Source organism: Carcharhinus amblyrhynchos, chromosome 4, assembly GCF_965287045.1.
Source record: "Carcharhinus amblyrhynchos chromosome 4, sCarAmb.v2.hapA, whole genome shotgun sequence".
NCBI lineage: Eukaryota > Metazoa > Chordata > Chondrichthyes > Carcharhiniformes > Carcharhinidae > Carcharhinus > Carcharhinus amblyrhynchos.
In genome coordinates, this window is record NC_137327.1 from 22,018,900 (window position 1) to 22,306,161 (window position 287,262).

At 40.4% G+C, this 287,262-nt stretch overlaps 3 protein-coding genes across 5 annotated transcripts; all 3 read right to left on the bottom strand.

Annotated features, from left to right (window-relative positions):
- Window positions 1–638: 638 nt before the first annotated feature.
- Window positions 639–215,247, bottom strand: wwp2 (WW domain containing E3 ubiquitin protein ligase 2). Of its 3 annotated transcripts, none has more exons than XM_080186797.1 (24): window positions 215,193–215,247; window positions 194,880–194,963; window positions 180,693–180,837; window positions 172,596–172,717; window positions 141,953–142,090; window positions 131,958–132,051; window positions 95,547–95,689; window positions 92,800–93,025; window positions 74,894–74,983; window positions 72,117–72,291; window positions 53,222–53,276; window positions 50,421–50,502; window positions 37,831–37,965; window positions 36,346–36,421; window positions 35,139–35,210; window positions 33,566–33,654; window positions 28,496–28,655; window positions 24,798–24,931; window positions 24,345–24,485; window positions 17,839–17,959; window positions 14,295–14,399; window positions 8,219–8,315; window positions 5,769–5,841; window positions 639–3,330 (listed from the first exon to the last, which is right to left on the bottom strand). In XM_080186797.1, the coding sequence occupies exons 2-24, from the start codon at window positions 194,947–194,949 to the stop codon at window positions 3,231–3,233; spliced, it is 2,643 nt and encodes an 880-aa protein (XP_080042923.1). In that variant the 5' UTR covers window positions 194,950–194,963; window positions 215,193–215,247; the 3' UTR covers window positions 639–3,230. The 3 variants fall into 3 exon arrangements, with proteins under 3 accessions (XP_080042923.1, XP_080042922.1, XP_080042924.1); XM_080186796.1 differs by lacking the exon at window positions 215,193–215,247 and adding an exon at window positions 209,520–209,578; XM_080186798.1 differs by lacking the exons at window positions 37,831–37,965; window positions 215,193–215,247 and adding an exon at window positions 209,520–209,578.
- A 1,474-nt stretch (window positions 215,248–216,721) lies between these two features.
- tmed6 (transmembrane p24 trafficking protein 6) lies at window positions 216,722–240,695 on the bottom strand. The gene is made up of 4 exons (XM_080188080.1): window positions 240,474–240,695; window positions 232,497–232,623; window positions 226,934–227,085; window positions 216,722–217,656 (listed from the first exon to the last, which is right to left on the bottom strand). The coding sequence occupies exons 1-4, from the start codon at window positions 240,672–240,674 to the stop codon at window positions 217,423–217,425; spliced, it is 714 nt and encodes a 237-aa protein (XP_080044206.1). The 5' UTR covers window positions 240,675–240,695; the 3' UTR covers window positions 216,722–217,422.
- Window positions 240,696–252,091: 11,396 nt separating this feature from the next.
- terfa (telomeric repeat binding factor a) lies at window positions 252,092–276,032 on the bottom strand. Its single transcript, XM_080186801.1, has 10 exons — window positions 275,734–276,032; window positions 271,719–271,796; window positions 271,431–271,543; window positions 269,162–269,248; window positions 265,560–265,694; window positions 264,695–264,849; window positions 261,670–262,089; window positions 260,433–260,527; window positions 256,511–256,566; window positions 252,092–254,466 (listed from the first exon to the last, which is right to left on the bottom strand). Exons 1-10 carry the CDS (start codon window positions 276,026–276,028, stop codon window positions 254,308–254,310), a joined length of 1,593 nt encoding a protein of 530 aa, XP_080042927.1. The 5' UTR covers window positions 276,029–276,032; the 3' UTR covers window positions 252,092–254,307.
- Window positions 276,033–287,262: the final 11,230 nt, after the last annotated feature.

Consider the following 287,262-nt stretch of genomic DNA (forward strand, 5'->3'; position numbering starts at 1 on the left):
TAAATGTCCCAAAACTTCTCGTGTAAGTGAATGAGTGCATAAGTATGTGGATCAATGTGTAGACGTGTAAACAGATGGGGTGAGTGAGCAAAGTGTGTAAACAGATAGGGTGAGTGAACCAAGTGTTAATCAGGTAGGGTGGTTGTGTGTATAAGCTGGTAAGGTGCCTAAACTGTGCATAAGCGGATAGGGGAGCAAGGTGATGTTGGGTTGGGGGTGATCATCAAGTGCTGGGGCTCATCAGATCAGTTAGGTTTGTCTGTGTTTGGGAGTGGGGGGAGTCAATTGTATAGTAACTGAGGAGATAAGCTAGGATTTTTCTGTTGTGTACTTATTGGGTAACTATTCAGGTAAGTAAGCTGGAACTGTCCAACCTTTCTGACCTTAACTCAGCACTGCCAGGGGCAGGGAAATTATCCATCAGAAGTTTACACTTCTTGGCTAATTGTGTATGTGTTGGAGTGGGAGGGTGGGGTTGGTGGTATATCTGGTCTCCAAAGATCAGGAGATCATAAGACCTAGACAATAAAACATCAGAAGAAATTGTGACTTATTTGAATGCAGTGCTAAAGACTTCATTTTTTTTCAATATTCCAAATTGCAATTCTTCCCCAAGTAATTGGTTGTACTTGTCAGAATTCTAAATCTACTCATTAACTTTTATTTTTGAAAATGCTTCAATTATTTAACAATGTTCAATTTATCTGGACTCAAAAATCAACAAAAACACAACGGGTGCTGAAAATTCAAATGTAATTTACAACATAGCAATTCGAAAACTGGGATATTCTGTGAATCCTGATTGCAAAAAATCATTGTCTCTTGAAAATAACTAGCTTACAGTCTCAGCATAGTGACTTATTACACACCATGCTTCATTTCTGTACTATTATAAAAGCACAAATTTTTTACTGCAATTTTGCAACATACATCAGCAATTACATTCACTTAACATTTCCATAAAACTATGATTCTTTTGCTATTATTCCAGAAAGACAAATATACAATTTTTATACACAATATTTCATCTATTTTGAAAAAAATAATGTCTTGCTTCCAAGGGATTTTGTTCTGCTTTCTTTGATTATACAACAGATATATTTAAGTAAAATATTGAACATTTTCTCTACCAAAGCATGTGAATTTATTAATCTACCAGTACTTTGGCAACAGAAAAGGTAAAACTAAGCCAACCTTTCTTTAGCTGAATTTTTAAATACATCCATAAAATACCATTAGTTTAGAAAAATTATGTATAATGTTTGCCAAGTTTTACCTTTCAACACCATAGCCAACACGTTACACATGTGGAATGGATGGAAATTAGGATGCAACATTCCGTGCATCAGCAAAGAATGACTCTGATCTCAAGACCCTCATTTTCTTTTAATTAAGTCCATTTTGAAAATCTACAAATTAAAAATATTACCTAATATATGATTTTGGGACAAGGCTTGGCAAAATTGTTAAATTCATCTTCACTTCTATCTAAAATTTTACATTTCATTCCTGAAAATGAAAGCAATGCAGCACTTCTGTTAATCAAGGGAATTTTAAGTGAGAATTAATTGATGTTACATGTGGCTGCTATAATACAATTAAAAATACTAATCTTTTAAAAAGGCAGCAGTGTTCAATAATTGCTGAAGCTTCACGGCTATTACAATAGCAAAGTTTCTAACTGTAAGAGAGATACAACATGTCTGTTGCTGGTTTTCCTGTTTCATCTATATCTGCCAAAGCAAACTAAAACTTGTAGCTTTGATTATTTTGAGCATTTTCCCCACAATTAAACACAATCTTTTAAACACAATATTTATAACGTGATTGTAATCTTTACAAAAATCACAATTGTAATTGTCATCTATTTCCAGATTGTTCCACATTGACCCTGAAATAACTGAAATTGAATTATCATTTCTCATTCTTATTACTTTCAAATTCCTTTCCATATTGTTGAATTGATCCAATTAGTGGTCTTTGTTGACTTGGTCTGACTTAAAAGGGAAATTGTCAGTTAAATGATTATTGCAAAAATATATTATCAGAAAGAGTTTAGACTAAAAGAGATTCATCTTAAATTGACAATAAAGGTGCATTGTTCTTCATTAAACCTGCTGAATGCTAGCATCAACAGAAAAAGATATTGAGTGGAATTTTCGCCCAAAAATTCTAAGCGCATAACGGCAAGAATAATGAAGTGATCCATGCTGGTCACTCAGGTGCTTTACATTGCAATCGTCCCACACTTGGTCACTTTTTTGGAGAGGCAGGAGTTTTGTGTTGGTACTGGGATGGGGGCGGGGCTTAACTCACCGTTGACCCAGCTTCAGAGCACTCAAGCACCTTTTCTCAAGGGCACCTCGATCTCCCGGTGCACTGGGAGATCCTCTCCCTCCCTCCATGGACACTTAGACCCCCCCACCACTCCTATCGGCAGCATGTTCTCCCAACCCCACTCGACATGGGTTGCCAGCATTGGGGCACTCCTGATGGAATTCCCCTGCCTGAGCCCTGACATTCGCCTCCCTTCCCCCCCAACCCTCGCACCCCATCATAACCCTCCCAAATGATCCACCCCTGCATTGCCCCCACTCAGGCTCCACCTGCTTGGCATTATCACTGGCACACTGGCTGTTCCCAACTGGCACAGCTGGGGTGTCTGGAGGCCACTGTTGGAGTGTCCAATGGCCTGGTGACTACTGCCTGATGGACACTAGCCAGCCATGCCCTGGACCACCCTGGAACTTCATAAACCTCCAAAATCCCAGTTGTGACCATTGTGCCAGGCATCCATTAGTGGAGACCAGTAGAGATTCTCGGTATTATTGCGCTGCACCCAAAGGCTGGAGAATTCTCTGCACTGGTATTTGAATGGGTTATTAATATTTAAATAGTACTTTGAATAAGCTAATCAGCCTCACACCCATTCTGGGTGCAATCCAGTTCGTGCCATTAGAAAGGGGCCGGGATGATTGCAAATCATTTCTTGCCAGGTGCAAAACCAATTTTTAGACTCACACGCAATTTTCCCAGATTGGCGCAATTCATGCCAGGCACAAGGTAGGAAAATCGTCCCCATTATGTTGCCTCGACACCAATTAAAAAGAACACGTGGAGTCAAAATGACACTAGCTCTTCATGTTAGGTATAATCTTCCGAAAAGCTAGCCAAGTTGCTTTGATTGATGACTTCTCTGTAGCTTGCTGTCTGTACACTGGGGAAAAAAATTACTCTTGACCAAAACCTTCTGTTTCTTCAATGGCATACAGTAGTTTCTCCTTTAGTTGATCATAACTTTTGTAAGGGGGGAGGTCCAGGCGATTGAAGCTGTAAAAGCCCAAATGAACAGTCATATGCACCAATCATGTTTCTTGTTTTTAAAAATTATTTCAAAAATCCCTCCTTCCCAAATGGTGTCTGGTTTCAAGAAATCAATTTCCTAGATCAATTAGCCTGCAAGTTCAATCCTTCTCAACCACATGACTGATCAGAACAGATTTAAGTATAAAGCATGTCTTAGTAAATAGTACAATACTTTCTAAGTATGTCGTGACGTACTCCAGAGCCATAAAGCTCAGGTGCAGTGAAATTGCAATTATTTTCAACATTTCATTTAATTGTAGTGATTGAAATTTAATATTACAGATCAGAGACAAAAGGAAGAGGAAGAAAACTGACAAGCTCAGATGGTCATAAACACTTTAATCAAAAATAAGCTTTCTGCTCTGATATATTGTCAATAATGGAATAGGAAACAAATATGATTTTGTGAGGAGCATGTGTGTTTTGTCTCTTGGATGAGATTACATGTTTGGAAAATGTGCTGTGGGCTGGTAACAAATATATTGAGCAGAATCTGTTTTGCCTCAGATGCATTTTTACATTCTGAGTATTCATTTTGTCTTTAAAGTCAGTTTTCATTCAATAAAAATGAATCTGACGAAATTGCTCCAGCTCCAAAATGGTAAGAGCCAGAAGAAAGGAAAAAAGTAATAGTTTGTTTTACTTTAGGAAAGCAGAGACAGATGAATAATAGTAATGTGATGAGATGAGTGGAGTAACTGTTTATTTAATAACTTTTAAATTGTATCAGTGCTTGTGTAGAAAGTTAATGTTACAGGAATAAAGCTGTTCCTGAATTTTCAATAGCATTGTTATTGTATTAGTGTTTACTTTGGCACTACAATGGATAAATTGAAAACTTGCAAAACTCCCCAACCAGAGACAAGTCTCCTTTGAATGTGCTGCTCATGAAACAATGAATAAAGCCATTTAGAAAATTTGGAGGGCAGCTTGGACTCAGTTTTAAATCTTTAGAAACAATGTACAACATAAATTAAATTATTGTTTTTTAACCTTTCATTAAGACACAAGGCTTATTATACTTAGGACACAGTTTACATTGGGAATAGATTTCGAGAATGTGCCAATGATTACTGTGAAAGATTTCCATTCCTGGTGTTTATTTGTCTCCAATGACCAAATAAAGTGCTATAGCTCACATCAAAGTAAAGGAGAGTTAAATGTAAACTACAACATACGTTCGCCTGAAGTAACAGAGCCACATTCCAGATGTAGCCGTATAATCATCTGCATTTGCTATAAATATTCCAGAACAATGAAACTCATACAACATTCTATTTCTTTCTCATCCATATTTTGCAGTGAGTTCATATTAACACTGTGGCCAAAGTGCTAACATTACCCTTCGAGACCCCATGCTAGGCAGTGGAAAAATCACTGTTTCCGCTCCCAACTGTTTATAACTGTGGTGCATTCAGTTTGAGCTTTACATCCCATATCTTCCCATCACAAGTCTGTCTACTTCCACCTCCATAACATCACCCATCTCCAACCAAAACCCTCATTCTTGCCCTTGTCATCTCGAGATATAACTATTTTGTGCTCTCCAGGTCAACCTCCTGTCGTCAAATCTTCATAAACCATTGCCATCCATATCCTTTCTGCCTCTCCACTATTCTCCTTAAAACCCTATCTCTTTGATGAGGGTTTTAGTCACCTGTCCTATTATAACAAAGCTCGTTAGGTACATTGGACATTCTAAATTCCCCCCATATATCCAAACAGCCACCAGAGTGTGGCAACTAGGGGATTTTCACAACAACTTCATTGCAGTGTTAATATAAGCCCACATGTGACATTAATAAATAAACTTAAACTTAATCTCCATCAGTAACTTGAAGGAAATCACTGGACTGATTTCACTTCTGTGAAGTGCCTTGGGATATTTTCTAAGGTTAACAATGCTAGAAGTTATTGTACATAATTTACTGCATCATTAATGCCAAACAGAAGTCTTAACAGTAAGTCTCCATTTAGCCTTTTCTTTCCATGTTGTTTTATTACAACAGGTAAGAGGTTCTGTTATTACATAGTTATAGGGTAGAATAATTACTAAATTGTTGAGCATAGCTGAGGGATATAGATGTCCCTGTGTTGAATTGGGACAAGGTTATTTTAGGCAGGAGCATTAGAAACAGTATCAGGTTAAAACAAAGCTAATGATAGAGCACTGTTCACATGTACTTTAGTGTATTTCTGATTTGCACTGTAACCGATCAATAGTTTAAAAAATGTGCATATAGCCTAACGGATACAACAAATAACTTCCTTACACTGGGTCTAGCTAATTGATTAAACGATATTGATTTGAGAGAGTGCATTTTCAGAGAATCCTTTCACTCATAAAAACAATCTCAATTTTTTTTTCTTTTAAAAGAGCAGATTAATTTATTGTTACTGACCAAGTGTGACTTCTTGGAAGCCAAGAATCCTTTCCTACTTTATCAATGCAGAATTTCTGTGGCCCATTGCTTCCTGCAAATAAAATTCAAATTATATGAATGTTAGTGGCTCAATATGTTTCAATAATTGAGTATCTGGATCCACCCTCTCTGCTTAATTTCTAATTAAACCTTGCACATCACAGAATCCCTACAGTCGTCATTCGACCCATCAAATAATTATAATAATTATGATGGGAGCAGGCAGGTAAGTGGATCTGAGTCCACAACACAAAAAGATCAGCCATGATCTTATTGAATGGCACAGCAGGCTCGAGGAGCAAGATGGCCTTTTCCTGTTCCTAGTTCTTATGTTCTTGTTGAACGTGCACCAACTCTCTTACAGAGCATCTCAACCAAGTCCACTATAATCCTGTGCATTTACTCCGCTAATTCCCCTAACCTACTCATCTTGGGAGACGAAGAGACAATTCAGCATGGCCAATCCACTTAACCTGCATATCTTTGGACTGTGGGAGGAAACTGGAACACCTAGATGAAACCCACACAGACACAGGCAGAACACAAACTCCACATGGACAGTCACCCAATTTAAACCAGGTCCCTGGAGCTGTGTGGCAGCAGTGCTAACCACAGTGTTCCCATGCTATTTCATGTTCAAGGATTCAAATCTAAATACCTAAGATTAGATGACTGTAGAACAAAAAAACATGGGAATCTCATTTAAAAGCTGAATTACTCACTGGAATGTCATCTTCAAAGATAATTAAATGAGGACCTTGAGTTATTTTACTGCCTCACAGCTCCAGGGAACAGGGGTCAATTCTGGCCTTGGGTGACTGTCTATGTGGAGTTTACATGTTCTCCCTATGTCTGTGTTATTTAAAAATGCAAGTGCAGTGGATCACCATCTTTCAGAATGGTAGAAGGAACTATTGCTCCTTCAATTCCCACGGTGCTTGGTTCTTGTTCTCAGCCACATCAATGTGCATTGAAAAGAGGCCAGTTACTTTCCAGAGAGAATGAGTGGGATGGTGGGTGGAATGATGGGTAATTGGGGGAAAGCAATGTCATGACAATCAACATGCACGATTTACTAGCCACTTTCAAAGTAGTAATGGTAGTAATTCAGCTGCTCTTTTGGCATGAGATGATAATCAGTGATCAAATGAAGATGGGAGTGTTAAAATTCTAATTTGGAGCATGGCCAATTCTGATGGTATCAGGCAGGAACTTTCAACAGTTAACTGGGGGAATCTCTGGGAAGGCAAAGGGACATCTGGTAAGTGGAAAGCTTTCAAAAGTGTGTTAACCAGGGTTCAAGGTAAGCGCATTCCTCTTAAAGTGAAAGAGGACGTTAATGGTAGGGCATTGGGGAGAGTTACATAACAGAGATCTAGGGGTACAGGTTCATAGCTCCTTGAAAGTGGAGTCACAGGTGGACAAAATGGTGAAGAAGGCATTCAACATGCTTGGTTTCATTGGTCAGAACATTGAAAACAGGAGTTGGGATGTCTTATTTAAGTTGTACAAGATATTGGCATGGCCACACTTAGAATACTGTACACAGTTCGAGTCACCCTATTATAGAAAGGATATTATTAATATAGAAAGGATATTATTAAACTAGAAAGAGTGCAAAAAAGATTTACTAGGATGCTATTGGGACTTGATGGTTTGAGTTATAAGAAGAGGCTGGATAGACTGGGACTTTTTAGTCTGGAGTGTCGGAGGCTTAGGGGTGATCTTACAGTGGTCTATAAAATAATGAAGGTCAGCTTGATAGTCAATATCTTTTCCCAAAGGTAGGGGAGTCTAAAACTAGAGGGCATGGTTTAACTTGAGAGGAAAGAAATACAAAAGGGTCCACAGGGACAATTTTTTCACAGAGGATGGTGAATGTCTGGAACAGGCCGCCAAAGGTAGCATTAGAGGGGGATACAGTTTTGTCTTTTAAAAAGTGTTTGGACAGTTACAAGGTAAGATGGGTATAGAAAGATATCAGCTAAATGCAGGCAATTGGGACTAGCTTAGGGGTTAAAAAGGGACAGAATGGACAAGTTGGGCCAAAGGGCCTGTTTCACTGCCTCTATGACTCTATGTTTTTCAGTGGCGGAGATAGCTCATTATTGGCTTCCACTGTGACCTCCAGTCCTACTGAAGTCCATAGCGTTTTGCGTGGCCGGCTCATCCTGCCACTGGGAAACCTACTGCAAAGGGTCACCTTTGGCACAACTGGAAGATCCGGGAAGTGGGAAGGCCTGCAAAATTCCACCCAGAGTGTTCAATGTTTTAATATCAAAAAAAGGTTAGATTGCAAGTGTAAAATATGTTAAGATCTTACTGAGGGCTTTGGTGAAATTTGCAACTTGAAAATCTGTTGATGGAGCAATGCAAAGTCATAAAAACTGAAATAAAATATTCTAAAAGCCTTGGAAATAATTTCTTACCTATTAACTCTGCAAAGCCCCCAACTGGCAAACGACATGTGCCAGTGACAAATTGTAATAATCTGATTCGCTTCTCATTGTCCATTTCTTTTACAACCTGATTTCGGAAGAAGAAAAGAACATGAGGCAACTAGGCTTATAATCATGAAATTATCTGCATTATTCTTATTTCAAGTTAGGTGCATAAAATTCCTTTATTTAAAGGATCACTGAAATGACAACAAAAACAATCACCGCAGTGATGGGCTCCTCTGAAGCTCTACTAGCTGAAGGCACTATCCAGTATAGCTCTAAGTCATTCAGACCATAAAATTCCCAAGTTTAATTACCATTCAGTGCTAAACTAGCTGACCTTCTGTGACTTAGGGTACTAAAATCAGACTCAGGTCAGTTTCTGATGAAAGGTCACAGCCCCGAAAAGTTAACTCTGATTCTCTCGCCAAGATGTTGCCTCTGCTGAATATTTCCAGCATTTTCTCTTATTTCAGAGCTCCAACCTGCAGCATCTGCTTTTGTATTAGTGATTATTCAGGGAAACGAGAGTGACGAAAAACCTTTAAGTTTTGAATTGGCGGTAGTCATGTTAATCCAATCACCATGCACATGTTTCAAAACCAGCTGCAGTCAGAATTACGTCTCCAACTTAATCCAACACAAATGATCTTTAGTTACTGCATTCAAATGAAGTGTTGGAATGTCCCGAGGTCATGAAAATTGCAATGCGAATTTGCAATGCAATGAATCAAACTTCCAGAGCAAAGCAGAGCGTGCCTCTCTAAGAAAGTAATCTCACATTGTTCGAATCTCAAATTGGAGAAACCCTTGAACAATGAATAAGCAGCTGAGTTTTGTGATTTAGTTCAGTAGATGTACTGCTCAAGAAGCAAATCAGCTGGGCTGTAGCATAAAGAAACCACAAAGCAGTAAATTCCAAGTCATAAAACATGGTGTAATATCACTTAGCAATAGCTTGTGAATTTTAATTTTTTTTGGTACCTTTGGTTTCTATAATTAATTTTCATAATACATAACACACTTGCAGCAGCAAGATTCATTGCTTACTTCCTGTCATGTAAAATGAATGTCATTTAAAAACAAAGAACACTGTTGTACATTTATTTATTTTACAGCATGATGTGTGGCTTGGGTGCATTTCAAATTACACACCCATAGTGAATAATCATCAGTCATATGAATAGAGAAATCATAGTCCTGGCCTTATGTTATTTGTGGACTGTTCAGTCTGTGCACATAATAATCACTCAGATTGTGCAAGGTTTTCACAGAAGTTTAGCCTCATTTATGGTTTCAGCCAAAACCACAATTCCCAGCTTTTCCCAGATATGATGGTTATCTGATCTGCTACCTCATCAAATGTAATTCTCAATATCAGTTACTTCCTTTTGGGATCTGTCTTCAGATTTTAATCGTGAGATTTTGATAAATTGACTTTACATTTGTCGAACTATCCTTACTGCACTACACTTTGCTGTGGCCCTCAGACCTGACGGACACTATCATACTGATTAAATAAATGGCGGTTTATTCCAAGTTTGTCTCTTTCAGCAGGATGGTATTAATACAGTTTAGTTAATGGTGGCATTTAAAAAAATAACAACTTATATTTATATGGAAGCTTTATGTAATGAAACATTCCAAAGTACTTCATAGCATAAAATGCCAAAACACATGAGGAAATATTAGGTCAAATAAACAAAACATTTGGATAAATAGTTAGATTTTAAGTTGCACCTTAGAGTGGGAAAAGTGAGGGAAAGAGGTGGAGAGGGATAGGGAGGGCATTCTGCAGCTTGGGGCCCAGGTAGTTGAAGGCATGACCACCAACCATGAAGCAAATATCAGGATTGCGTAAGTGGCCTGAATGGGATCATTTCTTAGTGCTGGAGGAAGTTACAGAGATAGGGAGGTGAGAGGCTATGCAGGGATCTGAAAACAAGGATGAAAATGTTAGAAGACATTGCTTGACTGAGAGCCAATGCAGGTCACAGCAAGCACAGGAGGAAAAGGGGAACAAGACCTGCTACAAGTTAAGACACAGGGAGCAGAGGTTTGGATGACCCCAAGTTTATGGAGGGCAGAATTTGAGACACCAACGAGGAATGCCTTGCAATAGTCAAGTTTACAGGTAATCAAGTGTGAAGAACTCATGCATTTTATTCATGTTCATCAAGACTATTTGTGCATCTGGTCCTTCCTTTAGCCTATCCAGAACTCGCTGATGTCTGGAAGTCAGTCACTAGAATTATGAACATAATCCCTCTACTTCTTCATCTTACTTTTCTCCTTGAAAACTTTGACAAAGCTAGTCTGTTTGATCAAGGTATAAGTCACCCCTTCCAGTTTTTCTCTTCATAGCTTGGGAGCTATTTCTGTCATGTGCATCTGTGAAGCATCCTTTTTTTTATAAATTAAAACTACACTATACATGAATGCAAGTTCATATCAAGTTCAAACTGCATTCCACATTTCTCCTCCATTCAGTAGAATGATCTCTTGGATCTATGCTCTTTACAATCCAACATTTTAAAAGCCACTATTCTTTAAATTTTAACACATTACTGACAAAAAACGCCAAATGCGAGAACATAAGCCTGAAAACTCAATTCAACGGCCAACTCATTTTGAGATTCAAGAGTTCTCCCACCTAACGATTGTGCCAGTAATTCCCAGCACTTTTCTCACATTCTTTTGCTGGAGGGCAGAATGTAAGAGAATACAGAAGCAGAATTTCACTGATATTCAAAGCAATGAAGAGAGTTCACTAATAGAAGGAAGTGTGTTGTTTTAACAGAGGCTTTTCATTACCACCATTTTTGCTGGGACAGTCTTGCCTCACTAGTTATCTGATACTTTCCATCAAGAGAAACTTTATAATTCAACAACTTGGTGGACTGTGAAAAGAAGAAAGTTCATACAACATATGAAAGAAGAAATAAAGAAAAAATATAAATTTTATTTGAACCAAAAATAGTTTGGCAGTTTGGGAAAAGAAAATTGAAAGAAAAAGTTCCCGGCCATTTACACTGACTCTGCATTACAGACACAGGTCAGTTGGCCTTCTCCCATCCTTCAACAAATCCTCTCAGTATAATATTCCATTTCTTGATGAATGGGATGAATAGAATAGAGGTGGAGAGGCTCTTCCCGCTCAGAAAGGACAGTAGGACTAGGGGGCACAGCCTCAAGATAAAGGGGGGGCGGTTTAGAACGGAGTTGAGGAGGAACTTCTTCACTCAAAGGGTGGTGAATCTCTGGAATTCTCTGCCCGTTGAAGTGGTGGAGGCTACCTCGCTAAATATTTTTAAGACGCGGGTTGATGGGTTTTTGATAAGAGAGGGGATTAAGGGTTATGGGGAGAGGGCGGGAATGTGGAACTGAGCCACGACAGATCAGCCATGATCTTATTGAATGGCGGGGCAGGCTCGAGGGGCTAGTTGGCCTACTTCTGCTCCTATTTCTTATGTTCTTATGTTTCTCCCTCATGTGCTTACATAGCCACATCTTAATGCTTCTATTTTGTTTGCCTCATTCTTTGTGGTGGTATGTTTCCCATTTAGATCATTCTGTGTAAAGACATTTCTCTCTCTTAAACTCATTAGATTTATTTGGCTGTTTCATATTTATGATTTCGAGGATTGGATTCCCCCAAAATTGGAAACAGTGGGCGGAATGTTCCACCAAAAAATTAAGTGTCATAATCACGAGAATAATAGAGCAATTCACGTCAGACTCTCAGGCACATTCTGCACCGTAACTGTCCCACACTCACGTCACGTTTTTGGAGAGTTGGGAGTTTTGCGCTAGTACTGGGTGGATGGGTGTGTGTGGTGGGGGTTTGGGGGTGTGGGTGGGTGGGGAAGAACAGGGCCTAAACACACTGGTGAGCCCAGTTTCAGGCATGTTCCCCCCAAGCCTTCCCCAACACAGGTCTCTGGCATTCGGACATCGAAACCTTCTTGCCACGTTCCCCGACATGATCTCTTCCATGCCGCGCCGCGCCACCGCCCCCCCCGTCCCCCACTCAGGCAGCACCTCCATGGCACTGCTCCTAGCACACTGGAACCGTCCAATGGGCACTGCCAGGCTATCCACCATCCCTTAACCACCCTGAGGTTTCAATGGCCTCCAAGCCAGGTCTCCGCAAGTGATTCTCGCCATTCTCGTGCCACACCCAAAGGCTGGAAGATACTGTGCTCTGGGAGTCAAACAGATTATGCAGATTTAAATGCTACTTTAAATAAGCAAATTGGCCTTGCACCCTTTCTGGGTGTCAACTTCGTGCCATTAGAAAGGGGCCAGGAGAATCGCAAACCAATTGGCGCCAGACAAGAAATTACGGCACGAGGTATTTTCCTGACTCAGTACAATCCGTGCCAGGCATGGTGAGGTGGGAAAATCACTCTCATTGTCTTTATATACTTAGAAACGTGGATTTAATAACAGGATTAGGCCACTCAGTATCTTGAGCCTTCTCTGCCATTCAATAAGATTATGGCTGATCTGACTGCAATTTCAACTCCACATTCCCACCTACTCCAGAGAACTTTTAACCCCTTATCAAGCATCTATTCAGCTTTACTTTAAAAACATTCAAATACTCTGCTTCCACTGCTTTTTGAAGAAGAGAATTTCAAAGACTCAGTCCTCAGGAAAGAAAAACCCCCTCATCTGTCTTAACTGGGTGACTCTTTATTTTTAAACAGTTACCCCAAATTCTAGGTTCTCCCACAAGAGGAAACATCCTTTCCATATTCATTCTGTTAAGACCACTCAGAATCTTATACATATACATCAAACCCTTTCAGAGTTTTAAAGGCTTCTGGCAGGTCACCTGTCAGCTTTCTCCTTTCTAGAGAGAAGAGCTCCATCCAATTTACCCGTTTTTGGTAAGTATATCCTCTCACTTCTGGTATCATCCTCATGAATTTTTTTGCATCTTCTCCAGTGCCTCCATATCCTTCATATTATATGGAAACCAGATCCACATACTTCAATCCAAGTGGAATCTCTCCAAGGTCTGATACACATTTAACATAATCTCTCTATTATTCAACTATCTTCCTATAGAAATGAAGCCAGTTCCTTTTCAATGATTTTATTAACCTCTGGGGCCTACTTTTAGAAACTTCTGAATGTCACCCTAGATCCCTTTTGCATTTTTGTCCCATATAGACTCATTAACCAACCAGTATATGGTCTCTTTATTCTTCCAAACAAAATGCACCACTTTACACTTATTCTGCCAGTCTATTAATGGTTTCTTGTATTTGGCACCCTTTTCATTTGCAATAACTGCCTCTGATTTGGTGTTTACACATGCTTTGAAACTTCTAATTCCAGAGTCTAATCATTAACATAAATCATGAACAACATTGGTTGAAACACCAAATGGAACAATCACTTCTCACCTTTTGCTTGCCTTTCTTACCCTTAATCTAACTCTGTTCTGTAGCTATGTTGCTATCCATTCTGCTACTCGCCTGAAGCCTCCACCTGCTTTGACTTATCAAAGACCTTTTGAAAATCCAAATATGGTGCGTTTATATTAGGCTGAAGGAACGTTTCCTTTCTGTGCTATGGGTAGTGAACTAGTAAACATGTTGCTTGCAATCTAGTTAAATGTGTTATACATAGTTTGTAGAGGAAATAATTCTTCTCTATTTGCTGCTGCTGTTTTTAAAATGGTTAAATGTTAATGCATAAAATATTTTTAAAATATTGGTATTGTGTCAGATGCTCAGAAAAAAGGAACAAAATAATGTCATAATTTTTAGAATTTATCAGTTTACTATTATGATTAGTTGCAAAGCACTGCCTGACCTAGCTCTTGCTAGCATTATGAATTTGTTCTCTTTCCTGCTCCCATGTTGAGGAATGTAGTTGCTATTGTCCTAATCCTCAGCAACAAGTGAACAAGTAATGTTTTGGTAGCTTGCAGTAGTGGCCATTCCAAAGCAGATTGTGGACAGCAGCTATGAAATCAACCTTAACAACATGAAACGTACTATCAGTTTTGATCTTTCCTTTTACCTTTTGAATTAACTAGGCTACCCACCTGCCAAAACCATTGAATTGGTTTGCTGTTCTTTGTGTAATGGCGATAGATGGTGTTCTTCTGCCAGTCAGACAGATCAATTTCTTGCATTCCACACAACATTAGCTGTAGATAAATGAGAAATCATTTAAATGCCATCTCTGAAATCTTAGTTGCCAATAATTGTGCCACTTGGAACGTTATGCATTTTTAATAGAGTTTTTTTCCCTGTAGTTCTTATTCAGCACAAAATGAGAAACCAATTTTGTTTCATATGTACATTGTTACAGATATATTATGGCTGAAATGTATCCATCAAGTATGCTAGGTTGCAAAAAGCTATGTACAGAACTGTAGGATATGAAGGGTTGGTGATTCAGAAATAACACACCCAGAATATTACTAATGTAGTTTTGGAAAACGTAAACAGACAAAATAATGGATTGCAAAACAGATAGAAAAGCTTTGACTGTTGAGGAAACACTTCGAAATTGCATTTGAAGTAAGGGTTTAAAGGTTAAGAACAAAATGCAAAAAAGCAGCAGCATATCGTACCACACTATTAGAAACAGCTTTATTGAGAAGTATAGTCTGTGGATTCAAAATAGGTTGCTATGTAGGAGAATGCATAGATCACAATGTGGAATTAAGTAAATTATAGGCCTCTTATTTAAGAGTAGGTAGGAGAGGCAGATAAAATGAGATGTGGATGAATTTTAAATATGCAGTAAACAGAAGAGTGAATCTAAATTTAAATTACAGCAAATCTCAAAAAGTAGAAGAGGGCATGAAAATGAAAGTTTAGGGATTGTGAAGAGAGGGGAATGTTAGAAGTGGGATATGTTGCTGTTACATGTATTGGACATGACTATAGAAACAGAGGAACAAAGAGGAAAAGGTGATAAAGAAGCCCTACCGTTCAGTAGTTACAAACAATTTTCTGTTTGTCTGCACCCAGAAACATAACAGGTATAAAGCAAACATGCAACAATAAAAGAACAAAGAAATTTGGGCATAAATATGTTCCACATGTAATTACACTACATCCGACTTTCCTTGCTCATCTATCAATCTCCTAACCCGAAAGCATCTTAGCTCATTAAAATGTTTCTTTTCCCAGATTAAACACCAATATGAGTTCACTTCCAGAAATTAAGCAGGTCCAAAATAAAATACAGAAGCACAGGAGGCAATGCATTTTTCTGGAGTGCCAATGTTATTATTTGAGTGATCTCTTATTATTTATCTACACTGAGACCGGCACTCGTTTTCTGTTTCTTTCAATACATTCTAATGTCATCAGTTTAAGTCACATTAAAATTGAAAAGCATTTTTACCAATCCAATTGTTAATGCATTTTTATGGCTTTTGTTAATGAGATTGACAGGAAATGTATATGTAAATAGACACTGGCAGAGTGGTGGGTATTGACTGGGATTCTAGAATAATACGGTGCAGTAAAGTACCAAAGTTGTCTATAAATCTCTTTGCAGCTCACAGAAAAGCAACATCAATTTTAATTATAATGAATATTTACGAAACATGGTTGAGAATAGGAGCTTAGAATAAAAAGGGAAAGACGCAATCCTAATTAAGTGAAGCAAATAAGCCCTTTTGTCACCAGCTGCTTAATTTAATACAAGTACACTGTTTAAAAATCAAGGCGAGGCCACAAGCAGATCAGCCGTGATCTTACTGAATGTTGCAGCTGGCTTGAAGAGCCTCCTTATGCGCCGAAGTACTATATTCCTTTACACTGGGTTGAAGTAAGCTATTCTGTGACCATTTGTTACAGAGAAAAAATTATAATTGGTCAAAAAGCTAAAAATTAATATCTCTAGAAATTTTAAGTTATTTTGGAAATATCCACTTAAAATCATGCCTCTATCAAGATACGATTATCTGTTGTGCTTTGTGTGTTGATAGTATAGGATCGTTACACCAGATTCCAAAAGAATTGGCAACTATTCCAACAGGAAAGGCTCCCAGCTGAACTTAGTTAAGATAGGATGTTACAACATGAATGCAGTCCTCAAGTGAAAAGTCAGGAGGCAATGAACTCCATTGAGAAATTAAAACCTAAGATTTAAGGTTAAACTTCAATAAATTTAATCTTTCTTTACCCTTCAAACTAATCACCCTACATTATTTCTTCTAAAGGTGTGGAGGCTGCTATTAATTTTCAAGTTGTTCATCATCTTGAAAGTTCTAGCCTAATCAAGATAAACAAAAGAATGGTGAGAAAAGACCATTAGGCCTCATCAATGCATAGCCAATCTGTAAGCCAGTGAAACCTTACCTACCACCCTCTCCAATTGCTGGTAATTATAATTGTTGGTGGAGCTAGAAGGTCACTCACCTGACGAAGGGGCAGAGCCCCGAAAGTAGTGGTGTTTGCTACCAAATAAACCTGTTGGACTTTAACCTGGTGTTGTGAGACTTCTTACTGAGCTAGAAGGCCCGATGAATTCCTTAAACTGCTTTCGACATTCTACGAGAGTCAAATAGGTTCCAGTAGACAATAGTTGCCCATGATGTTTCAAAGTACATGTTTAATAAACATTCCCTCTATTCCAATATGTTAGGAACTACATAATTTATCTCCATCAGACTGATATTGAAGACTACAGACTTGTTCCTGTGTGTCAATGTGGTTTTCGAAATAGTTATTTAACTTATGATCATATTCACGTTATCCATTTCTGAAACTCTGCTTAAATACTTAGATGACTCATCCATCATTACCTTGAACATTTCTGGTAAGTCTGACACCTTCCACATCCATACATTTTGCCATTATATGATGTCTCACAAATATGAGAGCTGCCCTTCAAATTGTTCCATTTTTCTTTGTGCTTAATGGTTTAGCAACTGTGGCTTTTTCCATAAATACAGCAGATCCCCTTCATTACCATTGTTCCTCATCATAGCAATAATCTTCTCTGTTCATCAACCAACTTTAGTTTATCCTTGTGAATGATTTCACTCACATTCATCAACCTTCTTCAGGTCAGAATTTCTGTCTGCAGTTTTTTCCACAGTACTTGGCTAAAACACATCATGTCTTTTAATGAGACAAAGAAAACATTGTCTCTTTTACCTGATTACCTCGCCTTAAGTTTTACCTTAGAAGACACAACTGACCATGGTCCTGACTAGTCTAACCAACAGGTACAACCAATTGCAGCCATCACTCTAAGAGCTAGTATTCTGCACAATACAAGAGTTCCTACTGATGTGGAAACCATTGCCCGCTCAGAGAGAAATCAAAATATCATATAATGTTTGCATCTTCAATTATAATAATCTATGGAAACAAAATAAACTGAAATTTAAGCTACTTTGTTTTAAAACAATGTCAAATAGGTCACAGGAAAAAGTCGTTCATCAGTGTACTGGTTTTGAGTTGTTTCTTTAAAACATGTTCAACACAAAGTGATTTAAAAGTGTTTTTAATCTCATAAATTTAACCAAGGGATGTGATCAATTTGTTCTTCTTACTTTTCTGCATTTCATGCATCTTACACCACATTATGTAAGGCAGTCTGCAATACAGGCTTTTTACCTCTAGTTCTTTTTCATCGAAATAGCGCAGCCATTCTAAGGGTACCACCTCATTGAATCCATCTAAGAAAGCTTTGGTTTGTTCTTCAACTCCACGAGTGAACCTCCAGTCTGTCAGCAACCTAAGGGTTAAGAAGAATCAATTGAAAGAAAATTATTGTAAATAATTGATGGTGATTGATGAACATGCATTTTTTAAGACCTGCAGTTATTTCTCGAATCATTCCCTCTGTGTACCAAATTTCATTGAAATCTATTAGTTTTTGAGATGGGACTGGCAGGGGAGGAAGATCTTGTTCATGGCCGCCCCCCTGCAAGCGAGAATGGACACTTTGTCGTTCCAGCCAGAAAGATGAGAAGTATAGAAGTGGCCAAGAAATTAATTCAAGGATGAATATAAGAGGTATGGGGAATACCTAAAGAGGAAGAGCTGTATGCTTTGAGTGGAAATTGAGAGCCAGAACAAAATGCAGGCCTGCTCCTTTAGAAAAATAGATTTTAAGTATTTAAAAAGGAACATGCGGAATTGTGTGAAGAGTGAGCATTGTACAGTGCATTGTTAAAAGTATTTTTTTATGATAACGCAAGCCAGAATTCTCTGGCCATTCTCTGGTCCTACTTCAGTGAACAGAGATTTGGCTGAGTGTCAAATTCTCCATCCTCACTTGCAGCTGGAGAATTCCAGCCATGGCATATTGTCAAGTTTGATCAAGAGAAGCCTCACTTCCAAATCTGTTGAGCGCTTCATAATTCCAGAATTAACAGCTACTATTGCTTTCATAACAGGAATTCATAGTTTTGAATAACACAATTTTTTGATGCATCATCTCATCCTCTGTTCCACAATTCTATCATCTTCTAATTGAAACTTTATGTGAGCATTTCTAATTTCTAAACCTCTTAACTTTAGCCCTAAACTACTAATTTTTAATTCTCAAATGCTGTGACCAATAAAAGGGTCTTTCTGGATCCAAATTTTCCATCATTAGTACCCTGTTATATCCCTCTTCTCTCTAGAGTAATGTATATAAGAAATAAGAACAGAAGTCATCCATTTCGTCTGTGGAGCCTGCTCTGCCATTCAATAAGATCATGGCTGATCTTGTACCTCAGCTACACTGCTTCAAATCCTATGATTCCCTTGCCATTTAAAACTACATCAATCTCTAACTTGAATATATCAACTGAGCATCCAATCCCTTCAAAACCTTTTAAATGAAGAAATTTCTCCTCATCTCAACAATTGAGAGACTATGATCCTCTAGTTCTAATCTCCTCATCTAGGGGAACATTCTGCAAGCATCCACTTTGTCAAGACCCTTAAGAATTTTATATATTTCAATCAGATTGCATTTTTTTTTAAATTCTAGGGAATGTAGGTTAAGTCTATTTAATCTCTCCACTTAAGTCAATCCCCATATTCCAGGAATCAGCCTAGTAAGTCTTCACTGTACTCCCTCCAAGGCAAGTATATCTGGTAAGGAGATCAAACTGTACACAGTACACCAGCTGTGGTTTCATCCATGTCCTACATAATTGTAGTTAGAACATTACAGCGCAGAACAGGCCCTTCGGCCCACGATGTTGCGCCGACCAATTAAAAAAGCAATGACCCTCTAACCTAAACCAATCCCTTTCCATCCATAAACCTATCCACGGATCTCTTAAACGCCCCCAAACTAGGCGCATCTACAACTGCAGCAGGCAGGGCATTCCAATCCCTCACCACCCTCTGGGTAAAGAACCTACCCCTGACATCCGTCCTATAACTACCATCCCTTAATTTAAAGCTATGCCCCCTCGTGCTAGCATTCTCCATCTGAGGAAAAAGGCTATCACTGTCTACCCTCTCTAATCATCTTGTATGTTTCAATAAGGTCCCCTCTTAGCCGCCTTCCTTCTAACGAAAACAACCTCAAATCCCTCAGTCTCTCCTCATAGGACCTTCCCTCCATACCAGGCAACATCCTGGTAAACCTCCTCTGCACCCTCTCCAATGCCTCCACATCCTTCCTATAATGTGGGGACCAGAACTGCACACAATACTCCAAGTGCGGACGCACCAGAGTTTTGTACAGTTGCAACATGACGTTGCAGCTCCTAAATTCAATCCCCCTACCAATAAACGCCAAGACACCGTATGCCTTCCTAACAACCTTATCTACTTGATTCCCAACTTTCAGGGATCTATGTACACATACACGTAGATCCCTCTGTTCATCCACACTATTCAGAGTCCTACCGTTAGCCCTATACTCTACACATCTGTTATTCCTGCCAAAGTGAATTATCTCACACTTTTCCGCATTAAACTCCATCTGCCACCTCTCGGCCCAGCTCTGCAACTTTTCCAAGTCTCTCTGTAAACTATGACATAAGAACATAAGAAATAGGAGCAGGAGTAGGCCAACTAGCCCCTCGAGCCTGCCCCGCCATTTAATAAGATCATGGCTGATCTGTCGTGGCTCAGTTCCACATTCCCGCCCTCTCCCCATAACCCTTAATCCCCTCTCTTATCAAAAACCCATCAACCCGTGTCTTAAAAATATTTAGCGAGGTAGCCTCCACCACTTCAACGGGCAGAGAATTCCAGAGATTCACCACCCTTTGAGTGAAGAAGTTCCTCCTCAACTCTGTTCTAAACTGCCCCCCCTTTATCTTGAGGCTGTGCCCCCTAGTCCTGCTATCCTTTCTGAGCGGGAAGAGTCTCTCCACCTCTATCCTACCCATCCCATTCATCATCTTATACGTCTCAATGAGATCTCCCCTCATTCTTCTAAACTCTAACGAGTACAAGCCTAATTTATTCAGCCTCTCCTCATAGCTCAACCCCCTCAACTCCGGCATCAGCCTAGTAAACCTCCTCTGCACTCCCTCCAAGGCCAAAATATATATGACACCCCTCTTCACTATCTACCACTCCTCCGACTTTGGTGTCATCAGCAAATTTACTGATCCACCCAACTATACCCTCATCCAGATCATTTATAAAAATTACAAACAGCAGTGGCCCCAAAACAGATCCCTGAGGCACACCACTTGTAACCGAACTCCATGACGAATACTTACCATCAACCACCACCCTCTGTCGCCTATCTGCTAGCCAATTCCTGATCCAATTAACTAAATCACCCTCAATCCCATACATCTGCATTTTCTGCAGAAGCTTTCCATGGTGAACCTTATCAAACGCCTTACTAAAGTCCATATATACCACGTCAACTGCCTTACCCCCATCCACCTCTTTGGTCACCCTCTCAAAAAACTCAATAAGGTTAGTAAGGCACGAGCTACCCTTCACAAAACCGTGCTGACTATCTCCAATCAATTCATTACTCTCTAAATAACTACAAATCCTATCCCTAATAATGTTTTCTAAAACTTTGCCCACAACAGAAGTAAGACTCACCGGTCTATAATTCCCGGGGAAGTCTCTGTTCCCCTTCTTAAACAATGGGACAACATTCGCTATCCTCCAATCTTCTGGCACTATACCTGTGACCAACGACGACCTGAAGATCAGAGCCAGAGGCTCTGCAATCGCCTCTCTTGCCTCCCAGAGAATCCTAGGGTAAATCCCGTCCAGCCCAGGGGACTTATCTATTTTCAAACCCTCAAGAATAACTAGCACATCCTCCTTATCAACTGCAATACTATCCAATTTACAACCCTGTAACCCAGTGTTCTCCACAGCTACATTTATGTCTCCCTGCATGAATACCGAAGAGAAATATTGGTTCAATGCCTCTCCAATCTCTTCCGGTTCCACACATAACTTCCCACCGCTGTCTCTAACTGGCCCTAATCTTGCCCTAACCAATCTTCTGTTCTTAACATATCTATAGAACGCCTTAGGATTCTCCTTAATCCTATCAGCCAAAGTCTTCTCATGTCCTCTTTCAGCTCTTCTTAACTCACTCTTTAACTCCCTCCTAGCCAATCTAAAGCTTTCCAGTGCACTACCTGAGCCCTCAAGTCTCATCCTGACATAAGCCTCCTTTTTCCTTTTAACTAGCAAATCAACTTTTTTAGTGCACCACGGTTCCCTTGCTCGACCATTTCCTCCTTGCCTGACAGGGACATACATATCAAGGATTCGCAGTAGCTGCTCCCTGAATAAACTCCACATTTCGGACGTCCCCAGCCCCTGTAGTCTCCTAGTCCAACCTATCCTTCCTAATTCTCTCCTAATAGCCTCATAATTACCCTTCCCCCAGCTAAAACTACTGTCCCGAGGTTCATGCCTATCCCTTTCCATCACTAAGGTGAACGTAACCGAATTGTGGTCACTATCACCAAAATGCACCCCAACTTCCAAGTCTAACACCTGGTCTGGCTCATTTCCCAGCACCAAATCCAATATAGCCTCACCTCTATTTGGTCTATCTACATACTGAGTCAAAAAACCATCCTGCATGCTTTGTGCAAAAACTGACCCCTCTAATGAGCTACAGCTATAGCTATTCCAATCAATATTAGTAAAGTTAAAGTCCCCCATAACAATTACCCTATTACTTTCACTCCTATCCAGGATCGTCTCCGCAATCCTTTCCTCAACCTCTCTAGAACTTTTAGGAGGTCTATAAAAGACTCCCAACAGAGTGACCTCTCCTCTCCTATTTCTAATCTCAGCCCATACTACCTCAACAGACAAGTCCTCATCAAAGTCCTCTTTATTCTTACGCCAGATTCCTCTGTAATAAATACCAACATATTATTTATTTTCCTAATTCCTTGCTGTACCCCCACGTTAACTTAGTGATCTGTGTACAAGGAACGCCAAGTTTCTCAGAAACCTAACATTTCCCAGACTCGCACCATTTAAAAATTATTCCGTTACTTGCTTGGATAATCTTTCTTCATAACTCAGCTTGCTAAATTCAAGAAACTCACCTCCAGACTCCCTCCAACAATTTTTCATCTTCCCTGCAATATGGAGATGATAACCAAACACAGGAATCCAGATTCAGCCTCACCTATGCAATCTCAACATCAGCTCAAATTTCTGACTCTATATTTCCAATGTGAATTTAATTTATGGCCATCTGAGAGTGGTTGTGTGGTTTGGTATTGTCAAAGCCACTATTGCTACTGCCAGTATCAATTCTAATGGGCCTAGAGAAGTAGTAGTGTGAGACAAGTCAGTAATGTCTTCTGAAGTATTGCCATAAAAGCAAAGTGATCCATAAAGCAACTGGTCACATTCTGCCAACTTTAAATGACAGTGGCAAACAACTTTACAACATTAACTGGCATTCACTTGATCAGAAGGCAAGTGTTCGACTGTCAGATAAGAGAGAGTAAGAATAAGATTTAACCAATTTAAACTCAAAACTAGTAGGGTGAGAGATTGATCTAAATAAAATGTGCAACACATTTTACAAAGGGTTATAAAGTTCTAAAAGTGATATTTTAAATTTTAAAAAGGTGACATGCTTTTGGTACAGTCAAAGTGTTAATTTTTACAAGTGCTTTCATGAGACAAAATATAGCAGCTAAAGCTTTCAACTTTTTCCCAACAATTTGTTTGGCTTATTTTGTAAGTTTTTAAATGGATAGATTTTCTTTGGTGCTCATGCCTAAGGTTCTGAATTCTTTAACTGGCAATAAATTTTTGTCAATCCGAACAGTTAACTGTAAAGAGAAATACTGAAATATAACAAGTCAATGCATTACACAGAAGTGTTCTATGAAAGATGCATGCGCTACATTTGATATACAATGAGTCAACATCATTGCTCACTGTAGATCAAATGATAAGTTTTACAAAATCAAGATTTATTATACTGTGTAAGGTACAATTGTAAGGTTTCTAAGGCTACAAAGTGTTAAATAAATACTGGATTAATTCAAATGCCTGTATCATAGAATCCCTAGTGTAGAAGGAAGCCATTCAGCCCATTGAGCTTGCACTGACAGCAATCCCACCCAGACCTTATCGCTGTAACCCTATGTATTTACCCTGCCAATTCCCCTGACACTAAGGAGCAATTTAGCATGATCAACCAACCTAACTGGCACATCTTTGCACGACGGAGGGGAAACCAGAGCACTCAGAAAACCCATGCAGATACGGGGAAAATGTGCAAACTCCAGACAGTCACCCGAAGCTAGAATTGAACTCGGGTCCCTGATGCTGTGAGGCAGCAGTGCTAACTACTGTGCCACCATGCTGTAACAAAAGTGAAGGTCTCTTGATCCTGTATTTGATATTCTTCAGAGCTCTCTCTCAAATATTTTCTTTAAGTATAAGACAGGAAGTTGAGTTTGACACCTAAAGCTTAACAAAGGATTGTGACAGACTACACACATCCTCAATATAGAATAAAACTTTCATGTCCCTAAGCGTAACAGAAGAAGCAGTTTGATAGACTATATTTATAAAAAACAGCATCAAACAGTAATTTTCAAAATTTGACTTGTTTATAGTCTTCCTACTGTGGACTATAAAACATAACTCATAACTACAGATTTCTAAATTAAATTTGTATAAAAAAATTAGTTAACCTCATGTACTCTTCCTTATTCTCTTCAATGACCATAATATTTTCCCCATCTTTTTTTAGCTCATGGGTTGTAACTTTCCCCAATATTTCCATATCCTGTGCAAAATACAGCTCCAAGCCACACTCTTCCACATTGTTCTCCCTGACAAAGAGAAAAATTAAATACATTAAAATAACATACTACATTTAGCTTAGCACAATCATCTGTACCATCCGGTCCTTAATTTAGCATTAATTTCAAGAAACAATTACAAATGTATGCATCACTCCACCCTTCCAAACATAATTTCCTATACCAATGAAGAGTCTCACTGAAATACAAAATTAAAATGATCAATCCCCGTAAACTCAGAGGGTTAACCATATATTAACATTGAAATAAATACTTGAGCAATCTTACAACCAAACACAATATGTAACTGGCCTGTAAGTTCAAATATTTAACAATTCTTACTTGATCCACACTAAAGAATTGTAGAATTCTGGGTCAATTGATTCCAAGTCCTTCATTGTAGGCTTTTTATCAAGCATCCGCTTATAAAATGGCAATGTGAATCCTGTATCAATAAATTTACCATGGTAAAGAGCCTAGAAGCAAACAAAACAAACGGCCAAGTCAAAATAAGGTTTCATATTACAGCTCACTAAGAAATTCTGAGAAGGTTGGAAAAGGAACCCACCAGGATCTCTAGGTTCTCACAAGAAATAAGTGGAATAAATGCACCCACATCTTCCAATAGTACCTTTGAGATCCTCTCATGTGTCAGTCAAGTACTTAATATCATATGTAAGATCTCTGGTTAGTTGATGTATCAGTCATAGGATATAATTTCTAATGGAACAAGTTAAATTTTTTGAAGGGATAACAAATATAGGAAATAAAAGTGTCAATGAATGTTATTTATATGGACTTCCAGAAGGCAAAGTTCCACAAAAGAGACTGTTAAAAAAAATGAGTGTATGAAATTGGATGCAACCTATTGGCTTGCATAGGGAATTGATTAACAATTTAAAGACAAGTAGGGATAATGGGTATATAGTCAAATTGGAAATCTGTGATTAATAGTGTCTCCTAGAGATAAGTACTTGGACCTCAGCTTTTCATTCTGTTTATAAATGGTTTGAATGAAGGAAATGAGGCACGGCGATAAAGTTGCTGATAACACTAAGTCTTGCAGCACAGTAAATAAAGTAGGTAAATGGAAAAATTAAAAATGGACATTGCTAGATTAAGTGAGTGGGCAAAATTACATCTGGTGGACTTCAATGCAGGTATGTATGGCATCATCCACTTTGGACCCAAGAAAGATAGATTAATATATTTTCTAATTGGCGAGAAATGAGAAATTGTGAACGGGCACAGATTTAGAAGATCAAGTACAGAACCACTAAAACCTAGTAGACAAATAAAAATAATAATTGAAAAGCCTAAGATCATGTTAGCCTTTATAAAAAGGATATCAAGGATTAGAAGTTACATACAGCTGTGCCGTACTCTGGATAAACCTCATCTAAAGTACTGCACTGAGTTCTGAACACCACGCCTCAGGAGGGATATATTACTCTTGGAGTGGGGCAGCACATACCCAGTAGAATCCTCTATATTGAGAATTTGGGCAAAAAAAGTTAAATTATGAGAACAGAATGTAGAGTCCAGGCTTGTATTCCCTTGAATATAGAAGAACTAGGGGTGTTCCAATTGAAGTATTTAAGATGGTGAAAAGAGTTGACAGGTGAGATAAACTATTTCCTTTTATGGGAGAGTCCCAAACAATAGGATGTAAACTTCAAATCAGAACTTAATTTTATAGAGGGTGGGTTGCCCCAGAAATCATTACTTCAGATAAATAATACCGGAAATCTAGAATACACTTGCCCAAAAAGCTGCTGAGGCAAAGTCAATTCAAAATTATAAAACTGAAATTGGTATATTTTTATCAGGCAAGGGTAGAGAGAGTTATGGTACCAAGACTAAAAGATGGAATAGTGGTACAAATCTGTTGTGATCTCACAGAATAGCAGAACAAGCTCAAGGCGTTGCATGGTTCACTCTTGTCGCTATATTCCTACAACTAAAATAACTTGCACTTATATCGATCTTTTGACACAATAAAACACTTCAAAACACATTCCTGTGTGTTATCATACAAAATTTAGCACAAAGCCATACAAGGAAATATTAGAACAGGTGTTTGGTCAAAGTAGGTTTTAAGGAGCATCACAAAGGAAGCATGAGGTAGAGAGGGAGTAAAGTTTAAGAAGGAAATTCCACTAAAGGTACAGCCATCAGTGACAGTTGATTAAAATCGTGCGCTCAGAAGATGCCAGAATTGGAAGGCACAGAGATCTCAATGGTTTACAGGGCAGGAGGAGTTATAGAGATAGAGAGGGAGGTGGTCATGGATGGATTTGAAAGCAATGACGAGAATACAGTAAATGGCAGGATCCTTAAGAGTATTGATAGGCAACAGGATACAGGTACACAAATCACAGGTGCAGAAGGTAGCCAAGATGGCACGAGATGCTTGCCTTGATCGGCCAGGGTACTGAGTTTAAAAATTGGCAAATCGTGTTGCAGCTTCTAGGACCTTAGTTAGGCCGCACCTGGAATATAGCGTTCAATTCTGGTTGCCACACTACCAGAAGGATATGGAGACTTTGGAGAGGGTGCATAAAAGACTTACCAGGATGTTGCTTGGTATGCCTCCTGCCCTGTAAACCATTGTGATCTCTGTGCCTTCCAATTCTGGCATCTTCTGAGCGCACGATTTTAATCAACTGTCATTGATGGCCGTTACTTTAGTGGAATTTCCTCCTTAAACTTGACTCCCTCTCTATCTCATGCTTCCTTTGTGATGCTCCTTAAAACCGACTTTGACCAAACACCTGTTCTAATATTTCCTTGTATGGCTTTGTGTTAAATTTTGTTTGATAACACACAGGAATGTGTTTTGAAGTGTTTTATTATGTTAAAAGATCAATACAAGTTGGAGATACTTGGTTTCTTCTCACTGGAATGACAGAGGTTGAGGGGCGACCTGATAGGTCAATAAGGTTATGAGAGGCGCGGACAGAGTGGATAGTCAGAAGCTTTTTCCCAGAGTGGAAGAGTCAATTACTAGGGGGCACAGGTTTAAGGTGTGAGGAGCAAGGTTTAAAGGAGATGTACAAGGCAGACTTTTTTTTTTACACAGAGGGTGGTGGGTGCCTGAAATTCATTGCCAGGGAAGTAGTGGAAGCAGATATGGTAGTGACTTTTAAGGGGCATCTTGATAAATACATGAATAGGATGGGAATAGACGGATATGGTCCCCGGAAGGGTAGGGAGTTTTAGTTCAGTCGGGCAGCATGGTCAGTGCAGGTTGGAGAGCCGAAAGGCCTGTTCTTGTGTTGTAATTTTCTTTGTTCTAATAATAAAGTTGAGGCTTCAATATTTTCTTGAGGAGGAAAGAAGAGGGAGGAGAAGCAGAAAGAGAACTGACTAGTTCCTTGTTGATAATGTACACTAATTTTCACAATGCACATGTTGGAGGTCCACATTTAAGCTCCACCATAGCTCAGGAGGTATCACTTTCACTTCTCAGTAAGAAGATTGTGGGTTCAAGTCCCATTCCTGAGCACACAATTGGTGAGGCACTGCAGTCCTGAGGTAGTGATGTACTATTGTCCGTGGTGCTATCTTTTGAACAAAATGTTAAACTGATGCCATGTTGATCCCCTCTGTGGACCTAGAAGATCCATGGCAGCATCAGAAGTAGTCTTCCTATTATCCTGGCCTATATTTATTTATCAACTAAAAAATAAATTATTTGACTATGCTCTGCAGAAATTTCCCTCTTTTCTTTATGTTACAACAGTTCTTCCAAAGTACTACGCTGCTTCTTAAGTGCTTTGGTGCTTGCTTAGATTGTGAAAGCATTATAGAAACACAGATTCTTTTTTCCAAGTATCCCTGGCAGTCTTGCATTCAAATTGGCAGAAGTGGAACTTCGGTTATGCAAATACTAAAATTTACAAGTTACAAATCTCAAATTGAATTCCCAAACACCATTTTAATACAACATGGAACATGTCACTTTGGAAATGACTGAGGTATTTAGAATGCATGCAGATAACATTCTATATTTCAGTTACTCCCATCGCTAAACTTACCATCGCTATGAACCTTCCAATAAAACGGAAATAGGTCAAGTGATCCGGATTAATTGATGATGCGGGGTTTATCTGCAGACAGTAGTTGTTCTTTCCAGCATATTCAAACAAACAGTACATTGGATTGAGAACTTCATGGGAAAGCAGGAAAAACCACTCTCTATGGAACAATAGTAAACTCAAATAATAAATGTTTGAAAGTTTATCAACTTAAATTCTCTGAATAATCAAAACGCAACTTGTATTTATTGTTCAAACATTATGCATTTAAAAGAAGCAGATGTTTCACCATTCCACTGGTCCTTCTGCAGCCAAGAAATCACAACCTCCTCTCCAACTTCTGATGAACAATGGAGATAAACAGGCATTTCCCAAGCAGTGGGTCACCTCCATGGTTTTATTCAGAAGTTATCATATGCATTATACTGACAACTGTATCATCAATTTTCAGAGAATCACAGATTCATTAGCATTCAACAAGCAACTATTTGGTCTATCGAGGCCATGTTGATTCCATGTGGAGCAATCCATTCACTCCTATTCCCCTGCTATATCTCTGCAGCTCTGCAAGTTTATATCCCTCTAAGGACCCATCCGATTTCCTTCTGCCACTTGTCACTTAACAGCCCAAGCGTGGACATCATCCGGAGTGGGGGATTCATGAATCCTCAGATACTGAAGTCATCTGTGTTTGCATGCAGCAAGACCCCAACAATAAGTCTCTTGGATTGACAAGTGGCAAGAAATATTTGCAGCACACAAGTAGCAGGTGATGACAATTTCCAACAAGATAAATTCTAACCACCTTCTCTTGCCATTCAATGGCAACAACAAGGCTAAAACCCAACCACCAAAATCCTGGGGCAGAAGGGATAGATTCACCACTGACCGGGAAAGTTAACTGAACTAGTCATGCAAATACTACGACAGCAGGTCAGAGGTTGGGAATTCTGCACTGAGTGGTTATCTTCTGACTCCCATAGCTTCTCTACAAAGCACAAGTCAGAATTGATCTTCATTTGATTGGATGAGTGCAGGTCCAACAACACTCAATGGTGGCCATGACGAGGAGGTCCTTGTGTTCGACTGGGGTGGACAAGATGAAAAGACACACACCACCAGGTTATAGTCCAACAGGTTTAATCAAAATCACAAGCTTTCAGAGTGATGCTCCTTCATCAGATGAAGTATTACCTTCACCTGACGAAGGAACAGCGCTCTGAAAGCTTGTGATTTCAAATAACCTGTTGGACTACAACTTGGAGTTGTGTGACTTCTCATCTTAGCAACTCTCAAGAAGCTCAACTCCATCCAGGACAAAGCAGTCCACTTGCTTGGCACTCCATTCACCACTTTCAATATATCTACAAGATGCACTGCAGCAAGTCTCCAAGTCTCCTTCGCATTCCAAACCTGTGACCTCTAACAATGAGAAGAACAAGGACAGCAGATGCATGGGAACACCACCATCTACAAATCTGACCCAAGACACACTCCAATGGGCAATAAATGCTGCCATTGCCAGCAATACTCACATCTCAAGAAGAAATAAAAGCTGAAACATCAAATATTTCCCAATTAGGTACCCATACTTACCTGCAGAGTCTCTCTGCTTCACTCTGCTTCAAGAGTACACTGAAGCTCTTAGCACAGAAAAGCACAAGTACTGAACAAATGTGATATTTCCCAGTTTGCATACCCCTATGCTTTCTCCAAGTCAAACAGAATTAATGATCAAATTAGGGTAATTTTTGTGTTAGGAACTCAGTGCCCAAATTCAATTCACATGGGACATTTGTAACCGGCAGACAAAACAGACTTTTATCCCATTACTCTGATTGGGACATGACCTAGTACTCAGACTCCACAACTCACCAAGTCACGTGTTTTTATTGTGTTGAATTTTATTGAAATTAACTCAGGTTTAACATTGGTGACTGACTTCATTGGTGTACCTATTTACTGTCTCACTTGTCTGCAGAGTTCCCTCACACATGATCAAATTTTCTAACTCAGCTACATCACAGGGGAACAATATAAAGGAAGGGAAAGAAGATCAGAGATTTCACAACCTAGACTGTTCTTGGATGTCCAATAGGAATGTCAATACAGAACACTAACAGAGGAATGGGAACAGGACACCTTAACATCTGCAATAGGTGCATAATTAGTATGAAGTATAAAACCACAAGCAAAATCAGAATTACTTGTTTTTTTTCAAATATCATCAAATCTAAAAGCTACTTTGATTGCAACAAAGATCATCTTTAAGTTTAAATTTAACAGAAACATGGTATACTGCATTGTTGAGTCCACCTAGTCTCCAGATTAAAAAAAGATTTCTCTGGAATCAAGTTATACTTATAATCATTATGTAGCTATCAACTGAACATAGTTTCAGCTAATATATCGAGCACAAAAATTTACAGAAGAAGGAAGAAGCTCAGCACAGAGACAAATGGTTTCCACTGATGCAGGAAGATTCTCAGCAGCCTGTCCGTGGTTCTACCCTGTGGTAGAACAGCATGACGTAACCTACCATAGGGTAAAACCACTGGTAGGTCACAGAGTGAAAAGGGCTACAGGAAGTGACGATGGAGACTCGAAGTACAAACACTTCATCCACCAAAAAATGGTAATATTGCAAATCAACATTCTCATACAAAGGGTAACATGAAACAACAGAAACTTATCTAGCAGTTGACATGAAAAGCTGCACTGTTCTAAAAGGCATACAGTAATGATATCAACAAAAGTCAATTTTTAGTGGCCATTTCATTTTGGAAATTTTAAACACATGTATTTCAGAATAACAACCACACTGAGTAAATCAAAATTTTAATTATCAACTACGACTTCTCATGAAGATTTTAAAAATGTTTAATGCACCCAAACCAACTGCTCAAGTTCAGCATGCATTTTTACATCAAATACTAAACGTACTGCATAAAATTAATATAGTTTGCATTCAAAGCTAATGCACATCATGTCTTAGACCAAATATAGACACTAAAATTTGTCATTAATCATTTTCTTTTATCAGTTAGGTGTGTGTGGTTATATATTGAAAACAGTTTTCTTTATTGCATTATCAGACTCCAACATTTGCCAAATATTCTTGTATGGTGCTTGAAGTTAACTTTCATCAGTTATTATGTCAAATACCTACCATTTTCCAATTATTTAAATGCGTATCTCACGCTGTCCTATAGATGCACATGCAATTTAAGAAGAACTGGTAGAAATCTGCAAAATTGTACATTGATTTTTCTGAAATCTGCAAAACTCTCTATGCATAGAAAAATCATTGCATACAAATATTGTGATTAAATTTACTGTTTGCAAGACCAGTGGAAAAATGTGTGCAAGCTGTGGTCTGCACTGATTTTGGTTTGAAAGCCTGTCTTTCTGAGACTGTTCCTAACTGAAGGAGAAACCAAAGCTTCAAGTTTGCAGCATTGGATTGCTGGCTATTGCATCAGACTTCTGGGGAGTCAGCTTGCCAGGTGAAAGAAGTTGGATTGGAAAAAAAACACAAAGTTTTCAGAGATCAGATTTCAGCAGGAGGTCAAGACAGGCAGGCTGTAAGGAACTGCGTCTGTGAGAGAGCTCATACAACTGAAGATTGTTGTGAATCAGACTGAGGAGGTTCTGCAGAACTAAGCCATTTTGGTGATGATTGTATTCATGGAACTCATATGGAGTAAAGCTGTTGTTGGAAGTGACCAACCCACGCATTTAGAAAAGAAGTTTAACTCGATCTGAGGAAGACAGAGTTGCGAAGGACTTTGTGGCTGCACACGGTGCCATGTATTAAGGGGACTGCCTTATGAGATCTTTTTTGTTGTATCAGTTATTTAAAGTGTAATTTCTTGAAGTTTATTTATAAGTCACAAGTAGGCTTACATTAACACTACAATGAAGTTACTATGAAAATCTCCTAGTAGCCACACTTGGCGCCTGTTAAGTATACTGAGGGAGAATTTAGCATGGCCAAGGCACCTAACCAGCCTGTGTTTCGAACTGTGGGAGGAAACCCACACAGACATGGGGAGAACGTGTAGACTCCGCAGACAGTGACCCAACCTGGAAATCAAACCCAGGTCCCTGGTGCTTGAGGCAGCAGAGTTAACCATTGTGCCAACATTAGTTTATATTGAACAAAATTATCCTGTTAGTTCATGTCTAATTTATGTTGATTTTGGTTTGATTGTTAAAATTGTACAAAGTGAAATCTTTCCCATCTGTTTCTTCCATTGCGGATGTTTGATAAGTTTGATTCTTTTAAGATTATTGGTCTCCATGGTAATCAAATAAACCAGCGATTTGATCCAACTATTACTTAGATAATGAAACAAATTAGTTTCTAAAATTTTACATAATTTTTAAAGATTTATCCGAATGAACCAGTTGCTGACAAAATAACAGTGACAGCGACTCTAAAATAATTGTCTGTAGGTGAAGTGCTTTGAAACATTTGGACATAGTAACATGCATTATAAAAGTGTTTTTCTTGTGTCAGAATTCATCAGACAGATTTGTCAGTTTAAAAGATTTTGTCTTCACATCACAATATAATCATCATATTTATTAATCTGGAAATACGCATTAAATAAGTAATTGAGCATTTGCTATTAGTCTTAGCCATAATGTACTTGCTAAAGAAAGAACTTGCATTTATAATGCATCTCACATGTCTTCAGGGCTTTCCAAAGCATTTCACAGCCTTTGGATTCTTCTTGTACTGGCAAACATAGCAACCAAATTGCACAAAACATCTCACAAGAAGTAAATAAATGGATGACCAGACAACATTTTCAAAGCTGGTTCAGCAAACAACATTGGCCAGACACTACACATAGTTATTCTTCAAACAATGTTTTCTGATCTCTTATACCCACCTGAACAGACAAACAGGACCTGGGAATGTTGATGCAAGTAAAATGCAAATGCTGCAATGTTATTATGTGCTCAAGGCTGTAGTTGACTTGAAACCATAATCTTGTGACTCAGCTGGGCAGAAAGCAGCAGCTACCAACACAATAATGGTACTTTTGCAGTATTACTCACCTTGCTATGCCTCCATAATCCAAACCTTCCTCTCCACGCATAATTATATAGAGCCGACGGCGCAAGTCATATGGTTTCATGTTCATTATCTGTATGTTAAATGATGCAAAATATTTTTATAATATATGTCAATTAGGAAATAAAATTCAAGACCCTTTTCTGTTAGCTTACATTTACAAAAAATAAAAATTGAAGAGAATGGCAATATTATTCCCATTTCTGATTGAATCTAAATTGAAGAATTTAATTTTCCCCAAAAATGTGACAGTGCATAGTTTGATACACAGACACACACATACAAAGACAATGATTGTTAATTATGTTATATAAAGAACTACATATGGGGAGCTCTGACGTTCAATTTTAGTGAGCTGAATATTAGGAGCTAATAATAAACAGCCCAGAATATTTAAGCGACAGTGCCAATTGAATTCAGTTAATTCAGCTCCTGCATGTGATCAATAACCAATTAATTAACTATTTAAAAAATGCTTCAAGTCATTATAATGATGAGCTACATCCTGCAAAGAAGTCAGCCTAAATTTTGCTGCTAATCAACATACATTCTAATCTAAGCAAAGCACATGGCAGAAGACAATAGGCAAAAGAAATAAAGAGAACAATAACGCCAAAGTCAGCTGTGAGAGTATTGTGTCATTCTTTACCTTGTTCAATATCCTTATTCTGTCAAACACATTGTTTAGATAAGAAAACGAGAGTAATTCTAAAGTCAGGAGATGGCAGAGTAAAAATTAAAAGCAGTGTGGAGGAGAGACAGAAGCAACTGGAGAATCAAAGAAAAATGTTTTATAGATACAGACTAGCAAGAGTAAAGACAAGGTAAATTTGACTCATAAAAGACAACTGTAAGCAGTAAGTTGAGAGGAAAAATAATATTTGCATCAGTGTGACTAATGGCATGAGAGAGTTTAAAAACAATGCTGTGCGCAATGAAATATATAAACCCTGGGTTGTCAGCTAAAAATTAAGTCTTGCATAACAGTTAGTGACCTTAGAAATAGGCAGCCTATAGCAGCTGCCTACAAGTGGATTGATATTTCTGACATAAATGATAGGCAACTTAGCAAAGTTCAAGATATGGAGAAACAGAATGCAAGGATTTCCTCTCAGGAAACAATTAGGAGGAAAGTACTCAGGGTATGTGGTCTTACTTGATAGCAAAAATGCAATAACAATAGCACTGCATGGAACTGTCATATGATTAAACATCATGATAAGATCTTTCAGGAATATGCCCAATTCTAACTTGCTGTCGGAGTGCTCAACATGATATTTTCAAGAGAAATTCCTCAACAACTGTCACTTGGTGACTCCTGATATAAGTTGGTAGACCAAAACCTTCATAGTAATCAAGTCTCATCAGGGTGTCATTTATCAGGAGCAGGGACAAGAGGAGTGGGAGCAGGCTGGTTAGACTCTTCTATACATCTCTGCATTTTCAAACATACTATTTTAAAAATGGCGATATAATGTTATTTTCAATCCCAGCTGTAAATTTGTCTGCAGGGAAATTCTTTATCTTTATCATTTAAATCTTCAAAATGTTTGTTACCTGTTGAAAGGAATCCTCAAATAACGTCTGTCTGGAGACGCTGATCTTAACATGACTTGGTAATGCATTGGACTGAAAAAACAATATTGACCAAAAATGAGAACACTATCATCCCCGAAAAAAATACAAATTTCTAGCTATATATACTGAACTCCTAGAGCAAAATTAAATCTGCAGGCTGAAAAGGCAAAGTCTTTTGAGATTCATTCTTCCCCATATTTCTGCAGTGTACTGAAAAGCATTATTAAGGGAGATTTAAAATAATTTCTTCATATGACGAACTCTGCCTTAAAACAATGAAACGAAGCAAAATACAAGCTGTGTTGGAATTCCAGTTCTATCTGAGAAATTTTTGCTTTAATCTATTATAGATTTTCCATCCCAGTTACAAAGAGCAAGAAAATCATTTTTAAATGTATTAGAAAAGAAAGCCTTTTTCTGATATTTTGTTTATACCTCAAATGTCATGTACACCTAGCAGGTGTGCTATATAAGAGCCACTAATACGATTACAGTTTCCGTTCCAAAGGCTGCTTCTCAAATCCATTTTAACAAAGTTGGAAACTAGTTCTTGGTCAGCTTATTCCAACGAATCTGCTTTGAATTATCCAAGTAAACATGATTTTCAAACAAAAATAATAACCATAAGTCAAAGACTCAGTTAAATAAAAGCAAAATGCTGTGGATGCTTGAGATCCAAAATAAAAACAGAAAGTGCTGGAAAAACTCTCAGCATCTGCAAAGAGAGAAACAGAGTTAACATCGAGTCCAGTATGACTCTCCTTCAGAGTTGAACAGAGGCGTTGAACTTGAAATATGAACTCTGTTTCTTTCTCTCCACAGATGCTGTCAGACCTGCGTTTTACCAGCACCTTTTGCTTTTTATAGACAGGTTCAGTTTCTGTTTTTTCCTAATAACCAGAACAAAATTGTCAATGAAACAAATCACTTTGGATGATACTAAAATACCATGTGAAGTTCTAAGTATTTTTATAAAAACAAAGTCATATTATGAGCTGAATAATCTTCTCGGCATTGTATTTGCTGCTTCTAGAAAAACTGCAAGTTAAAATTGTACCACTACAATCATTAATTTTTATTGAGTTTATTTGCAGCAATTAAATTTGTACGAGCAATTTGTGAATTACATTTTGTCACAAAACAAACTAAAATTATAATTCTTATCTTTCAGTAGCATTATACTTACATGGCACAGGAATCGGAACTGATGATACTTCCATCGAAAGCTTCGATCATATGCTGCTGGAGAGCCGCTTTTAACACTGCGGTTGTTAAAAAGTTGAAGTTTTGTAATAAAATTAATCTGCTTTTACCACAACAAGCAAGTTCAATCTGGTTAGCAAAGCAACTGTTCACAGAAAAGAAAGCACCCAATTTCGAACTGTAATTTAAGTGATGCTTAAAAGGCATTAATCTATGTAAATGTTTGTTAATTTAGTTAAAATCATGAAAAAATGAAATGTTAATAAAAGCAATGGATGCACTTAGTGGAAAAAGCATGACATATGTTTACCAAATATGTTTTTTTATGTTACATTAGATAATGCCTTTGAGTGCTACAAACTGTCAACTAGTGGAATACACTACCTCAAACTCATAGTATTATAAATTTTGCTAATAAGTTTGCACTGGTTAGTGAGAGTTATTCTTGCTTCTGCTACACCATCTTGTCACATACAAATTGTCAACACATTATTGTGGAGAGTCCACTCTCTCCATATGAGCTCCTTATACTTATTAGCTTTTGGTGTCAGTGTCAGTGCCAGATGCTCATCCATATGAACCATAAATCAGGTTAGTTCTTAGGCTGACCAGATAATTCTTTGCAACCACATGTCACGAAAAAAAGGAAATAAAATGAAATCTAATCTTCTGCTACCTATTTCTGTGCAACACAGCCACCAGAAGATTTGCAAGAGTTTACTTGGCATACCAACTGAAGAAACTGACATTAGCTAAGAGACTACTTATCAAGAAGAAATGAGAAAGGACAGCCACAGGAATTGCAATGTTAATTCTGAATTGTGATATGTAATATCATTGTTTAGATGTTTTTGAAAGTGAAAATATTAATACCAAAAAATACCAAGTGAACAATTTTCAGGAATCATTTTCACTACGACATCTCAATTGTGAAAAGCTGGTAGATAAATTGAAAAGTTGCATCTTTGGGGTTTAGTAAGATTCAGTGTATTTACGCTCTGAAGCATAATGCCGGTACATATGTCCATGTTTTCATTTTATTTATAATAAAGATGAATCATAAGATACCTTGCTGACAATATAAACATTGGTAAAGATTCCAGTTCTGGAGTTAGGATACCTGCATTTAAGGAGCTCAATTCCTAAAGCTGAATTTTCCATTCACATAATTGTAAAATTGAGATAACCCTGTACCTACACATTAGATTAGAATCTTCTGCTTCTCTCTAAACCACTGATTAAAATCTAACATTTCAAGTATGCCTCAATCCAGTGTCACTAATCACACTTAATATGAAATTACTAATTGCTATTGGTAATAATAGCACAGCACAGAAAATGATTATATGCAAATCATAAAAATTAACCACTGCAATGTATGTGCAAATATTCTGGAAAGTTAATCTCCCCATATCTTTGCTACAGTGCAAAAAAAATTGCATTAATCCTAAACAAAAAATATATTTACCTAGAGGTGGAATCAAATCCAGTTCGAGGATCTTTAAAGGTGGTGGAGCGAGAGTTATGGTCCACAAAATATCGAACCCCTTCATTTGTGTATTTCATCTCCCAGCCAGGTGGCAGGGGGGATTCTTGGATCATCCTATGAAAACCCAATTTTTGCTCATGTTATAGGAATATCTTTGCACAATAGCTGGACCAAATTAGACATATTACAAATCAAGTTGTTTCAAGTTGTACTACTGTGCACTGTACAGACTAAGATGTGCAATGAAGTACTAAAGCTCCTCACTTCCTGAATGACTCAACAATGCTTTCTTTACCCCCAGGAGAAGGAACAATTTTCCACTTGCTTTCATTGCAATAGGAGTAATGATTCCCAATGTAAATTGAGAACTAGTCCATCCAGGGCTGTCAAGGTACCCTTACAAGGATTGCAGTCACATTTCTATATAAAGTTTAGAAACTATACAAGTTTGCAGCTTATTCCAATAATAACAAATTCATAAACGCTTGACAGCTGTAAACACTCCTATAATTCTAATGTGAAATACTTAATCAAAATTTGTAGCAATGTAATTTAAGTACATGAAGTGATATGCATTTTTCAAAAGATAGAAGGCAAAAGGCTTTGTTTTGCTGCATCTGGCTTAGGCACATTAAAAGGGACTTGCTTTAAATTTTTGGCAGTCTTATTATTGCATAATATTAGATGCACCTTTATAAGATTATCACCACACTTCGGTTTGATTTTCACCAGTTTCCAAAAATGTAATACAATGCATTTTAATTTTGATGAACTCAATACTATTTGTCAATATAGCCATCATCAGGGGCCAAACAAGAATATAGTACTTTTACGGATCAAGCCACGGCATCATTGATTTATTATTTCTCACCGTATTGATAGGTATCTTTCAAACTAAAATTTATAGATTCAATGTTGAGCATTAGCTCAGCAGCTATTGTTCAACATTGATCTTTTGAAATTGCTGAAATTTCCTTACAGGAGAGGAGGCTGAAGAAAAGCAGAACAAAGGCAGACATGAGTAACAGTTAATATTAAAAATACATTAAATCAGAAGGTGATAAACAGAAATAGTGACAGAAACAGGGAAACCAAAGGGCAGAAGAGAGAGAAGCAATGAGATATGTATTTCCTACAGTGATGTGAAGAAAGTTGAACTAGCTTGATGACTTCAGAATATAGTTTTCTCATTAGTTTACATAGCACAAAGGAATCTGTTGTGGACAGTTTAGATGTGCTTACAAAGATAGTTTTAATATTTAATGTGATGTATGATTAATGGTAAACTATATAATAATCACATCAAAGTACATGAGGCCTTTACATTTAATATCTTCAGATGAAATGGCTTGTCTTCGTGACAATTTATCCTTATAGTAAAATAGCTACGCGAAACTGAGCTTATTCAATTATTTGAACTTTATACTATGCATAGTTAATCATGACAAATGATGTGAGCTCAAAAACATGGCCAAATTATGAATGAGTATCAAGAGATGCAGACTCATGATTTCAAAAATTGGATTTTTAAAATGTATGAGTGGCCAAAGAGGAACGTACCCCAACTTCTTTTGGAAACCATACCAAATTAACTTTGACAACAAAATGATTAAAATTGCAGCTTGTTGACTACATTTATTGCAGTTAAAAATATTGGTTTGTAATATCCATCTTTCTGAAAGCTAAACTTATTTTAATTAAAAGAAAAGCAACTCCAGCAGCAGCATGTTCCTGGATATAATTCCATATGTGCTTTGCCCGTGATACCTTGTTCAAAAGCGTCAGTGAATGCCAGCAAATTAATCAACTGCAGAGGGAGTCGAGGCCAATTCTGTGCTCACACATTCACACTTCCTGCAAGAATCACTGGGCAGTGACAAAATTGTAAATTTTTCCCATTGAGCACTTAGTCTCCTATGACCATCCCAACCAAAACCAGCCAATACAGCACAGACTGAAGATCAGAACTGCGATTTTCTTGGTACATATCGCTCGACTGTTCAACAGATAAACTCAGCCATTGAGCAGCCTTCAGCTTGTTCAATTTGTCATCAAAAGGGTTTTGGAATTCACATTGAGATCCAGCCCATGAAAATAAATAAGGTGGAAGTGAATCATTTCTGACTACATTTAACTAATTGGAGAAAGCCAATTAGTCTTGGGGGTAAATTTGCAATTAGCAAGTAGTACATTTAAAGTGGGGAGATGTAAAGGCGGAATAGAGACATTTTAAAAGATATTAATTAGAACATTTTGTGGCAACAAAGCCACCTCTTTCTCTCATATTGAATTGGACACCACATGAAATGCTTCGATAATTTCAACCTTGTTACCAGTGGGTATGGATTAAAGCAGGAAAAACTGTCCAAGTTCTAAATTGGTCTGATGATTCAGAACACAAGTTAGCAGATGTGGAAATACAAGTGCCATGATGGTGCAATATAGTGTTCTTCCTGAGTTGTGAGAAGGCAATGGGGACACACTGCACATAATCATGCTAAACTTGGGAGTGCTGGATGTGCTTGACTGAGAAATCTAAAAAAGAACAGTATTCTATTCTCTATCACAAACATTCCTTGCCTCGATGACCACAGACATTTGCCCAAAAATTTAAATGTACTTCTGAAATAACTAAAGGCATACTGCAATTACTAATTCTGAGAAAGTGATTTGTAATTCATCACAAGAATCTCAACTACACAATTCAAAATTTACTTTGCCGAATGTAGTGAGAGACTCAGTTTTCATTTCCAACACCAGTGGTAAAATCCACACAATAATTTTCCTTTTTAACAGGATTATGAAAATTCATGTTATGCTTTGGCACCAAGCGCACTTATGTTTTCTGCTAGTTATTTCCTTTGAGAACCCCTTTCAAATTGCTGTGGTCAATTTAGCTGTTTGAATGATTAAACCCATGCAGACTGCTTACCCACTTACTGGTCTTTGAGCCTATATTTGGTATCCTGTCCAAATGAAGATAGGATTCCTGTATGGTGATATAGAAGAAATGACAAGTGGACAATAGGAAGCCATTCATAATATTGGCTATCAGAGATATTCATTCACAGGAGATGAAACTAACACAGCAGTCTGCATGCTGTCTAACATGGCATTCCTAACTAAGTAAGAAGTCTCACAACACCAGGTTAAAGTCCAACAAGTTTATTTGATAGTAAACCCAGAAGCATTTGTGGTTTGCCCCTTCATCAGGTGAGTGGAGTGTTCTGGTCTCAAACAGAACATATAAAGGCACACACAGTTTACAGAATACTGATTAGAAAAGTTGTAAAAAATAAACTTGCTGGACTTTAACCTGGTGTTGTGAGACTTTTTACTGCGTTTACCCCAGTCCAACGTCAGCATCTCCACATCATTCCTGACTAAGGCAGGAACATTTAATGGGTTTACTTTCACTGGCCCCTGAATCATCAGAAATCCAACTGAGTCTGTCACTCAGGGAATGGGTGTTCCATATAGAAACATCATTTTTTAAAAACATTATTAAATCTTGGAACTATGCCAACATAAGTATGTATTATTGTAAGCTAAACTCCAGGAAATTCTAAGTGCAGTTAAGATCCTATCACAAAGAAAACACTACATTGACCCAAGAAAGACACAATTAACAATGATGTGACAAAGCAGTAAAAATACTGAGACAGGGTTATTTCATAGCACAGATGTTAAGGTGAAGTGAACAGTTAGACAATATCCCTACATGACAAAAGTTGGGGTCCACTTTCATAACTATTGTAGATGGTTTTTAGAATTAAAAAATATTATATAATTTAACATAACATTAAAAATGAATTTAATCCACACTTTTTGAATGCATAGTAATATTTCTTTAAACACCAGACATAGGAGTTGTACAATTCCAGTTAATCCGCTGCTTATGATAAAAAATAATAAATTTCAAACGATTTGTAAAATTGCTTCCATCTTTTGTAGGGTGCATAATTCCAGTCCTACAATCACTAAAGAAATCCAGCGTTACATATAGCAACAGTTTGCAATTGGCTTCATGCTAAAATTCATGAAAGAGCAAGCAAATGCAAAGCTGAAAGATCTTGCAGTTCAATTAGGAACTTATCAGTGATAGTTTCCTCAGTTTTCACCCTTCTTTAAAAAACACATTGGCTAGATTACACAGAGCACTGCAGTCCTAAACCACTACCATTCTGTCCTCCACTCTCCTCGACACTGGGCTAAAATGCTGAGTAGCTCCCATCATCCCAATGGATACACTGCAGCAATGTAATTTTGCCACTTTTAAGGGAGGGGCTGAAGCCTCACCTTAGGAGGAAATCACGACTTAAGAGAGCTGTCTGCTGATCAAATGATGGCCGTCCTGTAGTCCCCAGAGCCCAAATTTGGAGCAGTGGCCACTGCTGAGAGTACAGGCAGTCCCACTATGCCATTATGCCCAGATAGATGGAGCAGGTAGGGTGTGGCTGGGTTTGTGGGGTGCCACCAAAGATACCTGGGCGCCCCATAGAGAGCATCCTCCAACTCCACCTGGACAGCAGCCTACATAGCCAAAACTGCTGGGGTTCCAGCATGGTGGGGCTTCCCACCAGGGGTAAAATACTGGTGGCAATAGAATGGGCCCTAGAGCAAGCAAACCTCTGAGCTTCCCCTATCCAGAAAAAATTCAGATATGTCGGGATTTTATGTGCCCTCCACTTTCAAGCTGCTGGCGGGACACACAAAGTCCAATTCATTAGGTATTCTTATTGTACAGTAATTTTTCTCTGACATGCAAAAAGGGGCAGAATCACTGGTTACATTGGTGATCCTACTCTAAACAAGAGTTCAGAAGAACAGGATTTCTTCCCCCACATTCTCTATTACAAAGCACATACTAGGGAATAAAAATCCTGGGAAGTTCAAACGCCATTCTTGATTTAGTTGAGCAAAAATGTTGATTGGGTGTTTGTAAATGAGTGGTAATGACTATAAAATACTTCTGCTATGCTGTCATAACTGCTGTTTCTGTTCCTACTGATCTCTGACAGGCAAATTGAGATAACCATGTTTGTTTTGTTGGTAATTACAGCTAATTGGCCACCATTTGGCTGGCTGTCAAATATAAGTCTTAAACTGCCGCACAATTACTGAACCAGGACAGTGAGCCCTTTTGTATAATCACTGGTTCAACTTTTTCCAGATATTGTTATTAGAATAACTAAAACTTCAAATCATAGAATCCCAACAGTGCAGAAGGAGGCCATTTGGTCCAGTGAGTCACTAACAACAATCCCACCCAGGCCCTATCCCTGTAAACCTAATTATTTACCCTATTAATCCCCCTCACACTGGGGCAATTTAGCATGGTCAATTAACCTAACCCACATATCTTTGGACTGTGGGAGGAAACCAGAGCAGCCAGAGGAAACAAACGCAGACACAAGGAGAACGTGCAAACTGCACACATTCACTCAAGACTAGAACTGAACCCAGGTCCCTGGCACTGTGAGGCAACAGAGCTAACCGCTGTGCCACCATGCTGCCAGTAGCTTTTTTTTACCTTGTATAATTTCTCCCTTAGTTTTAAGCTGTATTCTTGTTTCTGCCCTGCTTTCCTTCAGTGAGGGGACTGAGAGGGGGATCATTTGAGCCTTTGGTGGACAGTGAACTTCTCCACAGTAAACAAAAGTATCGTTTCACATTCATCTGTAGGTCTTGAAACTCCCTGCTCCTTTTTTCTTCTAACAGTGACGTAATCTCCCAACTATTGGTCAGAGATAATACTTGCAAAACACACCAACCAAACATTGTCAAATCTGCTTGTCAAAACCAGCCACTCAAACACTAGGCTTCTAAAAAGGAGTTAAATATCATACCGCTGCCAAACAAAAAACAATTTATTTTGCCTCCAACTTTGCTCCCACCTCTTGTTGAAGGCAATGGCTCATGCTGAGAGACGGCAGAACTCCACCACCTCATCCCAGCAACCACTCGTGCAAATCTAGATACATAATGTTAGCAACCATGGACAGGAGAGTTCAATCCTGTTCTCACCAAATATTAGCACAGGTACACTTTCCAGTCAACTTTCACTTTCCAGTGAATAAGCAGGCATCAGAGCAAGAACTTGGGCTGATTCTTTTTCTCTGCCAATAAATTCAAAACTAATCTAAGGAAACACTATTTCCATAAATCCATGGGCCAGGATCCTTGGGGAGAAGGTGGAAGCATTTGGTATTGATTCAGTAAAGAGCAAATTATATTAATTTCTTTCAAAAGAACAAAATTTTAGGGATACAATGCATGAATAATTTGAGACATGACTGAGTAAATGTAGTGTTGATTAGGAGTAACAGGTGACTTTACACCTATAATACAATTTTTTAAAAATTATTAAATACTGAGGAACTGAAGAAATGGAGTGTTTATGAAAGTATTGCAGTTACTTCCAAAAAAATTCAATAATTGATTAAACAAACTGTTTTGAAGTTTAATATGAATGAAATACTTTCAAATTATTGAGGTAACAACCTGCTATTTGCTGATGTATTCATGCACATTTACTTGCAATTCAATTACCAAAGCACCAAGATACTTGTAGGAGGCAGCTGTCTTGCTAGCCTTGGAAAAGAAATTGGCAAAGGCAATGGGTCAGGTTTTGCAGTGCTGGTAACAGTAACATCTTCAGCGGGGCGGCACAGTAGAACAGAGGTTAGCACTGTAGTTTCTGGGATCCAGGTTCAGTTCCAGCCTCGGGTGACTGTCTGTGCAGAGTTTGCACGTTCTCCCAGTGTCTGCGTAGGTTTTCTCTGGGTACTCCAGTTTCCTCCCACAGTTCAAAGATGTGCAGGTTAGGTGGATTGGCCATGCTAAATTGACCCTCAGTGTTAGGGAGGTTAGCAAGGTAACTATGTGGGGTTACGGTGATAGGGTCTGGGTGGGATTGTTGTCGGTGCAGGCTCAATGGGCAGAATGGCCTCCTTCAGCACTGTTGGGATTCTATGATTTGCTGCTACTGAATGTCCCCCCTTGTGCAAATTAAAAAATTACAATAGATTATCTAATGCTACTCCCAAGAGATCATTACTTCAAATGGTAAGTAGGAACCAGTGTGAATTTGGGTAATTATTCACTAATAACAAATTAATTACTTTTAAAAATCTACACCCGGTATGGGGCCTGCTCTTAATTTGAGTACTTGATCCAGAAGCCCCCACCAGAGAGATCTTATAAAAATTCACATGGATTCAATTTTTTTAAAACATAAAACCTTTTAAAAGTTTGATAAAGCTTGCTAAAAAGTCTACAACATGTTAAGATGTTTTCTTAGACTTTCGAAATATGACTTTTTAATACGGTTTATCTGATGAAAATTATTGTACTTTTAAAAAAATGTTTCAAGTTTTAATTATGAGAAGTGGGGTGAATTTTGTGGGTTGACAGCAGATTTCTGCTATTCGCCACCATTGCCCTTCCAAGATTGACTTTAGCTTCAGGAAAATGGGCATTTATAGTTCACTGTGGAAATCCTGAAGTTGTGACCTGCTCCAACACAGACTGCCGTGGAGACCCCACATCTGCACAGTCTGTAATCAGAGAACATTTCAACATTCCCACCCCCACATTATTTGATTTGATTTATTATTGTCACATGTATTTACATTGTGAAAAGTATTGTTTCTTGCGCGCTATACAGACAAAGCATACCATTCATAGAGAAGGAAACGAGAGAATGCAGAATGTAAGCATAGAACGAGAATAAAAGATAGAATCCGAAGGGCACCACTTGCAAGAAGTCACTTTGCTCTGGCACCATCCCTCTCACTGCAATATGTGTTCCAGACACACTGACTCTGACTGGGGTACAGTTCCACACACATACTGACTCTCACTAGGGATGGGTTCCACACACACTGACTCTCACTGAGGGTACAGGTTCCACACACACTGACTCTCACTAGGGTACAGGTTCCACACACACTGACTCTCACTCGAGTATCGGTTCGACACACACTGACTCTCACTGGGTACAGATTTCACACAAACAGACTCTCACTGGACCATTCAAAACCTCTGCAAAAAGTTACACTTTGTTCAATCAAGTAGCACAGGATTTTTAATGGCAATGTGATTAATAAAATTTCATGAATAAGATAAATTAAGATTAAATTTCATAATCCTAGAGTGCTGTTAAATAATGAATTTGTAGATTTTGAACCAAATATTTTTAAAAGTTCCTGATTTTTCTTCAGTATACTATAGCTTGTATTCATCCCATATTTACCCCAATCTTGAATTTTGTCAATGTAAACTGTTTTAAAAGTAATCTTATTTTGTGTTTCCTGATTGGGAGTGGTGAAAACCCTTTTATGCGATTGGCTGTTTGGACTCTACACTGTGAGTGTCCAGTAAAGAATGATGAAGTCAGTTGTAGTATCATTGCGTGGCAATAATCTGAACAGAAGGCATAGCTGAGGTATTAAGATGCTACCTAAGCCATGGCGAAAGAAGAACAATGCAGACACTTGAAAAGTTCAAAATTGTTGAAGCAGAGATATTAAGAACATAAGAACATAAGAAATAGGAGCAGGAGTAGGCCATCTGGCCCTTCGAGCCTGCCCCGCCATTCAACAAGATCATGGCTGATCTGTCGTGGCTCAGTTCCACTTTCCCGCCCTCTCCCCATAACCCTTAATCCCCTCTCTTATCAAAAACCCATCAACCCGCTTCTTAAAAATATTTAGCGAGGCAGCCTCCACCACTTCAACGGGCAGAGAATTCCAGAGATTCACCACCCTTTGAGTGAAGAAGTTCCTCCTCAACTCCGTTCTGAACCGCCCCCCCTTTATCTTGAGGCTGTGCCCCCTAGTCCTACTGTCTTTTTTGAGCGGGAAGAGTCTTTCCACCTCTATCCTATCCATCCCATTCATCATCTTATACGTCTCAATGAGATCTCCCCTCATTCTTCTAAACTCTAACGAGTACAAGCCTAGTTTATTCAGCCTCTCCTCATAGCTCAACCCCCTCAACTCCGGTATCAGCCTAGTAAACCTCCTCTGCACTCCCTCCAGGGCCAAAATATCCTTGCGCAGGTGCGGCGCCCAAAACTGCACACAGTACTCCAGCTGCGGCCTCACCAATGCCCTATACAGCTGCAGCAAGACCTCCCTACTTTTATATTCAATCCCCCTCGCTATGAAGGCCAGCATCCCATTCGCCTTCCTGACCACCTGCTGCACTTGCAGGCTGGGTTTTTGCGACTCATGCACAAGGACCCCGAGGTCCCTCTGCACCGTCGCCTGCTGCAGTTTTTCACCCCGTAAGTAATAGTCCTTCCTACCATTCTTCCTACCAAAGTGGACCACCTCACACTTGCCAACATTAAATTCCATTTGCCATTTCCTGGCCCATTCGCCCAGCCTATCTAGATCCTTCTGCAGACTCTCCACACCCTCCGCACAATTTGCCTTTCCCCCAATCTTGGTGTCATCAGCAAATTTCGACACCCTACACTCGGTTCCCTCCTCCAGATCATCTATATAAATGGTAATTGAATAGGCTGTCTGTACTTAAAGTTAATAAGAAACCAGGACCAGATGAAGATACATCCAAGGACACTGAGGGAAGCAAAGTGGAAATTGCAGAGGCATTGGCCATAACTTTTCAGTCTTCTTTAGATTCAGCAGTGACCCTAAAAGACTGAAGAACTGCAAAACTTACACCCTTGTTCAAAAAATGTGTAATGATAAGCCCAGCAACTACATGCCAGCCAGTTTCAGTTCGGTGTTAGGGAAACTTCTAGGATCAATACTTCAGTGTAAAATTAATAGTCACATGGACAAATGCAAGCTAATTGAGGAAAGCCAGTATGGATTTCTGAAAGGAAAATCATGTTTAACTTTTTGAGGAGGTATCAGAAAGGATTGATGATAACAATGCTATTGATGTAGTGTACATGAATTTCCAAAAGGCTCTTGATACAATACTGCATAACAGACTTCTAAGCAAAGTTACAGCTCATTGAATAAAAAAGACAGCAGCAACATGGATACAAAATTGCTGAGTGACAAGAAACAGAGAGTAGTGGTTAATGGATGTTTTTCAGGCTGAAGGAAGGTTTGTACTGGAGATCCCCAAGGGTCAGTGTTAGGATCATTGCTTTTTCTGATATACATTAATGATCTAGTCCTTAATAGAAAGGGCACAATTTCAAAATTTGCAGATGGTACAAAAAATGAAAGCAGCCAGAAAGGTCAATCTTTTTTAAAGTGACTAATACAGTTTTAGCAATGAACTAATTGCAAACTTCAGCATGCACACAATAGCAAATTAGTAGTGATGAACTGACATTCTGATTCCATTTTGGCAGTACAATTTATTTTCTCATCAATTTCATTCGCATGTTTCTTCTCTTAGAATTATCTACTCCTTGCTGGGGTATAGTTCCTTAAATATCGTTGGCCATTATTCAGAAAAACTGATAAGTTAGTCAGCCACCAAGAAAGACATCCTTCTACCTGATACTGCAGGCACTGCCAACAAAGGCCATAGAATAGCAATCAAGGTGGAAATCCTCATCAACTCCTTTTTAAACCCAGGTTTCTAAAGCCGATTATGACTATACTATTTGATACCAGACTATCATCCAAACTGAGACAATGTGCAAAAGGCCACCATTGCACAGACTACGAGGTATTGCAAGTGAACTGGGACTATTTCCCTTATAATTATGACTGACTATTGTGGAGAAGCTCCAATCTTTAAACATAGGTGGCATGGCTAAAAATGACAAATCAACAAGGTGGGCTTGTGGATGCAAAATTGCATATCACCATGGTATGGTTAAATGCACTGAAGCCGTAATCCATCACATTTGAGCTCTCCATTTTTAGGCGAGAAGCTAATTAACCCACAATGATTTTTAAATGTTGGGGAGAAAAAGTGCTTTTGAAGACAGATAAAGTTCTTTCATCCACGTTATGGTTAAATAGGTCGCATCAGGTAAGACAGAAATGAATTAAATTTTCAATAATTCTAATGCTTTGAGATTTCAATCTGAGGGAACTTTCATCAGAAGTAAGTCAAATTTAGAAACCATGTAAGATAATAACTACACTTCAAAACTAGTTCGTGCCTACAAAGCACTTTGGGACACTCTGTCCTCTTTCAGGGTCTGAGTTAGCTAATACATATGTTAAAAATATTTCTGCCCTTGATTTTTTATATATCTATACATAACATTTGCAGTTTTCCTCTATAATCAGAAAAGACTGTTGTATCAGATCTGCATTGCAATATGCTCTTTGTAGCAGTGACGCAAGGTACAGATATACAGTCACCAACTAAATTATCCATTTCACGTGCGGGTCACACTATGTTTTGTTTAGTGCAAATAATTAGTAGGTGTGACAAGGGAGATTAAGTACATGCATTATGGTCTTCAGCTGTTATGACATAAACAGTGGAACAAGACTGAACCAGGTTAACAGTAAAAATGCAAGAACTACTAAGTGAATGCATTTTTCATTTCTTAGTAAGGAGACATGAGTTAATTTCATAACTATTATTTATAGCTGCAAGGATGTTTGTTAAAAATGTGTCCAATCCCTTTCATAAGTAAATGTTCTCTGTTAAGAGATTTAAAAGTTTAGCTATGAAACCTGGAACTTCATTTTATTGCACTTTACTTAATGGTACATAGCTGTTTCTTATGAGAATCTATGTGAACATCACTGGGTCAGCAATGGTTTCAATCAAGCCAGTTTCCTTGCATGTTCAAAAAAGGTTTAGGATCAGAATTTGAGTGGTTTTTTTGAAGATCTGTTACCGTTTTGTTCATTAGTCTCCCTGAGTGCACGCACTTCCTGTGGCTGTCAGGGAAGGGACACGTAACCTGTTTCTCAGCAACCTTTAGTGCTGCTTGTAGCGATGTACCAGGAGGTGCTCAGGATCAGCCTGGTGAAGACTACCCAATTGATTTTCCCTTGGAATGTACCAGAAATTACTGGGTCTCATCATAACAGAAACCCTATATAATACTGGTTATAGCTATAGAATCAGTAAAGCAAAAGAATAGTTATGAGTATGAACTGAAGAAAGTTAGAATCAAAATGCATTCATAGGTCTACACTAATGCAATGACCTTCTATAATTTGCTCCCATGTCAAACTGTGAAATCAAGTATGCCAAAGGGAGATCTGAGGAAATTTGAAATATCGCACTTTCCCACAAAAGGGAGGAAAATTAAAAGCTGAACAAAGTGAAGAAAGGAAGACAAAATAAATTCAAAGTACTAATTAATTATGCCAGAAATTACGTGGCAAAAATAATTGTTCTAAATGTGACTGATCAAACGACTTATGTGCTGTTTGTGTATCTACACATATATGTACAGTAAGTTAAGATACTGAAAACCTGAATGAACAGTACCAGTTTCATATATATTTTAATCAGGGAACGCCAGGTACATGAGAATGTTGCAAAAAGTAGAACCCTTAAAAATTAGTTACCATTTAATCAGTTTTCTCCAAAAACAAAGGGCAGCCCAATTATTAACAATGTTTATTTCAATATTTTAACAGGTTAGCTGCTCTCACCCTTGAGTTCTTGGATCCTCCCATTGAGTTGTCCGTGTATTATGGTTAACAAAATAGACTCGTCCATTATCCTGTCGTTTCTCTGGAAAAAGAAAAATCAAGACATTTCATCAACCTGACAATGCAAACATTACAAATGCCAATTTTTAATTCTGTGCTGTCTTATTAACTGCCAATTATGTTATTAGACAAGCTGATATATTTTATGAACAATTCAGAATGGTTTAGGAATATAGTGGGCCAACAAAGTCAAATCAAGTGGCAAGTGAAAGGACATCTTCTATCAGTTCTGTGAATGGAAGGTTAAGCAGCAGTGACAAGACAGCTGCATACTATAGGGCTATTAGAGTTATGAAATAAGGTCCCAGTACAGGCAGACAGTCAAAGCTGTCCATTACTCCAAAAGTTTCAGTGTCACAGTTGGCTTGCAAGTTTGTATGTCCCATGTCGGAGAAATAAAAAGCGTCTGTCTGCATCGTGCTGTGAAAAGTGAACCCTTTGCCAGCTGTGTCACTGAACACCACAAGTGTTTAAAGTCAGTGAGGTTTACAGCTTAACTATTTGTGACTCCACTTTTAAAATCCTCACCCTCTGGAGGATAGGTACAAGTGAAAAGGTTTGAAAGAAGAAAAGTACAGGGCAAAATTGAACCTTTATAAAAATTCTCAAAAGTGCACTAGTTCTGCTGTTATAGATTATTTTCAGCTGACTGTTACCATTTTTTTGGTCTCATGTACCTTTCTGATGATCCACCAGTTTCCTTTAAATAAATTTTAATTAAATAAAAGTAGTCTTCATTCTGAGGAAACAAGTATTTTACCAGTTAAAAGCCAGATCTCTCTTTTTGAGAAATATATGAAAATATCACGAAAAGTTCAACAACACTGCCTACCAACCCCAACAACTGAATTATTGTGTTACTGCTACTACATTGAAGAGAACTACTTCTTACCACCCACTTTGCGGTCTGCCAGCCTCACAGAACATGTACACGATTTAGTATAGAGAAAAACAACAGACCTAAATTAATAAATAGTCCAGCCCATTCACTAATAAAAAGCTGTCATCCATTTTAATATCCTATGATTCCATGTTGACCCTCATGCTTCTAGTTAAAGCAAATCAACTCCAGATGTAAATCAGAAGAACTACTGAATCTCTTTCAATTGACAAATGTTCATGAACTACCATGATTACAAAGAAAGTGGCTATAATAATTCACTTTTTCAAAAAGAAAATTAAGCACAAGGACTTGTGTAAGAAGCTAGAAATTAGGAAATTCTGTGAAATTATTTGGGCTTGGTTATGGCAAATGACTTAACTTTCAGCAGAACTGCTGGGTGCATGGGAGCTAAGGAGTTCCATAGATTATGGAAGAACTGAAGAAAGAATATGACAGATATATGCCAGCTATTCTATTTAACTCTTGCCTCCTATGCCAACTCACAAAGTAGCACTGTTACTTCCTAAGACCATTCCTCTATTCCCTTTTCCCCTACACAAAAGTCACTGCTTTAGATCCAAATTAAGGTTAGGTAATTAACTTGCTTTGCAAACAAAGCAAAACATGTTGATCCATTATCAATAAGGGATTATTTATGGTTTATATGCCATTTGGAATGTTTTCCGTGTCTCTTGTGTTCTTTCATCTTGCAAAAGATAGCATTGTTTAAGCCAAAAGTAGAAAGAAAATTATACTAAGGTGCCTAATGAGGTAGGAGGACCAAGCACACCCATTCTGCAGGGAATTTAAAACGCAGGGAGATTTTTTTAAAAAAGGAGAGGCATCACGAAATTGATATTCCCAGAACATAGACTTCAGGAACACCTTAAGTGATTCATCACTTCACTATATCACAATGATAATCAGTTGCCACACACCAAGAACACAATCTCATTTGCATTGTTAGCGAGTTTGAGAAGTTCCCAAGTTAATTCCATATATTCCCCATGGGCTGAGAATATCAGAGTGACCACTATCCTCAAACTGTGGAAACCAGCAGAAACTTTCATGAGCCAAGACTGCAAACTTTAAAAAATACAAGTGGGCACTAAACGTTTCTGATCTTTTCAGTGCCATTACTCTTTAGCAACAACAACAACTAACGACACATAGGATCAGTAAGCACAACTGATATTCAATATCATACAACACAGCACAATGCTGATAGACAATAAAACAGTTTACACTTTAACTTTTCTTTGGAAAATTGTAGCATTATGGTGTCAATATATCAGTACCAATATATTTCAACAAATGCTGAGGCCACAAGGGTGCATGTTCATTGTCAATATTTCTGTTTGCTCCTTAATGGTACACCAGTGTAGCTATGCCAATGATAAAAGGTTACATTTTAGGATTTTTCTTGCAGAACTACAATTTAATATTCTTTTGAATTGAATTTAATGTGCCAAGATTAATATGACAAGAAGAATACCATCTCAAAGTCGAATAACAAATAAAATGTTGGAGTGAAAAGCAAAGTATCACTCCGAGTAGTAAGTTTCACTAAATAGCTCATGACTATGAACCACATGGCTTGCTTACGACTACTGAGTTTCTAAAATTGTAAAAAGACGGAGGTTGTATTTTTTAAAGAGAAATCAAGTATCTCGTAACAGAACAGAAAACTACTTTCACTGAAATTCAAATCATTTAAGTGACTTTTAAACAATACAAAATTATTTTTACTTACAATTATATGGCAAAAGTGGCAAAGACAGCAACAAAATGCTTCAATTTAACACAAAATAGAATTGAAAAAACTCAGCTCAATTAAACATTAATCACAACTACTTACCCCAACCAGCAAGCAAAGGACCGAGTGCATCGTTGTCAGTAGAGATCCCAGATGACTATAACAGAAAAGATAGAAATCCAGCATATTGTTACTCGATAGAATGATTACGGTATTAAGATTGCGTTATCACATCATACTGTAATTTTTTTGTAGGTCTCCCAACTGGTCTCTTCCTTTTTAATCAATTCTTGAAATTTAGTAGCTGCAGAAATCTTCATCTTTCAAATGTATGCAATGAAAGCTGAGGTTTTCTAAAGCAATTACACCTCTACATACACATTATAAGAAGCTCTTGCAAGACAGTTTAAAACTTCTTCATAGATCAATTGTAAAACACTAACTGTCCCAATGCTTTGACTGATACTGTTGGCTCAGTCAGTTGAAATTGCACAGTGCTGCTGTGAGTCTCTCTCTCTCTCCAAGATCTACACACAGAAATCACAGGCTGTACTAATGAAATCATTACTGCATGATGTGTACGCCCAAGCTTGCTGCCTGCAGTGTGTGTTCAACCTTTCTCAATGTGCTGTTAATGTAACAGTACTCTGCTATGTAAATTATAACTGAGGGGACATTCATGTTCTTTCCAGACAGACGCCCTTCCCCAGTATGAATGTTTTATTCATGCTCACAAAAGCACCTTTATTCTGAATGTAAATGAATGGCAATGAGGCGGCTGCTCTGCCCCAACCAAGCTGTGCCGCTCAGAGTAAAGGAAACTGATCATGACTAATGTTTTGGTATTTACATTACTAGCCCAGTGTTGTGCCAAAACTACTTGGCATATTGTCTGGGATGAGCCATTTTGCACTGCTTCTACAAATATCCTACAGCAAATTCATTGAAATTGTGATTACTCCTCAATTGCTCAACTTGATTCCAGTGTATTAGAGTTTCCATTAACATACCAGACCATGTACTTTATCACTGTCTTTACCTAATGGCCTAAATAAGTCAATGGCACTGGTTTTGTAACTCCACCATTTGAGCGCCTGCCTCTCATCCAGAGCTTCAACTTGGGACTTCAAGGGCAGCCTTGAGCATCACTCAAATTTGCCAATCTCAGTTGGGGGTGCTTGTTCAGCAACTACATTACAGAGGGAAAATAGGTCCAATCCATTTTTGTTCAACAGAATCAAATGGTCTTATAACTCAATCTCAGTAAATTTTCTGGTATGGGTGGGAATATAGCACAGATCCAATGGCCTTTGGTAAAGAAAGAGTACCCAACTGGGATACCAATATTGGGCAAGACTATGCCAGTATCAAGATTCTAAAATTCATCATATAAACATTGCATCATTAAATTGAAAAAATAAATCCCCAGTACATTTTCTTTCTTTCAATTGCATCTCATATCTGGAATGCCAAGGAAATGTTCATGACTAGACAAGTCAGATTTTTTTTTAAAAGACTGATCTCTCCAGGATGAATTCTGCCAAATCAATTCCATCATTGAAAGACTAAGTTGTGATATGAACCTTCAGTTTGTGCAGGTCGTCTATAAGTTCATTTGTAGTTCATTAAATACAAATCATGTAATTGTGTCATTTCAAATGAAAAACTAAAATTGGTTCGCGTTTCTCAATAAGATTTCTGAACGAATCACATTCTAAATATACTGCTCCCATACATCAAAGTACAGATGATATTAAGTACTGTTGAGAACCTCACTTATTGTATTACAGCATATGATTTAGAAAGATTATTCAGTTGATTTACTTCTCCAAAAAAAAATGTATTTTGTTTCTCCTGGGAACATAATATTTTTTCTATATAAAGGTTGAGTAACCACATATTGTTTGTCACAAAAATTAAATACAACAAGAAAAATCTAGAGAATTAATATAAAGCGGCATGGTTTACCAGATTAAGAGTTTCTGGGGAAAAATCATCTGACGTTAAGCTGATTGCTATGATCAGATTTGTGGGGCGAGTTGGGGGGCAGGGTGGAATCGATTGGGTCCCCTCTTCTCATTTGATCGCAACAGAATTTTTGAAAAGAGATAATTGCCAATTCAGTGAGAGGTTAACTGTTTATGCACTGTGATCACAAAAGAATCAGATAGGTTTTCTTGAGTTTTAACAAAGGAAAGAGAATAGCTTTTATTGGGCTTAACCCGGTCCAAGTAAAATAACAATATATGCTCTGACTTTCACGTAGGCATACAATATACACTCAAGGCCTCACTCACTCAAGTAGATTACAGAGTGGAGATGGATAGAGTCAGTTGGAATTAAAGGGGTATACAGTTCGTGGAGGTTGGCTGGCTTCAGGCTGAATTCCACATCCCTGCTGGTTTCAATGATCTTGGTGCTTTCTGTGCTGATACAATTTAAAGACGCAAACAGATGGTTGATCTGTTTTCTGCAGACACCAGTGCTGGGTTGTCTTCTTTCAAAAAGCAGTGTCTGCAACATTTGGATTTCGATTATTTACAATCAGCAGACAGGGTTCAAAAAACATAGAAGTTGGTAGAGGGAGAGGGCGAGAAAGAGAGTCGAAAGCGATGGAGGAAGGAACCTACTCTTGTTCTTTCTGCATCCTGGCTGATCCTCTTGTTCTGCAGAGAAAGTTGGTGCTTAAAATTTTCTCTCAAAAAGTTGGGCTGTCACATGACTACCTCCCTCCAGCTCCCAGAGGTCCAAATAAGGTCATAGCCAATGTATTCCAACTGCAGCTTGATAAGAGCATGTTGGGGATTCCCTCTCTCAGCTAGGGTTCCATTGTCCAAGTGGTTATGTTTAATTATTTATCTTCACCCTACTGAGTACCCAGATGAGTGTCTGAACACTGTGCTAAAGGGATAACGATGTGGAGATGCCGACGTTGGATTAGGGTAAACACAGTAAGAAGTCTCACAACACCAGGTTATGGGACACAATGGACAGAGTATCCTTCGTCGTCCAGTACTTCCCCGGAGTGGAAAAGACATGTCAGCTTCTCCAGAGCCTTCAACATGTCATTGATGAAGATGAACATCTCGCCAAGGCCATCTCCACACCCCGACTCCTTGCCTTCAAACTGCACAACCTCAAACAGACCACTGTCTGCAGCAAACTATCCAACCTTCAGGAGAACAGAGACCACAACACCAACAACCCTGCCACAGCAACCTCTGCAAGACATGCCGGATCAGCGACACGGATGCCATCATCTCACGTGAGAACTCCATTCACCAGGTACACAGCACATACTCTTGCAACTTGGCCAATGTTGTCTACCTGATATGCTGCAGGAAAGAATGTCCCAAGGCACGGTACATTGGAGAGACCATGCAGTCGCTACGACAAAGGATGAACGAACACCAGTCAACAATCACCAGGCAAGACTGTTCTCTTCCTGCTGGGGAACACTTCAGTGGTCACGGTCATTCGGCCTCTGATCTTCAGGTAAGCATTCTCCAAGGCAGCCTTCACGACACACAACAGCACAGAGTCACTGAGCAGAGACTGATAGCCAAGTTCTGCACACGAGGACGGCCTCAACCGGGATCTTGGGTTCATGTCACACTTGGAATCAAGTAGATAGGGTTATTAGGAAGGCATACGGTGTCTTGGCGTTTATTGGTAGGGGGATTGAATTTAGGAGCCGCAGCGTCATGTTGCAACTGTACAAAACTCTGGTGCGGCCGCACTTGGAGTATTGTGTGCAGTTCTGGTCCCCACATTATAGGAAGGATGTGGAGGCATTGGAGAGGGTGCAGAGGAGGTTTACCAGGATGTTGCCTGGTATGGAGGGGAGGTCCTATGAGGAGAGACTGAGGGATTTGAGGTTGTTTTCGTTAAAAAGAAGGCGGCTATGAGGGGACCTTATTGAAACATATAAGATGATTAGAGGTTTAGATAGGGTGGACAGTGATAGCCTTTTTCCTCAGATGGAGAAAGCTAGCACGAGGGGGCACAGCTTTAAATTAAGGGGTGGTAGTTATAGGACGGATGTCAGGGGTAGGTTCTTTACCCAGAGGGTGGTGAGGGATTGGAATGCCCTGCCTGCTGCAGTTGTAAATGTGCCTAGTTTGGGGGCGTTTAAGAGATCCGTGGATAGGTTTATGGATGGTAAGGGTTTGGTTTAGGTTAGAGGGTCATTGTTTTTTAAACTGGTCGGCGCAACATCGTGGGCCGAAGGGCCTGTTCTGCGCTGTAATGTTCTATGTTCTATCTGCAACCCCCATGACTTGCCTGGGGTTGCAAAATCTCACTATGTCCTGTTAGAGACAACACAAATCTCTTTAACCTATGCTTATTGCTCTCTCCACTCACATTATCTGTACTTTTTCGACTTGATTACCAATAAAGGCTGGCATTCCAATCATTATTTTGTAAATTGAGTTTATGTCTTTATATGCCCTGTTTGTGAATAGGACTCCCACTCACCTGAGGAAGGGGCAGCGCTCCAAAAGCTAGTGGCTTTTGCTACCAAATAAACATGTTAGATTTTAACCTGGTGTTCTTACTAACGGGATAAGTCAATGTCCTAAGAGGGCTTTTGTGACACATCTCAGTGGCGTCATAAGTGATGCAAATTATGGAACTATCTTTGGGTGCGAGCACAAGTGACTGAAATGTGGCTTTCGTTTCATTTAAAAAAATAATTCGATGAGGTGTTTCCAGCTGGTAGATTGAAAAAAAATTATTTTTGGCAGAAAGCATGTTTTTATGACATGATGTGGAAAGAAGAGTGCTAATTTCAACTCTCCTTTTTTCAAGGAGATCAGAACAAACAGGCATTTTGAAAAGCCATGGGTGAAATTCACCCAAAAAAATCCTTAAGTGCCAAATTCGCGTAAAAACTGATTTTCAAAATGAATCGCCCACACTCTGATGCATGGAGAACCCTAGTGTGAATCTTGTTTTAAAAAATAAGGGGTGGGGCCTACTCTTGCTAGAGTGGCCAGCAGCATAGTGCTGAGCGGGCCACTGCACATGCTCCGATCTGTCACTGCGGAGATTGACATATGTGCAGTAGCCCTGCACTGCCAATCTTCCAATCACTGGCCAGCTTGATCACTCCGACCTCACACCCCCGACAGTCCTGATTTTCCTGACCTTGCCCCCACCACCTCCCAACCCCTGGCAGGCAGGCAGCTGGCAATGCCCCCCCTTTACACCCGACCTCCTTGGGGGACCTCCAGGGTCCACCTTCACTCCAGAGTGTTAGGCCGTCAGAACCCCGTTAGTAGCTAGTGGGACCTACTGTAAACCCTGCTGGAGTAAAACATTGCTGTTTGGGGGTGGTGGCGGAGGGGCATGAGGCTAACAGGCCCAGAGACATCAGTCCCAGGCCTTCTAATGATATTCAAATTGTCATTTAAATAATTTCTTCAGCTCTGTGCCGATTTCCGACATGGAGCTATCGACACCGGAAATCCATGTGGAGACCATGGTGCTCAGCAGGAAGCCTGCTACACAGCCCCTGCTTATGTTTCCTGCCCCGCTGCGCTGCTGGGAGAATCTCCCCTCCTCCCCACCCCTCCTTTTTTTTTGGGCACTTATTGCACCATTATAAAATCTTTATTTCTCATCTTAATTTTAACTTCAGTTTTTTGAGTCAGAAATGGTGTTTCTCCGTTGACAGTCAGGATCTTCATAAGTATATTTAAATCAATTATGCACTCAGGACCCAGTTACAATTTTAACTCAAAATGACTGAAGTTCTGGGCAGCCTCTGACCTACCAGTGAACCATGGTGGGACAAACCTGTCAGGTCCACGAAAGCTATACTTAAAGAAACAGTGAGCTGCAGCTCATGAGACAGAAGGATATATTGTTTGTTTTTTCCTCTGTTCAAGGGATATGAACATCATTGGCAAGCCAGAATTTGTTGCCCATCCCTAACTGTCCTCAAGAAGATGATGGTAACTATCTTTTTGAACACCCACGGTGCTGTTAGGAAAGAACTTCTAAGATTTTGACTCAGCGACAGTGCAGGAATAGCAACATCCAAATCAGGAGCAAATATGATTTGGTGGGGAACTGGCAGCTAATGGTGTTCCCGTGTGTCTGCTGCCCTCGTCTTTGTGTCATCGAGATTGAGGGTTTGGAAGGCACTGTCCAAGGAGCATTGTAGAGTTGTTGCAATGCATCTTGTCTGTGGTACACACTGCTGTGCAGGTGGTGGAAAAATGAATGTTAAAGTTAGTGGATGGGGTGCTGATCAAGTGGGTTGCTTTTTGCTGAATGGTATTGAGCTTTGAGTATTCTTGAAACTGCACTCATCCAGGCAAGTGGAAAATATTCCATCACACTTCTGATTTGTGCCTTGCAGGTAGTATACTGGCTTTGGAGAGTCAAGAGATGAGGTATTTGCCATAGAATTTGCAGCCTCCTATCTGGCTGATAGACACGGTATTTAAATGATTGGTCTGGTTGAGTTTCTGGTCAATGGTGACTCCCAGGATTTTGAGTTGGGGCGGGGGGGGGGGGCGTCCAGTGATATCACTGAATAGCAAGGGAAGATGGTTAGACTTTTGTTGGAGATGGCCATTACCTATGGCATTTGTCTGGTTTTCCAAGAGAGTTTCCAAGTTTCAAATTGCATCTTTCCCACTTATTCTGCATCATCATCCTTTTGATGGGATTATTATTCTTAGAATTATATGCATGAAAGAATTAGAACCAGAGATACAACAGAAGCATCAGCAAGACACCTTAAGACAGCCAGTCTGACGTACCACATCTGGGAAACCAAACCAATCACATAGGGCATCCAGGTCAAGAGTCACTTTCTTGAATCTAACATAATAGTGTAGTAAGCGGGCTATGTTATCCAGTCAGATCATCAGAGACCTCTGCAGCCTCCTGCAACATGATCAACTGCCTGCTGAGTATAGAGTTAAGCTTTGCCAGTGGCTCTCAAATTCACCGCACAACTTGCGTGGTTAGCACTGCTGCTTCACAGCTCCAGGGACCTGGGTTCAATTCCCGGCTTGGGTCACTGTCTGTGTGGAGTTTGCACATTCTCCTCGTGTCTGCATGGGTTTCCTTCGGGTGCTCCGGTTTCCTCCCACAGTCCAAAGATGTGCGGGTTAGGTTGATTGGCCATGCTAAAAATTGTCCCTTAGAGTTGTGAGATGCGTAGGTTAGAGGGATTAGCAGGTAAATACGTAGGGATATGGGGGTAGGGCCTGGGTGGGTTTATGGTCAGTGCAGACTCAAGGGGCCGAATGGCCTCTCTCTACACTGTAAGATTTCTATGAAAGAACTTAAATCTGTCTCTGCTGATTCCTTACAGTCAATTACAGGAGACAGCAGCCACATACCCAGAGTCTGCAACACACATCTGCATTGAACAGGCTGTTGACTCACTGTCTGCCACGGCTGATCAGTACACCACTTTCTCTATTGACCTCAGATTTCCACTTGTGGCTAGTTACCCTCAATTCCAGGGCACCATTGACAGCACACGTTACAATCAAGACAGCAGAGTTCCAGCCAGTAGCGTTGGTTAATAAAAAAAAATGCTGTATCCAATTAATAAACAATCACAGGAACAGTACTATGCAAGTTTATAAAAGTTACGCAGGGATATGACATGATTCATTTATTCTGCGACCTTCAACCACACCCAGTATTCAAATCCTTTCAGATCATATCGCACTGACTACAGGGAGATGTGGGATACTCCCTACATCACCCACAACCCAAAAATGTCATAGCAACAGAAATATAACATACAGTTGAAAGTGTCAGTAGGTTGCTTACAACATACCTCAGATACAGTGCCCTGCTTTGTTACATTGTGTGGCATAATGCATAATCTCACATTAGAGAGTCGTGCATTTTGAAAAGGCAGATCAACAGCAGCAACCCTCACCAGACAAATAAGCCAAGGGTAAGGGAGGGGGAACACTTCAAACCTTGCAGTAAGAGATCCGAAGATTCAATAATTCCAAGGACCTGCTCTATTCCCTGTTTTCTCAAAGCCCCTCTGCATTAACAGTCCCTGTTTCAACCTTTACTAATCCCTTAATTCTGCAATAAACACTGCAACCATTCAGCAAACTTCTATATCAATGACATATTAACAATGTTGCTCCTAAACCACAATGCAGACCAAAGTACAAAATATTACACATGATGAATTTACCAGCAAAAATCACAAATCTTCCATTCATTTCTCACCCAAGTGATCAACTCAATGTTTTTTTTTCCCCCTTGGTAGCCTCAGCGAGCTGGTAGAAGGCTGCTGTTCATTATACTTGGACCCCTTGAAAAGCGCCTAACTTACAAGTGCTTGTGACTGTGGGGTACAGGTTACAGGCTATGAGACTTCGGCTGCTATCATGCAATTTAGCACAGTTTATTTATTGGGACTACGGTAGATATTAGTTCAGGGGTGGCAAAGCATTAGCTTGCATCCTGATAGAGACCAATACATTCAACTCTTGTCACACCACTGTCACTCCAGTGCAGCGAAGCCTTGTCACTTCTATTAATTTGTAAAAAAAAGTTGATTGCAGAAGATAAATGACTTCTTCAAATCTCTTTGGTCCACTAATCTAAGATGAACACATCTGTCTCTCTAATGTGGAGCAGATAGCCTGCAGGAACTTTCACTAAAGCTGCAAAGGCCTGTGACTCCTACTGACTGTGAGCATTTACGGAGGTGACCACTTTCCAGGCTACAACGTAACGTGTTGATCTCATACAAGGTCACACAACACAGGATGGAAACAGGCAGCTCAACATTTTTCACTGTGGAGCTGAAACTCTTCCAATACCACAAAAAGCTGTTTATATCATGTCTGAACCATTTTTCATTCCAAGACTGGGCTCCTTAACCTCTCATCTATGTTCTTTTCCGCAGAGCTGGTACAAGACCTCACCCATTGGCAAGTAGTCTCTTCTGCTGGCCTTGTCATCAGTACCTGGTGTTGCTCATACATGCTGGGTGTTTTGTCAAATACAGATCAAATGACAATGATTGAGTTTGTGCCTGAAGGCAATGGTGACTGTAACAACCCATGTCCTCCCCCTGAGGTGTTTGGCTCTGCAGGAGTCTCCTGATACCAAGCAGAATATAGAATAGAAAGAGGAACAGAACAAGAGTTGGAATGGTAGGCAGACGATTGACATTTGCAGGCTGCAGTCTTAAAAATACAGTTTGAAGCTGTGAAGTTTTCTGAGGTAAGTGAAGGGTTACAAATAACATGCAGACATCCTGCTCAGGTAAGCTGCTAAGCTGGTCTTCCCCAGTGCTGTATGCTGTTGAGAAATGTGGAGAGATGGAAAGTTCGACCCCCCCACCCACTTGAAGTTATTGAATTTTTTTAGATTGAGCTGAGGTCCAGGGGGTGGGGGAAAGAGGATGAATTTGATGGCTGTGATGTGTTCAACCATCTCTGTCCTGGCCTGCTTCATCATGGAGATGTGTCTGCTCTTGCCCTTATTTCCTCTACTAGGAACTTCAGGGAAACATCAGAAAATCAGGGACCAACCATTCTACCTATTGGCATTGTCACAATCTTTACCAGCCTTTTGCAAGCAAAAATCACAGTGGGGAGTGCAAACTCTTTCAGGAATGCATCCCCAATTTAATGAAGTCTGGGGAATTGTGGCACATATCATGTGGAAGGCAGCCAGTCAGTCAAATGGAAATGCATAGGTCAAATGTCAAGACTGACATTGGTGTCTGCCATCCATACACACCCTACCTCAATTCACATCTCAGTTAAAAATGGAGCTAAAATCTATAAGCAGTAAAATACACAAAGCTTACACAAACTGGGGTCGGGATTTTGCCCCCTAAATGTTGCTGATTTTAATAAGTTATCACATTTATAGCATTGTAGGCTTTTCAAAATATTTACTTACATGGAAAAGCCACCAAAGAACATTTGCAGTGAGCTTTGGATATTTAGTTCCAAAACTGTTGGCTAATGGGGCTAACCCATTTATGGCTACATAAAGAAATTCCAACAAGGTTTCAATGAAGATATTTTCTAATAGCCCAGCCTCTGTCAATTGAAGAAATTAAGGCAGCAAATAATGAGGAAACCAAGAGTCAAAAAAGTTTTATTTGCATTTTCAGACATTTGTTAGATTTTGATTCTTAATTTCTGTCAAGAGCAATTTCACAAGCTAATGGACAGAAAAGGTCGGAATAGATTTCAGCTTAAAATTTCTGAACATTTCACCACCACTTTTTTTCCCATTCTCCAAACTGTCTAAACAGAGAAAGGAGAGTTAAAAATTTAAATACAAAATTGATATAATTTTCCTCAGGGAACAAATCCTAAACTTTTTATCCTCAATCTTTAACAAGATTTATGATTAATGGGGTAGCATTTGAACTCTGGAAGCAAAAGTACCATGATAAGAATTTTCCATTTCCCTTTGCTTGTATCATAAATAGAAATATATCCCCAGAGACCTGTAATTACCTGTGTTTACTAATAATTAGCATTAATTTTCTGCAAAATACCATTTTGGGGAAGTAAAAGGGGTTATAAAGGAAATTAGTTACTTAGAAATCATCTACTCATTTCTCAAAGAACCATTTCCAAACGGATTACAATATATTAGCTCTTAAAACTACCTCTAAACACTAATTTTAGCAACCGTAATCCAATTCTGAGCTACCTCCATGTTTAATTTTTAAAAAATTTTCATCATGGGCTTCACTCCCTCTAGATCCAAATAACATTGTTGCTGAAGTGATTTTTTGTTCACAAAATCACCACAGAGATATGATTTGGAAATGGGTGCTTGGAAGCCAGAGCAATAAAGCTAAACTGTGTTATGTTAGCAGCAACGACCACTTAGGAACATGAGTAGTTTGCCAATTTCAATATTGCTTCTTTGAGGAGATCTGTACTTTTAAATTGGGTTTGTGGGTTTTTGGGGCAAGGGGTAAGGGCTGAGGACTACAATTCCCAGCATTCCCAGGGCTCTGGCACAAGCATACAGTATGGCAGAAGGGCAGGCTGCACGTGCACAAAGATGGTTTGAAAACATGATTGCTTGACCCGCTGTGAGGTGCGAAAACTCGACAAGGGAATTGTGTGTGCAACGTGAAGAGAAAGTCCATGTGACAGTTAGTTGGGAGCGGAAGAAGCACGTTAGCTGTGGGCCACTGAAGTGCTGTCATTAGCTGTGCAACTGGGACACTAGAGAAGTCCACAAGCAATTTATAGCTACTACTGCTGAGGCTGGGGCTCAGAGAAGAGGGTTGGCAGCACTGCAGATGGGGAGCTAGAAACTGTGTCCGAGTATAGACTTTATCGTGCAACCTGGCAAATACTGTGGGACGCGATTGAGTAGCTGGGAGATGGGGCAGTTTGAGCTGGAGTCCAGTTGCCCAACAACTCATTGGAGGCAGAAGAGGAAAGAGGGCTTCCAAGCCGAGTTGGAGCTACTATTGAGGCAAATAAGAGGCTACATGTTGAAAGAGAGGAACTGAAATTCACCATAAGGAAGATAAGAATTGGAAGAACTTTGTAATCACAATGATAACTGTCATCTGGGTAGATTGCTGAGAAATATGTGGGATCTGTCTCAGTTATGCCTATGATTTTTGGCATACCGTTTGTGTTCAACCACAGATTGCTTGTTTGTTCATGTTTACATCATGCTAATTCTGGATGTTAGTGTGCAAGATAGGTACTATTGACTTTTAATTCTACAGTAAAATTACTTCCATTTGTTTGAAACTGAGGAATCTTGCAGTTTTATTCCCCTAGTAAACAGCTGGAATTTCAAATTTTGTCCAGGTCACAGTATCATGCTCTATAAGTGCCATGTTAAAAGCAATGAAGGGACCTCACGAGATTCAAGTACAAAAACAGCATCAGCAAAATGCCAAAATAATAGTTAGCATAAGGAATATATCTTGTAATAACTAATCTTGATCTCAACTAGACGTAGTCAGAATCAACTGAAAAATATAAATTTCTTCTCAAACCCAAGGTGCTACTGTTATAAAAAAGAAAATGCTGGAGATCCCCAACAAATGAGGCAGCATCATAATACAAAGGCAAAATACTGCAGATGCTGGAATCTGAATAAAAATAGAAAATGCTGAAAAACAGCATCTTTGGAGATCGAATAGAACCAAAGTTTCGAGTCAGGGTAAGCCTTCATCAGAACTCATCAAAGGGTCATCCTGACTCAAAATGTTGACTCTTTTCTCTCTCCACAAATGCTGTCAGACCTGTTGAGTTTTTCTAGCATTTTCTGTTTGTGTTAAATAAGGCAATATCTGTGGAGAGGGAAACAGAATTAACATGTATTAGTTATATTACTTTGCAGCTATTCTTAAATTTCAAGTCTATGTTTTCTTTCCATTTGATCATGAACAATCATACGCCATGGATAAATAACTGTCATTTTAATCCCCTTTTGAAGCAATATCTTTCTATAAAATGAGGACCCAAGGTCACTTCATGTTGCTGCATTAATATGCTGTGTCACAAATTAATAAGATAAATAATTTATTCCAAGAGATTTCCATACACAATCTTGCGGCACATACAGTACCATGAAAGATAGTTGCCAACCTTTCTCTGAGTTTGTGGCTGAGTTCAGAGGAGTACAACAGCAAAAAAACAGTTCAGATCAATATTGTTATTTCCATTTTTACTGGTGCTCCATTTTGAAGTAAAGATCAGTTTGGACCAGTCATCTTAAGTCCCCATTTTTTTTCCTTGTGGGAAAGAATGGAATGGTTCACTTTTCAGCCTTAAAATGGGACAAATGATATTAGATTTCATAGAATCAAAGATACTAAGTAGAATAGAAAAGGTTAACTCAGAACCCTATTCCAAATTAAACTAGGCCTGATGAGTAACAAAAAATAGCAATAATAAAAATAAGCTGGTTGAGATAAAAACAACACATTTCAGGACTGAAGATCATAAAAGATAATACAAAAATATTTCATATCTGGAATGATCTTCTAGATAAGGTAATGAAGGCAAAAATCTGCAATTATTCAAGGTGCTGTTAGATAAGAGAAATAGCAAAAATTCAAATGTAAAAGCCTACACATGGAAATGTTGCCTTGCTCTTTTCCACTACAGATGCCAAGTTGCAATGGCAACATAGGGTTTTAATGGAAGGGTCAACAAGCTGGAACATACAGTAATGAACTTATCTGGAGTGCGTACGGTATAAATTTAAAGTTGGCAGATGACACAAAACATGAAATGCAGTCAACAATGAGGAGAATACTAATAGACTTCAGGAGATCATCATCACACTAGCTAAGTGAGCAGTCACTGGACAGATTACATTTAGCCAAAATGTGAAGTGCTGTATTTTGGTAGATAGAGAGACAATACAACCTAAATAATACAATGTTCATGTGTGTGCAAGAAAAGACCTAGGGAGATGTTTGTATATGAAGCTTTGAGGTTGGCAGGAAAAGATGAAAAGGCTGTTTAAAATAAAATCATATTGGACCCTGGGTATTATTTACAAAGGATCAGAATACAAAACCAAGGGATTTTTGCTAAACCTTTGTGAAACAGTGGTTAGGTCTCAGCTGGAGAAATCTGTGCAAATTTGATCACCACATTTGAGGAAGAACATCAGTCCTTTGAGAGGGTGCAAAAGAGATTTACTTGAACATCACCATGAGGAACTTCAGTTACATGGAGAGACTGGGAAAGTATGGCTGTTCTCTTTCAAGCATAAAAAGTTAAGAGGATGGAACAACTCAATCATGAAAGTTCTGATGCAGCAGAACCTCTTTCCAGTGACAGTATGTCAGCACTCAGAGGGCACAGGTTTAAAATGATCAAAAAAATCAGAAGCAATATGGGGAATTCTTTTTGCATTGTTGTGACCTGTGGTGCATTCCCTGAAACAGCAGTGTGAGCAGGTTCTCTTTTGAATGCTCCCTATGGGAGCATTCAAAAGAGAACAGAATAAATAGCTGAACGGAAAGTAATTACAGAGCAATGGGGAAAGGGCAGGGGAGTGGACTAGCAAACACCCATCCCAGGCATGGTGGGTCAAATGGCCTCCAGTACTGTAGCCTTCTGAATATAGCCTTCATCTGTACACATCTTGAAGGAATAAGATATAAGAATATAAAATCATAAGACAAGTCAATCTGAAGAGACACTCACTGTGACCACAAAGAATCAGTAAAAGCAAGTACTCTTAAAAGTGCTGAAAGTAACAAGTAGATTACTGGCAAAAGGGGTGAAGGGGTCACCAAGAGTGGTGACTCAATGCCCTCCTTGTGTAAACATCAATGATTTTTTTTAAAAAATGAATAAATAGTAAAATATGGTGTATGAGTTACAACAGAAATCTTTCTTTCAACACTTCCAAACTTCTGTTTGATTTTTTAACTGATGGCTCAAAGAAAGAGATTTTAAAGAGAATCAGAATAAGATTACATCTCAAGTCATTCGTACCAAAGAAAAATGTGCATATAATTCAGCACCATTTAACACGATATAACTAGGCAGAATTAAATAATTTGAGTAAAATATGTGCAGGAGTCCAGCCTGTTAATGCATTAATTCATAACACCAGCACATAAGAAATAAGAACAGGTGTCAGCGATGTGATGACCCTTTAATATGATCTTCCCACACTATCCCTATATCCTTGAGCACCTAAAATTCTATTGACATCTGTCTTGAACATACTCAACAATACAGAATCCACAGCTCCGTATGATGGAGAATTCCAAAGGGCCATAACCCACAGAGTGAGGAAATCTCTGCTTATCATAGTCCAAACTGACCAATGTGAATTGGGAAGTCCCAGATTCTCTAGCCAGGGAGAACACCTGCCATTCTTCTAAATTCAGAGACATATGGCAAAATGTACTCAATCTCTCCTCGTAAAACAATCCTCACTTCCTCGGAATCAGTCTAGGGAACATTCCCTCCGAGGCAAATATATCCTTGCTTTGGTAAGGAGATCAGAATTGCACACTAGCCAGCTACAGTTTCATCGAAGCCCTATAAAACTGCATGAGGTCTCTTCACTCTCATAACTGAAAATCTTTTATTATAATTTCAATATCACACCTTTACATCATCAGGTCTTTCTGTGTCTAGACTAAGCAGACTGTGATTTTTTTTCTCATCCATTAAAATGAATGGTTAGAAATTAATCTGGTAAGCCAATACATTGTGTTTTTTTATTTTATTTTCTTATGCTATCTTATAAGCAAATCAGAACATGGTCCAGCAAAATCATGCATATAACGGCAATACCCATTACACCAGTCACCTTTACTCAACAGACTATACCTTTTAGTAGGTCTCAATGTCTCTTTTGTTTACTAATGCAAACTGGACAACCAATACGTTCCATAGTCTACTATATCACTACAAAGACATATTTTATAAAAACTTTGTAGCAACCAAAAAACTAAATGGAAACCTGAATATTGTTTTCTTTCTCAAATTGGGCAAGGTTTAAAGGAAATGTACAAGGCAAGTTTTTTGCACAGAAGGTGGCAGGTGCCTGGAACTCACTGCCGGAGGAGATCACGGAAGCAGATACGATGGGTGACTTTTAAGGGACATCTTGACAAATACATGAGTAGAATGTGAATAGAGGGATATGGTCCCCAGAAGGATAGTGGACTTTAGTTCAGTCAGGCAGCATGGTCGGTGCAGGCTTGGAGGGTCGAAGGACCTGTTCACGTGCTGTAATTTTCTTTGTTCTTTGTTTTAAACATAGTGGAATCCTATTGCATAACCTAAGTCATGCCAGATAAAAAAAAGCTTTTTGCTAAAAAATTATATCACGGCAAATTGAACAGATACTTTCAAAATGTGAGTCCACTGTTGTAGTGCATATTCCAAACAACCCATTTTGGATTATCAAATAAAATCTGCCAATTTTAAATGATGAAATACAGAATAAAAAACAACAGATCAAAGCGTTCTTTGGAGCAGGTGGGTGAGAGATGAAAACAGTCATTTTGTGGAAAGCATCGCAATTAATTTTTTTCTGACATTCCAAGAGGAATGCTATACCAGGCCATATAAGAAAAACCAATGCCAAAGCTATACAAAAAGTACTGATGGCACATACTGCTCGAGTACAGTTCGCATCGAGTGCAAGTCTATTATATTCTTCCTCTTCTCTTAGCCACTTCCGAGAGATTGAAATTACTTTCTTCCACACCAGGGTTGTGGTTCTTGAGGTGACTAAAAGTCCAATGCTGGATCCTCACACTCTGCCACAGGTGGGGATGGAATGTTTGAGTTTGATATGCCCCTTCTGCTCTTTGTACTTGGCAGAAAAATCGATTACAGAATTAAATGGAATTTTTCCAAAAAGATGGAAGCATTTGATGTGAACAAAGTTTGACAGTGTCAGTGATATATTTAAATAAGGTCTATAATAAACTAAGTAAAAATTAAGTTTTAGCAAGCTATCTAATAGAAGCCTTTCAGCTAACTATCAGCAATCTGATTATCTTTACATTTGCCCCATCATATTATATGCTGTCTCTCTGAAGAAGTTCCTCACCAAATCTTACTTCAATATAATTATGAGCCATTTCTTGCACTGATCTAAAGCACCATTTCCTAACTCCTCATATCAGAAATATTTACTGGCCATTATAATTTAGTCTCAACTCTTAGAGAATATTGTAGCCATCTCAGCAAACAGAGAACAGCGAAGCCAATGTGAACAAACTGAACAAATTGCACATACTGGCGGCCCCATTTGTTGGCAAACAGCAAGTAGCAGTTGCACTTAAAATAATTAATTGGCTCTGAGATGCTTTTGGACATCCTAAAAGAATGAAAGCTGTTATAAAAACTGAAAATCTGTTGACCACGTGTCTTGAATATCAGAATAAGTCTGAAGAAGGATTAATGAAAAAGTAGAGAATTTATAAATGTGTTCATTAAACTAATAAATTGATACATTTAAAATTGCATCAGTAAAGATAATGTGATGGGTCAAATAAATATTAAAAGAAATAAATTATTAGAAAACCAAAAACAGAACAAAAACATTTCTTCATCTAGTGATATAGACAAAAACCAAGATGTCAATAAAGAGAAAAACATATACATGACGGCTACCAAAGACTATGTATCTAAATGGACCAAATCTATCCTTTCAAGTTAAAAACAAGGAAAGACATCATTTTATTTCTAGAGGAGCACAGCAATCTTAATTCCCTTCACTTGCCTTACTGAGAATTGGCAGAATAAAGACTTATGGACTTTGGAAGTTTTTATTTGTGTACGAATGCTTATGTTGGCTGACTATTCTTGTGTGAAATGTATTACTATATAGATGGCTTAATTCTCTCCCTTCTCAATATCGACAGCAAACAGAGAAAACCACTCAGTCTAGACTGGGTTTGGACCCTGAGGTAGACATCCAGTCTACCAGCCCTCAATATCCTCGTTTGACCGGCTGTGGCTACCTTCCAGTATGATGCCAACAAACATTGACAATAATAAAAATCCCAGAAGACAAATGCAGATGGTGAGTCAATAGCATCATATTAAGACAGTGTGTATAATCGACTCTATCCAGAGTTATCTGAATCTGTCACAAAGTTAGATTGTAAACTGAGCAGTACTCTGTAACTGAGAATTTGATTTTCCAAGACCTTCTGAACAGTTTCGTAATGAGGTAAAACATCAGGGAAGCGGTTAAAAAAAATTAGATTGATAGCTCTCGGCATTTTCCTAAAGAACAGGACAGGCAAAAAACAGATTTAAATTGAGGTAGTGAAAAGTATATGTACTATAGTTTACTTTCTAAAGCTAAGGTACTTGATAAGACATTTTTGCAGTTCCTCATACAACTTGCAAAGGTAGCAGTAGTGAAAAATTAAGGTGAAAGAAAATAGCTATGAGTTAGTAAGCAAAGAGAAGAAAAAGATAAAGAATACTCAGGCAAATTTGGAAGCCTGATGCAACAGAATGTGAAGGGTTGTTAAGGTGGTTTACTGATCAGAAAACTTAAGGAATAGGTGATGGCCTGTGGCAGCAAGGTACAGGAACTTATAAGAGGACAAAGAGGGAGGCAACGTTTGAGGAGGAGTAGCTTCAATCTGTGAACCATCTTTCATACATGTGATATCATCAGGCCAGTGTAAATCTTGGGAATTAGAGCTGAGATCAGTCCAGTTAAGGACGCCACTGTCATGACAGAGGAATGAATGCTGAAAGCAGCAAAGGATGTAGAGATACTGGATTGATAAAAGCAAGAAGCAAGAAAGGTAGGAAAAGCTTAGACAGTATCTGCTTGCTAATAGTTTGAGTTATCAAGACAAGGACATGATATGGACAATACACCATTTTATTAAAAATAACCTTAAGATTTATCCATCATAAATACTTGGGCATGTAACAAATCATGTAAAAATACCAAATTAGAACACAGCATAGTGTAAAGCTTTTGTCATTTGTTTTATCAGTTTGATCCACAACTCTACAGTGCTCCTCTGGCTGATAGCAGCGTGCAGGGAATAAAGGTAAGGCTTTCTTCCAAGGAAGACATTGAATGATCAATGTCTCAGGCTGTTCTCAATCAACATGCTAATGTAGAACAGATTTGAAAGGTTTAGGAATAGGTAACATACATTCAGGAGCTGGGAAGTTAGGTATGTGCTGCAAAGACTCGACGAGTTAAACATGTTATACCAATATCTTTACATAGTTGTGTTGAGGCCTATAGCAGTGGCATTTGGTTAAAAGAAAGTCCAACATTTTGAATGAATATATGTTGCTCAGAGATGGACAATGGAAAAATGTTCCAATAGTTCTGTACACCCTTTTCATTCAATTTTAATGTTAGAAAGAGCAATGCTCATGAATACTGTAAATGTTTTCCAAATTACGGACAAGGTAATGCAATATGCTTAAGAGCTAAAAGCAAAAGGTAGTATGAAAAAGAGTATTAGAATAACCAATTGTTTAAATTAAGTACAAGCTCATCTTACTTGGTACAAAAACCTTTGGTTGAAATGCTGCATAGCTCCCTGAAGTTGATTCCTTTGTGACTGCCACTGCTCAAAGTTTCGAACAGTCTCGGCTGTTGGCCGTTGCCATGTTGTTGTCTTCGTGTTATGATCCACGTAATAAAATCTGCCACGTTGATCTACTCGTTTTTCCCAACTTTAAAAATAACATGTTCAAGAATTAGAGTGAGTTTGCAGGTCTAAGTTTTGACTTTTAATGCAGAATTGAACTACATTAAAGTACAAACTGCAGCAGGAATTTTGACACCTTTCTGAACATAAAATTAAATGTATCAAATATGTTTTAAATTAAGAAGCCAGAGTAAAATGGCAAAACATAACTTCACAAAAAAACACAAATCAGATATTAATGCTTTGAAACTTTGCTTTTAGAAATCCGACGATGGTAACAGGAAGAAATGACTGGAAGAGATAAAGAACATTGTTATGAGGATTGGGGAAGTTCAAATTGCAATAATCATAGTAGAATAAATGAGAAAATGGTTAAGATTGCAATGGGGATTGGTTGGAGCTGTGTTGAAAAAGACTGCAGTTTATAATTTCTTGATTCCTATTCAAGGAGGGTACAAGAGGTGCAAGAAAGGCCTCAATATGACAGCGGAACTGACATCTTAAGTTGGATTTGAAAGAAGAGTCAAAAGGAAAGTAAACCTTTGGTATGGGGGGAGGGGAGAACATCATAATCTTGGAGGCAGCTTTAGCAATTGATACATGCTAGTTTCATTTAATATAAAAAAAAGCATGTCAACAGACTTAAAAAGGGGAGCATCAAAGGTGTTAAGACTTTTCAGGTGACATGAATCGCATATCAATCCCATACGTTTCATGACTTACAACAATTTAAATCTTAAAGAGTGGAACAGTTAAGATTTCTCTTTGTGCTGCAGTCTCATCAGAACAGTAAAATCTGTTGATACCAATAGCTTGAGAAATCAAGGAAATTATTTAATGTCAAAAAGACATTAGTATGAAGGAATACTTTGCAAATTAATTTTAAAACAAATTACATATGTATATCTCAATTCTTCATTTTACCCAAAACTTGAATTTATTTTAAACCCATTGCAATGCACTATAAATAGTGATTACTTCTTGCTGCATTCTTTTTTATGAATAGCCTAATCTTAGAAAACGAAAACATACATTGAAAACTCAAGTAGCACACTCCCATTATTCACATTCTTAACAAACTCCAAGAATCGTTGTAGGCAAATGGAACCCGTCTGGAGTTAGGGTCATTCATGTTTCTAGTTTATTCCACTCAGATTGCAAGGTCAGCTAAGACTGCACAGCTAACATGCCAGTTTATGGCTTCCCCCCACTACCAAGCAATTCTTCTCAAACTTTGACAGCTAGGCCCAGCATGGAATAAAAACATCCAATCGCAAACACTTATTTTCAGTAAAACTGCTCACCAGGTAATTTAGTAAAGTGCTAAAGGGCAGTACAGAAACGAGCTGACAGTACATGCAGCATATATTTCACAGCACAACAACATTTCATCAGGAAAACTTTGGAGTTTAAAAGTCAGCAGCTCTTCAGGACTGCTTTGGCAGAGCTCATCACCAGTATCACTGGAAGTAAACAAAGCCCAGTCCATCACTCAAACCAGCCTCCCACCCATTGACACTGCTTACACTTCCCGCTGCCTTGGAAAAGCAGTCAGCATAATTGAGGACCCCATACTTTCTTCCACCTTTTCCGTTGGGAAAAAGATACAAAAGTCTGAGGACACATACCAATTGACTCAAGAACAGCTTCTTCCCTGCTGCCATCAGACTTTTGAATAGACCTACCTCGCATTAAGTTGATCTTTCTCTATGCCCTCGCAATGACTGTACCACTACATTCTGCACCCTCTCCTTTCCTTCTCTATGTACTTTGTCTATATAGCGCGCAAGAAACAATACTTTTCACTGTATACCAATACATGTAACAATAATAAATCAAATCAAAAAGATGAGCATAGGTTGACTTTACCATTCACAAGTGTGGATGGGTCCTCCACACCTGTTAGGGTGGGTGCACACAAGACAACCATTAGTTCATGTCTTTGGTAGGTCTGGCAGGTCAAGTAATGCATGCAGAACATTGAGCCAAATTAACCACTCAGATGCCAGATGATTCTTCCAGGAGGAAGAGTTACCAGAGGAACTTATAGCTGAGAAAGAACTGAGACGGTTTGGAAGTAAGCAGCACACTTAAATTTCAGAACAGCAACCACTTATGTAGTGAGCAGGGTGAGTCCTCAGGACGGCACAGGAGCCCAGAGGGCGGCACGCTGACACAGTGGTTAGCACTGCTGACTCTCAGTGCCAGGACCAGGATTCAATTCCAGCCTTGGGTGAATGTCTATGTGTTCACCCCATGTCTGTGTGGGTTTCCTCCGGGTATTCTGGTTTCCGGAGTACTCGGAGGAAACCCACACAAACATGTCCAGAGGTGTGCATGGATTGGCCATGGTGGTGGTCCTTGATAGGATGCTCTTTCAGAGAGTCGGTGCTGAGTCTATGGGCTGAACGGCTTCCTTCTGCACGTAGACATTCTCTAAATTCTCACCATCTTTCAGGACAAATTTGATCCATTGTGGCTGGCAATCAAGACTCTGCTGTAATTAATTGAGTTGTTTTGATGACATTTTTTCTCTAACAAACTACTTAAGTGCATTCTTGCTTTTTTTAAAAACTCAAAATATAATTTTTAAAAATCGTTCTTTTGCTTCATTGGTCTATGCTTACCCTGGGGGTAGAGGTCTCTCCCACGTGGTAGTTTTGGTGTTGTGATCTACGTAATATACTCTTCCATTTGGAAGCACTCGCTGTTCCCATCTGAAAAATAAGCCACAGGCCTAAATGATAACGCAGTTCTAAACGCTCATCATGTATTAATTCTAAAATCTGGGTTAACCTACTCAACGGAGGAATGAACTCACAGCCCATTCTGAAATTACAGTAAGCATCAGGTGCTCCAGGATGATTCAAGATACTGTTTGTGTATTTCAGCAAAGTACCCATGTTTTAACATGTTCATTTCTTACCTCTCCTAATTTTTGAAGTATTTACTTTCCACATTGTTGGCCCAAATCACAACTAACCTGCATTGTTATTACCTAAGGAGCAAAATTACAATTTGTGGTCCTAAATAATTGCTCACTTATTTAATAGCAATCTAGGGTTTTAAAAATATAAAATGTCACTGCAGAATACTGCTGAAAAGAAATATAGATCAAATGATTTTTAGAAATCCGAAATCAAATGCTCATTTCTCTTTTTCAAAAATGTGTGTTTGAAGTATTACAAATTACATCGGCTTCCTAGGTTAATGGCTGGTCTCTTCCAGTATTGGCAGCTTGCTAACTGATATAAACAAAAATATAATTCCCAGTTTGACACACAAAGAATCTCTGACAGAAGTTACTCTTGGTATAATGTCTAACCTAGCCATTAAATAAAGCTGGTCTTGAAAGAACACAAAGGTATCATTATACCTTGTTGAATTTACTTAAAAAAAATCACTCAGCTGTTATGAATAGCAGATCGATACTACCCTAAAAATGAATGTTGTCATACTTATAACAATGTAAATTCTGTCAATCTTTTGCAAAAAATTCCCCTAGAAAAAGGAAATAGTGCCACATTAAGGAAGGTTCCATTTAGATACAGAGCAGAATTTTTCCAAAAAACAATTAAGCGTCATAAAGATGAGAAAACAGGAACGATCCACACCAGTCTCTCAGGCATGTGCTGCACCGCAACTGTCAACAGTCACTTTTTTGGAGAATAACGAGATGCGTGCCTGTACTCATTTCACAAAGGCGCTTCGATCTTTCAGTGCACCGGGAGGCCCCTCCCTTCCCCCACGAATGTCAGAACCGCCTCCCGCCCACACCATTGGCAGAATGTTCTTCAACCTCTTCCCCGACACGAGTCCATAGGATCAATACCCTCCAAATGGTAATCCCATGATGACTTCCGACATGCTCCCCATAACGAGCCCTGACATGCCCCCCCAGCAGGACTCCTGACATGATCCAGCCCTGCACAACTCCTCCGTCATACCCCCTAACCCTTTACACTGCCACTGGCAGACTAGTGGTTCCCAGCTTGCAGTACCAGGTCTCCTGGTGGGCATTGCCTGATGGGCGCCATCCAGCCACGCCACCTGGGAGTTTTCAAGGTCTCTGAGCCCCCAGCGTGGTCATCACAGCAAGTCTCTGGAAGTGGAGACCTGTAGTGTTTCTCATTGACATGACCTCTGGCTGGAGAAGTGGGATTATTCTGGGAAGGGAGGTCGATTGTGTGCCAAACTCGCAAATGAGATTGAAATTCAGTCAATTTCATGCAAATTGGCCTCACACCCTTCAGGGCGTGGTTGACTTCCCGCCATTGGGAAGGTGCTGGGACGATCGCAAACTGTTTGGAGCCAAGCACAAAACCGATTTTTAGGCCCACACACTATTCTTTGGGATTGGAGTAATCTGGTAATGTTTTGAGAAAAATTAAGTTCACATTTTGTCATGGCAGAACTTCTTTTGTTGTGAAAGGTTTCAAAAATTTATTCCTGTTCTTTGACAAGTTAGGACTTAAAGTAGCATTTCTCCAAAAGAATGAATAAAATGAAATCCTCTTAATTTATAATTTTGAAATAAATAAAACAAGAAATATTGTGTGTGTGTTTTATGTTAATCACATCTTGGCAATGGTCAAATGGCTTGAAACACTGTATCCACTGAATGGTAAAAAGAAGAAAAGAGTGACACCAGCACGTTCATCTGCAGTTTGCTTCTCTTAATTACGTCCCTTTATTTTCTCCTCAATTGGTTTTCCCAACACACCATTGCCTGAAGCAAATCCAAACTCAGTGGAGAAAAATGCTCATCAAGCACTCCTGAATGAACTTTGCTGATCTGATCAGAAAGCATATCCCCAGATTGCAATACTGCCAAATTAATCATGTGGCAGCTTCAGATGGTTTTCAAGTGCTTCATTGACATGACAAAAACAATACTGTAATAAATTGAAATTCTGATTTCTCCAAGTATCTCTCCCTTTTAAAATGATTGATAGAGCATAATGGTTTATAGCAGATCATTTCAAACATTTATGTAACTTTTTTTGCCAATGCCCAATTCAATTCTTGGACTTCTTCAGTTTGCAATATCCTGTAACATTTCACCGACCAATGTAGGCAATCCCTCAATATAAAGCCTATCATAACTCTTCATAATCTTAGAACTAAATATGCTGGATATGTTCCTTTATCTGTTTTAAAGCATCAATCATGCTAAACAGAAGCTGATTGTCACTGAAATGGTCTTCACTCTCAAGTGAATTAGTGGATTCACCACTCTTTGAGGTCAGAATGTATTCCAGACTGAAAATCCTTCATTGAAAAAATTTTGCTCGAGGACCAATTTTCTAACACTAACAGTTTGTAAGAGGAACGAAGCATAGAACTGAAAACTCCCTTGTCTGAGCTCATAAATGGACTACTGTACACATTCCAAATTACATGTTTACCAAACATTACTTTCTCATATTTATTTTTGCTGAACTTTTCTAAACTTTATTCCAGAAAGTTTTATGAAGTTATACAAATGAACTTTTCACAAGATAATTCTGAAGTTGAACTAAATTGTTCTCAAACGTTTATTTAGCTTTATGTACTAATTTTCTCAATGTCTTTGGGTGAAAATGGATCACACTTACTGATTGTGATAGGTTTTATGAAACTGAGATTACACCATACAAAACTTTAGTTATGATAACATAGAAGTTCCTAACAGAGAGTCATTGATATAAATAATCCGTCTGCAAATGAAGAGCACATAGTATTAGTGCCTACTGCATAAACGGATGTAAAAATCTTACCATCTTAGGCGTGGGGATGGGGGGGGGGGCATCTGCTAGTGCTATGGAGGGGGGTTTAAACTAACTTGCCAGGTGTGTGTGAATCAGGAGAAAATATCAGAAAGTAATACCAAAGCGCACAGAATACTGGGAGAGATAACATTAGAGCAAAGGATACCAAGTTATTAGGTGGGGTCAGAGTAACAAAGAGGCATGAGCTGTAGTTTGCTTTCAACATATAAAAGCTTCTCACAAAAGGTGCTATTTTTCACTGAAACCTTAGCACAAAGACTTCTCCTATGCAAAACTCCTCTGGTCTAAACACCATTCTGTGAGACATGGTAAGTAACCGAAAGTTCCTTTGCAAATAAAAAAAAAATCAGACTACACATAGGGAAATCTTGAAAAAAAAGACGTCCACTTATATAGCGCCTTGCAAGACCTCATGATGTCCCAAAATGCTTTATAGCCAATAAAGTACATTGGAAGTGTAGTTGCTGTTACAATGTTGAAATTGTGGCAGCCAATTTGCGCACAGCAAGCTCCCACAAAAAGCAACATAATAATGTTGAGATAATCTGTTTTACTAATGTCAGTTGAAGGTTACATATACATTGGCCAGGACACTGGGGATAACTCTCGATCTCTTCAAAATCATCCCATGGTAACACTAATGCCCATCTGAGAGTGCAGTCTCCACTGTCTCATCCAAAAGGAGTTTTGTATTGCTCCAGAGGGTCAGCCAACATTTTGTGCTCAAGTTTCCAGAGTGAAATTTGAACCCACAACCTTCTCATTCAGAGATTAAGTGCACTACCACCAAACTTCGGCTGACACAAAAACATCTGGCAGGTATCTATTTTGCTACAGATGGGCCTTTAAATTTTATCCACTCATTTTACATTGTATTTGTATCACATGAGGTTTTTGGCACCTTTTGAATTATCTTATTAAAATTTAGAATACATTTCACAGCACAGGAGGAACAGACAGAAAATATGAAACGCATAAGCTGATTTAAAGTAAAGGTGATGCACAGAAAGATGGTGCAGTTGAGGCAAAGGCAAAAACATAAATTTTTAGCCAGTTCTCAGAACCTCTGGAGGAAGAAGCATCTTATTTAGCATAATCTGCTGCTGTCATTGGCAGTAAATCTGCAAGAAAAATCACTGCCAAAAGTTTATCATAGATCACAGTGTTCAAGTTGACCTTTGAAGCTTCAAAGTCCTTCCAAGTAATGGGGGAGTCGACTTATATGCCATGTGTACAATAAGCATTGATGGGCGCGCGCGTGTGTGTGTGTGTGTGTGTGTGTGTGTGTGTATGTATGTATGTATATCAGTGGGTCACATTACATTAAGGTGGTATTATTTATTGAGTAACTTAATTCAGCAAAGGTACCTTCAACCAGCATCAAAACATATTAAAATCATCAAATTTATTGTCTTCGGCATCCAATGCAAAGAGTTCATTGAATTCATTGAGTCATTTTGGCTGTGACACCATCATAAGGATCTCATTTTGGATTAGATTTGGCATATTTGGTCTCAGGATCAGCTCTTCACAACAAATCATCTTCTCCATCCGTTGAATTGGATATTCCTCACTTTTTGAATGATCTCTTGATACTTTGTACACTAGTAGCATCCCATGATTTCATAATGAAACCACACAAAATTTCAAATGGGGCAGCATGCATATTTAGATTTTTTATCCATCATTCATTCACCTACTCCATTTGGCACGAACATAATCTTTCAACGACTTGCTGAGGCATGCATCCAAAGGCTGAAGCACAGTCATAACTGCAACAGGGGTTTTATTTCCTTACATGTACCCCTTGATGTATTCAGTTGAATGAGATCTGAAGTTGTCCCACGCTATTAAGTTGCAATTTTTACACAGACCAATGGGGATGCCTATTCACACATTATTGATTCATAATTTCACCTCATCCATAGAACAATTGAAGCCCTAGAGTGCAGATGGTCATTTGGCCAACAGTCTGCACTGACTCTCCTGAAAGAGCATCTGACCCAGACCCACTTTTCTGCCCTGACTTATAGCCCCATGCATTTACCACAGCTAATTCACCTAACCTATACATTTTTGAACTGTGAGAGGAAACCCGAGCACCTGGAGGAAATCCATAAAAACATGGGAGAATGTGCAAACTCCACATAAAGTGTGACCTAAGGCTGGGATCAAACCCAGGTCCCTGATACTGTGGACAGCATTGCTAACCATTGTGCCACTATGCCACCCAAAATCCATCCAACCATTATCATGGCTTTGCACAAAATCTCCTGCAGGGAACAAAATTTTCATCAGAATTCTTTTCAAGCCTTTCCGTTCTGGTTTAGCTGTTGGGCACATCAAAATCCATGGACACTTCATCCATGTTGCTGATGTGACTGAATGGATGTTCATGCCTTTGCCACTGTTGGATGATGAACTGCTGGAAACTAGTAATTTTGATAGCAATGTATCTTTGTAGTTGGAGTGATCCTAGTCTTCTTTTACAATCATTCCATTCAATAAATAAATTCTGAAAACTTGGCTGGATTTAGGATTTGATTTTGCCCATTTCAAGGCATACATTGCATTTCTGGTGACAATATAGCATTCTGCTGATTTTGAAGGACTGTACCAATACATGCTTTTTGAGATCAGGCCAGTGGCCATGTTGTGATGGTGCAAATGGTCTTGGACAACATCTACGGGGTGGGATGCTTTTTTTCATTCTTGCTTTTCTCAAACAGCAGATTCCTCACTGCAGCATTTATTTGGTGTGTTTGCAACTGTTCTAATTTATAGTTCAAAAACAATTTCATACTTCACTCCTTTTGCTGGCAGGTACATGTCTGTTTGTTACTCACATACCATGCTCTGTGTAGGCATGTCTTAAGCTCCCAGGCATTTTCTTCACAACACAGCCCATACTACAACTTGATATGCCAGGTTAACTTATACTGTCGCAATCTACAGTGGATGCATTTAATTTATTTCATCTATAAGAATCCTCACACTAACATAAGAACATAAGAAATAGGAGCAGGAGTAGGCCATCTAGCCCTTCGAGCCTGCCCCGCCATTCAATAAGATCATGGCTGATCTGTCGTGGCTCAGTTCCACATTCCCGCCCTCTCCCCATAACCCTTAATCCCCTCGCTTATCAAAAACCCATCAACCCACGTCTTAAAAATATTTAGCAAGGCAGCTTCCACCACTTCAACGGGCAGAGAATTCCAGAAATTCACCACCCTTTGAGTGAAGAAGTTCCTCCTCAACTCCGTTCTAAACCGCACCCCCCCCTTTATCTTGAGGCTACGCCCCCTAGTCCTACTGTCCTTTCTGAGCGGGAAGAGTCTCTCCACCTCTATCCTATCCATCCCATTCATCATCTTATATGTCTCAATGAGATCTCCCCTCATTCTTCTAAACCCTAACGAGTACAAGCCTAGTTTATTCAGCCTCTCCTCATAGCTCAACCCCCTCAACTCCGGCATCAGCCTAGTAAACCTCCTCTGCACTCCCTCCAAGGCCAAAATATCCTTGCGTAAGTGTGGCGACCAAAACTGCACACAGTACTCCAGCTGCAGCCTCACCAGTGCCCTATACAGCTGCAGCAAGACCTCCCTACTTTTATATTCAATCCCCCTCGCTATGAAGGCCAGCATCCCATTCGCCTTCCTGACCACCTGCTGCACCTGCAAGCTGGGTTTTTGCGACTCATGCACAAGGACCCCGAGGTCCCTCTGCACCGTCGCCTGCTGCAGTTTTTCGCCACTTAAGTAATAGTCCTTCCTACCAAAGTGGACCACCTTGCACTTGCCAACATTAAATTCCATTTGCCAGTTCCTGGCCCATTCGCCCAGCCTATCTAGATCCTTCTGCAGACTCTCCACACCCTCCACGCAATTTGCCGTTCCACCAATCTTGGTGTCATCAGCAAATTTCGACACCATACACTTGATTCCCTCCTCCAGATCATCTATATAAATGGTAAATAGCTGAGGCCCCAGCACCGACCCCTGGGGCACTCCACTAGTCACCAACCGCCAATCCGAATAGCACCCATTGACCCCCACTCTCTGCCTCCTATTTGACAGCCAATCCTCTATCCACGCTAACACCCTGCCCCCAACTCCATGCCCCCTTACCTTCTGCAATAACCTCTTGTGAGGTACCTTGTCAAACGCCTTCTGAAAATCAAGAAAGACCACATCCACCGGCTCTCCTCTATCCACCGCCCTAGACACATCCTCATAGAACTCCAATAAATTTGTCAGACACGACTTCCCCTTAACGAAACCGTGCTGCGTCTGCTCTATCAAGCAACTCCCCTCAAGATGCCTTGCTATTTCCTCCTTGATGACTGATTCAAACATTTTACCTACAACAGACATTAAACTAACCGGCCTATAATTCCCTGCCTTTTGCCTGCCACCCTTCTTAAACAACGGCGTAACATTAGCCGTTTTCCAATCTTCCGGCACTTTCCCGGAATCCAGCGACGTTTGGAAAATAACCACCAAGGCATCCACTATCACCTCCGCCATTTCTTTCAGAACCCTTGGATGCATTCCATCCGGTCCTGGGGACTTATCCACAATCAGTCCCTCCAGTCTGTCGAGCACAACCACTGTTCTATGATATAAGTGTCATAACATGCATAAGTGTTGACACCAATTTGTATTCATATATGTAGTAAAACACCCCAAGGTACTACACAGTAGCAGATTCCAATAATAATCAACATGCTAAAAGATGAGACACTAGGCCAGATGTCCAAAGCTTGGTCAAAAAGATAAGCTTCAAGAAGCACCTTGAAGGATGAGATAAAAGTGATTTAAGGTGTAAATTCTGCAGCTCAGAACAAAGATAGCTGAAGATATTGCTGCCAATGATGGACGTAGGAAATGAGGACAGAGAGCTGAAAGAACACAGAACACAGCCTATAGGACTGAAGGAGGTTACACAGAGAGTGAGGGGTGGGACCATGCAGGGATTTGAACACAAGGATAAGAACATTAAAACTGAGGCATCAATAGACCGAACTCTATTGTAGCTTCAGTGAGCACACAGGGTTGATGAATGAACAGAAGCTGGTGCAAGTGAGAAAACAGGCAATGGTTTTGCATCAGCTTAACTTAATGAATGCCTCTATTTGGATGCATTGTTGGAAATCTATACAACTTTAAACTTAAAAATTTGAAATAGGAAAATTAGATGCTTCTTCAGCTTTTATCTTTCAAGACAAAAGTAGAAAGGAAGTTCATCAAGTCAATTTACCTTCAGAAACATTTCAGTAAAGAACGCATACAAAACTTCACCGCTAAGACTTCGAGCAAATGAATACTAACACAGATTGAAATCACAATTTACATAAACAAAGTATAAAAGAGCTACTTGCCAGGCTTTATAACGGTGAAGGCAGCATCAGTTCTACAAGCAAATGAATAAAGATCCAATTGAGACTAATTGTAGAATTGAGGTTTTCAGTGTCTACCAGGAAGTCAACAACCAAGAAAACAGTACCACATAGGCATACCACATAAAAAAACACTGATTCTTTAAACAGCAATGATCTATAACAATTGTGCAAGTCCTACTCTGGCTTTAAAGTATTGATTTCATAATTAAATAAACAGTTTTGTGTTTTAATAATTTAGAATTTTCTGACAGAAGTTCTCTAAGCTTCCTTTTGAACTCAAAATAGCTCTGCTTTTGCAGTGGATTGCTAAAAAGCATTTACTAACCCAAATACCAGTTTTACTGGGTACTTAAAGATTGTAGGTTGGGTGAATTAGCCATGGGGTAAATGCACAGGGTTACAGAGATAGGACAGAGGGTGGGCCTGGGTATAATGTTCTTTGAGAGTCGGTGTGGACTCAATGGGCTGAACGACCTCCTGCACGGTAAGGTTCTATTCTATTTTGTTGTGATTCTTGTGCATTCCTTTTCTAATAACCTCAGATTTTATTCCCATGAAAACAAATTAAAAATTATAATTAAAGTCAACCATTAAGGATTAGCTTTAAAGAGAGAGTTATTTTTCCTAGTTTTAGAAAAAGAAATTGTTTGAGAGACATTTGAAGAATATAATCACTAATTTGTTCTTTTTCCTGTTTATAATTGATGTTTTTTCTAGCCACTGCAACACCACAATAGTCTGGTCCATTTAGCACAGTGGGACTTATTGCACTACAGCATCCCCCATGGCTTTTTCGATGTTTAGTTGGCAGGGCCTGGGCTAACATAAATGTAGAAGAATTTCTGCTGGTCTGTACTCACCATTTTTTCTTACACTAGAGCCTTTTGTATTGTAAATTGGGTGTGGAGGGGGATCTAGATATCACAATTGTGCATTTACTTGGAAATTGTACTGCTGGTTTGCATGTAATCTAAGACCTAGGGAGAAGCATAGAGTATACAATGCCTGCAAAATGTGACTGTACACTCATGTATAAAGCATTGATGATGTGCTGCTCCATCAGAAATTAATAATGTGGTATCCAATCATCTATGATAACCATAATGCAATGTTCTGCCACTACAACACAATGTACCCAAAGCAGAGTGAAAGTGATGCTGTGAGGAAAACTCAGTGAAAAATTCCTTCCCACCAATCTAAAAACAAGAACCTGGGTTTATGCTGATATGGTTATCAACTGTAGAAGATATTGCAAAGGATGACATCATTTATAATAATCTTTGCATGTCAACTATGGCTCAGTTGGTAGCACCATTGCCGCGCGGGGTGAGGGGGCGACGGGGCAACAAGGAAACGTAGAGTTCAGTGCAACACGATCCCCAAAGAATATATCAGACAGACATTTCTCAGTAAACCACAGGCCCCCTTTTAAACCCTCCCTTGCTTCTACCTGCTGTTCATCAGGTTAACTCTACTTCAGGAAGGACTGTGAGGATTGTTCCTGTCCTCTCACTTCATCCATACAGTCAACCTTGCATGTGGTTTCTCTCCATTGCAGCGTCGCCCCACCCTCTTCCCAGTCCACCTAACAGAGCTTTACCAATATCAAAAATCTTAATGTATTGGTTCACCCCAGTCTTGTCATACATCAGGCTCATTCATGATGTACCATGGATCTCGCTCTTGCTCTGACTGATTCATCAGAATAGGGCTCAATCTTCCAGCCTTATATCATACTTGGTTGCTGCTCTCTCTCTTTTCTCTGGCATTCTATATGGAACTGGCAGCATGTCCTTGGAAATATAAGCCCTGACAGACCAAAATCCCCTCTGGCTGCAGGCTCTTCCTTTATCCCCAGCTCAAGAAGCAAAGCCAGCAGCCTCTCAGCATCATATCTTTTTTTTTTAAGTGACTCAGAATGTTTCTGGGCTGGGGAAAAGGATGGAAGAAAGTTTGATTAAATTTGTGGATTATATTCTGGTCTCCATGTCCTCCACACTCCCACTACCCCCTCCCACCTTCCCCCTCCTCAGCACTCAAGTCCCAGCCCTGTGACACATGCTGTTTAAAACCCGCTCCAGGCGGGTTTGTAAGTTTTGTGTGCCACAGAACCACTGGACTAGAAAGCATAAACATCTTTTTGATTTTCAGGCCAGATTTTAGTCCCACTAGTTCATGTTTGTAAAGTTTGATCAGAACTGTGAATTCATTATGAGTATGAAAAAGTCCATGCAGTCAAGGAGAATACTGAGATACAGGCTTTTAGACTAGATGGGATTGAGGTACATAACGAGGAGGTGTCAATTCTTGAAAGTATGAAAATAGATAAGTCCCCTGGGCTGGATGGGATTTACCCTAGGATTCTCTGGGAGGCCAGGGGGGAGATTGCAGAGTCTTTGGCTTTGATCTTCATGTCATAGACTACAGGTATAGTACGGAAGACTGGAGGATAGCAAATGTTGTCCCCTTGTTCAAGAAAGGGAGTAGAGGCCATCCTGGGAACTATAGACTGGTGAGCCTTACTTCTGTTGTGGGCAAAGTTTTGGAAAGAATTATAAGAGATAGGATTTACAATCATCTAGAGAGAAATAAATTGATTAGGCATAGTCAACATGGTTTAGTGAAGGGTAGGTCGTGCCTCACAAACCTTATCGAGTTTTTTGAAAAGGTGACCATAGAGGTGGATTAGGGTAAGGCAGTTGATGTGATGTATATGGATGTTAGCAAAGCATTTGATAAGGTTCCCCATGGTAGGCTACTGCAGAAAATGCAGATGCATGGGATTGAGGGTGATTTAGCAGTTTGGATCAGGAATTGGCCAGCTGATAGAAGACAGAGGGTGGTGATTGATGGGAAATATTCAACCTGGAGTTCAGTTATAAGTGGTGTGCCTCAGGGGCCTGTTTTGGGGCCACTGCTGTTTGTCATTTTTATAAATGACCTAGGTGAGGGTGTAGAAGGATGGATTAGTAAATTTGCTGACGACACCAAAGTCGGAGTAGTTGTGGACAGTGAGGATGGATGTTACAGTTTGCAGAGGGACATAGGTAAGCTGCAGAGCTGGGCTGAGAGGTGGCAAATGGAGTTTAATGCGGAAAAGTGTGAGGTGATTCACTTTGGCAAGAGTAACAGGAGTACAGAATATAGGGCTAATGGAAGGACTCTTGGTGGTGTTGACGTGCAGAGAGATCTCGATGTGCATTTGCATTGATCCCTGAAAGTTGGCACCCAGGTTGATAAGGTTGTTAAGAAAGCGTACGGTGTGTTAGCTTTTATCGGTAGAGGGATTGAATTTCGGAGCCGTGAGATCATGTTGCAACTGTACAAAACTCTGGTGCGGCCGCACTAGGAGTATTGCATACAGTTCTGGTCGCCGCGTTATAAGAAAGATGTGGAAGCATTGGAAAGGATGCAGGAGGAGGTTTACCAGGATGTTGCCTGGTATGGTGGGAAGGTCTTATGAGGAAAGGCTGAGGGACTTGAGGTTATTTTCGTTAGAGAGAAGGTTAAGAGGTGACCTAATTGAGGCATACAAGATGATCAGAGGGTTAGATAGGGTAGACAGTGAGAGCCTTTTTCCTCAGACGGTGATGGCTAACACGAGGGGACGTAGCTTTAAATTTGAGGGGTAGTAATTATAGGATGGATGTCAGAGGTAGATTCTTTACTCAGAGGGTAGTAAGGGCGTGGAATGCCCCGCCTGCAGCAGTTGTGGACTCGCCAACTTTAAGGGCGTTCAAATGGTCAGTGGGTAGGCATATGGATAACACTGGATTAGTTTAGGTTAGAGGGTCATTAGATTCGTTCCACTGGTCAGCGCAACACCGAAGGCCGAAGGACCTGTACTGCGCTATAATGTTCTATGTTCTATCTGGGGATTTTTATTTTGCGACCTAACTGGTACGTCAAGTAAAATATTACAATTTGATTGAAATTATAGTAGCTCTTCAACTGGAGCTGTCTAATTGAATCTCATTTTACTGCCCTTTCACTTTCCTTTCAAAGACCTATCCAATTTGCAATGGATGCTACAGTCTGTGTCTCAAAAAGCACTTGTGGTTAAACATTCAATGTGTGGAAAGAAAAATTCTAACTTAGTCTTTGCTTGAGTAAATCTTCTGTATACCTCTTTGCAACCAATTTGTTATTCACTGGAAGTAATCTTTCACTATTTACTTTCTTAAAACTTTCATAAATTTGAAAGCTTCCAAGAGAAATCCCTTAGCCTTTTTTCAAAGTTGATTCTTAAGTATAATCTCTCATCCCTGGTATATCACTGCAGTCAAGCTTGGTATGTTCCATGCTTCTCAAATCTTTCCTATCTCAGGATGCTAAAGCTATGTGAAATACCCTCTGTTTCCTTAACAAAATCTTGGACAAAGTCAAGAACTTCCTTGCACTAATTATGTGTATAAGAGTTACAAACTGAAAGAAAAGATAACAAAAGTACAAACATTTTCTACCAGTTTTGTTACTATACTCAAACATTTCAAATAAAGCACATTTTGCAACTAGAAACAAACTGGCCACAAAAAAAGGTCTGTCATGGGGCCAAGGTTAAAACTTAACAATTGGCACGATTTTGCTAAACTGACTTGCAGCAATAACAATGGGGGCTAATGTGAAGAGCCTTTGGAATTGTGATTAACCCACCCTCATTGATTGAAATGAAAGTAGTGTGTCATCTTTGTGCTGCCTGCAGATTAGAATGCAGGCAGTGTGCTGTTCATTGCAACATCAGAAAATGACAATATCTTCAAACCTAATCTTCCTTTTCATATGCAATTTCACCCAAAAATCCTTTCTGACTTAGAAACTGCAGATGGCAAGAGCCTGTAATTCTAACCTCCACAGCAACCCCCCACCCCCCACAATACCCCAGCTCCACCCTCCTTGGATGGAAATCTAACCCATGTAATTGGGCAGGCAGCAGAGGAAATGAAGAGTTACGATGGAATAACATCACTTGATCTCACTGTTGTAGCCACAAGCTCAGATATCGAAGCTGCATGTACCTTATGGGGTAAAACTGCCTGTGGTGAAACATCAGTGAGAGCTAGAGTAGAGGGCAAGGAAAACAAAGTTGTCAACTCCCCTGAAATCAGGGTAGCAGACAAGTACTGATGCAGCATGAAAGAGATTGCTAGGCTTATCCAATGAAATTCTTATTGCATTGGGAAGGCTGTCAGAAAACGTGTGTTCAACATCAGGAAGGACTCTGTCACCAGCTTCACGCAAGGCTTTGCATAGGGCTTTTCTTCCAGTCTTTTCAGTGTGGGAGTAGTTACAACTGCCATTGGCACACTTTGTGAACTCCATACTCAGTGATGCAATATCTGCTGGTCATTGTCTTAGTTTCCATTGAAGATCAAACAGCTTCCAACAAAGATCTGGCTGCTGCAATGCATGTTCAGGCTGCAGCCATGCAAGTTTGCTGCCATGCAAGGTTAACCCTCTGTCATCATGGTTGTGGGTATCAGTGTTCAAAGGGGTTTGCAGGGTGGTACATCAGTTCAGTAATCTGCCCTCCAAAATATTACTAGGATTGCTAAGGCATTGAGGGTGAGGTGGAGCAGTGGTTCCACAGAACAGGAGCATGTGGTCTTCTCAGAAAGACACCTTTCAAAGCCCCCACTGCGCCAGTTACTGCAGCTGAGGCCTAACTGGTGTTTTATAAGGGTTCAACATAATTACCTCCTTTTGTACTCTACGCTTCTGTTTAATAGCCAAGGATCTGACGTGCCTTTTTAACAGCTTTCTCAACTTATCGTGGCATCTTCAAAAACTTGTGTACGTTTGTCATCAGGTCTCTGTTCCTGAACATCTTTACTGCGGTGTTAATCTAAGTCTTCTTGTGACAATAGTAAATAAACTTTAAAACTGTACAATTTAGTTTATATTGCTGCTCCTCATTCTTCCGACCAAAATGCATTATTTGAAACTGTGTTAAATTTCACGCAGCTGCCATTACAGACTATTTTCTCCTGAAGTCTATTGATATCTTCCTCACTGTTTACACAATTTCAGAGTTTGTGCCATTTCCCGAGTTCAGGTTACACACACCAACAGAGCAGTTCCTCCACAACCTCTGAGGAGTATCACTGCTTATTTCCCTTCAGTACGAGAAACAACTGTTCACCATTGGCAGCATCTGTAAAGAGAGAAAAGAGTTGACGTTTCGAGTTCAGATGGCCCTTTGTCAAAGCTAAAAAGCATAGAAAGTGGCAGATATTTATACTGCAGGGTGCGGGAATGAAAGCTGAGTCACAGCCACAGAAACAAGTGGAATGGCTGCTAATGGCAGTCCATAAAGAGAATAGAAGGTGCGAATAGCCAAATGGCAGAGAAGCTGACAGATAAAGATGTGGGGAGATGGGTTAGAGAGAAGTAAAATTTGGAAAAGCAGGGAAAGGGGAAGCAAAGAGGGAGAAAAGGTAAGGAAAACAAGGATAAAACACAGGGAAAGAGTGTGGGGGGAAGAAAAATAAAGACAATAAAAGGTAAAGAATAGTTAAAGATGAAATGAAATGAAAACAAAATGATCGCGGTGGAGTAGAGCTAATCATCTGAAGCTGCTGAATTCGATGTCAAGAATGGAAGGCTGTAGCGTGCTTAGCCAGAAGATGAGATGATGTTCCTCCAGTTTACATTGAGCTTCACTGGAACACTGCAGCAGCCGACGACTGACATGTGGGCTTGGCAGCAGGATCATGTGTTAAAATGGCAAGTAATGGGAAAGTCAAGGTCCTGATCGCGTCCAGGCCGAAGGTGCTCAGCAAAGTGATCATCCAGTCTGTGTTTGGTTTCTCCCATACAGAGATCACATTGGGAGCAGCGAATGCAATAGACCAAAGTGAAAAAGACGCAAGTGAAATGTTTCAAATGTAATTTGCTTTTATCAACTGTTCATCACTGTTTTTTCCTTCTACCTATTTGCCAACTTCAGATCCAAACAGTCACAAGATGTGAACTTGCACCAACATCTGCCCAAGCACAATGGTGATGCAGGCACAAAATCCCCTGAGAATCAGAAAATGAAATCCTCAATGACAAGATCACGTTTTCCAATTTTCACCCCCCCTTGCTGGTCATGTAATCAATGCATTTTAATAAATTTTAATATGATGAGCAGACTTCCCCACCAGACTATTCCTCCCACATTTAGAACTCCCCCCTCGCCAACGAGACTTCACATGGTGACATTTACAATTGCTTTTCAAAAATATGAAACAGTCAAAGGAGACCAGCCAGGATGCACAGGTAAATATAACCCTGAGGGAGAGAGGGGTAAGCCCGGGCAATGCCTGGGCACTCTGAGGAGATCCATTGATGGGAGTTCCGCTCATGTGTGAGGATGGTTGCCCCAGGCATGTGGGACAGGGAAGGTCTTCCCATATCCATGAGAAGTTGTCCAAATGCATGTGTGGGAGCATCCTTGCATCTGTGGACAGGATGCATTTTTTTGAAGTGAAGATTGGGGAGCCATTTTAAAAGGGTGCCCTGATCTCTGTGTAGCCTGCATTGCCAGATCTATTTAGCCCTGCCCCACCATCAAGATGGCAAGGGCCACTCCTCCAGATATCTTGTGCATATAGTGCCAGATTATCTGGAAGGAAAACTGGTTGTGCAGCTGAAGAGCTGCATGCTGGATTTCTCACCTCAGCCAGCACTCTCTGCACTGAGTGGAGAATTCCACCCTTGTTTTTAATGTTGTGAGCTTCAACTTTGCTGGCATATCTATTACAATGTACTTTATCAAATATCTTCTGAAAGTCCATGTATACATTGCAAACGGCCTACCCTCATCAGCCCTCTTGAATATTTCAAAGAACTCAATCAATTAAGCTAAATGCCTTAAACAAATCCATGCTGGCTTTCGTTTATAAATCCACATATTTCCAAGTATCAATTGATTTTGGCCAGGGATAATGAGCACAATTTGTATTAGTGGATGGATTTTAAATTAGTTCAAATCTCATCCAATGTTTAAATCAGTTTCTCCGCCACTGACATTAAGCTGATTGACTTGTAATTGCCGCGTTTACCCTTTTCCCCAGTTTTGAACAAGGATATAACACTTGTAATTGTCTTATGAAGAATGGAGGATTGTGGCCAGGTCCTCTTCAATTTCCACCTTTACTTCCCTTAGCAACCTAGGATGTGCCCTATCCACACCAGATGGCATTTCCATTTTGAGGCCAACCATTTAAGTTTTTTTTTACCTTTTATAATCTCATCAAATTTCTCCTTTCTGCTTGCTCCTTTATTGTGACATTGGAAGTACATCTTCTCCAGCGAAGGCAGGTACAAATGACTTTTTTAGTACCTCAGTCATGCTCTCAGCTGCCATTAGATGATCTCTTTTATGGTCTCAAATCAGCCGCACACTTCTTTTGATCATCTTTTTACCTTTCACATGTTCATTAAAGGCTCCTTTATACAAGCCATTGCAAAGTCTCAAACACAGACCATTCCACATTTCTAGCTAAAGGGAACTGTTCAAATTTATGGAATAACAGAGAGACCAAGATTGACATTAAAAAGAAAAGTGTATTTCCTCTCCGTAATACGGTTGGTAATACTTTGAGGAGCTTTTACAAATGAATGCTTTATATTTGTAAGTACATACTGGGTATTAGTAAAATACCCTGACCAAAATTATACATCCCCTTTTCTCTGCTGGGATGTTACATTGCCACTGAAATAAACAGGAATTTAAATGGCCCATCACATCCACTGGCAGGAGGCAGACCGTAATGAGGCTGTTAAACTTTGGCTGATGAAGCTACTGTACTGTTTGAAAAACCTAATTTCTTCACTAATATCCTTGAGGGAAAGAGACCAGTACCCTTACCCAGTGTTATTGGTAAGTGATTCTAATCCCACACCAACGTGGTTGACTCTTAACTGTCCTCTGACGTGGCTCATCAAGTTACTCCGTTTTATCAAACTTTACACAGCAGTTTGAAAAGATCACTACTACCCTCCTTCAGAGTAACCACAGATGGCTAATAAAGGATGGCTTATAGGCAAAGCCCACAGCCCAAGATGCAATTTTTAAAAACTTTAGTGTATTTAAGAAAATGAAGTACCAAATCAGCAAAGTGAACAAACTGTTAACTCAGGAGACATGCTGCTCTGTTACAATACAATGCAGTATTCACCATCTAACTGGTTAAAATTCCTCACATCCTCTGAGTAATACTGCAGTACTTTTATCACCCATTGGCTAAGTATAACATGACTGCTGACATTTTTCCATTCACTGACCAGACCTATTAATAGACAGGTTGTTTATTTCCCAGTGAATGGCAAAACGTGAAAGCTGGCTTAATGAAAAACTTTCCGACATCCTTACCCGGGCGGCAGTGCTTCAAGGTTTTGGGCTAATGTCTGAGACTGTTCTGTCAAGGTAGGAGCTGTTCCTGATGCCTCTCTGGCTGCAGATGAACTGGTGGAACTTGCAGTTCTAGTGGTCATAGGGTTGGTGCCTGAGGCTGAGGGAAGTGTTACATCTGGTGGAGCAGCAGGGTTTAAACCATTACTCCAGTTGTCATTTTCATTTGAAGCAGTTTCTCCATTTGCTGAAATTATATGAAAATAAACTCACATTGGATGATTGTTCAAATAAAACCTTAGCATTACCTCCAACAGTTCAGTCTAATAAAATGGGCCAGATGGCACCATAGTGGTTATGTCACTGAACTCGTAATCTGCAGTCCCAGCCTAATGCTCTCAGGACATGGGTTCAAATCACACCAAAGGTAGATGGTGGCACTTGATCTCAATTAATAAATCTGGATCGGAAAGCGAGTCTCAGTAATGCTGACCGTGAAACTTTCATTGATGTAAAAATTCATCTGGTTCACTAATGCTCTTTTAGGGAATGAATTCTGCCATCCTTAGGCCTTCATGCGACTCCAGACCTATAGCAATGTGGTTGACTCTTAACTGCCCTCTGAAATGACCTAGCAAGTTGCTCAATTTAATGGCAGTGAGGAATGGACAACAAGTGTTGGCCTTGCCAGTGACATCCACATAAAGATACCTATGAAAGAAAGAAAGAAAACCTGCAGAAATGAACTGTTTGATCACTTTTGATAATTCAAGATATGTTCAGTATTGTTAAGATTTATTTATTAATTAATCCTTCCTACCATCATTAGTGAGAATAAAAAATTCTAATATGATATTAATATCAATTTTGATATGGTAACAAAAAGCAACAATGTATTTTGAAAAGAATGATTTGGAGCTTCCCGTTGAATAAGCAATTTTTCCAAAAAAATTTCAAGGCAGTTTAGAATCACAGAATCCCTACAGTACAGGAGGCAGCCATTTAGCCCATCAAGTCTCATTGACTCTCTGACAGAGCATTTTACCTAGGCCCACCTCCTGCCCTATCCCCATAACCCACACATTTATCCTATTAATTTTCCTAACCTACACATCTTTGGACAGTTAAGGGCAATCTTCAGACTGTGGAAGAATACCAGAGCATATGGAGGAAACCCATGCAGACATGGGGAGAATGTGAAAATCCACACAGTCACCCAAGAATGGAATTGAACCCGGATCCCTGATGCTGTGGCAGCAGTACTAACCAATGTGCCCCTGTGTCATCGTTTTGCAACCATTCATTCATATAATCTATGGCAGAATCCACATTTGGAATCATGTTATTTTAAGTGTTACTTTTGGCTTGTTTCTATGTACTTTAACAAATAAAAAGAAAACCTGAGCACCATTCAGAACTTTAGACCCAAAATGAAACCAGCGTAAATGGTATTTATTGAGAGATGGTTAAGAAAAGCTACACGAAATAATTAAAACGCAATTGGATAAATACTCCAAAATCTCAAGTCTAACCTGATTTTATGAAGCAGACAGTCATCAAATTATAAAATATGTGGGTGCATTAGCAGTTACTAATCAGAATCACATACCTCATGTCAATTCTCTTGTTAATAGTCTCTTTTACATAAAGTCCACTATTTTATTTTCAGATGGGGCTGTTGCCTCTTTCCAAAAAAGGCTCCTTTCCAAAAATACCTGCTTGTTGAATGGTGGACTAAATCTAAAGCATTTTGACTTACTGAAGTGACATGACAGAGATTATGACTTCAAATGTTGCTGGAAGGAAATCCAGTTTAGGAATAAAACAAAAAGTTTGCATAAACTCAAGTCTGATAAAAATCAAATGTTTTGACGCTATCAATGGAAATAAAACCATTGGATATAAAGATGAACAACATTGGTATCAACACCATCCATTTAAAAATTAACCTACAATATGCATAATTAAAGTTTAATTATATCCTTTGAACTTGAACTATATTGGTGAAGTAAAGAACATGTGAATTGTTCCTAATACCCAATTCTGAAAAGTCTAATTGTCTAATGAGAATCAGTTCATGCACATTTGGTCAAAGTGGGATAAAATATATTTCCTATTACATTGGGTTAGTAAATCAATGATAATTGTCAAAGAGTTACACATCACCTCTCACCTCCTTAAACTACTAATTGGTTTCTGATGAGCTTCAAATGTTCCACCCCAAAATTATATTCTAGTAAACATCAATGGATACCCTGGTCTCAGAAACAGCATTCAATAGAATACAAAAGTTTCCCTCACCTGATTATTCAAAACAAAAAATATCCTGGAAGAGAAGATTGGATAAAGAGTTGTGGGAGAGCAGCTGAATAGGACTGAAACAAGGAACTTTCTGGGTTTTCTTTCAGAGCCCATCCAAAACTACTTTCCGTAACAAGTCGTCAGAAATTCCACTAATACGGAAAGTATATTGCAAGTACAATTGAAGGATATCGTTCCAAGAAAAATGGGAAATGCATTTGGTGGGTAAGACATGAAAATTCACCATACATAAATGGTTTAAAAATTTGGTCACAAGAAAAATGCACCATTTTGCCTGTAAGAAAGCTATTCTACTTTCAAGAAAGATTTCAAGGATAAAAGATAACCTGAAATAGGTCTTTATTTAACAAGGAAGATTATTTTCTTTAAAAGCAGCAACAATGGGGAAAGTTATCTGCACAGTCTACATAAGGTTAAAAACTCAATTATACTTTATTAATACTTGCCTATTCCACTAGAAGTTGCTGAGTGTGAAGATATCCTGGATGCATGTTTCTGTTTACTCTGGGCATTATCAAGCACTCCATTCGCTGTGTTCTCTCCGTTGTTGACAGGCCCTGGCACAGCACCACCATTCTGTCTGTCTGATCTAAGGAGAGAAACAGAAGGCAATTAAGTTCCTTAAAAGGTTTATTAGTCTTTACATTTTTCTAACTTCTTTAATTTGTCCCTTTTGGAACTTTGCTTCAACTAATATTGTTTAATTCACAAACAAAAGAAGTTGCATGATGGAATATTTTTTCCCCTTCAGACATCATCTTTCTTCTAAGCTGCAACATTCTGCCAACTCTCACTAGAGGAGCTGCATAACAGCAGATTTTCCTTCATTGGTTGAGTAAAAATGTCACCAGATATCAGCTTGTGGCACAACTTAACATCTTGAAGCAGCATTTGCTCACTATCTATACATTATCAAACAAAATACACAATTGTTATTTATACTTTTCATAGAGTCCCCATAATGCAGAAGACGCCATTTGGTCCATCGAGCCTGCACCAGCAAAATCCCACCCAGACCCTATCCCTTAACCTCATGTATTTATCCTGCTAGTCCCCCTGACACTAAAGGCAATTTAGCATGGTCACGCAACCCAACCTTCACACCTTTGGAGCATGGGAGTAAACCGGAGCATGGGAGTAAACCGGAGCACTCAGAGGAAAGCCATGCGCACGTGGAGACAGCATACAAACTTCAGTCACCCAAGGCAGGAACTGAACCCAGTCCCTGGCGCTGTGAGACAGCAGTGCAAACTGTGCAGCCCACTTTATACACTGCAACATAAATTGAAGGAAAATGAAATTCCTGCGGGCATTGCTTTAACATATAATGTTATATTATATTATAATATAATATATTATATTAACATATAACACACGTCCTTTGTTTGAATAGAGGGGAGTACGGTAGGATGAGAGAAGAATTGGCGAATGTGGACTGGGGGAGCGCGTTGGAGGGAGGGTCTGTTGAGGAGCAGTGGAGGATCTTTAAGGAGATCTTTCTTGGTGCAGAGATTTATTCCGATGGTCAAAAAGGATAGTAGGAGGAGAGGTAATAAGCCGTGGATAACGAAGGAGGTGAAGGAAAGTGTTAAACTAAAAGCGGAGGAATTTAGAGTAGCTAAGAGGATTGGGAGAGGTTTAAATGTCAACAAAGATTGACAAAGAAGTTGATAAAGAAGGGTAGGAGAAACTATGAAGCTGGGCTAGCGCTTAATATAAAAAAGGATAGCAAGAGTTTTTATAAATATATAAAAAGGAAGGGGCTGGCTAGGGTGAATGTTGGTCCTTTAGAGGATGAGAAAGGGGACCTAGTGGTAGGGGATGGGGATATGGCTAAGATATTGAATAACTTTTTTGTTTCTGTCTTCACGGAGGAGGACGTGAATAATTTGCCGGGTGTTAGCGATGGAAAGGTGGTAGGACTGGAGGGTCTTAATGACATTACTGTTACTAGAGAGGCGGTGCTCGACAGACTGGAGGGGCTGATTGTGGACAAGTCCCCAGGACCGGATGGAATGCATCCGAGGGTTCTGAAAGAAATGGCGGAGGTGATAGTGGATGCCTTGGTGGTTATTTTCCAAACGTCGCTGGATTCCGGGGAAGTGCCGGATGATTGTGATAATGATTATGATTATGAGGAGTGAAGGCAGATGTAACTATTGGTCTGACTTCAGTTGGACTACTACAGTTACACTCATGTGGGATGAGTTTGGCTTTCATCAGCCATTCTCGGTAGCTGTGCAAATCTTCTGGTTTCTATAGCACAGTGAGTCAAGCCGATCCGCAGGCCCCGCTGGTATCATCTCTGGAGGCACAGGAGATGGTATTAATTGACTGCTCGAGAAACAAATAGCGGGAGCTATTCATGCCGCCCTATGACCAGTATCACCTAACTGCCAGCTAGAAACAGGTGGTATTGTTGGAGTAGTACGTGGCTGAATGAGCGTAACTGTGATTATCTTTGGCATTCTAGATCACAGTGAGTTGAAGCCTGGCCGATGGTCCCGCAGGGTATGCAGAACCTTAGTCTGGCAGAAGATTGTTCTGCAAGGAATTCAACTAGCTGATAATCATAATCATAATCGTATAAGATGATGAATGGGATGGATAGGATAGAGGTGGAAAGACTCTTCCCGTTCAAAAAAGACAGTAGGACTAGGGGGCACAGCCTCAAGATAAAAGGGGGGCGGTTTAGAACGGAGTTGAGGAGGAACTTCTTCACTCAAAGGGTGGTGAATCTCTGGAATTCTCTGCCCGTTGAAGTGGTGGAGGCTGCCTCGCTAAATATTTTTAAGACGCGGGTTGATGGGTTTTTGATAGGAGAGGGGATTAAGGGTTATGGGGAGAGGGCGGGAAAGTGGAACTGAGCAGCGACAGATCAGCCATGATCTTATTGAATGGCGGGGCAGGCTCGAAGGGCTAGATGGCCTACTCCTGCTCCTATTTCTTATGTTCTTATGTTCTTATGTAAGAAATAAGCACTTCAAAAGTAGTTGTAGTCAAAATTATGTCCCCAGCTCTTCTTGATTCCAATGCTGACTCAGTTGTTTTCAAAGTTTGAGGGAGGAGTCAAACACTCCATGCTATATGATCTATTCAATTATCTGCATGACTGGCAGACACTATGTCATTTATTTAAATGCACTAAGTCATGGCAATTGGGTTCAGGGGAAATTACATGAACTGAACTGATGAACAAGTTGAATTGAGTCAAGGCCATTAGAAACTTCAAAGATTGTTTAAACCTGCTTTCTTCAATTGGAAAGGGAAAAACTACAGAAAAAATACTGTATATATAACAGTTTTGCATTTAGATTGTGACTATTTAACACTTTTGAATTTGATCTGCATATCAACTGCTAGCCTATATGTACGTTAATGGTATTCATTTAATTGCTTCTCCATTGTTCAATAAATTCATTTGATTGTTCAAATCAAGACCAAAAGGAGCAAAGATTTGCTGATATAATTTATCTATAAACCAGAGGTCAAATTAGCCAGAGTAAGAAGGTTAGAGAAACATAAATGGAGAACAGAAATGCTGGCAAACTATCAAAAAAGGGTCTTCACACCAGTGTGGAATACGTCTTGGTTTTCAGATTCTTGATAAGAGAAAACTCATTTTCATATAAATTAATTTTGGCACAAATTAAAATCCTCCACTTCTTTGAAGTGGTAGGACTGGAAAAGAATGGTTCGATCAAGCAGACACAGCATGGATTCACAAAGGGAAAGTCATGTTTGACAAATTTACTGGATTTTTATGAAGATGTAATGAGTGCGCTCGACAGAGGGGAACCGGTGGATGTGTTTTTTTTAGATTTCCAGAAGGCGTTTGATAAGATGCCTCACAAAAGGTTGCTGCAAAAGATTAAGGTACACAGAGTTGGGGGTAAAGTATTAGTGTGGATCGAGGATTGGCTATCTAACAGAAAGCAGAGAGTTGGAATAAATGGGCGTTTTTCCGGTTGGCAGTTGGTGACTAGCGGCATGCCGCAGGGATCAGTGCTGGGGCTTCAACTGTTTACTATACACATAGACGCTCTGGAGGAGGGGACCGAGTATAGGGTAACAAAGTTTGCTGACGACACAAAGGTGAGTGGGAAAACGAATTACAGAGAGATTTGGATAGGCTAACTGAGTGGGCAAGGACCTGGAAGATGGAGTATAACATTGGCAAGTGTGAGGTTTTCCACTTTGGAAGAAATAACAGTAAAATGGACTATTATTTAAATACTGAAAAATTACAACATGCTACTGTGCAGAGGGACCTGGGGTCCTTGTGCATGAATCGCAAAAAGTCAGTTTGCAGGTGCAGTAGGTGATCAAGAAGGCAAATGGAATGCTGGTCTTTATTGCGAGGAGGATGGAGTATAAAAGCAGGGAGTCTTGCTGCAATTGTACAAGGTACTGGTGAGGCCGCAAGGTACTGGTGTGTGCAATTTTGGTCCCCTTATTTGTGAAAGGATATATTGGCCTTGGAGGGAGTGCAGAGGAGATTCACTAGGTTGATACCAGAGATGAGAGGGTTGGCTTATGAGGACAGATTGAATAGACTGGGCCTGTATTCATTAGAGTTTAGAAGGTTGAGGGGAGATCTTATAGAGATAATAAGGGGGCTAGACAGGGTAGAGGCAGACAGATTCTTTTCACTTTGAAAGGAAACAAGAACTAGAGGGGTCAACCTCAAAATAAGAGGGAGTCAATTTAGAACAGATTTGAGGAGGAACTTCTTCACTCAGAGGGTAGTCAATCTTTAGAATTGTCTGCCCATTGAAGCACTGGAGACTACCTCGTTAAATGTGTTTAAGTCACAGGTAGGTAGATTTCTGATCAATAAGGGAATTAAGGGTTATGGGGAACAGGCGGCTAAGTGGAACTGAACCATTATCAGATCAGCCATGATCTTAATGAATGGCGGGGCAGGCTCGAGGGGCTAGATGGCCTACTCCTGCTCCTATTTCTTATGTTTTATGACTTACGTGAGCTAATTACAATAAAGCAATAGTTTGTTTCCCTTCGAAGAATTTAGTCATCAAATGCCAGACAGAATAATTTAAGGTTCATATGGTGAAAAACATTTCAACAATTTTCCATTCTGCAGATTATGACCTCAGAATAAAGATAGATTAATGATTGTATACTGTAGTAACTCCTCATGTTATCAAATATGCTCAATTAAGCAAATTGGAAATGCTTCAAGTGATACAGAAGTCAGCAAACTGTTTTAGAACATAGAACATGGGCATGATGGACTGAATAACTTTCTTCTGTGCTGTTTAATTCTATGAAGATCTTTTTATTTTTTGATTTTAACCTGACTTTCCTATTATAAATTTTACCAGATAATCTCATGCAAACTCCTGAAGAGTTGGAGGGTGACATGTTCACACGCCTCTACTGGCAAAAGGAACCAACACGAGTAAAAATGCGCTCGCAGACTTTTCTCCCAAGACCAACTCAGAATACACCATGAATTTACAGTTAAGGTGACTTGAGGAAACCCATGTTTCACCACACTGTGATGCATTTATCTTAGCAAATAGCCACACTGCACCATAAATCCACCCTACTTCAGCATCTAATGTGATGTGGAGATGCCAGCATTGGACTGGGGTGGGCACAGTAAGAATTCTCACAACGCCAGGTTAAAGTCCAACAGGTTTATCTGGAATCACGAGCTTTTGGAGTACTGTTCCTTCATCACCTGTTGTGAAACATTTTGTAACATATAACATAACTGCTCCCCTTGTTATACTTGCAAATATCATTTGGTTATCTTCTTGTTAAACAAGATTGTTAATATTTTACTTCTTCCTTAATTATAACCCCCAACGCCCAACAGACCAATGGGCATTCTACAACTAAAATGCATCTCACACACTTGCTTGTTTAATTGAAGTGCCAAAAATTTGCAATTTCGATAGAAGCACATAAGCATATATGAAAAACCACTGAGAGCAAAGTTTTCAACACATTATGAACATGATTCTTTTTTTTGTAGAAAACACATCACAAGTAATTTGAAATTATTCAAAAAGTATTTTGAATGGAAAAGTTTTGTTTTTGCAACTGTATGATTAAACTCATCAAATTTGCTTTTACTTGCATTGGGAGATGGTGAAAAGCCCAACAAAACAAAGCTTTCATATGACATCCAATAATGAGAAGAAACATGTATTGCCTTATCGTCCGTTTACAAGAAGAACAACAAACCAAAGCGGTCAACAAGCAGATTTATCATCACACCACAGCAAAACCTGAACAGCAGAATTGCATGAGTGATCATCCAAAGTACTCTGTATGTTTAAAGGTAGCCTATACCTCTTAAAGGGGAGATGCACGTAGGCTGCAGCATGTGTTGGGGTTGAAAGTAAGAGAATCTGACTGGAAAAAAAATGCTCCAAGGTATTTGGATGCGCCACTGGAGGCTAGCTTGGAGCAAGGAATAGAAAAGTTCTGAATCAGCAGGGGTAAAGCCTTCCAGACTGTCAAGTCGAAGAAGCCTATATACATGAAGTGTAAATGCCCTAAAAACCTGGGTAAGAAATCTCACAATACCAGGTTAAAGTCCAACAGACTTATTTGGTAGCATAAGCCACAAGCTTTTAGAGCGCTGCTCTTTCATCAGGTGAGTGCGAGTTGTGTTCATGAATAGGGCATATATAGACACAAACTCAATTTACAAGATAATGGCTGGAATGCAAAATAACCTGAAAGCAGTGCATTTTTCTCTACTCATGGGATATTAGCATTGCTGATAAGGCTAGAGTTTATTGCTCATCCCTAATTGCCTTCAGGAAGATGGCTGTGAGCTGCTTTCTTGAATCCTACAGTCTATGTCATGTAGGTACACCGAGAGTGCTGTTAGGGAGGGAGTTCCAAGATATTGATCCAGCGACAGTGAAGGAACAATGATATATTTCCAAGAACAATTGAGGCTTGGAGGGGACTTGCAAGTGCTGCTGCCAAGTCAGAGAGGTCACCAGTTTGGAAGATGCTGTCAAAGGAAGTTTGGCGAGTTGCTGCAGTACATCTTGCAGATGGTACACACTGCTGCCACTGTTCACCAATGGTGGAGGGACTGAAGGTTCATGGTGACTAATGAAATGTCAATCAAGTTATGATCTGGCTGATGTTGAGTTTGAGTGATGGAGTTGTACTCATCTTGGCAAGTGGAGAGTATTCCATCACACTCCAGACATGTACCTCCAGGAGTAAGGCAAGATACTTGCAACAGGATTCCCAACTTCTGACCTGCTAGTAGTTAGTGTTTTACATGGTTGGTCCAGACAATTTCTGGTCATTGGTGACCTATCACATTGCCAAAGATTGACAGAGGACTAATCGAGCAGTAATAGGCTAGTTTGGATTGTCCTGCTTTTTATGGACTGGACATACTTGGCCATATTTTACATTGTGAGTTAGATGCCAGTAATGTGGTTAACTGTACAAAAACAGCTTGGCTAGGAGTGCAAATTGTTCTGGAGTACAATTCTTCAGTACTACCAGCTGTACGTTCCCAGGACCCATAGCCTTTGTTACATTCAGTGCCTTTGGCCATTTCTTCATATCATGGAGGAAATCAAATTGGCTGAGGATGGGCAACTATCTCGGTAAGCTCTGTCAGAGGAGACTGAGATGGAACATCCACTTGACACTTTGGCTGAAGGTGGTTGCAAATGTTCAGCCTGGTCTATTACATTCATGTGCTGGATTTCCCAATCATGATTGTGGAGCCTCCTTGTCCAGCCAATTGTTTAATTATTTACCACTATTCATGACTGGATTTGGCAGGACTGTAGAGTTTTGATTGGATTCATTGGTTGTGGGATTACTTACCTCTGCATGTTGCTTCTATTTTATTTGACAATGTTTTTAATGTTGCAATTTGAGAGAAGGCTCCATATGGACAGGGAGGTGAAGGTGTGTGGAAGTGGCCTAGCTCAATGTGGCTTTATCAGCTGTAACTCAGGGGTGCCCAGTGCACTGATTACACAGGCTGATGCTATGACAGTCAGTGATTCAGAGAAGGTAAAGTATAGTATTATTTATGAATGGAAAATTGGGTTTGCCATTCCTGTTATTGCACTTAGTGAATTCTCTATGGATAGCTAAGTAGAAAGGGCCAGTCTTGGTTTATCCTCCTCTTTCTTTCCCTACTTTTCATGGTCCTTAGCTGTTTACTATATAACTGGGAGCAAGGACTGTCCAATGATGGTGAGACAATAGTCCACCATGAGTCTTGGCACCAACTCTGCCAAGTACTACGGTGTTTCTTTAGGCAGCAGAATCATTGTTTCAGCTCACCAAAGGTCACCAAAGCACATTCAATGTGGCAGAAGGGCTTTCATTTTGTGCAAGCTGTGAGCATGGATTGTACACCAGCATCAGCAGTCATGTTGTCAGCAGATAACCCTTCTCCCTTGTTGCCAACCTTTGGTCTGTTGTCATGGCTCAAATGCAGCTGATTTAAAATGATGGCATCATAGCTGCTGCCAGGATCATAGAATCCCAACAGTGCAGGAGGAGGCCATTCAGCCCATTGAGTCTGCACTGACTACAATTCCACCCAGGCCATAACCCCACGTATTTACCCTAACTAGTCCCCCTGACACTAAGTGGTAATTCAGCATGGCCAATCCACCTAACCCACACATCTTTGGACTGTGGGAGGAAACAAGAGCAGACACAGGGAGAACATGCAAACTCCACACAGACAGTGACCCAAGCCAGGAATCAAACCCTGGTCACTGGTGCTATGACACATCAGCACTAATCACATGTGCCACCATGCCACTCCTTATTGGGAATCATGATGCGGAGTTACCATTGTTGGACTGGGGCAGGCACAGTGAGTAGTCTCACAACACCAGGTTAAAGTCCAACAGGTTGGTAGTGCTACCAAATAAACCTGTTGGACTTTAACCTGGTATTGTGAGACTACTTATTGGGAATCAACCTGCATGATCTACTGCCTTTGGTCACACATCGACTGGACTTTTAAGTGAAATGCTTTTCAGTTCAGGGTACATGGCAAAGTTGACACTCTGTATCCACAAAGTGACATCATCCACAGAATCAATGGAACACTGAAGTCTGGGATCCTAGTGCAACATATGCTCATCCTACCTGCTTCTCTTTGGCAAATGAGATGAAATATAGCAAGTACTCATTGAATAGAGAGCTTTCATGACTTACCTCACACAACGGTGGAAAGCAAATTGCCAGACGTCACCAATATCTCAATCTCAAATACAAAAAAAAAATCAGCTTCACAGCAACTGACGATTTGATCCTGCTCTGAGAATGTAGTTGTGGCTGCAGCAAGTGGTCCATCTCTTCAGTTGTTGCATGTTCCTGTTGAGATGTTCTTGTTGAAATTCAGGTAAATTGCTTCCTGAGCTGCCTGGGATAATAGGGCTACCTGCAGAGAGTCCCTCTCCCAATTCTCTTCCTCGATTTTCTAAAACTTATCCTGCTCTGCTATGCTACTGTCCAGCTGGTTTATTCAAGAGTCATCAAGAAGTCCTTCTTGCCATCCACTCGCTGTAGACATTTGCAACTTGAAACAATTAAGGAAAGCACAAAACTGTATAATCATACTAACAGCCGGAGGAAATCACAAAGCAGCTAATCTGTAAGCAGCTGAACCCTTTAAATAGTACTGGCTTGGTATGGGAAGGAGGAAGCAGACAGGAGATCCTTCAACTCATGTTTAGTTGTGCACAGTTAACAGAGCATGGAGTGACAAAATCACACTGCTGGTATCAGTGCAGCATTGCACACTGATTCACTCTATGATTTGCCACCTCTGCACACTTCCAGAGCATGCTCACTGCACATTTGCTGATGCCCACATCAATGTGGTGCCCATTGTGATTCACCAATCAATGTGGGTGCAGACCAGGGGTACACTTGTTTTGGGGCTCAAAGCACTAACAAGCCCTATGTGTCACAGTACCCAAAAACATTCATGAACAAATATAATTTTCCACCTCAAGGTCTCCACATTACATAGCTAAAATCAGAAAGCAGTTAAAAAAAACTTTCCTCATTTTAACTTTTGCTTCATTGTGCATGTCATCCCAAATAGTCTATTCAAAATAATGTTGACTTTTCCAAAGGCCAAATTCTGTATGTAGCTGCACTAAACGCCAAGATGTCAGAACAGTTAAGAAAAAATGGGCTAACATTTACTATTTTTTTAACAAAATATTGTTAGCAGATGTCAATTACGACAATGTAGAATCTTTCATTGTGGCAATAGAGTTATTGTGAGACAGAGAGTACAGCAATTTACGTGTGATTTTGTGTTTGTGCTGAAATTGAATTGCTTCTGGTTTTCATTAAAAAAATGAAACAACAAAGAATGAAATACATGCTTGACTTTTTAGAAAAAAAGTATGAACAATATAGACATTGATGTCCAAGTGGAAGAAAAGAATTATGACCAATGAATTTGCCAGTTGTAATTCTCTTCTTCACTGATTCTGCATATGGTTGGTATCATATTTCTTTAAATAAATTTGATAACAACAATTGAGATGATGTGGATCTGCCAGCGTTGGACTGGGGTAGGCACAATAATAAATCACACAATACCGGGTTAAAGTCCAACAGGTTTATTTGGTAGCATGAGTTTTTGAAGCACTGCCCCTTCATCAACTCACCTGATGAAGGGGCAACATTCCAAAAGCTCATGCTACCAAATAAACCTGTTGGACTTTAATCTGGTGATGTGAGATTCTTACAGCAATTATGACGATGGTGCTATAAGAATTTCAACATGTTCTAAATTATGATTTGGCAATAGAATGCTGAACTCAATCAGATATTAAGTCTCATTTGTTGAAACAAAGCACTCTGCTGACCCTCAAGCTGTGATTATAGATTCGTGAGAAAGAGGCTTTATCTCATTGACATTTCCAATCAAGTTTCCAATAAAGTCTGAGTAGTCAGCTGGTGGAGAACAGCATAAAAAGAATGGGCCTTCTTACCTTATCACTCTCACACCACTCTAAGGGGCAGCACAGTGGTCAGCACTGCTGCTTCAGCGTCAGGGAGCCAGGTTGGATTCCTGGTTTGTGTCACTGTGTGGAGTTTGCATATTCTCCCTGTGTTTGCATGGGTTTTCTCTGGGTGCTCTGGTTTCCTCCCATAGTCCAAAGATGTGCAGATTAGGTGGACTGGCCTGCAAAATTGTCCCTTAGTGTCAGGGAGACTAGTTGGGGTAAATGCATGGGGTTTTGGGGATCAGGCCTGGGTGAGACTGTGGTCAGTGCAGATTTGATGGGACAAATGGCCTCCTTCAACACTGTAGGGATTCTATGATCATGCTACCTGGTGGACCAAACAGGAAACAGTATTAACAAACGTGAGGTCCATAAGTTGATCCTTTAGCCAAAGTAGGGAAATTAGAAATGATGATGAAAATTACAAATATTTACACTTTCGCTGAATCACTGGCCCAAAGTAATGTTATATTCTTCTACAAGTCTCCTTTGTAATGTTTGACGATTACATAATTTAATAATTTCACAAAACTGCAACCAAGATCAAATACAGGCCAATAATTATACGAAATTGATGAAGGATTTGGGATAATACGTATTCCTCTGTGGAAATAATATATAATATTGGACATCATTCTGGAGTATGAATTTGTGTGTTAGAAAATCCTTAGTCCAACACACTTTTCTTACCAAATCTTCAATAACATTTCAAGTATTTACCGTACAAGTTAATACTGGAGAAGTCTTGAATGCATTTTAAAATTCTGATTGAGACATATACTATAATTTATATTTACCTAAAATGTGGTCATTTGTATACATTGACAGCTTAACTAGTCATTCCAACATAATTCCGAAAGAAAAGTCATCCTGAATCCAAAACATCAATTCTGTTGGTCTCTCCACAGATGCTGCCACTACAGCTGAGTTTTTATTTCATTTTTTTACACTCATAAGAACGTAAGAAATAGGAGCAGGAGTAGGCCATCCAGCCCTTCGAGCCTGCCCCGCCATTCAATAAGATCATGGCTGATCTGTCGCTGCTCAGTTCCACTTTCCCGCCCTCTCCCCATAACCCTTAATCCCCTCCTTTTTTATTCCTTTTTTATTCACTTGTGGGACATGGCCATTGCTGGCTGGCTAGCATTTATTGTCCATCCCTAGTTGCCCTTGAGAAGGTGGTGGTGAGCTGCCTTCTTGACTTGTTGCAATTCACATGCTATGGTTTGACCCACAATGCCATTAGGGAGGGAATTCCAGGATTTTGACCCAGCGACTGCGAAAGAACAGCGATATATTTCCATATATATTGACAGCTTAACTAGTCACTCTAAGTGTGAGGAATTAATTTTAGAACAGCTTCATACATTATATATCATCATGAAAACTAAATTTGACAAGACAAGTAGAGTTTGAAACGTGCCTTTAACCCAAAGTATAACACAGAATTCTGGAAAGGTGTTTACATTTAGCTTTTCTGATAAATTCTTCAGTTCAGAGAAATGCCTACATTGTTCAGTTGCCATGTGGAGAAAATTCAAACATTGTGGTGAAGTGGTAGTTTTAACACATTTCACACAACCGCAATGAAAAAGGGCAGTTGCAGCTGGGACACCGGAATAAAGAAGCTGGTACTGTGGAAAAGCAGGGAGAACCTTTTTGAGTTAACGAAAAAGCAGGATGCTTTTGAGTTTGGTTTCTGCTCAAAAGAAAGAGAACAGAACAGACAGGGTTCTTGAAGATTTAAGGAAAGGGGAGTCATCAAGATGACTTTGCATCCTGCCACATGCAGTGTTGAATGTGGTAGACGGACAACTCACTGGAGGAGGAGGAGGGTCTACAAATAACCCCATCCTCGATGATGGAGGAGGCCTGCACATCCATGCAAAAAAAAAGTGGAGCATTCATAACAATTTCCAGCCAGAAGTGCTAAGTTGATCCATGTTGGCCTCCTCTGGAGGTTCCCAGTATCACAGATGCCAGTCCACAGTCAAACATGGACAAAAGAGCTGAACTCCAGCATTGAGGTGAAAGTGACTATTTGTGACTTCAAGACATTATTGACTGAATACGTCATCAAAGTTCAAGCAAAAATTGCCAGTGGGAATCAGGGGGAAAAACTTCTGCTGGTTGGAGTCATAGATGACACAAAGAAAAATAGATGTGGTCATTGAAGATCAATAATCGCAGTTCCAGAACATCACTGCAGGAGTTTCTCAGGGTTGCGTCCTAGAGCCCAACAATCTTCAGCTGCTTCATCAATGACCTTCCTTCCATCACACCAGATCACAGATGGCACTGTGCAAGATTACGCACCATTTGCCACTCCTCAAATACAGAAGCAGTTCATATCCAAATACCAGGAAGATCTGGACAATATCCATGTGTGAGCTGACATGTGGCAAGTAATATTTGCTCCACACAAGTGCCAGACTACGACCACTTCAAGAGATAATCTACGCGTCTTCCTTTGATTATCAATGGCATTACCATCACTGAATACTCCACTATCAACTTCCTGGGGGTTACCATGGACGATAAATTGAACTGGGTTAGCTACATAAATGCTGTGTTACAACAGCAGGTCAGACACTCGGAATCTTGCAGTGTATAACTCACCTCTTGACTCACAAAGCCTGTCCACTATTTACAAAGCACAAGTTATGAATGCGATGGAATAATCTCCATTTGCCTGGATGAGTATAGTTCTAACGATATTCAAGAAGCTTGACATTGTCCAGAACAAACAGCCTGCTTGATTGGCATCCCATCCACAAACATTCATTCCCTCCACCACCAATAAACAGTCAGCAGTATGTATCACAAGTTGTACTGAAGAAATTCACTAAGCCTCTTTAGCCAGCATCCAGAAGGACAAGACAGCAGACACATGTAAACATCACTACCTGAAAGTTCTCCTCTGTCACTCAGTATCCTAACTTGGAAATAAATCATTGTTCTTTCACTGTTGTTGGATAAAAATCCTGAAACTACCTCCCTAACAGCACTGTGCATATATCTACACCACAGATTCTGCAGCAGTCCAAAAAGACAACTCCGCACCACCTTCTCAAGGACAATTAGGGATTGGCAATAAATGCTGGCCTAGCTAGCAACATCCACGTGCCATAAATGAAGTTTAAAAAAATGTGCCTTGCTACTGATACAAGCAAACTTATGACACGATTGGTTCCTAAAAACACGTTGTAAGTCGAATTGTCACAAGTTGGAACTGGGTTTTCTGCAGGAACAGTTCTTAATTGGGGACTAATCCCAGAGCCAAGGTCCAATCCCTATTTTCACTTAAGAGCAAAAGTTTGTGAGATCTTGCTTCAGTATAATTGCCTTACAGTGGTTTATTTCCCATGTTATAATCGTGCCTACACTTTCAAAGACACTTCTGTACAGTATCTGAGCAGCAATATGTCATTCCCCAGGCTACGAAAGGCAGAACATAAGGAACTATTCACAGGGGTGGTGCCATAAAGTTGAATTGGCTTAATATTATCAAAACTGCATGTCAATTTCTAAATGCCGTAAGTGCCATTCATCATAACTCAAACGGCTTAGAGTTGATAACTGTTTAACATCATATTTGGCAAAACCAGGGCAGAATGGAACGATTGTCAAAGGACACTGGAAGTTTCAGTCTGGCGTGGTAGAGTAAAGTGTACCTCCACTGGAGAGCTGGAAGTGAATTTGAAAATGTTCCTTTAATGTTTCATTTCTGCTAGAAGCATGAGGTACAGTAAAAAGATTGTGCAAGTTAGTAAAAGCAAAGTACCTTTCTTTAGTCTGATGCATTAGTTGGCTGTTAATTGATGTTTGATCCATGTTGCTTTTAATTTATTTGTTGCATTGTGGCTTTTGGGCCATTCATCTCTTTCAAGAAGCAAGTGGTCTCTAAGGGGACTATAACAATATATGATCATAGAACAGACTTAGCGTGCAGAATTACCTACTCCTGTTCTTCTGTTCCCATATCAACAAAGTTGTACAGATTTGTTCAACAGGTCTCAGTCATAAAGGTTCAGAGGCCTGTAAGGTCAAATAGCCATGTTTATTAAAGATTTACATCTGTAAAATGTATTGCCCAAACTGGGAGCTAACTCCAGGTTGACTTCTCCTCAACTGACTCCATATAATTCTGTTGCTTCTTTACTGTCATGTTACTCTCTACATCATACTGTGGGTGGTACAGTTCTCTAGCCCCACATTAATTTTTGCTATGCAAACACCTTTATACTGCAAATAAATCGACACTTGCTACATGCAAAGGCAAACTAAAATGGTGTTAAGAAATCCTGTTAAAAAAGGGAAAGAAACACAAAGGAAGAAAAAGAGACTGGAAGGATGGCACCAAGACGACTTCAGAGAATCGCAGAATTACAATTGAGCCATCATTCTGCCTTTTCCCTGCAACCCTGCACATTCTTCCTTCTCACTTCCACACACTGAAGTATGAATTTCCAGTCAAAAAAGGCATTTTTGTACATGTGTTATAGACAAGCCAGAAAATTTTAGGTGAAAAGGCAAATGATCTAATGACACAACCTCTTCAAAGAGGACTATATTTACAGAAAATCTGTCCAACTTTTAAGACAAATAGAAACCAGCCGGAGGCTGCTAAATTCCCCACCATCCAGTGCAAAAAGGGCTTTTGTTGGACATTCTTGCCTATTTTACAGATAAATATTCAGTTTGCCTTCATTTATGAGTCTAAGTCTTCAGTCTTTCATTACAACACTGGTCTTACTATACCAGTTCCAAAGATTGTGCACAAAGAGCTCCACACTCCCTCACAACCAGGATTTATTTTAGACTTTCACTAGACGCCATTATTATCATAGATTTTCTACAGTGCAGGAGGCGGCCATTCATACCACCGGGTCTGCACTAACTCTCTGACAGAGCATACTGCTCAAGATATATCCCTATAATTCCACATAGGGCAGCACAGTGGCACAGTAATTAGCACTGCTGCCTCACAGGGTCAAAATCCCGGGTTTGATTTCTGCACTTTATGCAGATTCTGCACCTTCTCCTCGTGTCCGTGTGGGTGTCCTCTGGATGCTCCGGTTTCCTCCCACAGTCCAAAAGCCATGCTGGTTAGGTGCACTGGCTATACTAAGTTCCCCCTCAGTGTATGCGAACAGGCGCCCGAGTGTGGTGATTCGAGGGTTTTCACACTAACTTCACTGTAGTGTTAATATAAGACTACCTGTGACACTAATAAATCTTAAATTTAAAAGCTTATTTACACTGCTAATCTACTCATCTTTTGGACACTAAGGGGCAATTTAGCACGGCTAATTCATTAACCTGCACGTTTGGACTGTAGAAGGAAACCAGAGCATCCATGGAAAACCCACGCAGACACAGGGAGAATGTGCAAACTCCACCCTGTCACCTGGAATTGAACCTGGGGTCCCTGGCACTATGAGACAGCAGTGTTAACTAATGTGTCACCATGCCACCCATGTGTCACCATGATGCCCACATTGAGACAACAGGTTAATTACATAGTCTCATTTTTTAGTGGGTGAATTGAAATTAGTTTCAAAGACATTCAAATGTAAAAGTTTGAATAAAAGCTGTATTTGATTACATTACAGAGGATAATTCTAATGAAATTCATAATCTCAATGCAAAATGTATAAAACAGCAAACGCCAAACAAAATTGTTTTTACAAAATACATTTCGGGCTGAAAAAACACCGCTTATCTCCTTTCTAAAACAGTTTTAACCATCACTGACATGGGCCATCAACATAATCACATTTCCCAGTGCCTATCTTGGTCAATGACCTTATTCTTCTTGACAACTTTCTCCACTTGCCACCTCTCTTGAAACCATTGGCTCATTGTTGGAAATTTGTTCCATGTGTGACTGGTATCCTTACCATCCCAAGTAATACAAGACTGGAGCATGCCATATAGCCTCTCAAGCCTGCGATCATGGTTGATCTTGTAACTCAATTCCACTTTCCCACCTGACCCGTGTATCCTTTTATCCTGAGGATACACAACCCAATTCCAAACAAGAGTCGTACTGGACTCAAAACATTAACCCCTTCTCTCTTCACAGATGCTGTCAGACCAACCAAGGTTTTTATAGCACTTTGTTTTTATGTCACATCTCCATAATCCACTGTATTTTGTTTATATTATCCCAGCCCATTCAGTCTGACCTGCAAGCCACAACCCATCAGCACCATCTGTCACAACCCCTTGGCACCACCCATCCATAAGACCTACGATCAGATTAGACCACTCAGCCCACCGAGTCAGCTCCACAATTTAATCAGGGCTAATATTTTTCATCCCCATTCTCCTGCCTTTTCCTGAGAAGCCCTTATTAATCAAGAATCTATCTGTCTTAAAGATACTCAATGACCTGGCCTCAACAGCCTTCTGCGGCAAACAATTCCACAGATTCATCACACTCTGGCTGAAGAAATTCCTCCTCATCTCTATTTTTAAGGATTATCCTTTAGGCTGAGGTTGTGTGCTCTGGCTCTAGTTTTTCCTACTAATGGAAACATCCTCTCCACGTCCACTCTATTCCATGCCTCACAGTATCCTGTAAGTTTCAATAAGATCCCCCCTCATCCTTGTAAACTCCAACAAGTACAGACCCACAGTTCTCAAACGTTTCTTATACTTTTTACATAAAGAGTACTCACCAGGTAAACCCTCTCACTGTTTGCTGGAGCAAGCGGAGTGAAGGTTGCACGGATTAAAGGTAAGCGATTACCTTTGTAAAGATTTTCGCAGGCTTTGTAACAGTTTTTCTGCTTTAAAAAAATTAGACACGAAGTGGGCCGCGGAGCTTTGTGGGCAGAGTATTTTTACCGCGCAAAGTTTAAAAGGAGAATTGCTGTAGACAGCGGGCAACAGAGTGAGAGGGAAGCAGAGTGAGCAGTAAGGGCTTTGGATCACAGGGCTTGAGAGAAAAGGGCGAGGTAAGTTTAAATTCTTAACTGTGTTTAGAAATCATTAAGAGACTGTGATGGAGGGGCATGTGACATGCTGTTTCTGTATGGTGTGGGAGCTGGTGGACCCCAAGGTCCTTCCCAATGACCATGTTTGCAGTAAGTGCTGGTTGCTTGAAGAGCTCCAGCTCAAAGTAGACGAACTGAACTCTGAACTTCAGGCACTGAGGCTCATCAGGGAGAGGGAGTGTAACCTGGATAATGGGTTACAAGAGAGATTCACACCCCTTAGTCTGGCTAACTCTGAGGGTCAGGAGCAAGGGGCGGGGGGGAAGGGCGAAGGGCGAGTGGGGTGGGGGGGCGAAGGGCGAGTGGGGTGGGGGGGCGAAGGGCGAGTGGGGTGGGGGGGCGAAGGGCGAGTGGGGTGGGGGGGCGAAGGGCGAGTGGGGTGGGGGGGCGAAGGGCGAGTGGGGTGGGGGGGCGAAGGGCGAGTGGGGTGGGGGGGGCGAAGGGCGAGTGGGGTGGGGGGGCGAAGGGCGAGTGGGGTGGGGGGGCGAAGGGCGAGTGGGGTGGGGGGGCGAAGGGCGAGTGGGGTGGGGGGGCGAAGGGCGAGTGGGGTGGGGGGGCGAAGGGCGAGTGGGGTGGGGGGGCGAAGGGCGAGTGGGGTGGGGGGGCGAAGGGCGAGTGGGGTGGGGGGGCGAAGGGCGAGTGGGGTGGGGGGGCGAAGGGCGAGTGGGGTGGGGGGGCGAAGGGCGAGTGGGGTGGGGGGGCGAAGGGCGAGTGGGGTGGGGGGGCGAAGGGCGAGTGGGGTGGGGGGGCGAAGGGCGAGTGGGGTGGGGGGGCGAAGGGCGAGTGGGGTGGGGGGGGCGAAGGGCGAGTGGGGTGGGGGGGCGAAGGGCGAGTGGGGTGGGGGGGCGAAGGGCGAGTGGGGTGGCGGTCGAAGGGCGAGTGGGGGAGGGGGCGAAGGGCGAGTGGGGTGGGGGGGCGAAGGGCGAGTGGGGTGGGGGGGCGAAGGGCGAGTGGGGTGGGGGGGCGAAGGGCGAGTGGGGTGGCGGGCGAAGGGCGAGTGGGGTGGCGGGCGAAGGGCGAGTGGGGTGGCGGGCGAAGGGCGAGTGGGGTGGCGGGCGAAGGGCGAGTGGGGGAGGGGGCGAAGGGCGAGTGGGGGAGGGGGCGAAGGGCGAGTGGGGGAGGGGGCGAAGGGCGAGTGGGGGAGGGGGCGAAGGGCGAGTGGGGGAGGGGGCGAAGGGCGAGGGGGGGAGGGGGCGAAGGGCGAGGGGGGGAGGGGGCGAAGGGCGAGGGGGGGAGGGGGCGAAGGGCGAGGGGGGGAGGGGGCGAAGGGCGAGGGGGGGAGGGGGCGAAGGGCGAGGGGGGAGGGGGCGAAGGGCGAGGGGGGAGGGGGCGAAGGGGGAGGGGGCGAAGGGCGAGGGGGGAGGGGGCGAAGGGCGAGGGGGGGAGGGGGCGAAGGGCGAGGGGGGGAGGGGGCGAAGGGCGAGAGGGAGGAGGGGGGAGGAAGACGTGGGTTGATAGGTTTTTGATAGGCAAGGGGATTAAGGGTTATGGGGAGAGGGCGGGGATGTGGAACTAAGACACGACAGATCAGCCATGATCTTATTGAATGGTGGGGCAGGCTCGAGGGGCTAGATGGCCGACTCGTGCTCCTATTTCTTATGTTCTTGTGGAAGAGCGAGAGGAAGGAGGGGGGAGTGGGGAGGAAGGAGGGGGGGAATCCAAAGGTCTCAGCCTCTCAATCTGCACACAGGTTTGAGGTTATTGCTCCCAGTGTGGACAAGAATGAGGGCTGTAAGGTTGATAAGCAAACTGCCCACAGTACAGTGGTTCAGACACAGGACAAAGGGGAAGAAATAAAGAGGAATGTAGTGGTAATTAGAGATAGTGTAGTTAGGTGTAAAGACACTGTCTTTTGTCACAATGATAAAGAATACAGAAGGGTGCGTTGTCTGCCTGGTGCTCGGGTCCAGGGTGTCTCATCTGGGCTACAGAGGAACCTGGAGTGGGAGGGTGAGAATCCGGTCGTTGTGGTACATGTGGGTGCCAACGACATAGGCAAAATGGGAACTAAGGATCTGCGGAGGGAGTATGCAAAGCTGGGAATCAAATTAAAAAGCAGAACCGACAAGGTGGTTATCTCTGGATTACAACCTGAACCACGTGCAGATGGGCGTAGGGTAAATAGGATTAAAGAGATAAATGGGTGGCTCAGGGATTGGTGTGGGAGGAATGGGTTTGAATTTATGGGGCATTGGCACCAGTATTGGGGCAGGCGGGACCTGTTCAGATGGGATGGTCTTCGTCTGAACCGTGCTGGGACCAGAGTCCTGGCGAATCGTATAACTAGGACTGTAGATAGGGCTTTAAACTAATTGGCGGGGGTGGGGGGAATTACAATATTTAAAGTAAAGGAGAGGGTACGGGCACGGGAAAATGTTGAGGATGTCCCAATAATTAAGGGAGTAGGGGGCATGAGAAAGGTTGGTAGCGTTCCTTCAAATAGGGTACAGATAAAGGCTGGGATAAAAACACTTCACCTGAATACACGAAGCATTCGGAACAAAGTGAATGCGCTGGTGGCGCAGATCAGCACAAATGGATATGATCTGGTGGCCATTACAGAAACGTGGTTGCAGGGTGACAGGGACTGGGAGCTGAATGTCCAGGGGTATCAAGTATTTAGGAAGGATAGACAGGAGGAAAAAGGGGGTGGGATAGCTCTGCTGATTAAGGGTAATATCAGGGCGGTAGTAAAGGAAGATATAGGCTCCAAAGGGCAGAACGTGGAATCGTTGTGGGTGGAGATAAGGAACAGTAAGGGGAGGAAGACGCTAGTGGGTGTGGTCTATAGGCCCCAAAATAATAACTTAGAGGTGGGGCGGGCTATAAACAAGCAAATAAATGATGCATGCAGAAATGGAGCGACGATAATTATGGGGGATTTCAATCTGCATATTGATTGGATGACCCATGTCAGACGCAGTGGGCTTGAGGAAGAGTTCTTGCAATGCTGTTGGGATAGTTTCCTTGAACAGTGTGTGACGGAGCCAACGAGGGAGCGAGCTCTCTTAGATCTGGTGTTGTGTAACGAGGCAGGAAGAATTAGGGATCTTGTTGTGAGGGATCCTCTTGGGACGAGCGATCATTGTATGGTTGAGTTTTTGATGCAGATGGAGGATGAGAAAGTAGGGTCCCGAACCTGTGTCCTCTGTTTGAACAGAGGGGAGTACGATAGGATGAGAGAGGAATTGGCAAATGTAGATTGGGGGCGCAGATTGGCTGGTAGGACTGCTGAGGAACAGTGGAGGATCTTTAAGGAGATCTTTTTCGGTGCTCAGCAGAAATACATTCCGATGGTAAAGAAGGAATGAAGGAGAAGGGATAACCAGCCGTGGTTATCAAAGGAAATAAAGGAGAGTATTAAATTAAAAGCTGATGCGTTTAGAGTGGCTAAAAGTAGTAGGCGAGTAGAAGATTGGGAGAGGTTTAAAAATCAACGAAGAATGACTAATAAGTTGATAAAGAAAAGAAGGATAGACCACGAAGCTAAACTAGCACTAAATATAAAAAAGGACAGTAAGAGTTTTTACAAATATATAAAGAGGAGGAGGCTGGCCAGAGTGAACGTTGGACCCTTAGAGGATGAGGGGGGGGGATTTAGTGGTGGGAGATGAGGAAATGGCTGAGGCCTTAAATAAGTTTTTTGCCTCGGTCTTCACAGAGGAGGACGCAAATAGTTTGCCAGATATTAAAGATAGAAGGATGGTAGGAGTTGAGGGCCTGAATGCAATTACTGTCACTAGAGAGGTAGTGCTTGATAGGCTAACGGGACTAATGGTGGACAAGTCCCCAGGACCGGATGGAATGCATCCCAGGGTTCTGAAGAAAATGGCAGAGGTGATAGTAGATGCCTTAGTGATTATTTACCAAACTTCGCCGGATTCCGGGGAAGTGCTGGAAGATTGGAAAACGGCTGATGTTATGCCGCTGTTTAAAAAAGGTAGCAGGCAAAAGGCAGGGAATTATAGGCCGGTTAGTTTAACGTCTGTAGTTGGAAAAATGCTTGAATCCGTCATCAAAGAAGAAATAGCGAGGCACCTAGAAAAGAATGGTTTGATAGAGCAGACGCAGCACAGATTCGTTAAGGGGAAGTCGTGTTTGACGAATTTATTGGATTTCTATGAGGATGTGATTAGTGCGGTAGACAGAAGGGAACCGTTGGAAGTGGTGTTTCTCGATTTTCAAAAGGCGTTTGATAAGGTGCCTCACAAAAGGTTGCTTCAGAAGGTTAGGGGGCATGGAGTTGGGGGTAAGGTGTTAATGTGGATAGAGGATTGGTTGTCTAATGGGAAGCAGAGAGTTGGTATCAATGGGTGCTATTCTGATTGGTGACTAGTGGAGTGCCGCAGGGATCGGTGCTGGGGCCTCAGCTATTTACCATTTATACTAATGATCTGGAGGAGGGGGCTGAGTGTAGGGTGACAAAATTTGCTGATGACACGAAGATGAGTGGAAAAGCAAATTGTGCCGAGGGTGTGGAAAGTCTGCAGAGTGATGTGGATAGGCTGAGCGAGTGGACGAGGACCTGGTAGATGGAGTACAATGTTAGCAAGTGTGAGGTTATCCACTTTGGCAGAAATAATAGTAGGAGGGATTACTATTTAAAGGGTGAAAAGCTGCAGCATGCTACGGTGCAGAGGGACCTGGGGGTCCTTGTGCATAAGTCGCAAAAACCCAGCCTGCAGGTGCAGCAGGTGATCAAGGCGGCGAATGGAATGCTGGCCTTCATAGCGAGGGGGATAGAATATAAAAGCAGGGAGGTCTTGCTGCAACTGTACAGGGCACTGGTGAGGCCGCAGCTGGAGTACTGTGTGCAGTTTTGGTCGCCGCACTTGCGCAAGGATATTTTGGCCTTGGTGGGAGTGCAGAGAATGTTCACTAGGCTGATACCGGAGACGAGGGGGTTGGACTATGAAGAGAGACTAAATAGACTGGGTCTGTACTCGGAGTTTAGAAGGATGAGGGGGGATCTTATAGAGACGTATAAGATAATGAAGGGGATGGATAGGGTAGAAGTAGAGAGATTCTTCCCACTCAGAAAGGACAGTAGGACTAGAGGGCACAGCGTCAAGATAAGGGGGGGGGCGGTGGTTTAGAACGGAGTTGGAGAGGAACTTCTTCACTCAAAGGGTGGTGAATCTCTGGAATTCTCTGCCCGTTGAAGTGGTGGAGGCTACCTCGCTAAATATATTGAAGTCACGGGTAGATAGGTTTTTGACAGACAAGGGGATTCAGGGTTATGGGGAGAAAGCGGGAAAGTGGAACTGATCCACTTCAGATCAGCCATGATCTTACTGAATGGCGGGGCAGGCTCGAAGGGCTAGATGGCCTACTCCCGCTCCTATTTCTTATGTTCTTACGAGAAGCTCTTCATTCCAGAGATCATTCTGGATCCTCCTCTGGACCCTTTCCAAGGCTAGCACATCCTTCCTTAGATACAGGACCCAAAACTGCTCACAATACTCCAAATGGTGTCTGACCAGGGCCTTACACAACCTCGGAAGTACAGTCCTAGTCTTGTATTCTAGCCCTCTCGATATGAACGCGGACATTGCATTTGCCTTCCTAATTGCCGAATGAACCTGCACGTTAACTTTAAGAAAATCTTGAACATGCACTCCTAAGTCCCTTTGTGCTTCTGATTTCCTAAGTATTTTCCCATTTAGAAAATAGCCTATGCCTCCATTCCTCCTTCCAAAGTGGATTAACCTCACACTTATCCACATTGCATTCCTTTTGCCACTTCTTTGCCCACTCTCCTGGTGTGTCCAAGTCCTTCTCCAGACCCCCACTTCCTCAATACTACCTGCCCCACGACATATCTTTGTATCATCTGCAAACTTAGCAACGGTGCGGCAACAATAATCTCTCCCTCAATGTCAACAAAACAAAGGAGATTGTCATTGACTTCAGGAAGTGTGAAAGAGAACATGCCTTTGTCTACACCAATGGGGACAAAGTAATAAGGATCGAGAGCTTCAAGTTTTTAGATGTCCAGATCACCAACAACCCATCCTGGTCCCCCCATGCCGACACCATAGTTAAGAAAGCCCACTATGCCTCTACTTTCTCAGAAGGCAAAGGAAATTTGCACGTCAACTACAACTCTCACCAACTTTTACAGACTCACCATAGAAAGCATTCTTTCTGGTTGTATCGCAACTTGATATGGCTCCTGCTCTGCCCAAAACCACAAGGAAGTCAAAAGGTTGTGAATGTAGCTCAAACCATCAGGCAATCCAGCCTCCCATCCATTGATTCTGTCTACACTTCCTGCTGCCTTGGTAAAGCAGCCAGCATAATTAAGGACCCATGCACCCTGGACATTCTTTCTTCCACCTTCTTTCTTTGGGAAAAAGATACAAAGAACATAAGAAATAGAAGCAGGAGAAGGCCATCTAACCCCTTGAGCCTGCCCTGCCATTCAATAAGATCATGGTTCAGTTCCACTTACCGGCCTGCTCCCCATAACCCTCAATTCCCTTATTGGTCAAAAATCTGTGACTTAAACACATTTAACGAGGTAGCCTCTACTGCTTCAATGGGCAGAGAATTCCAAAGATTCACTACCCTCTGGAAGAAGAAGTTCCTCCTCAAATCTGTTCTAAATTGACTCCCCCATAGTTTGAGGCTATGCCCCCTTGTTCTTATTTCGATTCTAAGTGGAAGTAACCTCGCTGCTTCTATCCTGTCTAGCCCCTTCATTATCTTATATGTCTCTATAAGATCTCCCCTCAACCTTCTAAACTCTAATGAATACAGGCCCAGTCTATTCAATTTCTCCTCATAAGCTAACCCCCTCATCTCCAGCATCAACCTGGTGAATCTTCTCTGCACCCCCTCCAAAGCCAATATATCCTTTCTTAAATAAGGGGACCAAAATTGTACACAGTACTCCAGGTGCAGCCTCACCAGTACCTTGTACAATTGCAGCAAGACCTTCCTGCTTTTATACTCCATCCCTCTCGCCATAAAGGCTAACATTCAATTTGCCTTCTTGATCACCTGCTGCACCTGCAAACTGAGTTTTTGTGATTCATGCACAAGGACCCCCAGGTCCCTCTGCACAGTAGCATGTTGTAATTTTTCACCACTTAAATAATAGTCCATTTTACTATTATTCCTTCCAAAGTGGACAACCTCACACTTACCAACGTTATACTCCAACTGCCAGATCCTTGCCCACTCAATTAGCCTATCTAAATCTTGCTGCAGACTGTGCATCTGCCATGTAATTTGCATTCCCACTCATCTTTGTGTCTGAGGTCACGTACCAACTGACTCAAGGACAGCTTCTTCCCTGCTGCTGTCAGACTTTTGAATGGACTTACCTTGCATTAAGTTGATCTTTCTCTGCACCCTAGCTATGACTGTGACACTACATTCTGCACTTTCTCATTTCCTTCTCTACAAATGGTATATTTTGTCTGTATAGCGCTCAAGAAACAATACCTTTCACTGTATTAACACATGTGACAAGAATAAATCAAATCAAAATCAAATCAGTTCCTTCTTCCAAATCATTAATGTATGTACTGAAAAGTTGCGGTCCCAGCACTGATCCCTGAGGCACAGTACTAATCACTGGCTACCATCCTGAAAGGGACCCCTTAATCCCCACTCTCTGCCTTCTGCCAGTCAGCCAATCCTCTATCCACACCAGGATCTTACCCTTAACACATTGACAAGGTGCTGCATAGGACACAATTAAATAAGTGAAGAGCCAAAGGCCTTCTGGAAATCTAAATAAATCAAGTCCACTGGTTCTCCTTGATCTAACTTCCCTGTTACTTCCTCAAAGAACTCTAATGGATTTGTCAGACATGACCTTCCCTGAAAAGCTGTGCTGACTCAGTCCTATTCCATCGTGCACTTCCAAGTACTCCGCGATCTCATCTTTAATAATGGACTCTAAAATCTTGCCAATGACCAAAGTCAGGCTAACCAGCCTATAATTTCCAGTCTGCTGCCTCCCTACATTACATTAGCTATTCTCCAGTCCTCTGGGACCCTCCCTGCCTCCAGTGATTCCTGAAAGATCACTCCCAATGCCTTCACAATTTCCTCAGCTATCTCTTTTAGAATGTTGGAGAATAGTCCATCCGGTCCAGGTGATTTATCCACCTTCAGACCTTCCAGTGTCCCCAGAATCTTCTCCTTCATGATGGCCACTGCACTCACCTGTGCCCCCAGCATCCCACTGCTTTCTTCCACCATGAAGACTGATGCAAAGTAACTATTCAGTTAATCTGCCATTTCTTTGTTTCTTATTATTATTTCTCCAGCCTCATTTTCCAGTGGTCCAATGTCTATTTTTGCTTCTTATATATTGAAAAAAACTCTATCTTCTCTCATATTACAAGCTAGCTTACACTCATATTTCATCTTCTCCCCTCTTATTGCATTTTTAGTCATCCACTGCTCACTTTTAAAGGTTTCCCAATCCTCTGGCTTCCCAACAATCCTTGCCACTTTGCACCCGTCCCAACCCCTCAGCGCCACCCGTCCCAACCCCTCAGCGCCAGCAGGCACAACCTTTCAGTCCTGGTAAACACTAACTCCCTGTCCTGAGAGTCATCATTTCTCAGTTCTGGTATCATACTTGAGAATTTTCTTTGCATCTTGACAATGCCTTGACATCCATTTTGCTATGGAGTGCAGAATGAATTTAATTCTGCAGATATGGTCTAAGTAAGGTTCTATACATTCGACACAACTTCCCTGTTTTCAGTTTTAACCTTCCTGAAACAAACAGCGTTTGTTTTTGTTAATTTCTTATTGATCTAAAAAAAAATCTACTTTTACTGATTTGTTTATCCATACTCCTGGATCAATCGTTCCTTTGATCCTATTTAGGTCCTTATTATCCAAAGGATCGGTGACCATTTTATTTCTGCTCCCAAGATGCACCATCTGACATGTAGCTATACTGAAATTCATTTGCCAGTTAAATGCTTAATCTGCACATTTATTAACGTCTTCTTGCATTAACCTTGGAGTTTAAGGTCATTATTAGAGCTCCACGAATCACCTTCCTTCATCCTCCAAACTGCTATTACCTAATCTTTGCATAGACTGAGTATTAAGCCTAGAACATTCCTAGTCTGTATGGCTAAGCTATTAACTTGAGTAAATTCAGAACCCTTGCTGGTGCCAGGAAACAAGATTTTCCAAGTCAGTTTCCAGAAACCACCCCAAGGACAGTGCATTCAATGAAGCACCAGTGGATTAAAAGCTAAAACTAAGTGGAAAAAAGTAATATCAGTGCCTGAGTACCATAACAAAGCCCCAATCGAACACGCATTCTTCTGTAAATTAAGCTTTGGTTTACTATGCAAACGTTGATGAAGAATAACATGTTCAACCCTTACCTTGATCCACATTTGACTGATAAAAACAATGATGGACCGTTTCCATTGAGGGTATCTTACATAAGTCTTCTTTAACAAAATGACTTCCAGGTGTTGGATTTTTATGTAGTTTAAAAGTAAAGTTATTTTGTAAGTGAATTTATTGCTCTTCAGCTGTTCAGCAATTTATATATACGTATGAAGCTCGACCAGGCCAGGTAAAGCAATGAGTATGGAGCAAAATTCTTCAGCAATGTGTCTTCCAGAATGAAAATGTGTGGTATTCTCCTTATAATTCAATACTTTAAGCACTGTTTTCACTTTGCTGCGTTACTTATGTTGAATTCAAAGAATTGAAAAGGCTAAAACATAAATACAAAAATTACTGAAATAATAGCGTAAAGTTAAATTAAAATCAAAGCTCTGTAATTGCAAGATTACAAGACTAAAATTAAATGTTTGCCCAACACAAATTGGAATGTCACATCCCAAATCATGGCTATTTAGGATAATCTCAAAGGTCATCTGTATTTAAAACCAAAAAACGGAGTCTATCCCTGTCTTTGTTTCAAAGCTACATATGTTTCAGAACTTTTTTTTTGAAAAGTGGAACTGCTTATGATGTTAGACCATAGATTCAACCAATGTTACACCAACGTGTCGAAGTCAAAGCTTTGCCTTAACACAAGACTGAGAAATTTCATACTCCAGTAACAAAAACTAAACCAATAATTTGTTCTCTTTGCAAAAATGCCACATGGTAGAATCAAAACACAGACATCTTTGATCAGCAATTGCAGTGATAGGCCAGTACTTTTGAATCCAAAGAGAGCATTATCACATTACCAAAAAAAAATCAACTATCCTGAAGATTTGCCTAGTCAATCCTATCTTTTATGAACCTTTACATAGTGCATTCCATCGTCATTCATAAATATTTTGTTTTATCAAAAAAGGCAGATTGATAAACCAAATAACCAAATAACTAAATTCATTAGAGTTATAATTTTTTGTGAATACCTTTTGTGGTGAGGATGCACAACATTTTTCTTTTGCAAACTACTTCTACCGTTTTCATACCCAGGCCACGCCCATCTTGCAGGAAATGTCAATCTGGTTGTTCTTCTTACATTTTGAAAAAGCTCCTGGTAGATGAAGAGCTTAATTGGTAATGAAAACCTGATCTGTGACTATTTCTAATATTACTACTGAGCTATCTGCAAACGTGTGCAAGAGAGCTCTTAACAAACATAGAAACTAGAAGTAGGAGTAGGCCATTCGAGCCTGCTCCACAACTCATTTTGATCATGGCTCATCATTGAATTCAGCATCCTCATTTCCTCTTCCCTCCCACCATTTCCCTTGATCTCGTTAATCTCTAGAGCTTTATCTAATTCCTTCTTGAAATCAGACAATGTTTTGGCCTCAAGTACATTTTATGGGTATGAATTCCACACATTCACCACCCTCTGGGTGAAGAAATTTCTCCTCACCTCAGTCCTAAACAATTCACTCCTTATTCTCAAACTATGGTCCCTAGTTCTGGACTACCCTGCCATTGGGAACATTCTTTCTGAATCTACCCTGTCTAATTAGAAGGGTGAGAGGGAATCTTATATTAGACAGGGTAGATTCAGAAAGAATATAATCCAGTGAATATAATCCTAACCAACTTACTAAGGATGGCACAACTGCACAGTGGTTAGCACTGCTGCCTCACAGCGCCAGGGACCTGGGTTCAATTTTGGCCTCGGATCACTGTCTGTGTGGAGTTTGCACATTCTCCCCATGTCTGCATGGGTTTCCTGCATGTGCTCTGGTTTCCTCCCACGCTCCAAAGATGTGTAGGTTAGGTTGATTAGGGAGCAATTTGCCATGGTCAATGTCAGGGGGACTAGCAGGGTTGATATGTGGGGTTATAGGAATTGGGCCTGGTTGGGATTGTGGTCGGTGCAGACTCGATGGGTTAAATGGCCTCCTTCCGCACTGTAGGAATTCTATGATTCCTATACTCAAATCTTCTCGCGATAAAGGTCAACATAGCATTTGCCTTCTTTACTGCCTGCTGTACCTGCGCACTTACTTTCAGCAACTGATGCATGAGGATACCAAGGTCCCACTGAGTATCCACCTCTCTCAACTTACATTCATGTGACACGGCCAATGCTGTCTACCTCATATGCTGCAAGAAATTATGTCCAGAGGCATGGTACATTGGCGAGACCATGCAGACACTACGACAATGGACGAACAGACACCGCACGACAATCACCAGGAAGGAGTGTTCCCTTCCAGTGGAGGAACACTTCAGCAGTTAAGGGCATTCAGCCTCTGATCTTCGGGTAAGCATTCTCCAAGACGGTCTTCAAGACACACGACAATGCAGAATCGTCGAGCAGAAATTGATAGCTAAGTTCCGCACGCATGAGGACGGCCTCAATCGGGATCTTGGGTTCACGTCACACTATATGTAACCCACACCATTTGGCCCGGACTTCCAAAACCATACTCAATCCTGGCTTGAGACAATTCACATCTCTTTGACCTGTGATTATCCCTCTCTCCATTCTGTCAGTACCCACAAAGACTTGATTACCTGAAAAGACTTGCATTCCAACCATTACCTTGCAATTATGCCTTTGTCTATATATGCCATGCTTATGAAACCTACCTTGCCAGTCACCTGATGAAGGAACAGTGCTTCAAAGGCTCGTGATTCCATTAAACCTGTTAAGACTTTAACGTGGTGTTGTGAGACTTCTTACAAATTACATCCATTCAAGTAATAATCTGCCTTCCTATTATTGCTACCTAAATGGATAACCTCACATTTATCAACACTATACTGCATCTGCCATGCACATGCCCACACACACAGCCTGTCCAAATCACTTTGAAGCATCTCTGCATCCTCCTCACAGATCACCCTCCCACCGAACATTGTGATCTGGAAATTTGGAGATAATACATCCAGTTCCTTCTCCCAAATCATTAATATATAATGTTAACAATTGGGGTCCGAGCATAGATCCCACTATTTACTGACTGTCAAGCAGAAAAAGACCCATTTATGCCAACGTTTTGCTTCCTATTTGCTAACCAGCTTTCCATCCTTCTCAAGAATATTACCTGCAATCCCATGTGTTTTAACTTTACATAGCAGTCTGCTATCTAAGACCTTGTCAAAAGCCAACCCAGCAGGATCGGCCTGTAGTCTCCAAACTCCAGCACAGTGCTGTGTGCAATCTTGGAAAAGGATAATAGAGTCATTAAAAAAAAAGATTGTTTTTGTCATGTTCTTTGAACATTTTTCTTTATCAGATATAAAAATTATGAAAATGCTGTTTGGCTGACAGCATCATCTGATTGGCTAATGAGTCTTTTGGCTTTCCATTAGACGCAGGAAGGCAATGCATCACAAAAATAAATGTGTTTGTGGACTAATGGCTGGAGTGCGGGGCATGCCATGTGATCACAGTTTCCATGGAGATGGTTATGTCAAGTCAGGAGATTCCTCCATGGCAAAAATCCATTCCTCAATGTCATCAGGCAGTCTGGGAGCATTAGGGTAATTATGGGAGGAGTGCAGAAATAGAACTGGGTTTGTTCAGCATACACATGGAACCTGGCCCAGATCACTTTTCAATGTGTACCTCCTCTCTAAAATCATTGCTTCCAGACAAAAATTCCTGAGTCTTAAATGCAGTGTTATAATCACTTCAAGTAAATATCCTAAACATAATCACTTATTTTGATGCCAATATTTTTTGAAAAATTGGTGAAAATATCAGTTTTTTAGCAGCATTTCATGTTTTCTCTTTAACTAAAACGTTTGTGAGTAATAGGCTGGTAAGCAAAATGAATATGACAACACAGGAATTCATTCTGCATTGCACTGTTGGACATAGGATTCGAATATAAATGCGTTAAGTCTGTGAATATGTTACAGACATGGGCCCTGATTTTAACCGGCACAGCCGCCTCAAAATCGGGGCAGGTGGGGCTCACAGAACGACATTTCCCAGTGGCCTTGGGCACGATCTTACAAGCCTCAGGCGGCCATGCCAGTAAAATCAGGGCCATGCTCCCAAGTTTGCTGCAGGGATGGAGACCTGATTTACATCGGCAAAGGTAATAAAAGCTTTATAAACAGAGGTATAGAATGTTATGCTGAATCTGTGTAAAGCACTAATTCAGTGGCAGCAGGGGTGTTGCATCCAATATAGGCACCAGGAGGTGGAGGTTTTGGAGAGAATATAGAGATTTGCAAAATGGTACCAAGAATGAAGGATCAAAGTTATATGGAAAGAATGTAAAAGCTACTTAGATAATGATAAGAGGCAACTTGAATGAGGTGTTTAAAATCATGAATGGTCAAGACAGGGTGAGTTCGAACAAACTAAAGGGAAATGATTTCCAATGGCTGAAGGGTTGATAATTAGGGGAAAAACATTTCACACACAACTGGCTTCGCCTGGTAAGATGGTGGAAGTTGGTTAAACAGTTGACTTAAAAAGGGATTTGGATAACTACTTGAAGGAGAAAGAAATTGCAAGAAGCTGAGGAGCACCACTAATTGAACAATTCTTCAAAACAGCTAACACTTAAGCAACAGGCCAAGTAATCTCCTTCAGTCCTGCTAAATAGCTCTCCCATTTTTGCATGATGTCGGCATAATGTGATATTAAAGTCATTTTGCGCAAGAAATCCAAATTTCAGAAAATCAGAATAATACTGCTAAAAGGTATTTGCTGCCTTAATTGTGCAATGCCATCTGTTCCTGGGGGTTTCACTTTCAATTTGTAAATTCAATTGAAGATGAACCCAAATAATCCAGTTACCACAGAAGTTCAGTCAAGTGCTTGACCTGTTGTTATTTAACTTTCTCTCCTTAAAACCCCAGAAATGCTTCAGATAACCCTAATTCTCCCTTCAACAAGAGTGGGAAGTTTTCACCTCAGACTTCATGATGCTCTCCAACAAAACCAATCAATTAAAGATACTTTATTATCAGGCCAGGTAATGTTCTCATTTCCCTTCACAGTGATACAGAGCCTCCTACAGCATTATGTGGCACTTCAAGTTGCTTGAACTGATCCCTTCATTGGACCTAAATCTGTTTTGGGTCTAAACCAGCTTTTCTGAATGAAAGCCAGTGCTCTTTTTATTAAACAACCAGCATGCCATACGGCGAGTGTTGTTTTAATTCTCAGGTGTCCCTGCTGCTCAAGTTGCAACACATCCTGTTTTAATTCCGTTGCATTTCTAACGTTCAATCAATTTGCCCACTGTAGACAATGACAATACTGAATTAATGCCACCACATTATCAGAATCTGGTGAGGCAAAACATAAAGCATCCTTGCAGTTGCAGGTTTAAAAAATAAATGATTTGTGAAAGCGTGCAGACAACACATTCACTCTATTATTAGATGTTCTAAATTCTACAGCTGAACAGTTAACCACTGATGTACATGGTCTCTCAAAATATATACAATTAATTACATCTGCATGATTGCAGGTTACCTTCTTCCCCATTTGCAAATTAATAAAGTACACAATGGTAAAGGTGGGGCAAAAGGAATGTGATTAAATGAAAATATTCTTTTAACATTCCAACATTTTTAGTTCAGTCTGTCCAATCAAAGCTCCCCAGAGATGCAGTACTGCGAGATCTCCATTACTGGTTTTAATCAATGGCTAACAACTTAATCACTGCAGTCATACATGTGTTTGCTTTTTAGGAAAATGTAATGAACCACTGCAGTTAAATTGCTAAGAAAACAATGAGGTATTTGTTAACACAGGGGTGTGCCAGTGTCTGAAAAGTTACCCAGACCCTGAGTTTAGCTTAAAAAAATTAAGTGAATGCAGCATAATCAAAAACTTCAATGTTTGGTTATAAGTTTTGGACAAAGGAGCATTATCAAATACATGTATGAAATAATTCATGCATCAATCTTTCAACAAACAGTTGCAAAATTCAGCTGTCCAATAACTCCCATTGATATATTTCACAAACAGTGTTCAAGAAATCGGGCAGCATGATGGCACAGTGGTAAATACTGCTGCCTTACAGCATCAGGGATCCAGTTCAATTCCAGCCTTGGGTGACTGTGTGGAGTTTGCACAATCTGCCCGTGTCTGTATGGATTTCCTCCAGTGCTCAAATTTCCTCCCACACTCCAAAAGATGTGCAGGTTAAGTTGATTTGCCATGTTAAATTGCCCCTTAGCGTCAAGAGGACTTGCAAGTACATGGGGTTACAGGGCTAGGGCCTGGGTGGGATTGTTGTCACTGCAGTCTCATTGGGTCAAATGGCCTCCTTCTGCACAGTAGGGATTCTATGAAATCCACAGAATAAAAACATACTTCCATCCACATTGTACACTTCAAAACAATAAAATAACTGCAAGTCTTTTCGAACATTGATTGTCACAGTAGCTGATATATAGGGATAAACTGCATCAAACCTATTCTTTAATGCTGTTTGCTGTTTGTCTAGAGCAACAAAAGACTTTGGACATAATAAACATCTCACCTGCTGGCTTAGTGTATTTGCAGTAAAAAGTCTGACAACACCAGGTTTTAGTCCAACCTATTTATTTGATAATATGCTTGCGAGTATATTATCAAATAAATAGGTTGGACTAAAACCTGGTGTTGTCAGACTTTTTACTGTGTTTACGCCAGTCCAACGCCGGCATACCCACATCATTAGTGTATTTGCACAACCCGTATGGTACATTTACAATGGAAGAAGATAGAAAGAAAGAGCAATTGCCTCAGGACATGGCAAAATGCTTCACAGTCAATGATGTACATTTGAAGTGTAATTACTGTTCTGATGTGGCGAGAAACAGCAGACAATTTTGCACTTCAAGGATCCACAAATAGCAACCAGATAAATGAGCAGATCATCTGTTTTAGTGGTGTTGGCTGAGGAATAAACCTTGGCCAAGAGACAATGAAAACTCCCCTGCACTTTTTGAGTCGCGCCAAGGGACTTTTTACATTTGTGGAAACGCGAGTTAAACTGAAGTTCCATCAACCTTAAAAGAAGATTGATGGAGTTTTAGTTTAACTTGCGCTTCCACAGAGCAAAGTCAGAAGGTGAGTTAATCCAAGCCCCCAATCCCAGAAACCAATAAGAGAATGACACTGAAAAAGATGTTGGTGCATGTTATCCGCTTAAAGATATTTGTCATGAGGAAATAACTCCTATTTTTGGTTGTGCAATGGGAGAGAAACTGAGCATATGGGACTTGCTTTCACATCTAAATCAGCTTGTCACAGTGAATAGAAAGAATTAAGGTCTGTGTTTGTGTGTGTATATATATATATGTGTGTGTGTGTGTGTGTGTGTGTGTGTGTGTATATACACATGACAGTGCCTTTAACATAAGAATGAGACAGCGCTTTTTCTATGTAAAAATTGACCATTCTGTATGACTGCAATAATAATCATTTTAAATGAAATAATGATGTAATACTGTGCCCCAGGTTAATTAATGCATTTATGGTACATTAATTAGCTGTTGACAAGGAAAATCAGAAAGAAAATTGTGATGCTAAGGGGTGTTAGAAAAATTTGCCAAGTTCCACATGAATTTTAAGGGTTCTGCCTTAGCAGCTTTGTCTTCTGCATCATATCACCTTGCTGATGAAGATTACAGCCCTCCGTCTGGAGTTGGGTTACAGAGCTTAATTTTGTCAAGACATCCTCAATTTCCTTTTTCAAAACATTGCACAAAGTAACAAATAGTCAGACAGAACACGTCATGGACTCTGTTATAATGCAGCTTTTCTTGGCAAGCAAATACTCTCAAACGTATTTTCTAAATTGAAGAAACATGAAGTCTCCAACTGAGAGAACATGCTAATCAGATTTTAGTAATTGGAGCTGAGAATTAGACATCATTACTATCTGTGCTGTTTCATCAGAATTTTATACTTTGGTTTTTACTTTCATGCTGTAAATCACTGTACTTTCTTCCCCTTTATATATCTTCCACAGACCACTTTCAATTCTAGAGTCAGCTGCCAGGAAGCAGGTTCACTGACTGAAGCATGACCGGTTTGCAGAGCAGATATCAGTGACTTGTCACAAGGAAGATTCTGTGTCACTCCACCAACCATGTGGCAATTAACCACTGTAACTGAGAACTAGTTTTATTTTAAGCTGGTTTTGTGGTAATATCCTGCTTTAGTTTAATACTGTAGTGATTTTCAATCTTTATATGTGCATATATAGATTTCAAAGCTATTTTTTCTCCTCCCAGTTATTTTATCATTTTCCTGCTCTGGTTCTTTCCGTGAATGTATTGACTTACTGAAGGGATACAATTCTGTCGGCACTGAGCATATCAAACTTGTGGCCCTTAATTACATGAGCCTCACCAAAGGGGTATGCAACCATGGGGTGGGGGCTGTTTGCAGACAAGCCCAATCTTGCCTTACTGAAATATCTAATACTATTTCAGCAAAAATGCTAAATATTTGTCATAAGCAGCCACTCAGCCTCATTTATCCTCAATTCAGGAAAATGAAGCCAACTGTAGCATTTCAACTATGAAAAATGAAAATCCTCCATTCACAGCCAATTAAGTACTTTTTTAAAAGTGTAGCCACTGTTGTAAAGTCAAACTAGCTAGTGCCGGCCAGTTAACAGCACAAGTCAGTGACAGAATCTGGCACCTTTCCGGTCTATGTGGTTCAGATACTCTACTAAATACATCAGGGAAATGAGATTTTACCCTTTTTAAACAAACACTATATTTAACTTCACAATTACATGTGGTCTAGCTCCCTCTGATATTCATATTCAAATAAAACATCTAATCATGCAAAATATAGACAATCAATGCAGTTCAAAGACTTGAGTATAAAGATGAAACAACTACATTTCAGCCAGGTTCTTCAACCAGCCAGAATCAAATGTTTTTATGACATTCTACCATGGAACCTGAAAATAATTATTTCTGCCATGATCAAATGACAGTTATAAATAACATACCAGTTATACAATTTAAACAATTTATAGATTATATGGATCGATAAGCCCATTGAGTAAAAAGGTAAATCAATTGATGGTTAATTTCCGTTCATACATTCCATAAATTTCTGAAAAATTAACCTCCAATTAGACATAACAAAAATTGAATTTTATTTCAACTTTTATTCCCTGATTTCCAAATACATTTGATTTTTGGAAGAAACTACAATCTCTATGCAACATATCAGTGGATACACAGGTTTCTGGTCAAAGGTATGATGCCCCTATGCTACAAATGCAATTCCAAAATAACTTGCAAGGCTAATGCTGAAAAAGGCACCTTTAAAGTGTTCATTCTGCTATCAGCCCTTCAGCCACAGGAAAATAATTTACCATTTGTCTGAATTACCAATTCAATAAGTTAATAATCTGTACAAAATAAAGCCCCGTGAAGAAGGAAAAAAAGCATTCTTTTGAACAATTCCAACTCTTACCTCACTCTATCTCGAGAATCATTGGTATGTGAGGGGGAACATTTTGAATCGTCTTCACCTGCGCTTTGACAACTTCTGTCATTCTGCTGGAATTCTGTAGAAGAAACATAGGATAAAAACTAGTGGACACAATCAGCAGTTAATCATAACCTTGGCAAAGAGCTTTCCTTTTCAACACAAAACTATAACTCAAAATAAATTACTTTGTCCAACCAGCTTAGAACTTATTCAGATAGCCTTAATTTAGTTTAACTTGTATGATGTTTTTCCACCATTTTAATCATAAGATATGCCACAGGTGAAAAGGACATCCAGATTCTCCTACTTAAATGCACGTCATACTTAAGGCCACTAACTTATACTGCTGGAGCGGTCTCAGAAAATACATACCAGCTCTATGTGAAGTTTACCCATAATCTCCTGAACGAGCATACTTAACAAGTTTAACAAATGAAACAAAAGCTAATGGAGACTTGAAATGTAAGAATGTGAACTGCCAAAACTACTGTTTAATTTGTTGTTGGGTTGACAAATTTTACAAGCTACTGTGATCATACAAGGAGTTAATAATGCAGTCAGACATTTTCCATTAGTGTTTAAAGTTTCTACTGTCAGCGCTGGCAGTCTAATAATTCTAGGTTTAAAAAAGATTTGCACTTTTAATTTTCAACACTAACATGTTTTAATCTAAATGTCTAATTTGCAATTAATTATTCTAATAATTCTTTAATTTTGCAAATCACAAGATGCCACACAAAACTGTAAAATATTCCAAAGCAAGTTCAGAAAAGCAAGATAATTTCATTAATACTGAACATTGTGAGAAAATACACAACCAATTAAAATATATTCATGTGTCATGCAAAATATTTATGGAAAATAACAAATACCTGGCAGCAATTAGAATTTATCAAGAAATTCTGCTTCTATCATAAACTACAAGAGCAAAACTCTTGTTGTTTATAAAGTACTCCTTCATCGCTGAAATTATATTAGTCTCAATATCAACCAATGGCACTTGTTCCTTTAAAATAATATTCAGTTTTTGTTTTATGTGGGAGATTTTTTTTACTGCCAGTACCTGATTGATAACATTATTGCCAGTTAACCTCAAAAACTCTCTTCATAATCAACTGCAGATTACACTGGCTCCACATAAGTTAGATGAGCGCTCCACAATCGGAAAGAAAGTTGAGAACATATATTCTTTAGAATGGAAGCAATTGTATGCCAGTTTTTTCTAAATAATTTTTCTATTCATGGATTGGAGAAAACTATAATTTCCAAACAAAACTTTTGAGAATTTTGTATTACATAAATCTTTTAACATAGCAACGTTCAAAAAATTCACCTCAACTAGACTGTTGTAGCCAACAATTTCAGAAACAAAGGTTACATGCAGTTATTTGAGGGTAAAGACTGAGGTACATGTTCAATAGTTGCAGTGTCAGTCTGGCTCAATGAGTCAAACTCTTGCCTCTGAGTCACAAGATTCCAGATTCAAATCCTACTCAAGGGCTTGAGCAGAAACATCAAGGCTAAGATTCCAGTGCAGTACTAAGGGAGTCCTGCGCTGTTAGAGGTGTTATTTTGGTGACCAAGTGTACTGCGTCAAAATTCGCAGATAACACTAAGATGAGTGGCAGAGCAAAGTGTGTAGAAGACTTGAAAGTCTGCAGAGACATAGATAGTATAAGTGAGCGGGCAAAGATCTGGAAGATTGAGTATAATGTGGTAAATGTGAGGTCATCCATTTTGGTAGGAATAACAGCAAAATGGACTATTATTTAAATGGTAAAAAATTGCAGCTTGCTACAATGCAGAGGGACCTGGGCATCCTAGCGTATGAATCACAAAATGTTGGTTTGCAGGTACAGCAGGTAATTAACAAGGCAAATGGAATTTTGTCCTTCATTGTTAGATGGATGGAGTTTAAAAACAGGGAGATTATGTTGCAGCTGTGTAACGTGCTGGTGAGGCCACATCTGGAGTACTGTGTACAGTTTTGGTCTCCTTACTTGAGAAAAGATATACTGGCACTAGAGGAGTTGCAGAGGAGATTCACTAGGTTGATCCCAGAGTTGAGACGGTTGGCTTATGAGGAAAAACTGAGTAAACTGGGACTATACTCACTGGAATTCAGAAGAATGAGGAAGGTCTTATATGAATGGAATAAGACAGAAGCAGAGAGATTGTTTCTACTAGCAAGTGAAACGAGAACTAAGGGGCATGGTCTCAAAATAAGGGGGAGCAGATTTACGACTGAGTTGAGGAGGAACTTCTTCAGCCAAAGGATTGTGAATTTGTGGAATTCCCTGTCCAGTGAAGCAGTTGAGGCTACCTCGTTGAATGTTTTAAGGCAAGGATAGATAAATTTTTGAACAGTAAAGGAATTACAGACTATAGTGAACGAGCGGGTAAGTGGAGCTGAGTTCATGAAAAGATCAGCCATGATCTTACTGAATGGCGGATCAGGCGCGAGGGGCCAGATGGCTTGCTCCTGCTCCTGCTCCTAGTTCTTAATAAAGCCAAGCCCCATCTCTCTGCTTGAGCGATGTGAAAGATCCCATGACACTATTTGAAAGAAGAGCAGAGGACCCATCTCTGGTGTCCTGGTCATTAGCTATCCCGCAATCAAAATAATAAATATAGATTATCTGATCATTATCACATTGTTCTTTGTGGGTGTTTGCTGTGCACACATTGGCAGCCAAGTTTCCTACACTGCAATAGTAACCATACTTCAAAAATTCTTCCTTAGTTATAAACACCAAGACACCTGATGGTTGTGAAAAGCACTATATAAATGCACGTCTTTCTTTTCCACTATTTCTTTTCATCACTAGGTGTTTTTCCAATATGAATGGTAATGACTCTATTAAATGAAAATGCAACTTACCTTTTCAGATGAAATACCTCTTAACAATAAATGCTTTAAAAAAAGTTTTCAGTAAACTAATATCTACAACATAGACATATACTTTCATGTAATTTAATGATGTCCACTCCATCTATTATTGAAATACTGAACAAAAAAACGTCCTGCCATTTCCAACACTGACATGTTGCACCAAGCAGCCTCTTGCTGCACTGCAAATTCTAAAATTCCCTTGTGATTGCAAACACAAACTCTGTTCATTGAAATCCAAATATTTTATGTGGCCTCCCACCTTCCAGGGTCTTATTCATTTTTGATTTTGGAAATAATCTGAGAAAATAAATAAAAGTTGGCTGTGGGCAGCAAATGCAATTATTAAGTCTCACAATTTTAAATCAGTTGCAAAAAGTTAAGCGACAAATTAGAATCTTGCTGCTTTTCAAAACTGTGATGGACAGATAAAGTTAAAGTGAGCATAATTTGATGTCTTTAAAAATGGCCATAGGCAATCCTTAGATTTTGAACTGATATGGTATTACATCAAAAGGTCAAATTGTACATTGAACTACTCAGATCAAACCAAACACAGAAGCTGTGTGCTCATGTCTCAGTGCATGAATATTTCATTGAATTCTTAGAATTGATACATGCAGACCAGGAAGGTCTTAATTTCATTGCCTTGTCTATGTTAAAGTTAGCTGATCTGCACTCGAGTTGTTGCAATTGCTATCTGCATCTCTGAGGGGGCGGGGAGGGGCTATCAAATTTTATTGCACTTTGACCAATTGTATCTCACTTACTTCCAAAACAAGGTGACCGAATAAATTCTAGTATGGCCACCAGTAGAACACATATTAAATACTCTTGAAAAGAGAGACGTGTCGCTGAAGCTTTCTTTCTTGCACTCATCAGGACAAAGAATTCCAAATTTCAAACAGTCACAACAATTTATATTACAGGAAAAATAGGATGCTGATTTAGTCACCAATTAGTAGTATAAGTTATGATCATTTGAAATTTGGCACTATTGTGTCTGTCCTGATGAGCGCAAGACAAAAAGTTTTGGCAACATGCCTCTCTTTTCAGCAACATCAAATTCTGTACTTCCAGGCAACTGTCATTTTAAATTGATTTTCAACACTATTCGTAATAATCTTGTTTAAAAGTGAGCCATATTTTAAAACCAACAGTTAAATCAATCCTTAGTACAACAGAACAGATTCAAAGATAGTACATATAATAAGGACAACATGTGTAAACTCTCCAATTTAACAAACTAGGTCTTACAGGTTGTATGTAAAGTGCAAGAGGGAAGCCAGGGAAAGGGTTGGTCCACTCAAAGATAGTGGAGGGAATCTATGCATGGAAATAGAGGAAATGGGTGAGATACTAAATGAATACTTTGCCTCAGTATTCATCAAAGAGAACTACTTGGTTGATAAGGAGCCTAGGTTCGGGTATGTAGATATTCTGGGTCATGTTGATGTCAAAAAGGTGGTGATGGGCATCTTAAAAAGCATTAAAGTAGATAAATTCCCATGACCTGATGGGATCTACCCCTGAATACCAAGGAAAGCAAGGAAGGAAATTGTTGGGGCCTTGACAGAAATCTTTGTATCCTCTTTGGCTACAGATGAAGTTCCAGAACACTGGAGTTGGCATTTCTCTCCCCTTCCTCATCCACCTGATCATTGGCCCCTCCCATTGATCATGCCCCCCCCCAAAACAAAAAAATTCCCTCCCCCCTCAGTCACAGCTAGCATGAGCATGATACCAGCCTGGCAGTGCCAATCACTGCCTGGTCATGTCCCTCTTCCCCAGGGGCTATATTCACCACAATTGGCTCACGTCTAGGTGAATCTGTTGCAAGTCATGTATGTGTAGTGTCATTATAAGGTGGGAGGATTCAATGTACAGCGAGGTGGTGTGTTAATAATATCAAAATATATTAAAAGTCATGTAAAGCAGGTTCATCTGTTCGGTCATGAACCTGGTGAGGAGCAGGAAAGATCCAAAATCATGATCTCGCTGACAAGATCTGCAACTTTTGGATCTTGAGCCCCCACCAGCACTTGTATGGGTGGTGAACACAAGCTCAAGATCGTCTCCTGTGACTCTTTCAACAGCAGATGGGCTACGGCGGGGCAGAAAGATATTATGAAATGGAAGTAGACAGTCTTTGTGATGGAGAGAATGAGGTGAGAAGCTCAGCATCAAATAGCTGAGGTTGCAAAGTACCTGGTTCTGTCCAAGACATGAGTTTTGGAGAAGAATGAAATTAGAGGCAGGTGTATAAACATTATAATGCTGACCAAGGATGATAGCTATCGCATTCCCAATATTTAACTGGAAATGTGCACCTCATGCAAGCATCCTTGAGCACAAATCATGATACCAGGTTACATAAACTTGCTTTTGATTCTCTCTTTAGAAGGATGACGAGTGATTTAACCAAGGCATTTAAAACAATAAAGGGATTTTCATGGCATAGATACAAACAAACTGCTTTCTCTGGTGGCAAAACCTAGAACTAGAGGGCATAATCTTTTAAATGAGAATTAGGCCTTTTGGAATGGAAATCTGGAAACACTTCCCATAAAAAGAATAATGGAAATCTTGAACTTGTTCCCACAAAATGCTGTGGATTCCAGGTCAATTGAAATTTTCATAATTAAAAATCAATATATTTTTGTTGGAGAAGGATATCAAGAAATATGCAAATGCATATAAGTGAGTGGAGGTGCAGATTGACAGTGATCTAATTAAATGGTGGAACATGCCCAAGGACTGAATGACATCCACCTGTATCTATACAGTCCTAGCTGAAACACCAAATTAATAAAATCACAGAACTTATCTAAAAAGTGCCCAATACATCATGAAGACTAGAATCCTTGGTCCTAAATTTCCTTTCAAACAGCTTTGATTTTCTCCAAGTGCGATTATATCATTTTGTAAATTTTATATACATCAGTATTTAAACATACAATAGAAGGGCATAAACTCAGTAATTGTTACCCATTTCAGACAGAGATGAAGACAAATTTCTTCTCTCAGAGGATAGTGAAGCCATGGAATTCTTTATCGTAGGGGCTAGGTCAATAAACACGTTGATAGTAGAGAGAGACAGATATTTAAATCAGTAAGGGAATCAAGGTCAATGGGGATAAGATGAGAAAATGAAGTTGAGGATTATATCAGATCAGTCAGTATCTCATTGAGTGGCAGAGCAAACTCAATGGTCCAAATGGCCGACTTACACTCCTACATCGTAGAATATCTGATGCTAAAACGCCGCCCCTACTATCTTCTACAGGAGTTCACATCTGTTATCCTGGCAGCAGTTTACATCCCAACTCACATGGATGTGAAGACTGTGCTAGATGAAATACATACCACTACAAATAGCCTTGAGACAAAACATTCTGAGGCCTTGTTCATCAAGACTTCAATCGGGCCAAGCTCAAGAGTGAACGAGCAAGGTACAACCAATACGGCTCCTGTTCCAGGACCATACATCCTAGACCACTGCTGCACAAATATCAAACATGCCTACCCACACTTTGGTAAATCAGACCACAAGGTTGTGCTCCTGCTCCAGGCTTACAAGCAAAAACTGAAGCAGGAGAATCCATCAAAGAAAGTCATGCAATGTTGGTCTGAGGAATTGGATGGTCTCCTACAGAACTGCTTAGAGTCAATAGACTGGTCAGCATTTAAAAACTCTGCAACCAGCCTGAACGAGTACACCACTACAATAACTGACTTCATTAGTAAGTGTGTAGAAGACAGTGTACCAAAGAAGGAAATCTGCATGTTCCCCAACTGAAAACTATGGGTGAACAGGGCTATCCACTGCTTGCTGAAGTCCAGGTCTGCAGTGCTCACATAATGTGATCCTGACCTATACAAGAAAGCCAGATACGATCCAAGGAGATCCATCAAAGATACCAAAAGACTGTACTGGACCAAACAAGGGTCCCGGGCCAGCCACACAGACCCCCACAAACTACGGCAAGGTCTACAATACATAATAGGTGACAAGATGAAAGCATGTAAAATGGCCGGCACCAACACACCCCGCCCTGATGAGCTCAATGCATTCTATATTCGTTTTGAGCAAGAGGTCAGCGAGAACGCACCGTCCACTCTGGAGACCTCAAATGAACCTGTATCCGAGGTCACCACTGCAGGTGTCAGAGCAGCCTTCTCAAAGGTCAACCACGGAAAGTAACTGGCCCATATGGGCGACCTAGATAAGCACTCAAATCCTGCACAAACCAGCTGGTGGGGGTATTCGCAGACATCTTCAACTTCTCTTTACAACAATCTGAGGTCCCTATCTGCTTCAAGAAGATGAACATCATCCCAGTACCAAAGAAAAGCCAAGCAGGTTGCCTCAATGACTATCGTCCGGTGGCTCTGACATCCAACATTATGAAGTGCTTCTAAAAGTTAGTCATGGCACGAATCAATTCCAGCCTTACAGATTGCCTGGATCCACTACTGTTCACCTACCTCCACAACAGGTCCACAGCAGATGCAATCTCCCTGGCCCTGCACTCAACCCTGGAATACCTAGATAACAAAGACACCTATGTCAGACTCCTACTTATCGACGACAGCTCAGCCTTCAACACCATTTTTCCTACAAAACTCATCTCCAAACTTGGGTGCCTGGGGCTCGGCTCTTCCCTCTGCAACTGGGTCCTGAATTTCCTAACCCACAGGCAACAGCACTCCTCCATAACACCGGTTTCCCACAAGGCTGTGTTCTCTGTCCCTTACTATACCCTTATACATCTATGACTGTGTGGCCAAATTTCCCTCTAACTCGATTTTCAAGTTTGCTGATGAGACCACTGTAATGGGTCAGATCGCGAACAATGACGAAACAGACTTCAGTAAAGAGGTAGGCAATCTGGTGAGCTGCTGCAACAACAATATCAATATCTCCTTCAATGTTAACAAAATGAAAGAGATATTCATTAAATTCAGGAAGCATAATGGAGGACATGCCCTCATCCACATTAATGGGAATGAAGTAGAAATGGTCAAGAGCTTCAAGACTTTAGTTGTCCAGATCACCAACAACCTGTCCTGGTCCCCCCCCATGCCAACACAATTGTTAAGAAAGCACACCAACACCTTCTGAGTCTTTCTCAGAAGACTAAGGAAATTTGGCATGTCCGCTACAACTCTCATCAATTTTTACAGATGCACCACAAAAAGCATTCTTTCTGGTAATGTCACAGCTTGATAATGACGCCTGCTCTGTCCAAGACCGCAAGAAACTACAAACAGTCGTGAACGAAGCCCAGTCCATCACGGAAACCAGCCTCCCACCCATTGATACTGTGTACACTTTCCACTGACTTGGAAAAGCATAACAAAGGACACCCACACACCCTGGATATTCTCTCTTCCACTTTCTTCCATCAGAAAAAAGATGCAAAAGTCTGAGAACACACACCAACCGACTCAAGAACAGTTTCTTCTCTGCTGCCATCAGACTTTTGAATGAACCTGCCTCACATTAAGTTGAACCTTCTCTACGTCCTAGCTATGACTGTAACCCAACATTCAGCAATCTCGCCTTTCCTTCTCTATGAATGGTATGCTTTGTCTGTATAGCGTGCAAGAAACAATACTTTTCACTGTATATTAACACATGTGACAATAAATAAATCAAATTAAACATTGTATGGTGCAAGTATTATTTCTCTCCAGTCCACTGTTATTGAATAACTACAAAATACAACCTTTTAATACCATTAGAAATATTCTACTGCTTTCAAGTTCTAAAAATATACCGAACAAACATATTTTACACACTCTTCAAAGCACATCCTAAAGTTTTCAATAATCAGAACTAATTATTTTACAAATCACCTTCAGAATTTTGTTGAGCATAGCAAAACTATGAGTTGAATACAAAGAGAAAGGATGAACAGATGTACCAAGCAATTCACAGACCTAATACCTTGCTATCTTCTTTGGTGTCAAACGAGAGGGGTTGGGCCTGGAATTCAGGCTTTGCCGGTTCTCATCAACTTATAGCATCAGATAAAAACTTTGAGTGCAATGTTTGCATACGCTGCAATATTATTTTCTAATGATCTAGCTTATTGTAGCAACAAAACTTGGTTTTCTGATTTTTAAAGAAAATAGTCTATTTACAAATTGTTTTAAGTTTCCAATAATTTTTGGATTTATAACAAATTTAATGTCCTATCAATTCAACATTAAATCCCCTGTGGTATTTTGTACAATAAATTTAGAAATCTAACACAATACAAAAATTTTGCCATTTTCAGCTTCTGGAAATGATGCATGCCGACAGTGGAAAGAACCTAGTTTTAGACATGATAATATCATTATCAATGAAAGTATTGTTGGAATCAAAGTAGAGGAGCTATAAACCAACAGGTGATTAATTCACCAAATAAAAACATGGCTCTCATTTGGCCCAAATCATTGGTATGCCAGCGCTATAATATGTTGTCAATATAAGTCAATGAACTATGTGCAAATATTTTAAAATGATTGAAGAATTAGCTATTGTAAACACCCCTATTTTGCAATTGGTTTAAGAGCCAATGTATTTAAAATCTTCATGGTTTCCTTTCAATCAATTTAAGCTTGACTACTAACACTAAGGTTAAAATCAACTGGAAATGGCAAACATAAGACAAAATTTGGTAGCTTGAAATGAACAACTCTGCAGGATAATATACCCCAAAATACAGTAAGGTTACATACAGATGTTCAACTGAAAAGTTGTTGCTGCTATCATGTGCCTGTAAACAAGATGCATATTTTAAGACAGTATTAAATCCATGATTATTCTTTATCAGAATCAATTTAAGACAAGCAACAGACAACAGCACAGAAAGTTTGCCAAATTAAGCTATTAGAGATTTAGTACATTGAATATTAGAACATCTAACACCACAAAATATAATTTGTTTTGAACTTACCAGTTTTAATACCAACTATAAAAACACATTTTCATTGAAGAGCTGCAAATCAATTAAGGTGCATTAAGTAATTTCTTATGTATGACCCATCACCCGCAATCCAAGCATCAGAATGAACCATGTGTTGCAGTACTTACTTTCTGTCATGATGGTGCCATTAGGCAGATTTCCCAAGTCAACATTAAGGCCATCCAGGCAAACAGTCAATTCACCGCTGCACACAACACCACTTTTGTTTCCCACCTGAAGGTTCAAATTCAGCTGAATGTTCTCCACTGTGAGCAAGAAAAAGTGGGAAAAAAAATGATTTGATTGAGTTTGTTATTTCTCTGTCACTCAAGTGAGAAAACACTATGGGCAGTTTTCATGTCACCAAGTTCTACAAAGACCTTCTGTTGAAGCACACCTGAATTCAAAACCTTTTTTCAGTTCATGGCTGGATGCAGAGACGGATTTTTTTTTTCAAATACTCCATTCTGTACCAACACTGGGAACAAAATGCTTTGACATTCTCCATCTTTAATGCACTAAATCCAACTGTGAGCAGATGACTTCACAAATTTTTACAATGACAATGAGCTGACTTACATAATCTGGGTAAGTCAGAGTAATTTTCTTCTTTGTACATGCACAAGCCCAAGATTGTTTCATGAACATTTTAGCAAGAAATGGATTTGATAGGCAACCCAATGAAATGCATGCACCACACCTCTGCATTACAAATGTAACCCAAGGTAGTAGTTAACCTTTTTAAGCATTTAGAATATATTGTGATGTTAAAGATCTCATATAAATACAAAGTTGTTGTTTTACTGCTACACATTTAAATAGATGACAATTTGAGCATTGTATTACGGCAATTAAAATATGCATTCAGTTTCTGATAAAAAATCCATCAAATTGATATTGTATTCATGAATCACTTAGATTTAACAAATTTCTTATTGCCAAAAATGTGCATTGTGGCATTATTTTGAATAAAATGTTATACTTATCTGTTCTATAAACAGTGAGGAAAATTGCCAAATTACTTTCCCCTTTTAATTTTTTCACCTTAAATCCTCTCCTAAAGATAATGATTTATTGGGGGCACAGTTCCTTAATTCAAGCAACTCTTCAGTAACTAAATCATGTCTCTACAGTTCATATGGGAATCTAAATAGTGACTGGTTGAAGGCTATTTGACTGAGAGAGGCAGCACAGCCAAGCCCAAAGATGTCCCTTTCCAATATCCACACTTGCCTAGATTTGGGGGAAGTGCCAGAGAATTGGCATGTGGAAAATGCCTTATTCAAAAAAGGATTCAAGAACAGTCCCAGCATCTGCAGGCCAGTTAGTCAAAGATCAGTGAGAAGTCCAAGTTTTGGAATCCTTCTTCGGGGAAAAGATCACCTGGCATTAGGAGAACCAGCACAAATTTGCAAAAGGCAGGGATGGTTGGTGAAGAAAACGTAGTGGATTTTTGTCTATTTGAATTCGAAGGAAGTATCCAACAAGGTACCACATAAAAGGCTGGTATACAAAATTGAGGCCAATGCAATAGGAAGGACGGTGTGCATTTGGATCAAAAAATTGGCTGAAAGTAGCAAGTGGTGTTCCCCAAGGGTCAGTGCCAGGACCACTGCTTTTTTTTTGCTATATAAATGACTTGTTGCTTGGAATATAGAATAAAATGTCAAAATTTGCTAATGATATCAAACTTGGAGAAATGGCAAACAGTTATAATAATACAAACTGCCTGCAATAGGCACAATGGACAGACAAGTGGCAGATTGAATTTAATACAAAAAAGTATATGATGATGCATTTTGGCATAAACGATAGGAAATGCATTATAGATTTAATGGCACAATTCGAAAGGGAACGTAGGAACAGATGGAAATGGAAACGCATGAGCATGATCTTTGAAAGTGGCAGGACACATTGAGAGAGTGGTTAACAAAACATAAGTAATAATTTATAATACAGGACAAGTGGCATGGCAATTAAACAACCACTTGAATTCTGTCCTCATGGAAGAGGCAGATAACTTCCCAGAAACACTAGGGGACCAAGGGTCGAGTGGGGAGCAAGAATCGAAGGAAATTTGCATTAGTAAAAATAGTGCTAGGGAAATTAATAGGATCGAAAGTCAATAAATCCCCATGGCCTTATAATCTCCAGCCCAGGGAAATGGCTATGGAAATAGTGGATGCTTTAAGTGTCATGTTCCAAAATGTTGTAGATTCTTGAACAATCCTGGCAGATTGGAAGGTGACAAATGTTAAGTGCACTACTTAAAAAGGAGGGAGAGAGAAAAGAAGGAATTACAGATCAGTTAGCCTATCATCAGTGGTAGGGAAAATGCTAGTTTATAATAAGGGATGTGATAATAGGATATTTAGAAAATAACTGGATTAGCCAAAGTCAACATGTATTTATGAAATGGAAATTGTGTTTGACAAACCTGCTCAAGCGTTTTGAGGATTTAACTAATTGAATAGATAAGGGAGAACTAGTGAACGTGGAGTATTTGGATTTTTAGAAATCTTTTGATGAAATCCAACAGGTTAGTGTGCAAAACTAAAACATATAGGTTTGGGAGTAATATACTGGCAATGGATTCAGAATTGCTTAGCAAACAGAAAACAGGAAATAGAAATAGATCAGTCCTTTTTGGAATGGCAGGCAGTGACTAGTTTGTTACCTCAGGGATCAGTGCTTGGCCCCCAGCTATTCCCAAGATATGTCAATAATTTGGATCAGGGAACAAAATGTAATAACCCCAAGTTTGCTGTTGGAGCAATACTAGGTGGGAATGAAAGTGGTGAAGAGGATGTTAAGAGGCTACAAAGTGAGTTAGACAAGTTGAGTGAGTGGGCAAATACAATGCAGTATAGTATGGACAAGTGTGAAGTTATCCACTTCAGTAGGCAAAGCATTATTTGAATGCTGATAGATTGGGAAATGTTTATGTACAAAGGGGCCTGGACTTCCATGCACACCAATCACTGAAAGCAAGCATGCAGATGCAAAAAAGCAGTAAGGAAGGCAAATGATATATTGGCCTTCACTGCAAGAGGATTTGAGTATAGGAACAAGATCATACTGCAGCTGTAGAGGGCCTTGCTGAGACATCTGGAGAACTGTGTACAGTTGCAATCTCCTTACCTAAGAAAGTGCAGCAAATCTTCACCAGACTGATTCCTAGGATTGTCATGGGAAGAGAGGTTGGGTCAACTAGGCCTATATTCACTGGAGTTTCGAAGAATGACAGGAAATCTCCTCAATTGACAGGGTTAGACAGACTGAATGCAGGGATGTTGTTCTCCCTAGCTTGGGTCTAGAGCAAGGGGTTATAGTGTCAGGATAAGAGATAGGCCAGTTAGGTCTGAGATGAGGAAAAATTTCTCCACTCAGGGCGATGAACCTACAGAAGCAGGAGTAGAGTGTTGAGATATAAAATCAGCCATGATCATATTGAATGGCAGATCAGGCTTGAGGGGCTGAATAGCCTCGTCGTGCTTGTATTTTCTGTGTTTCCAAAAATACTTCCCATTAGCTGATTGTACAAGGATTGGGAGACACAAATTTAATATTTTGGACAAGAGATACAAGGGGAATGTGAAGAAGTTTTAATGCAACGAGTGATGAACCCAAAATTTACTGTCCATGGGGTGGAAGAATAATTTCAAAAGAAAATCAGATGAATCGTTGAAGGAAATTAACATGCAGGGCTATAGGAACAGAGCAGGGGAATGATTGCTCCATGGGAGAGCATGGACTCAGAGAGCCAAATAACTTTGTTCTGTGATGTAAATAACACTGTGACTCTAAGTGCACATTCCAGCAGGGATTACTAGAGGGAGATTAGAATTCTACCTGATGTTTCTCCCCTTTTTGAAACCAAAACTTTTATTACCATTCAGCTGAATTGCTTCAACAAAACAGAAACTACAAGTTTAACGATTAACATTATTGTATTATAGAAGTGACAAAGTGAAACAGGTACATTTGTACATAACAGCAGGATAAGATGCTGTGTGTGATGAACTCATTAGACATCACCTCAAAAGATCACTCATTGTATGAATTCAAGATAACTGATTGAGTGCATGGTAAACGTTGTTATTCTGGTATTCATACTTCTCATCACTTTTGTATTTACAATTGCCTTAAAATAAAGGAACCTAATGAAACAGTTGATGTGATGCTGATGCAGAATGGAGAGTATGATGCCAATGTTAATCTTGGTTTGTACTGAGTGAGTCAATATCTGTCGTGACAATAGTGGCTCGCTCAGTTCCAAACTAAGCAGCAGAGAAAAAGTATAATTATTATTAGCTCTTAACTGCTATCCAGTGATGCTGCTACAAAACACATCAAACTAACTTACAATATATATCTCCCACTTGGCACAGCCTGCCAGCACATTATTTGGGCACAAAGAATTAAACTGGAATGAGATATTGAGGACTGCTGGCTCTAACCCAGCACAAATCACCACTAGGAAAGGAAGTACAAAACAAGGCATTTGGAGGAGGGAAGGTTGAAGAGGGTGGTGAAAGAGTGCATGAGAAGAGAACAAACAATAGTGAAAAATTGCCCTGGTAGAATCCTATGGTTTATTCCCAGAATTTCAAATGCAAAGAATTCTCAATTTCAGTGAGGCCATTAAAGAGTGACAATGGGAGTGGCCAGGTAATTTACACTAGGAAAGGAGAACAACAGGCTGAAAATTGTCAGATCAGCAAACAATCCATTCTGAGTCTCCCATTTATTTTCAAGCAAACAATTACAGAGCATATTGTCCAGCTGCACTGTTAAACAAGAAACATACATAGAATTGGAAAATGTCTGTGGCAATGGAACAGTTAATTCGAACCAACAGGTCCATGACACCTAATGCTCCACATGAGCCTCCTTCCACTCCTTCATTTAGCCCGATCAAGCATACTTCATACTCTCTTCTCTTCCTCAAGTTCTCCTTAGACATATCAAAGCTGATCAAAACTACTTCTTGTGGCAACAAATTCCATATTCTAACCATGTTCTGGGTAAAGGAGCTTCTCCTGAATTCCCTACTAGATGTGTAAATGGCTTTCTTATATTACCTCAATGCTGTTGAAAAGCCAAGGTGCACAAAATGAACCTGGAGTGTGAGGTACTTGTGGAAAAACAAATACTTCCAAAGGTCATAATGAGGCACACGAATTGAAACTCCAATGGAATAATCAGTGAGTGAATTCCACAGGCAGAATCTTCATTTTTAAAAATTTACATGTCTACAGAGCCCCCTCAACTCTGCTTATGATAATAGCACATTATCTGGGTACAAAGAATTAAACTGGGATGAGGTACATTGAATAAATCTACCCATGTTATTTTCAAGTAACAGAAACAGCTGCAGCCATTGCATATTTGCTTACTCTCAGCTTCTATATTTAACCTGTCTTCTTCAGCCTGCTTGTACTGCACCTCAAGATCACTGTCATCTGAATTCTGATGGCTCTGTTCCTTTCACATGGTTTCAACCAGTTTTTGTCTTCCAGAGGTTTAAGTTTCCAATCTCAATCTTGGCTTCCTCAGAAGATCTAAGGGTCAGTTGCCTTTATTCCCTATTATCCCTTTCCATTTTAGGTCTCAAAAAAAAAATGCGAACTTTGAAACTATGAATTTCAGCCACTTGCAATTCACAAAAAAAGTAACTCAAAAGTCCTATATAAATGCAAATAGTAATAGTGTAGTCAAAGGATGACTGGGGCCATTTTGGGATAATAAAGGAGACTTTCTTGGGAAGACAGTATGGCTGAGCTATTAAATGAGTTATCTGCATCAGACTAGTGGATGCTGCCAAGGTAGCAGTAAAGGAGAAAGCAGTAGCAATGTTGGATAGGATAAAAAGCTGCAGTACTTAAAAGATTAGCAGTTCTGAGAGAAGAAAAGTCACTGGTACAGATGGGATAAAACCTAGCTTACAAGAGGAAATAATTTCTGGATTGCTATTAGTCCAGTCTTATTCCACCACGACAGTCAAATTCATCACAAGTATCTGCATCGCACTGCAGCTGAAGTCTGCACACAGAGGTTCCACTAGATTCCAGACAGGACATTTACCAATCTCCAGAATTTTGCAATATATTGCTACTAGCCTTTATCTCAGATTAAATTTATTGGTGGCTGCTCTCCATTTTTGAAGTACTCCACATGAGGATTACAGTGCCAATTACTCCCACCAAAATTAAGTGCCAACAGATTTCTTTTGGTTATCCTTGATGAAGTCCATATGATGTTTCACCATTTTTTGGCTTAGTTTAACTGATCGACTTAATTTTGCCTTATTGGAACATTAGGTACTTGTGCTTCAGTATGCTATTGTTTAATACTACTTTGCTGTAAATAATGAGATTTGTTTTTAAATCATTGTATTTACGAGATGTTCCTTCCTCTCACATTATATTACAAAGCTGGTGTCAAAAGATCAGAACACAAAGTTTAATGACCAAGTTGGAAATATATTCTCTGCCTTCCTAAGAGTAAAAGCTCAGAATAAATCCCCTAATGCTCATGAGTAATGTAAAACACGTTTATATATTACATTTGATCATTAAACCATAACTTTATTATTTTTATCATATTACCAATTAAGACAGTCAATCCTGTGCGAAGCAAATATAACTGAAAAGTTATGTTAATACATGCCCATAAAAACTGCTCCAACGTTTGAGCACCATGCTACATCTACAGCATTTTAAATTGATACATTAAAAACGCTTGTTTGTTCTGGGATTATGAATAATGCTGGCCAGGATTTATTTATTGTCCATCCCATGTTGCCTGAAGGTCGTGGCCTTCTCCTTGAGCTGCCACAATCTCAGGAATGGTTACAGTGTTCCCAAAAGGATGTTAGATTCCTATGATCCACAAAATATTGCAGCGTTCATGGATATTCAAAGTTCTTTGACACCATTTCAAAATGAAGAAACCAGCTATGATCATCACTGAGATAAACAATCTTCATCAGGAAGAACAAACCATCAAGTGTTCTAAATCTAATAGTTTATACTATAAAAACATAAACATGACTTCAAAAATAACACTATGCAGAGAAATTATGCAGGGGAGTTGAATCTCAACATACAGGCTTACCATCACAGCTCAATTGAGAGAAATAACTTTCACTTTAGTCTAAGGCAAATATGATTCCAGCCATGAGAAGAAGAAAGATTTTTTTTTCAATTATCACTGAATACAAGAAATGAAATAGTGACTTCCATCAGAATCATGGTTAAATAATCACGATGATACGCATCATCGTAAAAGCGGTGACGATTCATGGTAACTGAATTAGTCTGCAGCCTAAGCCCAATTGCCCTTCGTACAAAAGTAAGGAGCAAAATGCAGTGTGGCCTGCTGAACAGAAGTTTCAAGTTTGGCACAAAATGACAGATCCCGTGACATTTTTTTCCATTAAATTACTGAAGGGTTAAAACTATTACTGCACATTTTGTTTCAGTATATGGGCCAACTTGTATTCACACAAACAATTGGAGACTAGAGTGAGGTTTTATTGCCAGAAGAAAAATAAATCAAAGAACCATTTTATGAACATATGTGAACAACAGTGAATTGAAGTACAATAAGCTTAGCAAGAGACGGTCAAAACTGTTTTAAAAATCCCTTAATGATTGCTGAAGAACGTCCCTTCAGATGAACAGAGTTATTGTTCATTCATGCTTCGAGACTATTTTAGGTGACTGTGTTGATAAAGTAAAACCACATCCTGTGGCTGGGGTGCCGAAGACGACTTTTTCTTCATATAGGTTGCTCAGATAACTAAATATTTTACTCATCCTCGGAAAAGGTTCCTTTATTTCCAAAATTATCATCTTATTTGGATTTGACATAACTAACTTTGAATCAGAAATTAAATATTCATTTGCAATTTTTATAATTTAAGCTCCTTTTAAAACACTATCATTTAATATTAACAAGTAACAAACCCAACATGCTGGTCAGTAGGTTGGCTGATTGTAATCAAGACAGCAAACCAGGCACTAGAATTATTTGGGTTAAAAATTGGTATTACTATTGAAAAACTTTGATGGATTTACAGCAGTGTGGCAAGTTAAAAAAAAGGAGTTAATTGGGCTCAAGAATGTTGATCATTTCCATCCCACTCCTGAGGTTTGAGTGAACCAACAAATCTCACTGAAGGTTCACGTTAGTAATGGGAACTTGCAAAGGGTCCAATAAAGATGACTGTTGTCCTTGGAGCAGCAACCCAGTAAGAAGCCAGCAATTTGGGAGAGCAATGGAAGGTTGATCCTTGAACTAATGATGGTGTAGTTAAGGGATTCAGTAGTAGGCAAGCAGGTGACGTGCTGAAGTTGAAGTAAGCAATCTCAACTACAGACGGGAGTGTACCTCATGACAGATGTGACTGAAGTTTTCTTCAGCAGAAGTTATTGAGCTTAACAGAACTTAAGCCCACTGCCAAGATCTTGGTCCAACATTAGGAAGGTCCACTGCAGAAACAATAATGGTCGGAGAGAACTCATAGCACATGTCACACTACAAACAGCTGTTTTTTAAATCTCTTTGAAGTTAATATTGATCAGAAGAAAAGTGCACATGAATCTACATTTACCTGTACAGAATATAAACAGAAAATATAAACTCTCACTTGGCAGGGCTCAAGATTTATTCCTCAGTTTAACTTCCAAGTGACACAGTGAATTTGCGAAAGCATATGGTAAATTATAACAAAATGTAATTCTTAAGAAAGAGTCTGTTCACAGCCTGAAATTCAACCCTCATCTGACACCACAATCTGCCTGCCATATGTGTTTAAACACGAAGAAAAAAAAGTTGGCTGTGATTCTGTTAATCCAGATATGCTGGAAGACAGGAAAGATTTCCTCCCCTTTCGCTATGAAACTGAATTGCGAACAATGATTATAATGTTACAATGAATCCACAATTCAGTTGACCAATAGAAAAGAGGAGGGTGAAATAAGAAGGTACATCTTTTTCTGAACAAAACTATTTTGTACAATTTTAAGACATTAAAAACCCCTCTAAGTCTTAGGTATGCTTATATTTAAATCTTGTTCAGAAAAGTAAAATATAACACTGGAAATCAAGTTACAGCATTTCAATCGTTTTGAGTCACTTGCATAACTTGACAGTAATGCTGCGACATGAGACTCAATAAACAAAGAGTTGAAGTTATGAATAAATTAAGGGATATTTTGGAACAGGGAAGATTAACATTGCAGTTTATAACTGTCCAACTTCAGTGTTTATGCAAAAAGCGCAGATGTTTATTTCACCATAGCATTACAGATTTAGTTAATATAGTACAATTCAGATTGTTGCCTCTAAGCAACTAAACTAGTTAGATTTTAAATTCTACAATTAAAAATTTGGTATCCAGACCCTCATTTAAATAGTGTTCAACACTTTGATTTACACTACTGCAGTTATAGAGCTGATTTTATAGGCCAATTATTTTCCATTATTGCCAGAATCACCCTTGAAATTAGATCTCCCTAATGTATGCACACATTAAAATAAGTATATGTTGTAGTAAAGTTACTAAATATGCCAGGCTGTGATGTAATAGGTTCCTCAAAAAGATTTGGTTGGTGTGAAGAACACGGCTAATGATAAGTGCCAAGTCATTTTCTGACATTTGTGTGGCACGATTGTTGCTTCAACCCATGCCTGGATATTGTCCAGGTCTTGCTGCATTTGAATATGGGCAACTTCAGTACCTGAGGAGATGCAAATGCTACTGAACATTGTTCACTGATGATTGCACATCCTCACTTCTGACCTTTTGAAACAAGGAAAGTCATTAATGAAGCAGCTGAAAATGGTTGGGCCTGGGACACAACCTGGAGGAACGCCTACAATGATGTCTTGAAAGTGAGATGATTAATCTCCAATGACCACAATCATCTTCCTTTGTGCTAGGTATGACTCAGAGTTAGTCAACTAGTGGAGAGTTCTCCCCAACGTCACCCCCAACGATTCTAATTGACTCCAATTTTGCTAGGGCTCTTTGATGCCACACTCGGTCATTTGTGGCCTTAATATAATAGAGAACATTACAGCGCAGTACAGGCCCTTTGGCCCTCGATGTTGCGCCGACCAGTGGAACCAATCTAATGACCCTCTAATCTAAACTATTCCAATATTATCCATATGTCTATTCAATAAAAAAGTCATTCTCACTTCACCTTTGGAATTCAGCTCTTTTGTCTAAGTTGAACCAAGGCTGTAATGAGGTCAGGAGCTTGTTGGTCCGGCACAACCCAAACTGAATGTTTATGAGCAAGTTGTTGCTAAGCAGGTGCCACTTGATCACACTGTTGATGACCCCTTCCATCATTTTACTGATAGTCAAGAGTAGACTGATGGGGCAGTAATTGGTTGAGTTGGATTTGCACTGCTTTTTACATACAGGACGTACTTCACCAATCTGACTGCTGCAGATGCATTTGTTCCTGACAGTATCAGTAAGAGTGACCATCACACAATCCTTGTGGATATGATGCACCAATTGTTGGATCACTTAACTCTATCATTTGCTGCTTATGCTGTTTGGTACACAAGTAATTGTGGCTTCAGTACAGCGTCACTTCAATTTTAGGTATGTGTGGTACTGCTCCTGGCATGCCTTATGAACTCTTCATTGAACCAGGGTTGATCTCCTGACTTGGTGGTAATGGTATAATGGGGGATATGCCAGGCCATGATGTAATATTCTGCTGTTGTTGACAGCCCACAGCACCTCATGGATGCCCAGTGTCGACTTGCCAGATGTCAGAAATGTATCCCTTTTAGCATGGTGGTAGTGCCACACATCACAATGGAAGATATCCTTAATGTCAACATGTGATTTTGTCTCCACATGGACTGTTCAGTGGTCACTCCTACCGATACTTACAAGGACTGTGCAGTGGTCACTCCTACTGATACTGTCATAGACAGAGATATCTGTGACAAGCAGGTTGGCGAGGATATGATCAAGTCCGTTTTTCCCTCTTGCTGGTTCCTTCGCCTGCCACAGTTCCAATCAAGCAGCTCAGTTGTTTTGGGCTCAGCCTGTGATGTTACTACTGAGCAATGCTTGGTGAGGGACACTGAAATCCCCCAGAGTACATTCTATAACCTTGTCACCCTCAGTGCTTCCGCCAAGTAGTGTTCAAAATGGAGGAGTACTGATTCATCAGCTGCATGGGGTGATGTGTGGTAAACAGGAGGTTATCTTCTCCAGTTTTGATCTGATTCCATAAAGGAGGACAGAAAAGATGTTTATATTCAAGGAAAGGTAAACTCAGTAGGAGTTTATTTTATTTGTTTATTCATCACAAGTAAGGCTTACATTAACATTGCAACGAAATTAGGGTCAAATTCCCCTAGTCGTCACACTCCGGCACCTGTTCGGGTCAGTGCATTTAACCAGCATGTCTTTCAGATTGTGGGAGGAAACCTGAGCACCTAGAGGAACCAGACAGACACGGGGAGACATGCAAACTTCACACAAAGAGTAACGCAAGCCGGGAATCGAACCCTGGACCCTGGCAGTACTAAACACTGTGCCACCAGTAAACTATCTTACTTTACTATCTTAGTAAAATAGTAAAGAAATTCCTCATCTCAGTCCTCAAATTCTGTCCCTTATTCTGAGACTATGTTCTATGGTTCCACGCATTCCAGTAAGAAGTCTCAACACCAGGTTAAAGTCCAACAGATTTATTTGGTAGCAAACGCCACTAGCTTTCGGAGTGCTACTCCTTTGTCAAGTGATGAAGGAGCAGCGCTCCGAAAGTTAGTGGCATTTGCTACCAAATAAACATGTTGGACTTCAACCTGGTGTTGAGACTTTTCACTGTTTAGCCCAGCCCAACACCAGCATCTCCACATCCCAGCCAGGGGAAGCATCCATGCTGTGTCTACCCTGTCAAGCCCTGTAAAAAAAATGTCTGAATGAGAATAATGGCATAGTTTATTTCATGAACCTTCATTGCACTCCCTTTATGAAAAGTAGATCCTTCCTTAGACAAGGAGGAGGAGGAGAAAAGAGAGGTTAGGAATTGCTCCATGTTGGGCGAGTGTGCAAAGTAAAGTGAAGCAGTTTTCAGTCAACCCAGAAAAGTGTCTTAAGTTTTTCAGAAAGCATGTTTGTTATAAAGTCCTAGAATGTTCCACAGCAGAATTGGAGCGAGAAGAGCCTTAGCATACATCTTCTCTAACAGTGGGTTGTGCCTTCTGGAAATATTACTGGAATTTTTTGTGGATTAAATATCAATAAAAACTCTTGCCTAAAGCTGTGTGTATTTGAGAGTCTAACCAAATAGAAATCCTTTTGTGGGGAATATTCTGAAAGACTAATTTTAACTGTATTTTGTGTGGATAAGTTTTTATTTGTTAATACTTGCTTCAACTTAATATTTAAAATCTCCAGAAGTGTTACTGGAATTTGTGGCTCCTGACTTCAGCGACATACCTTGTCTTACTAAAATACAAATAGTTGTGATGGCTTGCCACGTTTTACTTTGGGTTTTGTTTTGCACAGCACTTATCACCTGCCAGATCATAACAGTATGGTAAACAATATGGCTATGAGCAAAACATAAGAAATAGGAATCAGCCATTCGGCTCTTCAAGCCTGCTGCATCATTCAATGACATCATGACCAATCTTTGAGTTCAATACCATTTTCCTGCATTACCTCACATCCCTTCCATGTTTTTAAAACGTAGAAATCTAAATCTCAGTCTTGAACACAATGACTGAGTCTCTACAGCCTTGTGGAAATTAAAGAATCCAAAGACTGACCACCCTGAGTGAAGAAATTCCTCGTCTCTGTCCTTAAATGACCTGCCCCTTATTATGAGACTGTGTCCCATGGTTCTAGACATTTCAGTGAGAAGTCTCATACACCAGGTTAAAGTCCAACAGGATTATTTGGTAGCAAACGCCACGAGATTTCAGAGCGCTGCTTCTTCATCAGGCAAGTAGGAGTTCTGTTCATAAACAGGGCATACAAAGACACAAACTCAATTTACGGAATAATGATTGGAATGCGAATCGTTACAGCTAATCAAGTCTTAGAGGTACAGACAATGCGAGTGGAGAGAGCATTAAGCACATGTGAAAGATGTGTATTGTTTCCAGACAGGACAGTTAGTGAGATTTTGCAAGCCCAGGCAAGTCTCTTTCCTGTTGGCGAACATTTCAGCGGTCACGGGCATTCGGCCTCTGATCGTCGGGTAAGCGTTCTCTAAGGCAGCCTTCACGGCACACAACAGCGCAAGAGTCGCTGAGCAGAGGCTGATAGCCAAGCTCCGCACACATGAGGACGGCCCCAACCGGGATCTTGGGTTCATGTCACACTATCTGTAACCCCCACGACTTGCCTGGGCTTGCAAAATTTCACTAACTGTCCTGTCTGGATACAATACATATCTATCTTTTTAACCTGTGCTTAATGCTCTCTCCACTCATGTTGTCTGTACCTGTAAGACTTGATTAGCTATAAAGATATGTATCGTCTCCATGAGCTGTAACAATTTGCACTCCAATCATTATTCTGTAAATTGAGTTTGTGTCTTTATATGCCCTGTTTGTGAACAGAACTCCCACTTACCTGACGAAGGTACAGTGCTCCGAAAGGTAGTGGCACTTGCTACCAAATAAACCTGTTGGACTTTAACCTGGTGTTTTGAGACTTGTTGCTGTGTTTACCCCAGTCCAATGCTAGTATCTCCACATCTAGACATTCCAGCCAGGGGAAGTATACATCCTGCATCAACTCTGTTGTGCCCTGTAAAAACGTAATGTTTGAATGAGAATAATAGTGTAATCTATTTCATGAACCTTCACGGCACTCCCTCTTAAAAAAGTATATCCTTCATTAGACAAAGAGACCAAAACTGCACACAATATTCCAAGGTTCTATATAATTGCAGGATGACATCTTTCCTCCTATACTCAAATCCTCTTGCAATGAAGGCAACATACTATCTGTCTTCATAATTGCTTGCTGTACCTGTTGTAGAGGGATATTGCTAAATTGAGGGGGGAAAACCATGTCAAACGGGTTCTATGTAGGAAAGTTATGCAGTCATCTACTTCCGGCCCAAAAAAGAGGTTAGAGCATTCTTTCGAATGGCGAGAACCCGCAAACTGTGGATCAGCAGAAATGTAGAGGTCAGCAAAGATTATAGAACAGATGGAAAAGAAATTTAAACGCTAACAAAATGTCAGCCTTTAACTCAAGGGACTGGAGTACAAAGAGGTTAAAGTAATATTGCAGCTGTACAGAATCTTGTTTAGACCCCACCTGGAATGGTACATTCACTTTACACCTCAGGCTTTGGAAAAAGTGCAGGGCACATTCACCAAACTGATAGCAAGATTAAATGGGTTATATTATGAGGATAAATAAAAGATAGTCTTGGGTTGTTTTCCTTCCTTATAGAATTTTAAAGGGGTGATCTAATTGAGGTAGTTATGATGAACAAAAGGAATTAATGGATAGCCAGCGAGAGAGCCACACACAGACACACACCCCTAATTTCCTCTGGGAAGGAAGTCCAGGCCAATGAGCCATCACCTTAAAATTAAAACTAAACCATTCCAGGGGAAAGAGTAAGTGTATTAGGGTATAAAAGATGGTGAAAGTGTGGAACTTGACAGCTTTATACCATAAATAGGAATTACTGGCCAAGTCAATAGAAAATTTGAAACAAAACACAAGTTGTATTTATAACGTGGCTTGACCATTCAAGTCTCTGTAGGTATTTACCGGAGACACGAAGCCACAACAGGAGACTATCGCCAGCTTGTTTGAAGAGGTAGTTTTAAGAAACCTCTTAAAAGGAGGAGAGGTAAAGGGTTTAGTGAAGAAATGCTGGATATTACAGCTGCCAATAATGGAGAGATTCAAATCGGGGATGTTGAAGAGTCTAAGAATTGGATGAATGCAGATAGCGCTGTTGGAGAACGGAGATGGGAAGGTTGAGGCCACAGTGATTGGTTTTAAAATTCTCATCCTTGTTTTCCAAAGTGCTGCTTAACTAGAAGACAATTTAAGCTGGTGAACATGGCTACATAGGATTAGGAGAGAGTTTGAATAACGATAGCAGAGCTTTGAGTGACCAGGTTTACAAATGGCAAAAGATGGGAGATGAGTCAGAAGTGCAGTAATGAGGTTTTCAGTTGAAGTAAGGCAAAGTTGGGTAATGTACTATTTTGTCGATGGAGCAGTTGTGGTTGGAAACTTACCTCAGTCAAATATGAACACCATGTTATGAACAACATGGTTCAGCCTCAGAGTTGCCAGTGGAAAGATGGAGCTAGTGGCTATGAAATTAAATTTGTGTTGGGGGCCCCAAGCAATGGCTTCAGTTTTCCCAAAGGAGGAGTACATTAATTTGTTTTAGGCAGGCAGCGTTAACAGTTTGAGTGGGTAGTTAGCCATGACCTACTTGAGTCATGGCTTGGGACTAAAGAGCTGAATAGCCTCCTCTTACTTCTATTTTCCCACATCATCTGTTATCAGCAAGTGAAGAGAAAAATATATTCATAAAAATCACAAACTTGCCATTAAAGAACAGGCCAACAAAACTTGAATTGCAGGCTTACACAATAAAACCAAGTTGAGAACCTAAAAATCATTTTAATTAGAAAGAACAATAGCCTTGTCAGGTTTCTGATAGTGTCTCTCAACTACTCTGCTGTCTGCATCTAATGGAGCAGAGATTAAAATGTACTTTCAAAAAGCAATGTCTGCACAAGTAAAATACAGTAAGAAATGCGATCAATTGATTCGCAGTTCAACATACTGGCATACAAAGAATTATTTAAGCTGGGAATAGCTGTACAATTGTGAACTGCAATATGCATATATAGCCAGTTTTATACCATAAATAGGAATTACTGGTTAGGGGATTTCCTTTTGCAGGCCAAGTGTAACCTCCCCCTCTGAAAGATACAGCCTCTATAATTTAAGGAGTCCTTTAAAGGACTCTCTCATCAGGTAACACTTAGCAGGCTAACTAATGCACAAGGAGCTCCTATTCATCATGTTTCATGTACAAAGAAGAATTATTCGACAGTTAAGCTATGAAACACAGTAGCAAACTTGATAAACAAAGTTTCATATAACAGCAATATATTATTGAACATGGTAAGGTATTAACTTGGAGGGTGCACTGACAGTGTAGGAACTTAAAGATGTATACACTGTTTCCATCCAGCTATCTTCTTACTGGATGATCTGATACTGCAACCACTTAAACTCCCTCTGGGAATGGTGTCGCAATATACAACAGTACTATTTCACGAACTTACCCATTTATTTTGAATGTCTTCCTTTCCTGAATATTGACAGACTGTTACCCCATCAGAAGTACCATGTTCCACGAGAGGTTAAACCAACCTGAAAAACCCTTTTATGAACCATTGGCATGTCATGTCCCCTCAGCAGAGATAAAAATCTGAAGGAATTATTCAAAGCACAGCAGGGAGGTTCTCCTAACACTGTAGCCAAATTTTCCCTCAACCAATGCCAATATTATTTGGTCATTTCTTGAGTGGTACTTCGGATACAAATTGGTGCCACATTTCATAGATTAAAGCAGTGAATATACTTCAGAAGAATTTAATTGACTGATATTGACACTTGGGATATCATTGGGCCATGAAAGGTGCCACATGAACATTTTTTTCCCTCTTTCAGTGAAGGATCCAATTATATGGTGAGAACTACTACAGGTTTCACTATTCATGAATAGTTATAAACTTTGACCAAATACTGCCTTCCATGCAGCAAAGATCTCCTTTTAAACAATAAGTAGCCCTCTTTTACTTCTAGTCTGAAGTTAGAGTCAAGGCAGTCAACATTTAAGCATACCCCCAATATTAATGTCCCCTCAGACAATTGGTAACAGACTCAAGAGTCTCTCATCCACTTGACTACTGACTTGCTCAACTTGGCAATTGATGTGGAAAAGACTATTTGCATTTATTTAGAACCTTTCATGACCACAGATCTACCCAGAGTGCTTTACAGCCAATTAAGTACTTCTGAATTGCAGTCATTGTCATAATTTAAGAGATGCAGCAGCCAATTTGCATGACACAAACTCAAACAGTAAGCTCCCGCAAACAGCAATGTGATGATCACCAGATAATTCTTTTTGCTGATGTCGATTGAAGGATAAATGTTGGCCATGGCGAACAGGAAAGGAACCGCACAAGTTTGGCAAATTTAACTATCATGCATTGAATAGTGAACAATGCTATGGGAACAAATGTTTGTTTTCAGCCTGTATAAAAATAAACCTGAACTTTGAAACTAAATAACGTTATTAAGAAAGAACAAAGATGGTACAGAGAAAGAGAGGCAGCAGTATTTATAAGGAACAGACCTTGGAGACCATACAAATGAGATAGGGTGGGGTCATGTGTTCTACTGGCCACTTTTACAAATATTCTTGCATAGAAGATTGACTGCAAGGATGTTCACGAGATGGAATGTCACTGAAAGAAAGCTAAAAAATGGACAGCTTTGGGGAAGGTTCAAACTCTGATGGTTAAAACAAAGTAATCAGCACATTGTTAGATAATTCATTTTAAAGAGAAGCTTCGCAGGATTAAACCAAAATACAGCAGATGTTGGAAACCTGAACAACAAAACAATCTGGAGAAACTCAGTAGATCTGGCAGCATCTCTGGACAGAGAAACAGTTTAAAGTTTTGAATCCTGTGAGAAAAACAAACGTATTTTTGAGGGATTTATAATTGTGTGTAGTCTTAAGTGAGTTTAATTTAATGTCTCTGTGCCTGGGAGGGTAAAACCTATAATTAGATTCACGTTGGACAAAGGTATTTGTATGTGTGGCCATTGGTTTCAATTCCAACTGTGATTCTATTATGCTTTGAAAGGGCTACAGTGTGAAGAATAAATAGACCAGAAGTACGTGGGCTTTGCTTAGCAACTGGAGGCCTCTTTTAATGGTGGAAAAGCTTTGGGTTTTAGTTTTAGCTGGATATATTGTTATGGCTCAGCTCAGAAACTCCAAAGTGTTTTATGAATCATAAATTCCACATTTTGAATTAGGCTAGGATAAGCATGAGACACTTTCACTTCAGGTATAATTCAATAGACCAACTAGGGAGCTTTTATCCAACAAAATTTATTTAAGAATATAGTTGAAGTGTATAATAATACAATTTGCAAGAACTTTTATCAGTTGTAAACAAGAAAACAACCACTACAATGTGTAACTCATAATGAATATCTCAAAGTGTTCCAATTGAAACCATAACTCCATAGACAACAAAACCCCTTTTCACAGGTTAACACAGCATAGGCTGCTGCTCACATGATAATGGAAATTTGAGTCCCTTGGTTGAAGTCTTCTCCAGATTCACTCCAAGCAGTTTGAAGACGAGACAGCTTGCCAAAGCATGAGAAACATTCTGGTCCAGTCCACAAGAACAGATTTTCTACTCCAGGAAGGCTTTCAACTAAACAGCAGAATTTCCCAAAACCAGGGAGATAGGGAAAGTCTTTTATGCCAGGGTTACATTCTGGAATCTTCCTGTCCAGCTTTTTTTTTAAACTTATTAACAGGACATGTGCATTGCTGGTTGGCCAGCATTTATTGCCCATCACTAGTTGCCCAAGGGAACTAAGAGTTAACCACATTGCTGTGGTGCTGGAGTCACATGTAGGCCAGACCAGGTAGGACAGCAGATTTCCTTCCCTAAAGGACATTAGTGAACCAAATGGGTTTTTCTGACAATCGACAATGGTTTCATGGTCATCGGTAGATTCTTAAATTCCAATTATTTTTTATACTGAAGTCAAATTCCACCATCTGCTGTGGCAGAATTCGAACCCACGTCCCCAGAACATTAGCTGAGTTTCTGGATTAATCATCCAGCGATAATACCACTAGGCCATCACCTCCCCAACAGTTATATCAAGTAAGATTGTAACAGTCCATATGACCCTTCTTTAGAACTGGAGAATGATAATATGGACTCAAAACATTAATCGTGTTTCTCTCTCCACAGATACTCTCCGAACGGCTTCACAGGATAGTATGGTACAGTAAGAATGCAGCCCAAGTTCATCTCCTGAAAAGAGTTCTAAAAAAATTGAAAACATCAGAAATTTTCACTGCAGTCAAGAGGGCTCCTGACAATGCATTGGAAGATCACCGTAACTAATTGAAGCTGGCCACTTCAGGGTGATTGAATGACTAATTATAGTTAACATTTATGCATTCTGACACTAGAAACAGTTGAAGCATTTATTTGCTGGGAGTAGAGCAATGAAATACTTTGATTAAAATATTTTCTTTTCTTCCTCAATGTGTTAAATGGAAATCATTTTCAACGTGCCAATTTTATACCCAAGATGTATATCAAGCATGATCTTTTCAGTCTTTAATTTCTCTTGGATTCTGTGGGCCAAAAACAAATTACAGGCCTTAAATGAACCTGAAGCTCATTCTTCTTCAAAATAGTGCCACAGGATCTTCAACACCCACCTGAGGGAGAACATAAAGCCTCAGTTTGGGCTGTGTTGATTTGTGCCTCAACATGAGGGAGAGCATTTCCTGCATATGCTCAGTGTCAGTCACAGCCAGTCTCTGACTTTCTTCATTTGCAAGCATCATATAGACACCCTAAATTAAATTCAGAATTGGAAAATGAAACTTGGCATGAGGGAATAAATTAAACATGCTCTCTGACTAATCCCCAAGATGCTCATTTGTCAATCATTACAATTTTTAAAATTTTCAGATATAGTGGGGTATTGCTTTCATGTGACTTTTTATAGATTATATCAAAAAAATCTATTCTATTTTGGACAAATGGGCATCATCTTTGGTAACTAAAGAAACAAGATTAAATTAAACTAATCATTGCCAAAATTGAGGTTTTAGACAGTGACTCAGGGCTCAAGAACCCCAATAACTACCAACTGAGATAGCCAGGAATTACCTCCATAAAGCTTTTCCAATTTGCTTCAGAACACTTACTCCATTTTGTACATCTGTGATGCATTGTAAATTCAGCAAGTGCACCCCCAATAATAAAGCAGAAATCTCTAGTGGGAATTGATGCTCTCCTGCCACTGAAGGAAAAGGCATGAGGGTCAGCTGCACATGTACCAGCAGCTACTGTGCTCAAGCAATGTGCCTCAGTTATCTACTGTTAGTCATTTATATTGATGATTTGGATGAGAAATTAGGAAGCATGGTTACTAAGTTTGCAGATGACACCAAGATTGGTGGCAATAGTGGAAAGTGAAGGTGGCTACCTTGGATTGTAATGGGATCTTGATCAATTGGGTCAGTGGGCTGACAAATGGCAGATACAGTTTAATTTAGACAAATGCGAGGTGATGCATTTTGGTAGATCAAACCAGGGCAGGACTTACTCAGTTAATGGCAGGGCACTGGGGAAAGTTATAGAACAAAGAGAGCTGAGGGTACAGGTTCATAGCTCCTTGAAATGGAGTCACAGGTGGACAAGTTGGTGAAGGAGGCATTCAGCATGCTTGGTTTCACTGGTCGGAACATTGAATACAAGAGTTGGAACGTCTTGTTGAAGTTGTACAAGACATTGGTACAGTCACACTTGGAATACTGTGTACAGTTCTGGTCACCCCGTTATAGAAAAGATATTATTAAAATAGAAAAAGAGTGCAGGAGAGATTTACTAGGGTGCTACCAGGACTTGATGGTTTGAGTTATAAAGGAGAGGCTGGATAGACTGGGACTTCTCTCTCTGCAGCACAGAAGGCTGAGGAGTGATCTTATAAAAGGTATACAAAATAATGAGGAGCATAGATCAGATAGCTAGTCAATATTTTCCCAAAGGTAGGGGAGTCTAAAACTCAAGGACGTAGCTTTAAGGTGAGAGGGGAGAGATACAAAAAGATTCAGAGGAGCAAGTTTTTCACAGAGGGGAGAGTGTGTCTGGACCGAGCCGTCAGAGATAGTAGTGGTGGCAGGTACAATTTTGTCTTTTAAAAAGCATTTAGAGTGTTATATGGGTAAGATGAGAATAGAGGGATATGGGGCAAATGTGGGCAATTGAGATTAACTTGGTGATTAAAAAAAAAGGGTGGCATGGACAAATTGGGCCAGTTTCAATGCTGTAAACCTCCATGACTAAGTGCAACCATTACTGACACATTTTCAAACAGTGGTAGGAGTTATAGTGCTAAGCTAAGCAATTCATCTAAAAAACGACAACTCTGACAGTGCACCGCTGGAGTGTCAGCCTTGATTTTTTTTCACCTCAAGTCCTGGAGTGGGATTTTAATCTGCAATCTGCCTACTCAGAAACAAATGTGCTACTGACTGATTCACTGTTGGCACTAAACAGTTACATGGAAGAGACAAATAAAAATAGTTGGCTACTATTTAAACTTTCAGCTCATGCCAAAATAAATGCAACTCCCGAGGTCCCTCTCATAAACATTACGAACACAGCTCCTGCACTGTTAAAGTACCTTGGTGCTTTTTTAAAAATATTCTTTCATAGGATGTGGGTATCGCTGGATAGGCCAGCATTCCTCATTGCTCTCAAGAGGATATGGTGAGCTTTCTTCTCGAACCATTGCAGTCCATGTAGTGTAGGTGCATCCACAGTGCTGTTAATGGGTCTCAGGATTTTGACCAAATGACAGTAAAGCAATGGCGTTACAGTTCCAAGTCAGGATGCAAATTTGTGAGTGATGTCATCCCTATGCATACGCTGCCCTTATACACCTAAGTGGTAAAAGTTGGGGCTTTGGAAGGTGCTGTTGAAGGAGTCTTGCGAATATATGGTGCACTCTGCTGCCATTGTGCAGTGGTGGGTAGAGTGAATGTTTAAGGTGGTGGATGAGGTGTCAATCAGATAGGCTGTTTTTCTTCCTGGATGCTGTTGAGCTTCTTCAATGTTGGAGCTGCACTTATCCAGGTGTGAAGAATATTCCATATTTCTCCTGACTGATGGGGCTGTGGGGTATTTGCAGAATTGTAACAGCACAGAAGCACTAGCTGTTCAAACGAGCAATTCAGCTTGTGGCATTCCCCACCTTCTCCACATAACACTATCTTCTTCCCATCAGATAATGGTCTAATTCCCTTCTGAACGTTTTGCTTGAATCTGCCACAACCACACTCTAAGACGGTGCATTCCAAACCCCAATCACACTTTAAAAAAAAAGTCTTCTCATATCACTTTTGGTTTTTTTTATTAATTACTTTCAACCGTGTCCTCTCATTCTGGATCCTTTCACAAGCGGGAATGGGTTTTCTCTATCTTGTCTGTCCAGACCCCTCGTGAATTTGAATACCTCTGTTAAATCTCTTTTCAATCTTTTCCTCAAGGACAACAGTCCAAACTTCAAAACTGAAGTTTCTGATCCCTTCTTGTCAATGTCATCTGCACATTCTTTAATCCCTTCACATCCTATCTAAAATGGAGCACCCAGAACTGGATGCAATACTCCAGTTATAGAACATAGAACATAACAGCACAGTGCAGGCCCTTCGGCCCTCAATGTGTGCCAAGCTATGTCCAATCCCAAGATTGGGCTGTCTCCTCCCAATCATTCTGGTGTGCTCCATGTGCCTATCCAATAACCGCTTGAAAGTTCCTAAAACGTCCGACTCACTATTACAGCAGGCAGTGCATTCCACATCATTCTCTGAGTAAAGAGTCTACCTCGGACATCCCTCCTATATCTCCCACCATGAACTTTATATAGTTATGCCCCCTAGTAACAGCTACAGCCACCCGAAGAAATAATCTCTGCACGTCCACTCTATCAATCCCTCTCATCATCTTATAAACCTCTTTTTAGTCGCCTCTCATCCTCCTCTGCTCCAAAGAGAAAAGCCCCAGCTCCCTCAACCTTTCCTCCTAAGACCTACCCTCCAAACCAGGCAGTGTCCTGGTAAATCTCCTCTGCACTCTCTCCAATGCTTCCACATCCTTCTTATAGTGAGGTGACCAGAACTGAACACACTATTCTAAATGTGGTCTCACCAACATCCAGTATAGTTGCAGCATAACCCCATGGCTCTTAAACTCAAACTCCCTGTTAATAAACACTAACACACTATAAGCCTTCTTCACAGCTCTATCCACTTGAGTGGCAATCTTCAGAGATCTGTGGATATGAACCCCAAGATCTCTCTGTTCCTCCACATTCCTTAGAAACCTGCCGTTGACCCTGTAATCTGCATTCAAGTTTGTCCAACCAGAATGAATCATCTCACATTTATCAGGGTTAAACTCCATCTGCCACTTTTCAGCCCAGCTCTGCATCCTTTCAATGTCTCTTTGCTGCCTGCAAGAGCCCTCCAGTTGAGGCCAAACTAGTGACTTACACAAATTCAACATCACCTCCTTTCTCTTGTATTCTATGCCCCAATTAATACAGCCGCTGCACTCTCAACGCTGGTTGGATAAGTGTATGTTTATGCACTTATACACCCAGCTTCCTCTGCTTCTGCACCCCATTCAGAGTTGCATTGATAATTTCTTTCCATGTTCTTCCTACTAAAATTATTCAATATTGAACTTCATTTGCCACCTGTCTGCTCACTTAACCAACTTGTCCATGTCCCTTGAAGTTTTCATTTGATTTATTGTGACATGTATTGGGATACAGTCAAAAGTAATGTTTCTTGCACACTATACAGACTAAACATACCATTCATAGAGTGTGTAGGGGAGAAGGAATGTGTGCAGAATATAGTGTTAGTCACAAATAGGGTGAAAGATCAGCTTAATATATGGTAGGTGTTGCCTGCCACACAGTCTGTTTTAACCCTTATACGGTGGACAAATAACTCAGTAGATGTCTTATTAGTACAACCAATATTTATTTAAACCCACACAATAAGTTATCTTACAGAAAATACTAAAATTCAAGTCCAATACAAGACCTTGACTTAACTTTGCGTGACTGGCAAGTGCCCAAGCAGATATTGGCCTTTATCTATGTGGTCTCAGTAGTTGTTTGCGTAGTCTGGCTCTGGTCTTCCCTCCTTCTCGGGTGTGGTGGCTCTCCTCGTGCTGGTTGTCGCTGGCAATGGTCACTATTGTTGTAGCTCATTCGGAGAGGGAGAGGGAGAGGGAGAGGGAGAGGGAGAGGGAGAGGGAGAGGGAGAGGGAGAGGGAGAGGGAGAGGGAGAGGGAGAGGGAGAGGGAGAGGGAGAGGGAGAGGGAGAGGGAGAGGGAGAGGGAGAGGGAGAGGGAGAGGGAGAGGGAGAGATTCCTGGTTGCGCAGCACCCTTTATACCCCATTTGGTTTCACGTCCCTTTTGGCATTGCCAATCAATTGATCATGGCTTGATCCCCCTGACCGATAAGAATCCAATCAGGTGCTGCCACACTGATCTCTGGGTGTGCCCCCATGTCTGTAATGCTGGAGGCACACAGGTCACATACCTCCCTCCTAAATAAGGGGTGACGGTGCCCTTATGTGTGGTACACAGCGCAGCGTGACCAGAAAGTCTCTTTCATCCTGGAGATGAAACAAGCCAGTGTGACTATAAAGTCCCTTTCATCCTGGAGATGACCCATATCCTGTTTATTCACTCTGTTTGTCTTTAAACTGCAGCCTGTTGGTTTAGTTTCTTGCCTAATTGTCCCAGAATGTTTTACAAAATGCCATTTTATATGGCCCATTTGGCCACAGTAGGTCCACTGAAAACTCTGATGGCAGCAGGGAAGAAACTGTTCTCGAGTCGGTTGGTACTTGATATAAGGCTTTTGCATCTTTTTCCTGATGGAAGAAGGTGGAAGTGTGTGTTCGGAGGGCGTGAGGTCCTCGGTTATGCTGGCTTCAATGTTGGAGCTTCATGTGGGTGCAACTAGACTGCATGATTTTTTGAGGCAGCGGGAAGTATAGACAGAATCTGTGGATGGAAGGCTGCTTTGCGTGATGGACTGGGCTACATTCACAACCCTTTGTAATTTCTTGCTGTCTTTGTTACAGCAAGAGCCATACCAAGTTGTGATACATTCAGAAAAGATGATTTCTATGGTACACCTAGAGAAATTTGAAAGAGTTGTCGCAGACATGATGAATTTCCTTAGCCTCCTGAGAAAGTAGAGGCATTGGTGGGCTTTCTGATTTGGACACCTGGAAGCTTGAAGCTGTGGACCATTTCTACTTCACCACTATTGATGTAAACGGGGCATATCCTTACTACGCTTCCTGAAGTCGATGACTATCTCCTTCATCTTAGTGACATTGTGGGAAAGATTGTTGTCATACCATTGGACCAAGTTCTACACTATCTTTCTCATCATTAACAATGCTTCCCAGTTTTCTATCATCTATAAACTTCAAAATTTTGCCCTGTGCACCATGATCTAGATGATAGAATCACAGAAAAACTACAGCACAAACAGGCCCTTCGGCTCACAAGTTGCGCCAATCTTATCTCTACCTACTAGGCTTACCTATAACCCTCAATCCTATTCAGTCCCACGTGCCCATCCAGAAGTCTCTTAAAAGACCCTATCGAATTTGCCTCCTCCACCACCGACGGTAGCCGATTCCACTCACCCACCACCCTCAGTGAAAAACTTACCCCTGATATCTTCTGTACCTACTCCCCAGCACCTTAAACCTGTGTCCTTTTATGGCAGCCATTTCAGCCCTGGGGAAAAGCCTCAGATTCCACCTGATCAATACCTCTCATCATTTTATACATCTCGATCAGGTCCCCTCTCATCCTTCATCTAAGGAGAAAAGATCGAGCTCTCTCAATCTATCCTCATAAGGCATGCCACCATATCCAGGTAACATCCTTGTAAATCTCCTCTGCACCCTTTCTATGGCTTCCACATCCTTCCTGTAAAGAGGCGACCAGAACCGAGCACAGTTCTGCAAGTAGGATCAGACCAGGGTCTTATACAGCTGCAGCATTCTCTCACGACTCCTAAACTCAATTCCTCGGTTGATGAAGGCCAGTACGCCCTACGCCTTCTTAACCACATCCTCTACCTGCGAAGCCGATCTGAGAGTCCTTTGCACCCGGACCCCAAGATCATTCTGATCTTCCACACTGCCGAGAGTCTTACCCTTAAAATTATATTCCTTCATCCCATTTGACCTGCCAAAGTGGACCACTACACATTTATCCGGGTTGAAGTCCATCTGCCACTTCTCCGCCCAGTCTTGCATCCTATTTATGTCAAGCTGCAACTTCTGACATCCCTCCAAACTGTCCACAACACCTCCGACCTTCGTGTCATCTGCAAACTTACAAACCCATCCCTCCACTTCCTCATCCAGGTCATTTATAAAAAATCACAAACAGCAAGGGTCCCAGAACAGATCCCTGGGGCACTCCACTGGTGACCAACCTCCATGCAGAAAAAGACCCATCTACAACCACTCTCTGCCTTCTGCGAGCAAGCCAGTTCTGGATCCACAAAACAACGTCCCCTTGGATCCCATGCCCCCTCACTTTCTCAATAAGCCTTGCATGGGGGACCTTATCGAACACCTTGCTGAAGTCCATAAATCCACATCCACTCTTCCTTCATCAATGCATTTAGTCACATTTTCAAAATACTCAATCAGGCTCGTAAGACACAATCTGCCTTTAACAAAGCCATGCTACTTTTGATCATACTATACTTCTCTAAAATGTTCATTAATCTGGTCTCTCAGGATCTTTTCCATCAACTTACCAACCACTGAGGTTAGACTCACCAGTCAATAATTTCCTGGGCTACCTCTATTCCCTTTCTTGAATATAAGAACCACATCCGCAATCCTCCGGAACCTCTCCCGTCTCCATCGATGATGCAAAGATCATTGCCAGAGGCTCTGTAATCTCTTCCCTCGCCTCCCACAGTAACCTGGGGCACATCCCATCCGGTCCCCAGCGACTTATCTATCTTGATGCTATTCAAAAGCTTCAACACATCCTCTTTCTTAGTGTCCACACACTCAAGCTTTTCAGGCCGTCGCAAGCCTGCACTACAACCACCAAGACCTTTTTCCACCATGAATATCAAAGTAAAGTATTCATTGAGCACCTGTGCTATTTCTACCGGTTCTATACAAACATTCCCACCATCACATTTTATAGGTCCTATTCCTTCGTATCTCATCCTTTTACTCTTCACGTATTTGTAGAATGCCTTAGGGTTTTCCTTAATCTTACTTGTCAAGGCCTTCTCATGACCCCTTCTGGCTCTCCTAATTTCCTTAAGTTCCTTCCTACAAGCCGTATACTCCTCTAGATCCCTCACATTACCTAGCTCCCTGAACGTCTTGTACGCCTTTTTCTTTTTGACTAGATTTATTACAACTTTCATGCACTATGGTTCCTGTAACCTACTATCCTGTCTCATCAGAACGTTGTCGGGCACAACTCCAGACAAACATACCTTGAAAATCTGCTACCTTACTTCAGTACATTTCCCCGAGAATACCGCCTTCCAATTTACATCTCTAATTTCCTGCCTGATGGCTTCATATTTCTCCCTACTCCAGATAAACACTTTCCTAGCTCGCCTGATCCTATCCCTCTCCAACGCTAGCGTAAAGGAGATAGAGTTATGATCACTAGCCCCAAAATGCTCTCCCGAGAGATCTGACACCTGTCCAGGTTCATTACCCAATACCAGATTGAGTACAGCCTCTCCTCTTGTAGGTTTACCCACATACTGTGTCAGGAAACCCTCCCGAACACTCCTAACAAACTCCTCCCCATCCAAACCCCCTTACCCTAGGGATATTCCAATCAATATTTGGGAAATTAAAATCTCCCATCACAACAACTCTGTTATTATAGCATCTCTCCAGGATCTGTTTCCCTATCTCCTCCGCAACAACCCTGTTACTACTGGGTGGCCTATAGAAAACACCCAGTAAAGTCACTGACCCCTTCCTGTTCTGAACTTCCACCCACAGAGACTCCGTAGACAATCCCTCCACGGCATCCACCTTCTCAACAGCCATGACATTATCCTTGATCAACAGTGCCACTCCACCACCTCTCTTGCCTCCCTCCTGAAACCTGGCACGTGAAGTATCCAGTCCTGTCCCTGAGACATCCAAGTCTCTGTGATGGCCACCACATCACATTTCCAAATAGCGATCCATGCTCTAAGCTCATCCACTTTGTTCACCACACTCCTAGCGTTAAAATAGACACATCTCAAACCCTCAGCCTGACAGCTCCCCTTCTCCGTCACCTGTCTATCCTCCCTCCTACACTGTCAACAACCCCCCTCTAACCGCCTCGCTCCCAGTCACTTCATATTGATTCCCTCCCCACAACTATTCTAGTTTAAAGTCTCCCCAGTAGCCTTAGCCAGCCTTCCTGCCAGGATATTGGACCCCCTGGGATTCAAGTGCCACCCGTCCTTTCCGTACAGGTCACACCTGCTCAATGTGTGAGGTCCCAATGATCCAGGAACCTGAATCCCTGCCCCCACTCCAATCCCTTAGCCACGCATTCATCCTCCACCTCATTCCATTCTCGCAGCAAAGGCATTCCCAAGATTACTACCTTTGCATTCCTCCTTCTCAACTGTCTACCTAACTCCCTATATTCTCTTTTCATGACCCATTTCCCTTTTCCTACCTATGTCAGTGGTACCAATATGTACCACGACCCCTGGCTCCTTTCCCTCCCACTCGAGGATTTCTGGGACGCCACCAGAAACATCCCGGATCCCGGCACCAGGAAGGCAAACCACCATGAGATTCCCATCTGCCTCTGCAAAATCACCTGTCCAACCTCCTCACTGTCGAGTCCCCTCTAGATCATTGCTGAGAGGATGTTTCCCCTTGTAGGGGAAGTCTAGAACTAAGGAATACAGTTTAAAAAAAAAGGTCTCCCATTTAAGACTGAGATGAGAAGTTTTTTTCCCTCTCAGAGTGCTACTTGTGGAATTTTCTTCCTCAGAACGCAGTGGAGGCTCCGTCATTGAATTTATTCAAAGCTGAGTTAGACAGATTTTTGATTGACAAGAGGGTTGAGGTTTGTGGGGAAGCTGGGGACAGACAGGAAAGTGGAATGAGGTCACAACCAGATCAGCCAAGATTTTATTGAATGACATAGAACAGGTTTGAGGGGTTGAATGGACTACTCCTGCTCTTATAGCCCCACTGTGCTCTTGCCACTCACACTGGTCTTGTCAAAAGAGAAGCCAACCATGTCTCCAAGATATTCCATCATATCGTCACTGAATCCATCACTATTAAAATCCTGTAGGGTTACCATTGACCAGAAACTTAAATAGACCAGCTGTATAAATAGCATGGCTACAAGAGCATATCAGAAGTTGGGAATTCTGTGGTAAGTGACTCACCTCCTGCATCCTTCAGTCTATCCACTGTCAACAAGGCTTGAGTCAGGAGTCTGACGGAATACTCTTCACTTGCCTTTGAGTGTAGCTACAACAATAGTCAAGAAGTTCACCACCATGCAGGGTAAACCAGCCTGCTTGATTGACACCACGTTCACCAACTTAAACACTGGCTGCAGAATTCCCAACTTCTGACTTATTCTTGTAGCCACAGAATTTATATGGCTGGTCCAGTTCAGCTTCTGGCCAATGGTATCCCCCAGAATATTGACAGTGAGTTTCAGTGGTGTAATACCACTGAATATCCAGAGGTTTATGTCCATAATTCTCAAGTTCCTGACCTCAGTACATTTGTCAAGGAGATATGTGGAGCTATTATCATAACCCATAAAGCAAATGAACATTTGTTAAAAAAAACTGTGAACTCACACAGCCAAGCAATCAACTGAGAGCAGTGTCCAATGGAACAGGTTCATCTGCATATCTGTTCTCTCAAGTGACCAAATGTGCAAAACTTAAATGATGGGCAGAAGTGAAAAAAATAAAAAAACTTGATACAAATAGGGTGAAATAATCACCAACCATTTGTTCTGTTGTATATCTATACAACACAAAAAAAAGCAAAAAGTATTATTCCATTATAGCATTGTGAAAATATTCAAGAAATAAAAGTTTTAGAAGTGATTTTGCCAAAAATATAATTTTTTTCAATAGCACCCTAAAATTTACAATCCCACAATGTTCCATATTCAAAAAGTGTCAGTACCATTGGTCAGTGAGTCATAGCACATGGACAGCAATTTCATCTTTCTCAACTCAGTAATCTGCTGAGTTAGAAAAAAATGGGTAGGTAAAATCATTTATAATCAGGAAACACAAAGCTATGTAATGGAGGAAGAGAAGAAAAAGATTCCAAAACTTTCATAGCTAGTTTAGTCCAATACATTGTTAATTTCTCTCTAAACAGTTAATATTGTTATATAGAACAGCTGAGCGTTTATCAGATCTCAACGGGCAATTTAGATGCCGTGCCTTGAGGCACAGACTGCAACACATCAGCCACACTGTTTCAGCTGCCGTCATTAATACTATTAACATTTGAGTTTCCTCTCCAAGTACTCGTTTCTTATGCTCAACTAAGCGTCAGCAAGTCTCACACCATAATCAACTGTTTGAGATTTGGTCGCCTTTGCCAACAATTTAAAGCAGTCAGCTTTCTACTTACTTTTAAAAGTTTAGAATACAAATTTTATTCATATTTATCATCAGGTAAGTAGATAGCAATTTGAAACAGTAGACAACAAATACTGCAACCATCAATCCAGTCGGTCAATGATTTTTGTTCAATACTTATGTTAATTTTAGTATGCAAGTCTTCACAACCAATAATATTGTACAGAAAAAGTAACTCACACTTTCCATTGTTCTTCTTCAAAATGTCACAGACATCAATAACCACATTGCCAAAGAGTTCATTTTTCAAGGTATGACTGTTCCAGACTTTCAACTCCAATCTGCTCTGTGGTGTTACATTCCTAAGGTGAAAAACACGTCATTACAATGGTCAGAAGAGTTCAGAGCTAATATGGAAACATTAAAATCCCATGAAATTCCCAGAGCAGGTTTTTAAATCTATTTATACATTCAGATTTACCTTGTACCTAATTTAGACACCCAAAGTATGTCACAAAGGGAACCTGCCACAGAATGGACATCAGCCCAGAGTTAGCTACTTCAAATCTTGAATAGCACACGCCAATTTTATATCATGAAAACATAACTCAAGCAGAAGAGATTTCATTTTCAAAGAGATTCTTTTCCAAGTGAGAATGGCAAAGAACTTCCCCAAAAGGGAGCAAGAAAATAAAATGCATTTAAGTTAGCAAAATGTTTTTGGACATCTCCTGGAGTAATCACATCTTAGAACATCACCTGAAACATTAACCTGTCTTTTTCTCTTTGTAAAATATGTTGACCAACTGTATATTTTCATTCTATTAGAAATAATCCCACAAGTGCATCCAGACTGCAGTCTTCTCCCTCATTTTACCCAGCCCATAGAACTCCATCTCTTGATTCCTCTCACTGGTGGAACTAAGCCTATTGCCAGTTTAGTTTTTTTTTGGTTAGAAATCACAGACAGTGCCGTCCACTTCATCAGATGCAGGGCATAGAATTAATACTGCCAGCTATTCTTCGAGCTGTGGGAACTGCAGATCAGTCGTCCTTTCTACCTGACACAGCCTACAGCACCACTGCAGCTCCTCCCCCATGTACGTGTGCACAGCCCAAAACTACACTCATTGTTCTGCAATTCCCCAACCGTCTTTCAAATATTTACCTGTTCATCATTTAAAAAATGTAATTGCCATTACCCGTTTCATTGCAAGTTTGGGGGCTAGACAGAGTTCTTTGGGGTTTGTCTATTCTCCCCAAGTAAGCGCTTCAAAACTGCAGTTTGTTAAAACCATGAGTCCATTTTATGTTAACAGATCCATAAGAGGAACTTCTCCTGCCAAATCTCTGTTATGCTATCGTGTGATGTTGCATCATTACTTACGTAGTCGGAGCAGGAGTAGGCCATTTGGCTCCTTGAACCTGCTCTGCCATTTAATAAGACCATGGCTGATCTTTTCGTGGACTCAGCTCCACTTACCCGCCTGTTCACCTTAATCGTGAATTCCTTTACTTTCAAAAATCTATTTTTGCCTTAACAACATTCAACAAGGTAGCCTCAAATTGCTTCACTGGGCAGGGAATTCCACAGATTCACAACCCTTTGGGTGAAGTTCCTCCTTAACCCAGTCCTAAATCTGTTCCCCTTTATTTTGAGGCTATGCCTCCTAGTTCTGCTTTCACCTGCCGGTGGAAACAACCTCTCTGCTTCTGTCTTCTGTATTCCATTCATAATTTTATATGCTTCTATAAGATTTCCCCCCTCATTCTTCTGAATTCCAATGAATATAGTCCCAGTCTACTCAGTCTCTCCTCTTAAGCCAACCCTCTCAACTCTGGAATCAATCTAGTCAATCTCCTCTGCAACCCCTCCAGTGCCAGCATATCTTTTCTCAAATAAGGAGACCAAAACTGCACACAGTACTCCAGGTGTGGCCTCACCAGCACCTTATACAGCTGCAACATAACCTCCCCGTTTTTAAAACTCCATCCTTCTAACAATGAAGGACAAAATTCCATTTGCCTTCTTAATTACCTACTGCACCTGCAAACAGTGATTCCTGCACAAGGCCACCCAGGTTCCTCTGCACAGCAGCATGCTGCAATTTTTTACCATTTAAATAACAGTCCACTTTGCAGTTATCCCTACCAAACTGATGACCTCACATCCACCAACATTGTACTCCATCGGCCACACCCTTGTCCACTCACTTAAGCTATCTATATCCCTTTGCAGACATTCAGTGCCCTCTGCACACTTTGTTCTACTACTCATCTTCATGTCGTCTGTGAACTTTGGCACACTTCACTTGGTCTCCAACTCCAAATCATCTACGCAAATTGTAAACAATTGTGGTCCCAACACTGATCCCTGAGGCACACTACTAGTCACTGATTGCCAACCAGAAAAACACTGATCTTTTTCCCCATTCTTTGCTTTCTGTTAGTTATCCAAACCTCTATCTATGCTAATACACTACCAGTAATGCTGTACACTTATCTGATGCAGCTGCCTTTTGTGCGGCATCTTGTCAAATGCCTTCTAGAAATCCAGATAGACCACATCCATCCTATTGTCCACCGCAATTGTAACGTCCTCAAAGAATTCCACTAAATTAAACATGACCCGTCTTTCATGAATCCATGCTGTGTCTTCCCAATGAGACAACTTCTATCCAGATGTCTCACTATTTCTTCCTTAGTGATAGATTCAAGCATTTTCCCCACTACAGAAGTTAAGCTAACCACCCTATAGTTGCCTGCTTTTTGTCTACCTTCTTTTTTAAACAGTGGCATCACATTTGATGGAACTGCCTCAGAGTTGAGCAAATTTTGGTAAATTACAACAAGTGCATTGGCTGTTTCCCCTGCCATCTGTTTTAGTACCCTGGGATTTATTTCATCAAGACCCAGAGACTTGTCTACCTTTAGCCCCATTAGCTTACCTAACATTGCTTCCTTAGTGATGATAAGCATCCTGCTGCATTTCTGATGTTAACCCTTAACTCTACACTCCTGGTAATGAAACACTATGCTTTAACACAATAAAAAAAAAATCAAAGACTCTTCATCACTGACCACCCTCCACCCCACTCCCCCAACCAAAATATCCTTTCCTTATTATTCAATGTATTCATTCATAACTTTGATCTTGTTCTGCCCAATAAAGACATTTCATATTCCTAACTCGAGGTACAAATTCAATGTGGACCCTTCAAAATTGTCTAATTTAAAAAAGGAATGCCAACGTGCTACAAAGACCACCCCGAAGGTCAGATAAACTGGTTTGTGTACTCAAAAATTGTCTCAGTCACACAATGACAAAATGATACATGCCAGATTGAGATGTCAGCAACCCCATTCCTCAATCCATCATAAAATATTCCTGAATTGAATGGGTTTCTTCCAAAACAAGAATGGTGATCGTCCTAAACTCGTAATGAATGCTTTCAAACAATAAACCAGGATGTGACTAATCAACGCAAGACGAGCACCATATTTGGAAAAGCAACTGAAATTGTTATGAGTCATATAATGCAGCCCCGTTAGCTCCTTTCTAATCTTTAAATGCTGCTTGCATAAAGACAGCAGCAGAAAATGCAGTAACACCTTTGTTTTAAAAGAACATTGCCAGGACTCCAAGTTTTTTTCCTTCTCAGGTCCAGCCATACAGTAAACTGACCTCCTGGTAATGAGACTACAATGACTGCAGGAAGTCCAGCCCTTCAAGAGGATCCTGAAACAAGTTGGGCATAGAACTTCAGTTATTGAACTCTCCCTAAATTATCCTTCAGGAGCGAAGATGTTTTATTTATTGGGCCTGCTATACCTCACTTCCAGAACAGGACATCATGTGAATTATAAACTATTCTTCTCATTTGTAACGTGTAAAAGTGCACCAATCTCCTCAACTTAGTTCACTGGAGTGTGTGTTGAGACCTTAGTGTACCTTTAAGAGATTTTTTTTAAAAAAATCACATTCTCAGTAGCTCTCATTGCTGCTGAATTGTCTATAGGAGCCTTTTTATTGCTCCTACAGTGGTTTAAATGGGGTGTGTTCATTTTTATTCTGGGTGTTTTATGGCCCTGCATTATTAGGAGAAAGGTCATGCGTTCTGTACGGTCTTTTTCCCCTTCCTAGTAAATTCAAGCTTTCAATTTCTGTTTCTGGCTAGCAGCAGTATCTAATTTAGAAGGGAGCAGGCATCAACCTGAAAACAGTGTCTCTCTCTCCCTGAGTTTTTGGAAATTCTGTTGGTTAGCTGAAAGCAAGGCTTCTTGCCTTACCGCAGTAGAAAATCTGCTGTTGGTGGCTTGACCAGAGTCTTTCCATGATGTTCTGGGAAGCTGTTCTGATTTCAGACTGTTTGCAGTGTGTCAAGACAACTGCAGCATTCATCCAAAAGGACTTAGTTCCAGTACCATGTCTTTGTTGTGTTAAACTTATGGAAAGGTTTTGTTTCTGGGATTGGTTTGACTGGAACATATATTAGATATATTTGTTAAGAATTATGCATTATGGTTGTTTTGTTTGTAACTGATAAGTTACTGCTAATATTCTTATTTCATATGTTAACTATATTATTAAACTTTGTTTGATGAAAGCTCTCTAATGGGTCATTCGAATCATACCAGAGGTGAAACATATCATGCTTATCCCTAGCCAAATTCAAGGTGCAAAACTTACGATACAGACGGGCTCACTAAAACACTAAGCTTCTGACCTGAACAATAACAGTATGATTTGAGAATTGAGTGCCACATTAGATTTTGGGGTAATTATTCAAATTGTCCGCACACTCAAGAGATTAAAATACATGCTTCTCACAAGTTTCCTGATTGCAGATGGTTGGGATGCCAGCAGCTTTCACTCACCTTGTCCATAACCATCTTCATTAAATCCTCTTGTCTACCTCAAGTGGAATTATTTCCAGTATTTGCTCACAATACTATCTGACCCCTGATATCAACTTAACAGCAGATCAGCTATTTCCAACAAAATATTTTTTTCCAGAATTGAATGCCTTACATTATACCACCTATATTCACCAGCCTGTGGTTTTCTAGGGTGTAAGATTAGGACATTAGGTCTTAAGTGACTATCAATTGAGAACACTAATATTTCCATTTCCTATAGAGGAATACTAAGAGACTCTTCAATCCTGTCAAAATGGGGAGATATGTGGCCGATGGAATTTAACCCTGAAAAGCATGAGGTGATACACTTTGGAAGGAGTAATTTGAAAATGAAATATTAAATGAACGAGATGATACCAGGAAGTTTTGCGGAACAAAGGGACCTTGGCATCTTTGTGCATAGATGTCTGAAAGCAGAATGGCATGCTAGTGTGGTGGTGAAAATGGGACACCTGCCTTTGTCAAACGAGGCATAGATTATCAAAGCAGGGATGTCAAGGAGTTGTATAGAACTTTGGTGAGGCCACACTGGAGTACTTGTGCAGTTCTGGTCGTCACATTATGGGAAGGATATGATTGCACTGGAAGGGATGCAAAGGAGATTCACCTGGATGTTGCTTGGCATGAAACATTTAAGTTACGAAGAGAGGTTGGATAGACTTGGGTTGTTTTCGTTGGAACACAGAAGACTGAGTGGTGACCTGGTTGGGATGTACAAGGTTATGAGGGGCACATACAGGGAGGATAAGGGGGCAGTTGTCTTCCTTAGTAAGAGGACATAGGTTAAAGGTGAGGGAAAGGAGATTCAGAAAGAATGTGAGGAAAAACTTTTTTTTAAAACCCAGAGGGTGGTAATAGTCTAAAACGTGCCGTCTGGGAGGATGATGGAGGCAGATTGCCTCACATCCTTTAAAAAAAAACCTGGATGAGTACTTGGCACATTATAGCACTCAAGGCTATGAGCCAAGTGCTGATAAATGGGGTTAGGTAGGAAGTCAGGTTTTTCTCATGCGCTGGTGTAGACTGGATGGGTTGAAGAGCCTCTTCTGAATGTACTGCAACATTATAAGAACATAAAAGAACATAAATAGGAGCAGGAGTAGGCCATCTAGCCTCTCGAGCCTGCCCTGCCATTCAATAAGATCATGGCTGATCTGAAGTGGATCAGTTCCACTTTCCCGCTTTCTCCCCATAACCCTTAATTCCCTTGTCTATCAAAAACCTATCAACCCGTGACTTAAATATATTTAGTGAGGTAGCCTCCACCACTTCAACAGGCAGAGAATTCCAGAGATTCACCATCCCTTGAGTGAAGAAGTTCCTCCTCAACTCTGATCTAAAACTGTCCTCCCCCCTCCTTTATCTTGAGGCTGTGCCCTCTAGTCCTGCTATCCTTTCTAAGCGGAAAGAATCTCTCTACTTCTACCCTATCCATCCCCTTCATTATCTTATACGTCTCGATAAGATCCCCCCCTCAGCCTTCTAAACTCTAACGAGTACAGACCCAGTCTATTCAATCTCTCCTCATAAGCTAACCCCCTCATCTCTGGTATCAGCCTGGTGAACCTGTAGGAAGAATGGTAGGAAGGACTATTACTTACGGGGCAACAAACTGCAGCAGGCGACGGTGCAGAGGGACCTCGGGGTCCTTGTGCATGAGTCGCAAAAACCCAGCCTGCAGGTGCAGCAGGTGGTCAGGAAGGCGAATGGGATGCTGGCCTTCATAGCGAGGGGGATTGAATATAAAAGTAGGGAGGTCTTGCTGCAGCTGTATAGGGCATTGGTGAGGCTGCAGCTGGAGTACTGTGTGCAGTTTTGGGTGCCGCACCTGCGCAAAGATATTTTGGCCTTGGAGGGAGTGCAGAGGAGGTTTACTAGGCTGATGCCGGAGTTGAGGGGGTTGAGCTATGAGGAGAGGCTGAATAAACTGGGCTTGTACTCATTAGAGTTTAGAAGAATGAGGGGAGATCTCATTGAGACGTATAAGATGATGAATGGGATGGATAGGATAGAGGTGGAGAGACTCTTCCCGCTCAAAAAAGACAGTAGGACTAGGGGGCACAGCCTCAAGATAAAAGGGGGGCGGTTTAGAACGGAGTTGAGGAGGAACTTCTTCACTCAAAGGGTGGTGAATCTCTGGAATTCTCTGCCCATTGAAGTGGTGGAGGCTGCCTCGCTAAATATTTTTAAGACGCGGGTTGATGGGTTTTTGATAAGAGAGGGGATTAAGGGTTATGGGGAGAAAGCGGGAAAGTGGAACTGAGCAGCGGCAGATCAGCCATGATCTTATTGAATGGCGGGGCAGGTCGAAGGGCTAGATGGCCTACTCCTGCTCCTATTTCTTATGTTCTTATGCACTCCCTCCAAGACCAATATATGCTTACGCAAATAAGGGGACCAAAACTGCACACAGTATTCCAGTTGCGGCCTCACCAGTGCCCTGTACAGTTGCAGCAAGACCTCCCTACTTTTATATTCTATCCCCCTTGCTATAAAGGCCAACATTCCATTCACCTTCTTGATCACCTGCTGCATCTGCAGACTGGGTTTTTGGTGATTCATGCACAAGGACCCCCAGGTCCCTCTGCACTGTAGCATGCTGCAGCTTTTCACGCTTTAAATAATAATTCCTCCTACTATTATTTCTTCCAAAGTGAATAACCTCACATTTGCTAACATTATACTCCATCTGCCAGGTCCTCGCCCACTCACTCAGCCTATCCAGATCTCTCTGCAGACTTTCTGCACCCTCCACGCAATTGACTTTTCCAATCATCTTTGTGTCATCAGCAAATTTTGTTACCCTACATTCAGCCCCCTCCTCCAGATCGTCTATGTAAATGGTAAACAGTTGAGGCCCCAGCACCGATCCCTGTGGCACTCCACTAGTCACCAACTGCCAACCAGAAAAGCACCCATTGATTCCAACTCTCTGCTTCCTGTTAGATAACCAATCCTCAACCCTCAATAAATTATTCACATGTACGATGCAATTGTAGCACTTGGCAATGCACACCAGTCTATATACAAAAGAAGCTCATCTAATCAGTTCATTCAGCATGTTTGAAGGTAACAAAATGGAACAGATTAGTGAAAATATTATTTCCGATCAAATAATGCAACATAAATGGAAACTACCAAATCTCATTTGAAAAGAAACCTTTAAAATCTATCTACGTTAGGTTGATGTGGGTACATGGTTCAACAAGTGCTAGTCTTAAAGATAAATCAACCATGGAATGAATCTAACAGTGAACCCTGTTAAATTGTATCAGGCTCCCATTTTATTCAGCCATAAAGCACAGCTTGAAGAAAAGTGCTTCATTCCACAAAGGACACTGCGTGAAATAACTTGTGTCTTTGCAGAACCCACTGGTTTTGTGCAACATGAAATAGTAAAATGGCAGTTTTCCTTACAAGATCAATGTCTCATTCCACTGGGGATGGAGATTTCCATTGCGTTTTCCAGTTTTCTTAGTCTCACTGTTCAGACCATCCACTGTCACCTCAACGTAGCAACTGATCCTTGTTGGTTTTGGGACTCTTAGTTTGGCTTTAAAAACTAAAAATAAGATCAAAATTGTGGTTTGTTAACAATATAAGAAGCAATGTCAAGCAGGTGCACAAAACTTGCAGTGCCTGCTCTCACTTTTCCAAGCATATCACTAAATGCATGCAAAAATAGAGGCTAAACACTCAGATTTCAAAATGAAAAACAACAAGACCATTTTCGGCATAGTTTACTACTAGGAAGAAATACAGGTCACTTCAAATTATAAAATTGTAACAAAGAGTCATCAAAATACATAACACTTCTCCTTCCATAGGGGTGATACAGCATATTAGTGCGTTAATGTATAACACAATGAAGTGGCAGGATTTAGTCCACAGCCAAGGATTCCTCACATAGGGAACTGTAGCACACCAGTTACGTTATTGGACTAGTAATCCAGAGACGTGAGTTTAAATCCAAACACAGTAACTAGGGAATTTTAAATTCAGTCACTAAATAAATCTGGAATAAAAATAAATTGTCAGTAACTACTGGATTGTTGCAAAAATCCACTGGTTTACTCATGTCCTATGGGGAACAAAACCTGCTGCCCTTACCCACACTGGCCTACAAGTGACTCCAGACCCACAGTTGCGTGGGTGATTCACAACTGCCCTCTAAAATGTTCTGACAAGTCACTCAGTTAGGGTAATTAGGGTTGGGGAATAAATGCTGGCCTTCTCAGCAACTCCCACAAGCTGTAAATACTTTTTTGATAAGTGCATTATTATGTCATTCAGGAAATTAGGTTGAGCGAATTGTGGTTTTGAAGCATGGTACATGTTTCACATTATAATTGAACTAGAAGAATATACTAGAAACCCAAAATATGTATTTAATTCTACAACCATGGCAAGGCTCAGTAGAGACGGACACATGACAGTGCATTGGCAGACAAAGGGAGGCTAGTCCGTTGATTATTCCCATGCACCGGCCAATAGTTAACTTCCAACACTGTTGGAGAGCTCATAGTAAGCTATCCACTTTGTCTTAGCTATAAAGAATGCAAGATAAAGATTTAGAGAATCACTGTCAAACACTGACATACACTGACATCTCCACAACACTGAAGCCTTTTTTCATTCTCAGTGGAGAGCAAAACCGATGAAAGTATAAAATGGAACAGTACATTGGAGCACAGACATTACACAAACAAGGTTAATAGCTCGACATGAGATCACCATTTAAAAATATATTCTGAGTACAATCCATTCCACTAGCAATAGTTTCACTGTCTAGGGTTTAACAACTGCAAGCTCAGTGAATGCCAAGTCAAATAAGCTATTGGAAAAACAGAAGACGGGTGAAAATGTTTTTATAAAAAGGCACATGTTGATTTTATCAAAGATTCGATTACAAGCAAACTTTCAGTTTCTAATTTTTGAAACAACTGGTTCATAGACTCTTTCATAATTAATTCTGACAACAAAATGAACAAAGCAATTTCTGCAAAATACTGATAATCTAAAACCGAGCGAAAATGTATCGTCGACTTTCACCCCCAGAATGAAGATTTCCATTCAGTTTTGATGGCAACAGCAGCACCTAGTGTTGCACTTAAAAAAAATCCTTGCAGAACAAAGTTACAAAAAGGCAATCCCTTATGTACGTCCAGTCTTTGAGCTATATTGATTTCAGATGACGATGCTCTGAATGAACAGAATAGTTTTTATCTGATTTAAAGTAGTTGGCCATGCTAAATTCTCCCTCACTGTACCCAAACAGGTGCAAGAGAGCGGCGACTCAGGGATTTTCACAGTAACTTAATTGCAGTGTTAAATGTAGGCTGTCTTGCGACACTAATAAAATAAACTTTAAAAGCAAGCTGTGCTCCAAACAACTTCATATGCTGAGAAGGATTCAAAAAGCTGCCAAATGTTTGTGACATTTCGTTTCCACTAAAAATCTTCGATATTTAAATTAGGCTGGCAAACTTCATCTGGTATCCTTCCTACCAGAGAAACGCCTGCAATAGCTTCACTTCTCACTCTGACACAGTTACATTTGGATTTTCCCATGGTACGCTCCCACTTCTCATCTAATCATTGCCCCCAGTATCATTCAAGAACATAGAGCTCCATATGAAATGTTCAGCTCCATTACACCATCACCTCCCTCAACCCCTCCAGGGTCTCCGATCTCATGTGACATCTCATGCTGCATGAGCAACAATTTTGAAACACCAATGCCATGCTCTTTTATACCCACCATAAACTTTCTCTTAGTATAGAATCTAACTCCATCCCTCTTGCTGGTAGCCTGAGACTAAATCAAACTATTGGCAAGCTAGATGTCATGTTCAATCCCACACAGAGTTATAGTACCTGACAGTACAGAGGCGGCCATTTGGCCCATCAAGCCTGCAACGACAACAATCCCACCCACGCCCTATCTCCATAATCCCATTTATTTAACTTACGAACCTTTCCTAACACTAAGGGGCAAATTAGCATGGCCAATAATCCTAATCCACACATCCTGGTCTGTGGGAGGAAACCAGAGCACCCATTGAAAACACATGCAGGTAAAGGGAGAATATGCGAATTCCACACAGTCACCACTGAGGATTGAACTCAGGTACTTGGCACTGTGAGGCAGCAGAGCTAAACACTATGCCACCGTGCTGCCCATAATCCTTGCCATCATGAAGACTGCATATTTTCATCTCAGATATCACCTGACACTGCCTCAACTCATATGCTATTAAAACCCTCATCCATGCCTTGGTTACCTCCTGACTTGATTACTCTAACTCTCTTCTGGTCAATCTACCATTTACCCTTCTGTATAAATTTGAGCCAATGCAGAACTCTGCCAAAGTATCCTAACTAAAGTCCCATTCACCCATCATGCCTATGTATCCTGGCCAACATTATCACCCAGTCAAGTAACTCTAGATTTTAAAATTATCATTCTTGTTTTCAAACTCCTTATAACTTCACCTCTTCCCATCTCTAAACCTCTTCTAGCCTGACAACCTTCCACAATCTCTGCACTCCTTCAATTCTGGCACTTTGTACAATGTTTTAGTTTTTCCACCATTGGCAGATGCCTTGGCTAAGTTCTGAAATCCCTATCCTAAAGCTCTCTCTCCACTTTTCTCTTACTGATATTTAAAATCAACTTCTTTGTTCATCTGTCCTAACAGATCATGCCGCTCCCAGTCGCACATTGTTTGACAACACTCGAAGCATCATAGAAAGTTTTACTCCATTAAAGACGCTATATGAATGCAACTTGTTTTGTTTCGAACAAATGTTTTGATGGTCATTGTGGAAATCATCCCCCACTCTTGGAAGAAATGAGAATCTATTTAAAATATTTGGGCAGCACAGTAGTTAGCACTACTGCTTCATAGCGCCAGGGACCCAAGTTCGATTCCCAGCCTTGGGTCACTGTCTATGTGGAGTTTGCACATTCTGTGTCTACGCGGATTTTCTCCGGGCGCTCTGGTTTTCTCCCACACTCCAAAAATGTGCAGGTTCGGTGGAATGGTCATGCTAAAATTGGCCCTAGGGCCAGGGGGATTAGCAGGGTAAATGCATGGGGTTACGGGAATCGGGCCTGGGTGGGATTGGTACAGACTCAACGGGCCGAATGGCCTCCTTTTGTACCGTAGGGCTTCTGTGACTTTGAGACTGAGTTTGCACAAATGGTAATGACGCATTTAAAGCAGAACGGAAAGTGAAGATTTCTCCAATGAGTAGCAGCATCATTAAATGTAACTATCATTATACAAAACAAATCTTTTAAAAGGATGATTATGAAATACAATATCTGGTTTAATTTTGTGTTAACCATTTTAGTTGATCGCAGGGGTTGCAGACCAGAAGAAATGTCAAGAAGGTAAATTAATAAGTGCAACTGAAAGATCAATGATAATTATATACTTCTGCATTAACTATCCCTTCAAACCACCTGGCTTAATAAATTTAAACAGCTTTTACTTTTTTAGAAACATATCAACTCTGCTCAATGGGAGGGGCGTTAATGCTAGGAACAAAACTTTTTCTATTTCAAATAGTTAATGCCAAAATCAAATGCTTCCAGGTTCAATATATCATGGTTAAATGACTAAATCACCATCTTTAAATCTTGAATAGCAGCAACCCTTGCATCAATGTGACAACTTTCTATTTCACACACAAGTCACTCTGAAGCCTCTGCATAAGATTCAACTTAGTGCCAATTTGTGTACAAGCAGGTCAGTTGTGTGCAATGGCTCCATATCTACTGAGCTAAATTGAGAATTGCCCCACTTACTTGGAGCCCTTCGCAGGCAGTCCGCCAAGTAAAATTTATATCAACTTGATATAAGTTGGGGTAGACTTGATTCTACCCCATGTCCCAAAAGCAGTGTCCACCTGGCATATTTCAAGCCACTTTTAACAGGGCAAAAAAAATCAATTCTATTCAGGGAATCTATTAGGCATTAAATTTCTTTTAATTCAATAATGCAACTGTACACACTTATTTAAATGCAAGATCCTCTTCCACCTGTTTCGACTGCTTCATCACTTCACCTCTCCTTATTTCAGTAACCTCTGCTAACATAACCTCCAACACTACCCCTGATTCCAGTCTCTTGTGAGTCGCTACTCTCTTCTTTCCATCACCACCTTTAGTGGTTTGGTTCCATGCTTTAGAATTTCCTTCCCAAATTCCTCAGTTTCTCCACATTCCTTTCTTTCTTCAAAGTCTTGTTTAAAATCAAACTCTTTCAAATATTTCATCACCCTCCTAATATTACCTTCTTTGGTTCCATCTCTATTCCTCACATCCCACTCTTGTGTTGCACCTTGGGAATTTTTCTATTAAATGTGATATATGATACAAATGTCACTTTGATGGCAAAAGTAGTTGTACTTCTGTTAGTGATTAATAATTTAAAGATGATATTTTATGTCTGGATTTCTGGAGTTAAACTTAAGAACAAACAGCGGTGCCTAGGAACCAATAATTTTATGGTTTTCAATATTTAACATTCACCTTAATGCACATATCCAGCCTGAGGCCCCATACCATTGGAAGTGCAACAAAGACCCCACAACATTCAGTTTGCATTCAAAGACAAAATGGCTCACTTTAGGGAGGGGAAAAAACACAGGTGCTACAGTACATTAAAGTGCTGAATTAGCCAAACTCAATTGGAGCAGCGTTTTTACTACAACCATAACTACCGCTTGGAGTTCAAGCTTTACTCTGAGCATCCCTAAACCCCCACCAACACCCTGCCCCACCACCCACTCCACTGACTTTCTTATTGTCTACAGTTCCAATAGCACCAATGACACTCAGCAGACTGCCCAAATGATCAAACCTAGATATCAAGTATGACTTGAACCATGCAGTATCACAACTGTGTTTGATCCTATCCCCAAGATAATCACATGTACATTTTCAACTATAACCACTAAGTAGTAGAGAATGACAATACTGCTGATATCCCCCTCCCTACATAGGGTGCTGAATCCCCCACCACCACACTGGCTGACATCAGTGAACAACATAGGTCAAAAATCACCTTCTTAGTCAGAATGTAAAGTTGCGTTACTTGCCAACTTAAAACATACTAGATGACTGCAAGAATGAGTCCTGATCTGTTAAATCCTTAGGGGTTACCGGATCTTAAATGAAGATACAATATAAACAATAAACTTCTCAAAACATCAAAAAATTATCCTTTTAGGAAACAACTCTCAACTTGTGGTACATTAAAAAGATTTGCCATTAAAAACATGGATTTTTTTCCCCCAGTTGATCACATTATGACTCATAACAGCTTTGCAGTTTGTTCTGTTACTGCAACCATATAATGCCAAAAGAAACAAGTCTGTCTCATTTCTAGCTAGAATTACGTCAATAGATGATACCAATGCAGGCAGAGCCAATGCGTAACTTTGTGTAAACTAATTTTAACAATTTCTTTTGGGAGTATTCATAGATAATGAATCAAGAAAATTATGTTACTAAAAACTATAACTTATTAATTTCAAAACAGGTCTGCTCACTGCAACTGCTTCTATGGAAATGATGAAATACTGCAGATAGATTATTGGCAAATCCTGGAAACTCAACAAAAATACAGCTCTCTGAAATCAGTGCAGCAGCCAGCTTATTCAATGTTCAGTGCTATTTTAGATCTAGCAACATTTTGTTCACCAGTCTGTAAAGTTAATTAAACTAGACATCAGAATGAATTATTAGATCAATCTTGCACTTGAAAACCCAAGAATCTAAATAACACAATATTATCTTGTTAAATTTAAATCAAGATGCTATACAGAAATCAAGGTGTTAATGTTTTTCAACTGTGTGCCTCAAGAAACCATCAAACATGAACATTCCCACCAAATGTTTGGAAAGTTGCATCTCTCTAATGATTAGTATGCCAATATACCACAAGTCAGAGGCATAATGGAATGCTCTCCACTTGACTGGATAAGCGCAGTTCAATAATACTCAAACATTATCCAAGACAAAGTAGCCCACTCATACCCCCCAACACCGATGCACAGTAGCAGCAGTGTGTACCAAGTTGTACTGCAGGAACTCACCAAGCTTCCTCAGACAGCACTTTACAATTCCACAAACACTACCATCTTGAAGGACAAGGGCAACAGATACATGTGAATGTCACCATCTGGAAGCTCTCCCCCAAACATACCATTTTGACTTGGAAATATACTTCCATTCTTTCACTGCTGCTAGGTCAAAATCCTGCAACACCTTCCCTAACAGCACCATGGGTTTACCTACATGGACTGCAGCTGTTCAGGAAAGCAGCTCACCACAATCTTCGAGGACAATTAGGATTGACCAATAAATTCTTCCCTAGTGAGCAATATCCACATCCCATGAATGAATTAAAACAAATGTGTATTGCTAATTAGCCTCTCAATTTCTTACGTTGGGTTTCTCTGTTTATTTGGTTGCTGAAAAAAGTTTAGAAAGACAAGCAACATAAATGTGGATGACTCAAGCCTGGATTAGCACACGTGCAGCCAACTCAGATTTATTTTCATTAAGTTATTCACAGAATGCAGACATCGCTAGCTAGACCAGCATTTACTACCCACCCGTAATAGCCCTTGATAAGGTTATGATGTGCCATCTTAATGAACCACAGCAGATGATGTGGTGTAGCTAATAATGCAGTTGGGGTGGAAGTTCCAGGATTTTGACCTAGTGACAGCCAAAGAATAGCTATATAGTTCTAAGTCAGAGTGGCATGGTTTGGAGGAGAGCATGTAGATTGTGGTCATTCCATCCATCTGCTATCCTTGCCCTTCTGCGTGGCAAAGGTTGAGAGTTTGGAAGCTGATGAAGCAGCCATGGTAAGTTACTGCAGTGCAGCTTGTAGATGGGACACAATGCTGCACTGTGCATCTGTGGTAGGAATAAAAATTTAAGATGCTGAATGGGATGATAATCAAATGGGTTGCTTTGTACTGGATGGTGAAAAGCTTCTCAAGTGTTGGCGCTGCACTCATTCCTGCAAGTGGAGAATATTCCATCACAATCCTGACTTGTCTTGTGGATGGTGGACCGACTTTGGAAGGATTGGGCTGCAGGCACTACCCTGAGGAACTCGTGCAGCGATGTCTTGGGATTGAGACAATTGACCTCCAATAGCTGCAATCATTTTTCTTTGCGCCAAGTATGACACCAAACAGTTGAGAGTTTTACCCAACCCCCCCATCACCCAACTTGGCGAAAGATTGGAACAATGTCATTACAAATACACAAAAATGAATCAAATATTCTTAATTCCTTCACTTCAGCTATATCTTACATATGTGAAAATGAGGAAAAATAAAACAATAACTACGATACATTCTAATAGGGCAGGTATGCAGTACTCAAGAATTAACAGGCAAACTGCAGGCAGACACACCACATTAATGACATGGAGATGACAGCGTTGCACTGGAGTAGGCACAGCATGAAGTCTCACAACACCAGGTTAAAGTCCAAAAGGTTTATTTGTTAGCACAAGCTTTCAGAGCACTGCTGTTTCATCAGGTGAGTGGAGTTAAGTTCACAAACAGGGCATATACAGGCATAAACTCAATTACAAGATAACAGTGGATTGCAAGTCTTAACAAGAATCAAGTCTGAACAGGTACAGACAATGCGAGAAGGTTAAGTACAGGTTAAAGGGATGTAAGTTGTCTCAAGCCAGGATAGAGTGAGATTTTACAAGCCCAGGCAAAGCGTGGGAATTACAGATAGTGAGAGATGAACTCAAGATCCCTGTTGAGGCTGCCCTTGGAACTTGGCTATCAGTTTCTGCTTGGCGATTCTATGTTGCCATGCATCATGAAAGCTGCCTTGGAGAACGCTCACCCGAAGATCATAAGCTGAATGCCCTGGACGACTGAGGTGTTCCCGACAGGAAGGGGACACTTCTGCCTGGTGATTGTCAAGTGGTGTCCATTCATCCATTGTCCTAACGTCTGAATGCTCTCGCCAATGTACCACGCCTCGGGACATTTTTTCTTTCAGCGTATCAGGTCGACAATGTTGGCCGAATCGTAGGAGTATGTACTGTGTACCTGGTGGATAATGTTCTCACGCGAGATAATGACATCTGTATCAATGATCCCGCACATCTTGCAGAGGTTGCCATGGCAGGATTGTGTGGTGTTGTGATCACTGTTCTCCTGAAGGCTGGGTAGTTTGCTGCGTACAATGGGCTGTTTGAGGTTGCGCAGTTGTTTAAAGGCAAGTAGTGAGGGTGTGGGGATGGCCTTGGCGAGGTGTTCATCTTCACTGTTGATATGTTGAAGGCTCTGAAGACAATGCTGTAACTTCTCCACTCTGGGGAAGTATTGGACAACGAAGCGTACTCTTCCGTCGTATTCTGAATTTGTCTTCTGAGGGCGGTTTTTCACTGTGGTGCGTCGGAACTGTCGATCGATGAGTCGCGTGTCATATCCTGTTCTTACGAGGGCAACTTCCAGTGTCTCTAGATGCCTGTTGCGATCCTCATCTGAACAGATCCTGTGTATACGGAGAGTTTGTCTGTAGGGGATGGCTTCTTTAACGTGTTTAGGGTGGAAGTTCCCTGCAGCACTCTCCCTTTAATTTGGAGCCTATTGCTATTCCTCAACTTTGCTTAACAGGATCTTCTTCTAATCTCCGTCCTTGGCCCTTACCTGGGATCAGTTTCTGTCTCACGCCCCGCTTTTGGATCTTCTTTGATTAGGACCATCTCAATGTCCCCAACCCACTGTCTTGCTTTCTCTTCAATGGCACTCCTCTTCAATCCATCTGAACTATAGTTGCGCAATATTTCACTTCCTTGCTTCCTTTTCTTCTGCGTATGTGCAAAGTTAGTTCCCAGTCTGAAGATGAGTCACTCTGATCTAGAATCCCATCGTCCAAAGCCCTTGATGATTGTTGAAAGACAAATGTCATAGCCATTTTTCAAAAAAGTTGGTCAATCCACAACTTTGACAGAGTTACTCCAGTTTTCTGATCACTGATTTTGGAATAGTTTTAGAAGATATGCTGAGAGACAGGCTAGTCTGTAGCATTAATGAGGACAAAATTCAGTGTCAGTTGTTGGGGGAAGCCATGTTTATTTACTTTTCAAAAGCTCTAGGGATTTCTCAAGGTACTGAAATCGCTGCTAGCCATGTCAGAGCTATTCAGCAGGCGAATGGCAGTGCCTAGACGTGGACACTGCACCACATGTAGAAAGAAGCTTCCAGAAAAAAAGTTGAAGCAGTGTAGTATTTTAGGTGTTGAGGGCCACACTTTGCCAATCATTACAAGTTTATGGCCACTGCTCGTCACCAATGCAGCAAGAAAAGGCACTTGGAGTGAAACACCTTATGATGCCCAACTGCCAAAATCCAAAAGTGTAGGGTCTAGGCTAACTTCATATTATCTTAGATTTTGATCTGTTCCCTAACACCAGGAATAATTTTAAACCAAAGTGATCCAGTATCTTGAGTTGTGAGATTGCAAAACAGAAGAGCTGCTCACAAACACCAAGACCATATTTGGTTGTGATATGACCCCAAGTCAGGAAAGGTTTCAGAGTCAGCAAAATTGCCAATTGGTTCCGCTGTGGAAAGGGAAGAACCACCTTCATGTACAGGTTCTCCATTTACCTCTTAACTGACAATTCCTAATGCATCATGACAAGATTCACCAGTGGTAATAACATAGGGGACAAACATCCGCATAGTTAAGACATTACTTATGTTATATTTCTGTCTTGATGGGGCATTGAAATTTAAAGTGGAAGTAGTACGACAGAGTTCTTGTTAGCCTTTCTCCCTTCTGAGCATGTGCCAGCTTTGGACAGAGCTTCAATCTGCAAGAGAATCCTGCAAGTCCTGACCTGTTCTACTGATCCCGTTTTCTTTTACCACTTACCTGGTCTGGCCTACAAGTGACTTAAGACCCACAGAAATATGGCTAACTCTTAAATAGCCCAGCACACAACTAATTTGTATTTCTGTAATTCCCTCCATCACTGTGGCATGGTAGATAGCAAAGCTGTCACGTAGCACCAGGGACCCGTGATCAATTCCTGGCTTGGATCAGTATGTGTGGAGTTTGCACATTCTCCGTGTCTGTGTGGATTTCATCTAAGAGCTCAGTTTTCTACCGCAATCATGATAAATGTGCAGGGTTATGGGAATAGATGAGGGAAAAGTAGACTTGCAAAGATCTTTTGGAGGGCCAGTGCAAATTCAATAGGCCAAATGGCCTCCCTCTGCACTGTAGGGATTTTAACAACACTGTGGGTGTACCTACACCTCAGAGATTGGAGTGGTTCAAGGAAGTAGGTCACTACCATCTTCTCAAGGGTAACTAAGGATGGGCAACGACACACACAACCCATGAACAAGAACTGCAGGGAATTCACTGATTTTAAAGTGACCAATCAAATTTATTAAACTATTTACAGCCTTTAAGGCATCTCCGGATGCTTTTGAACTCTAAAACTTGGCAAGGACCTGGTTAGAATTATTATCTTTCACTCCACAAGTAAGCTGGCAACATTTGACACAAATTTGAACACGTGCCAAGTTATTCAGAGTTCAAGTGCTGCTGCAAACAAATTGGGTAATCAAGCTGAACCTCACCATCTATATTAAATTGCTTCCAGGAGGCTTAGTCAGGCTAGGAAATTCAGACCAAAGTGCTACATGTTTATTAAAGATCAGATTTGAGCAGCTTGCCAGAAGGTTATCTTGGGAAAAAATTTAGAATTGCATGTACAAATATTAATACTTTATCTCAAGTTGAGTTGATAGAACTTAGACAGATTGCCTATCCTACAGAAAGGGCAGCACGGTGGCACAGCAGTTAGCACCGCTGTCATACAACACCAGGGCCCCAGGTTCAATTCCTGTCCTGGGTCACCGTCTATGTGGAGTTTGTACATTTTCCCCGTGCCAGCGTGGGTTTCCTCCGGGCGCTCTGGTTTCTTCCCACAGTCCAAAAATGCACAGGTTGCATCGACTGGCCACACTAAATTGCTCCTTCGTACCAAGGGGACTAGCTAGGGTAAATGCATGGGGCTGTGGGAATAGGGTCTGGATGGGATTGTGGTCAGTGTAGACTCGATGGGCCAAATGACCTCTTTCTGCACTATAGGATTCCATCATTCTAAACAGCAAATGATTTGTATTGTTTCCCAGGCGCAGTCTCAATGTCTACCCCTCCCCATTTAGCATCCCATAACCCTGCCCCAAGTGAAGAGAGTCCCTGGCTTCCAAATCAATCCAAAAGGTAACTTTTCAGGACCTGGGACCAAACTCAAGTTTTTGGAACAATCTGACCCATAATTTTTTGTTTCAAATAAACAAATCCAAGACATTTAGAAGAGAATAAAGCCACAAAGTGCACAAGTTTTCAAAAAAAATCAAGTATTATATGAAGACCAGAATGATCTGCAATTTACAATATCTATCTCATTCTCTGCAATTCAGTGTTAATGAAGTATATGCGAATTAACAGGCAAACTATCAATGGCAGATGCAACCAAGACAGGTCCTATGGATTTCACAGCCACCCACCCAAATGTCAGTAAAATTCAAGTCAACCAACCTTACTGAAACTCTTACAAGAGATTCTTAAAGATATCACGCAAAAGATTGCCCAAACTCCAATGGTCCCAAAAATGGTTTCAATCTTGTCTCTCAAGACTCCATTCTCCAGGATTCCCAATTCTGCACTCCAGCAAGAGCTCAAAGTACAACTTCAACTTTTCAGTCACCCCATGAGAATACCAATGCTCCAAAGGGTTATCTTTGCCCAGTGGCCCAAAGCATGTAGATGCTAGTGGCATCCTCTTAGCACAAGGGTTTTTCTTCAGTTCTCACCTCGCACCTTTTTCGCTACGTCTACGATTATTAATAGAGGCCTCTCCCTGACCCTTGTGGAGCTTTCTCTGAGACCTCTTCCTGTTCCACGCCTGTAACTCTTCTCAATGATGGCATTCCAGACTCTGGGTGATATGACTGGAGTTTTCACGTCTTTCTATTGTTTCCTCTTTTACTTAGGTGCACTGCTATCAGGATTGTTGCGCTCTTGAACTGCCGGATTGCACATGTGGCACCCACTCCCAGTCTGCTGACAAGCAAAACTTCTGAGACTTGATGGAATTTATAGTTCTTGACTCCCAGTCCATAAGAAACTAAGCCTGGCTTAAATCAGAAATTACACTCACATACTCTCCCCCCTGTTTTTGTATTTTCTTCAATTTCTCAGTTACCAATTTTTTGTTTAAAAATGCAGTAGACAATTACTTCAATTCACTCCTTGTGGCAAAGATTACCATTGTTTAATAATTTCTGCATGAAAAAATTTCTAACATCTCTCCCACACTTCTATCGAGCATTTGGAATTGTTGAACTCCCCCGCTTCATCATAAACACTCCAAGCAAAGTGTTCATCACCCCAACCCTCCATTCATCATCAAAACCCCTCTTAATGTTAAACACTCTGATTTCTCTGCCCAGGGAAATCAGAGTCTCTCAACTTCTGTAACATCCTTCTATACCAATGATGTACGCGCTCTATGGCTTTAATGTGCTTTCTATAATGGTTGCCCAAAACTGCATAGTCTTCTCACTACAGCCTCAATGTACTGGATAAACTCTTCATTACTTCAATCTTAAACCCAATACCCATGAGTGTAAGACAACATTCAACTGAACTTGTATGATCTTACCTACTCAGTCATACTTGCAGAAAATGTATTTAAAACAGAAGGTCTATTGCTCCACACCTTCCAGTGTCTGTCCACTGATTTTTTTTACTCCTATCCCTTGACATTTTTTCTCCCAAATACATTACCACACATTTACAGTAATTTGCATTTGCTACCTATAAGTTTTGTTAACTTGTCTGTGACTGCCTTAAGTATTTTTTCATAGTTCCCCCATATCATTTGCCAAACTTCCTACTTATACATCACCAAATTTCAAGATCATGTCCCCTATGCCCAATTCCAAATCATTTATGCATTGGACAACAAAAGTGGACCAGCACTGATCCTAGGGTGCATTTCCAAACCTTCTCCAGTCCAAGCCACACCCAAACTCAGCTGCCAGTCCATTAATCAACTTGCTTTCCATGGTGCCACACTGCCTTTTGTCATTAAAGGCACTACACAAAGGTAAGATATTATGAAGTATCTTATTCGATACCTTCTGAAAATCCATGTACGCTACATCTACTGCTTTGGTTTTATCTGTCACTTAAGTAACTTTACACTAGAGATCAATAATATGCTTATCAAGTTGATAGCAATTTTAATTAGGTTAATCTTGGATGATTCAACTAACCACCACAATCTCCAGGTTGACAGGTCGACATTTGAATCAATCCAGAAATAACTGCTAACCAGCCAAATAAACTTGTTCATGCTTCCTACGATGTCACAGCACCAAAACCAGTTAACCTATCCAAGTAAAAGTTAGAAAGTAGGATTTGAAGAGGTTATTGAAAAGAGTAATCAACTGTGTGGCCATAACTTCAATACTGTAGTTAGTTTATAAATTAATCATAACTAGACTTACTTTTTAAGTTCAACTGTGACTTTTCCAAGGTTTGGTCACTCCCAGTAATACTAGAACTGGCAGTTGCCATGACATCACACCACTCTGGGGAGGAAAAAAAGACATGTTTCAGCATGTCAAATTAAATACTGTTAGTTTATGGCTGCACTTCATTGCAACAAGTTCTATCTCTCAATTCTAAGTTTCACTGATTCTCTTTCAGCTGGTCCATCACAAAAGCTGGTGCAAACTTTACAAATGGTAATCAAACTGTACACCAAATGCTGACCTGCTAATATAGTCATAAGCTTTAATTAAAAGAGAAAAACTATTAGATAGACTGCATAAATAATTGCAGTTGGACACTTTTACAGCTTATCGCAATACATAAGCCAGATTAATACTGAAGACAAGTTTCTTCAAATATAGAACCAGAGATTACAATTAAAGGGGAAACAAAGCAAACATTTTTTCCTTCAATCCATGAAGCACAATAATTCAAGCGTAACAAGTCAAATGGATATCTCTGCAAAAATGTGGTTTATAATTAATGTTTTGGAATGTAACTTTTAGACTTGAAAATTGAAGTGTGAAATGGAAAAACCTGGTTAAGAAACGGATTTTAAAAACCCCACATAAATATAAAAAAATTCATCAAGCCTAGGTTTAATTAACCTACATTAATCTCGCATGGTCAAGAGTTGATAGTTTAAAAACCTACACAACATTTGACCAATTTCTGGACTTTGGGTAAAATCTCCATAAAAGCTAAATGCTAGCAATTCCAGAAGAGCTTCGCAAAATTCCATTAGAAATATAAATTACTCATATGGGTCACAGAATCAAAGAGTTCTATTGAGGGTAAAATAATTCATTTACATTGCTGTGTGACAACACCCCAAAGCATGCAACATCATTTTGAAAATGGGGGTAAAAGATACCTTTGTCTAATTTACTCAGTGTGAGTTTGTTAATAGAAACAAGCAGTCAGTTTGGGAACAGAGGCAGTTTGTGTTCATCTAGGGGTGCAGGTTGTAGCTCACCAAGCTGAGAAAACAAATGTCAGTTATGCCACATTTCAAGCAGAAAGAATAGAACTTCCTCCTTCACCACATGAAATGCAGGTGGGTCAGTCTGGATTTCATGAGGGGGGAAAAGCAGCTGGAAGATTTGCTTGTTAATAGCTAATGAAATAAACTTACAAGGTTCACAGTGTCTTGTGGTCTAAAGCAGCTAGCAGAGTTAGTTTGGAAAGCTGCAGAAAGACAGTTGGGTATTTGCTAGCAAAAACCTGAGACAAAAATATGAGGCATCTACAGTTGCGAGGTTGATAAAGAGGTTGTGGGTCTTATAGCCAAAATGTTAATGAAAGAACCACCACAGAATCTTGAACACTGAAGAGAAATAGTGAATTCCAGAGAGCTGTAACATACCTTTGGGCTAATCCCCGGAAAACTGAATGAACCTTCAAGATTTCATAACGGCACTCTTGGGGGATGGCAGGGAGTGAAGTAATAAATACTGAATTTCTAGCACAAGTCTTTATAAGCCACAGTGTAAATTTAGTGGTGCGTTTATTTAATTCCTCTTCATATACCGTCATAGTTTTTGTTTGAAAGTGTGAAATCTTATAGCATAATTATCTGATAATTGCAGAATGTTTGGATTTATTCATTAAACATTAATTATTTAACAATATGTAAAAGATATTCAATGAGTTAGGAATCCTTAAATTACTTCAGCTGATATTTTTAAAACTTGAAGTTGGCAGATTATCAGCATCATAAATTTTGAGCGAATTCATCTCACCCCACAGATCTTCAAATGTTATCTAATTGGCTAAAAACTGATAGCGATCCACTGCAACAGTTGTTACAAGAGTTGGTATTTCTCCAAAACAGTCAAACAGATTTGTAACATTTCTGATTGCCATCTATTTATGCACAGTGACCCAAGCCTTGATGCAATTGCTGAAAAATACCTAACTGTCTTTCCACAGCTTTTCAAGCTAATTCTGCTCTTCTGTTCAGTGATTAGAACATGGCACTCGGTTCAAGGTGAATAGCTTTGGACAGGACATGGATAATGTCTTTATTTTCAAGCTACATAAAAACTCAGCTCAGCAGGCAGTGACATCTACCTCAGAGGGCAGCAGAAACACTTTTAGGTCAGGATACAGGAAGATGCATTTAGAATTGTCTTGCATCAAATCTGCTTCCAGTTTACATGACAGATGCATACATCTGGCTTTCTGACTATAATCTGAAACGTGAAAACATCAAGTTTCCAGTTTAATTGCTGATTTCTCAGCTCATGATAAAAAAGTTCAATCAAAAATGTTTCCAATCATTTACTGAGCCAAAATGATATCTATCCCAATACCAGTTAATAACAGTTGTAAAGCATACAGCAACAAAATTGTATCCCTTCATCCTATGGTGAGACAGAAACTGCTTGTTTTGTTCAAAAGTGACCCATTGGCTAACTGATACTCACCAATTTAGTGAAATCAAAACACTAATTAACACCCTACTTCATCACAAATAATAAGAGAAACAAACTGTTGCTAAAATGGTTCATCTGGTGAAAATGACAACATGAAAACTAAAGTGCCTCCAAGCTTCTTTCAAGGAGTTCAGTTAAGTCACAGGAAACGCAGCACCAGATCTCAAGTTTTGACCCATTTGTTTTCTAATGTTGACTGAGCTGGTGTGTATTTTCAGTGATTCTGTTTTATATTTTGTGTTTCTTCTACATTTAAATTTGTACGAACAAGTTATTTCAAATTTTAAAAGTGGCTCAGATGGTTGAACTCATCTCTAAACAGAATCATAGAATCCTTACAGTGCAGAAAGAGGCCATTTGGCCCATCGACTCTGCACCGATAACAATCCCACCCAGGCCCTACCCCCAAATCCCTATATATTTATCCGCTAATCTCTCTGACCTACGCATCTCAGGACACTAAGGGTCAATTTTAGCATGGCCAATCAATCTAACCCGCACATCTTTGGACTGTGGGAGGAAAACGAAGCACCCGGAGGAAACCCACGCAGACATGAGGAGAATGTGCAAACTCTGCACAGACAGTGACCCAAGCCAGGAATTGAACCCAGGTCCCTAGAGCTGTGAAGCAGCAGTGCTAGCCACTGTGCCACCCTTTTTAAAATGAATCATTTCAGTTACATTTCACCCCCCACTTACCCTGGCCGTTCCACCAGCCTGTCCCTTTGAAGTTTAACACTTTCCTCCTCAGAATTATAGGTCTTTAGCACATTAGCTTGGTTGACACTTCAGTGCAATATTGAGTGCATTGCTTCCATCATACAAAAAAGCATATTATCTAAATGGTGAGAGTTTGCAGGGTTTTGAGGAGCAGAGGGATCTGGGTGTCCTAGTGCATGAATCACAAAAGGCTCGTATGCAGGTACAGCAAGTATTTAGGAAATGCTAGAATGTAGATTGTTAGAACATAGAACACTACAGCACAAACAGGCCCTTCGGCCCACGGGTTGCGCCGATCACAACAGCACCTACCAATCCATAGACCTATCTATAACCCCCAATCCCATTAAATCCCATATACTCATCCAGAAGTCTTTTAAAAGACCCCAGCGAATTCGCCTCCACCACCACTGACGGCAGCCGATTCCATTCACTCCATTCACTGGGGCACTCCACTGGTGACTGACCTCCATGCAGAAAAAGACCCATCCACAACCACTCTCTGCCTTCTGCAGGCAAGCCAGTTCTGGATCCACAAAGCCAAAACCCCTTGGATCCCATGCCCTCGCACCTTCTCAAGAAGGTGTTATTGTTTGAGAGAATTGATTACAATAGTATGGAGATAATGCTTCAATTGCACAGGGCACTGGTGAGACCATATCTAGAATACTGTACATACTGGCATCCTTAAGGCGAGTTATATATGCTTCAAAACCATGAGGTTTACTTGACTAAAAACAGGGATGGGCAGGTTGTCTATTGAAAAAAGATTGGAAAGGTTAGGCTTGTATCCACTAGAGTTTGGAAGAGTAAGAAGCAAATCAATTGAAATATACAAGATTCTGAAGGGTATTGACAGGACAGATGGGGAGAGGATGGTTCCTCTCGAGAGATAATCTAGAACTCAGGACAGAAAGGAGGAGAATTTCTTTCAGGATCATTCATCTTTAGAACCCTCTTCCTCATGAGGCAGTGAAAGCAAAGTCTTTGAATATTTTAAAGAGAGACATAGATAGATTATTGATAAGCAAGGGGATGTAAGATTATTGGGGAAAATATGAGAGGATACAATCAGATCAGCCATGATCTTATTGATTGGTTGAGCAAGCTAGAGAGGCCAAGTGGCCTGATTCTAGTAATTGGTCATATAGACATTCGGCACAGTATAAATGCAGACATTTATAGTGAATATTTTGTTTCTATCACTGGACATGCAGTCTGTAGAACAGTATTGGTAAAAATTGTAAAAAATGAAGTTACAGGAAAATATTACAAGATTATTAATATTTTCATTTTAAATAAAACTGTATTTTACTCCAAAAATTGAAACTGCCTAACAATTCCATATTTTGAAATAAGGTCATGATGATTTTTGTTTCTGCAGGATTTTGACAAACATTAAAACATTATTATAATACAAATTTATACTGTGGCCACTCACTTTCCAAACTCAATCACCAATGTTGCTTTTGCATCCCAACTCCACTTCTTAGCCCAAAAACTCACTTATCTGGGAAAAATCAGGCCAGCCTCCCTTAACTAATCATTTAATGGAAGAATAATCAACAAAAAAATTTTCTCCACAGCAGTGCAATTTTTAGGGTATTCAAATACTTAGTGAAAAATGTCATTCTGGCAGAGTAGAGCTACATCTTTGCCAGCTGAGGTCAGGATTTAAGGCAAGTTAACATACAATTACATTAGCACAACGGTACCCATTGAAACAATTAATTCTATGAGAAGAGAAATGCTCAGAAAGAGAATTTATATTTTAAGTGACTTAAAGGCCACGCATTAAAAGTGGAACTGGTTTGTCGAATGATTTTTCTTTCTTCTGAGAAACTCCAATATATTTAGTGCAGTTCACAAAAAAAACTGATGGCTCATGTTTGTAACATGGTTTTTTTTCCCTACAATGTAATGTTGAAAATAATGTTTACGAACGGAGCACAAAGCAATTTGTTGAAAACAAAACACACTAACAAAGAGGAAGCCACTTACGTTTGGGTCGGATTTCTGATAGAGTAACTCACTTAATTCCATGTCTCTGCCTTCACCTCACAGTCCTGCATTTTTTTCCTTTTCTGATAAATATCCAATGCCCTTTGGAATGTTATGATCGATTCTGCCTCCAACACACCAGATCCCAACCACTTGCCAAAAAATGTTTTTCATGTCACCATTGTTTCTTTTACCAATCACCTTAAATCAGTGCCTTCTGACTCACAATTCTGCCATAATTGCTTACAGCTTTTCCGCAGCTACTCTGTTCAGACCCTTCATGATTTTGGACACAAGCAAATCTCAACTTTCTTTTGATTTACTATTGTCACATGTATTTGTGTATAGTGAAAAGTATTGTTTCTTGTGCTGTACAAAGGATACCATTTGTAGAGAAGGAAAGGAGTGAGTGCGGAATTTGTGTTACAGTCATAGCTAGGGTGTAGAGAAACATCAGCTTAATGTGAGGTAGGTCTATTCAGAAGTCTGATGGCAACTGGGAAGAAGCTGTTCTCGAGTCACTTGGTACATGTCCTCAAACTTCTACATCTTTCTCCCAGTGGAAGAGTATATCTGGAGTGTGTGGGGTCCTTAATTATGCTGGCTGCTTTTCCAAGGCTGCAGGAAGTATAGACAGTGTCAATAGGTGGGAGGCTGGTTTGAGTGATGGACTGGGCTTCGTTCACAATCTTTTGTAGTTTCTTGTGGTCTTGGACAGAGCAGGAGTCATACCAAGTTGTGATACAACCAGAAAGAATGCTTTCTATGAGCACCTGTAAAAGTTGGAGAGAGTTGCAGCAGACATGCCAAATTTCCTTAGTCTGAGAAAGTAGATGCTTTCCTAACTACAATGTCAACATAGGGGGACCAGGACAGGTTGTTGGTAATCTGGACAACTAAAAACATGAAACTCTCAACCATTTCTACTTGATCCCCTCTCTGCTTCCTGAATTTGATGACCATCTCCTTTGTTTTGTTAATATTGAGGGAGAGATTATTGTCGTTGCACCAGTTCATCAGATTCTTTCTCCAAGTTCCTCTAAGCTATCCATGTAACAGAAGCTCCTCACCCTTTGAACCATTCTCTTGAATCTTTTCGCAACCTCCCTGATGCCTTCAGATCTTTCCAAAAGTCTGGTGCCCAGAATTGGGTGCAATATTCCAGTTGAAGCCAAATCAAAGTTTTAGACAGACTCATCCTAACTCCATTGCTTTTGTCTCACTGATAAATCTCACGATCCCAGATGCTTCATTAACCACTTCTTCCTTGCTGTGCCGATCATTTGTGTGTACATATACCCCAAGGTCCCTCTGCTCCTGAACCCTACTTTAGAATTGTACCCTTTATCTTTTGTCTCTCCAAGTTCATCCTACCAAAATGAATCACTAAACAGCTTTCAGCATTAAATTTCATCTGCCACTTGTTCACCCATTCCATCCTGCCCACGATAAAGGTCAACAAGAAAGTGGACGATTGAAAATTGTTCTAAAAATCCAATAATTGGGCTGGGTCAACCTGTATTCAAATATAAACGAACTCTAACATGGGCGTGGGTGGATGTCACTTTGAAATATCATTAGCATCCGACAGAACGAGCATGTCTTAAACTCTTGCATCTTCGCAACACAGCACATATCACCTGCTTGATGATTTGTGCTCTGTTGCAAGTAGCATATGCACTGGTAGGGTGAAAAATGGCGGCTGATTACTAATACGAAGATAGCATGCCATGGCTAAAATTTGTGCTGGTGGCGGGGCAGGTGAGTTGCCACATTTAGGCAAAAATGATTTTGGAGACTGGAAAAATGTGGTCATCTTGTATGCTAGCTCAACCTGGATGTGTGATTTATGGTATGTCCTCATGAACATAACATGGAATTCAGAGGTTAAATACTATCCTCATCACACTTCCAAGTTTCATGTCTTCTGCAAATTTTGAAATTGTGCCTTGTATACCGAAGCCTGGGTTATTGATATACATCAGGAAAAGCAATGGCCTGAACATCAACATCAGGGAACACCGTTATAAACCTTCCTCCAGTCTGAAAAACAAACATCCATTCACCACGACCATGTTCTGTCACTCAGCCAATTTTGTATGCACTTATGCCTTTTATTTCAGGAGCTCCAAATTTGCTCACAAATCTTGTGACACTTAATTAAATGCCTTTTGAAAATCCATTACACAACACTACCCTAATCTACCCTCTGTTACATCACCATAGCATGAGAAGCCTCCACGTGCAAATCCCTTCTGATGCTAAATGTCCCACTTCTCCCATCACTATTTATAAAGACTCCTGAATTCCACTTTATATTCACTGCCTTATCCACCCTTTGTGCTTCTTGTATTTGCTTTTTCAAATCTCCTCCAGTTCTCTAATTCTCAATTGTATTATTAATCTGACACCTGCCATATGCATCACTTTTCTACTCCATTTTACCCTTTCATGTCATCCACAAAGCAGTGGATTTGTTTACCGTCTCTTTTGCAATCATGCAAATATTCCTCTTCTTTAAAGATAGCCCATTGTTCAGTTTTAGTTTTGTCAACTAACCTTCGATTCCATGGAAAAGGACTAATTTTGAAGGAATCAGCAGAACTCGAGGTTGATGTGCATTTTTAAAAGTGGCTGATTTGATTGATAGAATATGTATGGATTTACAAAAGGCATTCAATAAATATGCTGGCTCAAATGAAGTTAACTTATGAATGCAGGCTTATGACTAAGAAAAGTAATAAAGTCTCCATAGTCCCACATGACCACAGACTACTGTCCCCTTGAGGGGGAGAGCTGAATGATGGTAATTTAATCTGAGGATCACCACACCTCAGGTGAACTGACAGTAAATGCCTGAAACAATTATGTCATAAATAAGGACAGAATACAAGAGTAACAATGAATTTATGCACAAGACTGCACAGATTTGGACAATCATGGGACACTGAAACCAGATAACAGACTGTTACAGTGACAAGCTAGAGGCAAGTTAATTATGGCTCTGCTCAACAAGACCATCCCAGCTAAAAACAGCACAAGGTGAGCCTGCCATGTTGATCTAGACAAACCTCAATTAAAACACAAATTTTCAAATCCTCACAGTGGCACAAGAGAACAAATAATGCACATAAGCAGATAAACTGATGTGAAGACAGCAGTGGGATTGACATGGCTGGGTAAAGATGGGCCAGCCCAGGGCTGTGGGGTTTTTGACTGGGCACTGTTTACTGCACATTAAAACCTATGTGCAGTTCTGTGAGGAACACAATAAAGCCTGATAGTGATCAGCACGTGGTGGAGACAGGGCTGTGAACGTGGAGGTCTCTAATCATTAATCTGCACATAAGGAGTGGAACTCTGATAGTTGCTGAACTCTTGGATTTGGAACAGATGTAGTTCTCCAGCAGCAGGGTCCACAACGGTGCATTCCATTTTAGGGTCCAGTCTGTTCACTTCACTTATGAGACAGAAAAAGTTCTTCAAACATGGACTATCCCAACCTGTCCTGACCAGAAAACCTAATGGGACCATTACCCCTGCAGTTAAGCATAGAAACTAGCAGGAGGAATAGATCCTTCAAGCATGCTATGCCAATCATTGTGATCATGGCTGATCATCAAATTCAATATATGATGCCCCACCCCGTACATATCCTTTGATCCATTTAGACCTGCCATCCTACACAAGCATGAATTTCTTTTCTTGACATCCCCCGGCACAGTAGCACAGTGGGTAGCATGGCTACTTCATAGCATCAGGGACCCAGGTTCAATTCCTGGCTTGGGTCACTGTGTGGAGCTTGCACTTTCTCTCCGTATCTGCGTGGGTTTCCTCCAACAGTTCAAAGACATGCTGGTTAGGTGCACTGACCCAAACAGGCACTGGACTATAGCAACTAGGGGTATTTCACAGTAACTTCACTGCAGTGATAATGTAAGCCTTACTTGTGACTAAAAAATAAACTATAAGCTAATCAAGCGCTTTAGGACAGAACAGTGAATGACTGGAAAGGAGAACTATCACAGCTTCTCAAGAGCTTGCAAGGTTTAACAGCAACATTGGTCATCTCAGAGAAACCCAGCTGTCGACAGAAGACCAGTCAAAACAGGAAGGAAAGGATGTACTTTCTTCTGGAAGGGAAATTAGAGGAGGATTACTGTATCCACAGAGCTGGATTTACCATCAAACCTAGTACCACAATAGGCTTCCAAAAACTCAACTGACACATGACCTTATGCCTTCAGCTTTGTGGAAATAATGGACCACAAATCAGGACAATCCACAATCAATTTTACTGACAAATCCAAAGATCTTTTGTACAGATCTGGATCCTGTACGGAAGCCATCCCAAAACAAGACTAATTGCTTTTCTATTCTATGACAAAAGTGAGTAATGTCACGCTTCCCAACATTATACTCCACCTTGGTACCCACTCAATCAGTCTCTGTACCCTCTCCACAGCCTATCTTCCCATCTAGATTGGGATCAGCAATAAACCTAGATGAAGTAACAGGAAGTAATATATCAGTCATTTATACAGATTGTAAATAGCTGATGCCTCAGCACTGATCCTTGCAGTCTATTCACTGCCTACCAACTTGAAAAAGCCCAGTTTCTGCCCACTCTGTTTACCAATGCCCTACCCATGCTAGCCCCAACTGCATTTCCCTCATCTCATCTATTAACCTTTTGTGTGGCAACTCATTGAATACCTTTTGGAAATCCAGGTACAGGTATACTACATTTACTTCACTCTGCTAGTTACATCCTCAAAAATACCCTATCAGGACTTCCTGTTAGTAAAGCCACGTTGACTTGTTTTAATCGTACTATGTTTTTTGAAGTATATTTTTAATCTTTGTTTAATATATACCACCATTTTCCCAAAAGCTTATATTTGGCTAGCTGGCCAGAGATTCACTGCTTTTTTTCCTCCCTCCTTTCTTGAATAGTAACGTAACATTTGCTAACTTCCAATTTAATAGGAATGTTCCCACCTTTCTCTCACAGATTCTAAATGGTGCTATTGTGAAACCTTTTGGAACAAGGTCAGATGTGTTCCAGCTCATATCATTGGGTCTTAATTTTTCAGGCAAAGCAAACTTGCCAAAAATGCTATGCCTTCATTTTATGTCAAAATCACCATATATCACAGCAGAAACAAGGAGAATACTTACTAAAATACAAAACTCAGAATGGTGTGCGTCAAGAATAAGTGGGGAGTTAAGAAGATCGATGAAGTCAAATACTATGCAAGTCAGCACATCTGCAGCTTCGCCCAGGCCACCAAGATCATCTGTGGTCAAAGAAAAACCTCAACACGCTGAAAGCCTAAACTAAGATGACCTTCCAGCAAATCCATGACTTACAACGTGCTAATGACTGCACAAGTGTGGCCCACAGAACAAGCTTCCAGACCAGCTCAACTTTTTCTCAATATCAGCAATACCAAAATCGTCTATCAGCCCTCCTATGACAAGCACAAACACCTCCAGCTATTCTTATTGATGGGGAGACTTGGGAAATTATTGAACACTTCCCCAACTAAAAAGCTCCCTTTCTCAAGAGGTCATCATTGAAGAAGTCATCCAGCACAGAATCAGCTGTGCCAAAGCCGCCTTCCAAAAATTGGACAACTATGTATTCAGCAACAAAGATCTTCATTTGAGGTCAAAGGCTTTAGTCTACAGCGTCAAGAATGTGATTTAACTTCCATAAGGTGAAAAAACAGTAATTCTTGTAATATGGGAATTAGCTACAGTTGAAGCAGAGGCAAACCAAAATGCTGAGACACAGTTTATCATAGGGAGAGCAATTTATAAAGCAGAGCGAGACATCACATTGCACACCTTCGACAAGCAAAACGTAGCATTGACATTCAGCAGGGAGAAGACTGCCTGCTCTTCAAACAAATGAGTGCTAGTATTTCTTCAAATATAAATTGGAAAATGGGAGTGGTAGAAATAATGTCACAGAAGTATGGGAAAGGGATTTATTCTCTTCAGACAAGTCCACACCACTAGTAAAAATGAGCAATGTGACAATACACAGGCTAATTGATCAACAAATTCTTTCATTTGGGAAGCAGCTGACACCAGAATAATCCAGCTTTGACAAGGACTCCACCACAACTGTACAACCTGCAATCAATTTATGTTAATGCACAAAATATTGTGGGCAACACCATTTCTATCCCTCTTCAGTTCTGTCAAAGGGACGTATGGGCTTGAAACGTTAATGGTATTTCTCTCTCCACAGATGCTGCCGAACCTGCTGGGTTATTTCTGTAATTAAATGCAGTATGTTTTAGCCATTCATAACCAGGTAACTGCATCTTTCAATTTGTCACATAACTGTACACAGCATACCAGAATATTTAGATTCTTGATAAAATGGGAATAAAGCAATACTGAGATACATTGTGGTAACCCATGTTTTGTTGTGCTCACCAGTTAACAAGTGCCACATTTGCACACGTTCGAAGTACAAATCAACTGGATTGCTTAAAAGTTTGTATCTCAGGAACAAAGCAACCAATGAAAATATTTAATCTAAAGTTGTAGAGAATTGATTGCTTCCCAAGTATAAAGGCCTGCTGCAGAGGAAATAGCCCTTAAACCTTTTATTTTCAAAGCTTTGAAACGTTTGCAACTCATGTTTAGGGCAAATCCCTAGAGCCAAAGCACCAGGCCAAAAAGTAAACGCTGTCCCAAGAAACTAAATTTATCCTATATAAATTTACCATAAAAGTTTAAATATTCAAATTTTCATAATGTGGCTTCTTGTAGCACATTAACTTAAAAATTAGGTTTAAGAATTTTACTGAATCATTGGTAAATGCAAGTTATTGGGTGTTTCTTTCTTTACCCATGGGAAAACTGTACGTCAACATTAATACCCTCTGATTTTCTACTTTTATCTTAATATAAACAGCATAAAGTTAAGACTCATCATATCACCATAGTAAATGGAATGGGCAGCAAGAGAGGAGAATTAACTAGAAAGATTGCTTTAGTTGGAGAAGGAGGAGGAGGCTGGGAGGCAGAATGGAAAGGATAGGCAAGTACAGAATGAGTGAAAACATAACCATGCCAAGGTTCTTGAGATGCAAGCAGAAAACAAATGGCCAAAATGCTTGAGTAAAGTGGCTGTTAAGCAGGGCCTAAAAGAGAAACAGAACGGTTTAGAGAGGAAACTCCAGAGCACAGGATCTCAAAGACTGCCAATGGCACACAAAGAGTGGGATGTGCAAGAAGTAATTAAAAGAAAAGCCAGGGAAAAATTAATTTTCAGGGGGGAGTTAAAGACGTAGGGATGGGCAAAATGATGAATGGCTTTTGGAGGGGGACTGTGAAAGGGGAGGAGTAGGTTGGGAGAAATGTTAAGGAAAACCTCTATAAATCACAATCTCCAAGTGCTATGGATAAATAGCCTTCTTAACAACTCTTTACATTACAATATGGCAGAGAAACGAAACAAATTCTATGTCTATCTTCACAAGGAAGGCACAAAAAAAAACCCTCCCAGAAATCCTAAAGAACCAAGAGGCTAGTGAGAATGAGGAACTGAAAGGACGTTAGTATTGGTTTAAAAAGGTATTGGAGAAATTAATGGCACTGAAAGTTGATAAATCCCCTAGACCTAATGATCTACACCTGAGAGTTGGGGACAGGTGGTTTCAGAGTTGGTTGTCACCTGCCAAAATTCAACACATTCTGGAACAGTTCATGAAGATTAGGAGGGAGCAAGTGCAAACTCACTACTTAAGGAGAGTGAAAACAGGAAGTACATTCCTGTTACTCCAACATCAGTCATCGGGCAAAATACCTGAATCTATTATAAATGGTGTGATAACTGGACACTTAGAAACTAAGGGTAAGATTGAGCAGAGTCAACATGGATTTAAGAAAGGAAAATCATGTTTCAAAAACATGACTTTTTGGAGGATGTAACGAACAGGATAAGGGGGAACCAGTGTGTTAGAATGTACCCGAAAGACCGCCCCCCCCACCAGTGTGTTAGAATGTAGCCAGTGACAACTTGACATTAGACCAACGATAAGCTGTAAGGGTCAGCTGACCCAGTAAACCATGGAACCAATTACAGAATGATGTGATGTCACCTGACTCAGGCAAGTGGGTACCACAAGGGTCAATGCTTGGATTCAGCCAGTCACACATTATATCTATGATTTGGACGTGGGGACCAAATGTAATATTTCTAAATTTGCTGATGATACAAAACTACGTGGAAATGTGAGTTGAGGATGCAGCAAAGAGGCTTCAAGGGGAGTTTGGACAGGGAAAATGAGTGGGGAAGAATATGGCAAACAGAACACGTGTAGAAATATGAAGCTATCCATTTTGGTCAGAAAAACAAATGGAGAATATTCATATAGAGAGAGATTGGGAAGTGTTGATGTGCAAAGTGACCTGGGTGCCTTTTTTCAGAAGTCATTGAAAGCTACAGTGCAGGTCCAGCAAGCAATTAGGAAGGCAAACAGAATGTTGGCCTTTATTGCAAGAAGAGTTGAGTACAACAGAAAAAAAAGTCTTGTTGCAATTATATAGAGCCTGTGTGAGACCGCCTACAGGATGAGTTTGAGGAGACTGGGCCTGTATTTTCTAGAGTTTTGAACAGAGTTGATCATATTGATACAAACAAAATTCTTACATGGCTAGTCAGGGTTGATGTTTCCCCCCTCACTCTGATGTTTAGAATCAGGGAACACAGTCCTAGACTCAGAGGTGGGCCATTTAGGACTAAGATAAGGAAGAATATCTTCATCAGTGGTGGTGAATCTTCAATTCTCTGTCCCCAAGGGCTGTGGAAGTTCAGGTCATTGAGTATCTTCAAGACAGATCAATAGATTTCTAGATGTTAAAAATACCAAGGGATGTGTCATTGAAGTCTAGCTGAGTGGTGGTTGTGAGCTTGACAGGCCAAGTGGCCTACTCCTGTTCCTTCTCATCATTACATACAGGAAAATTCACTGACAACAGCAATTCCAATTGAATGTGCAGCCAATTTGAGTAGAAAGGCACATTTGCTGGACTACATTGTTTGTTCCTCAATAGGACAACTAACAGCAGTCGCTTACATTTCCCATTAAGCATCTATCTAGTAAAAGATAGAAATTCTATCAAACCTTCAGTTTTACATGTGATAATCTTCTGCAGGAATAAAGGATGATATTTTAGAACTTAAACTACATTTGTAAGTGTGCTGGTTAACCAATCAGATGGCATATGGACTAAAACATTAAAATAAAACCCACTGCTTAACCAAATACATCACACTGAAATGTTAAAATCCCAATCAGAAACCACACAAAATGATTTTTTCTGAAGCTGCAATGAAAAAAGAAATCATTCTTCAAAGGGAAATCTCACGCTAAATATCAACTGGTTTTGCTGCAAAAGACAACTTACTCAAAGTTGGGGAGTTGTGTTCAATGATGTCTGCAGGTAACCTCTTCATTCTTACAAGATGAAACACATGGTCATCTCTCTTCCAAAACCATTCAATCTTTGTTTAGGACTTCAAAGCAGTTACAAATATGGAGTTGTTTCAGCTTATTACAAACACTTTCATTACTGAACTGCAAAGACTTGGAGATGCAAATCCTAGATCAGGACATGAGCACATGACTCTAGGGACAGTGCAGCACCTGAAGTACTGCAATTCAGCTTGTTAAATTAACGCCCCATCAACCCATTCGAGTGACTTAGTTGATCATGCCTCCATATCAAAAGCAACGGGAAATTCTTCTAATTTTTTTGATTACTATTGTTTCCTGAACCAACATTACTTAAAAAAATTAAGTGGTCACTTATGCCATTCTTGTTTGTGGGACTTGGCTGCATGGAAAACAGTTGCAGTGTTTTATCTACATAATAATAATTATACTCAAGTAGTTTGTTGTATGTAAAAGTGCTTCAGGCCATTTGGGTGTAACATGAATAAGCTCAATGTGAGCTAAATTATCAATCTGTTTCCAAAGTTTATGAATGACTGCTTCGTTCTAGTAGCTTCATGGGCCTACAACAGGTTGAACCATAGGTCAATTTCATTTACTGTTAAATATAAGCAGTTTCCAAGTACACTGAACCACTGTTCTGACAACTTTTGAAACATCATCTTTCCTCATGATCAAGGGTGTTGCTGTTTCATTGTACGCCACATTTTAGGAAGGATGGCAATTATAGCCATTTTCAGATTTTATTTTTTCAACATACTTTCAGGACAGTCATAAAGCACAATCATTGCTATTTTCCCAGACATAAAGCAATGGTGTCTCTCTGCTACTTTAGAAACTACAGTGAAACACACACAATTTATCTGTAATAACTAGCTAAAGTGCATGCAAAACTGTTGAAACTAATCACTTTCTGATGTTCCAACCTACAGTACACAACATATACTTTATTCTTGAACTTCACCATTATATCAGTTGGAAGCACTCTTGCTTCTGAACCAAAGATAGTGGATTTAAGTCACAGATGGAAGTTCTAATCCGACGATTTTTATAAAGTTAACAACCAACTCTCTCTCCTTCTTCTGACCTCCCCATCAAAAAAATCTCAGCATTAATTAATGCAAGACCTTGAGACATTTTCATCAAACACTCAGAAGTAACAAGGCACACTATTTTATGTACAAGCGACAAAGAAAAACCTGTCAAACCAAGCAAAAATCACATCACAACATATGACTGACACTTAGTCATTTTTTTTGTAACATCTATTAATTTTTTTCTCTCTCACATGCACTTTATTTTGAGTTCAGGATATCAGGTTCATTATGTGGCTTAGAGTCATGCATGACAATATCAATCTCCAAAAATGAGCATCACAGGCACAACTTTTTGAACTGGAGCTTCTGAAGTCCGGTATCTGCCCAGCAGAGCACAAATGTTCTGTGCCATAGACACAGCAAGAATTTGGTATTCTGCATTTTCAACTTTGTCATATCTTTGTTGTATGCAAACTATCCTGTTACAAAAAAGTATTTTTTTTATGGGAAGTCAAAACTGCCTTTGAAACTGAGGACAAAGGATCCTCGCAGTTCAGTGTGCAGGGAACTGACACTTTTAACAAGTGCTGTTCTAATTATATCAAAGCTTTACAATCCTCATAAAGAAAGAAACCTATGGTTACCAGTTCTGCAGTAGAGATCATTTGTACGTCAATACAATACTTAAACTGAAAACTTCAGAAGGATCTTCAGTAAAGGAACAGTGAAGAATTTCACAATGAGCAGTATAGCAAACCAAGAGGTGTGTTATACAATGCTAATTTAGCACTGGCGTCAAATACTTGCAGTCATGGGTATAACCTGGAACTTAGACTTACAAATACACTCAATTTACAGGGAATCTCAGCAGAATACACCCAACCATAAAATGGGCATAAATTCTCAAAAACAATCAGGGACAAAAAAAAACACAGCAAACACATATCATGGATTTGCTTTCACGCAAATAAAATTTTAAACTCATTCATCCGTAGTAATTCATTCGGCCGTAGTTATGGGGGATTTCAATCTACATATAGATTGGTCGACCCATGTTGGACGCGGTGGGCTCGAGGAGGAGTTCTTGGAATGCTGCCGGGATAGTTTCCTGGAACAGTGTGTGTTGGAGCCGACGAGGGAGCGAGCTATCTTGGATCTGGTGTTATGTAATGAGGCGGGTAGAATTAGGGACCTTGCGGTGAAGGAACCTCTTGGGGAGAGTGATCATTGTATGGTGGAGTTTCTGGTGCAGATGGAGGGGGAGAAAGTGGGTTCCCGGACGCGCGTCCTTTGTTTGAACAGAGGGGAGTACGGTAGGATGAGAGAAGAATTGGCGAATGTGGACTGGGGGAGCGCGTTGGAAGGTAGGTCTGCTGAGGAGCAGTGGAGGATCGTTAAGGAGATCTTTCTTGGTGCTCAGCAGAAATTTATTCCGATGGTCAAAAAGGACCGTAGGAGGAGAGGTAATAAGCCGTGGATAACGAAGGAGGTGAAGGAAAGTGTTAAATTAAAAGCGGAGGCATTTAGAGTAGCGGGAGAGAAGAGGATTGGGAGAAGTTTAAATGTCAACAAAGATTGATAAAGAAGATGATAAAGAAGGGTAGGAGAAATTATGAAGCTGGGCTAGCGCTTAATATAAAAAAGGATAGCAAGAGTTTTTATAAATATATAAAAAGGAAGAGGCTGGCTAGGGTGAACGTTGGTCCCTTAGAGGATGAGAAGGGGGACTTAGTGGTAGGGGATGGGGATATGGCTGAGGTCCTGAATAACTTTTTTGTTTCTGTCTTCACGGAGGAGGACGTGAATAATTTGCCGGGTGTTAGAGATGGAAAGCTGGTAGGACTGGAGGGTCTTAATGACATTACTGTTACTAGAGAGGAGGTGCTCGACAGACTGGAGGGACTGATTGTGGACAAGTCGCCAGGACCGGATGGAATGCATCCAAGGGTTCTGAAAGAAATGGCGGAGGTGATAGTGGATGCCTTGGTGGTTATTTTCCAGACGTCGCTGGATTCCGGGGAAGTGCCGGAAGATTGTAAAGCGGCTAATGTTACGCCGTTGTTTAAGAAGGGTGGCAGGCAAAAGGCAGGGAATTATAGGCCGGTTAGTTTAACGTCTGTTATAGGTAAAATGTTAGAATCCGTCATCAAGGAGGAAATAGCGAGGCATCTTGAGAGGAATTGCTTGATAGAGCAGACGCAGCATGGTTTCGTTAAAGTCGTGTCTGACAAATTTGTTGGAGTTCTATGAGGATGTGTCTAGGGCGGTGGATAGAGGAGAGCTGGTGGAGGTGGTCTTTCTTGATTTTCAGAAGGCGTTTGACAAGATACCTCACAGGAGGTTATTGCAGAAGGTCAGGGGACATGGAGTTGGGGGTAGGGTGTTAGCGTGGATAAAGGATTGGTTGTTAAATAGGAGGCAGAGAGTGGGGGTCAATGGGTGCTATTCGGATTGGCGGATGGTGACTAGTGGAGCGCCTCAGGGGTCAGTGCTGGGGCCTCAGCTATTTACCATTTATATAGGTGATCTGGAGGAGGGAACCGAGTGTAGGGTGTCGAAATTTGCTGACGACACCAAGATTGGTGGAAAGGCAAATTGTGCGGAGGGTGTGGAGAGTCTACAGAAGGATCTAGATAGGCTGGACGAATGGGCCAGGAAATGGCAAATGGAATTTAATGTTGGCAAGTGCAATGTGGTCCACTTTGGTAGGAATAATGGTAGGAAGGATTATTGCTTACGTGGAGAAAAACTGCAGCAGGCGACGGTGCAGAGGGACCTCGGGGTCCTTGTGCATGAGTCGCAAAAACCCAGCCTGCAGGTGCAGCAGGTGGTCAGGAAGGCGAATGGGATGCTGGCCTTCATAGCGAGGGGGATTGAATATAAAAGTAGGGAGGTCTTGCTGCGGCTGTATAGGGCATTGGTGAGGCCGCAGCTGGAGTACTGTGTGCAGTTTTGGGCGCCGTACTTACGCAAGGATATTTTGGCCTTGGAGGGAGTGCAGAGGAGGTTTACTAGGCTGATGCCAGAGTTGAGGGGGTTGAGCTATGAGGAGAGGCTGAATAAACTAGGCTTGTACTCGTTAGAGTTTAGAAGAATGAGGGGAGATCTCATTGAGACGTATAAGATGATGAATGGGATGGATAGGATAGAGGTGGAGAGACTCTTCCCGCTCAGAAAGGATAGGACTAGGGGGCACAGCCTCAAGATAAAGGGGGGGGGGGGGTGGTTTAGAACAGAGTTGAGGAGGAACTTCTTCACTCAAAGGGCGGTGAATCTCTGGAATTCTCTGCCTGTTGAAGTGGTGGAGGCTACCTCGCTAAATATTTTTAAGACACGGGTTGATGGGTTTTTGATAAGAGAGGGGATTAAGGGTGAGAGGGCGGGAATGTGGAACTGAGCCACGACAGATCAGCCATGATCTTATTGAATGGCGGGGCAGGCTCGAAGGGCTAGATGGCCTACTCCTGCTCCTATTTCTTATGTTATGTTCATCACAGGTGCCCTATGATTGAGAAACTACAGTCGGGGAAACTTTTCGGGTGACGTGTAGTCGTGTCTCAAAGATACATCAAAATAAACAGAAAAGGGGTAACTCGGACGATTTTTTAAAAAAACTCAAAGTTGCAGTGATGTCATTCCTGCTGCACCTGAAAATCTAGTCATTATTTGTAACGTATGGAAAGGAAATGCGTACATAAGGGATCTCCAACCTAAAGGCAGGACCCGTTTTCCGACAAGAAATGCGGTCGAGTGGAAATGAAGGAGAATTGGGCATAATATACCTAAACACGTAACTGACTTCCGCCTCCTCACTAACGCCCCCCTCCCGCCCCCCCCAAAAAAATTAAACACTTGGATGAGGCTGTGCTCCAGGTTACGGACATTTCTGGGCACAAATTCAGGTTGGAGTACAGGACATAAAAATCGGTTATGGAGATGTGAAGAAGCTCCCAGGGGAAAAAAAAGAACTCGCCTCCCTGCTCCAGGGAGTTCACCCCCTCCTTCCAGTCTCTGGCTTCGGACGAGAACAAAAAGGACGCAAGAGAAATGTACCCAAATCCGTTGATTTTCCCCTCCCTAAAAGGGGAAACAAACACATTCAGAGTTTATGACTGGCCTCAAATAAAGTGGGGATTCCACCAAAGGCAGGAGACTGCACGAGTTGTTTTAACGTTTCGAGTCTCTGTGGCACGGAACTGAAAGCAAGTTAAGGGAATTTTCTGCAAAGTGGAACGTGAAGCGGCGGTCTTCACCTGCCTGGCTGAGAAACAGAGCCTTTGTTGGGGGCAGGGCGGGGGGAACGACACGCACTGACCCTGCACCCCCAACCACCACACACACACTCTGTTATTATTTATCAACGACCAGGAAGACTGAACAAGCACAGCACTGCCGACCGGTTTCACTTCACTTCCCCTCCCAAACACAAGGCCCTCTCTCCCTGCTTAAAAATAGCATTTAAAATATTACACTGAAGTAAACTAGCCGAACCGTCTCGACACTTCCCTCTCCTCTCCTTCTTCTCCCCCCCCCCCCGACGACAACAACAACACAATCCCTCCCCACCGGCCAGAAGCCCTGACTTTTACCTCAGCCGCCGCTTCCACTTCCGCCGTCTTCGACACTGTCACCTGACCATCCGTCACCGGGCCGGAAGTGCCGTGACAGCCTAGCAACAGTGAGGCCGAGCATAGAGACAAGGCCTTAGCCGCTGGTAGCCCAACCCTCATATCCTGCAATGTGAAGGAAAATGTGCCCAGTATTGACATATCCCCACTCAAGAAAGGTCAGGGCGAATTAATTGAGCTAATTTTGCCTCGTTGCGGCATTTTATGCTGGCCTTGGGATGCCTTAAAGTGCTTTATAACTAATGGGGGAACGACTGCTATACAGGGAGGCAAAACACTGCAGCAAAATTGCAAATAACAAGGTCCCCCAAATAGAAAATGAATGACCATTCGTCTGGTTCTGGTAATGTGGATTCAGAGAAGAATGTTATTCAAGACATTGGAAGAATTGATACTTTTCTTAAATATGTTTTTTTTTATTTCAACAGTTAATTGGAATAGAATCGTAGAGTCCCGACTGTGCAGAAGGCAGTCATTTGGCCTCATCGAGCCTGCACCAATAACAATCCCACCCAATCCCCATCCCCGTAACCCAACACGTTTACCCTGCTTACTCCCCCTGACACTATGGGTCAATTTAGCATAGCCGATCAACCTTGAAGGGTGGGAGGAAACCGAAGCACCCAGAAGAAGCCCACTCATTCACGGGGATAACATGCAAACTCCACACAATTAATACAGGGTTCTGATGGCATACTGATTATCATGTTGGTGTAATATTCTTTTGTATACCTTGCTAATTCCACAAACAAATCTACGTAAAAATTGAATACTTAAGTGAGTTTATATGTCTCCCTATAATCAACATCAATTCACTTTTAAAAGCAGAGATAAGAAAAAGGAGCAAGTGTTGGAATGCTGACTGAAAAGAAAATGCTGGAAATGTACAACAGGTCCATCCTGAACTGAGTTCCATTGTCCACACCCAAGTTATTAAGTTATTTTCTGCACATTGTTGATAGACCTGCTGTGTAATTTGATAATTATGAAATTCATTGGAAAACAAGAGACAAACTAGATATGAACTTTGTGGTGCTCCATGAAAACACAGTGCATATTGAACATTCTTTAGGAAAAGGGAGAATTTGCAGGGTTACAGATAAAAGGCGGGATAATGGCATTAAGTGAATTGCTCAATCCAGGAGAATATTACAACCATTTGAGGGAAGCGCAGTGATAATTTTTTCCATCTCGATGTTTATAAGTAGTACAGTGAGTACTCAGTCTTGCAAAATTCCAAGTTGCATGCAGTTTGATGTTAAATAGTTGATGTTAAATAGTTTGATGTTAAATACTTTGAACACCTATCTACTAAGAAATTTATAAATGACAGTATCAGGTAGGTGTTTCTATAAGTTATTGCAGCAATGAGTTTCATAAATCAATGAGTGCCACTGTGGTACATTTCGTCACTCAGCTATTGGATGATTAATTCCTACGATTGTTCTGTAAACAATAAGAATGTCTCAGTGTGCCCAGGAAAAGACACATTTGAATTTTTAGACCGGTTTCTTTATTTAAAGTCCCCCAAAAGTTTGAATGACTTTTTTTTATGACCAACATGTTCTTTCTTTTAAAAACAGGTGCTTACATGGCATAACATAAAGTTCCAGTACACTGATACTGGGTTGGTAGGCTTTGAGTTATCTTCATTCAGTAAACATACAAAATATAATAAACTTGGAACAATTCAACATCAGAAACCAGTCAGTGGTAATTTGAGGATATATTTATAAATCTAAACAAAATTTTAATCTGGCAGGGGGAAATCATGAACTAGAAAATGGGTTAAACATGGCATGGAAGAAAAAGATAAATAAACATTTTGGTTGTGATTTCCGTCCATGCAGTTTGCTGAAGTGTTACCTCTGAAAAGTGAATCACTTTCAAAATTTGAATGCAATCAATAATCAGAAGTTAGCAATTTTATATATCCATGATCTATTAAAGTGATAAAATAACATCTACAAGTTTCTGTCAAGCGTAGTTAACTATCTGTGGGTAGATTAACCTTATTGTTTGATGGAGCTAAGAAGTTCAACTTCAAGTGGATGAATTAAATTAGGCAAGTGACTCCTTTCAGGTCCTTGAAAAATGAATGAGATAAAAGGATAAAACTGAATTAAAAATTGTCTTTTTTTAAATAATGCACTCGTATTAACACTATCATATCCCTTCGATATAACTGTGCCTAACATCTGGGTTTTTCAGTTTCAGTGGTACTTCTTACAGCAAACAGGCGCTTCAGAAAATAAAGCTGTAAAACACCAGATGAAATAATGACTACACTTTGGGCAAATGACCACCAATTCACATAGTTATTGCTTGCTAGTACAATGAAGTAATCAGCTCCTTTGCGCATCCTGGCAAAGTTGTAAAATCTCCACATATGGAAGACATAGTTTTGTACTTTGATAGTAGTGTCCTGTGAGAGAAGGAAAAAGAGAAATGTTGTTAAATGCAAGGCACAAAATTTAAAATAATAATTGACACAATGAATAGGCAGATGACAGCTGAGACATTGGGTGGAATTTTCTGAATTTAGTTCCTGCTGAAATAATGGGACCATTTGTGGAGCAGAAACGTTTTGGCAACTGGAGCATTTGCATAACATGTCCAGACAATCTAGGGGAGTTGGCGGGATGATGCACTGGATGTATCAAAGGAAGGGTTTCTAACTGAAGCTACCCCAGGATGTGTTACAATAATTCAAACTGACTTTTTGAGATGACAGCGACCATAAAGATGTGAGGAGACCAGGAAAGGCTGCTCCCTGGGACTCTCATTCTTATCTGGAAACCTTATTCAGGGGCTGCATGAGGTGATCTTTCCTTAGTACTGGCAGAAGAAGACGATATTTCCAATCAAGCAACAGTGGATGGATGTGGCCAGATAAATCAGTAAGACCAGTGTGGTCCATTCTACCTGGAGACAGAGCGGCACGGTAGCACAGTGGTTAGCACTGCTGCTTCACAGCTCCAGTGACCTGGGTTCAGTTCCTGGCTTGTGTCACTGTCTGTGTGGACTTTGTACATTCTCTTTGTGTCTGCGTGGGTTTCCTCTGAGTGCTCTGGTTTCCTCCCACAGTCCAAAGATTAGGTTGATTGGTGATGCTAAAATTGCCCCTTAGTGTCCTGAGACGCATAGGTTAGAGGGATTAGCAGGTAAAATATGTAGGGATAAAGAGGTAGGGGCCCTGGTGGGATTGTGGTTGGTGCAGACTCAATGGGCCAAATGGCCTCCTTCTGCACTGTAGGGTTTCTATGATTCTATGAGTGCACCAAGAAGATCCAGAACCCCAGGAGAGTGGGAAAGGTGAGTGGCATAACACTTTTAGGTTTCAAGCCCACTGACTTTTCCATTCTGTGTGTTTTCTTACACAGCAGCCAGAACAAAACAATTGCATTCATTCCTCTCCAGGCACCCCCACCTGAGCAGCCAATACACCTTCATTCTCGTACCCTCTCTTCACAGATACTCTTCACAAATGTTGTCTTTCGATGGTACCCACACAAACCATTGTTAACATTCACAAATCTGTTTTCTCTCTTTATAGGAAAGAGCACACAGCTTGAAATGCTGGATGGTGGCCCTCCAGGAACATGAACTCTGAGGGCCACTGGCAATGTGTGCCCACTTGGCCAACTGGGAAGGAAGCCTTACTCCAGGAGGTTGCAAATGTTAACAATGACCTGTCATGAAAATCCGTATCTCTGGAGACAATGTTGTTTAGACATGCATGTCAAGAGAGCTGGTTTTCTCTCTGCCTGTAGACCTTGTGTTGGGGCCTCGCCTCCTTTGAGCAGGATCTCAGTGACCAAACCTTTTGTCCTATGGAGCAGCATGTGGCTGAGGAAAAAGCTGTTGATTGTTGTTTGTTAGGGAATTTAACTACTTGTATACATTCAAACCCACCTCCCTATGCATAGAAAAATTCCCCTACTATCTTAGTATCCTGTGGGGGTCGGAGGAGGGGGGAATGGGGGAATGGGCAGAAAATATAATTACTGTCTGGTTACCCCAGTGCGTTTAGGGTCACCTGCAAAACACTTCACTGGCAAATGGCCCATCAACAGTTGGTGCCTTGGCTTACAAATGTTGAATGGGTGTGTGCAAAGATGCACTCACACAGACTTCATTAATGAACACGAAAGATTTTTTTTAAAAAGAATTATAAAGCAGCTTTATGGCTGTAGCTATCTCCCAAAATGACTCTGCCTAGGAGCTTCTCTCACTATGGGATAGTTCCACACCGAGTTGCGATTGGTCACACAGGCCATGTGACCTTTACTCAGCTGTGTTGCCCTTTAGGGACAATCATCACATCCCCTCCCCCTTTAAATCCTTTACACAATCTTCAATAACTAATTCACTCAGTCCTAAATATTAACCAAACATTATGTACATGATTTGGACAATTATAAATTGAGCCTTTGAGGGGTTTTCCTTGTAGAGCAGGATAATTCTGTTGTCCGAGATGTTTCCACAGGATTGATGTTAACAGAAACTGCAACAATGGGTACCTCTTCTGACATAATAAGTAGTCTCACAATACGAGGTTAAAGTCCAACAGGTTTATTTGGTAGCACAAACTTTCAGAGGGCCACTCCTTCATCAGGTGAGTGCCTGAGGCCAGAACTCTCCATTCACCTAATGAAGGGACAAACCCCGAAAGCTTGTGAGTTTACTATCAAATAAATCGGTTGGACTTAAACCTGGTGTTGTCAGACTTCTTACTGTGTTTACCCCAGCCCAACGCCGGCATCTCCACTTCAAGAAATTTCACCATGGTAGACACTGTACCACTGTTTCTGACCATAAACCGCTTTGCATCTCTTCAAAGAGGACAAGGCTATCCTTCTGGTCGCATGGGGAAGAATTCAGTGATCGACGTTAACACTGTTCACCTATGGGTATACTTTCAAACACCAACCTAAAACATACATAGCAAAATGCAGATGCTCTTAGCCTCCTACCCTTTCAAGAAACTGTGATACTGTACTCCAGTATCACAAGAATTGATCATGAATTAAATTTTTTAGACACATTACCAGTCATGGCAAAGCAGATCAAGAACTGGACCAATTGAGATCCGTTTCTGTCCAAAATGAGAGACAAAATAATTAGAGGATAGGTAAATGAGTCGGCTTCTGAGGAAATGAAACCATTCTTTACCTGCAAGAATGAATTAGTTGTCAGGATGGCATCATGCTCTGATGCTTTCCAGGCAAAGAGCTGCTCCTAATTGAATTACATAGCGCTCATCCAAGCATCTCTTATCTGAAGATGCTTGCCAGAAGTTATGGGTCATTATAGTTAGGATTATGAGGAAAATATGGAATTGTGGGAGAATCTAGTATGTGGGGCCACCATTTAAAAATTAGAGGTTGCTCGTTTAAGACGGCAATGAGGAGAAATATTTTCTCTCAGAGTCACTCATTGGAACTCTTTTCCTCAAAAGGTGATAGAAGCGGAGTCTTTCAATATTTTTAAGGCAGAGCTAGATAGATTCTTGATAAGCAAGGGAGGGTGAAAGGTTATTCAGGGTAGGCAGACAAGCGGAATTAAGATTACAATCAGAATAACCATGATCTTATTGAATGGCGGAGCAGGTTTCAAGGACTAGTGGACCCCTATTCTAATTTGTATGTTTATATGTACCTGACTGTAGTGTTTGGAGAAGGAGATCTCAAGGGATGGCGATAAATGCTGGCCTTGATAGCAACGCTTATAAACCTAACACCAAATATTTTTTTAAAAATTAGCATTGGAGATGGTAAGTTTGGGGTGACTAAAGTTTCTGTGGATCAGGTGGCTAAGAAAATAACTCATGGCACCAATCACAGAAAAGCACAGAATTCTTCTGGTGTGTTACCATCTTTTCAATCAATCTCACCAAAAATAAATTAACTGAATTTAATGCTGTCTGTGGGATTAAAAGTGTGCAGATTAGCTCCAACATTTGCCTACATTTTTCAATCAGTACGTTGCAGCAGAAATGATGTTATTGATAATTCCTCTTGACTGAAAGTGGATTTCACTAAGGTGGAAATTGCTCTCAGGAGATGGCAGTAAGTGGGCAGCAGTGGATCAGCCACCCCGTTATATTCTGCCCCTAATATTCACTTCCACTGATAATACTGACACTGAAGACCAGGTGCTGCGTATCCTCAGCAGCCAATTCGATTTCACATATTTTGTATCATTACTACCCTCCAGCACCACAAAATGATAACGACCCCATTTTCTCTTCAGGTCTTAAGCAAGGCTTTGTACAAACAGCAACTTGTGAGTATAAATATGTTTTCAGGTTTTAAACTGTTTACTTTGGAACATACAATAAGCTTCAATCCATTAAATTATTTGATTCAGAAAGTTTTGTTACCATGTTCAAACGAATGATGCATTAAACATGTTTAGTAACAGGATGCTGCTCTATTATTGCCATCTGGTGGTGATGATGCTTAAGATATGCCAACCATCAGCATCTCACATTGATGGTCAGTGTTTCTTCAGCCTGTCATTGTTTCAGCAGTCTCAGAAATCAATATTTTGCAACCTTGCCCCAGAACTTTACATAGACTTGTGTGACTACGTAGAATCTTTATTTCTGTATGCTGACAGCTTATGTATAAGTGCAGAGTTTCAAATTAAAGTGAAAAACACCACTTGGAAGAACAGCACCAACTTAAAAAGTTTAGAAGGAAGAGAATGTCACATTTGATTGAGATGGGAGAGGGAAGAAAAGGGATGTTTCTGTCAAAAGTGTGAGGTCTGGGAGAACCTAATGACCCAGGTTTTTCTCTCAACGGCAGAGGAATGGCATTTGCTCCTCATCTCGCTGTCTGCTGCCCAATCCAGCAGCTTTTTCAGTTCAGAGGCACCTGAAAGGCATTTGTGACAAGTGTAAGGTGCAAAGGCCACAATGAAGGTTTTCAACCAATCAAACTGAAAATCCTCGCTGAGCCACACAGATCCAAACCATGATGAATAAAGCAGGAAATATAAATTTCAATTAAATTATGTACAGAGAGTGAAATAAATATTGGGAAATATAGATGAGAATAAAGGAGAGAGATAAAAGAGGAAGACAGAAAAAAATCCTTAATCCTGTCAAAAAAATCTCCAACACTAATTTTATCCTGCAAGATTGGGACTTCACACTTAAACAGTATTTTTTCAAGGTGACTTGCCAGTAATTAACACCTCCACCATTAATAATTCACTCACTCCTCAATGCAGTAGCCCTAAATGTTTTACTATTTTTAGCGTGGATCTAGTAGACAAGCACAGCAACTTAATACCACTGCAGCAATTCCAATGCCACATTTATCACTGCATTATCACACTGTACCTCGGAGCAGAGTATAGCTGTCAGCGTCACCTGGATTTCCACCTTTAATTGCACATGTGTGGACACCAAAAATTGCTCCCTGAGTTTCTGTATTGTAACAGTGTTTACTTATGTCCTGTGTGTTTTACTCATTGAAAATTCCAGACCAAAGCCTCTGTGGACTGAAGGGAAATTCATCTGGCTGGTTTGATGGATACCCAGAACCCATGTTGTATTCCATGCACTAAACCAGTGATACAATAGGCATGCTGCTACTGGACATGGTATTCCAAGAGAGAGACAGTGTTTAACATATGACTGACTGATGTCAGTGGTACATCATCTACATAAGAACATAAGAAATAGGAGCAGGAGTAGGCTATCTAGCCCTTCGAGCCTGCCCCGCCATTCAATAAGATCATGGCTGATCTGTCGTGGTTCAGTTCCACATTCCCGCCCTCTCCCCATAACCCTTAATCCCCTCGCTTATCAAAAACCCATCAACCCGCGTCTTAAAAATATTTAGCGAGGTAGCCTCCACCACTTCAACGAGCAGAGAATTCCAGAGATTCACCACCCTTTGAGTGAAGAAGTTCCTCCTCAACTCCGTTCCAAACCGCCCCCCCTTTACCTTGAGGCTGTGCCCCCTAGTCCTACTGTCCTTTCTGAGCGGGAAGAGTCTCTCCACTTCTATCCTATCCATCCCATTCATCATCTTCTATGTCTCAATGAGATCTCCCCTCATTCTTCTAAACCTTAACGAGTACAAGCCTAGTTTATTCAGCGTCTCCTCATAGCTCAACTCCGGTATCAGCCTAGTAAACCTCCTCTGCACTCCCTCCAAGGCCAAAATATCCTTGCGTAAGTGCGGCGACCAAAACTGCACACAGTACTCCAGCTGCAGCCTCACCAATGCCCTATACAGCTGCAGCAAGACCTCCCTACTTTTATATTCAATCCCCCTCGCTATGAAGGCCAGCATCCCATTCGCCTTCCTGACCACCTGCTGCACCTGCAAGCTGGGTTTTTGCGACTCATGCACAAGGACCCCGAGGTCCCTCTGCACTGTCGCCTGCTGCAGTTTTTCGCCACGTAAGTAATAGTCCTTCCTACCAAAGTGGACCACCTCGCACTTGCCAACATTAAATTCCATTTGCCATTTCCTGGCCCATTCGCCCAGCCTATCTAGATCCTTCTGCAGACTCTCCACACCCTCCGCGCAATTTGCCGTTCCACCAATCTTGGTGTCATCAGCAAATTTCGACACCCTACACTCGGTTCCCTCCTCCAGATCATCTATATAAATGGTAAATAGCTGAGGCCCCAGCACCGACCCCTGGGGCACTCCACTAGTCACCAACCGCCAATCCGAATAGCACCCATTGACCCCCACTCTCTGCCTCCTATTTGACAACCAATCCTCTATCCGCGCTAACACCCTACCCCCAACTCCATGCCCCCTTACCTTCTGCAATAACCTCTTGTGAGGCACCTTGTCAAACGCCTTCTGAAAATCAAGAAAGACCACATCCACCGGCTCTCCTCTATCCACCGCCCTAGACACATCCTCATAGAACTCCAATAAATTTGTCAGACACGACTTCCCCTTAACGAAACCGTGCTGCGTCTGCTCTATCAAGCAATTCCCCTCAAGATGCCTTGCTATTTCCTCCTTGATGATGGATTCTAACATTTTACCTACAACAGACGTTAAACTAACCGGCCTATAATTCCCTGCCTTTTGCCTGCCACCCTTCTTAAACAACGGTGTAACATTAGCCGTTTTCCAATCTTCCGGCACTTCCCCGGAATCCAGCGACGTTTGGAAAATAACCACCAAGGCATCCACTATCACCTCCGCCATTTCTTTCAGAACCCTCGGATGCATTCCATCCGGTCCTGGGGACTTGTCCACGATCAGTCCCTCCAGTCTGTCGAGCACCGCCTCTCTAGTAACATAAGTCATCTAAGTCATAATCTAAGTCATATATTAGCATAATTGTTAACCATTTATATTACAGTATTCCATTTTTAAGTCATAAAGCCTATCAATAGTGAGTTACAAAAGTAAATAAAATTAGTTAAAATATCTGATTCTAAAGTAAAATAATGTTTTCTTATTTTAGGAAGCGAGAACCTTGCTTTTATTGACGTACATTTTTTGTTTTCTGCAATACAAATAGTGTACACCTAAAGTTTGAGTTACAAAGTTCAGGTAAGCAACATAGATCATGCCCTATAAGTTAACCTGGCATTCTTTTTTGGTGCCAAAAGTTACGCTTTGGCCTATATTCTGCATGAAGGTCAATCTTCCCTTTTCTGCAAAAAATATTATGCTTACTTTAGGAGTTAGCCTTGATTTTTCATCTCGGAAGTGCATGTTTTACTCATCTGGTAAAAAAATAGGTGCAAGAAATCAAGCAGGCAAAACAGGCAATGTCGCCAAGAAGATACACAGAGCAGACCCCACGTAGCAAACAACGAACAGAAATGGGTTCTCTCGCAACAGAGAATGTAGTACAAAGCTGGTTTCAAGCTTAAATCATCACATTTGCTAACCTGTCAAATCAATGTGCTGTTGTGAGGAGATTCAGTGTTAGTGAAAAACTGGTGCAAGAATGGAAGAAGATGTCCAAGGCCAAATGCACAGCGAGAACAAATACGAGCCACTTGCCTGACTTTAAGAAGAATGTATCAGAATGGGTTCATGAAAATCATTGGAATGGTCACATTGTCACCAGAAATACATTTCATATATATGGTATTCACTTAAATGGGCAAATCAAACGAGTCCAGAGCAACAGCTCATTGGTGTAGCTACTTTATGGAACAAAAATGTTTAGTCTTGTGGCAGAAGGACAAGATCACTCAGAAGAGACCCCAAGACATCAATAGCAAAATTGCCAGTTTGCAACGATTCGTCATCAGACAGCAGCAAAAGCAGGAGTAACCAATTTTGTCACATAGGCAACATGGGTAAGGTGTCCATGGATTTTGATATGCCCTGCAACTGATCTATGGATTGGAAAGCTTCAAAAACAGTTCCAGTGAAAACCACAAGACTTGGGAAGACAAGAGTTTAAAAAAGAGTTTTAAAAGTTTATTTATTAGTGTCATAAGTAGGTTTGCATTAAACACTGCAGTAAAGTTACTGTGAAGATCCCCAAGTTGCCACACTTTGGCACCTGTTTGGATGCATAGCAGTTTCTCTTCATTTCAGTGGCACAGTGGTTGGTTTGCACTACTGCCTCAGGGGAGGGACCCAGATTCGATCCTAGTTTTAGGTGATTGTCTCTGTGGAGTTTGCATGTTCTCCCTATGTCTGTGAGTTTCCTCTGGGTACTCCGGTTTCCTTGTTCAGTCCAAAGATGTGAAGGTTAGGTGGATTGGACATTGTAAATTTTCCCTTAGTATCCAAAGATATGTTAGGTAGATTAACCATGATAAACGCCTGGGTTACAGAGATAGGGCAGGGGAATGGGATGGGCCTGGGTAAGGTGCTGTTTTGGAGAGTTGGTGCAGATGCAATGGGCTGAATGGCCTCTTTTTGCATCATAGGGTTTCTATAGATTTCTATAGTTTCCTTAATTAGCTGTTCTTTATGTTTCCAGAATCTGTTTTATTAACCATTATTCCATGGTATGGCTTTTCTTCTAGTAAAGCTGAGAGTGTCTAGCAGGACTGTGAAAGCTGCCTTCTCTCTCACTACTTATCTGCAATGTAATGGCTTCAAGTAAAACTAAACTCAAAAAGCATTCCTACCTAAAGGAGGCCCTGGTTGTTCAACAAAGTCAAGTTCTCAAAGCTTGTTTACCATAACCCTCTCTAAGTTAAATAGAAGCACAGTTTTTTTTGAAACCAAAAACATCCAGATGCAAACACCTTTGTCTAATATGAATCTAACTATAGGTTTACCCTTCCTTAAACAGAAATATTAAATTAAACCCACTTAAATCTAGATTCTATTTCTAATATTTAACAATACAAATATAGATCACTAAAAATTACCTCTGTTTTCCTGATAAACACAATGCCACCACCTCCCTCCTGACTTTCTAAGTTTAAGTTAATTGTCAAATTAGACATTGAGCATTCCAAGTATCTTTCTCCCATTCAAAATTCATAAAGGATGGCCCTTCACTAATGTTTGTAAATCTGGTGCCTGTTACCTTAAAGTTGTTCTAATTCATCCAATGTCACTGCTTAAGACAGCTATAGCACTGATCAGTAGGTTTATATTCTTAGTTCATCAGGCAAGGAATAAAGGCTGATCAGAGAACAAAAGTGGCAGCTCATTGCTTTGAAGGGACGGACAGTTGTAAAATAGAATTAAAACTGTTAATGTCTTAATCTGATCAATGTTTCTCACCTGAATAGTGGAAAGTGTGTCATTCAGTTGACGCTTTTCTTTATCTTCTACTTTTTTCTCACTAAAACCATCATAGTAAACTCCAAAACTAATAAAGACCTGCTTTGATCCAAAGTGTGACAAAAAGCTGTTCAAACAAAGTTGATAAAAACCTGGAAGAAATCAAAATCTGATTGTTCATGAAATGCCACACAATTTTAACTATTAAAAACACTTTCTGTAACAACAAACATTTGGGTGTAGGTGCGCCTTTAACATCATACAGGCATTTCACAGAAGACTAATCAGAAAGCAAAAGGAGGAGATATTAGGAAGAGTTATCAAAAGCTTAGTTGAAGAAGAAAGTTTGAAGCCAGGTGGGGAGGGGGGTGCATTAAAGAAACAGAAAAAGATGGTGAACATGTACAGATATCACAACATTAGGATTGCACATCTTCCAATTTGGTGTATTGCATTCGCTGCTCCCAATGTGGTCTCCTCTGTATCGGAGAGACCAAACACAGACTGAGTGATCACTTTGCTGAGCACCTTCGATCTGTGCACAATCAGGACCCTGACCTTTCGGTTGCTTGCCAAATTAACACATGATCCTGCTCCCATGCCCACATGACTGTTCTTGGCTTGTTGCAGTGTTCCAGTGAGCCTCAAGGCAAACTGGAAGAACAGCATCTCATCCTCCAGCTAGGGACTTTACAGCCTTCTGGTCTCAACATCGAATTCAACAACTCCAGATGATTAGTTGTACCCACCTTAACCCCTTTGTTTTCACTGTATTTTAAAATTTTTTTTACTGTTCTCTACCTTTTTATTGTCTTTCTTCATTTTTCTTCCTCCCAACTCTTTCCCCCTACTTTATTCCCCTTCCCTTAACTTTTCTCCCATTTGCTTCCCCTTTTCTGAATTTTATCTCTGTCGCATCCATTACCACCCCCCGCCCCCGTCACCACCCCCCAACATCTTCATCTTCCACAGCGTACCCTCTCATTTTAACTTCTCTGCATTTGGCCATTCACAACCTTTATTCTCTCTGTGGACTGCAATTGCAGTCTTTTCTCCTGGTTTTTGTGGCTTTGATTCATCTTTCATTCCCTTACCCTGCAGTATAAATATCTTCCACTTCCTATGCCTTTTAGCCTTCACAAAGAGTCATCCGGACTCAAAACGTCAGCTCTTATCTCTCCTTACAGATGCTGCCTGACCTGCTGAGATTTTTCAGCATTTTCTCTTTTGGTATGAAGACTGGGCAAATGAAAGCATGGCTATTTATACTTCAGCAAACGGGGAGGGATTTGCTCAAGAATCAAACTAATAGAGAATTAACGAGAGCTGCAAAATTTGAGGATATTGCAGATGAAGAAGAGTGAGGTAATTAAGAGATTTAAACATAAGAATTTTTTAAAATTGCAGCCTTTAAGGACTAGAAGAAAATGGGCAGTGCGGTGGCACAATGGTTAGCAATGCTGTCTCATAGCGCAAGGAATCTGGGTGATTGTATGGAGTTTGCATTTTCTACCCGTGGTCTGTGTGGGTTTCCTCCCACAGTCTAAAAATCGTGCGTGGTTAGGTTGATTGGCCATGCTAAATTTCTCCTAGGTGGCCCAAGATGTGGAGGTTAGGGATATTGGTAAAGTAAATATGTGGAGTTATGGGGATAGGGCCTAGGTAAGATATTCTGTTGGAGAATAGTTGAAAACTAGATGGGCCTAATGGCCTCCTTCTGGACTGTAGGGATTCTATGATAAAATACAAGTCCCCGAAGACAGGGTTGAATGGTATTTAGTGCAGGAGAGAATACGAGCAAGAAGTTTGGATAAGCTACAGTTTAAGGAAAGTTGACGATGGGAGACCAGCAAGGCATTAAATGACATAAAATCATGTGGAGGAAATGGACGTGGACATGTGCCATAAATTTCACCCCAGTCACATTAATATTGTAGAGGGTGGACGCATTAATCTTACTAACACCAGTGCGGACAAGCTGCAAATACAAAAGTAAAATAATTTGGATGCTGAAATCTGAAATAAAGACAGAAAATGGTGGAAATACTCAGGTTAGGCAGCATCTGTTGAGAGAGAAACAGAGTTAACATTTCAGATTGATGACCTTTCGTCTTTTGTTTAAGTCAAGGCGGTTGAGTCATTAAGGTGGGGAAATATATGCTCATTATTTTTGATTTATTATATGATGAGAAGTTCTGCCCTTTGAACCAATTAAATCTGTATGTAACTGTTGCTCTGCATATTCACTCACTGCATCAATTCATATTGGATCATCTTACCAGGTGCTCATTGTATCTACTTGCGGACATGTTAAAGTAGTACACAGGCAAAACACATGACCATCCAGTTTCATAAACTGCAGTCATAAACTGCAAACCCAAATTCTGCTATTATTCAAATAGATAATTTCCTTGAACAGTGTGTGTTGGAGCCGACAAGGGAGCGAGCTATCTTGGATCTGGTGCTATGTAATGAGGCGGGTAGAATTAGGGACCTTGCGGTGAAGGATCCTCTTGGAGAGAGTGATCATTGCATGGTGGAGTTTCTGTTGCAGATGGAGGAGGAGAAAGTGGGTTCCCGGACACGCGTCCTTTGTTTGAATAGAGGGGAGTATGGTAGGATGAGAGAAGAATTGGCGAATGTGGACTGGGGGAGCCCGTTGGAAGGTAGGTCTGCTGAGGAGCAGTGGAGGATCTTTAAGGAGATCTTTCTTGGTACTCAGCAGAAATTTATTCCGATGGTCAAAAAGGACCGTAGGAGGAGAGGTAATAAGCCGTGGATAACGAAGGAGGTGAAGGAAAGTGTTAAATTAAAAGCGGAGGAATTTAGAGTAGCTAAGAGCAGTGGGCGAGAAGAGGATTGGGAAAGGTTTAAATGTCAACAAAGATTGACAAAGAAGTTGATAAAGGAGGGTAGGAGAAGCTATGAAGCTGGGCTAGCACTTAATATAAAAAAGGATAGCAAGAGTTTTTATAAATATATAAAAAGGAAGAGGCTGGCTAGGGTGAACGTTGGTTCTTTAGAGGATGAGAAAGGGGACCTAGTGGTAGGGGATGGGGAAATGGCTAAGGTCTTGAATGACTTTTTTGTTTTTGTCTTCACGGAGGAGGACGTGAATAATTTGCCGGGTGTTAGCGATGGAAAGGTGGTAGGACTGGAGGGTCTTAATGACATTACTGTTACTAGAGAGGTGGTGCTCGACAGACTGGAGGGGCTGATTGTGGACAAGTCCCCAGGACCGGATGGAATGCATCCGAGGGCTCTGAAAGAAATGGCGGAGGTGATAGTGGATGCCTTGGTGGTTATTTTCCAGACGTCGCTGGATTCCGGGGAAGTGCCGGAAGATTGGAAAATGGCTAATGTTACACCGTTGTTTAAGAAGGGTGCCAGGCAAAAGGCGGGGAATTATAGGCCGGTTAGTTTAACGTCTGTGGTAGGTAAAATGTTAGAATCCGTCATTAAGGAGGAAATTGCGAGGCATCTTGAAGGGAATTGCTTGATAGGGCAGATGCAACACGGCTTCATTAAAGGGAAGTCGTGTCTGACAAATTTACTGGAGTTCTATGAGGATGTGTCTAGGGCAGTGGATAGAGGAGAGCCAGTGGATGTGGTCTTTCTGGATTTTCAGAAGGCGTTCGACAAGGTACCTCACAAGAGGTTATTGCAGAAGGTCAGGGGACATGGAGTTGGGGGTAGGGTGTTAGCGTGGATAGAGGATTGGTTGTCAAATAGGAGGCAGAGAGTGGGGGTCAATGGGTGCTATTCGGATTGGCGGTTGGTGACTAGTGGGGTGCCCCAGGGGTCGGTGCTGGGGCCTCAGCTATTTACCATTTATATAGATGATCTGGAGGAGGGAACCGAGTGCAGGGTGTCGAAATTTGCTGATGACACCAAGATTGGGGGAAAGGCAAATTGTGCGGAGGGTGTGGAGAGTCTGCAGAAGGATCTAGATAGGCTGGGCGAATGGGCCAGGAAATGGCAAATGGAATTTAATGTTGGCAAGTGTGAGGTGGTCCACTTTGGTAGGAAGAATGGTAGGATGGACTATTACTTACGTGGCGAAAAACTGCAGCAGGCGACGGTGCAGAGGGACCTCGGGGTCCTTGTGCATGAGTCGCAAAAACCCAGCTTGCAGGTGCAGCAGGTGGTCAAGAAGGCGAATGGGATGCTGGCCTTCATAGCGAGGGGGATTGAATATAAAAGTAGGGAGGTCTTGCTGCGGCTGTATAGGGCATTGGTGAGGCCGCAGCTGCAGTACTGTGTGCAGTTTTGGGCGCCGCACCTGCGCAAGGATATTTTGGCCCTGGAGGGAGTGCAGAGGAGGTTTACTAGGCTGATACCGGAGTTGAGGGGATTGAGCTATGAGGAGAGGCTGAATAAACTAGGCTTGTACTCGTTAGAGTTTAGAAGAATGAGGGGAGATCTCATTGAGACGTATAAGATGATGAATGGGACGGATAGGATAGAGGTGGAGAGACTCTTCCCGCTCAAAAAAGACAGTAGGACTAGGGGGCACAGCCTCAAGATAAAGGGGAGGCGGTTTAGAACGGAGTTGAGGAGGAACTTCTTCACTCAAAGGGTGGTGAATCTCTGGAATTCTCTGCCCGTTGAAGTGGTGGAGGCTGCCTCGCTAAATATTTTTAAGAAGCGGGTTGATGGGTTCTTGATAAGAGAAGGGATTAAGGGTTATGGGGAGAGGGCGGGAAAGTGGAACTGAGCCATGACAGATCAGCCATGATCTTATTGAATGGCGGGGCAGGCTCGAAGGGCTAGATGGCCTACTCCTGCTCCTATTTCTTATGTTCTTAAATATAAGCTAATGTGAGCCAACTCATGCAAAGACAAGATGTTCAGATTGTTTATGGGAGCAACTAATGCCACTGAATCAAAACAGATCCCAATATGTAAAAGTAAGAAAATGGTCACTTTGAATGAAATAAGTGGGAACTTGTGTTTTGCAGCCCCGTCCTGCCCCTTCCAGCACCCCCATTAAGGCAGTCTGGGCCTTTGTTCCCCTGGCATCTCTTAATAATTTTAAGCAGGCCATCTAGAAGGCCATCTAGTAGTACAACCTATATGATCTTGTTACCCTGTTACAGCATGAAATATTGAATTTTATGTCATCTTATATAGGGCAGCATGGTGGTACAATGGTGAGCCCTGCTGTCTCACAGTGCCAGGGACCTGGGTTCAATTCCTGGTTTTGGTCACTGTCTGTGTGGAGTTTGCATGTTCCCCCTGTGTTTGCGTGGGTTTCCTCGGAGTGCTCCGGTTTCCACCCACAGTCCAAAGATGTGCAGGTTAGGTGGTTTGGCCATGCTAAATTGTCCCTTAGTGCCAGGGGGACTATCAGGGTAAATGGGATGATGGGGATAGGACATGTGTGGGAGTGTGGTTGGTGCAGACTCGATGGGCCAAATAGCCTCCTATGCACTGTAGCTATTCTATGAATTCTATGTAACAATGGCATAATGACAGTATGAATAAAACACACAAATTTAACACAGCACAATCACCAACTTCTCACCTGTAGTGTTAGTTGACATAAGATAGCAGTACATACCTGATTCATTTGTTTTGAAGTTGATTTGGCCACTTGCTTCACTGGACGTATCTATCAAGTATCCAGTGGGTGCATTAACTGTGGCTGTGATACCTCGATCATTCTGTAATCCCATCACCCACTGAACCTAGAAATTAAAGAGAAGTTTCAAATATATGAAAGACACAATTATACATTGTGATAATGCTACTTATAACATCCATGAGTGGTCGGTAATTACGCATTAATGCGCAACAATAAAAGTTGATCCACAATCAATCCATTTGCATTGTTTAGAAAATGCCACCTATTGCTGGGAAATACCATTACTAATGTTCTAATTAATTAAGTACTAATCAATACAGCTAATATAATTGTATTAATTCTTATTAGCTTACTGAAACTCTGTGGTGTTAATGGCATCATGTATTCATCAGAAGTGAGGTCATAAGTCCCTTGCGCGGGAAATAGGCAGAGAAGGATCAGCCATGTAACAGAAGGCATACCTGTACATAAAGATCTTTCGTTTTAGACTCTCTGCACTTTCATAAGAACATAAGAAATAGGAGCAGGAGTAGGCCATCTGGCCCTTCAAGCCTGCCCCGCCATTCAATAAGATCATGGCTGATCTGTCGTGGCTCAGTTCCACTTTCCCGCCCTCTCCCCATAACCCTTAATCCCCTCTCTTATCAAAAACCCATCAACCCGCGTCTTAAAAATATTTAGCGAGGCAGCCTCCACCACTTCAACGGGCAGAGAATTCCAGAGATTCACCACCCTTTGAGTGAAGAAGTTCCTCCTCAACTCCATTCTAAGCCGCCCCCCCTTTATCTTGAGGCTGTGCCCCCTAGTCCTACTGTCTTTTTTGAGCTGGAAGAGTCTCTCCACCTCTATCCTATCCATCCCATTCATCATCTTATACGTCTCAATGAGATCTCCCCTCATTCTTCTAAACTCTAACAAGTACAAGCCTAGTTTATTCAGCCTCTCCTCGTAGCTCAACCCCCTCAACTCCGGTATCAACCTAGTAATCCTCCTCTGCACTCCCTCCAAGGCCAAAATATCTTTGCGCAGGTGCGGCGCCCAAAACTGCACACAGTACTCCAGCTGCGGCCTCACCAATGCCCTATACAGCTGCAGCAAGACCTCCCTACTTTTATATTCAATACCCCTCGCTATGAAGGCCAGCATCCCATTCGCCTTCCTGACCACCTGCTGCACCTGCAAGCTGGGTTTTTGCGACTCATGCACAAGGACCCCGAGGTCCCTCTGCACTGTCGCATGCTGCAATTTTTTGCCACGTAAGTAATAGTCCATCCTACCATTATTCCTACTAAAGTGGACCACCTCACACTTGCCAACATTAAATTCCATTTGCCATTTCCTGGCCCATTCGCCCAGCCTATCTAGATCCTTCTGCAGACTCTCCACACCCTCCGCACAATTTGCCGTTCCCCCAATCTTGGTGTCATCAGCAAATTTCGACACCCTACACTCGGTTCCCTCCTCCAGATCATCTATATAAATGGTAAAAAGCTGAGGCCCCAGCACCGACCCCTGGGGCACTCCACTAGTCACCATCCGCCAATCTGAATAGCACCCATTGACCCCCACTCTCTGCCTCCTATTTGACAACCAATCCTCTATCCACGTTAACACCCTACCCCCAACTCCATGTCCCTCGACCTTCTGCAATAACCAAACTCTTGAGGTACTTTGTCAAACGCCTTCTGAAAATCCAGAAAGACCACATCCACCGGCTCTCCTCTATCCACCGCCCTAGACACATCCTCATAGAACTCCAGTAAATTTGTCAGACACGACTTCCCTTTAATGAAACCGTGCTGCGTCTGCTCTATCAAGCAATTCCCTTCAAGATGCCTCGCAATTTCCTCCTTAATGACGGATTCTAACATTTTACCTACCACAGACGTTAAACTAACCGGCCTATAATTCCCCACCTTTTGCCTAGCACCCTTCTTAAACAACGGCGTAACATTAGCCGTTTTCCAATCCTCCGGCACTTCCCCGGAATCCAGCGACGTCTGGAAAATACCACCAAGGCATCCACTATCACCTCCGCCATTTCTTTCAGAACCCTCGGATGCATTCCATCCGGTCCTGGGGACTTGTCCACAATCAGCCCCTCCAGTCTGTCGAGCACCACCTCTCTAGTAACAGTAATGTCATTAAGACCCTCCAGTCCTACCACCTTTCCATCACCCGGCAAATTATTCACATCCTCCTCCGTGAAGACAGAAACAAAAAAGTTATTCAATACCTTAGCCATATCCCCATCCCCTACCACTAGGTCCCCTTTCTCATCCTCTAAATCATCCTCTCATTCTCTAGCATCATTCTCCAAAATACAATTCAAAAAAATGGCGAGGAGGATGACAAAAGGCGCTGCTGGCTACCTGAGATGAAGAAATTTGCCAAGAAAGTCCTGGAACAGGAAAGTTAGAAAAAAAGCTTCTGTACATGTGTTCCAGACCTGACAGGCTAGGAGGGTGTGAGTAGCAATAATTTGCTGCAGAGCATGTATAGAGCTGGATGATTTAAATAAGAACTGAAGCTCTGATTCTTGCCTTGTATGAAAAAATAATTAAGGTAGCTCCTGGAAACAGTTGCACAGAGCAAATGGTGGGAGTTTTCAGCATCATTGGACCCTTTGATGAAAATGTGGAGCAATAGAGCTCCTATACTGAACGTTTTGACTATTTTGCGCAGGCAATCAAAATAACTGAAGATACTAGGATGCACACTTTCCCAAGTGTGATGGGAGAGAAAGACATTTAATCACCTCAGAAGTTTAACGCAACCTGAAAAGCCAGACACCAAAACATATGAACAACTCATAGATATTTTGCAAGCACATTTTTTGCTGAGAATTTTGGTGATTGCAGAGCACTTCAGATTCCACAAAAGAAACCAAGAGGGGGAACCAATTGTGCAATTCATAGCTGAGCTTAAAAAACTTGCAGAATATTGAAAGTTTGGACATGTGCTGAATGACACTATTCAGGATAGACTTGTCTGTGCACTACACAGTGAGACAATACATAAATGTTGGCTAATAGAGAGTAAAGTTACTCTGAAAAAGACGTAGAAATTGCTGTTTTGACAGAACTAGTTGCAAAAGAGGCTCAACAATTGGTTCATGTAGTCAAGTGCACAAAATGGAGGTTCAATCGATACCCACGAACCTCAAACTTTGCACATGTTATCAGTGTCTAAAGCAAGGACATGATGCAGCTGAAAGCAGGTATTACAACATATGTCAAATCTGTGGAAAAAAGGACACATAGAGCATGCTTGCCTGGAAGAAAAAGCAAGTTCTAAGTAAGCTTTAAGAAGGGTGGCAGGCAAAAGGCAGGGAATTATAGGCCGGTTAGTTTGACATCTGTTGTAGGTAAAATGTTAGAATCCATCATCAAGGAGGAAATAGCAAGGCATCTTGAGGGGAATTGCTTGATAGAGCAGACGCAGCACGGTTTCGTTAAGGGGAAGTCGTGTCTGACAAAATTATTGGAGTTCTATGAGGATGTGTCTAGGGCAGTGGATAGAGGAGAGCCGGTGGATGTGGTCTTTCTTGATTCTCAGAAGGCGTTTGACAAGGTGCCTCACAAGAGGTTATTGCAGAAGGTAAGGGGGCATGGAGTTGGGGGTAGGGTGTTAGCGCGGATAGAGGATTGGTTGTCAAATAGGAGGCAGAGAGTGGGGGTTAATGGGTGCTATTCGGATTGGCGGATGGTGACTAGTGGAGTGCCCCAGGGGTTGGTGCTGGGGCCTCAGCTATTTACCATTTATATAGATGATCTGGAGAAGGGAACCGAGTGTATGGTGTCGAAATTTGCTGATGACACCAAGATTGGTGGAACGGCAAATTGTGTGGAGGATGTGGAGAGTCTGCAGAAGGATCTAGATAGGCTGGGCGAATGGGCCAGGAACTGGCAAATGGAATTTAATGTTGGCAAGTGCGAGGTGGTCCACTTTGGTAGGAATAATGGGAGGAAGGACTATTACTTACGTGGCGAAAAACTGCAGCAGGCGACGGTGCAGAGGGACCTCGGGGTCCTTGTGCATGAGTCGCAAAAACCCAGCCTGCAGGTGCAGCAGGTGGTCAGGAAGGCGAATGGGATGCTGGCCTTCATAGCGAGGGGGATTGAATATAAAAGTAGGGAGGTCTTGCTGCAGCTGTATAGGGCACTGGTGAGGCCGCAGCTGGAGTACTGTGTGCAGTTTTGGTCGCCGCACTTACGCAAGGATATTTTGGCCTTGGAGGGAGTGCAGAGGAGGTTTACTAGGCTGATACCGGAGTTGAGGGGGTTGAGCTATGAGGAGAGGCTGAATAAACTAGGCTTGTACTCGTTAGAGTTTAGAAGAATGAGGGGAGATCTCATTGAGACGTATAAGATGATGAATGGGATGGATAGGATAGAGGTGGAGAGACTCTTCCCGCTCAGAAAGGACAGTAGGGCTACGGGGCACAGCCTCAAGATAAAGGGGGGCGGTTTAGAACGGAGTTGAGGAGGAACTTCTTCACTCAAAGGGTGGTGAATCTCTGGAATTCTCTGCCTGTTGAAGCGGTGGAGGCTACCTCGCTAAATATTTTTAAGACGCGGGTTGATGGGTTTTTGATAAGCGAGGGGATTAAGGGTTATGGGGAAAGGGCGGGAATGTGGAACTGAGCCACGACAGATCAGCCATGATCTTATTGAATGGCGGGGCAGGCTCGAAGGGCTAGATGGCCTACTCCTGCTCCTATTTCTTATGTTCTTATGTTCTTAAACATAACAAACCAGAACAAGATAGCTTTTAAACAGAACAAAAGGAGAAATGTTCGTGCTGCACAAAAGGATGGACCCATCCAGTGTAGGTGTGTAACACCAGCAATGGTTAGCACATTGTGATAATTCGTCCTTAGGCTGTGATAATACAAGTGAAAAAGCATACTCAGAATGATCTGATACCCTCAGAATTGACAGATATGGTATTGTGTGGGAAGACCTCAGAACTAACACACATGCAATAGTACACAAGATTGGAGCTGACAGTATAATCGGGATGTCTTCTGTGGGGTTTCAAAGTGATCATTCTGCCACCATTGGAAAAGTGACTGCTAGAGAAGTTACATATGGGGCATTGCAGAATTGTATGTATGAAGGAAATAACGAGGAGTTATTTCTGGTGGCCTGAACTGGATGTGGAAATTGAAAAGAAAATCAGAACATGTTCTTCCTGTGCGGAGGTAAGAAACTTGTCACCCTTAGCACTGCTGCTTGAGAATGGCCTGAAGAGGGTGGCCATATGTGCATGCGGCTTTTGCAGGACATTTTGAAGGACGTATGTTTTTAGTAACAATGCTCATACTAAGTGGTCAGAAGTTGCTATGATGTAGCCTACCTTATCGGAGGAGACTATTGAGAAGCGAGGAGAAGTATTTAATCATTTTGGATTTCCTGAACAACTGGTAAGCGATAATGGACCTCAATTTGTTTCACAAGAATTCAAAAATAAACAAGAGAATGGTATTCAACATATTCAGTCCACACTGCATCATCCTGCTAATAGCAGGACATTTTGTCCAAACCATGAAACATACCTTGACAGCAACCGGGAATAAGGTTCTCTGATTAAAGCTTTTAAATTCCTACTGGCGTATAGGAATACTGCACATTCCATGACCAAGAACTCTCCAGCATTACTAATGATGGAGAGATAACTACTATCAGCATTCAACCTATTGAAATCTCTGAAAACAAAACAAATTGTACAACAGCAACAACAAGGACAAATGGAATGGTGTGAAAGCAAAGCATAGAGGTTTCCACAAAGGGCAAGGAGTCTTTGCTAGGAATTATTCCACAGGAGAGGAATGGGTTCCTAACAGAATCCTTGCACAGACTGGACCTATCTCTTCTACTATTCAGGCCAGAGATGATGATACCTGGAGGAGATCTGCTGACCAACTGTTGGCTGGAGGAACAGATCTGATGGAATCGGAACCTTCTGAGAATCCAGATTCAGCCAGACAAGTTTGTAACCTGAACATTTCTGCCACCCCATCACCAATGGACACTGTTGAGGAAAGTAACACGTCATCTGCAGACACTGAGACAACCTTTAGTGCCAGTGCCAGTCAGACCCACCATTGATGGCTTTTGTGCAAAGGTGAAAATGCCAGAGGTTACCACCAGTGTAAAGAAGAAGACACTAGTGGTTCGCTATCAACCATTCCAAGATTGACAGCCTCCGGACTGCCTGGCTTATCAATAGTGACTGACTTACTGATAACTGAACTTGTTGAGAACGTTCCATGAAAGGGGGGGGGGGCGGTAAATGTTATGTATTTGTCTTAATTCTCAGTTTATTGAAGTTCTGTTGTGCTCATGCATTCATTAGAAGTAATGTCGTAATCCCCTAGTGCAGAAAACAGTCAAAGAAGCAGTCATATAAGATAACACGCACATGTAGATAAAGCTCTGTTGTTTTAAACCTTTGGCAATCCCTAACGTCATTCTCCAATATACATCAGATAGCTTTTCTGATTTAGTGAGGGTTGATTGGGGGGCATGTGCCTTTGTTGCTTCCAGCGCCTAAGTGGATGCTGGTGGTCCTTCTGTCTTATTTAACTTGTCTGAGAGAGAGCTATTATTGATAATAATGTGGTTTGATGCAGCTGAATTATAGGTTCAGATATCCTTGATTCCTAATATTAAATTATAGGCTGAGATATCCTTGATTATAAGTTCAGATATCCTTAATTCCTAATATTAAATTATTAGGTTAAAATATTCTTGATTCCTAATATTAAATTATTAACAAAAACAAAAAATAAAGAGAAGCAGTTTCACCAGAACTTCTGGTGAAAGATCACCAACCTGAAACATTAATTCTGTTTCTTTCTCCAGCCTGACCTGCTGAGTATTTCCAACATTTTCTGTTTTTATTTCAGATTTCCAGTATCTGTAGTACTTCCCTTTAAAATTATAACTTAGAATCCCTACAGTGCAGGAGGAGGTCATTCAGCCCATTCGAGTCTGCACCAATCACAATCCCACCAGGCCCTATGTCTGTAACCCCACTTATATACCCTGCTAATCCCCCTGACACTAGGGTCAATTTAGCTTGGCGAATCAACCAAACCTGCACATCTTTGGACTGTGGGAGGAAACCAGAGCACCTGGAGGGAACCCATGTCGATATGGGGAGAATGTGCACAGACAGTGATCCGAGGCTGGAATTGAACATGGGTCCCAAGAGCTGTGAGGCAGCAGTGCTAATCACTGTGCCACTGCACTGCCCAACATGTTGAACTATTTAGCATTCATCTAGCATTTACTTTCAAGTACTACTGTATAGGGCATTGGTGAGGCCGCAGCTGGAGTACTGTGTGCAGTTTTGGGCGCCGCACCTGCACAAAGATATTTTGGCCTTGGAGGGAGTGCAGAGGAGGTTTACTAGGCTGATACCGGAGTTGAGGGGGTTGAGCTATGAGGAGAGGCTGAATAAACTAGGCTTGTACTCGTTAGAGTTTAGAAGAATGAGGGGAGATCTCATTGAGACGTATAAGATGATGAATGGGATGGATAGGATAGAGGTGGAGAGACTCTTCCCGCTCAAAAAAGACAGTAGGACTAGGAGGCACAGCCTCAAGATAAAAGGGGGACAGTTTAGAACGGAGTTGAGGAGGAACTTCTTCACTCAAAGGGTGGTGAATCTCTGGAATTCTCTGCCCGTTGAAGTGGTGGAGGCTGCCTCGCTAAATATTTTTAAGACACGGGTTGATGGGTTTTTGATAAGAGAGAGGATTAAGGGTTATGGGGAGAGGGCGGGAAAGTGGAACTGAGCAGCGACAGATCAGCCATGATCTTATTGAATGGCGGGGCAGGCTCGAAGGGCTAGATGGCCTATTCCTGCTCCTATTTCTTATGTTCTTATGTTCAACCATTCACAGGCACAATATGATCAGGGGTAAACATATTATGATCCTACCTCATAATTGAAGTAAAAATAGCCTGCTTTTTCTGCATAATGCCAGAAACATTCCTGTCCACCTCCTGCGATAACAATGGCGAAGTCATACTGTTCTGCAGCACGAAATGTAGAACCGCTCATTGACTCAGGTTTTTGACATCCTCCCTTTAGAAGCAGGACAATACACATGTATACAAATAGAGCACCTGGTGCAGACATTTTACCAGAGTGATGCCTTGAGAATTCCAGTAAGCAGAAAAGTTACACCTTGGGAAATGATTAACTTTTTGATCTAATCTTTGCTACACATTAATTCTACTTAATGTCCTTTGCACCTGTGAAATACACATTTTTAAACAAGCCTCTTCCAAAACAATCCTAATGCTGGACTGAAAACTATACAATTTATATTGAAGCATGCATTACTCCTCTCCTTCAAAGTATTTGCTGATTGAAACAAAAATTAATTATCTTTAGCCTTTTCTGAGCATTAAAGTTTATAGTTAGTGGCTACATTGTCAATGGCAAATGGAAAGCAAAGGCTTTTAAAAGTTAAAGTTTATTTATTAGTCACAAGTAGGCTTACATTAACACTGTAATGAAGTGAAAATTCCCAAGTCACCACACTTTGGCACCTGTTCAGGTATGTTGGGAGAGAATTTAGCATGGCCAATGCATCTAACCAGCATATCTTTCAGACTGTGGGAAAAAACTGAAGCACCCAGAGGAAACCCATGCAGACACAGGGAGAACGTGCAAACTCCACACAGACAGTGACCCAAGCCAAGAATCAAACCCAGGTCCCTAGCACTGTGAGGCGACGGTGCTAACCACTGTGCCATTGTTTGATCACAATGTGTTGTTGGTAGAACGTAAGTTATAATCACATTCTTTTTGCATTTAATATTAGAGTCAAGATTTGGCATTAATATATTTTGGAGGGAAAACTATCTAGTTATGGGTGCTATTCGGATTGGCGGTTGGTGACTAGTGGAGTGCCTCAGGGGTCGGTGCTGGGGCCTCAGCTATTTACCATTTATATAGATGATCTGGAGGAGGGAACCGAGTGTATGGTGTCGAAATTTGCTGATGACACCAAGATTGGGGGAAAGGCAAATTGTGCGGAGGGTGTGGAGAGTCTACAGAAGGATCTAGATAGGCTGGGCGAATGGGCCAGGAAATGGCAAATGGAATTTAATGTTGGCAAGTGCGAGGTGGTCCACTTTGGTAGGAATAATGGTAGGAAGGATTATCACTTACGTGGCGAAAAACTGCAGCAGGCAACGGTGCAGAGGGACCTCGGGGTCCTTGTGCATGAGTCGCAAAAACCCAGCTTGCAGGTGCAGCAGGTGATCAGGAAGGCGAATGGGATGCTGGCCTTCATAGCGAGGGGGATTGAATATAAAAGTAGGGAGGTCTTGCTGCAGCTATATAGGGCATTGGTGAGGCCGCAGCTGGAGTACTGTGTGCAGTTTTGGGCACCGTACTTACGCAAGGATATTTTGGCCTTGGAGGGAGTGCAGAGGAGGTTTACTAGGCTGATGCCGGAGTTGAGGGGGTTGAGCTATGAGGAGAGGCTGAATAAACTAGGCTTGTACTCGTTAGAGTTTAGAAGAATGAGGGGAGATCTCATTGAGACGTATAAGATGATGAATGGGATGGATAGGATAGAGGTGGAGAGACTCTTCCCGCTCAGAAAGGATAATAGGACTAGGGGGCACAGCCTCAAGATAAAGGGGGGGCGGTTTAGAACGGAGTTGAGGAGGAACTTCTTCACTCAAAGGGTGGTGAATCTCTGGAATTCTCTGCCCGTTGAAGTGGTGGAGGCTACCTCGCTAAATATTTTTAAGACGCGGGTTGATGGGTTTTTGATAAGAGAGGGAATTAAGGGTTATGGGGAGAGGGCGGGAATGTGGAACTGAGCCACGACAGATCAGCCATGATCTTGTTGAATGGCAGGGCAGGCTCGAAGGGCTAGATGGCCTACTCCTGCTCCTATTTCTTATGTTCTTATTATCTTTGCTTGTGGGCCTTTCTTGGTCTTCTCGTGTTTTCGGTGAGAATGAGGATTATGAAATTTTGCAGCAATGAGAATAAATCAACTGCTGTTGAATAAAATTGAACTATTAGGGGCAGTAAATACTAAATCACCATACAATTTTTTCAGGCTTGTTTTGGTTTATAAATTGGGCTTAATTATCTTTTTCAAGAAGTAGTACATGACATAATTGAAAATTGAATAATCTTGCCCTGTGCTGGACCAAGTTTATTGCACATTATATCCATTGAAACCTACAAGTGGCAACAGCGACTAATTTAAGGCATCACATATTTAAGTTCTCAAATCGATTTCACTTGTGAAGGTGCAATTGATTTCATCTGGAGAGGTCAGTCCATCAGTGCCCAGGCTTACACAAGAAGTGTAGCTGCTAGTGAGATAATAGGCCTGAACTCCACATGAGCTCCTATTTTCAAGAGGAAAGAAACTGAATATACAAAATCAATGAATAAAGGAGAGGGGCAGAAACAAAGAAGGACGGAGAAAAAAGTGGGAGAAGTAATTGTGGAATTAGGCTAACAGAGAGGGGAAGAAGGGTAGTGGAGGAGAATGGGAAAGGAGAGTAAGAGGAAACCAGTGAGTGGGGAAATGGAGAGAAGAGGGGCAGAGGAAAGGGAAAAGGTACAGAAAAAGTAAGGATAGGCTAGTACAGGATGCCTGTGAATGCCCTACACAAAAGAATTGACCTCTTGAAGTACTGGACGCTAATAAACTGACTAGTCAGTCTTGGAGAGAGTTATGTCACTGTATGTGTGTGTGTGAGGATGCGTGTCTATGAGGGTGTGTGTGTTTGTGAGTGAAGTACAGAGGGATCTAGGTATTTTGGTGCATGAATCATAAAAAGCCAGCAGGCAGATCTAATTAGAGTTAAGAAGGCAAATGGCATTTTGGCCTTTATTGCAAAGGGGTTAGAATTTAAAAATAGGGAGGTTTCATTGCAATTGTTGGTTGGTGAGGCCTCACCTGAAATACAGTGTACAGTTTTGTCCCTGTCCTAAAAATAGGAGGTAGTCCAATGAAAATTCACCAGGCTAATTCTTGGATGAGAACATTATCCTATCAAGAAAGACTAAAGAGTTTGGGTCTGTGTTCATTGACGTTTACAAGAGTGAGGGGCGACCTCGTTCAAACATAAAATTCTGAGGGGGCTTGTCAGGATAGACAGAGTTGCTTTCACTAGTGTAAGAGCCTTGGACAAGGGAGACATAGACATGGTCATTTAAAACTGAGGGCATAAAAATTTCTCCTCACAGTGGTGAATCTCTGGAATTTTCTGCCTAAATGGTGGTGGAGACTGGATCATTAAAAGTATTCAAAGTGGAGGTGGATAAATATTTGATAGATTGGGAAATAGAGGGCTATGGGGAAATGGGCATTGAAAAGCAATTAAGGCCAGCATAGATCTGCCATGATGATATTGTATTGGTGGGGCAGGCTTGAAGGGTCTGGTGGCATACTTGTGCTTTTATTTATTGTGTTGAGGGTGTATTTGTTGTGCAAAAATGTGAGGGTGAGCATGTTTGTGTGTGTGGGGATGAGTTTTGTGAGGCTGAGTGCGTGTGAGTGTGAGAGAGAGGGCTGAGTGAGCGAGAGGGATGTGAACGTATGTGTGAATGTGAGACAGGCAAGTGTGTGAATGTATATAAGAACATAAGAAATAGGAGCAGGAGTAGGCCATTACTCCAGCTGCGGCCTAACCAATGTTCTATACAGCTGCAGCAAGTGTGTGAGAGAGAGAGAGAGAAGGGAGTATGAGAAAGACAGATCTGTGTGTTCAACATTTGAATCTGCTTTTCAGCATCATTCCTTCCAATAAAAATTACAAAGGGTGAGACTTTTTCTTAAATCAGAGAACATAGAACATTACAGCGCAGAACAGGCCCTTCGGCCCACAATGTTGCGCCGACCAATTAAAAGAAAAGCAACGACCCCCTAACCTAAACCAATCCCTTTCCATCCATAAACCTATCCACGGACCTCTTAAACGCCCCCAAACTAGGCGCATCTACAACTGCAGCAGGCAGGGCATTCCATTCCCCCACCACCCTCTGGGTAAAGAACCTACCTCCGACGTCCATCCTATAACTACCACCCCTTAATTTAAAGCCATGTCCCCGCGTGCTAGCTTTCTCCATCTGAGGAAAAAGGCTATCACTGTCCACTCTACCTAAACCTCTAAGTATCTTGTATGTTTCAATAAGGTCTCCTCTTAGCCGCCTTCTTTCCAACGAAAACAACCCCAAATCCCTCAGTCTCTCCTCATAGGACCTTCCCTCCATACCAGGCAACATCCTGGTAAACCTCCTCTGCACCCTCTCCAATGCCTCCACATCCTTCCTATAATGTGGGAACCAGAACTGTACACAATACTCAAAGTGCAGCCGCACCAGAGTTTTGTACAGTTGCAACATGACATTGCGGCTCCTAAATTCAATCCCCCTACCAATAAATGCCAAGACACAGTATGCCTTCCTAACAACCTTATCGACTTGATTTCCAACTTTCAAGGACCTATGCACATATACACCTCGATCCTTCTGTTCGTCAACACTATTCAGGGTTCTACCGTTAGCCCTATACTCTACACATGTGTTATTAAAAGAACCTTTTAATTATTGCCAAATTATTATATGCATAGATATTAGTAGAAAAGACTTGTTTACATTTGATTTTTCTGTTTGCAGCAAAAAAACGTGTCAACATAACGAGAATGCTTGGGGCTCCCTGATGCTCTTGGGAGGTCACTCTGGCTTCCACGGCTCAAAGTTTGGGAATTGGAGCAGTTACACGTTGCTGTTGTTTCAGCAGACGCCTCTTGTGTTGGAATTGGGGAGTGTGCATTTTCTGTTGCCACGCGATGTTGGACTCATGCTGTTTTACTTAGTAATTTATCAGTACCGTTTCCCTATATTTCTTGTGGGTGAGGAATTTGTGTGGTTTAAGATAATTTTAAGAGATTATGTTAGTTCTTTGCATGAATAGTAAATATATATTCTAATAGTAAATATAGTTCTTCTGACAATCCAAAGTGTAACACTAATGTTAGTTATTTTCCTTTCATCCCCAGCACTCAATCACAGAAAAGGGCTAGCATTGAAAACTACCTGCTGAAGTGGTTTTATGTTATAAACTTGGCTGTGAACAAGACATTTATTTTCAGTTTTTTCAAAAATGTTGTGCACAGTGTGTGTTTGTTATGCCAGGTTCTGCAAGGCAATAATCAATATTTTAGAAAGCAAATGTAAATGAAAAATAATGCTTGAAACTATCGTGTGACACATTGTATGACACTGAAAACAACGTTACACTTTAGTGTAAACTTTTGGTACATTCTCTACAAACCTTGGGAACCCCAAGTATTTCAATACATAATATATGCTCTGCTATGGATTTTAATTCTTGTATTTGTGAAAAAATGAGGAAGGAAACAGTTTGATTTGCTCAAGGGAAACCAATGGCCTCGTGATATTCACTAAATATTAATTCAGAAACTCAACTTATGTTCTCAGAACCCAGGTTCAAATCCTGCCATGGCAGATGGTGGAATTTAAATTGAATAAAAAATACCTGGAATTAAGAATCTGCTGATGACCGTGAAACCATTGTCGATTTTTGGAAAAGCTCATCTTGTTCACTAATGTCCTTTAGGGAAGTAAGTCTTGCTGTCCTTGCCTGGTCTGGCCTACACGTGACTCCAGAGCCACAGCAATGTCGGAAATTCTCACCTGCCTAAGGGATGGGCAATAAATGCTGACCAGCCAACGATGCCCATATCCCACAAATGAATAAAAAAAGTCATGTTTTGGGATTACAGTGTCATCAAAGTCATGTTACTGGATTAACGCCATAGAGACATTTGTAGGTAGCTGTTTCAGTAACTCAAGAGGCAGAAGATCGGTCCTTACCATTAGTGCACTCAAAACTGGGAAATAATGTAGAAAGAAGTTCCAAAGACTCTCAACCCAGAGAAAAAAAATTACAACCCATCTCAAGTTTCAAATTGGTGTCCTCCTTATTTTTAAACAGGGACCCTTAGTTCCAGATTCTCCCACAAGAAACATCCTTTCCACATCCCATAAAGACCCCTCAGGATTTTGTGTGTTTCAATCAAATTGCCTCTTATTCTTAAATTCCAGCCAATAGTTTGGACAGGCTGGGCTTCTTTCTTCATGTGACAACCCACCCATTCCAGGTATCAGTCTTGTAAATCTTCTCGGAATAGCTTCCGATTCATTTACATTCTTCCTTAAATAAGGTGACCAATACTGTACACAATACTCCAGATGTGACCTCATTAGGGATCTGTATAACTGAAGCATAACCTTTTGTATTCAATTCCTTTTGCACTAAATGAAAACTTTACCTTTCCTAATTTCTATACCTACATTTTAACCTTTTGTAATTCATGCACATGGATGTCCAGATCCCTTTCCATCTTGCAGCTCTTCAAATTCTCACCATTTAGATGACATTTATTTTTTACTTTTCCTGCCAAAATGAATAATTTCACATTTTTCCACATTATCCTCCATTTCCACTCACTTAACTATTCCTATCTTTCTGCAGCCTCTTGTCCTCTTCACAACTTATTTTCCTACCCATTTGTGTCATCAGAAAATTTGGCAACCATCCAAGTCATTTATATAAATTGTAAACCTATTGAAGGTGCTAACAAGTAACGGGAGAAAGCTATGACTTTCCAATTCTTTCCAAAAGGATCGGAGGGTGGAAAAAAACTATACCACATTCATAGAATCCTACAGTGCTGAAGGAGGCCATTTGGTCCACGGAGTCTGCACCGACCATAATCCCACCTAGGCCCTATCCCCATAACCCCAAGCATTTACCCTAACTAGTCCCCTTGGCACTAAGAGGCAATTTAGCATGGATCATCCACTGAACCTGCACATCTTTGGAGTGTGGGAGGAAACTGGAGCACCCAGAGGAAACCCACACAGACACAGGGAGAATGTGCAAACTCCACACAGACAGCGAACCAAGCCCATGAATCAGACCCGGGTCCCTGGCACTGTGAGGCAACAGTGCTAATCACTGTGCCGCACTGTAATTACTGATGATGGCCTGTATTGCTCTGAATGACTATGAAGAATTCAAGCTTCAATAATTTGAGGACATGAAGTATAGATCAATCACATAAGTTTAACTTTTTGGACTTTGAGAAACATCTAAAAAGACTGCAGCAAAAGAAATTTTGTGGAAATTAGGAGCCCATTACATCAAAGCTAAAATAGCAGTTGCATTCTTGGCCTAAACATGGGCTAAAAGAGCAGTATTCCAATTTGGCTGAGAGTATATACCTTTTGAGAAAAGAGCAAAGAGAACTAACCACCTTCCATTCAACAGCATTACCATCCCCCAACATCAACTTAAGAAGTTTCCATCGACCAGAAACTTAACTGGACAAACTGAACAATTTCATGTTTTCCCACATTATATCCTACTTACCAGAACTTTGCTGACTGAGTTAAACTATCCATATCTTTTTGGAGCCTTGTATCCTCCTCACAACTTACTTTCCTACCCATTTGTGTCACCAGAAAATTTGGCAGTTATCCCTTCATCCAAATCATTTATATAATTGGTAAACGTACTGAATTAGCATATAAATACTGAGACTACAGGAGCAGGTCAAAGACCTGAATTCCACATGACTCATTTCCCAATTCCCCAGAGCCAATTACCTACAAGGCACAAGTCAGTTGTGCAATGCAATATTCTCCACTTGCCTCGATGACTGCAGCTTCAACAACATTCAAGAAGCTGAACACCAAGATTCGCTTGATTGGCAATGAAACATTCACTCCCTTTACCCTTAACACACAGGAGTAAAAAAGTGTACACTATTTGCAAGATGCACTGCAATAATTCACCTAAGATCCTTGAACACCACCTTCCAAAACCACCTTCTACAACTTAGGAAGACAAAGACAGTGCATGCTTGAGAATACGACCACCTGCAAGCTCTCCTCCAAATCATACACCACCCTGACTTCAAACACTATTGCTATTTTTTCACCAATGCTGTGTGACTATCCTTGAACTCCCATCAGCACTGTGCTGTACTTGCCACTTGTACAGCAGCAAGTTAGCTCACCACATCTTCAAGACCAATTAGCAATGGATAATACATATCGGCCTGGTCAGTGACACTCACATTCCAAAAATGACTAATAAAAACTAACTATAGAGTGGAATTACTTGAAAGCAGGCACAAAAACACAGCAAAGAGATGTTCCTTAGTCTGACACAATGGCTGGTGGAAATAGTCCAGTTTATAAAAGGATGTCATGACCGAGATGAAAGTAAGCCAGTGCCATCCAGTACCCTATACCAGTAAGAAAATAGCCAAATGAGATAAACATAGAAACACAGAAAATAGGAGCAAGAGTAGGCCATTCGACCTTTCAAACCTGTTCCATCATACATAATGGTCATGGGTGCTCAGCAACTCAAAAGCCTGGTCCCACCCTTCCCCCATATCCCTCGATCCTGTCATCCCCAAGAGCTGCATCTAACTCCTTCTTGAAAGCACATTGTGTTTCGGCCTCAACTGCTTTCTGTGATTGTGAATTCCATAGGTTCACCACACTTTGGATGAAGAAATTTCTCCTCAGGTCAGTCCTGAAAGGTTTACATATTATCCTTGACTATGTTCCCTGCCTCTGGACAATCAGGAACATCTTTCCTGCATCTACCCTGTTTAGTCCTGTTAGAATTTTAGACATTTGAGATTTCCCCTCCCACTTGTTCTTCCAAACTCCAGTGAATATAATCTTAACCAATTCAATCTGTCCTTGTATGTCAGTCCTACCATCCCAGGAATCAGTCTGGTAAACCATCGCTGCACTCCCTGTATAGCAAGAGCATCGTTCCTTAGATAAGGAGACCAAAACGGCACACAATATTCCAAGTGTGGTCTCACCAAAACCTTGATTATTGCAGCAAGACATTCCTCATCCTGTATTTGAATCCCCTCATGATAAAGGCCAACATACCATTTGGCTTCTTTACCACCTGCTGCACCTACATGTTTATCTTAAGCGACAGATGTATGAGGATACTCAGGTCTCATTGCACATTCCCCCTCAATTTACACCAGATAATAATCTGCCTTCCAGTTTTTGCTACCAAAATGAATAACCATTTATCCACATTGGACAAATACATGACAAATGCAATACAAATCACACTGTAGCATCTCTGTATCCTCCTCACAGCTTACCCTCCCCACAGCTTACCCTCCCACCCAACTATGTTATCTGCAAATTTGGAGATATTGCATTTATCCTCACCTAAAATATATACAGAGAATAGCCAGGATCCTCGCACCAATTCCTGCAGTATCCCACTAGCCACAGCCCACCACTTGAAAAAATGTCCATTCAGTCTAAAACTTGCTTTCCTGCCTGCCAACCAGTTTTCTACCCATCTCAATACACTATCCCCAATCCTACATGCTTCAATTTTACATGCTAATCTCTGGTGGGATTTTGTCAAAACTCTTTTGAAAGTCCAAGTAAACCGTATCATTTGGGTCCACCTCATCAATTCTACTGGTAACATCTTCAAAGAATTCCAGTAATTTATCAAGCATGATCTCCCTTTCATAAATCCATCCTATTTCGTAAGTCTCTCTGATTCTGCCACTGTTTTCCTTGCTAATGCACTGTGACATTTTCCCCACTACCAACGTCAGGCTGACTGGTCTATAATTTTGTTTTCTCTCTCATTTTTTAATGAATGGGGTTACATTGGCTCCCATCCTTGGAATCTTGGAAGATGAACACCAATGCATCCATTATTTCTAGGGCCACTTCCTTACATACTCTAGAATATAGATCAGTCAGTAATTATTGACCTTCAATTTCTTCAATACCATTTCCTTACTGATTTCCTTCAGTTCCTCCCTCACTAAACTCTGTTCACCAACATTTCTGCAATGTTGTTCTCCTTTCTGAAGGCAGAACTAAAGTATGTGTTTAGTTGGTCAGTCATTTCTTTGTTCCTCATTATAAATTCCCTCTTTCTGACTGTAAAGGGCCTGCATTTGTTTTTATTAATCTTCTGCTCACATAGGAAACATCCTCAATTAAAATCCAATATTGTGACTGAGGGCAGGGCGAGCGGGAGGATATCAAATTGGTCTCAACACCCAGACTCTTGGATATCTCAGCCAACTGGTTTATCTTCATGAGTGAATTCAAGTTAGAGGAGAATAGCCAATTGAGGGGTGCTTCACTGTCAAGATTAGTTTTGCTGTAACCTGGTACGTTGGACTTTTTCAAACTCAGGAAACTTTAACAGAAGTCTCAGCCAGCAGAAGCTGCATGAAATGGCAATTTCAATCTGATTTATCAGACTGAATTGTGTTAAAACTGCAAATCAATAAAATTAAAGCAAAACCCAGGAATGACAACCCGTTGGGTTGCAAGCATAACACCAGTTAATCATTGGCAACAAATCCCTCCAGAGTTCAGATTAAACAGCATTGGAACAAGTTTGCAAATTAGTAACAAAACAGTTGGATTTATAAAGCTACAGCAAGGTATTATGACCTTCCCAGCTGGAAGGTTCAGTGAGATCCTAAACAGGTTCTTTAACGTTCATTCATTTTAGCAGGAAACTTTGTTAGTCATTTCCAAAGGTGGGTGTGTGTGTGTGTTTGGGTGGGTGGGGGGGGGGGGGGGGGGGGAGAAGAGAGAAGAGAAAGAGAGGAGGCAATGCCAACCAATGGGGAGCAGCTGCAATTGTCAGTCTGGGTTTGCATACATGACATTGCAATGTTAATCCTAGCAATAAAGCTAGGATATCACAATCCCAGGCTGTGTGCACGACTATCAGGCACACACTGTGGAAGTATGATAGATATATGATCATATAGATTCATGATTGGGACAGCATGGTGGCACAGTGGTTTGCACTGCTGCCTCACAGCACCAGGAACCTAGGTTCAATTCCTGGTTTGGGTCACTGTTTGTGCGTAGTCTGCAATGTTCCCCTGTGTCTGCATGGACTTCACTGAAAGTCATGCTGATTAAGTGCATTGGCCATGCTAAATTCTCCCTCAATGTACCCGAACAGGTGGAGTGTGGCGACTCGGGGATTTTCAGTCACTTCATTGCAGTGTTAACGTAAGCCTACTTGTGACAATAATAAACTTAAAACTTACTTTCAAATGAGGTACAAATGAAGAGGGAGGGGATATTGTTATACAACTGTACTGATAAGAAACTTAATTTACTTTCACTCCTACCCCTGGTCATGGAACTAGTTCAATGAATACCAATAAGTTAAACCATTCATTCATCATTTGGCATGTCTGGGCCTTTACTGTTGCAAATTGGCCATTGTATTTGCTTACATAATTTAGTCAAACGTAATTAATCCTTTAGCTTTGAAATGCTTTGGGATGTTCGGAGGACATCACAAAGCAAAATGCAAATACCTCGGTTCATATTTTGAATACCCACATCAAATCCTTACAACTCAACAAATATATAGACATTAATTATTGCCATCGTAACTCAAGAGAAGACAAAATAGAGAAATACATTGCCACTGTGAAAAAATATAATTTATTTCCACCTGGTCGCCAATCATGGCTTGTAACATTTGAAAAGCACAAAAGGTAGAGATTTCAATAGTTGGGGGTCAAGGTAGAGGCAACAGAAAATGAATTGGAAACATTTTTCAGTGCAATATCTTACCTCAAATCCTTTATATACTGGATTAAAAAGGAGTTAAAGGGTGCATTGTGCGATGTTGGAGCAATTATTTAACATGCGGCACCTTTGCATGCATCTTTTTAAAAAAATCTAATAGTGTTGATTAACAAAGGTTTCCATTGACATGAAACCATGACATCTGAAACAACCTTTCAGGTTTTCAAGGTATGCTAATACTATACTTGTTTGGTTACATTTGCAAACATCTTTGTTGTATTAATAAGCAAAATATAGGAATTTAGAAATATTTGTTGCCGTAAAATGTACACCTTATGAAACAAGGAAATTTAAGCAAGAGAGCTAAAGTAGTTATGTATATTTTTCTTCATATTATTAGTATAAATTCCTACAGACAATTAGCACAATAAAGAGAGACATAAAACTCAGTATCATGACAACTTTCTTCTTAAACTAAAACTGCACAATTTAAAACTCAACACCAGTTTGCTCTTGCAATCAATTCTTGACCATAAAAATGAGATCACTGATTCATATTTTCACAAAAAATAGATAGAATCCATGATCTTGAAAACACTGATACAAATACTGGAAAACTCCAAAACAGCTATATAAAAATAGTATTTTGATTTAACCATTCAGTTTTTCCAAGCATTTCCAGAGTTTTCTGCAGGTTTCTTGGTAGTCAGGTGATGAAAATGTTAACCTGCTCCTCCCAGAATTATGCAGAATATTCTAGATGCAATGTAAATAATGTAAATCTGATATCTAATATCATTAATGAGTAAGGCAATGTCATACAAACTCTGTTCAATTGCAAAGTGGAAAAGGTTAAAAAGATTTTAAAAATTCTTCACCAGCATTGCCAACCACTATGCTTTGGCAAGCCCCTCACTTCAAAACAGATATTGGAATTTCTTCCAGATCAGAAAATTCAGAGCCGCCATCACAAAATAATGACTTCATTGGACGTTATAAATACTATATTTAGGTCAATAATATTTAGATTGATTCTGACTGTTGACAGCATTGACAGACTTTACATTTTCTGCTTAGTAACATCTTTGATGTTGCAAGAAAATGGAAACTTTCTTTAAAAAGCTAGGTCATATCAGATTCGGGCAACAAAAACTGATAGTAACAGTACAACTAAAACCATTAATGGTAGCAAAAGAAAAGCAATGAATAGGAAAGTGACCAATAGCTCAACTAAGAAATTAAATTCTCCAGGAAGCATCACCCGACAAGTTAATGGAAGGGTTATCTTCCATGCATATATGTCAATATACAAGACACAGCAATTGTAATACATCCTTTGGAGCAAGAACATTAGAAACCCATAATTTATGGGAAACTGCAGCTACGAATATGGTGTGCTCACAAACAAGACATGTATGCGTATATAAAAATACTCTGCAGGAAAATCAATTGAATCAGATGACAATAAAAATCAATAATCACTATGTAGGCTGTTCTATCTGGTACATCACATTTGTTTATACCATGCTCAAAAGACCTATAATTCTCAGCAAGTACAAGTGAACTGCAAACCACTCAAAATGCAAGTCAAGCTGGTGCTGCAATTGCATTGGTAGACTTGTTTTGCTACAAGGTTCTACAGTGCTGATATTTTATTTGTTCAAATATTACAAAGAGGTTGTTGGGGGATTCTGCATTTTTATTGACTTATGATCATTCTTGGCATGTCAGAGCACTGTGCACAGTTGTATGCTAAATATTACAAATTAACATTACAGTTCACAAAATTAACACAGCAGGAATCAAATAGTTCATGGGAAAAGATTTTTTAAAAATCTCCATTTTCCTTAGTTGGCATAGTACAGGCACATGGGTAAGGTTGCTTACATGCATGTTAACTTACATGTGTAGGTACAAGCTTCCACATGGTCATTCCCATTTCATAAAGAAAAAAGGGCTACTGTGAGTACCAATTCAATCAAGGACTTGTTTTTCAATGTAATCCAACAGTAAAAATAAAGATTCTGTATTCTCTTTCAAGACCAACATACAGTTTATTTTTTATATATGCCAATTAGTGAAACTGTTTAAAATGGTCAGCATTGTCTTCTTAAACAATTCCAAGCTTTCTCATTGTTCTCCATCGATCTTTAATCATGACACCCGTACGATTACAAAACGGGTAATGTTTCAGGATCTTCCACCAATTTCCTGGTCCAAATTTTTGTACACCCTGTTTAATCCATTCAGTTTCTTCAACTGTCCATTTCTAAAATATGATTTAAAACATTATAAATCAGAAATAGTTTGATACAGCAACAATATATATTGCTAATAGTATTCTTTAAAGGCTACCACCAACTAGGTTTGAAAATCTGTTTCTCAGTAACCAATCACACCACACTCCTGCAAAATCAAGACTTAATAGGAATAAATCATGATTACTGATTATTTCAAAATGGTAAGCATTATTTTTAGCTAACATACTCGGCAAATCATTTATATACAAATGATATGCTGTATCAAAATAAATCAAACGTTGCCCAAGAGGCCATTCTTCAGCGGTAACCTTGTCACAATAAATTGATTAATTGATTGGGGGACACATCACACCTAACCAGGCAGCCACAGGCATGTGTGGTGGTGGTGGAAGAATAGTTTGAACTGGCAAATTTTCTCCTCTTCAGGCATGGAGGTTAATTGCCCTGACACACTGCTGAATTAAGCGATCCAGCCAGACAAATCAAACACAAGGATTACTGATCTATAAGGCTAATCCACACACCATATTTAACATTAAGAGAATAGTGCATTCATTTGATATCCATGCATTTTACACCTTTTTATCTGAGTTCTGAGAATTTTAAATTTTAGCTCGAAGTAATGAAAATTTAACTACAGCAACAGACTAAAGACAGGCATTGATAGAGGTGGCTGAGATCATGATGCAGCAGATGGAAGTGTGGTCAGAAGGATTCAATAATTTTACTCATTCTGGCAGCGTGAGTGCAATACCAAATCTTCATGACAGACCTCTCATTCATCCTATGGGATAATCTTTGTGGTCAAAGAAAACTTAAAACTTTTAAATTTAGGATGTTGGACTAATGGATAACCTCATGTGACAATCCAGACTTGCAAACCCCTCTCAAAATCTTCAATTCTGCATGCAAAAAACTTGGTCGGTTTGAACGTGACCAAAGCAAAACTATCAACCCACAATATTTGACTGCCCATATATTTTGAAGGAGACTCTGGAATATGTTGAGCCCTTCAGTACAGGTTGAGAATGTGTTCAATAAGGAATATGGGATTCAGGGTTTTATCAATAGAGATACATAGAACAAAAACTATGACGTTATGGTCAATCCTGATAGAAAGCAAGTTCAGCCTTAACTGGAGTATCACATCCAATTCTGAGCATCACATTTTGGGAAGGATATGAAAACACTGGAAAAGATGGGTATGAGAGAGAATTATGAGAATGATTCTGGGGATGAAAGCCTTCAATTACAAGGATAGACAGATGAAGCTGGAGTTATTCTCCACAAGGGAGAGAAGGTTGAGACATTTGATAAATGTGCTCAAAATCATAAGGGATCGAGATAAAGTAGATAAGGAGAAACTACTCCTATTGGCGGAAAGGCTAAAATTCAAGGTATTTGATCAAAATAAGTCAGGAGATGACATGAGGAAAACTATCATTATGATCTGGGTAGGATGCACTCCCTGAATGTGTGGTGAATGAGTGTAAATTCAATTGTGGATTAAAAAGTGAATTGGATAATTATCTGAAGAAACAATTTGCAGGGCTATGGGTAAAAGGCAGAGTCGTGGATCTAGTTGAGTAGTTCTTCACAATATGATGACCTGCACGTTGAAATTAACTTGTGACAATTTATCCATCAATTTGATTTTAAAAGGTTGTCATATCATAAATTTTCTGAAGCTGGATTAAAAAGAAATCTTTAGACTAGTATATAAAATAGCACTGGATTATTTGATTCTGTAATTCTACAAAGAGGATATGTAATCATAGAGCAGCAATAATACATTGGGTTCTTGGAACACTAGCAAGAACCCAATGTATTATACCTGCTCTATGACTAAATATCCTCTTTGTAGAATTACAGAATCAAATAATCCAGTGCTGTTTTACATACTAGTCTAAAGATTTCTTTCTAATCCAGCTTCAGAAAATTTATGATATGACAACCTTTTAAAATCAAATTGATGGATAACTTGTCACAAGTTAATTTCAACGTGCAGGTCATCATATTGTCGGATACAAATTTCAAGGTTAAGGAATTTACCTGTCGTTTGGATGAGAATGAAACATTACTTTCTGTCGGTGAAGTTCTTCCATTTCCTGTATAAAAAGTCAAATTGATAAAACAGTGACTATTGCAGTGTTGCAATTAATACACTTGGCCATAATTTGTTCAAAGGAATCTAACAAGAGTCTGGTGTTACTTTATGGAGAGAAAAAAATTACTTGTGTACACATCCTTTTAACTTTTTCCATTATAAATTCCTGTCACTATATTTATGATGGAAGCTTTCCATATAAACTTGCCACCTTGTAATATTCTCTCTCTAATGGAGTAACAAGACGACTCAATTTTGAAACATCTCAGCCTGTCCTGTAAGGAAACTCCTATCCTCCAAACAACTGTCCTCTGAGGACTCCAAGATCTGGATCAATGCAGTACATTTTTAATGGAACACATGCTGAGTTCAACAAACTTTAAGGCCAATGCAAGGCAAAGGCATCTTGTTTGCGAAACCGTGGTGGTATTATGACCGTAGACCAGACACCCAATTTTTTTGGCAGAATCCACTAAGAACCAGTAACCTTCTGTTGAAAGTAAACAAAGTTTGAGATCCTAAGTATTTACTAAAAAATTAAAGCCACAAGGTTCCATGATTTCTAAACAAACAAAATGAACTTTACTATTCAAAGTCATAACAGAAAAGCCAATTTACAATATTCTTATGGTCTTAACATTCAGAATTAATATGAAGTGCATGTGAATAATTAGCGAACTATGGTCAAATACACAACACTGCTCAATAAAAGACAAATGCAACCAAGACAAACTCCACAGATTGCTCAATAACTCATCTGGACGTCAGCGTTCATGACAAATCAAACAAACAATCTCCTTTAAACGCCATCTCCCTCATGAGGAATTGCAAGATTTCACTCTTCCCTTTAGAAGATTATAGCCTTGAAATTCATAAGTCTTCCAAATGTTGCTCCGGCGAAGGTTGCCGCAACAACTGTTCACCTCATGATGGGTTTCAATCTCATCTCCTGATATTACATTCCCTTGGATTCCGATTCTGCACTGCAGCATCAATTCAAAAACGCAACTTCGTCTCTTTGGCCACAACGAGCTGGATACCACTGCTCCACGGGGTCACTTCTGTCCCTGCAGCCTGCAGCATTAAGTCGCCAACCTTCCGCTGCCATTTTCACTGTTCAGGACTTCTCCCGAGCCTTCACTACTTGAAGCCTGCCAGCCGCAGCACTTTTACTGCTTGCAGCCTCTTTCTTTACCCTCTCCCCACGGGTTTCTCATCCCAGTAGTTCACGACAGTGTAGTGGTCTCCTCCTCTCAGGTGGTTCCTTCCTTGGTTTTCTCTCTCTCTAGGACCTCAATGTCTGAAATTCTTTCATTAAGACACTTCACTTCTGGGTCCCCTGATTGTGTTTTTGCACCATCTTTTCCCCACATTGGCACACTGGGAACTTGTCCCTGGCCCCAAAGATGACAAAAACACTGCACTGCGCATGCACAGCCTGCTCCCCATCCATGTGTGAAAACTCCCAGGGCACATTGGGACATGTAGTTGCCAGTCTCCTCTTGTAGGAATTCCTTAACAGTATACATTTAGAAATTGCTTTCCAGAATACCTATCATTTCAGTCTTTTCCACTTTTGCTTTCTAGTCTTTTCATCACCACTTACAAATTGGCCCAATGACTTTGTCAATCCATCATCCTGCACTAGTTTTCATTTCCCAGCTCTAGTCACCCCTGTTCTTCTACTTAGTGTTTATAACATTCGTTCTTCCCTGTAATGCTACTTTCCAGCCAGTTTTCATACCCTTATTAGCCTTGCTAATCTTTTTTAGGTTCCCTTCTTTATTTTGTGATCTTGCAATTTTATGTTATTCGTCTGAGATTAACTTTAACTTCAGCTGCTTCACCAATAACCTGCTTAATCCCAAACTCAGATGCGAGGATGCTCAGTGATGATTCTACAATGTACAATATTGCAACCGCTAAAATCATGAATTATCCTAAGCCAGTGTTCAGTTAGACACAACCAAAATTCAGGCGTCATGACAAATGGCAGATAACTATCAGACCATGCAAGTACCCAAATCTCCAAAACGCCAAAACCACTTCTCTATCCTTAACAAGCACCATGCCAAAAGGACCACTTCAGTACCTAGGTTTCATCACTGGATCAGCTATAATACCACCATAGAAAGATAGGAGCAGGAGCAGGCCATTTGGCCCTTTGAGCCTGCTCTGCTATTCATAACGATCATAGTTGATCATCCAACCCATTAGCCTCAATGACCACAAAGAACAAAGAAAAGGCTGGGTACTGTGGAACTAACGATCCCTTAAAGCCACTTCACCCCCAACCCCTCAGTTCTCCAAATTACACACTATATCATCTTGGTCTATACGTATGTCCTTGCACTGTCACAGGGTCACAACCCTGAAATTCTTTAGCTAACACCATTATTAATAAGACCTACAGCAGTTCAAAAAGAAAGCCCATCACAATCTACCAGTAATAAATTCAGTCATCCACATCCTGGGAACAATATACTGTTTATTAAAAACAGATAGTGATGTTAGTAATGTATCCAGCTGAGATTTTATGAAAACTTGTGCGTTTCATTAAAGGGAAGTCGTGTCTGACAAATTTACTGGAGTTCTATGAGGATGTGTCTAGGGCGGTGGATATGGTCTTTCTAGATTTTCAGAAGGCGTTTGACAAAGTACCTCACAAGAGGTTATTGCAGAAGGTCGAAGGACATGGAGTTGGGGGTAGGGTGTTAGCGTGGATAGAGGATTGGTTGTCAAATAGGAGGCAGAGTGTGGGGGTCAACGGGTGCTATTCGGATTGGCGGATGGTGACTAGTGGAGTGCCCCAGGGGTCGGTGCTGGGGCCTCAGCTTTTTACCATTTATGTAGATGATCTGGAGGAGGGAACCGAGTGTAGGGTGTCGAAATTTGCTGATGACACCAAGATTGGGGGAACGGCAAATTGTGCGGAGGGTGTGGAGAGTCTACAGAAGGATCTAGATAGGCTGGGCGAATGGGCCAGGAAATGGCAAATGGAATTTAATGTTGGCAAGTGTGAGGTGGTCCACTTTGGTAGGAAGAATGGTAGGAAGGACTATTACTTACGGGGCGAAAAACTGCAGCAGGCGACGGTGCAGAGGGACCTCGGGGTCCTTGTGCATGAGTCGCAAAAACCCAGCTTGCAGGTGGAGCAGGTGGTCAGGAAGGCGAATGGGATGCTGGCCTTCATAGCAAGGGGGATTGAATATAAAAGTAGGGAGGTCTTGCTGCAGCTGTATAGGGCATTGGTGAGGCCACAGCTGGAGTACCGTGTGCAGTTTTGGGCGCCGCACCTGCACAAAGACATTTTGGCCTTGGAGGGAGTGCAGAGGAGGTTTACTAGGCTGATACCGGAGTTGAGGGGGTTGAGCTATGAGGAGAGGCTGAATAAACTGGGCTTGTACTCGTTAGAGTTTAGAAGAATGAGGGGAGATCTCATTGAGACGTATAAGATGATGAATGGGATGGATAGGATAGAGGTGGAAAGACTCTTCCCGCTCAAAAAAGACAGTAGGACTAGGGGGCACAGCCTCAAGATAAAAGGGGGGCGGTTTAGAACGGAGTTGAGGAGGAACTTCTTCACTCAAAGGGTGGTGAATCTCTGGAATTCTCTGCCCGTTGAAGTGGTGGAGGCTGCCTCGCTAAATATTTTTAAGACGCGGGTTGATGGGTTTTTGATAGGAGAGGGGATTAAGGGTTATAGGGAGAGGGCGGGAAAGTGGAACTGAGCAGCGACAGATCAGCCATGATCTTATTGAATGGCGGGGCAGGCTCGAAGGGCTGGATGGCCTACTCCTGCTCCTATTTCTTATGTTCTTACTATGTTCAATATTCATGTTCTGGATGGTGCGTTACTTTACTTACGGGAAGAAATGTCTTGGGGTATATCAAAAAGAAATTCTTCATCACTCCATTTTTCTTTGTCCTCAATGATTCCAGGGTCATTCAAGCAGTTACGCCTAATTGATAATTTACAATAATCAGATACCAAAAATACAAAATAGCCTGGAAAACTGAATCTTTTTAACCATACAGCAAACATCAAAGACCACTTTAACTACTATATTTGTCAGATTCTGTCATATTCCTAAAATGGAGTTGTTACCAATAGATAAAGATAATTTGTTACTTTTTCCCCCAAAATAAAAGAAAACTATAAAGGGCTGATAAAATTAATGCAATATTACTACAACGATTGTAATACTTAAGCATGCTCCTTTACACGCTACTCAGAACTGGAAATTGAGATAATTCCTTTTGTGGAGGAATATCAAAGCCAGAGACAGAACAGTCCTGTGGCTACGTTTTAATATTCTGCAGAATATGTTATCTTGCAAGTTAAATATGCGTTCTTCCAGAATGGTTTCTACCCAAGTGTTGTTAAGATGGTTTTCCCCACTAGATACGTACAACTGACTACCTCCCACATCTTGGTATCAAAGCACAATCCAACTTCTTTTGAAAAAAGCTAAAAATACTTCCTACAGCAAGGTTACAACTGCAACTAATATTGGCATTGGTGAAGTATCATGATTGATTGAAGTGGTCAGTTGAGTTACCGTCTGTAATGCAAATCTGGTGTCTCCCACATAGTAGAGCCCGGGCTATTACTACAATTTTCAGGCAATAAGGACAAAGTGATTGACTATCCGATTCTTCTATTATAATTTAGAAATTATTATGGAAATTTGTAGCCATGGGAAAAAAGGTGACAACTGGCCAAAAGCAAGTAGGGAAGAGAAAACCCACACCATTCCCTGATGCAACAGTCCTGTAAAGACGTTCAGTATATAGATGGGATAAAAGCGGGGGAAAAAGAAAATCCATGATGCCTTCCTGTCAAATAAACCAGAAACAATTGAAATTCATAACTTAACTGCCATTTTAAACTTGATACCAGATGGTTTATTTTCTGTTATAGAAATCTATTCCAACCAAAGTCAGTGCCTCCCGTAGCAGAAAATGGGAGCAGTAAAAACCTTCAGAATTTAATTTGTATTCAAGTATTGTTTAAATATACTGTCAGTGGTCCTTCAATTGAGTATACTTTTTTGGGAGAAAATACATGAACTTAGAAGCTATATAACTGAACAATGCTTACCTCTTAACAAGTCCCAGCTGCAAAGTGGTTTCCTTACGCGATGTTTCTTTAAAAGAACCATTTCTTTTCCGTGACTGTACGGGTTTCACTCTGTCTTGTTGAAATTCCTGTCTGCTTTCAGACGTGGCGGCAGAATCAAAGTGTTCTACCTCATCCTGACTATCTGGATCTACAATAAACCGAGAGACAGTCTGTATGCATTTTGCAGCTGGCTTATCAGATTGCTGAACAGTATCTGCCTCAGCTCTCTGCTTCTTCTGTCTTGTCATCTGTTGTGATTTGCTGTTTCCAAGCAATTCAAAATCCAGTTCATCTATCTCTTTAAAAGATATCAATGGATCCACTTTTAATTTATGGAGGATGCAGAATGCGGTTTGTAGGGCTACAAAACTATTAATAAGGCCAGGCTGAAGTTCCACTCTAGAAAGAATTAAAAAAACTCATCATAGGATTATTTGTTTCTCTGGATTTTTGATTTCAACAAAACAACAAATTTTCTCTCCCGATTCCATCATCAAAAAAGCAGGAGGAAGGAAGGAAATAACTCAGCTACGATTTCAGTACTTGAATGATATCCAGTAACACTTACCAAGAAGTGCTCAGAGGAGTATATGTAAGTAAATATTTGAATCAAGAATAGGTGTAGGCCATTTGGCTCCTCAAGTGTGTTCCACCATTTGATAAGATCATGGCTGAGTTGATTACAGCCTCATCTCTACTTTCTGGTCTACCTGCCTATCAATCAAAAAACTCAATCCAACTTGGCCTTATAAACATTAATCGACCATGCCTTCACTGCTCTCTGTAGAAGAGAATTCTGCAGACCAATGACACTCAGAAAAAAAATTCTCATCTCCATCATAAGTGGAAGACCCCTTATTTTTAAACTGTTGCCAAATTCTAGTGCCTCCCATATGAGAAAACATCCTCTCAGCATTAAGCAAGTCAATTTCCCACAAGATCTCACATGTTTCAGTAAGATCACCGCTTATTCTTCTAAACTCCAATGACACAAGCCCATTAGATAACCCTCTCATCCCCGGAATCAGTCAAGTTAACCTTCTCTGAACAGCTTCTAATGTCTTTTCTCAATTAAAGAAATTAAAACTGGACAGTGCTCTTCCTCCTATATCAGAGTGAAGATCAGAAACAGATTCAATGGGAATTAATCTGCACAAATCCAAGTCCTTATCAACCTTTATCTTGAATTGTCAATACAAATATACATCACAACAGTGGCACAACTGCTTTGGATGGCCAGACTGATTGAAGTCCTGCCTTACAAAAATTCCAAGCCTGAAAAACAGGCCTTCTAAATGAAGCATACTTCTTTGCTCATAAAACTGTACATGGTACAAAACAAGAAGGAACACAACCTTTTTAAAGAAAGGGAATTTAAACAGCTTGGGAGTTTTGAGTTTCATTCAATTAAATATATTCATGGCTATACATTTCTAATTCACTAACCATTAATATCAACTTCAGGTTGCTAATCAGGGTAACACACAATCCTAACCCTTCCAAGTTGCAAAAGAAGACAGGCAGATTAACTTTTGATCCATCTTCCATAATGACATTATTATCCATTCAATTATTTCAACCATTTCTGCAATCCGCAGAAAACCTAAACCATCGCTGTTGGCAAATAATGAAAGAAAACCTGTCTGCCCACTGCTCAAATACCTCAATTTTCTCAAAAAATTATAATATTTTAAATTTAGACAAGTGCCCTTTCAGAAGCCCATAACGGACCAAAAGGAAGGAGTGGGTTGAAGCCAGACAGACAAAAAGAGGATGCAACCACTGGTCCTTTCCTAGACAGGGCACACGAACCACACACCAATAGGAAAAAGAAGAGTTCATCTCTGTACCATTTCACTCGCCCAACCAATCATGAAATTGTAAATCACTTCACAAACATGCATAATTATTTAATCAATATGTTATCTGATAAAAGATCATAATGAGAATACATGCTATTGTTATATATGAGGAAGTTAATGGGTGATTTCATAGGTACCTGGTTTGCAAAGGTTATGAGCCAAGTAGACTTTGGGGATTTTCACAGCAACTTCATTGCAATGTTAATGTAAGCCTATTTATGACACTATTAAATAAACTTTAAAAAACATTGTGGCTAGTTCACAGGATAACAAGAGAATACAAAAAATTATAAAAACAGTTGAAGGAAAAGTTGAAAGAAATTCTTGGGAGTGCAGTTAGAATGCAGATATTTCTGCAAAAACATAATTGAAACAAAGACGATGATTTATTTTATAAGGAAATGCAATGCTTGTCTGGGACAGAGGCGACAATATTCTATTATTAAATGTGAAACAAATTTTTTCTTTTGTAAAGTCCATGCTTTATTCAGGCCATCTCAGGGTCCCTTTCAAGTCAAATATCAACCTGACATGGACACCTCTATCACTTGTCCTTCATCAATGCTAGGTGAATATCTGGAATTTCTGACTTAAAAACATTGTTGGTGCACCATCACCACAAGGACTGCAGCAATGAGGACAAAGTGCGTCATCACTTGAGGTCACCAAGTGATGGATTATAAACGTGACTTTGCCAAAGTAACGCTCATCTAGAGAAGACAATAAAGAGCATATCAAAAACGTTAATGGGCTGGTTTGAATTGACATTAAAGGACTTTAAAGTAGGAACTTGGGATTTGAAAGTGCAAAGCAGGTGAACTATTTTCAATATTAGTTCTGTTTCCATATTTTAAGTTAGGAAGTCATACTTATACTTAGTAAAACATAATTCCAATACTTAAATGTAGAACAGACAAGTAAAACTCTGATAGTGAGACAGGCAGTTAATTTTCTCGAAGATTTTTGTTGGCAAAGAAAGTGATTAAGTTGCAACTGTTATTTACTGAAGTAGCAGAACTTGAAACTGGCTCTAGATCATTCTATCAAATGAGAACTTGGGAGAGGCTGGTAAATTTTAAAAAACATTTACATAGACATCAATTATGAAATGTATTTCAAGTTGATTAAAAACCTCCAACCACCTGTCAGAACATATACAACATTTATCCATTGGCTTTGTTGAGCCTTTATTCCAATCTGATGCTTGTTTCTCCTGCTGCACCTTTTGATTACCATCCAGTCTTGGTTCTTGATCCTCTATTTGAGTTACAGATCTTGAAGTGGAGTTTTTTGCACTCTGAAAGCAAACATGTTAAAATATTTGTTGCTTTGTTTTGTGAAATCTTTCACCAGAATCTACTTCATGTGTATCGTTGATGTGTAATTTATATTTTACAAGCAAATGTCAGTCTAAGAGCAAACATCTGTACCTTTCACAGACATTAGAAGATATGTCTGCCCTTTTGTATTAAAACAAGTTGATAACAGGTTTTCCCTGTATTTCTTCAGCACTCCTTGCATGACTGTCTAAGTCATAGAAAATCAAATGGCTGGCAGATGACAGTAGTTTGAAAGCATTGGGCAACAATCAAAAAGCACGTAATCCTAAATGTGCACTCACAAGTTTGCAAAAAATACATAACTAATGCACCATAAATTCAAAAAAGTTAGCACAGCTCAGTGAAAAATGGAAATTAACAATCTACACATTTTCAATTATGCTAAAACATTTTTCTAAGTACAATTTTGTATTTTACATTATGTTTAACATACGATACATAGCTTAATATTTTTGAAAACTACAAAAGAGAACTTGAGTGCAAAGTAGAAGAAATAAAGTGCTGAAAATATTTTCAACTTATCCTCTATTAGACCCCTGGCTGATGGTTGAAGGAGGTATGGGTGACGGGCATGATTGAACAAAACCATAAACAGTGTGAAGTGACAATTGGAGAACAAGTCTATCTGAAACACAGCATGAAAAAGTAACTAAATCAGAATACATACAAGAAGAAGAAATGGCTCTGAGTTGTCAATTAAGCTTTCTACAAAAAGCAACATTTTCCTTTTCAAGCTGCAGTTTGAAAACAGGTGCAGATCAAGATGGGATGAATTCTTCTCTTTAATTGCAGTAATTAATTTCTAAAAAAGAGGATAGAAGTTTAGAATTATAATGGCAAAAGCACATTTTGAAAATAAAAACTATCTGACAAGTATTTTAATACTTCTCTATAGAGCTGCCATATCTTGCATGTTCTCATTTCGATTTATTCTGAACTCATGTTCCCCACCAAAATGTAGATCATGTATCTAATGAGAGCAAGCCTACTCTGAAGGGTACAGGATTAACATTTAGAATGTCAGCAATGGTTCAGCTGGTGGCACTCACACCTACATTAGAAGGTTGTGGCCTCAAGTCTCATTCCAGGACTGAAGCACCAAAATCTCAGCTGACAGCGTGTGGTGTCAGGAGGATGCTAAGAGGTTTCAGGGTGACCTGGACAGGTTGGCTGAGTGGCAGATACAATATAACATGGATAAATATGACGTTATCCACTTCAGGGTCAAAAACAGGAAGGAAGATTATCTGAATGGTGGCATTTTAGGAAAAGGGGAAGTGCAACATGACCTGGGTATTGCTGAAGGTTGGCAGTGAGGAAAGCTATAGGCATGCTGGCCTTCATAGCAAGAGGATTTAAGTATAGGACTAAGGATTCTTGCTGCAGTTATAGAGGGCCTTGGTGAGGCCACACCTTTAGTACTGGGTACAGTTTGACCTCCTAGTCTGAGGAAAGACACTCTTGTTATTGAGAGAGTCCAGCAAAGGTTCACCAGATTCATTCCTGGAATGGCAGGACTGACATATGAAGCGAGACTGGATCGACTGAGCTTGTACTCACTGGAATTTAGAAGAATGAGAGGGGATCTCATAGAAACATGTAAGATGCTGATGGGACTAGACAAGCTAGATGCGGGAAGAATGTGTTTCCGATGTTGGGGAAATGCAGGACTAGGGGACATAGTCTAAGAATAAGGGGTAAGCCATTCAGGACTGAGACGAGGAAGAACTTCTTCACTCAGTTGTGGAATTCTCTACCCCAGAAAGCTGTTGGGGCCAGTTTATTAGATATGTTCAAGAGGGAGCTGGGCATGGCCCTTGTGGCCACAGGGATTAAGGGGTATGGAGAGGAAGCTGGAGTGGGATACTGAAAATGCATGATCAACCACGATCATATTGAATGGTGGTGCAAGCTTGAAGGGCCGAACGGCCTACTTCTGCACCTATTTTCTATGTTAATCCAATGCAATACTGAGGAAGTGCTGTATTCAGTGGTGGTAGGTTTCGGATGAGGCATTAAACTGAGGTCCCTCTATCGTCACAGGTGGACAAAAAAAAACAAACAGAACTCCTTTGAAGAAGAGCAGGCAATTTATTCCTGGTGCCCTGGCTACCCTCAATCAACATCACAGGAACAGATTATCTGGTCATTATCACATTGCTACTTATGGGGGTGGGTATGAGAAAACTGATCATTCAGTTATCTGCTTTCCAATAGTGAATGCACCTTAAAAGTACCTCATTGGTTGCAGTGCTTTGGGACATCATGAGATTGTGAAAAAGCTATATAACTTCAGATCTTTCAGGCTATTCAGACAAGTGCAGATATTAGGTTAAATTATTTGTTGTGATGCATGATCTTGAAACAAATCACCATGTTTTACTGCGCAATTTTCCTATTTCTCTTGTTTTTTACACTGCAGTTTTAACCAAAATGTTTTAAAATGGTGATCATATCCCCCTTTGGCAGAAGTGATGCAAGTGCTACTAACTGTAACTCTGGTATCACATCTGCTGTGCTGTCTAGTCCATTCAACAATATTTTTAAATTCTCAGCCTAAGAATAAGGCTGATGGATGAACAGACTTGACATGAGTTAGGACGTGGGCAGCAGATCTTTGAATGTCCTCAGGTGAACAAAAAATAAAATGTGGGAGGCGGTCAGGTGTGCACTGTCATCTATAGACTTGCCTATTCCAAGATTTTAGCAGATCAGTTAGGCAGCGGGGGAAGTGGGGTAATGATACAAAGGTGGGAAAAGGCAATCTTGGTAATGATGTGGTTTATGGTTGAAAGTTCATCAAATATAACACCGAGGTTACCAGTTTGGTTCAGTCTCAGACTGACTCCTCTCAATGAGGGAAATTGAATTGGTGGCTACAGAACAGAGCTTGATGATGATACTCAAGACAATGGCTTTGATCTTCCCAATATTTAATTGGAGGAAATTTCTGCTTATCCAGTACTGAATGTTAGACAATCAGTTAGACAATTTGGAAACAGTGGAGGTATTGAGAAAGTTGACAATGAGGTAGTGCTGCTGAAGTGTACATGTGGATATGTTATATTTTCGATTGTGTAGCTCAGGACCAGCAATGTAGATGAGAAATAGGGGAAATGAAAGACAGATTTTCTGTAACAGCAGAGTTGATGAGAAGCTTGTTGATGATTCCCTACTTACGACTAGATAGGCAAGAATGGAACCAAATGAGTATAGTCTCATCCGGCTGGACATTGGAGGCAATAGAGGCAGATGCTTTGGTAACCTGTGATACAGTAAAAATGAACAAGGATAGACAAAAAAAAATTGGAGGCTGTGTTGACACAATCAATCTCATGGACAGAGGGATCCCAAAATATATCTTGCAGGTATAGGTTTACAGGATGGCTGATTGATACAATTTTAAAAACAGTAGTTTGGAATTAGGCTAATCATTTAAAAATGTTGACCAGTTTAGAACAATACTGTATGGAAAGGAAATGTGGCACAGCAAATATTTAAAAAAACATGCTCGACATAGCATTCATATTATTGAAGTTTGATAGTGGGGAGTTAGAAAATATGTATTGCAAATTATAAAAAAATTCTTCATATAATCTACTTTAAAATGCACCATTTCTTCTTTGAGGAATGCACACATTTATACATTAAATTTAATATAATATACCGCTAAGGTTGTACACTTTGCACAGCTTGTGCAAGTTGCATGTTATTGGAGTTAACTTATTAGCTTCAAACCAAAATCTGGCTACCAACTACTCACATAGATACCACAGTTGGGAAAAAGTCTTAATTTATATTCACGTGCACTCAAGTGACATTCACCCACCACAGCATTAAAAACATGACGGATGTTTCCATTGATTTAGTTCCATAAAGGACATTTAAGCATTATATTTCTAATTGTATCAAATATAATTGTTTCAAAATGCAGAAAAAATATAGCAATTATTAAATCCAATCACATTGTGATGGTTTGTTTTCAAAACAAAGTAATATCTTGAAAGTATACCATGTATATCTGCATTTTACTTCACAAAAGCCGAAAAATAACATTTAATATACTCTTTAAAAAAGACCATTGTGACTATAGTTACCATCAGTTCTCCTAGTTATAATATTGCATTACCCCAGCTGCCCTCATTATTGCTTTGAGATTGTAATATTAAGCAAGAATTTGAAAGTTGCAAGTTATATACCAATACTACGAAAAAAACACTAGCCCAGCACCAAAATCAGCTTGTCCAGATCAAGCAGCTGCAGACAAACCTGGTCAATAGTGCCCTTTTTGAGATATTGTTCCAAGATCTTAAATGCACCTTGAAAACTGTTTTTCTTAATAGATTCAGCCACCGCCTTGGGAAAGAAAGGACCAATATGTTACAAATGTTCCAGATTTGCAAGCACAAAAATAATTTACCAACTTTGAAAAAACTGACACCACAATCTGACCTTCATTCAAATCATGGACCACAATCCCAGGGACTGGTCATCCCGGTTACATGTTTCACCACGAATGAGGCATGATTTAAGAAATTCACTGGCTAACCCTGGAGGCTCCATTACAAGACAAATATGAGGAACATCAGTTGATTAAGTAGCAATGCCACTAATACATTTTTTGAGGAAGTAACAGACATAGTAGATAATGGTAGCGTAGAAGGTATAACTTATCTAGATTTTCAAAAGGCCTTTCATATGGTTCCTGTGAAAGACTTACGAATAGGGTGACAGAATGTGGAGTCAGGGGACAAGTGGCTGATGGATTGCTAGCTGGCTTCAAGGCAGAAAACAGAGTGAGATTAAGGGGTAGTAATTGAGAGTGAAGAGGGTGGGAAGTGGTCTGCCACAAGGATCAGTGTTTGGACAGCTAATGTTCACAGCTTACATTGGATTTTGAAATCAAAAACACAATTTCTAAATTTCCCAATGACAAAAAAAATTAAGGATTGGGGTGAAAGTCAACACTGACAAGGACTAAAGCAAATTACAGGAGGACATCAATACATTTGCAGAATAGGACTTAATTGACAAATGACACAAGCAAATGTGAGGGAGTACAGCTTGTTAGGAAGAATAGGGAGATTACATTGTTTGAATTTGGATTTCTTGGTACATCAAATATTATGGGGAGCATTGTTCTCTCTGGCCTGTTTCTTTATTTTCTCATTCTTGTGCATAATTTCTTGTTATGATAATGAAATAGTCTGTTAGTTCTCTTTGCCTGATTTCAATACCACTATTCAGGTTCCCTGTGTGATGTCCCCCAGTGAGCCTTTTGTACAGATAAAATGGGGAATCTGAAAAGATTATACTGTCAGTATATTTTGCTGCAAAGTTAAAGAATAATATTCAGCAATGAGCATACTTTGCACTTGTATCTCTGCTTTACTGTCTTAGTTCACTTCATGTTGTCAATAATCAAATGTTCCTCTCTTGTTTCTTGCTTTTTTAAAAAAAATAATGGAGTACTTCACATTTGTCAACTTTTTTTACTTTTTAAAAATGTCGCCCATTTAGTTTGTAGTTACCGTCAGAAATCATAATCTATAGATGTATGAGCCCTTGCTCAATGTTGACCCCCATTCACCAGAGAGTTGGGAAGTTGATGGTTCAAGTCTCATTCTAAAGACTACATCCCCCAAAAGAACATTATAACCTATCCACAATATATTTGCGCTCTGTGATTAAAACATTTAAGATTAGGGCGGCACTGTGGCACAGTGGTTAGCACTGCTGCCTCACAAGGCCAGGGACCTAGGTTCAAATCCCAGCTTGGTCACTGTCTGTGTGGAATTTGCACATTCTCCCTGTGTCTGCATAGGTTTCCTCCAGGTTCTCTGGTTTCCTTCCACAGTCTAAAGATGTGCAAGTGAGGTGCATCAGCCATGCTAAATTGTCCCTCAGTGTACCCGAACTAGTGGCGTGGCGACTAGTGGATTTTCACAGTAACTTCACTGAAGTGTGAATGGCCTACCTGTGACTAATAAACTTGAACTTTATGTTATAGTCTAATCTAAATTTAACATGTCACAAATAAGACTTTCGATATATACTTACAGAATTTTGGTAATTAGGTAGCTGGTGACCACCTAGATCAAATTGCTACTTGGCTGCAAATAAACTGGATTTGATTAACTTTGTCACATTATCATCTCGAGTTAACTGAACATTAATTGTCAAATCAACTCTTCAATATTTACTTAGATTTGTGGAAAAAATGAATTGTTTGTTTCTCTTATTAACAGATTCTGAGAAACAGGACTTAACAATTGTTTTTGTCTTAAATGAGATGGCTGATCTGAAACAGGATTCTTTTGAATTCTATTTTGAGCTACAGTGCATTATGAAAGGTACCACTTTGTTTGAAAGAAACAATGGATACAGAAGTTGTTCTCCTGTGCAAACGTGTATTGCATATAGTTACCTGCAAACAATGGGAAAATAATAAAGGAGCAGGTCAGAAGAGAACAGTTGCTCCTTCAATGTTTGATACTTCAAGAAATTGAAATTCTTAATATTTTTTAAACATACCAACCTGCTCCACCACTGCTCCTCTGACCTCTTGGAAAATATCCTCACTCAGCAAGAACTCTGCCTTCATCTGGTCCAGAATTGTCATAACAGAATCTAGTGGTATGACATCACTCTCTGAAGATGAAACGTTTTTATATTTAAGAGCACATTGATCACAAACAACAATTAAGAAGAAATCAATAACACTTTCAAACTATTTTAGTTGGTTAGATTCAAAGTCTGAAGGATGAATTATTCTGCTGTACCCCAAACAGAGTATTTTGTATGCATAGACAAAGCACTTGCTTACCAAATTTGGATAGAAATTGTATTGTTAGAAGTTTCTTGCCAATCTCCTCTGTGTCAACGTATGGTCGATTTAAGACAGCTGTAATGGGAGGAGAAAGGGAAAGAAAATACACTTCATAACTAAAAGCCAGAATGTTCACTTGAACACGCATTTTAGTCGAACCAGGTCAGTTTTTAAAAATATATTAGTTAATACCATTCAAGCATTGCATACAAGGCCAGCAATGATTGCCTATCTCTAATTGATTTCAAGGCACTGGTTCGTGGCCTTCCTGAACCACTGCAGTCCGTTTACCTGATCGAGGTACACCCACAGTGCTGTTTGAGTGTTTCAGGATTTTGAACCAGCAACTGTGAAGGAAGTGTTAATTGTTCCATTCAGGATGGTGTGTGACTTGGAGATGAATTTGCAGGTGGTCATGTTTCCATATGTCTGATGCCCTTGCCATCTTGGTGATAAAAGTCATGGATTTGAAAGATTCTGTCAAAGGTTAGTTGCTGCAGTGCATTTTGTAAACTGCGTGCGTGTACTACTGTCCGTGTGTGCTGGAAGCAGTGAATGTTTAAGGTGTTGAGTGGGGTGAAAAATCAAGAAGGGTGCTGGACAGAGTTGAGCTTCTTGAGTGTTGAGGAGCTGCACTGATCCAAGCATAGAGAGCATCTCATCACACTCCTGATTTAAATGGTGGTCAGGTTTTGGGAGGTCAGGAGGCAAGTTACTCATCACAGAACTCCCAATCTCTAACTTACTTTTGTTACCCCAGTATTTGTATATAGCTGGTCCAGTTAAAGTTTCTGGTCAATTTTAACAGGATGGAGGTTTCAGCAACAGTAATGTCTTGCAAAATCAAGGGGTGATGGTTAAATTCTATTGTGTGGAAATAGATAGTCATTACCTGGCACTTGTGTGGTGTGAAAGTTATTTTAAATTTACAGGATGGAGGTAAGAATTTAAACATTCCCTCATATTAAATGTGGAAAGAATACACATCGCTGTGTTTGACATTTTAAAGGTGTCAATTTGATTCTAAGAATGAAATTCTCAGATCTCCCAAGTTGATAGTTCAGTGTCTTTACTGCTGAAGAAATTCCTTGTGCAGCTTCAGTTATCATAAAGAGACAATTTTAGTTCACTAAATATAGTGGTTAAACTGGTTGCTTTCAGTGGGAGATTCTTACAACTACTATTCAGGTTTGGGTTTCATGTCTGTGTTCATTTCACAGTGGAAGATTTAAAGCCTGGAAGCAGCAGTCGAAGTAGAAGACTGAAATCAAATTGGATCAGGCCACTCTCCTTACTTCTCTGCTGCATGGCACAGAATCATGGGTCTGCTACAGGCACCACATCAAAGCTCTGGAATACTTCCAGTGAAGACACAAGTTCAATTTTGACAATTCAATGACAGGACAAAAATCAAACATTGGCCTCTAACTTTCTCATTGCGCAGCGACAGATTTGGGAGTACCCCAAAATGCATGGGAATTCCTCTTGGAAATTTCCAGGTAAGGGTTTACCCATTAACTGTCTGGTAAGATCCCCACAGAATCTTGCCCCAACAACCACCCCATCACCCGACCAGCCCTAACATCCAATCTGGGCCACCTTCCCTCACCAGCCCCCAGGTCCAAGCTGTGCCCCCTCTGATCGACCTGCATCCTCGCCAGCCAGCGCCGCCGCCCCCCCCGATTTCATCCCTCCCCACTTGTGGCCCACATTTAAAAGGTTCGACAACAGACAGGCAACGGCTAGCATTCACAGATTAATACAGGGTTTACAACATATCAACATTCTTTTAAGGCTTTAGAGATTGTGGATGCTTTGTTCAAAGTTTATTTATTGTCACAAGTAGGCTTACATTAACATTGCAAAGAAGTTACTGTGAAAATCCCCTAGTGGCCACACTCCAGCACCTGTTCGGGTACACTGAGGGAGAACTCAGCTTGGCACTGTACCTAACTAGCATGTCTTTTAGACTGTGGAAAGAAACTTGAGCACTCGGAGGAAACCCATGCACACAAAGGGATAACATACAGACTCTGCACAGACAATGATCCAAGCCGGGTATTGAATCCAGGTGCCTGGCACTGCGAAGTAGCAGTGCTAACCACTGTACCACCGTGCTGCCATGACCTTGCACAATTCCATAGATTTTGGAACAGTTCATGAAGGTTGGAAGGGAGCAAATGTAACCCCACTATTTAAGAAAGGGGGAAGTTTGAAAACAGGGAACTAGCCTGACATCAGCAGCAGGGAAATTGCTAGAATTTGAAAGGATGCAATAACAGGACACTTAGAAAATAAATGATAGGATTGTGTAGAATCAATATAAACTTATGAAAGGAAAATCATACTAGACAAACCTATTACACAATTCTGGAGGAAATAACTAGCAGAATAGATAAGGGTTCACCACTCGATGTGGTGTATTTGAATTTTCAGAAGGTTTTCAGAAGAGGTGAGTGAGCAAAATTAGAACATATGGTATTGGACTAATATACTGGCATAGATTGCGAATTGGTTAATGGATAGAAAACAGGGAACAGGAATAAACGGGGTCAAACTAGGATGGCAAGCTGCGACAAATGGTGTACCACAAGAATCAGTGCTTGGACCTCAGCCATTCACAATCTTTATCTATGATTTTGATGTGGGCACCAAATGTAACATCTCTAAGTTTGCTGATGACACAAGGTTAGAATGACTTGTGAGAAGGATGCAAAGAAGCTTCAAAGGGATTTGTTCAGACCAAGTGAGTCAGGAAGAATGTAGAAAATTGAACGTAATGTGGAAAAGTATGGAAGTTTGGCCGGAAAAACAAATTGCAGAGTATTTAAATGGTGAAAGATTGGAAATGTTGTTGTATGAAGGGACTGTTGTGTCATTGTTCATAAATCACTGAAGGTTAAGAGGCAGACGCAGAAAGCAATTAAGAAGCCAAGTTCGACGTTGACCTTTTTTATAACAGTAATGAAGTCTTGTTACACTTGTACAGTCTTGGTGAGATCATAGTCAAAGTATTGTGTACAATTGCCTAAAGGAGGATATACTTGCCATAGAGGTTGTTCAACAAAGGTTGATCCCCGGGATGGTGGAATGGTCCTATGAAGACTGACTCTCCTCAATTTAGAAGAATGAGATGCAACCTTATTGACATATACAAAATTCATACAGGCTAGATGCAAGATTAGATACTGCCTTTGGCTGGGGTGTCTAGCACCTGTAACAGCCTCAGAATAAGAGGTCACCCATTTAGGACTGAGGAGGAACTTTTCACTCAGAGAGAAGGGAATCTTTGGAATTTTCTGCCTCAGCAGTGTATCATTAAGTATATTCAAGTTAGAGACTAACAGATGTCTAGATATTAAAGATATCATGTGATATGGGGATAGTGTGAAAAAAATGGCTTTGAAATAGAGCATTAACCATTATCTAATTGAATAACAGAGGGGCAGAATCGTCTTCCCGTGCTCGTATTATGTTTCTAAATCACTTTCAGCTTGCACATAAACAACAGATAAGCATCTTCCCTACATTTGTTTGTTTGTTGTAGTTCGGTTTCAGCCAATGAACTAAATGTTGCAAGAAAATATTCTAAAAAGTAAACAAACTTTGAAGTTTGCACAACGCAAAATACCAATATAAAAATACAGTCGGCACTCTCGGATCTGTAACAGCGAAAGGTTAAAGGTAAAAGTAACTCTTCCCCCTTGAACAGCGAATGTATCGTTGATGGAGGTCTTCATCATATAATTTACTGGGATTCCTGACCATAATTACCAGTTTAGGCATCCTTTATCCCCAAAATCTTAGTACAACTTAAAACGTTCACCTCTCTCATTCCGAAACACAAGACGACGTTCGGAGGAAAACTCAGTAGTTTTATTGACTTCCATTCATGTTTGTGGATACTACCCGCCTTTTCCGGGTATCCCTACAAATATTTTGGCTAACGTGCAAATAATTAACTTGTCCCTATTTTTTAACCGAGTTCGTACAACTCGATCTCTAGCCTCACCTGTTATCACATTGAGAATGGCGCAAAACTCCTCGTACGCCCCAGCCCTGAACGCTCTGAGTGCACAGTGCAGGTTAAACTCCAGCGTCCAACCGTTCACCACTCGCTCGGGGTCCGGAACGACTTCAGCATTATCACCGCCTTGCCTGAGAGGTGCCTCCAAATTGCCCGTCAACCCCTGACACATCGCCATTTCTCCAAGGAAACAGGCTGAAAATGGCGCCTGCTCAAAATAATGGACTGACTCGCAACTCATGATGCTTTGGGGCGGTGAGCGGGCCTGGTGGGCCGCCATCTTGTGAAGGTCAGTTTGCTCGCTTCCAGCGCTATGCAGACATGATGTGGAGAGGCCGGTTTTGGACTGGGATAAACACAGTAAGAAATTTCACAACACCACGTTAAAGTCCAACAGGTTTATTTGGTACTACAAATAAACCTGTTGGACTTTAACCTAGTGTTGGGAGACTTCTTACGACGCTGTGCAGACGCAGGTATCCATGTGACGTCATTGCCATGCGACGGGTTATATTTGCTGGCAACCCCGGTTTTGATGTCTGTTTTTCAGTGAAGCATTGTACTTACAGCCATTCAAACTTAAATTCTGATCTTGATTTAAATGTTCATTCAATTCACTGTTTTTCACTGAAGTTTATACTTACAGCCATTCAAGTTTAAGTTCTAATCTTGGTTTAAATGTTCATATAATTTCCTTATAGGATAATTTTTCATCTCATCTCCTACAGCAATGCAGTAGCAAGCTGCCCTCCCACATATGTCAAGATTAGATAAATAAAAAACAAGCAATTCAGAAAGCCGGAATATTTGCGCAAATTCCAACATCCATCATTTTCTTTCTTATTACATGTGATAATAAGGTAAAGTTGATATAAGGTTATATTGTTGTCTGAATCTGGTTATAATGGGAGTAAATTGATTATTCTAGAATAATGGTGAAGCTCTGGCATGATTGGATTGTGAAGTAGTGCTCTGATGTTTGTGTGGCACCACATTGATTTCATTGTGCTGAGAATGCAGTAATTGAAAGAAAAATAAGGCATAACACATTAGGTGCTTTGAGAGCTTGGGACTGGTTTTTTATGCATCTGTGGCAAGTACTGTATAGCTTTAATCACCCTGGTACAGAATATGCAAATACTCAGAATATGTGACAAATTGACTATCCTGTTCCTCTTCCTGCTTTGCACACTGTTTATATAAATCAAAGCCATGCATCGAGGTGCAGTGTCATGGATTTTCTATGCAAGCATGAAATAGTATGTATGCATGATCAGTGTACATCAGTCAACTTATATTGGCAGCAGATACAGTGAAACTTCAAAAATCAAACTGAGCAAAGCAATATATGGTCAGAATTACTCTATCAATTTTCTCATCTCATTTTTGAAAAGAATCATCTGCATTTTTAATTTGATATTATTACTTAAGCCATTATACAAAACAAAATACAACCATGATATCTACTATATTGTGTAGTTACATTATGCAAAATAACTATTCTACACTGTTACTTATGTTTAGTTGTGAAGTATATAATAGACAAAAACAGTTCATGAGTACCAATGTTAAGGCATTTGTACTCCCAACCTTTTCAGGTTGATTACATTAAGAAGAAAAAGTCCTTAAAGAAACCCAAGAAAAGTAAGAGACGTCATTTCTGCAGTGATCAAAAGCCAATGATTTTGCTGGACTCTATGGTTTCAAATATTTACTTTAACAAAAAACTTGATTGTGTGTTAAAGAGAGCCTGCAGCAAAGGCACCTGCAATTTTCAATTAGAAATATATATCCTAATTCATCCTAGTAAGATACAATACTAATAAAAATGGAATATAACAGTTTCAGAAGTATCATGGGTTAGCTAGCTGACTTGACCACATTCTTACAGCCATTCAGTCATCAAAGACAGTCATGGACCATTAAACTTGCCTGGCAGGGCCTGTTGTATCAGCTCACAGGCAGCTGCTTTGTGAGACGAGAAGCAGTACAGACAAGTTAGAGATAAAAATGCTCTGAGAAGAAAGATTCATTGTGAAGACAAAGGGACAGTTGATAAGGTGCGTGGTAAATGTCTTGGGATGGTCCAGAACTGTCCATGAGCTGATCACACAGCCTAGTTACAAATTTCACTGGACCTGTATGTAATATAGGCAATCTATAACAATTATGGTTGAATTGCATCCAGTTGAGGTGAGCTGAGTAACTGTATAAGAATGGAAGATTTTCTTTGGTGGAGTTGCACATGGTCAGCCCCTGTGGCTTCTCCCCCCTAAATCGACTTTTTTTAAATTCATCTGTGAGATAGGTGTGTTACTGGCTGGCCAGCATTTATTGCCCATCCCTAATTGTCTTTGAGAAGGTGGTGGCGAACTGCCTTCTTGAAACGGTGCAGTCCATGTGCCTTGGGTTGACCCACAATACCATTAGGAAGGGAATTCCAGGATTTTGACCCAGCAATTGTGAAGTAATGACAATATATTTCCAAGTCAGAATGGTGGGTGGCTTGGAGTAGATCTTGCAGGTGGTGGTGTTCCCATGTATCTGCTACCCTTCTAGTTGGAAGTGGTTGTGAACATAAGAACATAAGAAATAGGAGCAGGAGTAGGCCATCTAGCCCTTCGAGCCTGCCCCGCCATTCAATAAGATCATGGCTGATCTGTTGAGGCTCAGTTCCACTTTCCCGCCCTCTCCCCATAACCCTTAATCCCCTCTCTTATCAAAAACCCATCAACCCGCTTCTTAAAAATATTTAGCGAGGCAGCCTCCACCACTTCAACGGGCAGAGAATTCCAGAGATTCACCACCCTTTGAGTGAAGAAGTTCCTCCTCAACTCCGTTCTAAACCGCCTCCCCTTTATCTTGAGGCTGTGCCCCCTAGTCCTACTGTCTTTTTTGAGTGGGAAGAGTCTCTCCACCTCTATCCTATCCATCCCATTCATCATCTTATACGTCTCAATGAGATCTCCCCTCATTCTTCTAAACTCTAGCGAGTACAAGCCTAGTTTATTCAGCCTCTCCTCATAGCTCAACCCCCTCAACTCCGGTATCAGCCTAGTAAACCTCCTCTGCACTCCCTCCAGGGCCAAAATATCCTTGCACAGGTGCGGCGCCCAAAACTGCACACAGTACTCCAGCTGCGGCCTCACCAATGCCCTATACAGCTGCAGCAAGACCTCCCTACTTTTATATTCAATCCCCCTTGCTATGAAGGCCAGCATCCCATTCGCCTTCCTGACCACCTGCTGCACCTGCAAGCTGGGTTTTTGCGACTCATGCACAAGGACCCCGAGGATTTGGAAAGTGCTCTCTAAGAATCTTTGGTGAGTTCCTGCAGTGAATCTAGTAGATAGTATGCATTGCTGCTACTGAACGTTGGTGGTGGAGGGAGTGGATGTTTGTGTATGTGGTGCCAATCAAGTAAGCTGCTTTGTCCTAGATGTTGTCAAGTTTCTTGGGTGTTGTTGGAGCTGCACTCAAGAAGTTTAAGTGGGGAGTATTTTATCACACTTCTGACTTGTGCCTTGTAGATGATGACCAGGTTTTGGGAAGTCAGGAGGTGAGTAACTGAAACTTTGCCACGCAAAAATTGAGCTACACAAGAAATAGGAGCAGAAGTAGAGCATTCAATCCCTTTTGGCTGCTTAGCCAAATCTGATCTGAATCTGAATGTGACCTTAACCGCACTTCGTTTGTGTGATTTCAAGAAATTAGATATAGCATTTAGGGCTGAAGGGGTCAAGGGATATGGGGGGAAGGGGGGAATCAGGATATTGAATTCGATAAAAATGAATGGTGGACCAGGCTTGAAGGGCTGAATGGTTGATTCCTTCTTCTAGTTTCTATGTTTCACAGTACTCCAGATGTAGTCTCTTGAGGTCCTGTACAGCATAGTAACACTTTTATACTTGACTCCTCTTGCAATAAACATCTACATTCCATTTGCCTTCCTAATCATTTACTTAAAAAGTGTTTTTAAGGTAAAAAAAATTCCTTTTGGGGGCACTATACAACCTTTTGGGATCAGTTTTGCTTTAAGTTATAATATGTTCTGATCTTGGTGTTTTTTGGAGAAAGCCTATGTTTAAATTTGGAAATTCCAAAGTGAAACTGGAGAGCGTTTTGAAAGGGACATTCCGGCAAGCATTTTAGTTCAAATAAATGTCCATGTGACCTGAGGTTGCTATGGAGATGGAAGTTAAAAACTAAAGGGTATAATAAAGAGCTAATTGGAGATCAAATTATTGCTTGTGTCCTGTAAAATTTCAATTGTCGGAGGAAAAATGTTCAGAACACAAATTCATGTGAGAGGAAAACAACAAGCTTTCTATGATTAGATGAAAATACACTTCAAAATGCTCTTAGTGAAGTGAGAGCAAGCAGAATACTTAAAGTGGTATGAATAGCTCAGACACGATGAAAAACTGAATGGTTGTAACAGAAGACTAGAAATCACGTGTGTTGATTGTTTGGTTGAAAAGCAACTGTGGAAAGTTATTCCATCAGAACTGTGGTGACCTGAGTGAGAGAGGATTCAAGAATGTTCGCCTATTGATATTAACTATTTCTGGGGGACATTGGAGAGCATATGGGTGTTGACAAAAACAAATCGAAGACCAAATCCATTGGGTGGGAAGTAAGAGATCCTATGGGGACTGGAGCATGAGTTGGAAAGACTGTGAAGTTGCATGTAGTGGCACATTTGTGTGGGAGGTGATGTGAGTGCATATAATTATATAAGACTTTGTTGCAACAACTATTTAAAGTGGAATTTACTTTTTTAAAATATCCTTCACCTGATAGTCTTTTAATTATGTTGATTTTAGTTTGTTTGTTACAGTAAAACTTTTAAATAGTGAAATCTTGTCCTTCAGTTTTCTTTCTGTTGGCATCATAAGGATCCTTTTAAAAAATTATTGGCCTCTCTGGGGATCATAACGAACATTTCTGTATTATATTTTTTCATTTAAATTATTCCAAGGCCAAGGTTCTGTTTCTTTGTAATTCACATATTGGGTCTGTATTTTGAGGTTTTTTTCTCCCCTAGCTAGCTGATGCTTCCAAGCTAGCATGCTTCCGAGTTTGTCTGTTTGGAAGTCTACATATTTATGACATATATTTCTTTTGACCTTACTCTAAGCAACTGTATAAATGGCAAATAGACAAATGCTGTATGTAGTTTAGAAGCAAATTCAAAGTGTGGATTTTCTCAGTTTACATGAATTATTTGCAGATAAATTGGTTCATAGCATCTAGAACCCCTTCAGTGTGTTGAGCCTGCACCAACAACAATCCCACTCAGGCCCTCGTAACCCCATGTATTTGTCCTGCTAATCCCCCTGATGCTAAAGGGCAATTTAGCAAAGAGAATCCAACGTACACATCTTTGGACTGTGGGAGGAAACTTGAGCACCGATGCAGATACGGGGAGAACATGCAAACGCCACACAATCACCTAAGGCCAGAATTGAACCTTGGCCCCTGGTGCTGTGAGGCAGCAATGTGAACCACTCTGCCACCCCTAATTTAGTTAATTAATTAATCTGGAATGTGCCAAGGGTGATCATGCAAATAAATGGCTAAGTGGTTGGCCATGATGTTCTGCCTATGTTAAGTTATGCAGAATAACCAAAAGAGAGCATTAGGTTAACAAACACTTAAACAGTCAAAAATCTTATGACTTTGAGGTCCCTTGTGAAATGGGGTTGATAATTGGTTGAGATTTAGGAGACAAGAATAGGCATAAAAGAAATGCACACATTGGTGACATAAGACAATTTGTGTTCCCCAGAGATCTGCACTGGTGCTTCAGCTTTTCACTGTACGTATCAATGCAAACAGATTTGTTTCATAATTTATGTAACATCAACTTTGAGCTGTCATGTAATGTATTCTCAGAAATTTAATGAATAAAATATATTTCTGGAAATAAAAACATTTACCAGACTGGTTTCTGGGATGTGAGGATTCAAAAAGGAATAGAAACCTGCTTCTGGATTCTCCCAATGAGTCAGCTATCACCATCCATATTTTTCTAAATGCTTTTCTTCAGCTAGGGAAAATATTTTCTCAGTATCTGTCCTGTTAAGCCCCTTAACAATTTTATCTCATTCTTCTAATTGCTCGGGAGAGATGTCCAGTCTGATGACTGTCATCCAAGATGACAATCCTCTCATTCCAGGAACCAGTCTAGTAAACCTTTTTATTTTCAAAAATATATTTTATTTATAAAATTTCTAAAAGTACAGTACCTGACTTCAAAGTTGATATTATATAAAGTGCAAGCAAAATAGTTATTTTCATTGCACTTTGTGGGACTTTGAGATGCTTCTATTAATAATTGCAGTTCATATTTACAATTTTTATTTCATGTCAAACATGCAGCCCAAGGAATTTTACACAGTTTCCAGCCTCTTGGTGTATGTATTATGTAAAGCCTTAAGACGGTGGCCTTACCCTATTGTGCCTTTGTGGCAGCAACCCCAAGCTTTACAATGTCAGTCAACATATAGACCTGGACCTCAGAATATGCTAGCCTGCACCGGTCATCGACAACTCTTTTCCCAAGTGTAGACCAGGTCATGATGTGACTACACGATGACGTGTTCACATGGAGCTTAGCAGAATTATTTGGGACCTCGAGAAGAGTAGGTGTGGTAATGAGAGTTCATAGTCAATAACTCTCCTGTTTGTTTAAAGTTTCTTGTGCGTCATTGATTTAATGGGCCATGCAGAACTACATGGTGTCAGAGCTGGCAGTTTGGCACATAGACTTTGAAACATCGACCCACTTATCTTCAATGAGAACTTGGTGAACAATTGAGACAGATTCAAGCAGGAATGGATCATCTTCTGTGATGCCTTTCCTCTGCTGAACTTGGCAGTCGCAATGTTTAGATTGTTTAAATTCAATTCAAGACATAAAGAGGACTCCACAATCATCCGACAGAAATTCAAAGAAATATGTTCCTCACATGAAAACATAATTTTAGACAGCCACATATTCCATTCTACTATTCAGAAACTGTTCAAATCAATTCAGCACTGCATGGGCTCACTAGAGGTCTTAGCAAAAAGACATGCTTTTGGAGCATTTATTGACAAATTTGTTCGAGATGATTGGAAGGGGCACAGAAAACTGCTACTGAAACACAGGGATCTTACTTTACAGTCTGCTACAGAAATATGCATTTTAAATAAGCAGTGCGTGAGATTGAACAGCAGATTCAGGTGGGAAACAGCATGGTTTAGGCAGAAAACAGAAGTATGTGCCAACAGCCTTTGTGCGTAATTGATGAACAATTGGAACACTGCAAAAAGATTTAGGGTGGGAAACAGCATCATTTTGGCAGCACACTGAAGTACTTTCAGTTCAGGAGCCACTCTGTAGCAGCCAGTCTCCTCCAAACAATTTCTTCCTCTTAGAAGAAATTGCTATCGTGGCAAGTTGAATCACTTCACCAAATACTGCAGATCCAGATGACAACAGTCTCTCTCCTATGCCAGCAGTATACCTACCTGTCGCTTTCCCAAAGACAGGCGTGTAACTAGGATCAATGAGTGACAGTCACCTGAAAGAAACAACCAAGGCATCATCAATGCAATCATCCATACTATATTACAAAAATATAGAATCAGCCACTCAAAAAGGAGACATAGTCACTAATTACAGATCATTTTAACCAATGCCAAGTCAAAAGTTAAAATCAACACAGGCAAAGTGCAATGTTCTATCCAGAAACAAACTGTGAGAAATGGACCTGGAGGCAACACTGAATCCCAACCAACAGTTTGACCTCATAACTTACGGTGGACAGACAATCCCACTGAAGGCATGGCCACACTACACTGTGTACAAGGAAACTTCAACTTCTATATGGTGGCTCAAAATCTCAAGCACTACTAGGACTCCAGGACTGCATCTCATTGGGAATCATTCAACATAGTCCAGAAGTCCACATTGTGCAATACCAAGCCCCAGAGATTACAAGCTACAATTCTATTTTTGACACCAACAATATGTGCACCAAGAATGATACCGATTGCGATAAAGCAGAAGGTAATCAACACACTGCATTGATTGACAGAATTGGGTATAATTACCCCTGTGGAAGAGGCCACGGCATGGGTTTCAGCAGTGATAACTGCAGTAAAAAAGGATCATATGGTCAGGATATGTGTTGACACTGTACATTTAAACAACGCTCTAATCAGGTCACATTACTCCATATAAACAGTAAAACAGGTTACCTCAGGCAGGCCCCAGGCAAGAGTATTTGGTGTGTTTGATGCAAAATGTGGATTTTGGCAAATCCCACTGGATCTGGCATCCTCAAGATTGACCACATTTATGTCCCCAGTAGACATATATTGTTTTCTCTGAAGGCAAATTGTATTTCTACAGGCAGTGATGTTTTTCAGCATTGTTGAAAACAGCTGTTTGCATATCAACCATGTGAAATCATTGTTGATGACAACATGATCTGGGATCATATCGTAGCTTACCACGATGAGTGTTTTTATCATGCCCTAAACAAAGCCAGGGATTTCAATTTGAAGCTCAACCCTGCGAAGTGCCAATTCAGGGTCAATCAGGTGTAGTATGTGGGCCACCTGCTACCAGATAGTGGTGTAAAGCTTGATCCAGAGAACATAAGAACATAAGAAATAGGAGCAGGAGTAGGCCATCTAGCCCTTCGAGCCTGCCCCGCCATTCAATAAGATCATGGCTGATCTGTCGTGGCTCAGTTCCACTTTCCCGCCCTCTCCCCATAACCCTTAATCCCCTCTCTTATCAAAAACCCATCAACCCGCGTCTTAAAAATATTTAGCAAGGCAGCCTCCACCACTTCAGACTGTAGCCATACTCCATATGGACATTTGGGTCGATAAGTACACTTTACAACATTTCTTGGGGTCTGACAAACCACTTTTCAAATTCATTCCTTGTTATAGTTCAATCACTGGACCACTTCATCAACTCCTACATCAGGGCATTGAATGGTATTGGCAATGTGGCCAAACGGGCCATCTAAAACGGCGATTTGTAAAGCACTCTGGGACAAAACTAAAGCGACAGGCTGCAGTTTAAAGACAGAGACAAACAGGCTGCAACCCTGACGAGTGAATAAACAGGATATGGGTCATCTCCAGGATGAAAGGGACTTTATAGTCACACTGGCTTGTTTCATCTCCAGGATGAAGGAGACTTTCTGGTCACATTGGATTGTATACCAGCCATAAGGACACCGTGACCCCTTATTTAGGAGGGAGGTATGTGACCTATGTGCCTCCAGCACCTACAGACATGGCAGTTGGGGACACACCCAGAGATCGGTGTGGTAGCACCTGATGGACTCTTATTGATCAGGGGGATCAAGTCCTGATCAATTGATTGGCAGTGGCCAAAAGGGGCATGAAACCAAACGGGGTATAAAGGGTGCTGCGCAACCAGGAATCTCTCTCTCTCTGACCCCATGGATGAACTACAACAATGGTGACCATCGCCAGCGACAACCAGCACAAGGAGAGCCACCACGCCCGAGAAGGAAGGAAGGAAGACCAGAACCAGAATGCCAGACCAGACCAAAGGACCAGACTACACAGACGACTACTGAGACCAGCATACAGATAAAGGCCAATGTCTGCTTGGGTACTTGCCAGTCACGTAAAGTTAAGTCTTGTATTGGACTTGAATTCTACTATTTTCTGTAAGGTAACTTATTGTTCGGGTGGATGATTATTGATTGTGTGGGTTTAAATAAATATTGATTGTACTAATAAGATGTCTACTCATAGTTATTTGTCCACTGTATAAGGATTAAAACTGACTGTGCGGCAGGCAACAGCAAGAACACACGTAGAGTCATTCAACAGATCAAATGATCATTGACACCTCCACCAATGTTATAACACCTCAGTGTCCAATCTCCTGTTCTAATCTCATAGATGCAGTACAGTATGGGCTTGATACAGCATGCATACTAAATGGTAGACTAATAGATTTTGCCTTGAAGGCATTCATGGACATAGAAAGTTAGTTTGTGCAAATTTGATCCAATTTCCATGGAACTGCCACTTTGCCATGGTGGAGAATCTTGAACATTCCATTGGTCGCAAGAATGATGCTGTCGGGAATCTTAAACTCTTGGTAGGATTACCCATGACAGTAAGGTTGGAGGGGAAGAACCAGATAAAGTATAATCCAAAACAAATTCTCAACAACAGATCTGGCGGAAGATACTCGTATGATATCATCAGCTGCAATGGCAGATGAAGGCTGCAGTAGCAGGGAGATCCCCAGTTGTCAAGGTTCCCTTGTCACTGGAACTACACCTACCCTCTATCAACGACTGTGTGTCTGCTGACGTGTAATATGGCAAGATATGGACTTAACAGCCTAGGCCTTAAATCGGTGCGTCGGAAGGACAGAATCCTCTTTAGAGATAGAATAAACATCAGCCTTCTGTAGGGAGAACAGAAAAAAACTTCTAAACCGTGATATAATCATAGATGATAACATGTTTGAGGAAATCCCTCAACTCATCATCAAAGATGATCTTGGACTTGCACCAAGTGTGGACAAAGTCAAAAACCATCATTAAACACGTGATGAATGGAAAAGCCACAGGAGTGGTAACATAGATCAATAGAGATGTCAATGACTAGTAGACTGTTGCTCAGAAGAGACCTACTTAGAGGAACCTCCTGTTGGAAGGGACATAATTCTTTGAGGATGCCCAATAGAAAAAGGAAGGCCAGAAAAGGTGCCTGAAATAGGAATACCAGCTATCTACAGTCCAAGGACTGAACCCACCTCCTGGAAACACCTGCCAAGTGAGTGGTGAAGATGCAGCTCCAGGATTGGGCTCAATCTATGATTAGTAACATGGGGTTTCTTAGGTGGACAATCTATACTCCTTAGCTGTAATTACCGGAGAAGAAGGTTCAAGATGTCAAATGGCATTGGCAAGAACACAGCAACGTTGTTCAATAGACTTGAATGATCATTGGCACCTCCATCAGTTTTAAAATACTTCAATATCAAAGCTTCTGTCCTAAACTCAACACCTGTGTCACAGCATTGACTTGGTGCAGAATGTAGACAAAACAGTAGACTTTTGCCTTGAGGGTACTCATTGCACAGAAGCTCAGTATGTGCAAATCAAAATAGAGCGCTTTGTCCTATTTTACGCATATCAAAAATTCCATGACTTCATCCGGCAATTGTGGAAACTGACCATCAACTGCTCATCACCATCCTGAAGAAGCCTCTTGACACTGCATCTACACGGCTACAACGCATGATGTTAAATCTATATCAGTGTAGTGTACAAGCACGGCAAGGAACTCTTTCTAGCTGATGTCCTTTCCAGAATCTTCCTATCCACCACAGACTAGGCTGATCATAAGGTAGACATTGATATCATGGAGATAGGTGTACTTTCCTCCTGTTGCATCAAGAAGTTGAAGCAGGTGCTGCAGCAAGGTGTCACGTGCACTTGACTGCATGAT

What these genes read in the sequence shown, in the direction of transcription:
- wwp2 (XM_080186796.1), bottom strand. Translation starts at nt 209,568, where the DNA reads ATGAAGAGGTTACCTGCAGACATCATTGAACACAACTCCCCAACTTTG. An exon ending in GATTCTCGAGATAGAGTGAG is followed by an intron (nt 95,690 to 131,957) that starts GTAAGAGTTGGA and finishes TTCTCTCCTTAG; the next exon opens with ATCAGACAGACAGAATGGTG. An exon ending in GATTATGGAGGCATAGCAAG is followed by an intron (nt 28,656 to 33,565) that starts GTGAGTAATACT and finishes ATTGTTCCATAG; the next exon opens with AGAGTGGTTTTTCCTGCTTT.
- tmed6 (XM_080188080.1), bottom strand. Translation starts at nt 240,674, where the DNA reads ATGTCTGCACCAGGTGCTCTATTTGTATACATGTGTATTGTCCTGCTT. An exon ending in ATTTTTACTTCAATTATGAG is followed by an intron (nt 232,624 to 240,473) that starts GTAGGATCATAA and finishes TTTAATTTCTAG; the next exon opens with GTTCAGTGGGTGATGGGATT. An exon ending in CTTCAAAACAAATGAATCAG is followed by an intron (nt 227,086 to 232,496) that starts GTATGTACTGCT and finishes GATTTCTTCCAG; the next exon opens with GTTTTTATCAACTTTGTTTG.
- terfa (XM_080186801.1), bottom strand. Translation starts at nt 276,028, where the DNA reads ATGGCGGCCCACCAGGCCCGCTCACCGCCCCAAAGCATCATGAGTTGC. An exon ending in CATTCTCAATGTGATAACAG is followed by an intron (nt 271,797 to 275,733) that starts GTGAGGCTAGAG and finishes CTCCCATTACAG; the next exon opens with CTGTCTTAAATCGACCATAC. An exon ending in GAGGAGCAGTGGTGGAGCAG is followed by an intron (nt 269,249 to 271,430) that starts GTTGGTATGTTT and finishes TTCTTTCCCAAG; the next exon opens with GCGGTGGCTGAATCTATTAA.